This window comes from Tyto alba, unplaced genomic scaffold, assembly GCF_018691265.1.
Source record: "Tyto alba isolate M040663 unplaced genomic scaffold, T.alba_DEE_v4.0 Super-Scaffold_2, whole genome shotgun sequence".
NCBI lineage: Eukaryota > Metazoa > Chordata > Aves > Strigiformes > Tytonidae > Tyto > Tyto alba.
Genome location: NW_024881282.1, coordinates 75,446,995 through 75,726,427, shown reverse-complemented (window position 1 = coordinate 75,726,427; position 279,433 = coordinate 75,446,995). Strand labels below are relative to the sequence as shown.

Here is a 279,433-nt window from a genome sequence, read left to right as displayed (position 1 = left end):
CCCTCGATGGGCACCACCACCCCCCCGCCGGCAGCAGCCGGGGCCGCCGCGCCCCCCCACCCCGGGGCTGGCCCGGCCTGGAAACTCTTTGAATTCAACCCGAACATGGTGTCGCAAGGCGCCCTGCTGCTGCCACCTTCCGCGTTAGCTCCCAGACCGCCGGCCAGCGCCGGGCATTATTCGCCGCTCTCCCCCCCACCCCGAGGAGGAGCGGCCGAGCCCCCCGTACCGCCCAGCGGCGACTCTGCCGGGGCGCTGCCGCCGGCAAATGGCGGCCGCGGGCGGGAGCGCTCCCCGCCGGCTGGGCCGGGCCGGGCCGGGCGGCTGCGGCGACGGGGGCGGGCGCAGGCAGGAGGCCGCCTCCGCACACGCGGAGCCGGGGCGGGCGCAGGCAGGAGGCCGCCTTCGCACACGCGGAGCCGGGGCGGGCCCGCGCTGCTCGGTCCCGCTGCCGCCGCCGCCGCCTCCTCCTCCTTCCCCTTCCCCTTCCCCGCGGTGCTGGCGCCTGGCCCGTCCTCCTGTGCCGGCGTGCGGTAAGTGGCGATCCCCGCCTCCCCCGGGATCCTGCCCGGCGGCGGGCGGAGGCGCGCCCTCCCCCGGCGGCCGCGGCCGCCCGCGGCTCCTCGGCGGGCGGGCGGGCGGGAGCCGCGGCCTCCGCGGCGGGGCGGGTTCGCAGCTCCCGCGGCCGGCCCAGACGGGGTGGTGGCGGCTCAGCCTCGGTGCAACTTTCCCCCCGCTTGCTCTGGGCTTTCCCCGGTGCTGCCTCGATGGGCGGGCGGCAGCCGCGTGGTGTCGGGACTCCGGCGGCAGCCCTTTCCTCCTGCCCCGTCCTCCCTCCCTCCCGCTTGCTCCAGCCCCTTCGCTTGCTCTCGCCCAGCCCCCGCAGCCTCGGGGCTGGCAGCGGCACAGCCGGGCCGCGGCATCGGCCGCCGCTCCTCAGGCCCGGCCCGCCCGGAGCGCTGCCCGCCGCGCCGGCCCGGCCCGGCCCGGCCCGGCCCCCGGCCCTGCGCGACGTCGCCGCGTAGGTGCGGAGCCGGGGTCGGGGCCCCGCTGCCGCCTCGCCCGCCTGAGGCGGTTGCGTGTGGGCGCTGCGCTATCACCGTGCCCTCTCGTCGGTCGCCTTTTAATCCGATCTGCTTCGTCTCACCAGAAACCAGCTTCATTCCCAGAGCTGGCGTGTGCTTACTCTTTTATTTATTCTTTAAGAGGGCAGTACCTCATAGCCCCTGCCAGCCCGTGGGTCTGCCTGACAGGTACCACAGCAGAAGTAATCGCTCAGCATTTCTTGCTGGGGAGAATCAAGCCCTTTATTTGTAGTAGTAAATTCAATCTCTGCTAAAACACTCTGTCTGTTGAAATTGCAGCAGAGTCGCTGTTTATGCTGATTCTGGCTTTTGTGGAAACACCTGTTTGCTAGGAAAAGGACTGAGAGGGTTGAGCAGCCGTCAGAAAAATAATAGACGCCTCTCAGTAGTCACAAGTGAGACAGTGTGTGCCCCACTCACTTCAACTTGCTCCTTCAAGTAGTTATCCTGCAGAAATTTTCCCAGATGACAGCCACCATTTGGCACAGGATAGTACTTCGTTGTATATGAGTCATTCGTCTGCTCTGAGAATAGGCCCTATCTGACAACTTTAGAGTATCTGTGGCCAGCGCTGAATTATTCTAACAGTTTGTATCATTCAATAACTAGGTATTACAATTTTATTTTAGAAACACAAGATTTGTCCTGTTACCTCCTTTGACAGGTGTCTCAGAGGATTTCACTGTGCCGAGTGGTGTTTTGTTCGCCATGTGGAGACATTCACAAGCTGTCTAGAAGCCTTTTCCATGTCAATGCTTTATAACCCAGGCTCCGTAAATTTGGGTACATAGAAGAAGAATCTGGAAATGATGGTGAATTGCTTCTCTTGGCTATGTTTTTTTTTTTTTTTCTTTTAAAAGAAGGATTTTATGTACTTTAGTTTTTATTTGGGGACAAACTGAAAGTGGTGCTTTCAGCTTGAAGGTGCTGATTGGCTAATTGTTCTGCTTTCTTCTGCTTGTGTTTTGTTACTCTTCAGGCAATCTTTACACTTTTTTTATAAGTTTCTCCTTATTTCCCTTTTGTCCATTATTTTTTCTAGCATCCATTTTCAGTTCTTCATTTGAGCATATTTCAGGTGGTTTAAAACAGTTGTTCCTACCTCTTTACCCTAAGTTTGTGAGCTCTACAAAGGAAAGTCAAAGCAATTAAATCAACAGTGGCTAACAGCTAACTGGTAACAACCCAGCACATAGTGATTATCGAGTTAGTAATGAGTCTTACTTTAAAAACATACCCTTTAAAATTACATAGAATATGCTATCTAGTGACTGGAGAAATAATACAGGATGATGTATGGAGCTCTAAAATGCTGTTGTGGGCCTAGATTAATTTCTTAGTAACAACTGAATCCTATTAACTTATGAACTTGCCTGTTGTTGTGGGCAAAACTGTCTTGACTTGGGGAATTTAATTTAATTTATTGCCAGTTAACATAGCCAGAGTTGGCTAGTGAGATACAAAGAAGACAAGCAATTAAACAAACAGTTGGGGAAAACTCCTTTCCCTTCCCTTCACTCCAGACATCTCCCCTCCCCTGCTTTCCTTGCCTGCCCTCCCGTGGTTGTCCCCACAGGTTATGCTCTGTCCCTTGGGTGAGGCAGCGATGGTGCAGGAGCTTGAGGTTGGTGCATGGAGGTTTCTTTCTGCTACTCCTTCCTTCTCATTTCTGCTCCTATGTGGGTGCCTGCACAGTCCCCAGTCCCCTTATGGGTGTCTCTGCCCCAGTGTGGGTTCCTTCACGGGCTGCAGTCCTCTTGGGGGTGACCCTGCTCTGGTGTGGAGATCCTCCTTCCAAGAGTGTATCTCCAGCCACGTCCCCAACAATGTCCCCTTCCCCGTGCCTCCCTTCATGTCTTCTTTAGCGTGCTGTCACATGCCTCCTCCTGTGTTTCCCATTGTGCTGCCACTGGCAGTTCCTCCATTTCTTAAATAACCCAGATTAGAGGCACTGTGTGCTCATCTGATGAGTTGGACTTTTGGCAGGCGGTGGGTTTTGTTCCTTATGGAGCCATCTGGAAGTGGCCATGGCTAGCACAGGGAAGTTGATGGCCTTTTCTCATGCAGCCCCTTGCTACCAAAACCTGCAGTTCATCCCCAACACACCGATGTGCTGGTGGGGTGATGCTGGGAGAAAGGTCCTGTTGTTGCATAATTATAGGAACTCTGGTCTCCTTTTATATATGTAGAAATAAAACTGAACTTCTCTGCTGTAGCTCGCTAAATAGCAATATTGTGTTATGTCATTGGTTGGTAACACTTCTACAATTGTATTTGCTTTTCACTTGTCTGTCTGAGTAGTGTCTGCTTCTATCTAACTACTGATACTTGGGTTCAGAAGCAGCCTGCTTCTGTAATGATCACATTCATATGTTTTTTCGTAGCTGGGTTTTTTTGCCTAAAACTTTCTCAAAGAGTTAATTTTCCTCTGTTTTTCAGATCTGAAGGTACTAGCTCTGCTGACACAAAGGTGGCAGCTCAGGTTGTCAAGGAAGAGTCAGAGCTCTGCTCCACCAGTGTGAGTAGTCATGTTCTTCTCGGAGACCATGTCACTTCCTTGTTGTTTTGTTTGTCCTACTCATTCAACAATTTTGTTATCTCATCCCTCTTATCTTTTGGTCTGAATTGCTGCCACCTTGATGTCTGTGTGGGATTGTGTGTGGTAGAAGAGATGGGATTTCATGTTTGGGGGAACTGAACCATCCTCTCAATCCTTGCAAGATGGAATCTTGGTAGAACAAGGAGTAATTGAGAGTAGTCATGTTTAACAGAAGTCTTGGGAAGAAAAAAGTTTCTTAGGCACTAAATTGCTATTCACAGCAGAGCCTGTATGCATGGGGATGGATCCAGCTATGGTAAGAGTTGGCAAGAGTGATGATGGTGGTAAATGGTCAGTGTAGTATTGAATCCTGTTCTTCTGTAGCCTAACATGCATGCTCTCTTGGGTGGGTATTAAGTCCTCTTAACATCTGCCTTCTCTCTTCCCAAGTACATACTGTTTCTAGCTGTACAAAATCTTTACTTGATGTATAACTTAAAAATGCAGAAAGTTATGTGGTTTTCCTGAACTGTTGCAGGGTGCAGAGTCCTTGGAGTGAAGAGACTATGTATTGATATTGCTCTTAAACAGACAGGAAATAAGCCATTCTTCTTGCTTCTCAGGGCTTTCTATCCTACACTGTGCCTTAAACATGGAAACTGTAGAAATGAATAGTGTATCCTTGAAACGTCCTCACTCTGAGGATGATGTGGCTAATGCAGACGAAATTAAAAGACAGAAGACCTCAGAGGAGTCTAAGACAGGGAACGACTCTGGGCAGAGCACTGAGACTGTAACAGAACAACCTGACAAATCTCTGCTTGAGGACATGAAAAATGAAATAATCCCCAATGAGGAAAGTGAGGAGCAGGAAGATGAGGAACTAGAGGACAGTGATGAAGATGGAGATCCAGAGAGCTTTGCAGACATGATGAAGCATGGACTGACAGAAAGTGATGTTGGCATAACTAAATTTGTTAGCTCTCATAAAGGGTTTTCTGGAATCTTAAAAGAGAGGTAACTCTTTGTCTTGTATGTATGTTAATTCCTCGTGATAAGCAGCTGTTGTTCTCCATTTTCCTTTTCTGACTCGCAGGATGCTACTGGGTTATGTGCAGCCACTTGGGAGGTTCTTCACCTTCTTTTCCTAGTGCTGAGACTGAAAGAAAGGTTTAATTTGGGTCTTTTGTAGATTTTGTTTGGTTTGTTTGTTTGTTTTTTCTTCTTTACTGTCAAATGGAGCTCTGAATAAAGAAGCTGTTTATGGACAGAAATACATGATTACACTGGCCTTTGCTGTTTGCCTAGCTCTCTGCAGCATACAGCATAAAACCTCATGCAGTACACCCACCTTTTCTACCACTCTTCAGTGCTATTACAAGATGCACTGGAGAATGCTTTTGAAACCATCCCTCTTTGGTTCTTCTTTGCTTTTCTGGGACTTTTTTGTGCTGATGTCTTTAAAATATATATTGTCAAATGGACCATTAGGCTTTAAATTATAGTCTGATCAGTTTTAATGTAATTTATAAAACATAAAAGGGAATTTTATAACTCAGGGCGTAGAATTTTATATTGTATACTTAATAAGATGTTTGGGTTTTAATAGCTTTTTAATGAAAGTTGCAGGGTTTTTAAATTAAATATTTGACTAAGATAGAATGCAAATACATTCACTGAAGTGAGAACCATTGTTGCTCTGATTTTGCGAAGCAGTTAAGGGTGCTTTGTTTACACACCAAGAAGTCCCTGCTTTTAAATACTGGCTTCATATGTAGATCATTTTACATAATAAAGTTATATGTACATATTATGTATGTATTTACTCTATATGCAACATTAAGCAGCCAGCATAATCCCTCATTGGGAACACAGTCTGTGCTGAACCTCCTTCTGGGAAATCTGCCAGTTTTTGAACCAAGGTCGCCAAAGGTAGCCAGGTGGAATGGTTTTTCTTTGATCCTAGTTTATAACACCTATCATTAATTTAGTCCTAGCGTTTTTATGGTAGCGGTGACTGGCATGTGTAGGCAGCTACAGATAGTAAGAGAGAGGGCACATAACACTCCTCAGAAAGGAATTCTACCAATATGGTGTATGCCTACACAGAAGTATGGCAAATGGGGGCTTGGGAGGGTATAGTACAAGCATTCCCACAGTGAAGTTTTATTAATCCTTCAACATTCATAGACTAATAATTTTATTTTTTTTTTCCTTTACAAGCAGATGCTACTTAAAAATCATTTAGCAATTGCAACATAGACTGTCTGTGCTCTATTAAAGCCAAGATGTTTTTATTGTTGGACATAATAACTTGATTGACAATGTCACAGTGAAATTCTTTGTTGCTGTCATAAAGTATGCACAGTAACTTCATAAAGTATGCACAGTAACTGTTTATTTGAAAGATGTTCTCTAGATTTGAATATATGTAACAGAGCTGAATTTGTCCTGCTTTGCTTAGAGTAGCTAATACGCACTTTATTCTGCAGGTTACTTGAAGTGACAGAATTAATGTGTTTGTATTCACATTGTAGCAATGCAGAAGAGTCTTAATTGCCAGTAATGACCATGATTGAGGATATGCATTAGTGACCTCTGGAAGCTAGTGAGAAAATGACTCAGAATAACTACAGCAGGTGTTTGGTTACCTGCAAAGAAGTCTGCTGTATTTAGACATGCCAGACTTTCTTCTGTATTCTCGTGATATCCTTCTGAGGGGTGGGAATAGATACAACTTTCTCACAGTTGAAGTTTCTTTTATGTGAATTCAAAATTCTTGAGTGAATTCTGCTAACAAACAGCTTCTTGGGTAAGGACTTTACAGGATGTGGATTTTTTTTTTTTTTTTACAAATTTAACACGTGTTTCTTCCTATCAGATACTCGGACTTTGTTGTCCATGAAATAGGCAAAGATGGACGTGTGAGCCATTTAGATGACTTTTCCGTTCCAGTGGATGATGAGGTAAATTTTGAGGTAAAGATTTGGTAACGGCTGTGTTTCTTAAGCAAAAACATTAAAAGGCTGAAAGTTGTTCTGTGAGGTTTACTGGATGTTTGTTTCCCCCCCCCCCCAATACATATTAGGACCCATCAGAAGAAACATTTACAGTTTTGTCAGATGAAGATAAGCAGCGTTTAGAGGAGCTCCAGCTTCTTAAGAATAAGGAAACTAGTGTTGCCATAGAGGTAAAATTAATAAATTATATGAAGTTTCGGGATGGGGAGGGAGGGGAGAATGAGAGTGAGTCAGTGGAAGGTACCTGCTTTCCAGTGCATGTAAGTTATAAGAGCAGTTTGACCATGATGCAACAGGTAATAGTCAGATGTTTCCAGTTAAGGATTTAGTGCTGTAAAGCCTTACAGATATACTTAAATTCACGCACATGAGTTGTCATTTTTATTTTTGGTGGGACTGTACACATGAACTCAAATGCACATTTTAATTTCTGTGGTGTTAAAATTTTTTTGCAGTATTTTGGTTTTCTGTCTTGTAGTATTTTATAGAAAAATTATGTAAGAAGGATTAAATAAAACGTCATGATGAAAGACTATTTTCAAGGTCAGTGTTTAGTGATTTAATATAAAAGAAGATAAATGTGCTCTTCTGTAACAAGAAAAATAAGAAGGTACAAAATTAAATTTAAACTTGTTATTTTTAAACATCTAAATATTTCATATGCTTAAAGAATAGCTGTTGAGCTAAATTTGTGACATAGAGATGAGTAGGATTAAATCTGTTTATTTCAAATAAGCATTCACACATTATATAATCTTATCTAGCCTTTTTTTTTTCCTTTAATGAATATAGAAAAAAATTATTTTGCCAGTTTTCATTAGAAGAGGGAATTTTTATTAAGCACAGGAGAGGGGAATAAATCCTGAGAATTTTTTCTGAATGTTGAGACTGGTGTTTGTAGCAGAGTTATTTATTATTTTTCAGACTAATTTGAATAAGTAGGCCAGAGTTTTAAAAGTGTACCTATTCAGTACATCAGTGTGATTTGGTAGCTTTTCTTTAAGCATGCAAAATTTAACTCTGAGAAGACGCCTCCCCTTTTGTATTACTTTATTTGGTTTCTGCATGCATATGTATTAACACAGGTAATTGAAGACACAAAAGAAAAAAGAACAGTTATCCACCAGGCTGTGAAGTCTTTGTTTCCTGGACTGGAGACTAAAACAGAAGATCGAGATGGAAAAAAATACATTATTGCTTACCATGCTGCTGGGAAGAAAGCCCTGGCAAGTGAGTTTCAGCATCACAGGAGTTGGGTGAAGTAAATGCTAAAATTATCCCCAAAATAAAAGTTGTTAGTAAGTACTTCAAGTGGAGTGTACTTCCTAATGTAGTCTGGCTGTTCTTTTTCCTCTTTGCAGCTAGTGCTGTGCATCTAAAATGAGTAGGAACACCAGGAGTGTCTCAAATATAAATTTCTACTTCTTTTTCTTTCCAAATTATTCATCAAATACAACTGTGTTAGGAGTGAGAGGATCTTTTGCTGTTTCAGTGGGAATAGGCAAAATAGGGGCTTTACTTTCAGTGTTGTTTGAACTTAGCTTGTATGAACTTACCTGGATGTGTAAATGTGCATTGTAGAAGTAAGAGGTTGTAGTTGAAATGCATACATTGCACTGACAGTCAGTGTGATTTTGACTGTCTTGAAAATCCATTGCAAAATTCTCAGTTGCTTGAATAAAGAGAAGCACCTATTTGTTTTCTCAGAGTTATAGTTTTATATATACGTAATATTTTTTACCAAGATCTTTAAGGCTACTCCTGTTCCCAAGGATAATTATATTTGTAGAAAATTGTCTTTATTCATTATATATCACAGTTACTAGTAATGAAGGATTTTCAAAATAGAGTGTTATCCACCTTAACCTTGTCAAATACTGTTTTCATTACTGGGGATAAATTAATGTATTCCACATCTTTTAATGATCTTAGAAATTTGTTGGAACTGTAAGTTGAGAGGATTGTCTACAGGCAGAATGTTGCACATTTAACTAAAGGTATTAAGGTTTGGTTTGGTTTAAACTGATTGCATTCCTATGTCATTTCAACCTACTAAAAATAACAGGATGTAAACCTAGCCCTTTCATTTTAAAGATGAAGGAGATGGAGAAGGGATAAAGGAGATAATTTGAAATTGGAAATAGCACCATCTCCACATTCAATTTAGTTACTATTTTTTAAGTGTTGTTCTACACAAATATGGGAATGTTGTACTTTTATGGGTACAATTTTAATGTGCTTAGGTATCTTGTTTAACCATGTTCAGAAAATTTGTATGTTTGCATGCTTTATGCATGGAGTGTGTATACTTACCAGCACAAAATTCTCCTCAGCCAGTTTGTTCTTTGTTGGTTTGTGATGGTTTTACCTCCACCTTTTCCTTCTGCTGCTTCTACTCTTTAACCATTGTTACAGCCAAGTGGTCGTTATTAAGTGACTGTTATTAAGCTGTTATTAAGAGACAGTGTATAAAAGGATTTAAGTATTTGAAATACACTGAAAAGAATTTAGTGATGTGTCTCTAGGATTAAAACAATATCTGGAGCACCATCTTGTGATGCAGAGAAGCATCATCTATTTAAACTTAGATTCCTAAGCTGTGATGCTACAAACACGTGTGCGTGTTAGTGGAGATGTCTTCAGTTGCAGTGTGTGTGTGTAAATGTTTATGAATGTAGGATTTAAGAGTGCAAGTTCTTTTTAGTCAGGATTATATTTCTCTCTTGTGTTTATATAGCCACTAACATGTCTTAGTCCTGAGTAGGTTCCCCAGGCAAGAAACATTTCAGAAGTGTAGAGTATTTGAACATTACCTGAGATATCTGATTACTTTTGTTGATAATTTAAAAGGTTACCAAACATACTTTCCTAAAATTTAAAATTAAAAGCTGCCTTGTGTCTCCAGTCACCCAAAATACTTAAAATACTACCTTACTAAATTGTCAGTAAACTGCTATTTCATCATTGTCCACAAATGAAGTTTGTTGCATCTCCGATTGAAGCTTTCCATATGTTCACTGTTTGCCTCTGCACGATTCCATTGCATAACCGTCTAAATTGCTGTCATCCACCACCTAACTGTTGGATGCTCCCTAAAGCATAAACAATCCCATAACCATAAACCTGCATGTTCACCTCTAAAACCCCTTTGACAGTCTAAAAATTAAATGCTACTCTTTTGTGCTCTTTATGCTATGCATTGGGACAGAGGTCAGAACTGCAACAGGTAAGAGATGTTGACATTTCATGCTAACAAAATGAAATGCCAACCATTATGACCTCCTAAATAGCCACAAGACTGGCCAAACTAGTAACAATTAATTCTTTAACAAAACCCTACACATAAGTAATGCTTAAAATTTCCTGAAAAAGACAAGAATTGGGCTTGTGCTGCCTGTTTTTCCTAGAGCAGTGTAGGCAGTAGTCATGCAGTGCAGAGGAATTCTGCCAGTAATAAATGATGTGAATTATCAGTTTTGACAATACTGTTTGACATCTATGGTAAATTTTCCACTGATTTCTTTAAGTCAAGCCTTTGCCCTTCAGTCTTGTATTTCAGACACCGCTATCTCTATTTATACAACTTTAATGTCAGGATATATGGTACATACTTTTAAAAAAGAGCTTCCAGCCCTCGAGTTGCAGTGAAAGGTTTGGAATAAGGGCTTTGAAATACAATTTTTCTGTCAAAAATGTAACATGACTCAGAAATACAACATTAAGGACTGCAAACTGTCCCTCTGGTCCATCTGCCTAGTTCTGTACTTTGAGCTACTGGGTGAGAAATGGTTAAATATCGGGACTGCAGCTGCAGCCTCCCAGCAGTTCAGTGAATAGGCACATGGCTGTGATTCCCAAAGCTTGAGGAGCCCATTGGTATATATAGTATCTCTAGAGTCCTTTCAGCCTAGCCCAGATTAGGGCTCACTTTTTGAATGTCGAAATGACCGCGTGCAAGATGAATTAGTTAAATTTAAAGAATAATTCCAGCTGGAGAAGACTTTCCTTGTGAATCACACTCTGTCTTACTCTCTTCCTTTCTAATTACTGAGTTCTCCGTGAAGGACCTTGCTCTTCAAGATGAATGCAGTGTTTCGTTGCCTGCGTTTAAGAGCAGTGGTGGCTCAGAAAGGAGACCTGCAGGAGCGCGAGGCCTCTTAGGCTTTGGACCATACTGCTCAGTTTAGGCCCTAGGAAACTCCGTAGGGGGGGAGCTTTGCTTAGAAACAATGGTACAAGGCAAGCGTTGCAGTAATTTTTAAGTGATTGAAAACTATGGTGTTTTAAACTGTAGCATCCAAAATTGTTTTTACAGAAGTGTGTGTATGGATGGCAGCTTCTCAAAAAAAAGCAAGAGGAATTATCTTTTACCAGAAAATTTCCTGAAAATTAAACATATTTGCTGTCTGTGTGGGATATCTGGGCTCAATTAAACTAATGTGAACAAAAAGAGCAAAATTTCCCAAGAATGAACTTCCTGCATGGGGGTTTATATAGGACTGGCTTTTTAGGTTAGCTTTTGCTGTTATGAAAGATGCTTAAGCCCTTTTTGTACAAAACCAGGAATGTCTGCTTGGTGGCTGCCAAGAGATAAAGGACTTCTTATTTAAAACAAAACGAATCCTTAGTTTTGTTCTTATAAAACAAAGAATTGATAAACAGAGCACCTCAAAATTGGTTGCTAAACCTGTGTAGAATCAGTCCCCCCTCCGGTATTATCATCAACAGTAGATGATTGTTAAAGGAAAGTTTTATCTCTGAAGGTTTTTATGTGCAAGAAAATCTTGAAAAATACATTGAGTTTTCTTTCCTCTTCAGAAAACACCAAATAATAGTACAGAATTGTGAATCAGTTGTTAATCTGAAGGAACTGAAGTTATCTCACCCTGGCTTGAATTATTTGTTAATGTGTCTATTGTACCAGATTTCTCTCTCCCATAGGACTTTAAAAAAAAAAATCGCCTTAAAGTAACTTTTTGTGAGTATACTTTTTTAGACTTTTGTAGAGATACAACCCATGCTTTTGGATGACACGCAGAAAAAATCCTACAGAAATAAGGAATGTGTTAGGACTATAAATGATAATTGTAATCTTCCCTCAAACAGGGCTCCAATGGTCCACATCCATTAATTATAGAAGGCACTAGGTGAAATGTGGAGTGGCTTTTATTTCTGAAAGTCAGTGTAATGATAATGTTTTTGATAAATATAATCGGGCAATATGGAACTTAAGTGACTAGGATATATTTTTATGTAAATCAGTGAGAAAGAAATCGTCGCCATCTCATTTGAGATTTTCTAGGTGACAGAATTGATTAAAGAGAAGTTTACAGCTCAGTGGAAGGGGAGAAGGTCTTTTTTAATGTGCTTTGCAGCTTTTGCTGTCAGTAATTCACTTCCTTATTTTTTAAAAAAAGCAGATGGAAATTAGCAGAAATTGACTCTTGCATATTTGTTTTAAATGTGGCTGCAATGGCAGAGATATTAAATACATTTTTAAAGATGACACTTTACACATTTTAACCTTTTGTTTCTTAAGATCCAAGAAAACACTCTTGGCCAAAATCTAGGGGAAGCTACTGCCACTTCGTACTGTACAAGGAGAACAAAGATACTATGGATGCCATTAATGTCCTATCCAAATTTTTAAGGTAAGGATGTTGTTTCTGCCAGCCTGGCTAGCATTCAGTTCCCCCCTGTATGTTTCAAGTTACGGTAAATGATATGCTTCATAATTATCTAAGAGCAACACAAGTGATTACTATTGCCTAATTTGTAGCCATGTTTAAAAAAAAAAGTTATTTTATAATATCAACTTTGAAACTTGTAAGTTTTGGAAAGAAGGAGGTGAGAATGGAACAAAATTATTCCAAGGAATTTAAAAGACTGTACTCTTACTACTTCAGTGGAAGTTGGCTGATCTGAGAAAGGCTTGGCAGCTCAAAGCCTCAATGTGCATAAGCTGAATTAAAAGCCAATTTTTTCCCAGTGTGTGAATATATGCAAGTAGGTTATGAACCTGTCAGATATTGTTGTGATAATATGCTGATCAGTTCCTAAGCAGTTACAGCTGGTAAACTGTTGTTCCGTGTATTAATTTCTCCATAGCAACACAGTCTTAGTGCCTTTCACCCCATCAAGTGCAGCAACAAAAAGGTTTGCCAAAGGCGTGAAGTGAACACACTGAACTGCAGAGGAAGGACTATTTTAAAATTGGGTCAATTCAGTGATCAACTCGTAGGGAAACTTCCACACTTCTCCCCTCCTTTTCCTTTCACCCTTCCTGTCCAAAAACATATGTTTGTAATCTAGACTCTAACCAGTATACTACTAGTATTTGTATTTGAGAACAGAAAGGTAGGAGCGTAGTTTGGTGGAAAAATGTATGTAATGGCAATCCTGCTACCCCCTGGTGCCCATAGCTGGAATAACTGGAAATATTCCCTGTGTAACACAGGCTATAAAGTACAAAGTGGAAAGGAGAGGAAATTTTCTTCTCAAGGAAATAAACTGATCAAATTTTGAATTAAACTTCTCATATTCTCACATAGTGTGCATGCATAGTATTCAAACAGACATGTTATTTGAAGCTTACGGAAGAAATGGACATGAATTTTTTTAGTGAAATTAGTTGCGGCTGCGCATTTGTACATTGAGTAGGTGTATATAAAGAAGTACTTCAAAGCTCGTATTTTGAAAGTACCATTGTGGTAAAAGTGAATCTGTATACGTATAATTAAAACAGAGAAGTTTCCCTCTGTTTTATGTAATTACAGATGAGATTATAAAACGTCACATATGTCATATTGTAGTGTAGTTCTGGGGAATATATGTATATTTTTTATTTTTAATATAGAAGATTAATCATGCTATGTGATTATGCTGAAAATTATGTTCAACCTGTGGATATTTTAACATACATATCTGTTACTGTTGCTTTTAAGAGTGAAGCCAAACATATTTTCCTACATGGGAACTAAAGATAAAAGGGCTATAACAGTTCAAGAGATCGCTGTTCTTAGGTAAGTGAAAGCATACTGAAGTATTTGCACTCCTACCGTGATAGCTTGAATATCTTGCTAAATACCTTGAAGACTCAGTACGCATGTGACACAAATGGTGGATTCAGGTCCTGATCTTGTAAAGCACATGTAATAATGAAGATGCTATAGTCCTTTTTTCCTCCATGGTGATTGCTAGTATTTTCAGTCAGGGGTGCTCTGAGTCGTTGGCTGGATACATGTGTTTGGCTGAAGTATTGGGTCACATTGCCTGTGTGCTCCTAACGCTGCATGCCTCCCATGCAACAGCAGAAAAACAGAATGAGATGGTGAAAATTATGTCCCATTTCCTTCCTGACTTTTGTTTCCCACTTCCTCCATCTGGAATCCTATTTTCTTTCTCACTGAACTCTCTGAACGGCTCCAGAGAAGGCTAACCACTGCCTTTGCTCATCTGTGAGTAGCCAGAAGGGGCAAAAAACAATGAGGAATTTTTCATGCCTTAGCCTCCTCCCATTAAGTTGCCTACTAAAAGAAAATAAAATTTATTTTGTCATATTGCAAGATAATTACATGGCTTCTGGGCACTTGAAAATAATATTACATCCATAACTGAGAATGATGGATGCCTTGCAGTCATATGTTACAGTATCTGTTTAGCTAGCTGGAATATTCTGCCTGGACTACTATTTATAACTCTCGGAAAACCACACTGAAGTGAGGAATTCCAGTGTTTGAGAGCCAGAAACTTGTTCAAATCCTTGTTAAAAGGAGGGCATTCACTACTTAATTGTTCATATTTTTCCTCCCAGTGCACATACAATGGGAATTACTAATTTGTGAATTGTGAGAAGCCCCAGATTCTTGTTGCTGCAAGGCAAGTTTGCAAAGTGATAATTAACCAGACTTGTGGTGTAGCCTTCTCAGGTGCTGTTCCATATACTTTTAACATGATCCCGTTTAATGTTGTGTCCAAGAGCTTCAGTGTGTTGTAAGCACCGACTAAGGGGGAATGTATGGATTCGTGGTGTCTCTTCCGTAATGCCACAGCACCCAACTTTCCTGTGCAGCCTTGGAGAAGGATGGCGTAGGAGAGGGGGTGTTACGATTTATCAGCCGCTCTGAGCTGAATACACTGGCCGTGCTAGTTGATAAACTTGTCTATCCCACTACAGATTTTAGCTGAAGTGTCAAAGTGGCTCAGTGATGCAAAGAACAGGGTATGCTTCCAAAAGTACTGGTGACAAAAATGACAGGTATCAGTGACAGATTGGATTTCATACTCCTTCACCTGCACTAAGCTTACACAGTGACTAATTACTTAAGTCTGTGTTTATGACTGTGCTAACTGGAGTGTATTCATGTTGTAGTTACTCAACTAAAGCAGAATTCAGCTTGTAGGGTACAGTATACATCAATAACTCAACATACTTCTTGTTGAGTGCATACTGTAACATAGATGTGAAAAGACAGTACTAGCAGTCTTTGTCACAGTATGCATTTTCTCTTGTGTAAGTAGCCTTAAGAATTATCTTTTATTTTCTTTTTGGTATTTCATTAAAATACTTTGAAAAGGCAACAGTAGAAAATTGGGGAAAGTGGACTCACTGCTTATTGTTTTGAAATGCTAGCATTTCCATATTTATTTAACTGTGTTTTTTCTAAGCATCGGTTGGTCACTTGTCTGTTTCTTTTTAGAATCACTGCACAAAGACTTGCTCATTTGAATAAATGTTTGATGAACTTCAAACTAGGAAATTTCAGTTACAAGAACCATCCACTGAAATTAGGAGAACTTCAAGGGAACCATTTCACTGTTGTTCTCAGGTGATATGTTAGTATGTATTTAGACAAATCTGTTAAAATTTTTTTTTCTTTACATAATTAAGGGATATCAGTGCATCTTGTGCTTATAAAAAAGAATAAAAGTTCTTCTGTTGGCAAGAGTCTGAATTTGATAAATGCTATGTAATGTTGATGTTGAGCTTTAATATTATGGGGATCACAAAACAGTGTAAGTCCTTAATAACCTGTCTGTAACTTTTTTTTTTTAACGCTAGAAACATAACAGGAACTGATTACCAGATAGAGCAAGCAATGCACTCTCTCAGGGAAATTGGATTCATTAATTACTATGGAATGCAAAGATTTGGAACCACAGCTGTTCCTACATATCAAATTGGCAGGTATGTGTTGTTTTCATCCCTTCATCCTTTTTTTTTTTTTTTTTTTTTAAATACCTGTGTAACTTCTGATGTATTTTTTTGGACTGTTTTTCTGCCATATTGCATACACCAGTTTTAATTTTAGATTCAAGAAAGAACTTGTTTTTGAACTTGGTTCAGCAGGTATCTTGCATAATACCACTATGTTTAATATTGCATAAATTTAAACACTAATACTTCTTTTGGAGAAGTTGGCTAAATCTCCTTAAAGTATATTTAGTTGGTTCTTAATAAACTTTACTGTTTGAATCTTAGAGCTATTCTACAGAACAATTGGAACGAAGTAATGGATTTGATACTAAAACCACGACCAGGAGGTAAGGATTGAAAAGTGATACTTAAGTGTTTCTGACTCTCCTCTTCCAAGGATTGTATGTTCAGGAAAAAAAATTTTAGATTTTGATTTGTTTAATTTTAAAGGACATTTGTGAGGACAGCTTTGCATATGCTAAACTTCAGCCAGTTTATCAACGGAGAAGCAATCTTCAGAGTCTGCTCTGCTTCTCTTTCCTTGCTGCGCAGTTTCTTGCAGTGGGGGTGAAAAGGGACCTGAATGCTTACACGCAGAGTCTGCTCAGACTCCACATGAAGCCTTCCAACCTCAACTATTCTGTGATTCTGTTAATCTGTGTAATTACTGTGATTGAAACTTTAATTTTTCAACTATTTTAAGAAAAGGTGAGATGGATGCTTTTTTGGTGTGTGGTTAAAATATTTCTATTTTACATCCTCATTCTAGCTGAAAAGGGATACTTAGTAAAATGCAGAGAAGAATGGGCAAAGACTAAAGATCCAGCAGCAGCCCTCAAGAAACTACCCGTAAAAAGGTGCGTGGAAGGACAGCTTCTACGTGGACTCTTAAAGTATGGAATGAAGAACATAATCTCTGCATTTGGCATAGTGAGTGTAAAAGTGCTGTGGGGTATTTACTTGAGTATGGTCTTTTGATGGTATTGTGATGAATTTGAAATAGACTAACAGATGCTTGATGAGTAGAAGGTTAAGTGTAAAATCTTTACAATTGTCCTGCCTTTTTGCTTGAAGTACTGCTGCATGGTAACTGACAACATCTGTAATTAATGTATGCATAATGAGCTTTCCAATTTATACAACAATCTCTCTGGTACATTGGAAGCAATACAGTTATACTTATGACCATGTATAATACAGATCTGAGAATTGTGCTAAAGTTCAGTATCAGGGTTTTTCTGTTGCTTTAAAAGTATAAATCAAACTGATAGTGTGCTAATGAATTGGCTTGGCATAGAGGTGGTAGATTCAATGTCGTTTTCAAGTACTATAATCAAGATCAAGTATTTGGAGAAAATACCTCATCACCAGCAAACTACTGGGCCCATTGTAGGAGCCGAGGAATAATTTCTTGTTTATGAAGAAGATAATTAGAATGATACTGTGCTTTCACATCTGCAAAATTTACTTAAGATTTCGGGAGGTTGAGTGTGAATTCAGTGTTTTATAATAGCCCATGTATTTGACGAGCTGCTGAATTAAAAATAAAAACAAAAAAACCCCCCAAAATTGGGGTGGTTCTGTTTTGTTTTAATGTAAGCACAGGGGTTTTTGTGCAGATTTAAAATATATAAAAACATTATTTCTTCACATACCCTTTTCCCAAATAATGAACAAAAATCAAATTGGTGTACCAAGAAATTGTGTTAGTCTTGCTGCTGGAGAAGGTAATATTTCAAATATATGCCTTTTTGGTTATAATTGAGAGAAAAAACTAAAAATACATCTTTCTAATGTTTTGCTTTTTATTTACCTCTAGATACCAAGGAATAATCGTTTAATGTATATTCATAGCTACCAGAGTTATGTGTGGAATAATATGGTGAGCAAGAGAATAGAAGAATATGGGCTTAGAGCTGTACCAGGAGATCTCACACTTAAAGGAGGTAAAATCAGACAAACAAAAAGCCAGTGATGCTGTGTGGTTGAAATTCCTAGGAAAACAAGGCACGTATCTGTTTGTGATACTGCTTACATACTTTTTTTTTTTCTCTCTCACCCATTTTGGTCCAGTGATTTCTGTATCCATTGGCAAATTTTAGTAAAATTTCGTAAAGACTCAGAAGTTGAGTATTACGCTTCCATGAGCTGTTGGTTTGCTTGGTTTTCCAAATAGCTGGATAGGGAAGAGAGACTATGAAGGGCCAATTGTTCTCAAGAATGTACTCAAACCTAGTTGAGCTATAGAGAATTATGGAAGGGTGTTATGACTGTTTTAACCGCAGAAATTTTTGTTTGCGTTAGTATCTTGTAAAGCAGACGCTCCACCCAGTTAAAACTTTCTTCACTTGGATTTGCTCTGGCATTTCCCTGGGGTGAGAATATACACAGTATTTCTCTTTCATGTATGTCTGATGTCTGGTAAGGGGAGTGTTCATCTAGTAGTCCAATCTTCATTCAGCTTTAAAAGTCACTGGAAGCCAGGCTGTGATTCTGCTGGTAACAGTGACAGCCTTGAAAACTGTTACATCTTTTCTTGGAAATATTGTCTATTAAGTTGAGATAAAACACAGTAGTTATCCCACTGATAAGCTCGTTTCAGTCAAATGGTTCTTTTTAAATTTAGTAATGTTAACCATCACAGGCATCCATACTGGTAACTCTTAATTTGTCTGTCCTGATTGTAGCCACAGCTGTTCATATTGAAGAAGGAGATGTTGATAACTACACTATCCATGATGTAGTGATGCCATTGCCTGGATTTGATGTTATTTATCCAAAGCATAAAAGTAAGTCTGACTGTTAACTTATGTACTTACTCTGAAAATGTAAGTCTGCTTTAAGATTGTTCTTAAAAGGAAGATTAGATCTATACAACCTTGGTGACCATTAAAACAATACACTCTTTCAGATCTCTGATACATTACTGTCAGCCTCTCTCATTGTGATAATAATAGTCTGCATTGTATCTTGTTTCCTTTAACATAAATCTGATTCATACTTCTTTTTAGCTAGTAGCTTTTCCAAAGAAAGAAATTTTTTACTGAGGCAAAATTATTTATCTCAGCAGAAGGGGAAAAAAAATGGTGAAATGTTAGTTGAAAAGTGTATGCATTTGATTTTTAAATTAGAAAACAGACCAAACTTCTAGAATGTATAACCCAAGCAAATGTTTGAAGATAGGGAAAAAAACCCAGATCTGTTTAATTAAATATTAACCAATGTGGATGTTTTAAAAATAAAAAAAAAAAAAAAAGAGATCCTATCTTTCATCTCCTGTAATACAGTGTATTGGATCTAAATTGTCCTTAATGGAATAGGTTGAGTGATCTATAATTATCTGCATTGAACATGACGTTGTTAAGGGATAGAGTTGTAGAATCATTTCAGTTGGAAAGGACCTCAGAAGGCCATCTGGTCCAACTCTTTGGTCAACGCAAGGTCAGTGCTGTATTCAGGCCAGGTTGCTCAGGGCTTTGTCTGAAACTTTCAAGAACAAATAGTCTCTAAGTTCTCCTCTAAGTCTTCTCTTCTCTAAGCTAAAGAAACCCCATTCTCTCAGACTCTCTCATATTTTCTTCATAGGGTATGGACCCACCTGACCATTGGGGTGGTCCTCCATTGGACTCATTCAAGTTTATCAGGACCTACTTTGTACTGGACACACCATTCTAAATGTAGTCTCATGAGTGCCCAGTGAAAGACAGCAATTGTTTTTCTTGGTATAGCTACTGCTAAGCTTCTGTTGCTATTGGCTTTTGTTGCTGCCAGGGCTCTCTGTTAAGTCTCCTTTCCACTGGGAGTCCCAGGTGACTTGTCAGCAGAGTTGCTCCCTGGCCTGTACCATTGCAAGCAGTTAATCACTCTCAGTTACAGGACTTTGTCCTTGCTGAATATCATGAAGTTCCTCTTGGCCCATTCCCCTAGCCAGCCTAGGTCCCTCCAAATGGCAGTCCTGCCCCTGGGTGTATCAACTGCTGCCCCAGCTTGATTTTGTCCACAAACTTGTTGGGGTGAATTCTAGCTCCTCCTCCACATACGCTGATAAAGGCATTTAACAGGACACATCCCAGTTACTTGAGGAACTCTGCTTATAACGAGCTTCTAAGTAGAGCTCAAACCAGTAGTGACTGTCCTTTGAGATGATGAACCAGACAGTTCTCTACTCATCCAGCAGTCCACCCACTGTAATGTTCTAGCCTTGGATGAAAGGGTGCTGTGGGAACAAGTCAACAGCCTTGCTAAAGGCAAGGTAGGCAAGAGTCACTGCTCTCCCCTCATCCACAGATGTAATAAATTCATCATAGAAGGCAGTAAGGTCGGTGGGGTTTTTTGGTTTCTCTTTTTGTTTTCCCCCCTTTGGTAAAACCATGCTCACTGTTATTCCCACTATATACCCAGAAACGCGTTCCAAGAGGAATAGCTCCATTATTTTTTCCCAGGGACCTGGGAAAGTGAGCCTGACTGGTCTGTAATTCCCTAGATCATCCTTCTTACCCTTTCTGAAGATGGTGCAACACTTGGTTTTCTGCAGTCACCTGAGATCAACCCAGATCTCCATGATCTTTCAGAGATGATAGAGAAAAGCTTTACCATAATGTGAGCCAGCTCTTTTGGCCTGTATCTTCTTCCACTACTGGTAGTCCATCTCTTTCCTGAAACTTGCCTCCAGGAACAGAGGCCTGGAAGACCTTGCTGGTCAAGACTGAGGCAAAGGAGGTGCTGAGGCCATCAGCCTTATGTCTGTCACTAGGCCAGCTGCCTGGTTTAGCAGCAAGCCAATGTTTTCCTTGTTGTATTCTTTTATTCCTGATGTTGCAGTTTAACTCTTGTTGCTCTTGGTGTCTGTTGCTGATTTCAACTCTAGCTGAGCTTTGGCTTTCCTAACACCATCCCTACATGCCTTGGACAATGTTTTTATGTTCCTTTTTTGTAGCTGGCCCTAGCTTTCACCTACTGAATGTGTCCTAATGTCCTTACCTATGTGTTTAGTCATGAGTTCTCTGCTTAACCAAACCAGTCTCCCAAGACATATGCCTGTTTTTGTCAATATTGGGTTGAACTGCTCTTTTGGTTGTCCTTAAAAGATGCATCAGGTTTCTTGAGACTCTCTGCCTATCAGAGCTAAGTCCCAGAGCTAGGATCCCATTTATTATCCATCTCTGAAACACTTGGAAGGTAAATCTATTTGTGATGAGGTGTGGCTCTGAACCACATTGAGTTAAAAGATTGGAAAGAAAAGCTGCAGTGTTTTACATTCCATATATTTGTATTGGGATTTGCCCACAGTAACCCTAAATTATTCCTGTTTAAAATTCCCAGCTGCATGAGGTAATGATAGTAATTACACTGCAAATCAAAGGTACTAAACAGCATTTTAGCTGCAGTATATTCTTGTATTTCCACTGCCATCCCTGTCTTCCCCAGGTGTGCATGTACAGGCCCCTACTTAAGGATACAAGACTAATAGAATTATTCCTTCTCTTGGCAGTGTACTTAAAGGCCCCTACCATAATTTCTTCAGAGGGCTCTCCTACCTCATTTCATGCTGCTGCTTTTTCAAAAATAGAGCAATGGGTAGTCTGGCCTTTTTTTTTTTGTTGTTTTTTTTTTTCCTCCATATACCTGATACTGGTCTTGGCGAAGTTTAGCTATTTGGAAAGCATGTAGGAGATGTCAAGAAATTGTTTTGTAAATTTTGTTTTCAGCTGAAACTTTGATTTGCTAAGATTCTTTCTTGGTTACTGCCTCTACTAATCAGGTTATAGAAGCAAACATTGTAGGTAATGAGATTTACAATAAGTAATTTTAAACTTCTCTGTAATATTTATCCCATGTGTGTTGAAAACTACTAAATATAAGGGAAGGAATGATCCATGAAAACAGACTGTTTCAATTGGCTGCACTACACTCTCTCCTATTAAATATTTTCCTCTCTTGCAGTTGGTGAGGCCTACAAGGAAATGTTAGTAGCTGACAGTCTTGATATTAACAACATGAGGCATAAGATCAGAGATTATTCACTTTCTGGAGCATATAGAAAGATTATCATTCGACCTCAGAATGTCAATTGGTAAGTAGGAGGAGAAAGAAAACTACCCTTGAATTGACAGCGTAGAGTATATGTGGGATAACCATGTACAGGAACTGTTAGATTGACCCACGGGATGTACATGTAGACTGAAGCATAGGTAGGGAGGAATCTCTGTGCATTTCCCTCCTGTTTTTTGTGCGACTGAAGTTGAACCATTACCTTACTTCTTCCTTGGTCTTCTGGTTCTGTGATGCATGAGTGTTAAGACATCTGTCTAGTTGTTACACTCCTTGCAAGGGCTTGCCTGAACATTTCTTAGGTAATTATTTATGTTGAAACCATGATAGGTGATATTCAAATCAGGGGGTATTTGTAGTCTTGCTATGAGAAAGTTGGTTTCCAAGTACCTGTCAATCAGAAAGATTTGTATCACTTAAACCTAGTAAATCATTTCTTAGAGATACAGCCTAGTTGTCATATGGCAACTGAATAAATTGTACAAATGTGTAGAAAGACTTGATCATTGATGCATAGGAAAAAAATATAGACAGTTTAGGAGGGAGACAAAAAGTACAAATGTTTACACTTTATTTTAATTAGTGCTGATGTTTAAATCTTATCTACTTCCTAGTTACTTTTTCAGCCTTGTCATTATATATGGAATTTCTGTTACATGAATGGCAGAAAGTGTAGAATATGTATTTAAGCCCTTTCAAAGACATTTAGATGGCTTTCTTAAAAATGAAGGTGTTTCTCTTCCCTCCCCCTTCCCGCCCCCCCCCAGGTATTCTTAGTGTTGACACCATTCTTCCCACAGTTTAATAAACTGTACTTCTTGTATAGCTGGAAATCCTGACCAGCCATGAGGGAATGAAACAGATGAGTATGCAAAGAAACTTCTCACTACTTTTTTTTTTTTTTTTTTTAAGTGATCTTCATCAGAGGAGAATCTTCTACATAAAGCTTTACCAGTTACTACACCATAAATGCCACCTTACCTTACTTTATTAGAAAATCAATTCCATTTCAGTTGTAACTGCCATATTGGAATAATAAAAATTAATACTATTATAATAAATGTATATAAAATAAGATAGAAATTTTATTCTAAATAATTAAAACTAATTTTTAAATATTTTGTATATTATAAAGGGAGGTTGTTGCATATGACGATCCCAGAATCCCATTATTTACTACAGATTTGGATAAGCTGGAAGGAAAGCCATTACCAGTTCTTCCTACAGGTGAGTTGATTTTTCTGTGGATGTTTGCAAAATAGAAGTTTGATCTGGCTGTTGCTTTGAACTGATACATATTGAAAGCTTTTTTAAGGAAGAGCTTTCATTTAACTAGATTGTTAAGCAATGGTATTGAAGATATCCGAAGTTAGGTGTCTAAATAAGGACCCTTATTTCTCAAGCGTGCAAGTGATTCTTCCAGCAGTCTACATTGACTGTTAAATTTTCTTACGCACATCTGTAAAATCGAGTAAATGCTTAGCATTAAAATGTCTGTGAAATGCATGGAGGTGGAATTAAGCCACAAATTGTCTATATGCTTGAGCATGTATTATTTGTGCTGAATACAAGAGACTACTCAAATACTTAACAGAATTCAATGGAATTTTTTTTATATAACCCTGGTCACAAGGTCTTTTGACACTGCTTTCCAGAAATAGTGTAGAGAGGCTAGGAATTCAGTTTTGAAAGAATAAAAGTTAATTTTGCTTTTAGAAGAAGATGACCCCCAAAACACCACTTCCTGCTGAGAGCAAATGTTAAAAAGAAGTTGTTTTATGAAATTCCACTGTGGACTATAAATTAGAGGGTGGTGGTGGTGGTTGTTCTGCTTTATGGGTTGGGGGAGTTGGTCATGAAAAATTTTAGTCCAGTTTAGATGGCATAATAAGCATTACTTATGTCCTTAATAACTTTTTCTTGCTTTGTGTCTCCTCTTACCCCTTATGATAGATGGTAAATTCAGGGCACTAAAGATGGAATTCTCTCTTCCCCCATCCACTTATGCTACCATGGCGATTCGAGAAGTTTTGAAAATGGACACGAGCATAAAAAACCAGACACAACTGAATACTACTTGGTTACGCTGAATGAACTGCAAAAAATTACTTAGATTTGAACATATATAAAGCATTTTCCTATTTACCTGTTCTGTACAAATCTTTAAAGATTGGTAGTAAGAGATTTGTATTTTTTTAAGTTTTTATTAGTGCTAGCATTTAACTTCAGTAGTCATTTGCAAGATGGTGGCTGTAAATTAATATTGATCTTAGTGACTGGTGCTTTTTAATGAATGAGTAATTGCTTGAGCTGTAACATGGGTGCATCTAAGAAATGGGCTTATAATAGTTTCAGACCTGGAAGAATGTTTAGCTTGCTTTGGGTTTTTTTGGCAAGCAGTGAATGTTTTAATGAGTTCAGCACACCTTTAAGTCTCTTCAGATACATTGAACTACAGCTTAGGAAAATGAGTTACAACAAAATTAAGATATCGATGAACATTTATATCACAGAGGGTTTTGCTGGTAGCATTTGCACTGATGCAGTAGAGGATTCTGTTAGCAAGGCTTTTTATGTGCTGTAAAGATGTACAGCTGTTTTAAGTCATTGGTCTTTTGAGAAAATACTTGTGCATATTTTCCAGCTTTACTAATACCTGTACCAAAGAACAGGTACTGAAAATAAATTAACCTGAAAGTCTTGAGTGTGTAGCAGTAGCTGCTTCCTTTACACATCTTGTCTATTTCTTGCAGTGGCTGAGACAGGCCCCTGGTAAAAAAAAAAAAAAAAAAAAAGTTGTAAAGCTGTTCTAAAAAAGACTGTATTTCCAGCCACTTTCTTAACCAAATAAAATGCTTGTGTTACTAAAATGGTGTAAGTAGAAGACGGCCAGCAGGCCGTGCTGGCCAGGGGGCTCTTCGCGCCCCTCAAGCGCCTCAGCCGCGGAGGCGGCTCGAGCAGCACGTAGCGCTGAAGGCTCCTGAGCCGGCGGGCCGCGCTTCCCACACCACAACACAGCGGCTCCTCGGCCTCAGCCGAGCCGACCCCGCTCAACGCGCGGCCGCCCGCCGCGCTGTGAGGCGCTGGGCCGGGCCCCCTCCCCGCGCCTGCGCGCTGCTGGCGGGGCAAAGGAGCGGCAGGGGGGTGTAGTGCGCATGCGTGCCGCCGGCGGTGCCGCGACGCGGCAGTAGGCGGGGCCGCGGCCCTGTCAGCGCCTTCGCGGGGCCCGCGGTCGCGGCTGGCGGGGAAAGGGGGGGCCCGGTCCCCCTGGCCCGCAGCCTCCCCGGGGCCCGCGGAGCCTCCCGAGGCGCGGTGGAAGGGCCCGGGCCTCAGGCGAAGGTGGGTGTGGAGCTGCGTGCTTGAGAGGGGAGAAAGTTGGGGGGGGTGCTCCCCGGGGTCCTGTTCCTGCCATGTCTTCATCCTCTCAGTTAAAGAGCACTAGTTGGTTAGCAGTCTTCCGCGGCGTTGTTTGTTTTCATTGCTGTAAAACAGCTTGGTGCATTTTACTACTCCATCCGTTATCCACTTCTTCCTCAGCAACACACTTAGTCTTCCAGTTTGTTCCTCCTGGTGCTCAATATCGCGTGTCCAACTTTGGCTTGTCATTTGAACCACTTTCTCACTTATTTTGCCTGTTTAATAGGTGTGTGTGTGGGGGGTTGCTTAGTTAAAGCTTGTAGCAGATGAAGTGTAAGTGTACAAATTATATTTTTAAATATTGTTTTGAAAGTGATATTAAAAAGTTGAGGATTGAACTAGCCAAACACTCATTATTGTTGCCTTTTTGTTTCACTGTACATGATCATCTTCTCAATTTCAGGTTTGTTTTTCTCTGGATGCTGACAAATGTGTGGATGAGCAAGTGCCTCTTCTGTTATACTGTATGGGTTTTCTTACATGTATTTCAGTGGTCCTTTTACGTTACAAATCATTTCAAGGCCTGAGTGGATACTTTGCTAGTAATACATCAGTCATCAATTGACATCTCTGGAACAGCCTAAACTGTATGAAAAGGTAAAGCAGAACATTATTATCTTCTTTTTTATCTTACAAAAATATTTTCCCAGTATTTTTCATGAAGTTTTCCATATTACATATATAGAAATTGCATATATATTGAAATAATTTAAGAGAATTCACACTTTTGGGGAAAGAAGAAATTAACAAGCATATTTCTCTTCAGTAGTTAATGTACAATAGGTCACCAGTTGGATGTGTAGGCAAGGTTTTATTGTATCTCAGTTAAGACTTATGCCAGCAAATTGTCTCACTTAAAGCGGTTTATTTATTGAATGTCTTATTTAAGTTTCAATTTAAATTGAACTGCCCAGCTTTTCATGGAGTTTTGTGTCTTCACAAGATCAATAGTGTTTGTGCTGTCTTAGTGGTGACTAATTAGAAATTGTCTGATCAGTATTTCAGAGACATGGCAACTGCTGCTGTTAGAAAGAAAGAAGCCATTAGAGATCTAGATCACTGTGATATTCCATACTATGTTTCTGAATTTGTGGAAAGAGAAATTGGAAATGACTATGATTCTTTGAGGAAGCTAGACAACCTTATTGATAAGCTGTCTGAAAATAAGAAGCAGTTAGAAGAACAGGTAAGCGTATTTATTTTTCCCCTTCTTCTTCTGAATATGCTATATAACTGATTGCTTTAATTCAGTTAAATATAGTTAATGTATTAATATCTCAAATGGTACTGCTCTACATAGAACAGTGGGTTTATGTCAGATTTAACACTTTTCTGTGAATGTAGGTCCTTACAGTTTCATCAGAAGTCCCTAAAAGAATTCAGAATGCCTTAAAGAATGCAGAAGATGCTAAAAAGTCCCTGAGTCAGCTTCTAGAGGAAGAAACTATTCTATCTGAAGCAATCAACAATCACTTACTGAAAGCTCAGCCATGGATGGAGGATCTTGATGTACTCATTAGTCAAGTAGAAGAGATTGAACGACACCTGGCCTATCTTAAGTGGATTTCACGAATAGAAGAGTTAAGGTAAAATTTCTGACTACTGCATATGTGTTCTGAGACTGGTAACCTAGTTTGTCCCATCATTAACACATTTTAGCTTTGAGAAAGTTTAGTCTTCATTTTTCAATATACAAATAATTATTTTCTGTTATCTTCAATGAGTCTTTGGCCTTGACTTTTATAGTGATAGCATTCAGCAATATCTGATGACCAACAATGTTCCAGAGGCAGCCAGTACTCTAGCATTCATGGCAGAGCTGGATATTAAACTTCAGGAGTCATCTTGTTCTCATCTTCTTGCTTTTGTGAGATCCACCGTTAAATTCTGGCATAAAATTCTTAAGGACAAGTTGTCGAGGTAAGAGATGTACTGTCGCTCCCTTGTCTTTGCGCTCTACTGTAGGTTAGTGTGAAAGCCCTTGTTTTGCCTTGCAGTGACTTTGAGGAGGTACTAACCCAGCTCCGTTGGCCATTTGTGGGGCCACCACAGTCTCAGGCATTTGGCCTTGCTGCACCAGCCAGTGCTCCTGATGTATACAACAATTTGGAGATGTTGTTTTGTCAGCTTCTGAAATTGCAAACCTCGTATCCTTTTAAATAGTTGTGGTGTGTTTTATTAAAAGTAATAAATGTCAGAGAAGGAGAATTATTTAAAATTTTTTTCTTCCTAAACAGCAGAAGATAATTTGACTTTATGTTACTTTGTGTTAACATGAGGATTTATCTTTATTTGTTTAGAAAATTCCAGGTGCCAAAGTTGTCCTTTTTGGCAGTAGCAACAATGTAACTCCAGGTCATCAGCTCTGGTGATCTCATGGTAGCTGACAGTTGAACTTTCATGAGGATCAGGCCTTACACGCTCCCGCAGTGTTACCCATGTTAATAAAAAAATGTATATTTTATTTTACACAATTAATGCTTTTCCTTTCATAGCCTTATTTAAAATCAGCCTTAATCACTTTAATATGTCCCATCCCAGAAGTAAAAGAGGGAAAGCTAAAGAAACATGTCTCTGAAGGAGACTTTGCAACAAGGGGAGACCATGCAAGGACTCTTAATGTGCAGTGATAGTAGTCTGCCTTTGAGGTTAATCAAAAGGCACTGCTGCTCATCCTGTTCCCTTTTCTCTGTTAACTAAACAAAGCATAGCTAAAGTGCAACCAAGCAATTTTTCCTGGATTGGTAGTGCCTGCCTTTTTTTTTTTTTTTTTTTTTTTATCCTGAAATGGGAAGATACAAGGCCATTGTGCAGAACCCTGAGTTGATAACAGCTTTGGTCTGGCAGACTGGGTCACTTAAATCAGTTATGTGAAAATGGAAAATCATGTATTGCATTTATTAATCTCATGAGCTGTTTTTCCTCCTTTAACAACTATGAATAAATCTGTCTCTTGGACAGCCCCTGTGTTTGCTACTGATGATGGTGGTTTTCCATGTTTGGGTTTTTTTTTTTAATTATATGAGTTTCCTAAATCAAACTAACTCAAGTGACTTGTATTGTCATTGCAAAAATAATCCTTAGTAGCCTAAGTTGTATTAAATATTATATAAACTGAAATACTTTAAGTATCCTTCATATTTGAGGAACTGCATTGATTGCATAATACTGTCGTCAGCCATTGAGGTAGAATTAAGAAGTGTTCATTTTTATAAACCCATTCCATTATAACAGTGATGTTGGGAGAATTCAACATTTAAATTTGTCCTTGACTGTCAAACTTAGAGATGAACTGTTAACCAAACCTAAACAATTTCCAGAAAAGTACTCCTTACCAGCATCGCCACCCATTATCCTTCCAATGCAGATCATGCTGAATCCTCTTCAGAAAAGATTCAAATATCATTTCACTGGAAATAAACAAACCAATGTCTTAAACAAGGTATGGGAGAAAGCAGTTTGGTTTGTTTTTTGTTTTTTTTTTTTTTTTTTCTATATTAAATTGTATAGCTTTAACACTTTCCTTTCTGAAACTAAGATTTTTCAAAACTGCACAGTTCTTGTGCCTATGTAAGTGTGGACAGAGATGAAGATAGCACTTAAAGACCTTTCAGAGGCTCGAGCATTTTCTGTGGGCCGGGTGATATTTCTCTCTTGCCCAGACCCTTTTAGAATGCGTTACTACAATCTTAGACCAACTCCCATTGTTTCAGAAGTTTTGATTAATTTCTTCTGTCACCTTGCAAACAGTTTTGCACTGTTCTTTATTGCTTGAGCTCAAAGGCTGTACAAAGCAGTAACTTTGATTTTTGGCATTGTGTTTTGCTACCTTTGTGTAACTAAAAATGTTGGAATTCTGCTGTTAATATATAAAATGTGATTAGTCTAAAGGCACTGTTATATAATTAGTTTTCTGGGTTAAATTTTTGAATTGACATACAACAACAGATGTCCAGTTCAGCAGTTGGAAACTGACTCACTTTTTATATGAATTATCTTCAAAGACTGAGGATTTTTAACTGAGAATTATCGTTGGAACAGGTTTCAGTGTGTTACTGCTGCTGTAATATATCTAGCGGAGTTTGAGAGCTGTTTTGTGACAGTTTAGTTGCACAAGTCTGTGTGCTTGTGTTCAGTCTTGGGTAAATGTAAATATATTTGTAATCTTGACAGTTGCTACTACAGTGCTTTTTGAAATAGTTACATGTACTAGTGGGGAAGAGATTTTCTAGACATGAACAAAATTGTTTCATAAGGAAATGGGAAAATTTTGTTCAAGAGATGAAATTTGTGAACAGTAGGTGAACAACTATTTTTCTAAAAAACTTGTGAAGAAAGGTTTACAGATAACGTAGTGTCAGATCAGAAGGGTATTCTAAAAGGGCCTTGCTCAAATTTGAGTTGGGTGTTTTGTTTTGTTTTGTTATAATAACTTGGGTAATGGAATAAAGAAAATATCCATGTAAAATATTTGAAAGATGTCGATCTGGAAGGGATTACAAGTATTTTAGAGGACAGGCTCAGAGTTCACAATGATCTTGGAAAGTTGGGGAGGGATTGTCAAAAAAAAACCTAAACCAAACCTGATGAAGTTCAGTAGACAAGTGAAAATAAATGAGAAACAGACACACAAAATGTGGAGAATGTGAGTGCAGTTCAACAGCAGGTTCTTTGGCTATTGGGAGCGAGGAGGGCAGGAACTGCTTCTGCTTGCACTAACACTGAAAGAAGTGTTCATCAAATCTACAGCCCATATTTTTAGGTGTGGGAGCTGAAGAAGCTTCAAGGCATTGAAACATGAAATGAGAAGATGATAGATTCCCCACTTCTGGGGGGAAGGTGTGGTTGAGGTTGGGTACAATGACAGAACGGAGCTATTGGGGAGAGTTTTCTCAGGAGTGCATTCCTTTTGCTGTACCAAGAAATAAAGACCACACAGGAGAAAGTATGTGAAGCAGTAAAGGGGACCATGTGAGTGAGAAAGCAGTAGAGAAGGGGGAGATACAAAATTGAGCTTTTGCTTGAGAAGAAACAGAAAAAGTGGTGCATTTAAGACAATTCAAATCCAGAAATACTTCTCTGCTACTGCTTTTATGAAGATCAAAGCTAAGTAAAACACACTGAAAGAGTTGTGTGATCTGAGATCAAGAGAAGGCAGGGGAAGAGACTAGCATTTTTAGAAGTTGGTCTTAAAATATTAGTAGCACTTGAATAAATGTCGTTTGGATGCATCTAGTATTTTCTTTTCTTTTTTAAATAAGCCTGAGTGGTATTTAACACAAGTGCTTATGTGGATTGGAAATCATGCAAAGTTCCTTGATGACAAAATCCAGCCAATACTGGACAAGGCAGGATCTTCAGTGAATGCTGGGGTAAGCACTTTCATGGTTTTATATATGAACATGTAAGTCAACTTCTGATAGATATTTATGCAAGCCCACCTCTGCTGATTTCACTAGGTATGCGGTAAGACTTAACTCAGTCTAGTAGCAGTTTCTCAGGTACATGTTTGCACATGTTAACACTTTCCATCTCTGACATTTTATTCACTTTTTTTCTTTCAAAAGCTTGAATTCTCTCGTGCTCTAGTAATGCTGATTTTGGAGAAGCTGGCTGCTGATATTCCGTGCCTGTTGTATGATGATACACTCTTTTGTCACCTTGTGGATGAGGTACTTCTGTTTGAGAGAGAGTTGTACAGCGTTCATGGTTATCTCAGCAGCTTTCCCAGTTGCATGCATATTCTGTCAGAAGAATCCTGCTTCCAAAGGTGGCTAACAGTGGAAAAAAAATGTAAGACTTCCAGTGGATTTTGTTAGCCTTTATATTGCACAATCAGAAAGTATGTGTATACTTACATGAAGAGCCTTCTCAAACAGGATAAGTCACTTGGACAGGGCTACTGTGTTAGACATACATATTTTATACTCTCTGATTATTTTGACTAAAAATTGGTTAGACTCTAATAGTGGGTTTGTAGTTGGTAGGACTCTGGCCCCTAAGCTGTATGCAAACCAGTAGGCTTATTTTTAGTCAAATGTTATATTTACGTGTGTGCAGACAAGGGTGGACTTGAAGTAGGGGAAGAATATTAACTTTTGAGAAATGAAAAGATAATATATGGGAAAGGAACAGGCCAACTATTAAGAAACAAAACCCCCAGTCAACTCTGACATAGTTGTTAACAGCATTGCAAATGCAGAGGCATTGAAGCTAGTTTTGTGTGAAGCCAGTCATCAGTAGTTTTTACAACCTGAAAATTTAAAGTTTGACTTACTAGAGATAAGGATTTTATGTTTATATATTTTAGAGGGGGTTTTATTAGCATTGCTTTTTAAATTAAAAACAAACAATTTACAAGTTTTGTGTTTCAGTTGCTCTTCAGAAAATGGACTCTATGCTTTCATCAGAGGCTGCGTGGGTATCGCAATACAAAGATATCACAGATGTAGATGAAATGAAAGTCCCAGACTGTGCTGAAACTTTTATGACTCTGTTATTAGTTATAACAGGTAAGTATTAATCTATGGGCATTGCTCTTGTTTGTAATGAATAGTAAAAATAACTCCGGCTAGCAGATTTCTTTACTAAATATCTATTGTCATCAGTGGTCACCAAATAATATTGCAAAGTTGTGATGTTTGCAATTTAATAAAAACTTTCCTGTTCATTTTGTATTTTGGACACCAACTCAAGCATTGAGCTAGTGACATGTTTCCAAAATAGTAATTAAAAAAATACATTTGATATTTAGCATATTAAAACTCATTCATAATGGAGAGAATATTTGTTACAATGCAGTAATAAAAAAATCCTACTGTTCCTTTGAGACTGTCAATTCAGAAGCTATTAAGTAACATCTGCTTTCTTGGAACAGAACCTAAGAGCAAGTAAGTTTTCAGGAGACAGTTGTATATTCAATGGCTTTACCTTGCTTTCTGTGAGCGTGCCTTAGGGGCACACTGGATGGTGTGGCATAGTCACATATTGCTTCAAGTATTGGAATACAAAATGCTAGAGGAATCAGGATGGGGAATAATGTAGTTTCTTGACATGTTTAGCTTTTGCAGTGAGTAGTTCCCTGAAATTGTTAAAATCTGTCAGCTGTTTTAAATACGAGATGATGTTCTCATAGACGTAAGGTTGTATAGTAAGATGACTGTAATGTTTCTTTTTGAAAGTTGTTTGTTTAGTGTTGGAAAACCTGTAAGTATTTTATTAATGTCTTTCCAGATAGGTATAAGAATCTTCCAACAGCTTCCAGAAAACTACAGTTCCTGGGCCTACAGAAGGAGTTAGTTGATGATTTCAGGATACGATTAACTCAAGTAATGAAGGAAGAGACTAGAGCTTCCTTAGGCTTCCGATACTGTGCAATCCTTAATGCTGTTAACTACATAGCAACAGTGTTGGCAGACTGGGCTGACAATGTAGTAAGTAATTATTTTACCTTAAAAAAAAAAAAAAATGGACTTTGGTTGTTTGTTTCATAACAAATATTTTATTTTCAGCTTCAGAAGGATTACTGAAAAAATAGAATGAAATGTAAATTCAGATTTAATAAAAGATGTGTAAATAAGGACAGATTGTTTGAGATCTAAGCTGTATTAATTACAACTTTCTAGAGAAATGCAAAGAGAGCCTGGGGCATAAAATAATCTGGACAAAAAAGTAGTCTCCTTTACATGCTTTGTATTGTAAAAAAATCAGTGAGTTGGTTTGGGAGATCTCTGAGCCAGTGTTAACAGCATTGGTGTTGAAGTGCATGCAGTAGCCTGGACACGATGCTTGAACTACTCCCATGGCAGGTTAGCTTAAATGGATGCAGCCCGGCTATCTGCCCTGCAACATGGTTTAGGTGTTACTCAAAAAAGCCACTCCCTGATAACTGGGGATTTGGAATTAATTATTTTGCTACATAAGAGCCTGGTGGCAGCATGGCTATTCTGTAGCATTTCAGCTTTTCTATGGTTATTGGTATAAAAGGCAAAAAAACCTGTTGCCTGTGAAGTGTGTGGAAATAGGTATTGCGTGTGAGATGGGCAGTCTCCAAATTCTTTTTGTCTTCACAGGGAACTGTGGCTCTAGTGGAGGATAATCTTGACTTGATAGGACAGCAGCCTTCATGTTGTATAGCTGTGGCTACCTAAGATCTCAATCTGCTTAAAAGCAAGACCTGACAAGTTGTTACCACTATGTCACATTAAACTTGATCCATTTTCTTGCTGTCATCAGACTAGAAAATTTAGGATTTAATGAACGGTTATTTCTGAAACAAATTACAAGTAAAGATTCTAGTTTACTTTTGCAAACATTGAAAAGGTCAAAATCTGTTTGGTTTTTTTTTTTTTTTTTTTAAGCATGCTGCTGTCAATCTTAAAGTATGTATTTGGTATTTCTATAGACCTATTCCCATTACCTATCTGCTGTTGTATCTGAAACCTGTATCAGTTTCATCACTAGAATTAAACCACTGTGGTTTGTTTTTCACTACATCAGGACCACAGGGAATGATAAGAAAGTGTTTTTAAAATCTTGAAGTTTTAAGTTTATAAATTTGTCAGGAGAGTGTTTTCTAGAACCGCGCTCATTAAAGTACCAGTGAAAAGTTGAAATGGTAAGATTATTTTTTGTAGTATCCATATCTGGTTTTGTTTCTCTAGTTCTTCTTGCAGCTACAGCAGGCTGAACTGGAGGTTCGTGCAGAAAGTAATGCTGTTAACAAACTACAGCTGGGGCAGCTGGCTTCTATGGAGAGTTCTGTCTTTGATGAAATGATTAACCTCCTGGAACGCCTGAAACATGACATGCTGACTCGTCAAGTAGATCATGTCTTCAGAGAGGTCAAAGATGCTGCAAAGCTGTACAAAAGAGAGAGGTGATTCTGTGTTTACTCTCCTCCTGTATTACAACATTATTTCCTGTTAAAAAGATTGAGGTAAATAAAGGCAGAAGTAGCTAACAGGCAAAATTATTTTCCTGAATAGGAATGGTATGGAGTAGTAAGTTTTGAAAAATTCTCTTAACACTTACTTCAAGACTATTTTAATCGTATGTTTTCTAAAGTAGTTCCACAAGTAGTGAGTGTGTTATCTTAAAAACCCTAAGAAGAATTCTGGATCACTCTAGTTTGGACAAGGATTGTTTTCTTCATAGTTGTATTAAAGTTAGTACAAAATGGCCCATAATGACTTCTGTCTTCATGCTCATAGGGCTCCCTGAATGTTTGCTCCCAAGTAGAGCATTTCTGAAGTACTTTATAAAAGGAATACAACTATTTGATGGTTTTCTAGGTTAGATGGGGTTTGTTCAGAGATGGCATGTTCAGAGATTTACAACTAAAGAATGAGTTTAATATTAAATTAAGTTTTAAAATGGCATTAGACTATGATTACTTTTAAATTTGAAATGGGAAAGGAGAACTTTCTCTGAATCATTGTAAATGGGTAAGATTTTTTTTTTAAAGGATAATTTTAATTTCAGTCATTGTAATATGAATAATTTAATTATAATGACTTCAGTGTCATTTCTTTCAGGTGGTTATCTTTACCATCTCAAGCAGAGCAAGCAGTAATGTCTTTATCGAGCACAGCTTGCCCAATGTTGTTGACCCTACGAGACCGCTTGCTACAACTAGAACAGCAGCTCTGTCACTCACTGTTCAAAATTTTCTGGCAAATGCTTGCAGAGAAAGTGGATGTATACATATATCAGGAAGTAGGTATTGGCAAGATGTGACCTATGCAATACAGTGTAGGTGTCAGTAACTGGCCTAAACAGTAGATGCACCTCTTTGTGTTTGTAGATAATTATGGCAAATCATTTCAATGAAGGAGGAGCAGCACAACTCCAGTTTGACATGAGTAGAAATCTGTTCCCTTTGTTTTCACACTATTGCAAGAGGCCAGAAAACTACTTTAAACAGTAAGAAGACAAACTTCTATCTATCGGTATTTCTAAAGTGAATGTTCAGATGAATACATGTGCTTTATGTATCGCCAAAATATTTTCGCAGGAAGTTTTGAACTACACTTGAAATACGTGGATCATTTATGCTTCCAGTGTTTACAACTAGGAAAGTTTTGATTCTGCAGTGTATGCTCAGATAGCAGTGGACTGTGGTATGTGGTCTGGAGTATTTTGTGCAGTCAGGATGTCTAGCTAAATTAACTTCTGGAAGAAATAGAACTAGCACAGGCTTCTGAAACTAGGGCCAAAAAACCTACTCAAAGATATAGTTAAAACACAATAAGCTGGCTTTATTTTTAGAAGAAAGACTGAACTATGTTCCTGCTCAGAATTGCCTTGCATAGCAGTCTAGTTGCTTTCATTGATGAGAAGAAACTACCTTCTTTATGGTTAGTCTGTTTTAAATATCCCACTGTCTTCTAAAGAGTCCAGCGCTAAACTCCTAGGCTAATTGGGGCAGAAATTTCAGTATTTTTAAATCAGTATGGAGCATGGCATTCAGTCTTGAACACTTGGAAGACAAATATGTTGGCATTTTTTAATTGGAGTATTCATGTCGCATCTTCAGGTTCAAGGGTTTCTTTGAACATGTCACCTTCATAAAGGTATCGATACATACATATTATGCCCAGCATAGGAAGGGGACACATGCACAAAGGAACCTTAAAAAATAATGCAGAACGGGTACATCACTTCTATTTTATTTAGACTTGAAACAATGTGACAAAGACAGGGTATCTGTTTGCTCCCTAATGATATTAATTAGGGAAAATGTTCAGGTTCTAGCAACTGTCTGTTAAATTATGCTCTCAAAATACACTGAATAAGAAGTTCCTAATTATCATAGGGGAAGATACAGTTAAAGCTAAACTGATTAAATGGTGAATTCTATTCTGTATTTTTAATACTGGTGGAAAAACTTAAGCAGCAAAATCCAGGCTGAGCACTGCGAGGCAAAAATAGTGATGCTTATGAAATACACATACATAACAGAAAAGGCTTAGACAGTAAGAACAAGTACGCTATTTGCCTTGATCTAAGCAGTAATTTTCAGTGCAATACTTCTGATCCTTTTCAGAAGTCTATAGAGGTTATTTTGTTAATCACTGTGTGCGCAAAATTGAGTGTACCTTATGCGTGCTGCTCATATTAATTCCATGTAACTTTTCCCTCTAGCATAAAAGAAGCCTGCATTATCCTGAACCTGAATCTTGGCTCTGCCTTGCTTCTGAAGGATGTACTACAGTCAGCTTCAGAAAATGAATCATTAAAGCCAAACCAGCCATCTGCAACAGCAGCATTAAATGAACTTGGGGTTTATAAATTAGCTCAAAAGGATGTTGAGATTCTTCTCAATTTGAGAGCTAGTTGGCCAAATACAGGAAAATAAAGACTTCTTCAGAAATGGTTAATAACTTGGTCTAGATTACTTATTTTAAATAAAAACAAAGCCACTCTCTTGTAATATACTTGGGTTATTTTTTTCAATACTGTATGCTGAATGACTGGTTTCATCTAAGCTTATGCCTTGCGTACACTTTAAAAAAAATTTTCAAAATGTTGACTTGCTTTCTAACTGCACAGATCTTATTTTCCGTAGCCCTTTGCCATTGCAGTTAGAAGCTAAAACTGTCTTCATCTCTAATGGGTATGTCTGCCTTGTCATGGTTGTGTGCTGTAACATCATTCTATATGGAATACAGAGTATTAACAGTGTAAATACACCTGTGCACAAGATGAACAACTCTTCCATATGAACTGGTTCACCTTCACGTAAACACACGATTTACATCTCTAAATCCCAGATAATGGATATTCTGTATTAAAATGTGTATAAACAGAACACAAAAAGAAAGAATATGTCACTTTGTTTTCTTTATTCACATTAATTAAAATTTTTTTTCTTTGCTGTACTAAAGTCTCTCCTGATTTTTTTAAAAGTTTCTCCTCAGAAATTGCATAAATACTGCGCTGTAAGTTTAAAAATAGGATTTTACTTGGAAGTGCTACCTTTCTTTAAATGCGGACAATTGTCATAACTGGCTGAAGTTGGTCTTTCCTTAAAAAAAAAAAAAAACACACAACACAGCACAAGTCCAAAAAACAAGAAACAGCTCCATTCTTAAATTTATTAATTGATAATGAGCCAACATGGAACAATCCCTTACTGTAAGCCAGCTGTTTAAACAAGATATCTTTTTAAAAAAAGATAGTTTTTTTAACTATCTAATTGTATTAAGAAATGCAATTCTCAAGCTATACCTCTCTACTGCCTGGTAACCACGAACAAGTTCTTGTTCTTTGTGTTTTTCAGCTGATTGCTCAAATGGGGGGGATGGATCAAGAAAAATAGAGTATTGGCTATCCACTGCTGACAAACCAGAACTTGAGCAAGATGTCTATTTTTATCATGTATATAGCAGACCACTGCTCAAGCTAATACACAGCCCAGCTCTCCAGCATCTTTTTCTTCCTAAAACAAACAAACAAAAAAAAGAATTATAGTTAGATAACAATGAGGATAATTATTTCCAGTTACCTTTTGGTGACTACAAAGGTTACCAAAAAATTGCCCCTTGAACTGTACCTTGACCAAGAGAAATTATTAAAACTCTGAGCTTGTTTAATCTACAGCTGGGATACCACCTCTGGCAAAGACAACACTGTCACATTTTCAGATCAGTATTTGAACCCCCGGGCTACCTGCTGACCGTCTGTCTGACCTGAGGGGCAGGTAATCTGAGAGGGATCCTGGAACTGAGATGGTGGAGGAAAATGCAGACTTTGGTTCGGGTTACAGCAAGCCAAGCGAGGTTGGGCAGTAACTGACCTGTTCAGATCTTGTAGTACAAAGTAAAGGGATTAAGATTAAAGCAGCAAGCCCTTTAATTATGTAGTTTTGTAAACAAATCTCAGTAAAATATCTCATGTGCATATTCCCTCACCCCCAAAACCGTTTTCATTTAAACTTACACTTCTTCCTTGAACACGTCCAGTGTGATATTCACATCGTCTCCTACCTGCAGATCTTCAGTGCTCAGTCCCAAAGTTTTATGAGCTAAAGTTAAGGAAAGAGAATTCCCTATGCAAGTCTTTGCAAGATTAATTTAACATCTTAAAGCGGCCTAGTTATAATAAAAGGTAAACCGAAGTAACTTAAAATTACGTATCTTTTGTAACTTTCCAAGTTCCGGGTTGTGTATTGCCAGACGTGTGGCTATTTTTAAGGTATACATATGCGTAGCTTGGAAACTGTTTTAATAATTCTGTGCAGACAACTACCACCCTCTCAGCACGACCTGCTGCCGAGGTAAGACGCACCTTCCCGGTACTGCGCCGGCGTTACGTGGCCTTGGCCTACGACATCCAGCAAGCTGAACATGGCGTCCAGGTTAGCCTCGTCCATGAGGTCAGGGTACCCGCCCTCGCCCCGTCGGCCGGCCTTCACCCTCTCCAGCGCCTGCAGCAGGAACTCGCGGGGCCTTTCTGCAACCAAGCAAGAAGCCCCACAGGCGCGGGACCCTCAGCAAGCGGCCGACCGGAGGCCCCCCCCCCGCGCCCCTCCCCGCCGCCCGCGGGGCCGCACCGGGGCGGTGGTGGAGCAGCAGCGCGGTCAGGCGCTGCAGCAGCTCGGGGAGCCGGTGGCGCCGCAGGTAGTCGCGGCTCTGCTGCTCGCCCGCCGCCATGCCGGGCGGCCGCGCGCCCCGGCCGTTAACCGCCCCCGCCCCGCCCAGCCGCAGCCTGAGGAGAGCTCCCCTCAGGGGGCTGAGGGGAGGGCTGCGGCAGGCCGCATACGCTGGAGGAAGTTGCCTCAAGGAGGAAAAGGCGACCAGAAAACGGTGGCGGGGGGGAGCGGCGGGAGGGAAGGCAGCTGCTCGCCTTCGGCCGGCTCGGGGCGTCAGGCGGAGCGGAGCGGATTGCCGAGCAACCTGGCTGCGCGGCCCCTGCTTCAGCGGGCGGGAGGCAGAAGCTAATTTGCCTAGATGTCGTCGCGTTAGCACTAGAGCAGGAAGATCAGCGCTTCCAGCCAAGTTAGTAGTTTGTACCGCAGTTGTGTTAATTCACGGGGAAAGCTAATTACACGCTATTGTTTTTAAAATTTATGCAACTCTTCGAATTCCAGTCACATTTCCTTCCTTATGCGGTAATGCAGTCTACACCAATTTCTTTTTCCCACCTGGGCTCCCTTGCTAGAGGTGGTTTTCGTTAATGCCAGTAAATCCGAGAGGAAGGCAAAGCGTCCAGCTGCCGCCTCAGGGAGCGTGGCCATGTGTGCTCCGCGCTGCTGTGAGGCGCAAAGTCAGTGGTGAGCAACTGAGGATAAGACTGGCTACGGTTTTGAAATCATTACTGGGGTTTGCACCACAGCCTGTGCATAGGAGAGACATCAGAGAACCTTTTGATTGTACTATCCCATGTGAGTAGAAGAAAGACAATCAAGTGTCCCAATTAAAAAAAAAAAATAAAATTCAAGCACATCTACAAAGACATAACCATCTGCCATCAAATAAAAATAGGCAATAATAAATGAGCATATAGCAAAGAAAAATGGTATTCCCATGAAAAGTCTAGCACTATATATATTTAACTATTTGCCAAAACTAAAATACCACAAGACATTAATAGAATTCAACTTTTTTTTTTCCTTAGAGTGGGAGAAAGGCAGCATCCAAATCTGCAGAGATTGTACAGCTATGCTCTGTCTGTATTATTTTGTATTTTAAACTGGTTATGCTACCTGCTTCAAGTCTTCATTAGGGCTAGAGGAATTGTAGTTTTGTAACAGTTACCACCCTCAGCATCTACCTGGCAGTGGTGGAAACTTCCTTTTCCTAAGGAATACAATTCATAGTTACTGAACCCCTTTCTGCATTTGACTCTTCCATGCCTTTCAATACAGTTTGCAAAAGACTGGCGAAGATTTTTTTCCTAAAGAAGAGTGATGAGAGAAAGTGTAGACTGAAGTGCAGAGAAGTACAAATAAGAGAATGAGCTGGCCAGCAGAGGAGAAATATAGACATGGAAAATATATTAATGAAAATGAGAAGCTAAGCATAGGAAGACTGACAGGAAAGGAAGGAGCAAATGAAAGACTGGAACGAAAGGTAGGGAAGTCAGTGTTTGGGACAGGGAAAACAACATTTGGCAAAGGAATTTTCTCCTTTAGTGGTCAACAAAAATAGCCAGTATGAAATACAGATGTTGAAGGATGAAATTTTAAGAGTAAACACAGGAATTATAGATTGAAGTGTGTATCTCTGAGGAATGGTTCAAAAAAATCACTAAGTAGAGCAATCCCCAATTTGATTGACAACTAGGAATATTTTTTTTTTAAATTCTACTTCGGTGTTAAAGAAAGCACAATTTATGTCCTTGAAAAAAACATTCTGATAATGCATCATGTTATTTATTATTGAAATAATAAATTATTATCCTCAGTTCATTTGATGATAGTATCAGTTGTATGTATAAGTCCTAAAAGTATGATAGTTTAGGACAATTGATGAGAAACTCACATGGACTGTTGTAAGAGAAATTGAACTTCTGGTGACTGAGAAAACAGGATTTGAGAAACATCTGAAAGTTTTCTGGTTCCATTACAGAGATGCTTCTAACTGAGTTTTAATCAAGAACTAAGGGATCAAATCTAATTTCATGTGTTTAAAGTGCCCTGGTTATACAAATGGAATTTGGCTGAAAGATTTAATACCTGTTGTGACAGAAGCTGAGCCTTTTGCAGAATATCATTAGTAACTTAAGTCTTTTATCTAATTACATAGGACTGAATACCAGGAGTCTTAAGCGTTGTAATGAAGAGGAAGAGGGACTGCAGGTCAGAGATGAAGCTGGCTGCAGAACAAGCATTTGTCTTGCCGAGGAAAACAGGCAGATGGACATCTTCTTCCAAAGGGAAGTTTTAGTTAGAAGACTAAAGTCTAGGGCTGTGGGAAAAGACAGGAGCAATAAGGGCTGGGAAAGATTCCTAGGTCTGCCATACACTTACGGTTAACGTGTTGAGTAGTAGCTCCTTTAATATTTTATCTGCCTCTGCTTCTCCTCAACATGGACGTTAGAAAGCGCTCTCTGTTAGGGAGCACAAAGTGGAGCTGTAGGGATTGCATCTGGCCATTTCTATAGCTGTTTTGGAAGAGCTCCACTTCACCCTTCTATTTTGTATCCTCAAGGACTTCCAAGATACAGGTGAGTTCCTCGCCAGGGAATTTAACACTGTACATTTATAAGGGAAAGTGCAAAGTGCTTAGCAGCAGAAACGTTAAGCTTCTGTATATTAATTATCTCAATGGCCAGAACCCTTTTTTTTTTTTTTTTTTTTTCTTTTTTTACTTTATAGAACAACAGAATAATTTAGGTTGGAATGAATGTCTGGCGATCATGTGGTCAACCCCCCTCTCTCCTCAAACGGCTAATTTCAAAGTTGAGATCAGGTGTTTCACAATCTTCTCAAGTTTTTACTACCTCCAAGACAGAGATTCCACAGCATTGTTTGGTTCCTGTTCTAGTGCTCAACTACATTGCAAAGAATTTTTGCCTTGTGGCTAAGAAGAATTCCCCTTGCTCTGCCTTATGTCTGTTGCTTCTTGCCATTTTGTTGTACACCACCAGGAAGAGTCTGGCTCCATCTTTTCTACAATCACCCATCTTGTAGCTAAAGACAGTGCTCAGACTCCTTAATCTTCTTGTCTTAAAACAGCAAAACATTTTTTTTTTAGCATATCCTTATACATCATTTGCTTCAGCTACTAATCATCTAGGTAGTACTCCACTGGACTCACCTCAGTATTCATGATGTGTCTCGTACAGTGGAGGCCCAAACTGGGCATGGTTCTGTAGAAGCAGTCTCATGAGTGCCAAAACCGAGGATGACAGTTACTGTCCTCTAACTGCTGTGGCTCAGGCTGTGGTTAGCTTTCAGCACCCCAGGGGCCCCTTACTCACTCACCTTCAGCTTGTCCACCCGCCCTTTTCCTGCAAAGATGCTTTCTTGCCAGTCAGCACCCTGCTTGTTGAATGACATGAGGTTATGCCTCCCTCCCAGGTGTAGGACACTGCATTTGTCTTTAATGAACCTAATGAAGTTCCTCGCAGACCAATTTTCTAGCGTGTTGAGCTCCCTCTGAAGGACAGCCCTGCTCCTACTGTATCAATTGCCTCCCCACCCCCAATTTGTTGTGATCCATGAATCTGCAACCCATCCCAACATCCAGCATGGTAGTGAAACCCTTCAGCATTATTTGGCCCAGTATTAACCCCTGAGACATGTTACTAGTATCAACCAACCAACCAGACCTCAAGCATCTGACCTCAGCCCTCTGAGACCTGCTGTTGAGCTGATTTTCCACCCACCTTGTAGTCCATGCTTTGAATGCAAAAGCAGATGGTGTCAAAAGCCTTGCTAAGGCCAAAGTAAACAGCATTCATTGCTCTCTGGTCAGTACCTGTAGGCAGTCATTTCATCACAGAAGGCAAGCAGGCTGATCAGGCATAGATTCCCCTTGGTAAATCCACTTTGTCTAGACATGGCTTCTAAGACAGTTTGTTCCATAATCTGCCTGAGGTTGAAGTTGGGTTGAGCAGCCTGTAGTTTTCTGGATCTTTCTTGAAAATGGACATTGTATTTGCCTTCTTCCTGTCTTTAGAAACCCTGTACCCTGTTCACCGTGATCTTTCAAGGTTGACAGCAGCGTTGTAATGATATCAGCCTGTATCCTTGAACAGAGCCCAGCTTTTCCCATACTGGTATAGATCCAGGATAAGTAGTCCTTAACTCAAGCTTCCTCTTATGTGCGTAGTACCTCACTCCCCAGACTCGGCCTGAAGATCTGAGTACAGACATCTCCAGTTAAAACCTGAAGCAAAGGCAGCACCAAGTGTACCTCAGTCATTTCCATGTCCTTTGTCACTAGAATACCCGTCCCACATAGTGGGGCCGGCATTTTACTTAGCCTTCTTTCCATGTTAATGTACAGAAAGTATCCTTCGCATCTCTCACTAATTCCAACTCCAGCTGAGCTTTGGCTTTCCTAGTTCTGCTTCAGCATGCCTGAGCAGCATTTCTGTATTCCTGCAGGGTAGCCCATCCCTGATTCCACAGTCTATACTATTGCCTTTTGGATTTGATTTCAGTCAGGAGTTCCTCACTCAGCCATGCTGGCCTTCTCCCTGCATATCAGAATGGACTACTGTCCTTGTGCTTCAGCTAGCTGCCCTGGGCACTTCAGGGCAGTCTTCTGTGGGAGTCTGCCAACAAAATGTCTGCAGGAGACAAAGTCTGTTCTCCTAAATTCAAGGGTTGCAATTCAACTATTTATCTGCCTTGCTTCCCTCAGAATCATAAGCTTTGCTATCTCATACTCACTGCTGCCAAGGCTGACACCAATGTCAGTGTTCCCAGCCAGCCCTTCCTTATGTGAGAGTAGCATGTCTAGCATAGCCAGACTCAGCTTGTTGAGCACTTCTGTCAAGAAATTGTCCTTGATGTACTACAGAAGTAGCCTGGATCACTTGGGCCTCCATTGTGTTGCCATCCCAATCCCCTCCACAAGAACAAGAGCCTGCAGTCGTGAGGCTAAGCTGAGAATTTTTGTTTGTTTTTTTCCAGTTACCTGCAAAATAAAGACTAAACCTGCCATCAAAAATCATATACTAGGAAAAATTAAATATCAGGAATTAGAAAAATACTTCCAGTTACTGTTTCCAAGTCAAAGAGAAGTAAAAATAGGTCACAAAAAAGCTAGTGTAATATCAGGAGACTTAGCTCTCTTACAGAACTGGCCACTTCCCAGCTGACTGAAAACCCAATAAATTGATTTCCTAGAACTACGGTGGGACTCTTGCTGAAGGCAAAGGGGAAAAAAGAAGTTACTTGGCAGGAGCCTTCATTCTTTGAGATATATATTTGTCTGTTTAAGTGTGGCTCTGAGCCCATAGCTCTTAAGACCACAGGTGCTTTTATTCCAGCAGTATCTGTAGAGTGAGTACACACTACACAGGGTGGTGGATCCATCTCCATTGCCTTAGTTTCTCTGAACCCCTCCACAGTCCAAAAAGTGACATTTGGAACAACAGAAAGGCTGGGCATGAGGTTTGGAAGCAAAAGTAAGTGTGGATTATGCATCTCCAAAGACACGCGTTACCGATGAGTAACCTCTGATTTTTCCCGTATTTGACCGTAAGTCCACACAGCTATTCTAATAGTGGTCTCTTCAGTCAATACCCTGTAAAAGCACAGTTTACCAGGAAGAAGTCTTGGAGCACTTCCTGATGTCATCATTGCTCTACCAAGTCCAACACTTCTGGATGCATCAACATCTGGTGAAGGTGAATGTCAGTGTGAGTGGTTGCTCACAGGCCGGGATCCTGTAGGAAGAAAGAGCCCCCACTGTTGCAGTTCAGCACTGGGAGGATTGCAGCATGTGGGGGTGTCCTATGCTGGAGCAACTTGGGAAGGGCTGCAGCCCATTGGAGGGACTCAAGTCAGAGGAATTCTGTGGAGGACTGTTTCCTGTGAGAGGGGGACCACACTGGAACAGGGGGACGTTGCAGAAGATCCCCCCTTCCCCGAGATGGAAGAGGCGGCAGCACTGACTGCACCCCCCCACTCCCTGCCCCTGTGCCGCTGCAACGGAGAGGTAAAGATCTCGGGAGCAGAGCTGAGCCTGGGAAGAAGTGAAGAGTCGGGGAAGGTGTTTTCAAGATGTGGTAATGCTTCTCACTGCTGTCAAGTGTTGGGGTTGGTTTTAGGGTCTGTATTAAATTTATGTTCTTTTTTCTTCCCCTAACAAATCTGTCTTTTGCCCATGACCATAATGGGTGATTCATCCATTCCTGTCCTATCTTGAATCCCAAGCCTTTGCTTATTTTCTCCTCAGTGCTGGGGGGGAAGGGGAGATGTGAGCAGCTGTGTAGTGCTCAGTTGCCCTCTGAGCTGAAACCACAAGGAGCAAACATGCACTTCGCTTGGAGCACAAATGGAGCATTTCCCTTGGAATGTTTTTTTTTCAGAAGCATCCATGCTCAGGGGGTGAAGCTGCAGGCCTTGGCAGCACTCTGCAAAATAACACAAGTGAAAACCAGCTTTCTGCACTTTCTTGGTGTCTCCTTGATAATGAAGCAGCAAGCCTGGTGTGTTGGCATTACTTTTCAGGCTGTGGTTCATACCAAAATCCTAAAGGGAATTAACAAGGAAGGAGTAACTCAAGACAAGATTAAAAAACCCCACCCAAACAACAACCACCACCTCCCTAGCCTCTCCTCCCCTCCCCCCAAACCAAAACAATACACCACAAAACCCCCCACTGATTATGGGTCAAAATAAGAGAAAACTAAAGAAAAAGGCAGGCAAATAGTTGCAACTTAAGAGTGGAGCTGACCAGATGGGCAAGTTTTTCGTGTAGGGTCTTGAATTCAGAATTAATGTGACAGGCCTGTGTATTCTGCATCTGTAGTGGTAAAGGCTAAAGGGTTGAGCCCAAGTAATCCTTTTCCAGTGAGCTGTCTTCTCACCTGTGACACAGCTTTCCAAATCAGGACTGAGTAAATTTGCCACTGGGAAGGGATGATGGTTTCTCTGCTGCAGTGATGCTTACTCTGTCACCATTTCCTCCTCTGCCTCAGTGTGGGCCAGGCTGGAGATCAGCTGACGCAGACACAGGACTCGCAGGGTTGCACTCCTGAATTCATCAGGCCATTCACTGTATTTACACCTGTAGTATTCTGTACATAGACTTTGTTCACGCTAGACAACTTTTCTGAAAAACTAGGCTCTTGTGGTGTCACATAACCACGTTAGTAACTGCTCCAAGTTAGTCAAACCCAGATTCAATTTCAGAGCTAAATCTTTCAGGTTTGGGAAATGTGCAAAGGGGCAACTGAACATTGTGCACCATCTTGAATCCCTACTGGTGTCCTTACCCTCAAATCAAGTTGTCCTGGATTGCGATTGTTATTTCTGGTAAGCTCCACCTAAACAAGAGAAGCATCCCTAAAGCTTTCCTTCTCCCTTCTGCAGGGAGAGCAGATCACAGACTAGTTCTAAGTATTTCTGCAGGTCAGCCATAAAAAAATCAAAAAACCACACACAAAAGAATTTGGCCCATGTCATTTGTGATGCATTACAAAATGAGAATGAGAGTATGTATACCATCTACCATGGATTCTCCCGCTGAAAGGCAAACAGGGACCTGCTGCTGAATTATCAGCTTTATCTTTCTTCTACTTTGGAAAGCATGTTTTAAAAGAGGCCTGTACTTGTTTTGAGTAGTAGCTTTCAAGAGGTACTCAAGGAGCAAAACAGCATAAAAATTTGCATGAAATAAACATTCTTGTGTTCTGAAGTCTGAATCTGTTGTATGAAACTCCTCCAAATATTTCTGGAATCAGCATTTGGCATTTTTTCCAATTGTGAATTCTGACAGATTTGGAAGAATAAAACAGATACTGGTTGCACACAGCAATGACTTTCTTCTAAAATAAATAGTTCTGTGGTAAAAACAGAAGCATGAAAACTAGAGTGCAGTGAATAAAGAAGTTACAGTGTGATCTGCTTCCCCATGAAACTGGTGGTATTTAGAGCATGTTAGATAATACAAGCAAAAAAGTACTGCTACAAGCAAAATACTTGTTGTGTAACCAAAAAAAGTGTGGGGGAAACCAACTCTAAATAGAGAACAGCTTGTAAATCATCCTAATGAACCTGCAAGTGCTAAACAATTACTCAGATTCACATTTGGAAAATAAATTCAGTGGTCTTTGGCCTTTGCTGGCCATGGGCAATGATGGCAAGCAACTAGTAACTCAGGGCTGTAACACTCCATTTTCTTGGCTGTAGCTTTAATTTCTGATGGCTGCCAGAAATGGCAAAACATCTTACAAACACAGTGTCACTCTTCAGCCATACACGGGGACCACTTTATCAGATGAAGCATCAATATTTACTGTTACTTCATGATGTTTATTTTTTCTATACTGGAAAAAATAAACTCAAGATTAAAAAAAAAAGTCTTCAAAATATAAGCAGCTCAGACCAAGCACAAGTTGGACAGTAAAGAGGAAGTTCAGGATTAGCTTTTGTGACAGGTATCAGAACATGCTGGTCATTACACAAAAAGCTGTTTACCTAGAAGTTAAAATTTTCCTCCTTCGATTACTGTTTCCTGTAACGCAGGCGAGCTTTCTATCTCCTCTGCCAGTTCTGAGTGTATGCATACAAAAATGCAGTTTGCAGTCCAGATTTCTTGCTTTTAAAAAAGATCATACCATAATTGTGAGCATCTTCCCTACAGTGTCTCCACAACTGTGTTTCCAGATACTTCATAAAAGGAGAATAAAAATGTACATCTTCCCCAGATTTGCAGAAGAGGTTTGCTGCGAGAGAAAAAACTGCAATCCTCTCCGCAGAGCTGACAAACCAATGAACAATTTAAGTCTCATTTGATCTGTAATTGGAACAGGCTTTACAAAGAACAAGAATCTTAATGCCCAGATGAAAGTTGCATTTTTAGTATTAACAATGATAAAAAGACTGGTTATAAATTTGTACTGCCCACTGAAGTGAGAATTCCTTAATCTAGCAGCTGTAGCAAAGTTAATTCTTATACTGATAAGGAATGAGAAAATGCATTCAGCTAAGCACATGAATTTAAAAATGATTTATCAGTGCAAAAACCTCAGTAGCTGATCATCACACATGTCCTGACATGTAAATACAAAAATATTTTAGACACGAATGCCAAAAATAATCCCAGAGCAATTCAGCCCTGTACAGAGAGCCGGGCAGATATTTTTGAACTACCAGTCGAGTTCTCAGTGCTATCTGCACGGCGTATTTCAGCCTCTGGGAAGAAAAAGGGCAGACTTGCAATACATACCATTTTTGCTTTGCAAAGATAAATAATGACAAAACCCATCTGTTTCTTACAAACATATAAATTATTTTATTTACAAAGCCATGTTACAAAAAAAAAATAATAATAAAGCAAAAAACAAAAAATACAATCGCTCACTAGAGAATATCTCCAGGCCCGGTGTTGAACCATGGCAGTATCAATCAGATACATGTTTGTTCTGTTTTTCCTTTTTTAAACTGTAAGCCATAGAATTTACTATTTACACCTACTTTAGACATTTATTCTGCTTACAATTATCACAAGCATGGAATGAATTCTATTTGATACTGCTAATACATAAAGGTGCAGGACAAAGAATGAAAATACTTAGTGTTACAAAATATGGATTGTAGAAAAGAAATTGGCTGTACAAGTATGGCATTTTTTTTTTCTTAGAATGATTGGACATGCTTTCTTCAAAAGTCTTCTGGAAAAGGTTCTAAAATCTGTAGTAGGAAAGCACAATATAGCAGGTGCAAATTCATTTCTGTGCAACAACAGTTATTTAATATATCCCATGACTGACCAGCTATGCAAAACCCACAGAGTTTTGTTAAAGTGCCATGGGTCAACAGCATAACAAAATATAAGGTGTAAATAGAAAAATTTCTTTTTTTCTTCTTTTTTTTTAAAACAATAGTTCACTGAGAATCAGCAATAATAGAATATGCTGTATAAACTATTCTCTACAAAGGTCGATCAGCACTATTTACAATTGTTACATCAATACAAAAGAAGGCATACAAGTTATCCAAGTCGCTTTTTATGGCTGACGGGCCTATGCATTGCGTATGTGTAACAACCAAAGCTTCTGAGCCTCTATTGCTGGAAACAAATCACAAGATTTTCAGGCAAATGGGGAAAAAAAGAACTACTAGGTGAATGCTACACTAATAATGCATTATAGGCTGGTCCAGTTTGTATCCATTTTTTTCAAATGTTTACGTCCATTTCACTTTCCAGGCTGAAATTTTCGATACATATAATTAAATGATGATTCTTTGACGATGAAGAACACTGTGGGATTTCACTGCGTGCTTAACTTTCCTGAAATGCTGTCAGGTGTAAGCCAGTTGGAAAAAAAAATTAAGCAGCATTCAAAGGACAGGCTCCATATTCCAGCTTTCCAATTAAAAGATGCATGGAAAGAGCTAAAGCTTCCTAAAACTACAAAATTGCTCCTTCAGTCACTGATTAGCATTATTTCTCAGAAGCAACCACTGAATCTCACAACCACTGTTTTCCCTCAACAACTAGAAATAGCAGTTCATTGATTACAGGGGATGACTTTGTTACTGAGATTTTTAAACTCCTGCAGTTTTATAACTCAAAATAAATTAAAAAAAAAAAAAATCAACATAGTACTGTTCCTAAAACTAAACAAGACAAAAATTGTGCAAAAATAACAAAGATATGTACACATTTTTCAGTCTGAAGAAATGTACAATAAAAACATAATTCAAAGAACATTTTAAAAATATAAACATTGCTTAAACTTTCCTAAGTTTCATACTGTTTCTGAAACTATACCGGTCAGTTAGCTCTGAAGTATAGCAAAACATAAATTATTACAAAATTAACACTATAAAAATTTATTTTAAGAATATTTCTAAACTTTTTTCAAAGGGTCTAGCCTTGTTTATAATTGCTTAAACATTTTTAGTCTTAAAATTTGCCTTAAGCCTTCTTTTTTTAAAAAAGAAAGTAGTAATAATCTCCCTATTTGCAGTCTCTCGCCTTTCCCCTTGATGTAAATAAACCAGCATATAAGTGCACTTTTAACACTGTAGAAATAAAAATTAACTCCTCTGTACTATTGTTTCAGTACCTAGTATTGGCTTCCTGATTATAAAATCTATATTTTTATTAAAAAATTATTCAGTAATCCTATAAGAAACACTGTCAGTGCAATTCTATTAATGCAAGCCAATCTGCTTAACTCCTGTCCTTGCAAACCCAAACTGTTTACTGAAGTTACCAAGCATGATGATCTTAAGGGTCTAGAAATCCACCAAGACAGGGGGATTTTACAGGCTGAGCCCCTGATAACATTAATTACAGTTTGGTGCAAAAATCCGCTATGCATTGATTGAAGTATAGATTCCTTAAGAGCCCGATCCTGGAAGAGGCTGAACACTCAGAATTCCCACTGAAATTATTAAATGCTGTAGGTACAGAGCACCAGTCAGGATTAGTCCCTAAAGTTGCAGTGCCCCAGCTGTTTGCAAATTACTAAGAAATGCACTCAATTTTTATCCATAGGACAAGCTTAAATACAGAATTACTGTAATTTTTATTTAATGAAAAAATTTGGAGATCTTTTAAATAAATTCAAATCATGATCTGATTTTTTTTGGAATGTCCACTGTGTTCTGGTAAGGAAACAAAGGGAGCATTGCAACGCTAACAGCTTTAAAAGGCATGAAACATAACCAAGCAGAATGCACAGATCAGTGGCAAATACAAGTGAAAAACTAAACAAATCACTATTACAGTTTTCTGTAAATTTAATTCTCTTTAAAACCACAAATTCATAAAAGGTTAAATCCATCTGCAGGACATAGAAAAGAAAAACCCTGTGGAGTAGGGCTGCTGAGAGCTAGAGATTATAGGCTGGTTCCTTTTCCTTGTTATGGAAGAGTCCTTATTCTACCAGTCCGGTTTGATGTCTTCTAAAAGAGAAACCAGAACCAGGTTCAAAATCACAAAATGTCTTTCCGTATATAATACTTTAATAACATCTGTGTCTGACAGAACTCAAAGCAGGAATTTATTTCAAGTGCCTGAACTAAATTCCCTCCCTGTTTACTGATTACATTAGACCTTTAAGAAAAGGAACAGCTTATTTCCTTTTGGGACTGTCTGACTTCAGTAAGCTTTGGTGAATCTCATGTTCATTTACTTGGTGTATCATTACAAACAAAGAGCAGCAATTAGATGACAACTCTGAAGAATCTTTTCCTCTACACAGCATGTTTCCGTGCACAAGGAATCCCCACACAGCATACATGTTGTCACCTTCCCTTAATAAAATGATCTACTCAGTATTTAAAAACCACCACATACTGAGGTCTTGAAGTGTTAACACATTCAGGCACCTAAAAGCACTATGAAGACAAAAACACTTGATTAGTTACAGAGCTAGAACAAGGATAAAACCTGGAGAAAACAAGCTTTTAATGCATGATTTGTATTAACAGGCACAGATAATTTGACTGTAAAACTACAATTCCATTAATGTTTGTTAAAACCAAGTAGTTTTTTATAGGGAAAAGTAGTGTTTTTTTAATTAAAGCAACAACAGTTGGAAAACCAAGCACACTTTTACGTATATAAGCCTCTGTTCAGGTCTCAGACAGATGCAGCAGCATTCAAATTAAACATCAATTGAGAACAATTCATTTGAGTTTAACCTGACTGAGTTTAATGCGATGGGAGCGAGCAGAGAGGCCCCCAGCAGTTATCCTCACAGCTCCCCGGAGAACCTCGCAGTACAGTGCACTTCAACCAATGTAGCAAATGACCGAAACCAACCACTTGGGTGAAATCAAAACAGCCACGGGGCACCGTTATCTCCCAACTCAATAAGGAGGAACGCCCGGTTACCGGTGGCGGGCGACGTTCACACGGGACACGAGCGGGGAAGCGAGCGCTCGCGGTGGGACTGGGCGCAGGCGATCCCAGGCTCAAACGAGACCGGCTGTACAGCCTGCCGCAATTCCCGAGTGCCTCCTCCTCACCCAGGCACTCAAACCCGCGTTAAGGAACCCTCTCCCTTCTCTCGAGAAACAACAATCTTCTCCCTTCCAACACCCCTCCGCACCAGCAGACAACCCCGACAGGCTGGCTGGCCGGGTGACGCAGTGGAGGCAGCCCAGAGCAGCTGCCCTATATGCACATTTAGCTTGACAGCCACAATTCTACTTCAAACTGCACTGTTAAAAGGCTGTTGTTCTGACTTGCATTCGTGAAAACTTGCCTGATTTTTCCAACTATAAACCCTGGTGTACAGCTGAGATTGTCTCTGCCTACAGACCTTGCTTCACTTGGGCTCTCTGATTACCACAGTTACAACACTAACATTAAAAACATGAGCACTCAGGTTCCCTCAGTAATATCTTTACTGTCAGAGCATGTGCTTGCAGATCCACTTATTGTTACCTCATTAATAACACCTTTTATAAAGAAATATTATGGCACAGTTTAAGACTAAAACTTTTTTTAGAGACTATTCAGTTGCTAGATTGGAGATGAAAGCTGTCAACAAAGCAGCTCAGATTTACTTTGACAGTGACAAGCATTTATTAGATAGGTAATCATTATTCATGGTTCCAAATACTAAAATCCTGTGTTAGTGTTTTAAAAAAAAAAAAAAAAAAAAAAAAGGCTTACTAAAACACAATACATCTTGATTTTCTTTTATATTTGTATTCTGAGATCCATATTCAACTACCAAAATGACAGAAACATATTGTTAACAATAAAGAGTTTGTGGGGCTTAAAACAAGCAAACACTTCTATTTTTGATAAAGTTACAGCAACAGGCAGCTGAAAAACTCGGCAATAGCCTCTGTTTACATAAGGCTGCCACAAAATTAATGTTTTGTACTGTCAGGTTTTCCCCACGGGATCTAGGCAACAGATCCCAGCAAGTTCTGCTCCTCGGGTAGTGTGTATTTTATACACAGGAGCAGGAGGTTAAAGCAAAAACAGTTTTGCACTTCAGAGCAGCTTTATCCCATGGTTGTTACTGGCAGTTGCATGACAGTGTCTCACACAGGAAAATGCCACTGTGCCCTAGAAGTGTAAAGAAACTTTCCACTTTCTTCCCTTCAGATTAGTTCTTCTGTACATACACTGCTTTGCATTCACCACCAAGAGGAAAAAAATATTAAATTTACTGTTTGGCAGTTCATCTCAAGATGTGATTCAGAATATTTTTAATGGGGATACAGTTGTGGGTTATCATGACTACAATCATTACTATTCTTTTGCTGTGTCTACACAGCAGGAACTAAGCAGCACAGTCATTTGGAATAACTACTCCTGTATAATTTAGCCAGAATACGTAACAGAATTCTAAAATATTGACTGGTTGTACACAAAAATCCTCTGGAATTTTTGTTCACTTGTGACTATACCTTGCTGAGGTGGGAAACCTTTTCATACCAAGGATCTTGGTAGTTAATTCTTGGTGAACTACTCAATTTGGAGAGTCAAACAGCAAGGGCCATATTCAAAAAATAAACTAGTCTATCAGTCCTCCAGACAGATGAGGGCTAGGTTACAGGTCAAGTACTTGTCCTCATGAAAAAATCTGAGTTACAGAATTTCTTATAATTATCTGACTAGTAGCCTGTGTGATAAACAGGTATGGTGGGAACACTAAGGATTTCTCACAGTCTAAGAACTCAGATTATGCTTAGTTTAGTTATGCTTTCAGATTAGTTTCTCTGAACAGTCTCCTCTGTCCTGTATCTGTCCTCCCTTTGCTGCTTTCATTTCTGGCCTATTTTTAAATGCTGTCCCTCCTGTGCCAGTTTGGGGACTCTGCTGTGCCATCTTGCTCAGCACGGGAAGTTGGATGGAAAAACCACATCAGCTTAGCTGGATCCTGCACAGTTTCTGCTGCTGCTGAGTTTGTATCACCAAAGCAACAGCCAGTGAGCAGCACATAAACCAACCTGAGGCATATTACAGGTGGTGAAAAACAAACCAAAAACTTGTTGTTCAGCAATCTCAGAAAAGAAAATAGCTGGAAAAAAAATTAAGTGAGAGGAGAAATCTAATATTAGTTCACCAAAAGACAGCTTCTATAAAGAACTGTATTCATAAAGAAATTGTATTTTAAGGTTTTACAGTATAAAATATTTCATAACCACTTAGAGACTACTTAAGTACACTCTTTTTTTTAAAGCAACTTACTTGTCTGTTGTGTACTGGGTTTGATGTACTCGAAGGACTGGATTGTGACAAAGCTACACTGCTATTTTTTCCAATCTGAAAGACATTAATTGAGCAGTATTGAGAGGCATATTTGTCAGCTGAATGCAGATGCTGGTAATGGCCTTCCCTTTCCTGTGTAAAGTGGCACTAATTGCCTTGCATTTGGAACACAGGTATTTTGCTATTGCAAAAGATACACTTCAGATAGAATCATAATTCTCTCTCAGAGCCTGCACACTTTAATTAAACTTGTAAAAGGCACATAAATACTATTACAGGTCAGAAAACAACATAAGAAACAGTTACCGAGGGAATACAGATTGTAAACTCCCACTTTTCTAGACTGAAATACTAGTTTCTCTAGTTACCGGAGTCATCTAGTGAAGCTAGGCAGCAACCGAGAGTGCATCGAGTGCTCAAGGCCACAGACTCCTCCCCAGGGGACCCTCCCCACTCCTGGGAGTTAAAGCCAAGCACCATAGCGTGCCCTAAATTATTCCATTTTCTCCCATATAATGTCATCTTTTATTATTGCTCAATAAAGCAATTATTAACCAGAAGGATCGATTTCCGGAGGTTTAAATTTACAGTTCTATCATTTTACTGCATCAGAGAATTTCTTTGGAAGTGCAAACTGATAGTACACATACGTACATTTTTAAAAGTACTTAGTTAAAATGTTGCAATATTCAATCTGCATATTTCAATGCTTGAGGGATTACAGCGCTCTGCAAGAGCAGTCTGTTTTAGGTTTTCTACAATGACCCATAAACATAGTGGAGATATTTCTGTTGCAGTACAAAAGGGGAGACAGCTGGTGAGTCAGAGGAGTAGTTCTTCAGGGGTTACAAGGCTGATAAAAATGAACCATGGACACCTGCCTACAAATGGCAGATGACTGGAGCTTGAATAGTTATCCACAGGGTCAAAGGGCTTCAAGTAACGTCAATTTTAATCATTTGATGGAGAGGTAGCAAGGACCTGTCTTCTAAACAGTGAGAAATGCAGTTGCAAGTTTCTTACGGAATAGATGGGACTGTGGCTTTGGCTGGCAAGGTTCTCACCAAAGTCAATTTGCTCATTCCCTTCTGCAACATCATTTGTCATTTTGCCCTTTCACGTATACAGTGAAAGGTGGTAACCTTTATCTCCTCCTCCATATCTGCCCTTTCTCACACAGTGACTGTTCAAAACAGCATTCTCTGTTTCTCTGTTCACATTCTATCCAGAAGAAATGTTTTAAGTTTTTATTTACACCCACTTCTGAAGGCAGGTCCTGTGGTGCACAAAGTCTAAAAGGGAAGGCCTCTGCCTATCCTGCTCCCTTTAGCGTGGTGTTTTGCATGCTATAGCTGCTCTCCAGGTAGTAATGTGCTTTTCTTCAATATACAAATCTTGACTAAAGATACACAACCTTGTAAAATCTTTCCTTGCCATTCAGAACATCATGACACACCTGCAAACCTTTCTTCTCTACATCCACCACTGTAACACTCACAAAACCCTTCCATAATAAAATACATGTCCATCTTTGAAAATGGAAAAACACCCACTAGGAAATCAACTTGCTGAGATCCTAGAATCATGAGAGGGAATATTACACCTCATCAGGCTTACATTCATTCAGTGCTCCTGAGACTAACAGGCTCGCTACATCAGACAAAGCAAGGAGCGACACAGCTTGCAGCACCGTGGTCGGCTTTGAGCCGCTTTTCCACCCCTTCACTGAGAGCCGGAGGGGCCGCGCTCCAGGACAGGGGGTAACTCCGACCGACTGAGCAGTCACAGCACTCAGCGGAAGTACGAAAGATTCCCATTTGTGTTGGGTCTTTAATGATGGGAACACCATTTCAAAAGGATTAGGGTGAGGCCAAGACTCAAATACTTTTTTTTTTTTTTTTTAATTTTTTAAAAATAAAGTATATTTCAGAACCCAATCGTTAACACTTTCAGTTACTATCTATCCAGGCCAGGCTTGAATTGAATTAAGAAAACCAACCAACCCTGAGCCTACCACCAGTCACATCATCCTTTTTTCTGTATTCTTAGTCTCTTAATTTAATTTGCCCTATTACATCAGGGAACAGGAAGAAGATTGTAAGTAACACTGATTTTTTGGTGGAATTTTTACTGTGATTGCATTTCTAGAACACAGCAAGTTGAAAGAGCACAGCTCAAAAGCAATTTCAAGTACTGTATTCTCCAGAGCTTTAATATTCACATGTAGAATACGTAATATTATTTGACCCATATGCTTAAGTGGGTACAAATTTCATTTATTTATAGCACAAATAAACAGTGGGAAATGTCTACTTTGTACTGCATACAATTTGGTATCTTTGTCACAAAGACAATTGGCTGCCAGCCAGACATCTGAAATATAATCAACTCCACTTTACCTTCTATTTTTGATTTCTAGTGTAGCTCCAAAGACCAGCAGTAGAAGAGGAAAGCGTGACCACCTTTTACATATATATACACACACACACGTATACATCTATATGTGTATGTACCTGTACTTGTATATAAAACCACTGTGTTTAAAAATCTGTATATCATTACACTCATTACATATATTTAACCTTTTACTTAAGGAAAAAAATATTAGCATGAATTACATATTTACAAACATTCAGAAAAGACCTCTGATTGATTCTTTGTGGTTTATTTACTTCCATTACTGTGCAACATTCTGAAATACATCACAGACTGGAAGAGGAACGTCCCACAGGAACAGATTTAATCACTAGGGGAGTCAGAGTTTGAAACCAGAACCTCCTGCCTACATCTATAAGACTTCCTCAGACTGCACTAGCTACAGATGCAGTCTATGTACTGTGAGAAGATGATGCAATCCATTTCCTACTACCAATGTTTGTACCAAGGTAACAATACGTACTTATTTTTTCTTCTCATTTGAGATCATGTATCTCAGGGCAACTTAATCTTTTTGGGCACGCACATATTTCAAAAATCAGATGTGTGACAGAATGAACAATTTACAGCATCCTCCACTGACTTCAGTGACTTAAAGACTAGTTCTGATTGCAGGACATGTTTAAAAGGCTTAAAATTAAAAGACAATGCCACTACCCATTTTTAAAAGCCAAACAAGTAATCTCAGTTGCACCTCTGCTGGAATAAGGAAAGAGAAAATATACCTGCTAAGCCATTCTTTGAGACCTTTATTCTGTCTCCTATACCAGTTCTAGAATTCATTTATTCCTTTCTTCCTCTTCCATTTCTCTCGGCTATTACCTATGCCTTGCCAAGATCTTACCCTCTCCATTTCCAAATTCCATTTTACGTGCAATATCCTTAGGAAACAAGAGTTTCACAAAGAAAAAAAAAATTCCTAAGCTACTTTCTCTGGATTTTCTGAGGTATTTTATTTTCTATGGCTTTGTCTTCCAGACACCAGGGCCAGGCTTTGTTTTCTGCGCACTGCACAGCACTGGACACGGTAGCAGAATGAAACAGTCCATCGCTATAAAGACTGCATTGGCAGTTTTTCCACCAAATTTTACTTCACACACAGTTTTGTCCTTATATAGCACCACTGGAAGAGAAATCAAAGCTCTATTGCTAGTGGCAATGAATTAAGAGTGTGTAACCTTATCTGTTGCACTGACTTCAATACTCTGAACACATGCACACTAAAAAAGATACCCAAATGTCCATTAAAGGCCATCTGGTTAAGATCCTAATTTCTTAATTTTTCCAGTTTCAGACAGGAAACAGCATCTGAGGTCAGGCATCTCAGACTCTCCCCAGGTGAAAGGTAGTTGTAAATGTTTTACATAAGAGAAATGAGGAAACTTGGATAACATTAAGAAATGAATCAGCAACAAGTTTGGGAAATGAAACAAACAGAAATGCTGACTCTTATCTTCCCGTTTTAATGACACAATTTATTTCAGAGAGATGAGAATTAAGATAAAAAATTAATTTCTAAAAATTATTTAACCATTCTGGACATTCAATTTTACTTTCAGATACACAAGTGGCTACTTTATTAATTGAATTAAAAATGCCATAAAAATATTTTAAGAAAGTAGATATATATATATATATTATTTTTAACTCTCAAAACATCTTTCTACAGAACAAATACAAATATGCTTCTGAATTAACCTAGAAAGTAGGCTAGAAAGAAGCAAAGATAGTATTTTCTTTTCAGAATGCATGAAATATTTCAAGTCAGTCACACATGACCTGCAAAAAAATAACTGGAAGAGTCCCTTACCTGACGAGAGATGGAGCTGCTTGTAGGATCTGGCACCGCAGAAATAAGGTTGGCAGTGCTCTTTCTATGAACACTATTCATACCAGGCATTTTAGTGATTTTACAGGCTTTGCTACTAGAACTAGAGTTTTTACGTTTTTTTCCTTCTGATTTGTCAAAAGAAAGGGGTAGAGAAGACACTGCATTATGTGCTCCCAGGGAGTGGTCCCCTGAGTGGTGCACAAGAGAAGATACAGACAGATTAGAAGAGTCAATACTGCTTACTACCATGCTCATGTGTTTCACTGAGTCTGTTGAACTACTTGATAATGAAGTCCGTCCTGAGGGCTCCGATTTGGCACTGAGTGGGCTTGTTCCGTTATTTGTATTGTGCACAGACATACTGTTATAGGAAGATGTAGCCTGATAGGAGTTCAAAGTTGAACTGGGATTCAGGACACAGTTCTTTTTGTGGGACCCTGAAAATGAAGATGAGGAAGATGTCTGCAAAGATAGTGAGGAAGATGACGAAGACTGCGGCTTTTTCTTTTTGTTACTTGAAGACTCATCACTCCGAGATGACAGGTCTTTCACTTTTGAGGATTTGCTGGTTTTTGTTTTGGATGGCTTGTGGGATGGGGAAGGGATGACTGCTGGCACTGGTGACACAGCTGATGGCGCCTTAAAAGTTGAGTCCATGATACTTAGGCTGGCAGCCACATGAGGAAAAGCTGTAGTGTGTGACATAATGGAATTCGTATCGGACGTTGTCACAAAGGCTGCGTTTGATAACATGGCTGATGTCATTATGTAAGAAGAAGAAGTGATTCTTGAACTGATAGGTGTTGAAGGAATATACACCGCACTGGGGTTGCTGAAAGGCTGTAAGACTGATGCTGGAAAAGGAGTGGAGACATGTGCTGCTGGAGAAGGCATGGGACTATCTGCCGCAGGAGGAATTTTCCTAAATAGAGATGAAAAAAAAAAAGAAAAAAAGAAAAAAAAAAGACAATCTTTAGATACATAACAACAGCATAGATAGGAAACAATTTCTGGGCAGGACCAACTTAATAAAAAAGGCAAACCTAGTTCATTCTAATTTTGATTCCTATTCTACCAATCACATATATTTTAATATTCACAGTTCAAAATCAGCTCTGCATCCTGCAACACCATTATGAAGTTCTTTGGGATTTACTACAAAGAACCAAACCCAAACCACATGTGTTTCAATATTGTAAAAATTCAGGAAATCTGGATTATGAAGTATATTTTCCTAAAAATTAATTTTGAAATGAGGCACATTAAATCTGTGAAGCCAATGGAGACCTAACAGGAGATGATTAGGTAAAGAACTATGCGGTGTAATTTTCCCTATAAAATACTGTCACGGCACATGAGCCCTAAACCGTGTAACTCGGTTAAACCAGAACTAAGCTCCACTTCAGCTCAAGTGCCCCATGTAGCAATTAAGTGAATAGTGTTACAATTTAATAACTTTATTATAAATTTAATTTCATTTTTTCCTTTCCTATTTTGCCAAACAATTAAAAAAAGCCATTAAAATGCCTGTTGGTGGGTTCTATAAACATTCTAGTCTCTATGTTTCTTTTACTGTCTATGTTCTGCTCCAAAGCTCAGGTTGTGGAACAGTTTCAGTATCAACCTAAACTCACAGGTTAGATTTGATGAGGGTTGTAAATGAGCCAGTTTTGGGGGTTGTGAATCACTTAATCACTGAGATGAGAGGAAAGGAGGAAAGCTCATCCCTTCCCATATACAGTGCTATTCCCAACAGCTCGTTTGAGAGCTGGTTAGATGGGGCTAACTAGGTAAGTTATCAATTAATTTCAGTGATATTGAAAAACTGACAAAACATTAAACAATGCTTGATAAGCTTTATAACTCGTTGAATACTATTCTGAGAATAAAATATAATATTACCTGTGAAATTAGCATAATGTATTCAAATTCCTTTCTATTCAGCCATTATCCTCTATTATTTTATCTAGTCCAGTGTTAAAAAACCAGACTTCTATAATGTTTCTTGGTAAATTATCATGTGAGCTTTCCTCATTATTTAGACTAGAATTTAATTCACAGTTTATCCGATTTCTCTTTGTTAAGAAGCTGTACATCACCATAACTCTGACCTTGTTATCTTCGCTACTGACACCTTTTCAGCTTTTAAAAGCTTATTCTTGCCCTCAAAGTATGATAAAAGAGCGGCTCTGGGTGTGCTGTTTTATCATAAATCAAATCCTAATTACAAGTGTTCTCTCCCAGTATTCTTCCTATGGAGGCTGTCAGACAGAACACTGTTTATGGCACAATTACATAAGGGATTATATACAGTCCATGCCACCAGAAATGAGGAAGTCCTACTGACTGTGACTTGCTACGCAAAGCCGCTTATCAGATCTGTTCCTCAGTTTATTTTTAAAGGAGGGCCAGTCATTCTTACCCACCTCTGTAAAGTGCTTTGAGAACTAGGGATAAAAAGTACTTTGTAAAAGTTTTTATTGCTCTCAAAATATGGCCCTGCATCCCTTTACTTTTTGTCTCAGCTGGATGAGCCACAGCTACCGAGCTGCCCTAGCAGTGGTTATAAAATAACAGCTTTACACATGCTCCTGCTTGGGGAAGACAGGAAAAGATCAGTCCAGAGGAGGGTTGAGGACAGTAGAAGAATACAATAGGGGTTAAGCACTGTGAGCTTCCTGTGTTACACAGACCAGTAAGTACAGATGGAATTCATTAAAATATTAGAGATTACATAAACAGCTAGAATTTGGGAAAACATTTACAATTGGATTTAGTGGGAGCAAGATGAGGCCTGTTTATTTCTTCTACCATATAACTACTGTAGAGGTTATTTTTGGCTTTTGTTTTTTATTTTTTTTTTTTTGTGATAGTAGTGGTACTAGTGACACATTTTCTCAAATGACCGAGTATCTTTTCTCCTGACAAACAAAGCCAATAGATAACAAGTTTTAATCTTTCTATTTAAGGAAACCAAATCAGTTTTATTTGTGGAAGGCGACTGACACTAGTTAACAGCCAAATTTACAAAGTAGAAGAGAAGAACCCCTTGCAGATCAAGCGTGATCTATCTAAACAGACATGAAACTGGCCTTTTTACGGCAAACCCAATCATTTCCAAACTATGTCTCCCAGCACAGTAGCACTGTTATCATGAAGTTACCAGGTTAGTCAGACAAGCCAAGCTTTAGTGTTTCAAAAATATATTTAAATAAAAATCAAACCTTGTTTATCTAATGGCTGGCATCCAATGAATATAACACAGTCCTGATAATAAACAGTGATATGAAACACTGCACTTTAGTGTCATTACATTGGAAGAAGAATGCATTATCCTGTAGCAGAATACCCCCCCAAAAATCAATCCTGTCTGCAGATGCCATGAGCTTTTCAAATACTTAGGTTTTTTAAAAAGAATTTGCATCTTTTTCAGAAGTGCAGCCTATTTTAATCTGTCTGTGTAGCCAAGGCCTACACTGCTTGCAACCTGCATACGAGATATAGACGTGCTCCAATAGTGAGTAATAATCAGAATTTTAAGACCCCAAAGCCAGTAACGGCACTATGGATTAAAAACTATCATATTCCATCTTACGCACAGGCAAATGTGTACTGAGTTCCTTATCTTACAACACGAGCCTTACAGAGCAAAGTCCGAATGAGCAATATAGGTGCATGATACAGGTATAAAACTCTAGGCCAAATCTAACCTGTGTGTTATAAAATGGTATGATACCAAAATGTATCTCCAAACCCAGAACACACTGAGCTTTAATGCTTTTAATTCATATTAACAGAACTACTGAATTATTCCTCCTCAGATTCAGGGAGACTAAAAGAAAGTCCTAAATCTGACAGAAATTTACATTACGGTAGGAAATTGTTCTGTTGTACTGCATATTCCTTAACGGAGAAGAAACAATTTGTATTTGTATTACTGCTATGCCTTAATACAGAGGTAATTTTACGAATGCTTCCTATGGAGTGTTTAATTTAGAAGTTTTACAGAATTAAAAATGTTGAACTACCCACCAAGTGTAAAAATCCCACTTACTTCCACATCTGTGAGTTCAAGTGTTTTTCTACCATGGAGTTTAGTGCGAATCGAAAATGGTCCCATCTTCGGTCAAAGACATAGTACCCTCTTCCCATTAAGCGACTGCCATATGAACAAAACTGAAAGAAAAGATATTTCAACATTGTTTATAAAGAAAATATGTCTCCGTCATAAAATAATAATAATTTATAGATCAAGGAACACCTTTGTAATTTGTATGATGCATACAAAACACCTTTAAAAAGGTGTTTTTCACTATCTGCAGAATAAATACTTTTTGCATGATATATGAAATATATACACAACGTTTCAGCTTAGTGTAAAGTATACTTCATACTTCACTAACAAGTCAGTTTACTATCATGTACAAAGTGTGACAGGGAAGATACAAATGCTGAGGTACTGTCAAGGAAGCAATTCTGGCTAATAATACTCTTACTGCCTCAGACAGACAGTTACACCATTCTGTGCACATTAAATCTTCTAATTGTGTAACAGGAATAAAAAGATAAGTGAATAGGAAAAAGGTGTAATGGGAACATCTTTAGTATCTATTTAGTAAACAAACAAACCGGTGACATTTCAGTAAAAAAATAGATTTTCATCTATGGCACCTACACTACAACAGAACCCTGGATACACCCTTCACAGTGTATGAAAATCATCTAGAGGAGTAGTAAACGTTTTGAGAATTATGCAAAGCTCAGGAGTATTTGCACCTCTTCCTCTGGAGAACTTCCTGAAAAGTCCTACTACACTGAAATGGTATGATCAGGAATCTACCCTTTCTTCAGTTCAGTCTTACTTATCTCACATTACGTAGAGAACTGCTGCAACACCTATTTGTGGGAGAGAAACCTGTTATAAATTGTCCTCAGAAAACAAGACAGCTCTTTATCATGCAGGGACAAAGTCATGCAAATTCTGTCTGAGAGCAGAAGCTACTGATGCGGTAGAAAAACATCCATTTAAAGTACATTTTAGCTTAATAGACAGTGAGTAGTGACTGTAATTGTTCATCCTGAGTCTGTTTCAGGACAAGGTTAAAAAAGTTAATGAAAACCATTATGAAACCACCTAAATTGATAAACTAGCCTCACCTCCCAGTGACACAGATCAGTTACCACTAAGAGGTGGATTAAGAAGCTACTGCCTTTTCCCCATCAATTACTACCTATGACCGAGCCGGGAGAGGGAATTTGTAAAGAAAGTCCACTTCAGTATGAAATTTAGCAAGTTAGCATGAACTGTGCTGAAGGCAATTTACACCATCTTTTCTGACTTCATGTTCATATGGACCAAGAACAGTTGCACTATCACTAACTGCTTCAGTTGAGAGGTGCTAAGATTTCAAAGAACAGATGAACCTGTGGGATTTGCCTTGAAACAGAACGAGGATCCTAAACCAAAATGGCTATTGACAGCCATGCCTCACTGACAGTGCCTGTACAAGAACTGGCTGCACTTAGATTATTTTTTAAAATTGTGTGGTCACACATGTAGTGAGCCTTTGGCGTTTAATTCACACAGAAGCAGTCAACAAAACCAAAGTAGAATACAAGAGTACCAAGGAAGCAGGAGGTTCCTGCATATCATAGTATTGCATGGACTATAATTATTCTTATTTTCTTGTAAGAACCAAATTAATCTGACAGTCATTTGATGTTCAGTTCATACTTTTTCCTGGTGTCTCACAGTAATAAGTTGTCCTTTGCTCTAGGGAATACAGACAATGCTACAGTTATCGGAGTGTTTGTTTTATTCCGCATATCATATGGAAAACATGTAAGTGGAGTCTTCATTAATTTTATTCCTTGGCTCAATTTTGATGAGAACCAACTGCTTAAAAGTTCAAGAATTCTTCCATTGCTTCTTGGTTTGTACAGCGCAAACAAATTCACACTGCAGAGACAATGTCACAATGCAGCTCTTTACTACTTCCAATGAAATTTCTCACTAACACAGGAGAAAGACAAAAACAGCTGCCAGAGAAGCACATTCTTAAGCCACCACCAGAGCAGATGGGCTATGCCATGCTCTAGACTTTCCATTTTTAGAAGCTATTGCTTCATTCGTCTAAGTCCACATACACTCACATAAATGATATTTAATTACTGCTTCAAACCAGACTACAAAAATCAACAACGCGCTGCAACAGCCCTTTGCTGCTGTACAATTTTCAGAGCTATACCCAACTGCAAGGTATCATTTCGTAAGAACTATGACAACAGAGATTATCTGTTCATGTCACATTTAAAACAATGCAACTTTGCTCAGTTTAGCAGAATTACACCCAAGTTGCAGTCTACTGAGCTGAAAATCTAAAACTAGAACTTCTGATTTTCTGCTGCTCATCTTGTCCTGCAACCTATTTGTCACATGCACTGACCAGTCTTCTCCTACCTTATCCCATCCATACCATTTTCTGTTAAATGCATTTATTCTCTTTAGACTACAGTTTTCAGAATGTAAGGTCCTCATTCCTTACATTTTTAATAAATTACTTCTTTTTTTCTCCCCTCCCTAATTGCCTAAGAATAATGGCAAGGCATGCCAGAGACAGACACATACCCCAAGAGGTCTGGGATGGTGTCCAGAAAAATGACAGTCTAATTTCTCAGATTCTTCAGCTCCATCCGCTTCTCCTTCATCACTGGACAATCTGCTTGTTAAATCTCCTCCCATGGAAGGCAGTGGCAGTTCTGGTATGTACCCACTGTGGTTTGAAGAGCTGTTGCTGTTTATGCTATTTGCAGATGATGGTCTAGAAAGAGAATATACAATTAAATCATCATTGTTCAAAGGCTCTGCAAACCTACCAGCTGGAGTCAGGCATCAACGTAAGTTATACCAGAAATGATCATATAAAGAAGGACAGTAAAAGATATAGAATAGCTGACATTCGGTCTTGTCAGAAATATATTGCAGCTTATCATCGAGTTAATGTTAGCAGAAGGACCTTTGTATTGCCTGAAATTTTAAATTTGCCATGAAGCTGAGTTTCAGACCTTGAGAGAGGCAAAGTATATTAAAAATGCAAACAAAAATCCGATGCATAAAATCTTCTTACATTGCACTATTACTTTGCTACTTCATTAATCCCAAGGGTCCAGTTATGAAATTTTTTTCATACCAAAATCCTACTGAAATGAATGTACTAAATATAGTAAAATACAGTAAAATATAGTAAGTGTTTAGTTGTCACCCTCTACAGCTAGATTATCAAGTGAAGTAACTTGGAGGACCTCTTGCAGTATGTATGTTTTCTTTACCTTTGTCTAAAATCCAATAAAACAAAGTGGGAATGCACCACAGGGTATGATGGTGCCTTGCCTTTCAAAAGTAGCTTGGAAACAAATTAGATTAGAAGCGAGGGTGGAGAAGCATTCTCAATTACAATCCGTACAACCAAGTATGGCTGCAGACCTCTGAGGTTGGAGGAGATGTCTGCATCGAGCAAAATCTGAGGATGATCTTCAATCTCATGAATTTATGCTGTCAGAACACAGCAGTCACTAAGACTGTGGACAGGTGCCCTCTTCTGAACTGAGCTGGGATTGCTCACCAGTGTCCATCAGCCAGAAATAATTGCTGCAGCTGCTGATGCGAGGGGCAGAGTGCGAGCTCTCCATAGCCTTGAGGAAAAGTCGGCCAGGTCAAGCCAAGCCACCGTTGGTGAAACCAGCAAGCTCTGCCTCAGCAGAGCAGGGAGCACTCACATAACCCCTTCCAGCAGCGGCGCTGCAGGCCTGCTGGCTCCCCGCAGAGAGGTAAGCAAGGCTCTCCTCTGGCACAGCTGCTTGAAAACCAGACAGGACGACAGAACAGAGGCACTGCAGCAGAAACGGGAGTGCAGATTGTACAAACACAGTGTCTGACTGCTAAAATCCTCCTCCTCATGTACCGCTACATTTGCAATTTCTTCAGCTGACTCTCACTGAATCGCATTCTAGTTTTGCTTCTTTGACTGTAACATCTACTAAAAAGAATGTCTGCCCATCCCCCTGTGCTCCTCTATGTAAGAATTGTGTAAGGTCACTTCTTTTACAAGAATCATGCAGAGTTCTCACTAATTTATCTAGGGGTATTCTTTCATTGTCTTTTCACTCAAATCCTGTAAGGCCCACCTCTGCCACTGTATGCATAAAATTTCATTATGGCTTGAAAATACTGGAAATGGATGTGTCTGTAAAACTTGAGATAGCAAATACAACAACTATCTCTTCAAAATAGTCCCAAAACGGGCACCCGATCCTCACCAAGGCATCTGCAAATAAGATAAATACAAAACTAAATAAGTATTAACAAAACCAATTGGTTTAGCTCTATCTACTCCAGCTAAAACTGGTACCAAAAAAACCCCAAACAAAACATATGGAAAATTTACTAGAGGATAATTAGAATTCAGTAGATCTAACACCTCATACTAGTTTTTCTAAAGGGATGTCTTTAGAAGTTTGCAATGCCTTTCTGAAGACTATCCTTTCTAAGAAAAATCTTCAAAATGAGGAGAGACATGCTATGGGCAGTTTCAAATCATAGTTTTAAGAACTAGATGCTTGCATTGTCATTTACACTAAATTACACCTTTTTTTACAAGACATTCAATTGATGTAATTGCTGAAGTATTTGCAGAGAAAAATTCTACATAAACGTGCAGAATTTCACCACTGATACCTGCCCTGATACATGTAAATAGACTTTCATTCCCAAATGTGCCAGAATGACTTGAATGTAAACTTTCCTAATTATTACCAATCATTTCAGCCAAAAAATGCAGTTAGTCTGAGATTCTGAGCCAAGGGTGAGCACCACTCCTTACCTCACTTCCAGGCTACCATGGACAGACTTAGCTTAATACAAATATAGTCTACTTTCTACTGCTAGCAGAAACTCTTATATTAATATGTTTTATCTTGCAGTCGCCTAAAGGAATACTGAACGCTTACAAAATAAGCTGTATGAAAGACTAAGATGTTTCTTACAGCACCTTCAGAATGCAACATTTCATGCTGGAGAACTGCTTACCTTGGAAGTACAGAATTTGGTGGTCTAGATTTTGCAGGAGATGTGACTTTAGATTCTTGCCCAGAGTTCACTGAAGATCCTGACAGAGAGTCTTGTGCTGGTGTGGGCTGGCTCTGATAGCTCTCCCTTGCAGATGGTGGATGCTCTTTGTCTTTTGCAACTTCTTTTTCCCTGGATCGAGCTTTGTGTTCAGCTAGAAGGATGTCAAACTGTTTTTTACGGCCTGGAACTGCTCGTCGATGATTAAGTGAATGAGTCTAAAAATAGGGTGGTTAGAAAGCATTTGTGTGTGCATGACATTGTTTATGAGTCCTCTATACTTCCGATACACCACAACTCTAAAAGATAAAATCTACTTCAAACAACTTTAGCCACAGTTATGGAAATAAAGCTGTTATTCCACATTATCGTTGATAATTTATGAAGTCATTCTTAAGGAATGCCAACATCCACGCTAAAATTACTTTTTGCAACAATGTTCATATAATAGAGTCTATTGACTGACTTACCTTTTCCAAGACAGAAAATATAATTCCAATGACTTTAAAATATTAAGAAGTAACATCATTGTAGCTCTTAACTTACAATGAAATATTGATTTAATTGGATTGAAAAATCTGAATAAGTTTTAAAGCAAATTTAACTGATCATCTCTACTGACAGGCAGCACATACACATATAAATGTTCATTATAAATATCTTACATTGCTGCTACTTTTTGACATGAGACTTATTACTATCACAAGGGCAGCCTCTAAGTAATTTATTATACAAAAATCACATTAATTTTTTACTAAAAATTGACTATGCTTCAACATTGTTGCACACATGAACCAAAAAAGGAGCATTTAAAATAACAGTTGTGCTTCTACATGAAACGTTAATGCTTTTTGCATAACAAAATGACAAGAAAAAAAAAGTCTTTTTAGAAGTATCAGTGGAATAATGCAGATGCTCTGATTCAAAGAAACAGAATTACTCAAAAGAATTACCTGAAGACAGCGTCTGAATACCATACCCATTGTCTGTAAGACAGGAGCAGGTATGACCTCTCAAACTACTGTGGTAGGATTTAAACTATAACAAAGCATCTGATATTTTATCTTCTAAGAAAAATACCTTGCAGGTGAGCGATCTTGTGCAAGGTTTCTTTGTTTCAGGATCCAGTACTCCACAGTGTTTATTTGGGTCAAATTCTCTTTCTGTTTGATGGAGAGGTGGGTAGAAAAAGGAACAAAAAAAAAAAAAAAAGAAGAAGAAAAAAAAAAAAAAAGAGTTTATTACAGAAATTTTAACCAGAATAGCTGTAATTTTTGCGTGGTAGTACTTAATTCAACCAGGCTCAACCTGAACCACTGATCCCAACCCCAGCACCCCAGAATAGTGGCACGTGCATCACTCATACAGTTGTGCATTTTTTTGCCCTACATGTTTCAAACTATTTAGAGACGGATTTCAGTCACAGACTTCATAGAAATAAGTCTGCTTACAGAGCTGCACTCAGTGGTGTGGCCCAAACACAGGACCAAGCCAAATACCCATGACTTCAATTCCCTCTCTAATGCTGGCTGCCTCTGAGGCTGTGAAATACAACGTTTGCAAATCTAGCTTCTGAGTTTGGCTGACACGTATAGACAAAATATCCCAAGTGCTTTGAACGACATTTATTTGACATACTCAGAAACTCCAAAAAACAACCTGTGGTGTCTCAAAAGTTAATGCAAGATTACTAGTGGCATTTTAAAAACAAAATTTATCTAAATCTGTCCCCTAAATCTATGTAAAAAACAATGTGTATGTTAGTTCTTATTTCCCTATGTAAAGAGAGGCATGGAGTTTAAAGTTTGCAGATATTACCAAAAAAAAGTCATTTACATGAGTTCTACTCATGATTAACATTAAAAGTGCATTAATATTTAATATGCTGTATTTGCATGTTTCATTTTCATTAATATTTTAGTATGTTTATACCACAGATAGCATCACCTCCTTCAGGTTATGTTAATATAATTTTAGGGCTTGCACTACAGAGGTATAACAAAACTATGGACATACACTTTCAAGTTTATGCCACCAAAACCCGCCTGCCATTATCTTTATATACCTTGAACATTGTGTGTTTTAATTGTCAGACTGGTTTGCTTTTGTTTGATAATGGAATATAAACTATTTGCCAAAGCCTATTTTCACTATACAGTAGTGTTACATTCATATATAATAAACATCCTGTACTCAAATACTACATTTAATCTGAGGCTCTAAACATTCTTTATAAACAAACAAATCAGAGCAAAGATGAAGACAGCAATTCAAAGTTATGTTACACTGTTATGACAGCATCACAGCGAGTAGAACAGCTGGAAGAAGAAACATGAGGCCACGCAGCCTACATTAGACGACAACTGCTGTCCAGGTATCACAATTACCAGCAGTTTTATGTATTCTGCTAAATGGGCTTAAAAATGATAAACATTAAATGGTTATGTTCTTGACCTATTAGCAGAGACACACCAAAAAGTGAGCTTGGAAAAAACAGTTGTCACTTTTTTTTTGGTAAAATCTACAAAGGGACTGAAATCTGTCACAAGTAGTTGTAGTTTCTGTGGCCTTTACAGCACAACAGAAACAGAGAAGTAGCTGTGTATGACTAAATATAATAAACATTTTTTCCTACTTAATGGATGAAAATGCATGTTCGTGAACTAAAGGAGTTAATTGCTCCTGGTTCTTGAGTATATGATGTTCCTATCACAGTCTCCCGAATCACCCACCTGAAAACCTTCAATGCAAATTTAAAAAAAAACTAAATAGATTATATGGACTTAGAAATATGCCTTCAAATGAAAAATCCTGAGAATAATCATAAGGCTGCGGAATGTATACTGAAAGTCACCAAGTGAGGATGGTTTTGGACCAACAGGGAAACATACTTCAAAAATCAAAAGTGCTCCCTTTGGGAGCATCCAGATTGCTCCTTGTCAATAAGAGTGTCCCAACCAAGCACAACTTGGAGGACTGATTACAGCAAAGCCAGTTATTAGGAAAACATACAGAGGTAAAATCAACAGAAGGAATTATAGTCACAAAAAGTGGAAACCTCCGCCATCTACTGAATAACAAAGTAAAATGCTTTCCCTGAGAAACAGAAAATACTAAACAAACGGGAAATCTCTTCTCCTGGCTGAAGCGTGTGTGGCTGTTCCAGAGAAATCATGAACATCTAATTGCCAGCTACAGATGTGCCTGGTTTGGGCAACACATTAAATGAAGATTATCACCTTCTTATTAATAGCAAAATTCTGCTTCGGACTACCTCTGTATTGGGAAATGTGTAGTGTGAGAACCCCTAGACTCTTGTGCACAGGCACAGCTTCAGAAAGCTGCTTCTCCAGAATGGATTCCACTTCTTCATGTTCAGTGGACGAAGTAAAGAGCATTCATCATAACCTCACTGAAAGAAGAGGAAGGGCCAAAATTGAATTGTCTCAAACTCCTGTTTGCAACACATCAGATATTCTTGGTGTCAACTGGGCATCTCTATTTAACTTCACCCCAAAGAGAAAAAGAACTAAGGAAGATTTATGAAAAAATATTTTGGTTTTGCTACTAGGGAACACTGGTCCACTTATGCTGGGTAGCTACAGACTGTCTTTTGTGGTTCCATAAGCTGTTTCTTAACTCTCACCAACAATAGCGTTCCTGAAAAGAGGGCATGTTCATTTATCACCCAAACAACCACCAGCTCTCAGCAAAGGAAAAAAACTTCAGCCACAGTCAGGGAAATGGTGTGAGAGAGAGAGTGAAGGTTACTAAAAGGGAAAGAAAACATATATAAGCTGGCCAGACCTATTAAGGAGCTTCAAAAAATTAACAACTGTACAGTTCCACAGCAGCAAACTAAGGGAAACCTAAATTCCCTAGAAATCATCTAATTCTTTTAATGTGAAATGAACGAAATTTGTGTGATATCTAAAATAGTCATCTCATTGACCTTCCAAGATCTTTTTCTCAGTCTTTGCACAGTCCTGTATAACAGTGGAAAAGAATCCATCATAGTGACACACAATCTACAGGCAATTCATCCACAGTGCTCTCAGGACTTCTCCTATTTGTATCATTGCTAAATTATCTCATTGCTGCATCAACACATGAGACAGTATAAGTAAGACTGAACAGATTCTAAATCTGATAATGACAGAGGAGCTTTTTTTAAAAAAAAAAGTATCAATTCTGTGGATATAAAAGTAAACTAATGCCTACTGGAGTGCTCAAACAGTTGTGTGCAGAAATTTCCACCAGTGAAACGTTCCTTAGCCTGGAAGGCACTGCAAGTGACGAGTTAGAGACAGAACAGCGATGGAGTCACCTCCACAGATAAATGCAAGAAAGTTGAAGGAAAGCCCTACAGAAATGATTCTCCTTTATGAACACGTTTCAGCAAGCACCTGTACAAAAAAGGTAAAAGTATCACCTACAGCCATGCGGTGGTATGTCATGACATGTGGAAAACAAGTACAGTTTTTTATAGTATCAGTTTCAACTGCCCAAGTAGGAATTCAGTATTGATTAGCTAAATTAAGCATCTAAACCATTAAAGGAAATAATAGGTTAAAAGAAACCGATCTGTTAAATTAACTGTAAAATATGTACAGTTTTTATTAGAATAACAAATAGGATCTTAGCAAGTGAAATGTAAGGTTTAAAAGCTCAATCAGCTACTTGCTCGTAATATTTTTTCATTTTGTGAAACACTACAAAGGAACAACAGTTCTGTTTTCTTACATGCCACCTTTAGGTAGTTAAGAAAGCAATCAGCGTACTGAACCCTTTAAGGCAGTGGCATTGCTCCATACCCCACACAGCCCTAGCAAACACCTCGCACTGGTCTGGAATCAAGCCAAGGTAGCAGTACCATAGGCTAACTGCCAAATTTGAGAAAATAAAAAAATAAACCCGATGTTCAGTCAACAAATAGGGCACACTCATTAACTGGAAATGAAAGCATTTATCTCGTACAACTTATACTTGGTTCATAACTAGTGCACATTTAGAAATCATGTGAACTAACTTACTGCCAAACTGACGATCTAATGCAGATCATGCTGCCATTAGCAAAATTAGCCTTTCACTACACACAAGAAGTTCCTGCCCAAATCACAAAGTACTGCCAGCTGATGAATAGGCCCTGCACAGCTTCTGAAGCTATAAGCTTGAGTCAGTTACTTTTGCCTTAAAAAAAAAAAAAAAACAAAACAACAAAAAAACCCCACAAAAACAAAAATTAAAAACCTCAAAACACTTTGTTTCCTTTCATTCAGAACAAAAATACGTTTTCAGCTTTAGGGGCCAAATTCTCTACTCACTGCCCAACAGCTGGCATGGGTCACCTCTGGGGAACTCCACAGAAAATAATTCTTCCTCCCAATGGATGACTGAGAGAGCCTCTGCTCTCCCATGATGGGGTGTTCTGTGCTTCAGAGGCAGATTCGCACGGGGACCTACATCCTCAATACAGCCCTGCCTAAGACCACCCAGGGCATTTCCACATTTAATGTTGCTCCCTCAACCCCACCCTACTGTGCTCCTGAGAAAGACCAAGATCCCCACGCTACAAAAGTCTTCACATGCTACAAGTGTCTTCACTGATGTGTGAATCGCAGGGGCGGGGGGGTGGAGGGGAATTATGAGTTTTAAGACTTTCCCAGAATTTCCCGTATCTTCTTAGAATTTTCTATTATTTAAAACCAAGAAGAAGATTCTTTAAAAAGACGTGACTTTGTGGATAATCCAATGTTTTAAACCTCAACTGTTCAATTTGATCATGACCATACTAAAGGCAATCAACCAAGGCACATTTACTTTTGTTGCAAACAGACTCAAATTACATAATGGCTTAAGGAAGCTTTCTGCCTTTCTGTTTTAATGAATTTACTTCCTTAAAAATGTGTACTTGGCCTGTTGACCAGTTGAGAAATGCATTAAACACGCTAATTTCAAGCTAAACAGAATGTGTACTTTGAAAATATTTTACACATGCTAATATGAAAGCTTTCTTTTTCATATATGCAAACTGGCACCTTACAGTAAAAAAATCAAACCAAAAGCAGGCGACAGCATTTTATTAGTACATTATTTCTGAGCTATATTCATGAAGACAGACTACCTCAAAAATAAAACTACAACATCACTCACCTGAAAGTCTTTTGTAAGGCTTGTTACTGCTTTTAGTGCCATTTTGGTGTTTCTTGTCTATTGATGGAGCAACGATTCCTTTGCCGTTCAGAATCTTTTCTGGTGACGGTGGCACTGACTTAGATGTCAAACCAGATTTAACCAAAGTTGGAGCAGGTATAGTGGATGAAGAAGCTGAGGAGGAGGTGATGGTGGTAGTGGTTGCAGAATTCATTTTAACATTGGCACCATCTGCCTTCACTAAGTTAGGAATTTTCTCTAGACTGACTACTGGAACAGGAACACTGCAAAACCAAAGAAAAATCCTCAAGTTGTATTATCTGTACCAAAGGTTTACAGTTACTTAATCCCCCTCCACAGATACAAAAATTTCAATGCAAGTGACACAATATCTTCAGAGCAGTCTAAAATGAAATACTTAGTACCATTATTGACTATTTTTGTTCAATTAAATGTTTACACAAACAGCCATCTGTAAAGCCTGGCAATACAGAGAATTATGAAGACGAGCCTTTGTGGTTTTCTTGTTTGTTTGTTTGTGTTTTTGTTTGTTTGTTTTTATTTTTTTTTAAGATCCAATCCCCTGCTGTTTATAAATAAAATAAGTCTTTGGTACTAAGCAAAACACACCCCCTTACATATATGGTCTCAAGCCTTTAACACAAGCAGGTATCAGCCATGTGTATGCTGTACTAAGCTCATCATGAAAACAAAGTAGCTTCCTAACAATATTAATATTTTTAAACAAACAAAAAAATAATTCATTTGCTCAGATGTGTCTGAATGACATAATAGTTCTGGAAACAATGAGAAAAGAGATTCTAAGCACAGAAATCTTAACAGCAGCCCCTTTAGATGTATTAAAATCCTTAACGAATCGAACATTACTAAAATGTATTTTTAATAAAATCTTATGAACTTAAAAATATAAAATCCCAATATAATTATTAGCCTAGTTGGCCCTTTTCAGAATAAAGCTTGCAATAACTAACTTCTTCTAACTTAACTACCACCACAGCATATTTGTGACACTAACAAATGTTTTCTTCTCAATTTGGCAGCAAAAAAAATTGAGACCGGTGATTTTCAATTCTAACATTATTTTAACATTTCTGGCTCCTATCCACATAAGAAAATATCCAATAACAATAGCTGCTTCTTACTTACCCAACAATTCTAAAATTTTATGTGTCCTGTGACTACCAATTAACATATAACATATAAATTATATACCCCTCCTTACTGAAACAAACCCAGAGAAAAATACCAATTTAGAAAACAAAATTCTCAGAGCTTTAAGCCCAGGTTTCATTGGAGGCTGCAAATGAAAACATCTCACTTATTCAGTTCTTCCCATACACTGCCTGAAGAGTTGCTTTCGCCAAATAGTTGACTATCTGCCTTGTAAGTGAATTCACACGCAGATCATGCAAAAATGACAATTTTCAGACTATCATTCCACACCTAGCAAACAAAAGAAACACAAGTTTTCTTAAATACAAATGCAATGGTGATATTTAAAAGGTAAACCAAATTCCTCATCTAGAAGCATGAGTCTCCTTGACAGTATTCCTATCTTCTCCTTTCTGAATTGCACAGAACTAAGCTAACCTCCGTAATTCTAGCCCCAGCATAAAGGTGACAGTCAAGGAGGCTGTCCCACACACAAAAACTTCTTAAAACTTGAGGATTCTTTAATCTATTATTATCTTAAAGGTTTAACTTGATATACATGCTTAAAGGTAAAATGAAATTTATTTATAAAGAGTGCAAAATTACTCCTTAGCAATCTGTACTCAAAGAACAATTTGCTTCTTGCACATCACTGCAATACTTCTGTATGGTAGCACACAGCTTCTCCAAGTGCATAACTCATGGTGACGTTTGTTAAACACACAACTGCTGTCAAATCAGTATATATTCTGGCACGTGCTGGCATGTTGCAGATCAGGTAAGCAGAGTTTCTTGCCAGAGACCGCACTGCTGTCAGTGTCCCAAGACAGGCAAAACTTGCCCATCTGCACATCACGGTACGGTTTGGGGCTTCCCTCCCCATTCACAAGTCTCAGATAATTTCAGTCTTTTGTGTCTGAAAAGGGGCACCTTCACTGCATTCTTTCTACAGAAGGAATGGGTAACAGGGGTAGAGTTTCTACAGTCAGCAAAAGATGACTTTGAGATGGCATTCTCCATGGGACACCCTTTGGAAATAACAAAAGCAGGGTCCGAAATAACTCAAGTCTTGACCTTCCTGGGCTACTACAAACCTTCTGTGTCTCCATAGCTGCTGAAAGTGTGGGGTGTGTGGCTGGAGCTGACTCTCCTGTAACTGAAAAGTTGTTGGGCTTTGTTCTAAGGGTATTTTAACATAGAAAAATGTACGAACCTTGATATAAATAACACGTGTATAAAAATAAAAAGAAGATTTAGACACCAAGACATATTCTGGAGCTGGAATTAAACTACATGAAGCTTCCACATCCTGTGGTACCATAAATACAGCAGTCAGCTAGCCAGAATGCAGATCCAACTGCAGTAACATGTAGAGTGCTGGCCAGTAACTAAGCAAAAAAAAAGGTAACTTACTCTCAAAATCAGAATTGCATTAAGTATTTCGATGAATGCAAACATGGAGCTATGAAAGACAGGATTTGATCCTCCACTTTTTTAAACTGCTCTGAATTTATTAAGTTAAATGACAGACAAAAATTATCTCAGGGTAGAATTTTTTTGCTTTTAAACAGATATCAATTACATTTTCTGAAAACAGATTCTTTTAAATCTAGATCAAGTAGTTTTACTATATAAAAACTATCTGAAAACATATGGACAAATCTTCATGCCCAGTTTCTAAGATCTATCTTAATTCAAAGTATTGATGCACAGTGAAAGGGTCAAGTGTACTATCTGGTCTAGTAGTATAATAGGGTTAATAAATATGAAAAAAGGTTCTCTGTTTTGCAAAGCTCAGAACCTCAAATCTTAGGGCACATATGGATGGATCACTGTGATAATGAAAAAAGCCCAGAGGAGGGAACATTTTCACTTAGTTTTGTTACAGATCAACAAGTCAGCTTGCATTATGCATTACATTGCAATGTAGAAGAAAAAAGAAAAATACTCCAGTATCTGAAGACACACATTCTATAGGAATCTTGGCAGTCTACACTAAATTATTTGAAATTTTAGAAGCTACAGATAAGTTTGGGGTTGTTTTGGTTTATTGTTGTTTTTTTGTTTGTTTTAAAATTTATTTTTGTTATTTATTTTTGTGTTTTTGTTTTTTTTTTTTTTTTTTTTTCCCCCCCTGTAACGTAAGTGGATACTGCATTCAATATTAAGGAATTCTAGTTTCATCTTAGCATAACACATAAAGATGAATTGATAACCAAATGGTAAATTAGAAGATGCAGAGGACCAATGATCATGGTCAACTACTAAGGACTAAAAAGGTAAATAAATCAGAAATGCTTATATTTATATTTGATGGTTAAAGAGAGTTCTTTTCCCAAACTCAGTTTTTTTGAGTGAAAAATGAGGATTTCTTTTAAAAATTTGTTAGAAAAATAAAAAAATAAGGCTCTAAATATTATTTACTGTATTTTAAAATGAATTTTTTAATGAAGAGCCTGTTTAGATTTATTAAAGATAACTGCTGAAAGTGGCAGTTAGAAAAATAACATGCAAAAACCAAGGAAGGGCACAGGACAATCGGTAAGAGTGAGAAAAATGGGACTATATATGATTGCCAAAGATAGGTGAGAAAAATCTGTATTCAGTTATTAGTGATGCAAAAATGACAGAAATGTTCAATATTTCTTCTATACTATGAAGGAAGCATGATAACACTCTCCAATCAGATAAAAATGTTTTTTGATCCCCTTAGTAAGAGTAAAGTTCCAGCTGAAAAATCATGGTTTTTTTTTTTTTTTCTTTTTTAATATAAGCAAATCTGGATAATGTGGCCATGAGTTCTAAGAGTTGGAGAGATATTGCGTCTCAGCATATTAATTTCTAATTGAATCTTGGAATATTTGGCAACTTAGAGAACCTAGCTGAGTGGTGCTGTTGCACCTACACTGAAACTCCACACCATAGTGTCTTGGAAGAAATAACAGAAAAGCTAATAAAAATAAATTGATAAACAGTTAGTTCACATAGTTTTGCTGAAAATCAGATCTTGGCAAAGAAATCAAGGTAACTGTGAAAATGTTGACTTTTGAAAGGCATCATAAAACACAAACAAGAACGGTTTAAAAGAAAATGTTAAACAACATGAAATTAAAAACTAGTTTTTCAGAGCTTTATGATTCAGTAAGAGTGCTTGCTAGGGGGACTTTTTAGCCATCATTATCAAGTCTGACATGACTGAAAACTTCACTGGTCTAGAAATAAATACAAGATTATTGGTGATAACATTTGCTGATGGAATCAGGATCACAGGAAACTAAATAATGAAGAGCCAAAGGTAATTGTTAAAAGTAGCATGGAGTGTTTGGTAAAGTTAATTCAAAAATAGTTTAATACAATCAAATGTAAAGTTACACATGAAATAACAAGCTATTCAGTCTGCAGTGAAATACATGGAAAGAACATACTGGAACATAGTGACAAAAATATGTAGTGGTCACAGTGGATAGGCAGTATGAGCTTCTGTTGTATTGTGCTTATATCAAAAAAGGGATATGGCAAATAAGATTAAGGAGCAAATTTAGTTTTCATGTGTCCTTGGTTATACTGATACTGGAATATGGCTTCCAGTGTTGCTGACCAGTGGTTCAAAACCAATGCTGATGAATTCAAAGGGAACCAGAAAAAGGCTACAAAAATATCTGAGGGCTGCACAAAGTGCTTGATCATGACAGACTTGAAAAGCTCATTCTCTTTTTCAGATAACTGGCTTCCTTCTGTTTTCTCATGTTCTTGGTCAGGCAGTTGGACTAGATAATCACTGTACATCCCTTCCAACAGAAATTATTCTATTCTATTCTATCTTACCCTATTCTAACTACTCCTTCAGCAGAACCTGTGCCAAACTCCTGGAACAAGAGTGAATTTCCCTCCTAAGTATCTTGTGGCATTTTTTTTCAGTTCCGAGCCATTGCTTGTCACTGTCATTCCCAAGCAAGAAAAGAAATTGTAATATGTCACAACACTCCTCATACCTGGAGCTCCTTATTACTTCTGTTTTAATTTCTTCAGGCTTTAAAAAAAATTTTTGCTTGCTGTTATATAATTTTGCTGCTTGTTTTTTTTGGTCATAACTATATTCATTCTAAAATCTCAGCCACTCATTCAACTCTCTTCAAATTTGTGAGAAAATAAATTCACATGCATTTAAAACCAAAACATTGCTCTATTCTACATCCTGGCATTGCATCTACAATGTAACAAAGTATTTATGATTTAGTGTTATAACATGTGGTTCAAATTAACCCTGATGAATTTTGTTTCCAATTCTATGCTGCATTAGGAACATCCTTAAGTCTTGACTGGCCTTCACTTTCTCAACCTCAGTATGAATAATGGTATTTCATAACACAGAGAAATACAGACTAAGAGTTGATTTAAAAAATCCTTTGAAAAGTGACATTATAAATTTTAAATGATTACCCATAGGTATAGTTTTGTGATCTTATTTCTGTTTACAGAAAAAGTGTCAGTTTTCTACATGTTCATGAAAACCACATAATCTCCATCTCATTTTCTTCGTTTTCAGAGCTTCTGGCAGGCAATGGCTAATCCTCATGGAGGGAGGTCACGGAGACTCGCTTCAGCTGGTATCTCAGGGCTAGCTTACTTTAACACTTCACTCCAATTTTACACTGCCTCGGGATCAGGGATGGGTGGAAATGAACACCCTTGTAGCATCACAGCACCAAAATCCTCCACGGCAGTGCTCAGAAGCTGCACTGGGCACGGCAAGCAGGGCTGCATCCTTTGGGCAGGTCAGCAGCGAGGGAGAGAGATCCTCGGTGCAGGAATGCCTTTTATAAAAGGTAAGTATCTGGGCTATTCTTATTAACTATGATCACTTGTTCATTATTACTGCTATTACTACGAATCATATTATTGTCTTTTTCTCTCTATTTTCTACCCTTTTTCTATACCTCTTAGCACCTCAACTGCAAGCTTCAGCAAACGACAGTTTACATTTATCTTGTGCACAGCGCAGTGGTGCTCCAGCACTGCTCCAGTCTCTAAGTGCTGCTGTATTAATAGCAACAATGTTAGAGAGATCTAGGGGAAAAAAAATCAGAGCTGACAGATATTTCTGGATGATGTATTCACAATAATCCTTCATATTCCAACTACAAGAAGGGAAGTATTAAAACAGTAGCTACAAAAATGAAACAGTTCCAGATCTCTTTCATCTGATCATTCTGATCATGCTTTTTGCTTTTTAAGCATTAGCCAAGGAGCAACCTGAACCTCTGCAGCACGTCTTAGAGCAACGCAGGATGTGAAGAAGAGAAAGAGCTACTTGGTCAGTGTTTAAGATGATGACTCAACCAAAACTACAATTAATTAAACGACGGAACAGTTGGGTCTACATGCAGGCAGGCATGACAACAGACAGATCTACTGGGCCATACTGTTGCAGACGCCATTGCTGAAATTCTACTACTAATTGTAACAGCTAAAATTTAAAAGAGATGCTGTATGAAAGAATCAGACAAGCACAACAGAGGTTATTCCACGTCTGGAAAGCAATTATTACAAGTGATACCATTCCTGAATTAAGTTAATTTGATTAACTGTCTGGAAGAACCTATATCAAGTAAATATTTGTGGTACGAGACTACAATGTAACAGACAAAACCACTGAATAACTGGAAGCTTCTGAAAATTATAAAACACAACACACTTGGATACACGATGAATCCTATTTGCATTTGAGACAAATGTATTTGTGTCAATTGAGTATTTCTTTCTAAAAGATAAGTGGATGAAAGTCTATGGCTTGTACAGACAGATGAATGGAAGATACACTCTTAAAAAAGAATAAATTTTATGAATAATTTCTCCTTTAAGAAAATCAGACCTGCTGAATATGTTTTAGAATTCTAAATAAAAATTATAATCCACTAATGGAACGGGAACAAACACTTTCTTCTGTAACAGCTGTCAGCTCTCTATAACCTGTGATGATTATCAGACTGGTTTTATTCTTTAAAAAGTCATGTAATCTAAGGCACTTAACACTAAAATTGGAAAGACAATTTCACTGATCTCCACTTCAGACTGTGATTTGTTATGTGATGATTACAATATCTTTAACCACTATATACCTCATTTTTCCCAACTGGTAAACAAACCTACATTATTACCTCCCAGCAGAGCTGCAAGAATTGGGTAATTCACGGGTACAACTACTGACATATTAATTGCCAAAGTATTAACAGAGCAGTACATCAGTTTTAAACAGCTAAATCTACCTTGTTCATCATCAGTAAATGTTTGGGATGTTCCCAATAAACGGAAAAGGGATTGGTGGAAATGCTCATTTATTTTGTTCCCTTCCAGCTTTTAGTGACTGACAGAATGCCATCTGTTGCCAGAACGGAAGATATTGTTTATAGATTCAGTTAGTATGCTGAAATGTGGATATGTAAGTTGCTGTCTGTAACACTAGGAGGAGAAACAGGTTTACAGTCAATGGTGTTAATACTCTAAAGTCCTTTCTGATTTTCTTTTAATTAGACTTTAAAAAAAATCCTCTCATATAAAATCCCTCTCCAACATTCTGAAGAAAAGGTCACTATTCAGCCAGCAATATTTATTTAAATAGCAAATGAGACACTTAAAGCTTAACTAGAATAGCCTCTATCTCATCTGTGTGTATGTATGTGTGTAATCTAAATATCCAGATTTTCTATTTTCAGAATTATATGCCATAATTGTCCCCAGTGCTCATCATGCTTATAGAGACGATGCGTTCAGATTTAGAGGAAGATTAGATTTTGGTCAAGTTTGTTCCAGTGCAGTGTAACTTCTACAGCTAGGTAGAAGCTGCTCTCTTTGAAATCATACCAACTAGTAAACGTTTCAGGCAGAAAATGTGAGCTATTACTTTAACATAATTTGAGTTTATGCTTTGTCTCATGAGTGAATGGTTTGCATTAGATATATACTGCTTTAAGGCAGTTGTGTCCAGAAACCCTACCTAAAATCATGACCTTCTTGTGCTAGATATTGCATACAAAAAGGAAGGATCTTTACACAGCAAGTAGATAAAACTTAAGAAAAAGGAAGTCATACTATCTCAAGTTTACAGACACAGAAATGAGGCCGAGGAGACTAAGGGGTAACAGTAGCCTGTGCAGAACCAGGAACTGAACCCAGATCAGAGTCACCAACCTAGTGACCTAATCACAAAGCATCTTTTCTGCAGATAACTAAAAGACAAAAGAGTTTCTTATGGGATAAAATAGTGACCCAGTTCTGCTCTCATTTACATTTTTGCAACTCTGCTGCTATCATCACAGTCACGGGAGGATGGGCCTGGCAGTCTCAAAGCCTATATGTGTATATATATCACAAGTACATGATGTAAGATGCCCCCAAAATAGGGATTTTTGCAGCCAGAATTTTCTTCTGTCTTCTTATAGGGCATCAAACATTATCAAAATACAGAATGAACTTCAACAGCAGCTGCTGTTGAAGATAAAAGACTATAACCAGTAAGTTTTCATGAACATTAGTTAAGCCAATATTAAGAGTTCTGCAAAAATTATCCTACTATTTAAATCATCAGTTTTAAGGGCTGATAGTGTAATGGAAGACGGACCTTAAAGACAGCAAACTGGGTCAATATCTCACTTGCTATATACATCTTAGAAAAGCAAACATTTGATGGAACATCAGAAAAGCAAACCAGTCCTTTTTTCTCTTCCTACATATATATATATATATATATTTTTTTTTTTAAGTTAAAAACATTCCAGTTTCCCCCTTTAGGAAATTTAGAGTCTTAAACTGTAAACTTACATGAAAATACAGATTATTTTTTTATGACTGAAATATACATAGAGATACTTATTACCTTTTGAACATCAACATCTTCAGTAACTATTATTTTGATGCTTACCATGGTTTATCCCGTGATACTTTTGAAGGAAAGACTGTGTGCTGTTTGCTACTGGAGGTAAGTAGATTGTCTTTGGGCGTTTTGAATGGCTTTGAGTTGCTGCTGACAGGGTTATGGCCGCTGATACAGGATTTCGGTTTCATTTGTACTAGGGATGTCCTGGAATTGCAGGCTGGAGAAGCTGGAGAAGGGGAAGGTTTACACATTGAACCGTGTCTTCGTTCTGTAATGGAAAAATAATCAACTTTACAGCATTTCATTGAATAAAAGAAAAAAAGAAGTCAGTGAAGAGGAAATTGTTCCTCTCTGTGCTAGTTACAATGATTTCATCACTTCAAAGAACACCAGTTCATTACTGTTGTGAATGTAATCAAGCCAAATGATAATTAAACAAAATCAACTCCATGAAGTGCTCTGAAAAATGTAAAAAATAGTAAAATAAATGCTAATAATCTACCAGAAAATTTCACCAAGAAATCTTAAACCGTTTTTTAAGCAATAAGCAACCACCAGCATCTGTGTGAGGTATACACGGTGTACCAGCTCTTTCACGTAAAGTATGTAACAGCAGCTCAGACAACTCAGTGAAATACTCCGTGACAGACATGAGATTGCTTCTGTAATGGATTATGAAGAATTCATGTGACCCAGTTATTGGGCAGTTTACTTTGTGACTATCTTGTTTCAAGTTTAATGGGAAGCTAGAAGGAAAACAACTGGAAGACTGAAAAGTAGTGAAAGGTTTACTGCTCTGAGCCCTTCCAGAGAAGTAGGCTCTGCCTGGTTTGTAGCTTGGAGGTTATCTGCAAGCACCAATCAAGGGAAAAGCTTATTTTTTTCCACACAGAGCAAATGGCAAGTGCAAAAAAGCAGGAAGTTTACGTACTGGTTACAAACATCGCATCTAGAGGTCAGGCCCTTGTGTAAGCACTGTTCACACTCACACGAGAGACTTTTTAAGTACTGCAAAAAGCAAGGCCCTGCTGGCTCCACAGCAGGAGAACAGGCTTCAGGACAGACAGACCTCCGTAAAATTATCTGGGTTTGGTTACTATTATTATTATTATTATTATTATTAAAACTCTGAATGTCCTATCCCTGAAACTGTTAAATAAAAAGATTGTTTTAAGAAAGTATTTGGCCATTCTTTACAAATTATATACTTCTCCAGGGGAGAAGTGCTAGTGCGTGGCCAGCCAGCTGGATCAGCCTGCGGCAAACAATGGGCTTGGTGCTGCGAACTTGAGCACAAAGTATTACAGGAGATGGGAGCTGTTTTGTGCTGAGAGGTGCTACAAATCCTTATCGGTCCCGTTCCCCCGTTTGTGGGAGCACCCGTTCCCTGAGCCCTTCAGCCCGTGGCGAGCCAGCCCCGCTGCTCCCCAGCCCGAGGCAGTGGGTGACATGGGCGGGCGGGGGAAGACACAATTCCCCGCCAGCAGCAGCTGACTCCAGTTTGTGGGCACCCTGGCCTCCATCAGAGAGGATAGCCAGGTACCCCCGTTATTGACACAGCAATCAAACCCAGCAAGTGCAGTGTAATTACAGACCAAGAACTCTGGACAAGTTGGAGTTTCTCCTGCGACACGCATCAATTTTTCCTTGTCTAAAGCCTTCAGTACTTGAAGAATCCAAGTGGGTGCTACTCTGAGCTTGCACAGCATCGCCCTGACAGCCAAAAGCAGGTTAAAGAAGCAATGGCAACCTGCTGCTGCAAGGGAAGGTTTTGTATTTACATCATCAACCCTGCGCTTGCTAGTTTGATATTTCAACGATAACTAAGAAAAATTTTCCCACAGAGAATCAAAACATGACAATTTGTCTGGCATCCTCACAAGTAAAAACTTGCCAGTAGCAGAAGGATTCATCCATGATTAATTTGAAATAGGCGAATACCTCAAGAACAAAGAGAAATGCTTAGAAAATTTTAAAAGAATATTCCAAACTATTTCTATTGTATCTCCAGTGACTAAATAAAGGCATTTTCTATTAAAGGTCAAGCACTTCCATATCTTCATAGTCACAGCTTTAATTACAAATGCTGAAATTCCCTCCAGATTCTTCTGCAACTGAAGAACAAAACAGTCTTATTTTTTTTTTTAAATACAAAAAGTATCTCCCCTCTACCCCTCAAATGCCAACTGTCATTTGCCAGTTTCCACCCCACCACACATCTCAGTGTGCAGCCTCTGCCTTTAAAAGTCCTCTGCAGGATGCAGTTGGTTTATATTCATTTCACCTCACATTTGTGGCAACAACTGTGTAAGCTATGCACCTGCCTCTGAAATGCAGAGTTCCATTCACATAGTATTTATTTTGTTAAATAACAGTTATTGTTTCAAGATTCACCAGCCTTCTCCTTAACTACTTAATCAATTTAAATTAGCTTAATAAAAATTTGCAACTTTCCCATTAATTACTTGAGGACTGATGAAAAGGAACTGCTATGTAACCAACAAAATCAAGTTGTATATAAAGTGAAATTTGTGAAAAGCTATGATTTCCATACACAAATTATATAAAGTCATGATTAATTACTCCAATCTTCACCACAGGTACTGGTTTTCTTAAGACTGACTGCCTTCTAATATACTGCGTCTTCGATATCATCCCTACAGATATATTTGGAAGTGAAATACACTACTCTGTTATTAAAATTAATCTTCCGGAAAGACAGACATTCAAGATACTGACCATCTAAAATTATATTTTAAAGTCATCTAAGTATCACATGCCATAGCAAGTTATTTTTTAACAGTCTTTTTACACTGGATTTTTAGTCAAGCTAAATGTTCGGTGCTTTTCCCTAGACAACCTTCTCATTTTATTAATTTCCAAGAGCAAACCAGTACTTTAACTTTTGACATTTTAGTATAACACAGAAAATGGTGGAAGAGGCGCTGTTGTGATATGACAATATAATAAAGTGCATCCCACCACTTAAAATAAATGTTTACTTAAAAGATAGGGAAGGAAAAGATTACAGGAGAACTTATTTTAGCAGTAATGCATTTCAAAGAGAAATAATGGGAATATATGACAAAGCAAGAAGTCTGTCAGCTGTCAATATCAACTGCTTAAACCAGGGTGGCAGTGCTCCTCTATCAAACCAAGTTTCCTGGTCACATCTGTTTTTTAAAAATTTCTACTAATTTGTCTATTAATATTTTATACACATACAAAGAATTACATACAATATAGAAATCTGCTATTATACAGCCTATGTAATAAATTATGTGAATAAATGACATGAGCACATCAAGTAGTTGTTATAATATTAGATATTCACATACTAACACATTCAGGAGACAACCAGCCATCCCTGTAAAAATTTCTACGCTCATTTGTGGTTCATGTGTAGACGGATTCGATCTAGCAGGGCCGGTGAACTTTTACACAAACAGGTGTGGACATGGCTGTCCCTGTTCACATACAGAAGCAGCATAGTCACTGGACATAATTGAACCTCAAGTAGAATGAAAATTTTTGCCCCTAAACAATGAAAATATCATGCAAGGCAACTAGAAAACCAGTTATCACTCATAAGATACTACCCTAAATTCTACATGCATTTCAGTTTCTGCAGAAGACTGCAATGCTATGAATGTGTGCTCCAGTTTAAAATGTGAAAGAGAACTTTTCCGATTCACTTAAATACTCCCAAATGTATGTTTATACTCCACATAAATAACAACACATATTCTGTTTTGTTTCTAAATACCAGTTGCTGTCAATTCCTAGAGCAGAGAGAACACAAAGTTACAATCCTCTTTACTGCATTAATCCTTCTGCAACCTCTCAACTGTCTCAGCGCAGCCACTGCAGCAAGTGACAAGCAACATGTGACTTCTGCTGTCAAACAGTTAATGTATTAATGACATTCATCTCCGAGGAAAGCATAACACTTACTGAATTAACTGCACTTTCTAAACAATCAATTTCAGATCAATATCTGTTATTTTTTCTAGTTAGTGGCAACAATCTAAAAGCCCAACACTACATATCGTCCTAATGTGCACTGCAAACTCTGCATCAGTAGCATTGCAAATGACAAACTATTCCAGGAGATTCTCCCCGTCCTATGGAAACATGGATATAGTCCAACTTTCTCAGCCAAATCTGAATTGTTTGTAGATGTGAAGTCTTTATGTTGTTGGAGACTTAACAGTCCCTGAATCGCCAGAGCTTCTCTCCCATGCCCTTGTGCTCCATTTCTGATCCTCCTTCCTGTATCCTACACAATGCAACCCCCTTACCTTTCCCTAAAAACTCTGCTGCAGCTGCCAAAGTCCTCTAGGTCTGCCTTTGAATCTGAAATTCCACTGGATCCTCTCTGACGGGTCACCAGGGAATACTAGCAGCTGTTTTGCAGGAAACGCCACATCTCCTTCTAATCATAACCAAAAAAGCAAAGCAAGAGAGAGGCAACATGAGCTCCAGAGCCACAAGCACAGCGTGTGGGAAAGAGGCAAAACCACATTCTCAATAGAAAGTCTCTTCTTGAATTTTTGCCTTAACTCTCAGACAAGATCAAGAACTCGCTTAGCTCACAGCAAACCTTACATACAAGACACAACAGCAAATGTGTTGCCAGTGAATTACAGCAACCATGTGTTTCCAGGTGGACTGCAGTAGTTTTGCACCCAAAAACATCCTTATACGAACCTGAAACTGCAGATATCTCTAATTTGGACTACAAACAAAAAACATTTCTTAGTATATCTCACATACATTCATTCTTACCCAACACGTGCTACTCAAAATTGATCAAGTGAACAGTTTTTTCCTACAGTTAGTGTCGTCTTCATCAGTGAGACACAGAAGATTGCAAAGGAAGAGTCATGACAGAGCTTGAGCGTAGCAAAAGATGTGCCTTTGGTCTTTCAGTGCTTTTTTTGCAGGTAGTTGAAACAAAAGAAAAAAAAATCCCTCTAACGTTGTCAGAAAAGAGACACTAGAACTTTGTCAGCACCAGTCATTTTGAAACATGACTCTCATTTAGCACAACCTGACTTCCTGCATACAAGAGGCCTAAAGCAAAAATCAATTTTAGGTTGACCCGTGAATAACTCACAGACCCAGTGTTATGGATTATAGCTTGGTATTACACTTGGCAAAACCAAACAAAATACAATTGCTAAAACTCAGAAAGGTAGGAAAGTTATTTGCTGTTAGTAAACATTTACAGAATAAAACTCCTTTGAAGCTTGCATTCATCACAACCCTTGAGTTCATAGCCCTTTTACTTAAAATAGCATAAAGTAACTGATCCAACTGCCCCTAACACAATATGAATATTGTTTGTTATTCCACATATACAATATTTTAGCAGATGGTAAATGAAATTTGGTATCTCATTCACGATGTGATTCTGTTCCAGTAACATATCACAGTCTTGTTGATCAAGATGTTACTCATGGTAACTCCATACACCACCTATGCACAAATTACAGTTTTTCTATTTACAGTATATTCTGAGGGGTTTTGTTGCACAGCCCTTCACCATGCAAAATTGAGCAACGTATACTTACAATTTCAGTAAATAGTAAGCGAAACCTGCCACCTTGTATTGATCTCATTTCAAAGTTTGAAAATGTACTTGGCATTAATTCTGATAAAACCAAACCAGAAAAAAGCCACACATGCCCGAAAAGCAACAGCCAGTGACCAGAAAACTGAACAACCAGATTGCTTGCAGAAATGTGTCATCCTGCAGTAACTGGCAGCTGGTTCATAACAAGAGTTCATAAACACCTTGTAAGCACTTTCATTTTGCAGCCACGGTCTGAAAAAACCTAACAAAACCCACTACGTGAGGTTAAGCAAAAATAAACTTGGATTTGATGCTAGCAAACTACAGCATAACATTGCAAGACTGAAGGATAACTTTACCAGCTTTTTTGACAAAACACTATTCCAAGTCCAGCTGAAAAAGTTTGGAAATAATATCCGCAAACCGTTCCACCCTTCTTGCACTGCGCACTGGAAAGGAAACAGCACAGTCGGTTTCATTTTGATACTTCTTGTAAACTGACAAAGGAAATAAACTGCCAGCTCAAACCCCCAGACTGATCCGCTGCATAAAACGCAGCTTAACAATCGCAAGCTTCATTCCAGGTCAAATGACATAATTGGGAAATTATCAAGTGCTAAAATAACCAACATTCTGCTGGTGTTTATTTACAATAAACACAAGCTTCGCTTTCTGAAATAAACCCACAAAAACGATTCTCCATTTCACAAAGTCTACAAGTGAGTAGGATCAGCAAAATTATGCAAAACATCCTGCTAGAAGAAGAAATGTAAACTGAGCCACTTACAGAAAGGAGCAGGCTGCCAACTTAATCTGATTCTACGACGACTGTAAACATGTACTTTTGGAACGTGAAACGATTCACATTGCCACAGATGCCGTCAGAGAAACACAGCAACGTGATTAGGTATTCTGCACACGGTAAAAAATCAGGCAGATGACCTGCTGCAGCAAATACCAGATCAGCGCTCGCACACACCAACTGTTTTGACTACAGGCACTTGTTAAGCACCAAGTTTCAGGTCCTACCAGTTGGACACCAGAACTGATCCTGTGCCAAGAACAACAAGCACTGAAAACGGCTGCAGGCTTTTTTTTTTTCCCTTCCCTCCCCCCCCCCCCCCGCCCCCCCCCCCCCTTTCTTTTTTTTATGGTTGTTGATACAACTCAAGTAACTGCAGAAATGAACCAAAGTGCAAAATTAAAAGCAGCAAAACCCACAAGTGTATATTTAGAGGAAGACACTGCATTTTTTCTTTCTTGATTCAGGAAAGAAGGAGGGTGTTTGTGTTTAACGCAGTAGGATGAACCTGCTGTTTTCCTGAAAAATCCTTTATTTATGGGACAACTTGGCATTTGTCAGAGTAATTATAAGAGACAGGAGGAATAATCTCTAGAATATCACTAAATTACTCTTACGTGGCCAAATCTCTTAAAAATGGCCAAATTCCATAAAAAGCCACACACTCAGCATTTCCCAGAACATTTCCATACCTCTTCAGTAGAAAGCATAAAAAAAAACCCCAACAACAAAAAAGGTCAAACAGAACTCCAGCATGGCAAAAAAATGCTTCATATAGTGCAATTAATTACACTAAATGTAAAATGAAGCTGGTGGGTACTTGTCTGCTTCTTTTGCAAGGATTTTGAGATCTAAAGATGAAGCTCCAAGTTATCACTGACATATCAGACACAGGAAGATGATGGAAGAGTGAATACCTTGCTCTGGTGCCAGTGTCAGTCTTCACATCACTGAGCTGGAAGACCTAGATTTAACTCTGGTGTCAAGGCCTGTTTCTTCAGCTATGACATGGGATATTAATAATTTAGGGTATTAACTTGATTAAAAAAAAAGAGTTGGAGATTTAAGTAGCAATTCATCACTTCTTGTAATGACATAACTCCACACGTGTAATCAACATTTGCGACCTGACACACTGCTACTGCAGAAAAAACAGCGATATTCTACAGTAAGTCATACATGTTTCTCAGCTCAGTAAGACCAAAAATCCCTGGGCAAAAAAGAAATAACAGAATCCTGGGTACACACTTTTTTGAGTGACATTCTACCAAAGAAAAGCAAGGAGACCACATACATGGAAATTTCCTGTTTTGCTGGAGGAGATGCTCTGGTAGTCTAACACCAAACTAGTGAGATATCCTGATGTCTCTGAGATTGTTTCAAGGTAAATACCATCTCATACCTCATGTCTGGTGCTTATACCACAAGGGCAGCCCTCACCATCCTTTTGCACTGGTTCCGCTGCACTGGTACTCTACTACCCACTGGTAATGGTATTTCCACCATTTTTGTTCTGAGAGCAATGAAATGTATTATCAGGCCTAAATTTAGGTCAGGTACATCAGGTGAAATGCTAAAATATTTCTAGCAGTCAAGCAGCAGTACTTTCCTTCAAGTAAAGGTAATCACTGCCAACAAATCAGAATTTTGTGGGTGTTTTTATATGTGAAGAGCAATCTTTTATTTTTTGGATGTAAGAAAAAAGTATCCTTACATTTAACAGTGAAATATAACAAGAGGAACAGCACTATAGTTTACTAAATATAAATTTAAAAGGAACGCACCTATTCGTTCATCCAAACACTCAACTTAAATAAATTTACTCCAGACACACCATTGCAAATAGAGGAAAATTTAGTGTTGCCAGCTTCTCACGCTTTGTATTGTGTCACAGACCTCTTTCCTCAGACCTTAGGCAGAGCTTTCACATTCAAGGCCATCTGACAATATGTATTTTTATTTACTTACTTATCGGCTGGAATATTTCACTGTATTCCTATGTCCATCTTTAATGACATTTACAAAACAATAACAAAAAAAAGTAATTTATGTACATTATTGTTTTAGGAAATAATTGTATGTTTCCCCTCATCTAATCATAAAGCTATTATAGAAAACTGGTACTTGTTTACTGCTTTACTTAATCCAAACAGATACAACAGCATTTCTTTTCAAAGATAAGAAAAGATAAGCCATAGAAGAGTGAGATGGGACTATTGAGGTGGTTTGGCAAAAAACAATGCTGTACTGCGACTCCAAGAAAGCAAGCTATCATTTTAAGGAGACTTATGTTCTTGATCTGTTTTTGTACATAATATCATGTCAGATTTTATTCAGTATCATGATAACACATTACCAGCTCATTTTATCGTTCCTTAGAAGAACATGTACAAAAACATTAACTTTACTGAAATTAGCCCAGAATAATAGCTTTGCAGGACTTTTATATAATCTATTGTTTAAACGTTGTGGCTTTCTCAGCTCTAACTGTTATGTGGGATCCAAACCCAGCATCTGGCAAAACAATATATTTCTTAGCAAGCTGTTTTATAAGCAGAGAAATAATGAAAAACGTTTTTCTAAAAATCCATGGGCTTGATCCCTAAATTTGCTCCATCTCTGTTACCCGGAGGTTCTCCACCCCCCAGCGCCCTCATCATTTCGTGCAATATCCACAGTTCTTTGCCCCTCTGCAAAAGAGACAGGATAAGCTCCGTCTGGTCTGTAGGCAACATGTGTGTCAACTGTCACTACAAGCCTGCTACTGCCACATGAAATACTTTTCTCTGGGGGCACATAAATTAAGGTTCTTCGTCACAGTTGCCGATTTTCACAAGATTGCTGAAACATCATATTTTTTAAGCCAAACTGGCAAAGAGTTAAAAAATCCTTAGACAAAACTGCTATAATCACATAAGGCTATTGCTATTATTATTACTACTATCATTATTATAATAATTATAATATTTTTAGAAAACTCAAGGTAAAGTTTACATGTGAAATTTTTTACTTGCTTTTTCTGTGTTTGCCAATCCTCATGGATATTCTCAGGCTTGAAATTAATCCCCTTGGAATATTCTGACATCTTTTGAAAATCCAGGTAACCAAACCAATCTGCCCAACTAAGGACACTGTTTTGTTCCAAGAACTGAGTGAGCTTCTATTTAAGTTTCAATTTGCTTTATCAAACCCTGCTACAAAAGCAGCATAACTGTCAGGGCAGAATATTTCCTCATTCCAGGTATTTTAGATAAATTGGATCACTCATCTTTCAGGCACAATATTTGCCATAGTTAGCAAAATCTATTATTTAGAATGCTGCAGGAATACCCACAAGTGATAACCCCTTAATACACAGCCTCTAAAGTGAATGTGCAGAATAATTCCTGAAGAGGTCACCTGTTCATGTTTCCCTCACTACATACAATAGCTTTTACAAACAAGAAACCAAACTCTCAACCTTGTACAGAACAAAACTGAACAGACAATGCTGAAAGACATACCCAAGTACAGAAGTGGGTTTGTAGGGCATTTTTTTATCTGTTCCTCTCCCTTAAAAATCTCTTTAGTTTTATATTTACATTCAATTTAAGATCTAAAAAGACAGTTTCTACTTTTTTAACTTGCATTGTCTATAATTCTAACTGCAAACTAAAGAAACTCAGACTAACTGCTCATGAATGAAATAGATACGAATCAACCTCTCAAAGTCCAAGCGACAACTACTTCATATTCTGCCTCTTAATGCGCCTTCTTAACCATTCTTCACTGCAATGAACATCATGTATTACAAATTACTTGTTTTGAATAAACTATTTATCTGTTCATAATACTGCTTTCCCATCATTGCCCTGAATGGGAGAGAATGTTGTATGTCTACAAATTTAAATGTCTGTCCTACCTATATAAAAGATTTATTTCAAAGGCCTTTACTAATTTTTTTCAAGTTACTATATAATCAATAACAAATCAAGATTTCCAAAATTTGTTGAAGCACAGTGTTTCAGATGTTATATGAAGAAAGGTTTTTTCAAAGGCCATGCAGATTATTAGGGTGTGGATCTGAATTTAAGGCATTTTAGGTTTATTCACCCACTCATGCTGCCTCTGTCATGTATTAATGTGGCAGAAATGGCACAGGGGGAAGAGACAGATGATTTCCATTACAACCACCTACCAAGGTGCATGAACTCCACAACGTGGCACAGCTGTGACAGCACAGCTGTACAACTCAGCTTTCCCTCCTACCACTTCCAAAGCCTTGAACAACCTCTCATCCAGTGCAGGTGGTTCCAACTTTCTATGCATCTCCTCAGAATCACACACATACTGTATTTTAGAAAAACTTTTAGGAAAAAATAAATGTGTAGATGCTCATCAGCTGAAGACACGGGGTATTTTTCCTGAGGTGCTCTAATTACTTTCTATAATTACTTACATAAGCTCACTAGGGAAAAAAAAAAAATCACTTCTATTAAAACAAGGCATAGCTCAACTCAGAACAACTCTTGCAAATTTTAACATGGAACTTAAGCAAACAAACCAAGATCACTAGAAGTCCAACTTGCAAGCAAGTCCATACGAAGGAGCCAGTTTTACCTGAAGACATTTAACTATGAGATATGCAACAGAAGGTCTCTGAGAACAAGCATGCAATAAACAACATCTTTCCAAGGTATCAACTGTTTGACATGTATCAGTTGTTTTTGATTTAAACCACCCGAGTTAATTGGAACATATTAGGATGACTATTTCCTACCAGGGCCTAGCTGGCTTTTTATAGTGCTAGAACCTGGCTTCATCCATGCTTGGTATAACATGTTACTTCAGGTGGGAAGAACGAATAGTACATCTGTTTGTCAAGAGATGAGAGTAGCCTTTGGTCAGCCAAGAAATTACAGGGGGAGTAAGCTTGGAAGCTAACAGGAAGAAGGGAAAACAGTTTTACGACAAGGATTTCAAAGTGGGTTATTTATAGAGTCAACACTCAATTATCCACAGTCAGATTATCTGTACCAGAGATCCAGAAACAAATCAGCTCCAGCTGGGCTCATCAGCCTAGGTGCAGCTCCGTTAAAACGTTCCTATACTTCTAGGGACAGAGCAGGTCCAGAAATTATACAATACCTTTTTTTTCAGCGTAAGACTGAATTTCTTTTTTAATCTCAAGTGAGGTGCTTTGGTTGTCTCTGTGTGCCATTTTCAAAGGCAGGAGCAGTGGGGAAAATGGCAAAGACTCCAGATGAAGCCACTGCCTTGCAGTGTTACCCCTGTACTCTGAGTCCCAAGAGGTTTCATTAACTCAGGCACAGTGTCAAGCCCGAGCTGGCTGTGTGCATTCCTGCCATGCTGCGTCAGGACTGCGTCCAACGCCTGGCGGCCAGGGAGCTGGGGAGCTCGGTGCAGGCAAGCACAGGATACTTGTGACAACGCAGGAGCCAGGCACCAGCCAGCATGGCAAACACTAATAAACCCAAATACAGCTGGGATGGCCTCCATGCAGACGGCCTCAGCTGTGAGATCACTTGAGATTATGATTTACAGTTTAAGTCATTTAAACCAGATATTCTAAATAAGGGAAAACTTAAAACACAAGTGCTTTCCCAACTGTACGAAAAACACAGCAACAGACAACACCAATTCAGCTTGAAGCTGTTTTCCTAGCCACAATGCCAAAAGTGTAATTGTCAGTGAAATAAAAAGGTAGACAGGGAAGGAAATGGAAAAAATCCAACATTATATTTCCTACCTGCCAATTGCTTCCTCTGAATCAGACTATCTGTGTTCATGTTGAAGGGCTGAAACCTTTCTCAATCTGTCAGGAGATAGCAAACTCCAGAAGAGACTTTATGCTCTTTAGACTCTTCTGGAAGTTGTCGCTCCTCATCAAATTGATGCTGCTATAGTTGAAAGAAATCCTACTGTTTAGAGATAAAAAGACATAGTTCTAAATTGGAGGAGTTTGAGATTCAGTTTATTTTTTTCTAGCAATGGGAGTCACTTGACCAAAGAGGCAGAGAAAGGACAACAAGCAAGATACTGGCATGAAAAATCTCAGCTATAATCAGCTGACTCCAGCTTGATTACAGAGGAGGAACTAAACTCTGTATTTGGCAAACGGATCACAGAGCGAGTCTTTTCTAAAGCTTTTTGCTGAGTCTGCCAATTGGTAGCTAGACAGTGCAGCAGATTTAACCAGCAATGACTAACAAATGAACCAAAACTAACCATGACTGAGCTATCACCCCTGGTATTTGCCCACTATATCTAAATACTAAGAGAAAAAGTTTTATTTACACTGAAGAGCACAATGTGCAGCAGAGAACGGGTCAAGTAGTTTCAAATGATAGCAAAAAACAGAGGGTCACAGACAGTAGGATGAGGTAGAAGAGGGTTAGGTACCCCACCAGAACATCACTGTAACCCTTGAGTAAATCTGCAGATCCTAAATCTACAACCTTATTACCCCTTCTCTCCTTGTCCCTAGTCCCAAATGCCTTGACTTTCCAGGTGGCTTAAGGTCTGAAAAACAAGTAATTCAAGAAAAACAATAGTTCAAACCCAAAATTCACTATGATAGGTATTGCTTATCAGAGAACTCTGGCAGTTTTAGCTGTTATTACTTCTCCTTACATTTCAGACCCCTAAATGCCTACTGCTTAAAGACACTAAGTTTATTCTTGGTATTAGGGACTAACATATTTTGGAAAGTGTTACATTCATCAAACAAACAAAAATTGAGAATGTATCTTCTACTGTACACTATTTGCAGATCTCCTGTATGGTATTTATCTTGGAATACATACTAATGAGAACAGCAGCACAAGCACTAGAAGGAAAAGGACTCAATTACTGTAAACAAAAGACTTAAACATTCAACAGTTCACATTAAAGGAAGGTTTAAAAATTCTCACCTCTTATTTACTGTAACAAGATTAGGTCAACACTCCCCTCCTCCCCCCCTAAACCCCATCAACTAGGAAGGACCATAAATGCAAAATCACTGAGCTACCTCACTGCCTTGCTGAAAGTCCCAATTGCTGAGGAAAGACACCCAAGGTATTTCCCCTTCCCAGGGGCGACTGCCACAGCAAATTTCAGCCTGTAACTTCCAGGTAAACTGGCTGCGTATCTGTCAAGCACATATATGCGAACCGCACTTACATAAACTTTCCGCTCCAGTACTGCTTCCCCCACCTCAAGATACCAATTCTAGCCAGGAACTTGATTAGCAACAGAGTGTGAAACACTTTCAAAGAACTTCAGAGGTAGCACTTACAAGAGGATAGTGAAATTTTATGGCCTGAAGGCCCCAGAGCGAAGCATGGTGGCTGGCATCGGGCCTTGCGTGTTATAGCTGCAGTCGTACTGTAGATCAGAGATGTAATTTCTACTTCTGCTTTTCCTCCCTTTCAAAACATTCCTGGCTCACCTTTGGCTTCAAGCTGGTATTAATGCATGGCTACATTACAGTGTAGGAATAGAGAATGAGCACATGGTATAACATAACTGCGAGTCTTTCAGCAACTGCTTCCTAGAATAGGCTGCTCTCATCCTGCAAGTATAGCCTGTAGTACTGTCCCCAGACGTAGCCTTGTAGATTCAGTACATTGAAAGAGGGGTGCTGAACCTGCTTTCACAAGCAATCTTGAGGTCTTGTATCAGAGACCTCTCTCTTTTTAATAATTTTATGCCAATTTACCAGTCATAAATATTACATGCTCCCCTGCATCCCCCTGTTAACTGTAGAATTATTAAATACTGTGGTGATATGGACTACTTTTGTATGACTTCTGTCTTTTTCCTCATAATTACCTGTTAAAATCTGTTACACAGTGAGTTTAAAACAAATTATTCTATGCTGGTTGTGTATTTTAATTAAATATAAAGCTATACTGGTCAGATACCTCAGGACATTCCTAGTTTTACAGAAATCAGAACTCATTTAACAGCCATAGTATTTCACAGATTTAGACAGATACTACCTCTATCAGATAACTCTGATTTTAGGTAAACATGTATGTTTTTTTTCCCCTGAAAACTTTATTAAAGTTTTCTAGGGTCACTTATATTTCATAGTTATAACCATTTTAAAAATAATGCAATGGAGATACAGAACTTTAAGTTTTTCTCCTTCTAAGTTCATCAGTACAAATAGAGGGAGGTTGTAATTCATGCATACAGCAAGTAATTCAGCTGTAATTCACACTACAGCATAGCAGAGGTAAAGTGGTAATGGCAACATTATACCTGATACTATATAGCCCTTAAAGCTCACAGGTAATTACTCTCTTTCCAAGAACTCCACACTGAGAAAAATCAGATTTTTTAAAAAGAATAATTCAGTATCATGAAAGTACTCACTTCCTTTTAATTTAAACTTACACATCTAGAAACATATCAAAGCTTCCAAAAGCAAATGCTCAGCAATTGCCTTGTTCTTTATTTAAAAAGCTCTATGGAATATATATAAAAGAGTCCATAAAACAGTTGACAGCTGCTAATTCAAGAGTCAGCAGTTTCCCATTATAGTGGCACATCGTGTCTAAACTGCTTTGGTGCTACTGTCATATTTTTAATCAAACTAAAAAACCCTCTATGAATTACGTATTTCTAAAAACCCACTACCTATCACCCATGTAATCAAGACACAGTTCACACTATTTTCTTTTTAAACCACATTGTCACGTGTCAAATATATGTGGCAGAGCAAAACACAGAATATACAAATATATACTATGCATAAGGGAGAAAACACGGTAACTTCTTTGCATATATGGGTCTAGCTACGTTTCTAGTTACCTGCCTGTTTTTCTTTAACCTTTCCGAAGGAGCTTGAAATGGAGCTTAGTATCTGCTCACAAGTTAAAAATCTTTGCAGTAATTTGTGTAGATTTGTGCAGGTAAAAATAAAAATCACAGACTATATTAGATTCCAAGACTGTAAGAAGCACAAGCTATCGTATTTGCACAGCATGCCGATACAGTTGGGGAAAAAAAATAAATCACAGTACAGATAAGCAAGGGTCAAAGTTCTGGTTATGCTTGAAGTTTCAGTATTGGCACTTCCTGTTCCGAGTCTAAAATACTCTTAATTAAATGTATTTTGTCCTTCTATACTAATGGAATGAACTACTATTCTCCCCTTCCTTCATAGATCTGCTTCTGATTTGCTCACTTGGATTATTATAAACCATCAGGCCAATTTTAAAAGGTGTTCAGCCCACAGGACGCAGGCCAGAGCCTGCAGGAAGCTCAGCCCAGGAGACACCTCCCGGCGCGGGGCGGGGGCTATAAAGGCACCCTTGCACCCTCTAACATCTCGGCTAATTTGGAGACCGTAAGAGCTGCTGACAACCCTTAGATATATGCCACCTCCCTCCACACTACACAGGTATCTAAACCGGTGGATGTTTCTCTCCAGCAACAGTTGTGTCCTACAACCTCGTGAGGCTCTTACAACAGGTTTCTTTCTCACGCCGCTCGTCCTCCGTGGCAACGAACCACCCCCGGGCCTTTAGCGACCCAGACGCACATTCAGACCCAGCTGCAAAAAAACCACCAGCAGCACCTTCCCCCGGCGTGCTGACAGGTTCACCCACGGAGACTCTGGAGGCGGCCGGCAGCGGGGCCGGGAGCCGGGGGGGGGCACGGGGAGGACAGAGCCGGGAGCCGGGGGGGGTACGGGGGGGCCAGGGCCGGGAGCCGGGGGACACGGGGCCGGGAGCCGGGGGGGCCGGGAGCGGGCCGGGAGCTCCCCCTCCCGGGCCCGCCGGCAGCGCCGAGCAGCGCTCCGTAAACAAGAGACATATTTACTGACGCAAACTCCCGGAGGAGGGGCGGGGACAAAGAATTACTTTTTTTTTACCCTCTCTATTCAACGCGACGAGCAGGAAAAGTCCCAACAGAGGAAAGCTCAGGAATGGCTCAGTAAATGCAATAAATTTCATCGTGAAAACCCTGTTTCGTTTACCATTTGATTCCTCTCCTGAAAAGTTGTCAAACTCCTAACTTAGCTCAGGAAGGCTTACGAAACACAAGTCCTTCAAGCAGACGACGAGTCAACAGCACCACAGCTTCAGCCACCTCCAGCAAGGTTAGACACTCCATCCACCTTTCAGACTTCAGCACTTGCTAAACTCCGCAGAATAGTGCACAGTAGCCCATAATTAAAAATTAAGCTTCTGATGATCTGGTTATATCTGATTTTTACACAGTGGTGTCCAAGTGAACCCAGAATTAAGATCCTGTTAAAATCGGCTGCTAGATAAACACCAAATTCTTTATCATCTATTTTTCTTCTTACAAGTAGTCCATACTCACAAGTACGCAGATACTAGAGCTATGGTGTCACCACCCAAAATAAAAAGCTACATCAACAAGCTGCACTTTGCTGCAGCACAGCTCTGTGTGTTAAAGCACCCCTCAGCCAAACCCCCAGCCAGCCAACTGCTGCTGGAAATGGCAGGTTCCCCGTTAACTGGAAATACTGCCCTCGGCATAGCTCTCACAGTTTGTAATGGAAGTATGTTTACTGATTACCTGATGTCATTAGTAGTAATTTGTTTCAACGATATCTAAAGGGGGCAGCCCCTCAGCTCTCCCCACATACATGCAACTCGTTTCGCAGCCGAATAGTTTTCGGCTTGTCCACTAAAACCAGCCAAAGACATCAATTTGCAGCAGACCAGTACAGGACCTCAGTTTAAAGGCAAATTTATTCTCACAGCTGTGTCCAGCATTAAACACACTGACAAACGTAAGCTCACATCATAAGGTACTTTAAAATGTTTTAGGATTAAATCCTATATATTTGCACATATGCATGGAGCAATGTTCCCCAGGAAATTAAGGTGGAAGATGTTCTCTGGAGTGCTATGTTCCCCAGATGCACACATCCCAGTGGGGAAGGAGTGGGAATGGCCCCAATTTATTCAAGTTTCTTTCTTAATCACAGAATCCTCTGCCTGAGATCTTGGAAGAAGAGAGAGAGCAGACAAGGAGTTTGAAAACACAGAGACAGCACTCTCAAAGATTAGGTACAGTAAGTAAGCTCTTCAACAGGCAGTGTAGGTTCTTCTGGCAGCAGTTTCAACAGGGTAGAAGGCAGAACTGGATTCAAGACATACTGACACATAAGACCCAAAATGGAGCCCAGAAATTTAGCCAGCAGATCTCTAAAGGTGTATAACCTTTTGGCTTGTGGTTTTTTTTTTTTTTTTTTTAATTTAATTTGAACATGTTGCTTGAAGTCAGAAATAAAACAGATTATATGTTTGGGGCATGAGCAAAATACTCCTGAATGCTTCTGGGATTTCTGTGTAGGAAAGAATTCACTTCAGGTATACATGCTTCACAGAAGAGGCAATCACTGAAGTGAAGGAATAATGAAACAAAATGAAATATGGAAGGGGAAATAAGCAGAAGACAAACAAGTAATAGGTATAGAAATAACAGGTAAGTAATATCAACATGTAAATAGATAGCAAGACAAATAGTTAAGTAAAAAATTTAAAACTGAGTGAAAAAAAATCCAGCAAAAATATGTGATCATAAAAAGCTCCAGCAAAGATGAGAAACTGAAAGCTGAAAGAAACTAAGGGTTGCGTTGCATACCTCCATCATTTCACAGCTAGGATGTTAGAGACTTATAATACCTATTTGTATGTGTCAGGCTCAAGCCTGTGGAGTCGCTGTCAAAGAATGCTGTAACACATAATCCTGGGGATCCGTGTGACTGCAAGGCTGCTGCAGAGCGGTGACTGCTGCCTCACATGAGCGTGTGATAAAGGTCATATCACAGGTCTTGAATGGCCACTAAGACATTGCATGGTTCTGAATGCTTAAAATATATCACAGGGTAATGTTAAGGAAGGGTTAACTTCCACATAGAATCAAAACAAGCACCAGAATTTTTGTGTGTGTGTGGGATCCATAGTAACCATGCAAACAACCTAGCAGAAATAAATTTGAAATTATGCTTTTGCTATCTGAAAATAAAAATCCATCTTCTGGAAGGCAAAGCTTTTGTTTAAGATACAATCAGGATGTTGACAGTTTTCTGTATCTTAATATTAGGGGTCTCCAGTGATCCATCAATAGATTGCCTGAACCAAATGTTTCAGGAAGTGATAACCAATGCTTTCATTTTCAATTTAAAAAGGAGAATTTATCAACAATATCAAGATGCTTATTTAAATATAAAAGGACTTCTACAGTTGAGGTGAAGACCACAGACATTTACCTTATAGACTAACGTCTCGTAAATGGTTTTCTTCATACTGTTTGATACTAGCAGAGACAGTTTGTGCTAATAACAGACAAGTTCTGCACTCAATCACACAGAGAAAATACTGTACAGTAAATAATTATTTTCTAACTCTAGAATCTTAATACAGAAGTTTTATCTACAGAACCCACAATCTTTAAAAAGGTTGAGAACAAAACAAGCCAATAGTTAGAAGTACATTGTAGGTAATATGTGGAAAACAAAAACAAAAACAGGATATTTTTGTAAAGGATCACTCCCCTTGCTCATCTCGCAGGCTTTAATTAAGTGGCTAAGAAATAGGGAGTAGCTAAGAGTGATTCCTTTGTAACCTGCTTTTTTCAGGCTATAAATGTGGCTCTGGTAATGGTAACACTACATAAAAACTTTAAGGAGACTGCCTATTTACCAATGCCTGGATATAGACAATAATTTGCCTGAAGTCAGCATGAAGGTAGGATATCAGCGAATTAAGACTATCTTGAAAAGAAAACATCTATCTCTGTAGTTAGTTTTGTAATGATGGAGCTGGGTTTGTCCCTACTGGAGAAGAAAAAAACAAAGGAGAGATACGCCAGAGGTACTTTATAGCAAATTTTTTGTGCTTTTCATCAGAAGAATATTTCCATAGAACTTTCAATAGGAGGTCCCAGGTTTAATATTAAGTGCTTTCCTGATGGACACTAGCACTATCAGACAGCTTGCACGTTTAAGCTACTTGAACCTTGGAAGATTTCTTATTATCCAGTACACAGAGAATGCCTAGTCTGGAATGCGTTCTGGTACTAAAACTTTAAAATGCAGAAACAAGAGTCCAATCTGTTGGGAGTATACATGTTTCTTGCTAAAGCTGTGTGGGCCTAAAATAGTGCCAAAATTAATTTTGTTTCCTTGTACTGCTAGGTAGGTCAACATGCAGGGGTTTTTTTCCCCACCTAGAAACAAGGCTACAGCTTCAGCAATGCAGCACCAGCAAAAAACAACAGAACAGACTCCAGGCAAAAAATTTAACCTGCCAGAGAAACACAACACCAGCATGTATATTTGAGTGGCAGCTGTATGAAGCGTTTCAGGTTTTTCAGTAATTGTATATTAATCTCACTCTGAGCCCCAAATCAGGTTTCTTATGTTTCAGTGCCATGGATATTTCAGCACCAAAGGACAGAAAAGGGGTGTTAGAGAAGTGCAAGTCAGGGCACTAAGGAAAGCCAAAATTGCACTGATTTTGCCTGCAGAGATGATTTCAGAAGAATTTCTAAATCTCTAGGAGATCATTTCTGCAGATGGCTGGTAAAAACTACCAACAGGTATCTTATCTAAACCATATTTAGAGAAAACAGAAGAGGGGACCCAAATTTTTATGAATTCCAAGTATCCTGACTCAACAACTCCAACAGATCAATCATCTGATCCATTTGCAGAAACACCCTCTATGAAGCTGTGTTTGTGGCCTATAAAAACCTCCTGCTACTCTTAAGGCATCACAGACTTTCATAAACAAATCAACAACTGCTGTTGTACTGAGGAAAAGTACAAAGCCCCAACTAACAAGTGGTGCTCGACAGACACTCACATATAATGTAAGTTATGCTTACATTACCCTACAGCTCAGACTGATGCCTCCAGCAGTCCTGAATTTTCACAGCACCTCCTCCAGAAAGGCCATGGCATTCTGGCTTCTTGTTTATCCTCTTGGAAATGACAAGTGATGAACACAGGTGTAACTGAGGAGTGCCTGAGTCCCACACAGTTCACTCCTAAATCCAGAAATTAGACTATTATTTTTTTTTTTAAATCCTAGAAGGCCTGAGATATATCCATACCCTGAGATACTCCCTTTTTTTCTGCTTGCCCTACCCATGTATCTGAGATTTGTCTGTATTTCAGGTACAGGTCAGCCACTCCAGTCCCTTTCACTAGATTGCAGTCAGTCCTTGCATGAGGTTTGCCCCAGCTTTCCCACATGGAGATGTATGATGTATCCTCTCCCTTTTCATTCTTCATCCAGGCCAAGAAGGTATCACCCATTTACATGTCAATATGCATACAAGTGACATTTTAAAACCAGCTTCAATTACTGTTACAGCATAAGAAAAGACAACCTACCATCTGCTTTCTTAGAAAAAAACCAATCTTTCAGAAAGTGCTTATTTAACGTCTAGCACAGGGTTTCGTTTTCTTGGTCATGATCCCTAGGGGCTCCTTAGAGATAAGTTTCTCTTACTAAAAATACTGTAATAACAAAATTAAAAACAAAATTTTGTTTCCATTCTGAGTTGGACACAGTTTTCTTGCTGTAAAACTTCTAACTTAAATTGTCTAAGCAAGTTGAAGTACCGAGAAGTGATCATGCGGTCTTTCCAAAACATACCTAGAGTTAGTATTGTACAGTCACATAAAACCCAGTCCTTGTTCTGAACTGCTTATAAACAATGATATCAAACACTTGGGCACCTCACCAGTGCCATGGAGTTCAGCAGTACCACTACAGGTGCAGCATCATGCTTACGTGCTTTTAGGATAACCGATGAAACTAACCCAACAAGGAATGAACATTCCTCCTCCAACACAAACCTGCAATTCTTCAAGCAAGCATATGAAGGCAACAGATCCTTCAGTACTTCTCTCATACAACTTTTTCTACTGCTCTATGGCTCTGAAAACTTTTGAATATTTTTAAAAGAATATTTACATGTTAAATGACACACAAGTAATATATGCAAAAATAGTATTTCTTATAGGAGCAGGGCTGCTGTACATTGTAGTGGTTTCCTAAGTTTCTTAATCTTGCCCTCATGCACACATTGCTTCCTTAACATGTTATATGGAAAAGGCCCCAAATGTATCTTTTAACCACTTAAACAAGAGCAAACCTGTTGCTTGATGTGTGCAATACTGCATACATCTTCACAAGCATCCCAACATTACATTCCTTTGCTGTGAGATTCCACAATCCAAGGTACTAGTTGGTACTAGTTACTGACTTAATTCAACTAATAGTAAAGGGTTTATTTCAATTAGCCTCTTAGTCTCGCATTAGAATCAGTGATTTAGATTTAAATTAAATTCACATAATTTTCATGTCCTGTGGGTATGCGCGTTTTGACAGTACTGCAAAAATGTACTGCAAGTTGCATAGAACTTGATTGAAACCGTAAAACCAGTATTTAATTGCTTGCTGACATGTACCTCAACACTGACTTACGAAAAATAGTCCAGAGTGGATTTAACCGAACATACACAAGTACACTCAGAAAACATGTTTTAAAGTCACCTGCATGCACGGAAGCAATACAGGTTTTATTACTACATTTTTAATTCCCAAATTGCACATCACAGCTTATTTCCATTATTTGTAGTGCAACTAAGTGTGCCATCTCATACTTACAGAAGTTTTTTTTTTTACAAGATGGAGATTATAAAATTCTACTTTTAAGATCAAAAAATATTTTAAAGTTTAAAACAGAAAAATTTCCATACTTCCTTTGTTCTGATCCCCAGCCTTTGTAAAACTGTAACATCCATGCAGCTTCATTACATTTGCTCAGATAATGTACAATAAAAGCAATCCCTAAGTAAAATTCACAAAGTGTTTGCAGAGACTAGTACTCAATCTGTTATCTCTTTCCTCCTGAATTCAGTGCTATAGAAGGCAGTATTCTGGATACGTAATCCAGCAGACTTCATTTTTTCCCTATTCATCGTTCATTTTCTATAATTTACAATTTTTACTTTAATCCTATTCAGTCAGAATATGTGGATTTTGAAAGTTGTCCTTCTAGACTTTCTATGCCTTTTGATAATATTAAACAGGTCTATTCCACACATTAAAACATACTCCCTACCACATCACCCTTTATGGCTGTGAATTCCTGTTAAAGATGAACATGACTTTTCAGGAGGAAAAAATAGCACGCTGCCACCAATTCTTAGATATATCAACAGTCCGTAGATATCAACTAACAAAAAAATACTCAAATCCAAACAGGCATAGACCAGGAAAAAAACACTTTAAGATTAATTCAGTCAGTCTTTCATCTTCAAGGTAAGGTGTCCTTTTCAAAAGATATGCTTTTAAGATTGTAGTTTAGATAAGACAGGCAGAGCTGATTTAATAATTAATTGTTGCTGCTGTTCCCTCTGTAAGTGCTACTCTGAACTATGCGTGCTCCCTGCTTTTTCCTTGTACTGTCTCGAATTTACCTGCTGCCCTGATGGGCAAGCTTAGCTCACTGGACCAGCAGAAAACTAACCAAAGAAAGGGGGAAAAGGTGCAAAACCACAAACAAATCAAAGTGAAGGGCTTTCTCCTATTTTTTGATAGCAAGTTGCATAGTGTCACTGCTGGGCAAGATGAGCAGCAGAGGCACTGCAGGTAAGGATGAGGATCTCAGGACTGGGTAGGAAGGGCGAGATGAGAGGAGGGGGCTCTGCCCTCTCTGCAGCAGTGTGCCATTAAATCCATCCAGGTGCCCACTAGATGCCCAATGAGTGACAATCTGGCACAGTGATAGCCATCAGAGCTGTAAAAAGGGCACCGATGTCACCAACATCCTAGAGAGATGATAACATTTTAAAGCTGCTGAGGGTTTTGCTGCTGTTGATACAGGTTCTTGCTCATCTTACAAGGACTGCAGTTGTCACTCGGTGATCAATCCTCGCTGGAAAAGAGCATCGCTGCACCTCATGACCTGGGACTGCTCTCACAGCTGAGCCTCCAACCTGTATTGTCTTATTTCAATCTATCAACATTTAGAATTAAGGTTCAGCAAGTTTATTGCCACAAAACATCACTGATCACTGTCCTGTTTATAGCTGTGTTATTTTAGGAAACAAAACTGCCTGGTATCAGTCACCTTATACTTGTACCACACTGACTGGTCTTAGCTAACCTAGCTGCCTTCAGTTATGGCCTTCCTACTGTAGAGAGGACATAACAAATGTGGTAAGAGTGAGTAACTAAATCTTCATACAATAATGTTTTGAGAAACCTAGTCAGGAGTCTGTAAAGAACAGGACACAAAAGGAGTAAAACTTCATTCACTATCTCTGTACACCACCAAGAAACAGCTTGCTTCAAGAACAAAACACTAGAGTAACTTAAGAGCTGCTGAGCCTACTGGACACTGCAGACCTACTTCATCAGTGACTTTAACATATCTAAGAAAAGACTATCAGAGAAGTAATGCAGATGCACAGGGAATTTGTTACAAATGCTTCTATACTGAGTGCACCTTGCTAGACTTGTGACCCAACACTATCGTAATATTAGTACCTTAATTGTTAGACTAATACATTTCATTGCAAAAAAATCTAATTCTGCCACTGAAAATTCTCTAGAACCTAAATTTTAAAAATGCAAACTGTTTTTATTATAATTTGCCCCAAAGTTTTCAAATAAAAGATGAACTGGAAATGCAACAGTCACACTGTTTATCTTCTTAGTTAATTAAAACCCACTATTTTAGTTAAAATGAGAATTAAAAAAAATAATGTCACTACACTAAAACTAAGTTCTACATTAAAACAAAGTTTCACTCCACTAAACCCAGTAAAACAGCATGGAATAAATAAAACATAGGTTGCCCATCAAAAGAAAAACCAGTATGAAAGACACAGTGTAACACTGTTAGGCATGAAGATGTAAATGTTCATTTGTACCACAAGCAAAGTATTTATTGCATTTCTCGCAACACTGTATGAATATTCCACACATTAAGGAAAAAGAGGCCACTGAAGCAAAAGACATCAGGAAGCCTTTTGATAATGTAAGACTAGATGGATTTCAATCCAAGTTAAAAAAGCAATCTGCTACAATGAGAACTTTCCTGTAAATGACTAATCCACATTAATAAAAACACTACTAAACATCTCTGCAGTTAATATTTTACTTTAGATTAGTATCAACTAAGACAAAGCATATTTTAATGTAACAGTATGGGTTACATTTTAAAATTGTTTAGTCATTTTTGCATTCAGTACAATCTAATGTTTCTAGGAATGCAAGTTATTTTTATTATGCAGGCAACTGCAGACATTGCTGGAAGTTAACTACATTAAGTTCCAGAAAAACTGGGAAATTTACCATTCATATGCTTTCAAAAGCTTCCTGAACATGTGAATGGAAGCTGTGTTTGAATGGCAAAAGTCAAACAGTTTTGAAACTAGATTAAAGGAGTGATTTATTCGCAATGTATCTTTTTATTCCACATCAGACTGCTTGTGCTTAGTGACCAAGATTTGGTCCATGCTTACAAGAAGGTACTACAGCAATGATGTATTATGAAATAATCTTTTAAAAAATGAACTATGAGCAACTGCTTTAAAGAATTACTTTAATGCACACAGTGCTAGGGAAGGCAATGATGACTAATGGGGAGAGGCACTGCTCGGCCAGCTGAGTCCCACAGCATGGGGGAGGCACTGCATACGGAGGAACACTTGCAGGGAAGGTAAAGCAGATACTCTTACATCGTGGTGAAAATATAAGGCAATAAAATAAATAACCTGCTCAGTCTTTCCTCCAGTTGTATTTTTTTTTAATAACTAAAATAAGCTGCTAAATGTCAGTGTAATGATATGAAAATTCCTTTTGCTATCACTTACGTAGAGCTAACACTGAATGACTACCTCACATATAGATGTCTATTCTGCCTTCATCTAAGGACAGTTAAGCCCAGGTCTCCATGCCTGTACCACATGAGAATATGTGCAAAGCCCACATGATAAAATATTACTTTCTGTAATAATAATGATGCTCAAAATTTCAACATTCTTCCATTTTATTGATAAATCAAGACAAAAGGTATTTCAAACCACAGCACAGCATCCTATACAATACTCAGCATAGCTGTCGTTCTTCTTTAAACAAGTTATTAATTACTACAGCTTCACACAGTAACACTTCTTATGCATACTTCTAGATGATCTAGTTAAACTTCTTGTTCTTAGTAAAAAAAAGCAGAATTTATTTTTTGCAAATAGCTATACTTTATTTTTTAAACAAAAAAAAATAGACAATGTTTCAAAACTTCCAGAAGTATCTTTAGGTGTTCTGAATCAGACACTTAATCCATCCACTGTGGGCTCTAAGGGTGTAAAAAGTAGCATCAGCCAATGTTGTATTGACCATACTTTATCCTCTGAGCATGCAAGGAATGGCACTAGCTCAGCACTGTGGCTACTCAGCTTTACCAAATCTTAGAAAACTTACGTGGAAGTTCTTGGCAGAAACCTTAGAGAATCAGCCCCAAAACCATTTCTCCCAAATACGACCTGTACACATCTTGCTAACCAAAGAGATCTCAAAGAAGGCAGTTATACCTGCATAATGTAACATGCCTGTGCTATATCTGTGGTCCTCTGTCCTCCTTCAACTTGGAGGCTTGAATTATTTAAGAACAAACCAACTTCCCTCAAACTAACTGTTAAATAGAACATTTAAAAAAAAACAGTTGGGACTGATTTGTGTGGTTCAGCTGAAGCTGAGATTTAAAGTGAAGCATATCAGAACAATGATAACGGCAAAACTTAACCAGTAAAACCAGCCTAGGTCAATATTGATGCTGTCTCATCCAGTGTAAACATCTTATGTGAATGACACTAAGAAAAAGAATTGAAGTTTAAAAGGGAAAAAAAAAAGAAAAAAAAAAAAAGCACAGCCAGGCAGGGTGAAATAGAGACTTTAAAAGCCCAGCATGATTTGCAACACAAACACTGAGGAGCAGCAGCTTCCTCTTTGAATGAAGCAAGGGTCTAACCCCTTCCTGTGTCACAACTCCCCACACTTACTTAATACATTTTCTTCTGGCAGTAGAACAAACATCAGTTCTATCAGCTTCACAGACACATATGTATCAAAAAAGATACCATATTGATATTGCATCCAGTTTTAGAGGAGATAGAAGACACATTTGAATGAGCACCTTCAGATCTTTGCTGTCTGGACTGCCCAGTAAGATTACTTATGAAGAAATAGCTTATAACTTTATAAATTAACATTAAGTTTTTAAAGTAGATGCTGCATAGCCACATAAGAAAACAAAAAAGCTACTCTAAAATTTACAAGAAAAAACACAAGACCACCAGAAAGAAAATGCTACCTTGACATCTAATGTAACTCTAAAGGTACGCTTTACATAGCTGAGTTAAGCCATGCTTTATGCATTCTTTCAAGGACATAAAATGCCCAGGTTGGATTTTCAGTTAGCTGACTCTTACACTGACACACACACAAGTTTCAGAAGGCTGTAATACTTTTTCAAGACTCTTTTCTCATAAAAGACATTTCAAAATATGAAAGTAGTAGTGGACCGCTCAAAATCCTGTTCTGGATTATAGTTTGTATTTGTCACAGCTAAAGAATGGAAGGCTATAAAGTAAAGGTGTGATATGAAGCAGCAGCAGAGATGACAGTTTAGTTAGATCATAAACACATAAAAGCATCACCTGTTTTACTTGCTTAACAGTTGATATTACTCAACTCTGACTGCAGAGCATCAGCTGGCATATGTATATCCTCTTGCCGTTAATCAGAACTTTCCAATAGATATTCTAACTTTCCTTAAGCAATAAGGAAAATAATTACCCTGTGTTTTCTTTTTCATGCTGTATGTATGTTTTGGAAAATAAATAAATAAATAAATCAATCAATCCAACCCTACATTAAACAACAAACTTTAAAAAACAAAACAAAACCAAGACACAAGGCAATTTACTAAAATTACATTAAGATAGTTTAAAACCTGAAAATATTTCTGTTTTATAAAATTGAACTATGGAGAAAAAACTCAATGAACAACTATTAGTTAAAGTCTTTCATTGAGCTAGCGGAATTTTGCAGTGTTCAGTAGAAGATACTTGCTTCTGTATAGCTGTTGAAACCATGATACTTGAAGCTCCATGTATCATTTATTTGAACTTTGTTTCATCTCAGTGATACTATCTAGCTAGAATTCTCACATTCGTACCTATGAATTAAAAAACAAAACCAGGCCCAAACAGTGCTTTTGGGGCAAATGATGGCAACAGCTTTTTAATTCCTTCATATAAGTTTATCACATGACAAGTAACTGGAAATAAAACTGTCCAAGCATAGGGGCTACCGAGCAACTTGAATCCCTCTCTGCGGATGAGAGCAAAGCAGAAGAGACTGAAGACAACTTCTCCAGGATTCACTGATGCAGACTTCAGAAACACAAGGGAGTAAGGCATTTCACCTTTTCCTGCCCGCATTTGCAAAATCTGCCTTTATATTTTGACTTCTCATCACACAAAGAGCAAACAGGCCACTCACAGGTTCAAGATGACTGGGCATCCTCAAATTAGGGCAGAAGCATCAATTCAGCTTTGTTCCCTTACGCCTCTCTACAACCGTTCGCTGTGAGTGCTAAGAGAGAAAATCGCGATGGGAAGACAGAAAAGCACGTGGATAAAACTAGCACGAAGTGTTGAAAACGATCTCAGAGCATACACAGGCAGGATATTCACTTGACCCATGCCAACTGTAAGACAAAAGATTTTCAACCGTCTGTTTCCGAGAACTCCCAAATTGGGGAATGACCGAATACGTATCGTAGGATTCCAAAATTATTAAAGTCTGAGACATGGTAGTCCAATATTTGTGGTTTTGTTTCTCTAATTTATAAAAATAAACTAGAGTGCAAGCTGTGAACATAACATGGACTGGATATGAAAATATTCTGACCTGCCTCCCTTCCTAGTTCCCCCAAAAAACCCAAACCCCCTGCTAAGTGTGTTCCCTGCTGCAGCATTGCTTTTGACCTTTCATTCTATCCCCTTTTCAAATGCAAAGACAGGCTAATTTTGATCTAATTTATTCCCAGTCTGCCAGATAAGGCTTATGGAGCAGCAGGAATCTGAGCCATGGAAGAGAAGATATCCCAAAATATTCCAGTTCTTCCCAAGTCTGACAAACAGACACTAGCTGAAATTTCCATGACTTCCAGGACTCCAGCCTAGGAAATGCGGACTGTGGCAGTGGTGTTGTGTGTAACATCCTTCTGCACATCCTTCTTCTGTTCTTGAGGGAAATACAAAGGATTGGATTTTTTTGCCTCCCCACTCCTCCTTTACCTCTTTGCAAGAAGAAAACCCTGGCCTCAATAGGACAAATGTTACAGTGTTTCTGGGGTATCATCATGCCATATGTTAGGGAATATTTAACAGGGTGCACATATAGCCCATAGCTCTCCACAGCCCCCAGATAGACTGGACAGGAGCTGTGCAGCAATGAGACAGACGAATCATAAACAAATTGTCAACCAACCCACTGCTGGTAACTGCCGTCTGAGCATCCTGACTGTATTCAAAATTATTTTATATTCAGGACACATCAGTAGTTAACACTGATCTGTAACTGGCGTTATTTCTCTTTCATGACCAGCTACTTTGGCTTGGTTCAGAGAGTGGATTTGTTTTTAAAATTTTGACTGATAAAATACTAAATATTTATAATATGAATAGTAGAAGATATAAATATTATACATATGTCTAGGTAATATATTTCTGTATTTACATACATTTCTAATATTTTATATAAATATTTCCTTTTATTATTATTAAGAAGCCATTTAAATGCCAGGTCTCTAAACAAAAGAAAGGTGGTGATCCCCAGTTAAGTGACTATTTCCCTGATTAAAGCACTCACCTTTCTGTAATCAGTCTGAATCCACATCTTCCCTCTGCAGAAAAGGGCTCTGACTATGAGTACAAAGTACTGTAAAGGGTGTTAAGGGGGTTTGCTCCTCCTCCCTCCTGCTGAAATTATTTCAACCTTTTATAAACAAATTTCCTGAACGACAGATTTGATCCCAAGTGAGTATCTTACTTGTCAAAGTTAGGGATTATCTCTCTCTAAAATAAGAGCATCAATAGCAGAGAAAAAATCAGTTTGGACTTGAACTTGTGACTTTCAGTAGCATAAGCACCCAGTCCCTCAGTCTGCAGGTAATCCTGAGCCTCCCTCAATCCTTTCCATTCCTTTTCCATATAAAACACATAACTGGAGAAGCAGGCAAAGCCTTGCAAGTGGAGCTGTTCCACCACTCCCTGGCAGATGAGATACCCCACCTCCCCATCAGCATTTCTTTACAGAAAGGAGAAGACAGTCCACATGAGTGATTATAAACACCCATTGAGACTGGGTAACCTGCTTAAGGTGTTCTTGATTCAACTCTCCTCAGATTAGGGAAGAAAAGAGTACATAGGATGTCCCACATTGCACATTAACTGTTCTAATCTTCACACTAGTGGCTAAAGTATCAGGAATAATTTTGCAGACCTAGACTTTCACTTCTGTTGTTCTTTTTTTTTTTTTTTTTTTCCCTTCAGTCTCCTAAAAGAAAGATTTTTACCTCAGGCCAAGTGCAACACTTTACCTCTATGGGTACAAAACTTTTTTTGGTAAGAAAATGAGGAAAAAATTAGTTACACTCAAGCCATTTATTTAATGTGGAAAACCTGTGTTTTCTTCTTCAGCAAGCTATAGAAAAAAAAAATGTAATTTTTTTTCCAAATGCACCTACCCAGGAAGTGCCAATAAAACCACTCCCTAGTAGTTATTCTAGAATTAAGGCTACAGTTGCATTTGGAGTGCAATGGGTTGATCAGCTAATATATCTGTATACATACAGAAATTCACATGCACATATAGACGCATATGCATATATAAAACTGCTTCTTTTCTAGTCCTGACAAAAATGACCTTCATGGTCCAGAAGTTCCAAAGGATTTGGAGATCCCTTCTTCAACTGAAGCAGTGGTAGAGGAGGCTGCAAAGTGGCTTGTCAGAGCCAGACCATCCCTATTCATCCACGAGCTCCCCAGAACCCACGGATGCAGTTATTGAGCTATTAACAAGCAAGCAAAGCCTCTCACCTTGCACCTGAAGACCAGAAGGCAACATCAACATCTGGGGGAGCCCAAAGAAATAGAGTAGCAGCAAGTCTGAAATGTATCCAAGCTAGAGGGTTAGAAGCTGTAAGAAGCAACCAAGTTAGTGTACATATGGATAAGTATGATGTACTGGGGAAAAGTTGGTGTAGTTTTGTGAAAGACTTATGAGTCACAAATGTCCTGGAAGGCATAAAGGGACATGTGGACAAGGGAAATCCCATTGACACAGTCTACTTAACTTTCCAAGTGAAACAAGGCCATGTATTCATGTTTCTTAAAGAGAAGATAACTGCTGTGAGACAGGAAAGAGGGTTCCAACCCCCCATCCAAAGGGTAAGGAACTACTTACAGGGCAAGGAAAAGAGTAAAAATGGTCCTCAGAGAAAGAATTTCAAAAGTGGCATGCAGCAAGAGTCTGCATTAGGGCCTGAACTATTCAACATATTCAAAAATGATCCAAAAAAGAAGGTGGTTAGTGAGAGGACAAGATCTTTGGTATATAAATACATAGAGCACTAAAGACAAAAATGAGCAGATTGCAGAAAGACCTAACGTTACTGAATGGTGTAATAAAATAGTAAATGAAATTCAATGTAGGGAAATGTAAAGTGGCAGACATGAAAGAAGAAACCAATCTAAACTTTATATACAAAATTATGGCCTCTGAATTATCATTACACAGTAATGAAACACTGGTCTTGTAACAGTTCTTTGAAATTATCATCTCAATGATCTGTAGTGGTCAAAAAGCCAAACCAAATGTTAGGCAAGGAATATACCACAAGGAATATAGAACATCATACCACTGCTTCCTTCCTTTCAAAAATGGTTTAGAAGACTTGGGCAAGATACAAAAACACATAGCAAAGACACAGAGAATCTCCACAAGAGTGCCAATTAGACAGATGTGGACTTGTCAGACTGGACAAGTGATGACAGAAGAGGGTTATGATGCACATATATGATGAAGGTGAACAGGAAATGACTGTTCATTGCTGATTCAAAAACAAACCAAAAAAGGAGGTATTTATTCACGTGGTGTATAGCTAAGTTTTGAGAATCCTTTCCACAGGTCCCCATGGCTCTCAAGTTTCAATTAAGTTCAAAATAACACTGGGTCAACGAAATTGTTTAACAACACAATGACAAACACCAGACTTTTATTTTCAAGGTTCAATTTTTTGCTTCATTATTTCTAGACTCATCTTACTAAACATGCAGTTCTGCACTATGGTCTTCTCCACAGTCTCAACTGTCTGGTCCTGACTATGCTTCTCCTGTCCGTGCAAAAATGCTGAAAAGCTTTACTACTCATTTCAGCATTCCCACTAAATGCATCTGGCATTAGACAGTGACGAAGAGATATATCTAAACAGCAAACTAATCCTTTGCTATCCTAGTCAAATTCAAAAGCATTATTTTTACTCATATCTTACAGTTTTCATTTACCTAGAGTCACAGAATGAGAAACACTTGTCTTCAGACTTATCTGGACATCCACAAGTTTAAGAAAGCTTAAAATACACAGAAGGATGCACTGGTCTGCACAGTTCATGCAATCTAATCACCATCAAACACACACTAAAGCAACCTGAAACAGTTACAATCAATGCAGACCTTTTCAGTAGTGTTGGCCAATTACTGATCCATGTTTCAGCTTGCACAGATGTATCCTAGCTTCAGTGTTTTGAGGTAAAAGCGTCACCAAAAATGAGACTCCTCCCTGCCAAGCCTTCTCCTAACAAACTGAATTAAAACATGAATCAATTTTTCAATTACCAATCTCAAACCTAAACTAGATTTAAAAAAAAATTTAAAATTCTGTAATTACACAATTAGTAAACCACAACATTGATGATATACTCATGAAAAGAATACCTTATACAACACAGGGAATAAACCAAAAGCAGGTGTATCATATAAAGATACATTAATGCTTGCCTTAGACACATTTCTCATATGCAGTGCTTGATATTTTATGTAAGTATGGTATTAGTTATACTTCACTAGTTGCAGAGCAGATGCTAAGCATGATAAAAGATTATTTTGCAGAAACAAGAAGCCTGTCCAAAAAAAAAAAAAGGGGGAAGGGAGGGCAGAAATCTGTTATTTCCCAGAAAACTAGTCAAGGAAAATGTTCCTGGTTAACAGCATCACTAGTCTCACAAATGTAAATAGTTAATGAGGCAAGTTTCCTAAATTTTATTTAGGCATCTTAGCATTAGGTAGGTTTTGGTGTAGGAAGCTAAATCAAGTATTTGAAATTGAATCAAAATAAAAATATACACGTAGTGAGGTGAACGAGTTGCCCATCATCATTTGCCTACAATATTTTAAGCAGTTCTTTAGCTATATCTTATAGAATATAATTTCATTAATCTATCTAGATGAATGCAAAAAATTTTATTTTGAAAACAGAAGCCTACAGTGCATTAACCTATCTGTAATAATAAAAAATATTTTAGAACAAGGCCTAATTAAATTTTTTAGATTTTAATATGACAATTATTACATTAATATCACCAGTTAAATAGAATAGCAATAAGCTATTAAGATAATTAAATGAATCACTACACAATTGTGAAATGGGAAACACACAGAGCTCCAGCTGTATTTGAAATGATGAGACTTTTAAGTACAGTATTTTATGCATGCAAATAAAATGTTTTGAACAGATTTGGCACGAGTCAGGTACCAAGAGGTTCTGTACTACTATTACAATGAAATAAACAGAGCTCACTAGATTTTAAACATGGAGTTGTGACAAACATGCTTGCATACTAGAGAAAAAAAAAATATTAAAATAAACAAGAAGAAATATTTTAAAAATCAAGAGGGTATAGAAAATTTTGGATAAATATTATCACTGAAAATTATGGAAAAAGTGTCTAAAGTAGATTTGAAAGCTTTGTACCAGCTAGTTTATAACAGCTGAGATTTCCCTCTAATAAAAAATAAGAGGTTTTTTAAACACCAAATTAAAAAAAAAAATTTCTTCATGAAAGGCATTTAATGTAACTACTTCCAACTTGACAAAACCGTAAAGCTCCTGAACTACAGCTTGGTATTTATTTCCATTGCTTTCCATTGTGCCTCTGTGAAAAAGGACATATGACTATCCTATCATCTTGCTGTATGTCAAGGACTTTTGCGTTCCCCACTGCACCCCAAGTGGCCTGTAGATGTTAGAAAACGCATCAGAAACATCTCTGGAAATCAGTATTTCAGACTGCCAGAAGTAGTATTTCTGGAAAGTAACAAACTGCCATTCCAGTTTTCTTTCTACTCACCACGGCACATAACAAGGTAGTCCAATCGTGGCAGCCATGAGGGCCAGAGCTATACTCTGGGGTCATCCAACCTCCTCCCAGGTCCGGTTCTCCAGCTCTGAAGGGAGCCCTGAATGCACAAGATGAGTTGTGCCTCCGGCCCCACCTGCCACCTCACCTGCAGACTCAGCAACCACAACTCACGGCACAGGAGATCTAACAGCTGAACACTATCCAAAACCTGCTGCTGTTTCCTTTGGGAAAAGCCAATAGTCAATGGATAAAAATCAACTTTATGAGCCAGCTTATAGTAAAAACTCTAGTATAAGGAGAGTAAGAAATTCCTAACCTTGTAATATGCTTTGTAATAAATTGTTAAATGATAACATAGTAGAAATTGCAACAGTCAGAAATTTAACTAAACCTGAAATTTTTAGACAATTGCTAAAAGTCATGGCCAATGGGCAGAGCTATATGCAGGAAAGACTTCTACAGACTTGAAATGGAACTTATAACGTTTGGTAGTGACTAACCCCAATGTTAATTACCTTCTGTAACACATGCTGAGTGAAACACTGTACTACCAAAAAAACTCACATCCCACCTTCAAAAACACCACCACATCTTCCTTGTCTGATCACATACAGGATAAACAAAGAGATAACAGAGAGAAGAGACTTGCTCTTAACACTTCTGTATTTTTGAACACAGTGAAGAGACAAAGACTGCTTATTCAGGCCTTTGACAAATTCAGATTCAACTTCAAATTTCTTTCTTTACAGTGCATCATATTTTGTTATAAGAAAATGATTTATTCTTGCTTATATTTTACTCATCAAAACACTTCCAAACACTGAATTCAAAAAACTCTTTGTTGTTTTGGACTTTACTTAGGAACAGGACCATGAAGCCTTTTTTAAAAATTATTTTTAAAACCATTCCTCCTCTACGATGGAAGACATCCACCTTATTCAGACCAAGTAAGACACACTATAGAAAACTTCAAGCCAAATACTCCTATTTTTAATTTTTCCAGATTTTTACAGGTTATGACGGAAAATTTTCACTATACCTTTCCCCTCTCCCACACTATCAAAACCTCCCATCCCTCCACCAGTGAAGCACCTGAAAGAATGGTGAACTAAACACAGCTCTATAAATTACAGTATGTAGGAGATTAAACTTAAGCCTAATGCTATGGTCAACGTTCAACAGCTGAGTTCTATTAATGGACACTCCTTAAAAGAAATCCTTATTGGTTACTATTTAAAACCACAACTCTATTAAAACCTTAACTGTAAGAAATTACAAGTGATAAATATCTCCCACCAATGCCATGACAACACGCAGTTCAAGTATGTACTACATTGTTTACCACAATTTATATGAAGTAAAAAAAATACAAAAGGGTTCACTAATCAAATACTATCAATGAAGACACTATGCAAAAGAGATAACCTAATTTATAATGACAGGAATTATATGTAAAGTAGAACAACACACTTCCAGTGCACTGAAAAGCCCAGTGTCATTATTACTCTTTCAATTTACTTCCTATGTTGACTTATTTAAGATCAGCATTGTAAAATTACAGCACAGTCACGGCACTGCAAAGGCACAACTTAACAGAAAAAACTAAGAGAAAAGACAGTTAATCAATGTTTCACTTGCAGAGTTTCTAATTTCATACACAGGTCTGGAAGGAGATAGAGGGGCTGAGGAGGGAAGGTTACTATGCTTAATAGCAACTGCATAGACGTGTAGCTTTCTGTTCACCACTGAACGTTTTCTTCTGTTGAATACTTAGTGCTCTCCAATGCACAATCCTTTGAGATTCAATGCTGCCAAAACGTTCCTGCTTTCCCATTTAAAGAATCTTTTGAATGAAGAAATTTTCAATTATTGCCATATCAACCTAGGGCGAATTTTTGAAGTGCATAAGTTATCTATGGAAAGTTGTCAGCTTCCTACTTACACTATTCATTGACCTTGTAGACTCTCTATATATCGTATCTATTTCTGTATCTGAACTTCTCTGTTTTAGGCTCTGTCACTGATGATGAATTAGTAACAACAAAGAAAGCAGTTTAAAGTGGAATGATAGTAGAAAATATATAAAAAGCCAATCCTATCAAATATTGTGCTACTTGTTTCCAAGCAAGCAGGTCAGCAGGTCTGCACACAGCCCCACTTTTAATTCGCACACTAGACTAAGAAAAGAAAACACAACCAACTCCCTCCAGGCTTGAGCAGATCTCAGCAACCTGCAAGGTGAAGACACGTTATGTTTGCTGTTGCTCTGAGCATCAGCTGCACATTTTTCAGTCCCTATCACAGTTTGTCCCTTGGATCTGGGTGTTACTCTCTCCATTCAGGTTTACTTTGCCTGATACATCTCCAACGCAAAAAGCATACGCTAGACTAGTTTTAGCCTCCGTTATGGTGTGCCTGGTGGTTAGGACATTTTCCTCTCCTAGGAGCTAGAAGATGAAATAATAGCTCCTATGTGATAAGGCTAAATCCAACACTAAATCCAAATCTCTTGTTTTCTGAACAAGTAATTACAAAGAAGTAATTACAGGATTTTTTGTTTTGTTTTTCTTGAATGAACACAGCCTTGTCAATGTATCTTTCATTGAGCTATCTCCATGGCACATATGAAAAAACAAACTGTTTGCAGTCCTGGATGAGCACAGTAGCCAATACTGAGGTGACCAACACTCTCACGCATACGACCAGCTAAGAAGGATTTCTATTTATTGCTTAATTTGAATCAAGTATTAAAATGTCAGTTGATTATCTTTCATGCATCTAAGTGCTTTTCTGACTGTGGCCAGAGTCTATCAGTTAGGATATAGAGCCAGTTTCTCCAAGAAGTAAACAAAGACAGATCTTGCATTTCTCTACATGTTCAGTGTCTCAAGAATTGCTGACAGTCTAAAAATATGGCACTCCAAGAATACATAGGGTTAAAGATAAATTCAAAGGAATGTAGTTTTAGTTTCACCTCTTCAAGGGTAATACTCGCTCTACCTGGATTGTCCATGCAGCGATGTACTATTTAAGTTCTACGGGAATAGAACAAAAGATGGCTTGTGATTGCAGTTTCACATCGGCTGCCATTACACTCGGCTTGGAGAACTTGCAATGACATGGACATGACAGACCCACATAACCTGCATGTACCATTGCAGGAACTACAGCTTAGATTTTCATCGCAGACAGGTGACAGAGGTTTATACCACTGGCTGCAATTTGGTCTTGAGAACAAGATTTCTGATAAAAAGACTGTAAAGCTAAAGGGAATTTTTTGTATACTTTCAGCTACTAGGGGTTTCCAATTTAAAGTAATGGAAATGAAAATTATAGAAAAAAAATCAGTGTATCCTAGGCAATTGCACAAGTAAAAATATACAAATAAGGTACACACAAAACATTAAATTCCTTGGACCCCCACCTCCACCAAAAGAAAAAGAAAACTGGGATTCTTGCCAGTCCAGCTGCTATTGTTTCCATATTTAACAAAAAGCAGGAGGGACTAGAGTAATTTTTGTTATTTTAATTCTTTTATGCAGTGAAATCTAACCATGTGACAACCAGAAAGTTATTCAATCAATAATAATATCATATAACAAGTTTTGACAAGGCTGTGAAAAAAGAAAATCGCAGTAACAGAAAGAGAATCACTCAAAATGTCATTGTCCTTGAAGGGCATAAAGCACTCCCCCTGATAAAAGGTCAAATTCAATGGATAAAATATTAACAATTACAAAACACGAAACAGCTGTGTTTAATAAAAAAGAAAGCACTGAATAATTGAAAATAATATAAAAACTAAGAATAATCCATCAAATGTGACAGTGATACCAGTATCAAAGTCCTCATGCAAAAAAGATGCCAGCTAGTAGTGTTCCAGCTAGTGTTAAGAAAGCAAATTATTCTTATTCATACTGTAGAGCTCAGCCTTCTTGTCTTTAATTATGGTTCATTAAATTGTAATGCACAACTAGTACAATGTAAAATAGCTAGTCTGAGTAATTTAAGATATATAACCTCTCTTAGGAAAAGAATTATGATATGGAAGAGAAAATAATTTATTTATATTCCTCAGTGCTCCATTACTTTCTAGTTCGTTTTTCTTTTAAATGATGCTTATACAGCCAACAGACGGATAAAAAGGAAATACCTTTTTCAACTTTCATGAGGACATGAGGAGGTCAACCCAAGGATTTATCACTCAGAAGTAATGAAAAGCAAGGGTAGTGTTTTTCTTTAAGGAATAAGAATTTCTACTTCTTAATTAGAAGCTTGTTAGAATAACCTTAGAGACAGGCAGGATAGATAGCAACAAGCCATCCAATAAAGAAATGAGCAAGAGAAGAGATATCATGGTCATTTCTCCCTGATGAAGCAAAATTGTTCTCTGTATACTACGACTTCATCAAATCCTGATCTTAACTATTCAGTTCACTAAGATACCCTCCACAGTTTTGGAAACTGTTCCAGAGTATGTTTGGAAACCTTCTTTGATGGTTATACTGCAGATATTGTTTAACTGCATTACTTAGCTTAGCTAATTCACCTCTTCCCCCCAACTTTACTTTTAATACTTTCCCTTCATTAATTTATTTCCTCATATTAAGAGAAAAAGTCAAGATGTTTTGACAAGCTCTTTATATGTATGCTGCTTGTTCTTCACTGTGCCAGAGTCACCTTTTATGAAAGATATTTTCCTTTCAATAGGAAAAGACCAAAGTTAACAAGCGTATTATTATATAGAACATTAAAAAAAAAAAAAAATAACCAGAACAGTATCTGATGCTCTTTAGTCTAGTAAAGGACAATGCAGTATAAGACCATGAAGCTTTAATCTCTCTGGGGCCAAAGGAAAACAGAAACATCTCCTGGGAACTGGTATGGATCCTATCTTAACAAGTAACAGATTGTGACAGAATTGGAGTTAACAGAAGTCAAATAGACAGAGCTCAGCATAGGCTGCCACCCTACAAATCTAGAAAGCAGATATACTGGAAAAAAAACCCAAACAAACAAACAGCAAGAACATTCTGGAACCGCAGAGATACTAAACCACTACATTTCTGGTGTCTCAAGAAGTGCTCTGTATCTTCACTGAGGTTGGCATTTGAGAACAAAGTCTCAAAACTAAAATTCCTTACATGCCAAGTACACTTAGAAATGCTATAATCTGCATAACTAGACCGACTTCTCATTTCAAATTACTTTATGGAGAAATACAACTACATGTTCATACAATAAAAAAAAAAAAGATCTAAGATATTTTACCACTGCAACAAGTTACTCAAAAGAACTGGCTTCAGAAGCAAACAACACTGTTTTAAGCCTATCATTGATGACTTCTGATATACTATTTTCTAAGTGCACAATAATACCGAATGACCTCAAGAAATCATTCGATTTACATGGTTCATCCAGCATCCTATAACAGCAAATCTCTCTTTCATTTGGGCTTACACCATATGTACATGAATGGTTTAATCCTTAGAAATGAATATAAACATTTATCCCACAGATACAAGGACATGAAACTGCTCTTAAAAATAATTCAGTATTTCTCTTAGAGGCAAGAACAGATCTACTACTTTCCAACACTGAGCTCCACACTGTGTTTATTACACAGACTCTCAAGTCCTGCAAGCTACTCCTCTAATTAGCCAGATCTCTTCTTTTACCTTCCTGATTTTTACTGGTCTAAGGTTGCACGATGCATCACCTCCCATTAAAAAAGCCTGAACCACAACCAGATCTTTCTCTTTTTCTGCTTGATATTCCAGGAATCAAACCCTTAAAAGTTAAACAACATCTGCCTCTGTAATAATCTTCACAACTTCCCAGAGCCATCAAGGATGGCTGCCACATGCCTGAGATCAGAGACAAACGAAACAGTGGGCCTTCTTATGCTCTGGAGAAAGGCAAATGCCAGCAAGGGCTCAAGAGAAGTGTTACAAAAACGTCTGCTAAACTAAGCATTCCAGTGCTGCTCAAAAGCCAAGACCTTCAAGTTACAATGCAGGGAACCTAAAAACATAAAGCACGTGTCTGGCACAGACCCAAATCCTTACTGAGAGAATATAGACTGGATCTTATCAGGGTTCTTGGTAACAAACCACACTTTGTGCGAGATTCTGGGATAGATCTCTACAAGTCCTTGTCAGTAGCAATAAAGACTCCCCATGACACAGCCTTCAAGAGCCAAAAAAACAGTAGTGGCTCTTAATGTTTATTATTCCACTGTCTTTGTTACAATTTTAAAGCCGCAATTCAAGAAATTTAAAATAATGCATTTTATGGTAAATATGATGGTCTAAAATACCTCCAAGTCTATTGACAGGCATGTTCAGCTTCATTGAATTTACAGGTATACTGCTACATGGCCTAACTAATTAAACAAAGTCCGATCCACCAAATTAATTGTGTCCAACAGCTGATAAAATTCTAAATAAACATGAAAATTAAATATTCCTGCTTCACAGAAGAGCCCAGTGCAGCCAGAACCAATATCTCAAATGAAGCCTTCTCCAGACTTTTCTCAATGGACTACTGATATCATGCCCAGGGTGTTACGCACAAGCAGCTCACAGTTGATCTGTTTTCTAATGCCAGATATTTATCTTTTTCTCAGCCAGGCAATGCAACTACAGATGAATTAGTAAGATCCATGTGTAACTCTTCTTTAGATCTTACTCATTGCTTATGAAAACAACTATAGGTTAGTAGATGCATGTCACTTATGCAACATGTAGCACTTCAGCAGATTAATTTTTAAAAAATAAATTATTAGTTATTTTACAGTAATTCTCAAGACCTCAAAGAAACCTTCTCTCTTCTAAAACATCTTTTATATGGTTTTAATATATCATCTTTACTGTTTCTTCTTTAAAGCAAAATATTTTATCTATACATTTAAGGGTCTTTCACAGGCCTTTCAGCAATATTCCAGTACACCTTTCCTGAAACAAGTCTGACTAGATTAAGTATAATTTTCAAGAGGTAACAGCTTTGGTCACTTATTTTCAGTATTCTACATTTCTTTTAATACAGTCTATTCTTTGGGTTTGTTTTGTTGTTTTTTGGTTTGTTTGTTTGGGTTTTTTTTGTGTGTTTTTTTGTTGTTTTTTATTTTGTTGGGTTTTTTGTTGTTTTTTGGGGGGGGTTGTTTTTTTGTTGTTGTTTTTTGTTTGTTTGTTTTCTGTTGTTTTTTGTTTTGTTTTTTTTTTTTAAAGTCTTTATTGACCTTAGGCTCTTAAATCAGACAATTTGAAATTTAATGCTCAACTGAACTTCCTGTTCAGTGTAACAGGATTGTTCTAATGAAGATGGAGTAAAAGGAATTGTATAAATAATGGAGTAATGAAGAGAAAAAGAAAAAAGAGCAGTGACTCACAGGATCTTTGCAGTTTACAGGCAACACACTAACACTGATGGTAACTTGTTACTTCCAAAGAGCTCAGAAAGTTCCTTCTAACCTGGCTTACTTTACTCTCATCTAGAAGAAACATCATTCTATATGCCTCCTACATGAAAACAGGACCAACTTTCATACTGCTCCCCAAACCATAAGGTCATGTCCAGGAAAGAGCACAACCATGGGAAGCTACAGAGCAAGGTGTTATACGGGTTATTCTGTTCTGTAGCAGATCTTTTATTAATGCACTGGTTCAATGTTTATAGTACTTATGTACTGTACCTATGACCATATGCAGAGCCGAAAGCCTCTGAAGTCTCTAAAAGACTCACAAAATAACTGAAGCTGGATTTAAATTCCACTATTACACTTTTTTCACAATTATTTCAATCTAGGCCAAAGGAGGTGGTGAGTATCACAACTGCCTTTCAACATGAATGTACTTGATCCTGGTTCGTCATTAGCAATCCATCCATTACAAATCCAAGGCAGTATTTTGGTAATATGTCTTTAAAAGTAAATAAACCTTTATAGTTTCTGTTCATCCCACTTACATTTTCCTCTTACTGAGTTGCTTTGCTGTCAAGCAGACTGAAAGAGGCATAGGATTTGTGAAGTTTATTTGTTGTATGCAGGCAAGAAAAATCTTGCTGAGTGTTTTTTTTTTTCTTTAATGTATTTAATTGATTCCATCCTCAGTACTAGCTGCCTTTCATTATTATGCAATCACCTTCAAATTAATTTGATTATAATGAATTTGATTAAACCTCATGCAAAGCTAGTCATTCCAGTCACATTTTGCAATCCTTTTTTTTAAAAAAAAAAAAACCAAACCAAACCAAAAAACCAAACCAAAAAACCCACCACAGAAATAAACCACTGGACACACAACAAATAAATCTCTGGATAAGTAATAAATAAAACAGACTTTAGGATGAAGTTTTTCAGAAACATTTGAGAGTAGTTTGTTAATCAAAAGCAAAAATTTCTGACTAAAGTAGTTCTGCTTACAAATAATCAACATAAAAATTGTTATCTTGCTGTTACCATACTAATTGAGAAATAAATATCTGCACATTTCTGCTGCTTCTCAAATCAACGTTTTTCAAGAAAATCTTAGGAAATGTGACTCGATTATGTAAAAAATTAAACCTTATGATAAATATAAAAATAAACCCTATATACACCTATGCATAAATCCCATCAGAAAACAATCCATAACATCCAACTTCTAGTTAATGTAGATCAGCATCACAGCCCTCACTTTGCAGCTTTGATAAAAGACAATTCAGTGTTACATCATAATAGTTTTAGCCTAGCTAGTATCTAACTAACAGCACTTATTTGCTGTAGTAGGTTAATTTAGTATAACAAGTTCAACTTGAAAAGCCCAGCTTCTAGAACAACTAATTTAACTTCCTCTACAGGAAATACGCTTATTTGAAGGCATCACTGGTATTTTCTGTGGAAAGAACACAAGATAACCAGAAAAGTATATCTGCAATGCCTCTGTCATGATTGTATGCAATGATTCTTAAGAGAACCATACGCCAGTTTGGCACTGTAATTCAGGAAAAAAAACATTCACTTACCGCAGTGTGACTGGAAAACCTGTGGCTTGACTACCTGATTGCAGATATTGCACACTACAAGATAGAAATCATCATGAGCTGGATAATGGCCAAATAAGTGCATATCTGTGGGAAAGTTAAAAATATATACAAGAATTAGAAATTATGCTTTAAATATATATTAAGAAAAAAAATTGATATACTGTAGGGCCACTACTGTTATATTAATTTATACAAAGCAAATTTATACACTGCTCCATAAGAGCTCCTTACTATGTTAAAGAGATTTTTTTTTTCTGGGTTTCAAGGACCTATACTAATGCTGCAGTCTCATCCCTCAGCCTGAGTCAGAACACAGGCAGCAACATCTTTGTCTTAACACTCACTACCTAGAAGTGGAATAAGAATTTCTTTACTGGTCAAGTGTTGAAGAAGTAAGAGTATCTCTTAAAATCTCTGCCTAAAGATCCTTTCAGAAGACACGGTGCATGGGTTATGCTCCATGTTACAATATTCCGAGCTTGACTACAGATTGCTAGAGAAAGTCTCCTGCTTAAAATAGTTCTAGTAACCAAAGTCAAGGATCCTACAGCTTAAAATACAGTCAGGAATATCATCCCTGTTTTGAACAAGATGTCATGACGTGAAATTTCTCATTCTGTGCAAATGTCCCTCCTAGGTCAAATACCCTGCTGCTTGCTTCCCCAACAAAAACTCTGCAAAGAGATAAAAGTTAGTTAATGAGGTATTTCTCAGTGACGGCACGAGGAGTTTTATGAAATCAAAAGATGGGTACAGTCAGATGATGACAGGCACTTGTCCCTCTCAGCTGAAACACATAATGCAATACATGCATTCTTAAACCATTACAAACACAGAGTAAAATGGGCTTAAATTACTACTGAAGGCCTCAGAGCTCTAACATTACAACTTGTTTCACTCTGCATTGCTATACCTTAAGAACAAGCACACGTACTCATCCACCGCAGCTCAGGTTAGTGGGCAGAAACTCCAGTCACTTTTATGCACTTCGGTGTGATCGTGTCACCATGCCTGGTGTTGTTAATGAAAGTGTTGCTGCATTAGTAACCCCGTGCCAAGTATAGGCCATACAAATTATGCTACCTCTCAGAACAGGGCAGTGACATCTTTATGTAAAGATGTCGTAAGTGTTATTCAGCAGCCTCTGAAACCTACTACAGAACTTACAAATGCAACTTCTGACTCAGATTGAACTATCAGCCTGGTGTCTTTTAAACAGGAGGAAAAATGAGAAGACCCTCAGTGAAGACAAACATGCACAACAGCAGCTGTGACTGATGGACTTCAACAACTAAATCTTCTCCAGTAAGTCATATTTTTCTTCAAAAATAGTGATGTCTTTCAAAAAGTGACTCAAACAGGTATCTTATTTCATTAACATTTTGGCCCTAGAACTATTTTTATAAAGTAATTCCACCCAGGCCTGTAATGCTGTGTAAGTAACACCACTGCTCATAATGGCAGTACTAGGCATGATGAAGCGTAAAGTGTTTTCAGTCCCCAAAAACCCATAGAGGAACAGGGCACCCTTCTCACAGTAATTTAGGCAGTATCACAAGTAGATCCAAATAGGCTCATTCAAGCATCCTTGGGCACAAACCAGCACCGCCGACCTTCAGGTATTTCACTGTCTGTCATGATGTGAATTGTTCTTTTATCCCCTGAAAACCAAAAGCCTCTCTCTATGTCACTGCTCGTACCAGGCTATGAAATACAGTTGAAAGGTTAATCAAATCATGACCCCTTCTCACTGCTAGTCTTGGTCTAACCAAGCCTTTAAGTGTATTACAGCCACATGAATGCAATCAATACATTCAATTTAATTTTAAAAAAATGGCAGTGGTGAGGTAAAAACTCCTTTGGTAATTTCTTAGTGTAGTTAGTTAGTATTAGTACTGATGAAGCCAAAACTACGCATTTAGATTAAATCAAATCCTCCCTACTGGTAAAACAAACAAACAATCAAAACCCTAACCGGGCACTACATCTGGCCTGTTTATTTTATTTCTTGTTTTAATGTTATAAGTCAGTGATCACTTTACACTGGCAATTCTTAGCCAAGGATATTTTTGATCAGAACCTACAGATTTTCATTAACAACACTGTAAACTCCACAGAAAGGAGTAGATCTTCCAGATATAATTTGGCACAAATCCTCAGCTCAAAAACACGCATTTAATGACAGTTATGAAATATTTCAAAAATGGTTAAAACATCTCAACAACTCAATACATTTTTTTCTCTTGTTTGAATGGTCCAGTGACAATCTTCTTACCAAAACATACAGACTTTGCCCTTTACAAACACAAAAGTTACAACTTTTTTCCATTTTAAATTCCTTAAGTCCATTTAACCTTCACAGCCTGTGTACTAGCCTTTAATATGCCCAGCTCTGAGGTGTATGAACTCTGGCTGGGTCAGAGTCTGAGCTTTTATGACATCTGGCTGCAAGGAGTAATTTATAAAAATATGTAAGTTATTAGTACTGGAGAGATCTATCCAAGGATGTAGATGAAATAAGAAATCAGGTTAATTCACAGGATCACAAAACCATTTATGTTTTCACCAGGCACTGTCAAGGAGACAGAGCAGTGAAGGAAAAGTCCTGATACCTGTGAGCTTGCTGCACAACCCTGGCAAACAGCACTGCACCTAAAGGGTAAACAGCAACATTTGAGTTTTTACGATACTGATGTGGCAGAAGTTGATATGCAAAGAAACTGTGCAGACCTGTAGAAGAATGTACCAAAATGCTGCTGTGCAAAACAGCATCAAAACAATGCACAGATGCAGAGTAAGTGACACTCTAAAGCAGCACTTTGGAAGTTTTTACATTTTGCAGATGCCTAGAAATAGCCCAGTGGAGGTGTAAGTGTCTATTATAAATATGAGTCTTCTGATACAAATTAACATTATTACCTACCTGTCAAAAGTCCACTTAATCCAAGAATCTCAAGGACACAAGACCATAGGTTGGAAATCAGAAATAAGAATCACACTACACAAATAAATTCTTATTATTGAATCAGAATAGCTAAAAAAATTAAATGCTATCTTTCAAACTTGATTCATTTAAAACCTGAGTATACAGGAGTTTGTAAGAGAGAAAAATTCATCAAGTCCAAACAGGTTTGACTAGATCCATTAGTTCATCGATGTTAACAAGATTGGCACAAATCAGTTTTCATGATTAAACTCATGATTTGTAAGCATACACATAGTATCTATAAATTACTTTTTAATTAAAATCGTATGCAGCATTAATACTGTTTCACTAGAAATTCCAACTGGGGACACACTTTACTAGGCATAATACTAAAAATGCAATACAAATCAGAGAATTTACAATGAAGAAAGCACGGAAATTTTGGTATTAAAAAGAAAGCAGAAAATATAAACAATTATATACCTTTTTACATGCTTTCTTGTTTTTAATAAGAATAGTTCAATGCTATCACATCCTACTCAAACTGACCAGGACTGACTGGTTATTCTGGACACTAGTATCGTTCTTAGATCAGATTACAGACATTTGATAATCTAGACCTTGTACGTGCAGCAAAAAAAGACAATGGCCTCTCCAAACAAAAATTTATCTTCTGAAGGCAACAATCTCACTTCCCTGTCTGCTTAGTTGGAAGCAATGGTGACAAGCTTTTCACAAAAGGTTAATTTTGGGTAAGAAAACAGCTCTCTCCAAAGTTAGCTCAGGAAAGACTTCTTCATGGAAAAAGGTAAGACCACTGAAGAAGACAGCAGGTAATTGGTGAATAAGTGAGTGACTATCAAATAGTACTGAAATAATTATCAAAGTACAAAAAGAACAGGGAGGGGCAGAAGAGCGACTGAAAAGAGTATTTATTTTCTACTAAAACTTGGGTCCCCCCTAAAAGGGAAACAAATTGACCAAGGTCTGCGTGACTCACCCCAGAGCGGCATGGTAATCTCTGCCAGAGCCTGTGAGCTGCTTGTTCCCTATATGCAAATACAAATTTTCAAGTCTAGGACAGAAAGAGGTGCCCAGCCCTTCTGGTTAAGTAAAAGAAGTCCACAGGCCCCATCACAGTTAATTCATTTTACTGGAAGATACTTTCAGTAGACTTGAAGTAGACTATTGATGGCAAGAAAGAACAGACAATTTATTTTCCAGTACCCAGACACTTTGCAGAAGTGCTATCTGTACGTACTTGACGCTCCTTGCAGTACTGAATCATCATCTCCCCAGAATGAAATCTTTTGGCTGTGTTTGTTGATACTGTACACCAACAAAAGCCTTGCTTGAAAATAAGCTATTCGACTAACAGGATGCAAGAGTGTTCCATATCATGTGAAAAATATGCAAGATAGGTGGAAATCAGAGACAGTGAATGCTGACTGTAGGAAATATGACTTTCCTAGATTAAAACCTTAAACCAAATATTACTTTGTGTATACTCTACTATGGCACCTGGAAAATAAATACAACTTCTGCTTATAGTTTTTATATTACTAACATTTGCAAATAAAAAGACAGCTGTAGTCATATGACATAGTTTTGTAAGATATCAGCATGGTAAAATGTGCATTAAAAACACAAATACCATAGAAACAAAAGAAAATGTTGCTTCTGCAAATTGTGGCATGAACACAAAAATGCAGGTGTCAAATACAACTTTTCATCTTCTCCAGTAACACACACAAAGGAATTCTTTTTAGTAACAAGCAAAGCCAGATGACTTATATGAAGGTTCCTTCTCTATTATTATATAATTCATAATCAATTACATCCAACTATGTAATAAAACACAAGCTAGAAATAATTTAAAACATTCTTCCACTGCAGAATTAAGGTTGTCAAACAGTAAGACCTCAGAATATTCCATGGGAAATTAGATTTTTAATTATGATCTTTTGCTATAAATTATACACACCTTAAACATTCTCTTATATATCTGTTGCTCCACTAAATATGCACACAAAGTCTACTTTGAAAAATATTACTGATGTTTATGTGTAAAGAGAGAGAAGGGGAGTGAGGAGGGGAGAGAAAAAAAGTATTCAAGACACACTGGTTTAAAACTAATAAAGAAAAGCTAAAAAAAGGCAATGGCAAAAATGTCGATGGAGAAAACCAAATCCATGTGGTTTGTCCACATCCTGGAGATACTGATTTTTAAACTCTGTGTCTAGCAATGTGCTCAATATTTCCCTCGTTTCATAGAATTGACAAATCCATTCATCATTCAAAAATGGAGGAATGCGCAAAATCTTTCAGTGCACAAGATTACTTCTACATTTGAGATTACTTTAAAAACTAAATAATTTGAATGGTGAATTGAAACTTGAAACTGAAACAATAAAAAGACATCTTCAAGCTATTACTCAGACAGAAGTTAAACACGCTTGCATACACAGGATAGTTTTCTCTTAGAAATAAATGTCACAGTCTTTCCATTTAACATCAGCTTTATTCTCCCCCAATTATGGTTTTCCTTTAGTTTTCTTTTTTTACACAAAAATCAGTAAGTTACTTCAGTATTAGTTAGCTGGTATAAATTGCATTTTAGCCCTGAAAATGCCAGAGTCACAGTTGCAATTAACTACAGAACAATTTAAACTGAAAGAGATCACTTGATATCATTTATTCTAAGCTCCTACTAAAATCATAGCCAACTTCAGGGTCAAAACCACAAAGTAATGCTCAAAGCTCATTTATTTTATGATGCAAAAATGCAGGTCATGACTGAAAAGACCACGCAATTGAGGAAAAATTAAAATTAAAATATTCAGGACAGAACTAACAGAGGCAAACACAATTGTCATAAATCCTGACTGATGTCCTTTGGGTCTTAATACAAGGAACAGAAGATTCTGAGGGCTAAAAAAAAAAAAAAAAAAAAAAAAATCAAGCAATTATTGAGAAGAAAACAGAAATACCGGACTTTTCAACAACAGCAATAATAAATGAAACTCAACACTGATGAAGAAAAAAAAATGCAGGGAAAAAACAGCAAAACCAGCAAATAGACTTAATAAGAGCCAGTGTGGTAAAGAGTCAAGGTGATGACACCTTTAAACCCGACCAGTAACTTTGAATGGTATGCTGCTTCCCAGGTTATAGTAATCATGAGGGTACTGGCAATCCTAAAGAATGATGGGAATTTTTCATTAATTATAGTTTATACAGGAAATACTAACCCCAATGACTTTGAAGGATTTTGTACTACACTGCCTTACTTAGGCATTTTGAAACAGTATTGAAGAAACCAAAAAGTTAATAATTGGGAATCTAAACAAATATTGTGGATTAACAGTATCTGTGTACCTTTCGTACCAACAATCAGTTTGGAAGGGATTATAAAGCAAGCTACACATCACTGACATTACTATTTTGCATAAGACACTATATATGAAGAAAAATAAAAGAAAAAAGGAAACAAGATGGGAAAATGTGACAAAGCTTTTCTTCCACAATTCTGAAGACTTCTACAAAATTTATGTAGGCTATTTGCCATCCCAATCTAAAATAATTTGGCAACAAAGGACCAGAATTGTCTGGGCTACCAGATTAATATATCAGAAGAATAATGGAAGAGTAAATCCAAAACTCACAGGTCTAGAAAGTATGCTGAATACATATGACACCAAGAAATCTCAGCTTTACACATCTTCAGGTATCTAAAGGATAAGACAACAGCTAATATAAGTCCGTTCTCCTTGAAAAACCTACTTCTTAAAACTTGCTTATATGGAAGCACACAGCCCCTTACCTCCTGGAGTACGCAGAAGACAGCTCATCTGCTTATAGAGTCCTTATTTCACTCCCCATACACAACTCAGATAAAGTACAGCCTCCAACACCAAATAACTAGTAAAGTGCTCAGCTATTCTTTTGTGTTTGCAAAGGCATTTAGTTCCTTCTGTAACACTGTATGACATTCAAAATAAATGTTTTGCAATTTTCTGTTTCAACAGTAAGTCAGGCTGCAGTTCCACAAGAATTTAAACTGATCGAAGTTAGGCACTGGTATGCTCCTTTTCCCCTCCAAGCTTCATATTACTGCCCCTCCCTTTTGCTTGTACCATCAATTAACTGATTACACAAGGAGTCACATTCAAGACAACTCTGAACCAGAAGCAAAGTAACAAGAGGAAGGACAAAACAAACAGGAAAAGGTTTTCTTAGAGTTTAATTCCATGAGCTGCCCTGCAGAGCCTGATGAACGCTACTGCTAGCTAAGTGAGGGGAAGGAAATGCAGAGCCCAGAACTGGGGAGCAGGAGGAACAACAGGACCAACACCAGCTAAAACTGCTGTGGAGCAGCAGTGCCTCTCTAGCTTGAGCCGAAATCTGTCACACAGGTATCTGCAATATTAAAGGAAGACACTTGGCTCCGAAGGAAGCTCTGTAAAAACAAAGCTACTTGGCTCTCAGTTAAAGATAGCAGTAAACAAATTTATTAATTTGTACTGCATTAAAAAATCCAGAAGCATATCATCTCCTTTTACATAATTCTTTAGGTTTCTAACACTTCAGATTACTGAATTATCTTTAAAACCAGATCCCACTTCACCATTTAACTTTTGAGTTATTTTGTGCAATGTAACCAGATTAACTTTTACCTTTTCAGTTGCTGAATACACTGGCCTTCCTGCCTGTCATTCACTTAAAGAGCCTCCTCGTTTCTGATGTGAAGGTTGTAGGTAATACTAAGAAACCAGTGCATATTAAGAGAGGGCCATATACCACTGCGGTCTGTTTGGATGCTTATGAGAATTTTGGTTAAAGCTTTCTTTTTAATTTTTTATTATCAGAGTTTAAACTACGGGGCAAATACAAACATTAAAGCTGCTAAAATACATTAATAAAGTTTAGTGAACATTTGCATTTGACTGCTGCAGCCCAGGGCTGGAATGACAGGGGATGGTCCTGCAAAGAGAGACTATTCACTGCCTTGGCCATGATCTGTACTGGCTTCTCTCTTGCAAGTCTGCATGGAAGAATTTGGAGTGTGAAACAAAGCTGACAGGCAAGGCAAATACATTCTAGCAGGGTGACAGGCAATGAAATCCATTGTGTCATTGAAACGGCCATTGCTCAATTACACAATCTTTAGTTTTACCTAGGTAAGTAACCATAATGCATGAGCACCAGGCAACTGTAACAACTCTGGTAACATCACACTACTACCTACAAAATTGTAACTGTTCTTACATTTCTCTTTAGTTATTAGATTACACATCAGGGACACTATCTCAAGGAGCATCCTCCTCATGAACATGAATTTCAAGCTGCCTCCCATTTTACATATAACAACATATTCCAGGAACTAGAGCAACTGCTTACAAAGTCTACAATTATAAAATTGTACAACTTGCCTCAAAAATCAAGGTGAGCAAAATACAAAGAAAAAACAGACTTTCATGCGTTTAAAATCAAGCTAGAAGAGTCATGTAAATGTAGACAGTATCTTCAATTAGACCAACAGGTAAACAGTTAGGTCTGGTTTGAAGGACATGCGTGCCCCAAAATGTCTCTATTTTCCCTACAAGCTACCGTTAGTCTAATTAAAGATATCACCTCCAGCTACAAATTTAATCTTGCTTATGTCTGGAAATCTTCAGGACAGCAACAGTATTATTAAATAACATCAAAAATTAAATTACTGAGGGCAAGGAAACATTAAAAGATACATTATTTATAAGGATTCTGACTATGCACTCCGTATGCAGAAGCTGAGGTGACATCCCATTGTAGAACATACAGCATAACCATCCCTAGACTCCTGAGTATGGAGAGGATGGCAAAGAAGTCCTGATCAGGAGACCTTCTTACCCTGCAGAAACAGTAGATTTCTTTTAGATGCTCACATATATCACTATCAAAAACCTTAGAGGGTGAGCATGGCTGCATATAGGTGTGCATACAAAGGATAGCGAATGTGCAGGAGGGTTATCAGTCTCTGCATTAGACTTCTGATTTCTCAGCTTCCCAGAGGCAGGGATAAGGAGAGGAATGGCTGGAAATCATCTTGATTTCCCTCATAATTCAAAGTGAATGTCATGCACCTTGACTAGAGAGTCTCCATGAACCACTATATAGCAACAGAATGATTCTTTCTTCCTTGAACATGTATCAAGAGAAGTCTTGCTGCAAATGAGACCTGTCAGCTCAAGTAGTATCCTTCATGGATGATGAGACTAAATTTCAGCTCAGATTGATGTATGGCTCTCCTGAAGTAGATGTTTGACCTTTAGCAACAGTTAGAGGGTTGCACTGCATACATAGTTTCTGACAGACTTCTACAGCAGGTGGACTCTGGCAGCTTCTCCGCTGGGAGAGCACACCTTTACACAAGAAGAGATGTCAGGTCTGTGAGTTAACTACAGTAACTCAAAGAAATACACAGTGTTTCAGCTTTTGATTTTCTGCCATAAAATGATTAAGCTTTCTGATGTCTAGGCAAATCAACTAAAGAGGAAAGGGAACAACATGAACATACTGGTCCTGCAGAAGTAGTAAGGTGACAATCTGGAGATATCCAATGTTGGTTGAAATATATGGGGTCTTTTTAATTTTTTTCCTCAGTATTTCATATATTTCTAAGCTACAGAAATACTCAGGTTATGCTGAATGTACCTGGGACCCCTTCTCAGCTTTCACCTTTGGCATTACAACAGCTGATGATTGCCACAAGGCAATAGCTTGGTATTGCTGTCCTTCATTAGTGGAGTGAGCAACCTTTGTTGGAGCCCGAGATATTAATGGGTTTCAGAAAAGCATATTGGACTGCTGCATGTCATTATAATCCTGAAAATCCAATTATATTCGTCTGTCTAAAGCCAGAGGTGAAAACACAGTACTAGTGACAACTAGGGAATCTTTTGCTGGAATGGGCCATTCAAATACTCTTACCATAGACCTAGCTTTTTGACAGCCTGGCAAGAGTTTGGCTAAGAATGCTAATGGGGAAGGAGAGTTCCTCCCTTCTATCTGTGATGAAGACAACCTTCTTTATACTTCTACAGCTGTACTGGTATCCATCCAAACACAGGTGATTTCCAGGACTGTCAAGACTGGCACTAATCCAGCCAACAAGGCAAACAGTGTTTCAGGGAGTGGAAAAAAGGTCCTTCAAAACAAAACCTGCAGAATTTGAAGGAGACAGCTTTGCTTGATGGATGGGAAAACTTACCTATTTTATGGTAAGAGAGAACAACTATTCTTTCAGGAAGTTGTTTATATACAAATTATTGTGGTTTATTACCGAGCCTGTATTAATGCAGGTTATAGACTAGTAACAGTGGACCTGGATCTGCCTAGATTTTGCTCTCTGAAGGCAGATTTAGTTGGAAGAACACTGCTAACACCCTGCATACCAGTCTGCTGCTTCTCTTCACAGCTGGGTTGTTATAAAGCTTCCCTGTTACAAAGTCTCCCTGTCCTTTTTGTTATGAGACTGATCTTTCTTTCTGAGCTTCTTGGTCAGCACTTGGTTTGATCCCATTTTGTGCTACGCTTATGTGAGCAGCAAAGCTTAGTCTGGAGATGGTGATCAGATCACAGCATTTGAAACAAAAGATAAAAAGGTTGAGAATGAGCATGTTTAAATTCAGCATACTAGTAACATAAAATATTCACCATGTACAAACTTGCTGTCATGACGTAAAACTGGGGGAGAGCTGCAACTGTTATCACCCTCTCCTGACTTTGTATATGGAAGACTCTAGCTTTCCAAGCCTGCTGCAAGAACCTGACACAGAAATACTTCGTCTCACATGACAGTGGCATGCGCTACTGCAGTGGGACCAGCAACAACATCTACTTAAAAAACCTGTTCCATGTACATATTTCTTCCTTACAGGACAACTAATTAAGACTTTTTAAAAGAAATAAAAATCCAGGAATTTTCATTCTGGAGAAAATGCAGGTCTTTCTCTACTCCAAAGCAAATCTTGCAAATATATTGTAATGTTCAAATTCAGTCCACAGTTGCTAGCCATCTACCTCAAACAATAAAATGAGCTCTTGTGAGGTTATTAGAATAGCTGAGGAACAGAGTGACCAGGGAAATTTATTTAGGTCTCAGTTCACCATAAATGTTGCTTCTGATTGTGGCTGGCTGAAGAGGTGAGAAGATCGCATAAATTATTGTAAATTTGTCTTCTGTATCACAGCACAATAATCATTAAATATTTACTAATGATGTAGGTATGCTAGTACTTGATTTCAAATCAGCAGTTTCTACATGGACTTAGTGCAAAGACTTGAAGCTTTATGTTGTGCAAGTCAAAATAAATATTTGAAACCAAAATGTATTAATAAACTACCTGTAAACTACACAACAGTACATCTGTACTAGAGACCATATTCACAGTGGTTCAGGGTGAGTACTAAAGTGCTTTTTCCTTATTTTTCCCTATTCGCTAAAACAATAGATTCAATGATCTTATATTAAGTGCTCAAATATTAAGGGATCTGAAAAATAAAGTTTTAAAGGAAAATAACTTCTCTTTTATTGACTTTTTTTTTTTTTAAGGAAATGTTGAATACAGCCATATTAGAGACTACTGAATGTGGAGCAAAAACCAGTAATCTTTTAAATACAATTAATTTGTAACACTATATTTTAGTAAGTCCATCATTTGCAGTGCTAGTAATGAAGTACTACAAGGATTGCAGGTTTTCTTCTTCCATTTTCTTGTCAATGCACACTAATAAAAATATGTTATCTATGCAGTGAAATAGTCCCCAGGAGAAAAATCCCACAACTGAAAAACCCCTTCACTCCTATTTCTTCTATGAAACAGACTTTAATCCTCCAACTGGTGTTTTCTTCATAAACACCCAGCAAGATACAATTGGCACTCACACGCTAGCCTGTGAAGCTGTATTATCTTCTGCAGAAGAGCGACTCTGGTTTAAGGCAGTACAACTGGCCTGAAGGAAAGAGTGGGCTTAATTCCTGACTCCCAAACAACATTCTTGCATGACCCTGATTAGATTTTTCTGTGCCTCAGTATCCCATCTCTAAAATCAGGATAATATGCTCTTTGTCTGCCCTGCCTGTTTAGATTGCAGCCTTTCAGTATTCTCTTACTATTTGTCCATACACTGCAGCCACAATGGGGCCCTTCATTTTGGCTGGGATCTCACTATGCCTATAGAACAAGTAATGAATAAGATAACTTTCAGTATGTTTTAGAAGCAGTGTGTGACAATTGGGATGCTATCGCAAAGACTAATTAAAGAAGTCTTAATAATGTTTACAGGAACATTTTCATATTCAAGTGGCATATATAATTACAGCAAATAGTCTGTTGATATTTTCAAATAAAACTTTTGGTATGCATTCTTTAGAGAAACCCTGCTTTTTTGATTAAGAACATAAATTATTAAGAGTTAAGAAAAAGTCCTATAAAAATTAAGTGTTCACAGATTTCTAGTCCAGTTCATTATAACAACAATAATTTGTTATTATAATAAAAGTTTAATAATATAGAAACATCAAGAAAATATTTCTAAGACAATGACTAATTAGTATACTCTTCTAATTTTTCTAGCAGGGAAAAATCATAGAATAGTTTGGGTTGGAAAGGGCCTTAAAGATCAACTAGTTCCAACGCTCCTTCCATGGGCAGAGACACCTTCCACTAGACCAGGGTGCTCCCAGCCCCGTCCAGCCTGGCCCTGAACCCTTCCAGGGAGGGGGCAGCCACAGCTGCTCTGGGCAACCTGTGCCAGTGCCTTACCACTCTCACAGAGAAGAATTTCTTCCGCATATCTAATCTAAATCTACCCTCTTTCAGTTTAAAACTATTAACCCCTCATCGTATCCCTACACTCCCTAAGAGTCCCTCCCCACCTTTCCTGTAGCCCCCTCTAAGCACTGGAAGGCCACTCTAAGGTCTCCCCAGAACCTTCTCTTCCCCAGGCTGAACAACCCCAACTCTCTCAGCCTGTCCTCACAAGAGAGGTGCTCCAGCCCCTGATCATCTTCATGTCCCTCCTCTGGACTCACTTAAGCAGGTCCATGTCCTTCTTATGTTGGGGCCCCAAGACCTGGACACAGCACTGCAGGGGGGGTCTCACGAGAGCAGAGCAGAGGGGGAGAATCCCCTCCCTGGACCTGCTGGCCACACTTCTCTTGATGCAGCCCAGGACACGGTTGGCTTTCTGGGCTGCAAGCGCACATTGCTGGCTCATAGTTTTCCACCCACTAATACCCCCAAGTCCTTCTCCTCAGGGCTGCTCTCAATCCACTCATCACCTAGCCTGTATTTGTGCTTGGGATTACCTATACCCATGTGCAGGACAAATGTGATGAATAAATGAGCAAAAAATATTGAGAAAAAAAAACCAAAATCCCTAATCTCACCTATGTCATTTTACAAAATGCTGGTTCACATTGCTTATCCATGTACAGGAAGAGTGGATCCATATGCTGTTTCCAATTCATCAAGTGTTGTTATGGGTGCCTTTACTGCTGTCACAGTATCCATTACTTCTAAGGAAATTCAGTATTTCTTTATATTCCACAACTCAGTTACCAGAAAACTCACAGAAAACTCAAATCTAGTTCCTCCTCTCCCAAAATGTTCCATACAGTTTTACAATCAAGTTACTATTTCTTTATGAAAAATAAGGAAACCCCCTGTTGTTTCAGTGGACCTAAGAAAAAGATGCTATGCCCACTAAAAGTGCAAGTTTGGTGTATACCACCTTTTACTACAATGTTGCTACTTTAAACCAAATTGTTAATGATTTGTATTGTCCATTAAATATCTGCTGACCACTGTATACCTAAATTTGTTAAGAATATGTTTGCCAAGAGACATAATCACAGCTAGATCCAGAACATCACTGGTACACTATAAAAGAAACGGAGCTAATGTCTAATAAATCACATCATAAATTACTATGAGATAATTTGCTGTTTACCTGCTCTATAGCCCATTTCTGGGTCTGTCAGCTCATCAAAAGCATAGCTAAAAAAAAAGCCAAATGTAACTAAGTATCTAAATACTTTGCATCTCAAAGCAATCAGAAGCATGTTCTGAAACTAATTAGTCATGACATTTATAACACATATGGACTTCACAAGCAAAAATTTGCAACATTCAAAAGCTGACTGAACAGATTAAAGAGGGCACTTTCTATTCAGCCACATATATTTTTTTTTTTCCAATGATTGCCTGTATTTTTCCAATTCCCAAGTCCATTGTCAAAGGTACTTCTGTTTCGTTACTTCACTTCTCCCTTCAACAAAGGCCAAGGGCAAGAACAACTTTTAATTTAAGAACTCTCTTCTCATCCAAGATGGAAGATGTCTGCTCATTCTTAATCAACCTCTGGGTATTAAATGAAAATATACTGTCTAAATGTATTGTAGAAAAGAACATAAATAATTCTCATGCCAATTCCCTGCGCTTTTTCTGTATTGCCTCCTACACCTACAACAGCACCTCTCCAGTAATATTGCCTCTCACGTAACTTGTCTCTCTTAGTAGTTACTTTCAGATAGACTTTCAGTAAGATAATCTTTTCCTTCACACAATTGTAAATGAAATGGATTTCATTCTCTTTCTTGTTGGTGTGTAGATTGAGGTACTGCTTAAAGTGCTCAACTGTGTTCCTTTTCAGTTAGAGGACTTTATGCCAAAGAAAAACGTATGAGAAAAAGTTCATTAATGGGTAACAGGATATGGAAACATGAATGAGAAATTTTTCAACCAAAGTCTGAACACACAAAAACTCTATCCCAAGGCCACTTAGACAAAATAGTTAAACCAAATGATAATATTTCCTGTAACCAAAGAGCAGTCTTTAGTCCTGCTAACATACAACTCCAGAAAACAGCTCCCTTGTTTTAGGAATTCTGCTCTCAAGGGAAAAAACTAGCCCTGCAAGTACAATCAGTCAAATTTTTTATTTTCTGAAAAAGCATACACACATAATCAGCTCTTATACTGAGATTTATATAGTACACTTACATGCATATCACAAACATTTTCCAGGACAGGAATATGCTCCTACTGGTTAAACATGTTAAGTATAGACAAACTAGTCTGCCAGTGTAGCATTTTGTACTGGTACAGTAGTTTATTCCCTAGTCCATGTATCTCATGGACAGCACAGTTACCAAGTCCATGCCAAGAGCCTGCTGCACACAACCCTTAGAGAAGAACATGGTCACAATGGGCTCGGGTCAGTACAAGTCTGTATGCCAGCTAAAGTGTCCATTCAGAGGTATTTCCTTCCTTCCCACTCCCTCCTTCCAGGGGTGCTACTAATAAAGTTACAGTTTGTCACAAGTACAGGGTCAACCAGAATTTAAAGCCTCAAAATAAAGCTCTGCAGTTAAAGTGATCACCCTATAAAGGAGCAAATTCTGCTACCAAGACATGCTCATGAGATTCGCTGCCATTAGATGACTGAAAAATGACATTTTTTTTGTTGCTACGCAAGGCAAAAAAGGCCTTAGGAAACTTGAGGACCTTTTATCAACTTAAGAATAAGCAAAAGAAACTATAAGTATTTCCCCTTTGAAATATCAGGATATTTCAGTTCTGAAGACTTTTAAAAAATTTATAGAGCGAGTCTTAAAGAAACATGCAGTAGTATTGAAACAGCAAAAGAAAGAAATGAAAAAGCGATGGAAGACATGTGTTACTTGTATCTGTCAAAAAAAAAAAATCTTCTGCACTTGTTATGCTGCATAGTATGTACTCATCATACAAATCATCGGTTTAATATTGTCACTCAAAGGCATACACACCAGTATAATAAAAACTATTAACATGGCTCTTTCCTTTTAATGAAAGAAAGAAGCAGTTTATTAGTTCAATCATGTTATTGTTCTATTTCAATTTCTGCCACACTGAATACTGCACAAATCATATTCTGACCTACACCTGTGCAATTCTCACTATTTAACAAACAAAAATTTATGCGACAATTTCATCTTCACATTCTCAAACAGAGACTTAGAAAAGCTTCAGTTGTCTTTGGAGAGGTTTTGTTTGTTCCCTGGACAGGAGAAAATGGTGGCTTTTGGGGAATGAGCTACTCAAACTATGGGAAGATAGCTGTTTTTCCTCATCTTAATCTTAAGTATATGACTACTACAAGGATCTTTCCAGTTCACTCTTCTTCACAATGTTACCTCACTTTCCACTATTTGGGAGAAGCAATGACTTACTAGTACTTGGTTAGTACTTTGGGGGTAACTCAAATACCACAAGGTAGCACTTCTGGGGCTTACAGAAGTCCTCCTTTTTAAAGGAAGACCACTGCCTGTAATCAGGATCAGCAAGCTGATTCAGATCTTGAGATGTACTACACTGACTGAAAAAGAAAGAATATTTTTAGAGCCATCTGTCCACGGAGATAGTGAGCCTGCTTCCCAGTGCAGCTTCTTCAGTCCAGTTTTCTTGAGTGGGTATGCTGCTGCTTCATTGCTGTTGACTTCTGACTGAGATTAGGATACAAAGGGCTCAGCCATTTTTACTGGTGAGCTAACACACACACAGAAAAGTGCACCAAGTTTAAAACAAGCTGCTGAACATGGGTCTGCTCAGTGACTGTCTTGGGTTCTCAGCACGAATATGTGAAAGCTCAGCAAAATTTGCTGACATAACCTGGTCTCAGAAGTGATGCTTTCACCAGCATCCAGCTTCTCAGATTAATCTCATCCACCTAACAGCTCACTGACATGACTGGACCGCTTAACACTTTTTATGCTGCAGCCTCATGCCTGTCAACTTTGCTTAGAAGCAATATCCCTTTCAACATTATAATATTCTGAGGATTTGGATGTAGCAAAGCAGTTAATAATTTATGTAATCCAGTATTACAGTATTGTGCTAGCTCTGCAACAGTTACCAAAAAAAAAAAAAAAATAAAAAAAAAAAATCAACAAAACAGTTCTGTTTAAATGCTGATTCTTCATGTGTTTAGAATCCACGTTTTTTCATATTTTCTTCAAATCTGCTGTGCTTCCTAGTACTCCATGATTTACCCAATTGTAGGGTCATTGGTATAAGAGGTTTCCTAGATAGAGTCCAAGACACCACTTTTCAGAGACACTCCCAATTCTCTGGCACACACCTGGCTTCAGCAGTGATAGTGCCTTAAATAGACAGTAGAAAAAGGAGATAGAGAAGCAAAAATGCACTGCCTTGTCTCATGCATTTAAGGTAGACTCCAACATCATAAAGCAATAAAAAAGTCATCAAGATTCATGGACACAGACTACTTAAGAGACCTTTTCACCAACCCCATTAAACAAAAATATCCTCCACACTATTACAAAGAACAAACCTTACCCGTATTTACTGTAACAGTATGGGCCCTTGGAGGGCTGTTACTAATTATTGTGCAATCCAACAGACAGGACAGTGAACAGAGGAGTCATCAAACCTTGCTTTCCTTCATCACCTACTGGGAAAACTTTTAACCAAATTTCTTGAATTCTTAGTATCTTTCCCTGTATATCAGGAAGAATTATGTGCATTGTAACTCCTAATTAAACACTTTCAAATTTTCTGATGAAAAGCATCACACAAGAAAATAAGTATATTCATTATTACACATATCGTAATATTTGCTGACACCTCATCTGCAAGTTTATGTGATAATTATATTGGCATAAGTGACAGCTAATTTCTATCACAACATGTAATCTGGAAAAACCCACTGGTATTACTACTTTTCCAAAAGACTGAGTTAAACAAAATTCAGCTTCTGAAAAAAAACAACAAAAAAACCCACACACACAAAAAAAAAAAACCAAACACAGAAAATAGCCTAAATACAGTACAGCAGCCATGCGAGTGAACATCTGTCCACTGAGAACTGTGTGTGTTCTCCAAGTGGAACTATATTGAGGATCAGAAGCAAACTCTGGAGCTGCTCGTGTGAGCTGAAGATAATTCAGTGTGAAAGAGGTACATACATATCTTGAGGGATACAACATATCCCAATACAGGACTGCACTGTGTATGCTGTTGTGGCACCAGACCTGTGGAAGGCACCTGCCTCAGGGATCCTGGCAGCAGTTGGGTGAGATATTAATGTGCTACATGGATTTAATGAAGGGTAAACAAATATAATGTCATACAGAATCACTACTGTAACTAAAAGAGGCTGAAAAATTCCTTGTTAAGGAGGCTAAATATTTGAGTATAAAAAAGAATGCAGTATGCACTAACACCCTGTTCAGCACAGTACAAGGAATGACCATAGCCATCTGTAAAGTGCATATTTGGAGTATGACTCAGAAAACCTCCAAGTTAGTGATGCACACCTTCCTTCTGAATCTCCTGCTTGATAGACATGAGTTTTGTTGAACTCTGTATCTGAATGGCATGAAACACCACCTGCTAATGTAAGCTCCCTATTAATGAAGCTTCTGTAAATGATCTATCCAACTACTCTGCAATTAAATGCTGTCCTGTTTCTGAGATTATCACAAACAGTTTTTCCAACAATTTCCAACAGAAACGATATTCTGTATTTATCAGAAGACTGAACAGTCTTTTTTTTCAAGCATTCAAGATAGAATGCCTCTGCCTAAGGAAAAATCTTAAGCCCAGAGTACATCATCTTCCACAATGTTAAAGTATAAAGCATCTTAAAGCTTCTGTCATAGGCAGAGGATTTCTAAACCAGTTTCATACCTCAAAGTGCATTTGTTCTTTTAAGTCTCCAAGTTCAAGTGCAGTATATCATTTGATACCTAGAGTCAAATGGTCACACTTTAAAACTTGTGTCTCAATTGCAAGCATTACAGTCAAGAATCATTGTAGTTCACAAAGCTGAACTGTTTTTATTTTGATTAGAAAAACATGTTTCTGCAATGTAAAGTCTCCAAGAGCTGTAAAAAAAACCCCAATCCCTAACTACGGGGAAGCACATATTCTAGGTAAGTTACTATGATGCGTAATTACTGCATGACTATACAATAGAATTAAGGCAGTCTGGACACCTTACTTATAAATTTCTTTACTGATTTAATGAGTTTCTTTAATGTCTGAAATATTACTTTATAATTTTATCACTATATTTGCAATACTTGAAAGATACTTGCAATATCATTTTAACTATTAAAAATCTTATAATTTTCTCAGATTTTTTCAACATAGTTTTATGATAGTGGATAACAAAAAAGATTTTTTTTTCTTCCTGACTGTATCATCCTAAACTCTTCATAGTGCAAATCAGAACTTGCTAATTACAATTCTATTTCTTTATCACTTAACGTGGAAACAGTTTCCATTTCACACACCTGCTGAAGTTTACGGCTAACATCAAAGTCATCAGCTATTAAACCAAACAACAATACACTAACAATTTCAATGGAAAACACAGATATAACTAAGATCCAACCCTGGATTCAAAATCTTAGTCTATAACTCCACATACATAAAATGGGAAAATTTAATTTCATCTAAGACTTATATTTTACAGCAAGGAGAATGCTGCATCTACCACTTGCAGTTCAGAAGCTGGCTAGCTGGCTGTTCACAATTAACTTATTTTGGTTCAGTATCAACAAGGTAGACACCAGAAATTAATGGATGACAACTCCCCTTGTCAAAGAAAGGGGGGAAAAAAAAAAAAAAGAAAAAGGGAGCAATTGTGAAAAAGTAATTCTAATACAATAAAAATCACTACTAATCATCCATGCCCAGTTAATTATCAAAACATGCTCCAATTCTTATTAAAATAACAAACTCATAGCTAGCTCACAATCACTGTTTAAATTCGAAGATAATTTACAAGTGCTTTACAAATGCATGTTTCAATAACCTTACAAGGACTTTTATTCCTCTGTGGAAACAGAGCATTACAAAATGTCAAACTTGTTGCAAAACTGCTGATGAAATTGTGAATAAAACAATCTCTGCTAAAATTCCACCGAAAAGATACACTATACAAAAAATAATTAAAGCAGTCTACCCATGTGAATATTTCTTCTTTGCAAAAAAATATTAATAAATTTATGTAAATAATACAGGACTGTTTTTTCAAGTTCTATCGTCAACTGTTATTTCACACACTGGAATCTTATTTCACTTTATTAAAAGTTACAGAACAAATGTACCAAGGCCTAAACTTAAATTTTAATGACTGGTTTACTATATTATCATTATGAAGTCTGCATAAAAGGATATAAGTATCTCCTTAAGGGACATGCACCGATTTGACTGCATGGCTTTCAGTTACATTCAGAAGATTTCCACATTTTACAACCTCCAAACATAAGTAAAAAAGGAATGTTCTAATTTTTAAAAATAGTCAATATTCTGAACTTTTAAGAAAGGTTTTTGGACACAAGGTGATCAAGATCATTCATAATGGGAGCTATCCTGCTGTCAATGAAAACTCTGCCCTCTATTTTACTGTGCAGTGTGCTGAACACACATACCAAAGAAACTGTAAGCCATCAGTAGCCCAGACACCATCAAAACTCGGGACACTCTAAGCAAATAAAAATTTAATCATTTACCACACTTCTTGATTCCTTCAAACAGATTCTGGCAATTTGCAAGCTCCCATAGTACTGCCATTAGGCATATATGAAGCACTTACCCATAAAGCAAATTAGGCAAGAGGGCACACTACTAGCCAGGACATCCCCTGAAACTTCAGAAGATACAATCCCAGAACTCTACCACAGTGCAAAATCCACCCCCCACCCCCCCACCCGCCCCGCTCCTCTTCCCTACCTGTCTTCTCCAGAGTAACTTCCTCTCACCTCTAGCCCTCTGTGCCCTTTCACTTGCCCAAACCCTTCTAATTAAAAACAAACATATGGCAGAACATGCCAGGAGCAACTCAAAACCATGCAAAAGAAGATATCACATACAACAGCAAGTTCCTTACTGCAAAATGTGTCTCTGAATGAACCAACTCCATAGCAGCACTCTGAGTCAGTTTGCTTTCATAAACATAAAATAATTAATTGATACCTGCTAAAGTGAAGGAGAGCCTCCTCAAAGCTACTGAATATATACAGTAGCATCAAATTGCTATTCTGCCAGCTGCTTGGATCTAAGAGCAAATTCTGAGGGAAAAAAACCCACAATTCAAAGCTATCGGAGGCTTCAATACACAGGTTAGTAGAGTGCAGTCCACAGATATTCCTGTATAAATAGGTAAGATTTGCCAGTGCTGTCTGGACAGAGACCTGGATTTTGCTAAGTACCTAACTTGAGTGCAAGTACAGCAAAATCTTAAACACAACAAAAGAAAACAACAACAAAAAAGCACAACTATTCTGATGACAAAATCCCATCCATAGCATAGGCCAATAAGACCAGCACAGTCTGAAGAGATACGGAAAAGCCATTTTTTCTCTTGTTAAACAAAGGAGGAAAAGTTAACTTGCCAGCAGCAGTGTAAAGCTGTTGCTGGTCTCAGTTTCCAAGTTCCCACATATGCACCTGGTCCTCCATTACCCTACTCTTCCTCAAAATATCAATGGTTACTCAAAGGGAGGCAAATGGGGATGTAGCCTCTGTACAGATGCAACTAGCTACATTGTGTAAATAACAAGATACAGGTCTCCCAGGACTGTTTTTGAAAATGTGCCATGTGCTGCAGTTACATGCAGCATTTTTTTTTGTTTTACTCACCTCAGACTCATATAATCTCCAAATGAAGGTGCATCTAACCAAAGCACTCCAGCAACACAGCTGGAGATTTATCCTATATGTTTGAGGGAAGTTATTTGGCCACTCCATGTTTCTGTTTCTCCATCTGTGACACTTCACAGAAAGCTTGAGAGGATGAATTTATTAGCAGCCTGCCAAGTGCTTTAGACAAGTGTGTTACTAAAGCATTAAAATAGTGTTCATTGGTTCTGAAAGGGTAAACTGTTAGTCAAACCAAAATAAAACCAACAATATCCTTAAAAGAAGGCTACACTTTTTAAATGCAGAAGTATCCTGTTTACCTTATTTGCCTGTATAGAAGAAAACATCTCCAGATTTTTGGTATTTTATTACAGTAGGACATCAGAGATCTGACTTTCTTCTGAAACCCCTTCCCCTCCATTTGCTGTTACACTCCTGAAGGAGGTGGTAAGCAGAGAGAAGCAAATAAGCAACACCAAGTGAGTGTGACACATGCCCAGGCAGATGCACCGTCCCCGGGCCACAGGGGAAGACCTCTATACACCAAAGTCCATCAGCAATCTCTAACTGACAGCAGGTATCAACTACAGGTTGCCTGCTGGGGACACAAAACAGTCTGGATGCCAATGCAGACAAGGTCAAACTGTTTCCAACAACTACAAATGACAATATAACAGATACTGGCAGTGAACACTATTTAAGCACTCATCTCCTTTCAAAGCAGTATCCATGTGGATGTTTTGTATCAATACAATCCCAAGGTTCAGGCTGTTGCTCATTTGTAAATGTTGCTTTTGCTGCAATATCACTGAGAGAATTCTCACAAATCCCTTCCTGGAAAGAGAAACAGATCACCTAAAATACTGGAAATGGACAAGGATCATCTGAAAATACTGGCTATATAATACATATTGACCAACTCCCAAACAGTAGTTCCACTTAAGAGTATATAATATATACTTTTTATAGATAAAACAAGTTGCTATAGAAGAGACAGCTGAAATAAAATAAGAAACTCAAGAGGGAGACCGATAAATAATAGTACTAATTTATTGCAATTATTTTAATTATTAAAACATGAATAGCCAAACAAAACAAATATTCTCAAACGTATCACAGATTAAAACCAGCTTTTGTTTAAGCAAAAGACCCCCAGAACATATACAAAGCTTGTAATATCAGATGAGGGAACATAACTGATGTCTTGAAAGAAAGTCATTTTGAATCACCAGATATTTAAGAAAAATCTGGAAACCCAAAACCAAATGATTACAGAGAATTTTCTAAATATATGAATATATGTACACACATACATATATATTTTTAGGATATCTCCTTGTAGATTTTCAGCATATAAATATGGCAATGCTGCAGTGCCATCCTTCATCTTGTTCTTGCTAACCTTTTTGTGTGCTTTATATTTTTTTTCAGACCGCAAATGTATATTTTTACTACTCTTTTCTGCTAGTTTATTCAGCACACAATTTAAAAGATAGCCCGATGCAACTGTCAGGATTGTGCACTAGCTCTCTGCATCCTTAAGTTTCCACATTAGCACACAGTATTTTGGTCCCACCCTCCTAAGTCCACACTGCAGAACCTACCCTTCCTATAGCATCCTGAAGAGTCACTATAATAAAACACAGCATTTTTTCCTCCTGGCAGGTCAGTGTGGCTCCCTCTCAGCAAGTGACCAGCAGTAAGAATGTAGAGTTTCAGCTCAATCAGACACACAGAGATGGAAGTATTGCTCTCCTGGAGCTGACATCTGACCTATGTGCCATATCAAGTACATACTGTTTAGCAAGAGCTAATGGGCTTCTTCACATTGGTGCCACTCAGGACAGGAACTCTTCTGGCACGGGTGACTGCTGTCATTTGTCTCCTGCAGAAGCACACCTTGACATTTTGGTAAGGGGAATGGGGAAAGAGGGGAAGGGTTTCTTTGTAATCAATAGACATCAGTTGGAAACATTTAGTTCAGGATGCCCTTTCTTTTGATAGCAGGACACTGACACAAGAAGCCAAGGAAATACCCAGAATGGTTTGGTGCCATCATGTGCTGCTATATGAGGTTCTGAAGCTCTGCAGTTTGCTTCTCCTGAAGCAAGCACAATTTCTGGAAGATGATGGTCCTGATCCATTTAGACTTTGAGACTATGCCATGACAATCTAGAGTATGATTTTTTTTAACATGTACCTTGTTCCTGTAGAAGGCAAATGAAAAATAAGAACTTTGGTGCTGTTAACTTCCAGTGTGAATAACAGCCGTGAGGAATACTACCTCACAGGAAGGTGAGGTAGCTTTCTACAGTACAATGGAGTTCCCATATATTTTAAAGATCTTTATCTGGCAGCAATAGTGAGATACCTCTGCCTCATACACAGCTTATCAAACCACTGCCTTGGCTGGTCACACCTATCTGACTGCTTCTTCCATTTTTTTAATGAATCTGACCCTGCTTCAGGATATCAGTCTTCTTCCTGAATTACCATTTTCAGACTTTATGTCAAAGCAAGTATCATCTTTTGTTGTTGTACTTGCCATAGTCTCCAATGCAATTTACCTGAATGTAGGCATGGATTAAATGATGCTGGAAATGTTAAGTAGACCAATCATCTGTTTGATCTTGAGCAACTGATGTCATCTACCTTGACTTGTGCAAAGCTTCTGACACTGTCTCACACAACATCCCTGCCTCTAAATTGTACAGACATGGATTTGATGGATGGACCACCTGATGAATAAAGTATTAGCTGGATGGTTCCACTCAAAGAGTTGCAATCAACAGCTTAATGTCCAAGTGGAGAGCGGTAACGAGTGGCATTCCTCAGGGGTTAGTAATGGGACCAGTGCTGTTTAACATCTTTCTTGGCGACGTGGACAGTGGGATTGAGTACACCCTCAGCAAGTTTGCTGTCAACACCAAGCTGTGTGGTGTGGTTGACACGCTGGAGGGAAGGGATGCCATCCAGAGGGATCTGGACAGGCTTGAAAAGTGGGCCCAAGCAAACCTCATGAAATTCAACATGGCCAAGTGCAAGGTCCTGCACAAATACAGGCTGGGCGGTGAATGGATTGAGAGCAGCCCTGCAGAGAAGTACTTGAGGGTATTAGTGGGTGGAAAACTATCTATGAGCCAGCAATATGCGCTTGCAGCCCAGAAAGCCAACTGTGCCCTGGGCTGCATCAAGAGAAGTGTGGCCAGCAGGTCGAGGGAAGGGATTCTCCCCCCTCTACTACGGTATCATGAGACCCGCCCCCCCCCCCGGTACTGTGTTCAGCTCTGAGGCCCCCAACATAAGAAGGACACAGACCTGCTCAAGCGAGTCCAGAGGAGGGACACGAAGATGATTTGGGGGCTGGATCACCTCCCCTAAGAGGACAGGCTGAGAGAGTTGGGGTTGTTCAGCCTGGAGAAGAGAAGGCTCTGGGGAGACCTTATAGCGGCCTTCCAGTGCTTAGAGGGGGCTACAGGAAAGGTGGGGAGGGACTCTGTATCAGGGAGTATAGGGATACGATGGGGGGTAACAGTTTTAAATTGAGAGTAGATTTAGATTAGATGCAAGGAAGAAATTCTTCACTGTGAAGGTGGTGAGACACTGGCACAGGTTGCCCAGAGCAGCTGTGGCTGCCCCCTCCCTGGAAGGGTTCAGGGCCAGGTTGGACGGGGCTTTGAGCAACCTGGTCTAGTAGAAAGTGTCCCTGCCTATGGCAAGGGGGTTGGAACTAGATGATCTTTAAGGTCCCCTCTAAACCAACCCATTTATGATCTTAGCATGGTGGTTAGTATTCTGCAGAGAATAGCAGCCTAATGGAAGATCCTGGCCTAATCCAAGACTTGAAATTGTGGACAGAGGGATCTACAGAATGAGGGAACCATGACAGGGACACTCAGTCCAGACATTCATCCAGCTCACTACACAAGTAACACACTAAAGGCAACTTCAGGTGTTAAACTTCTACATATTTTGTAACTACTCAGCTACAAACTGATGAATCAGATACCTGCCAATCTGTGCCACCTTGTCACAGGCAGCAACAAGGAACCGAGGAAGACTCGGATTCCCTGGACCTTCAGAACCCCCTCATGGTACTACTACATGGTAGCACAGGACATGTGTGACCCTGTACATTCTCAACCAGAAACAGCCTGAGCTCATGCACAGAGAATTCACATGGCTCTAAAACAGAGCACACCCTGACAGATGTTTGGAGTAAACCTCATCTTCCAATTCACAGGTTGTTTTAGCCTTTCCAACTGCATAAATAAAAAACAACAACAAACCAAAAAATACTTCCATCTATTCTTCAGTCCTGAAACTCTTTCGTATTCATAGGGTATGTAAGCCCCAAAACCTAACATTTCATAGAAAGGAATACAATATTGCTTATTTCATTTTTTAGAACCTCAATTCATGCTGCCTTATTTTACAAGTTTTTGGAGGCAGTAATACTGGTAAGGGAATGAGGGAGGAGAGATATAAACTTGAGATGCAACACATTTGCTTTCCACTTATTTTTTATACAACACTGGTGAAATCTCTGAAAGTGTGTCTTCACTGAAAGTAGGTTAGGTGCTTCCTTTAACCCCAAATAGACAACATCTCTCATTTAAGTTGAAAGGTACCTTAAATCAGCATTGATTGTGGGCATAACCAAGAGAAATGGTGACACCTTCACTCAGACTGGCAATTCTTACTATTTCTTTTGCAAAACCAGGACAAAAACAGTTATCACACAATTAATTAGAAATTACGGAGCCTCTTACCTTACCACAAAGATTGACTTGCTATGTCCTCATAAACTCATGGTCAAGAAGGCAGCACCAGGAAAAGCATGTTAGTAAAGGTGGCTTAGCTTTGCAAACAAAGTAAAGCCAAATAAAGCATTTGGGCCCAGCTGTTAGTCACATGAAGGCACAAACTATCTGCAACGCTTCTGAGAAGGCTAACCATTATATTGGTAAATGATTAAGTTATGCTTAGAATTAATGACTGGAGAGATATTTGTGAGGGAGAATGGAAAGTGTTACATTGTCTTTTACTTTCTCAATCATCCCGCTAGAAACCTGCCTTTTTGCCTTGATTATCTCATCTCTCACATGAGCTTCTTTTTTAACAAAAGAAGCATTTAAAACGTGTGAAATTTTAGCGAGGAGAGGAATTAAGAGCAAAAATCTTCCTTATGATCTGTACTGAATTTCTATGTTGAAACAGGCCATAGAATTTCATCACATTATTCTAGCTTCAAACCCAAGCTTTCTGGCTGGCTAAAGCACCAGGTGCTTCCTGGGAAAGCATGAGGGCCTTGTGCAAGGATTTTGTGGAACAGTCTAATACATCCCTTGATAAGCTGTTCCTATTTAATTGTATCATTAGAAAACTGCACCTTATTTCTAGTCTGAACTGATCAAGCTTCAGCTTTCAGCCATGAAAATCCCCTTAATCTAGCTGACAAAGAACCATCTAACTGTCAGATACCTTTGCCCTGTCTAAGTACTTATAGACTTATCAGGTAGCCTCTACCATCTGCTGATAAACTAAATTGATTGAGCTTCTTAAATCTTCTATTCTAAAGGTGATTATCCAGACCTCAAATGAATGTCGATTTTTCTGAACTCTTTCCAGTCTTTCCAATACCTGATATGCATATCAGAATTGAGATACATATTTCAATAAAGCTGTATAAAAAGTAGTAGTAACCACCTTCCTCCTACTCTCTCAGTCATGCACTTTCAGCCTTCTTCAAGAATGCTTTGCACACAGGGAGTAATACTTAATCAACCTTCTAAGGCAATTCTTCCACCCCTAGTTATATTCTAAATAGAAGTTCTTCCTAATGCAACAAATTCAAAATGGACCATATGTCCAAATTTACTTCTATATGTTATAAAGAAAAACATATGTATTTTTTTAACCCCAATTGCGTAAGATCTATGTATAATGGAACGTATGAATTCAGTGCCTGTATTTTACAAGAGAAAAACTGCAGAGAAAAGGATTACATTGCAACCATGTAATAGTTACCCAACTTAAAGCTACCTCTTTAAACTATTATTTCATTCAATAAACTGACCACTCCCAGCCTATTTTGCACTACAGTATTCTGATGCTCACTTGTATATTTGCCTCTTGAGGTGCTGGGTGGCCACAGCAGATTTTATTTTCAGCAAAATCCAGTGGGCACAACGAAAGATTGCTTCAGGCTAGAGGCAGCATTCTACCAGACAAAAGGCAGAGCTGCAGGCTAGTCATGAAGGATTTGCTAATGTTATAAATCTACTCATGTAGTGAAAATTAATTGCTAGTCATAATCTTCAATTATTACTGTATCACCAGTTAGTTTTCCTTCCTATCTTGGATGAAAAAAAGACAGGAAAAATAATGAAATATCTAACATTTCCAAACAGAAACAAAAAGAAAACTGCCAAAAAAAAAATCAAACCGGAGATTGTAAGATCATATGCTATCCTGTCTGGTAAAGTATACGTGGTCCTGGCAGAGCAGGTGCAGAAAAGAAGATGATGCTAGTGATGTTCACACAGAAAAGGAGCGAGCAATCTAGCTTTTGGAGCACTAATACCAAATTCTACTTTAAAGTAATTTTAAAATTATAGAAAAGCACCATAGTATTATTTGTGGTGATTTGCTAAAATATAGTAAAACACTGTAGTTTTTTGCTATAATAAGAAACTGACCTATTCTCATAAACTTCGTTTGGGTAACTGTTCTTCAGTAAAAAGATTAACCACAACAATGCATTCTGAAAGATGGCAGTCTTTGCTCACTGCTTAAATTTCACGAGCAAAATTTAGTCCCAATGGGAGCATCATCTTTTGGAAAATGTTAAACAGAGCTCTAGTCTGTAAATTCCCTCTCACATGGAAAGGTAATGTGTTTTGGTAATTTTGTCTTTTTTTTTTTTTTTTTTTTTTTTTTGGTAAATAAATACATTCTATGTACCTGTACTTTCTTTGTAATCTAGAAATAAGCTGTTGTTCCTTTCCTTTCCAAATCATTATGCAATAACATATTTCAGTGAGGAGTGGATTACACCCTATCAACACACAGTAGGCTTTCAGCATTCCTTCATTTAATTCCAGTGCAGGTAGGATTAGGCTTTCAGCAGCAGTCATATTTACATTCAAAGATGCTCCTGCCCTTTCTCAGCAACAAATGGATTAATTTCTGCACATTGTTGGTAGAATGCTTTAGGCCTTTTTCCAATGAGAGGTGATCTATAAACATTATCAGTAGTCAATCTGTTTATTCTCATGATTTCTTACCATTCACTTCCTCCTTCTGCCTCTCCTTACACCAATAGCTGGGCTGTAGGCATGAAGCACATTTCATACCCTTCCTCTGGATATACACACACAGTCCTGATTATTACACAAAGCAGCTTTAATACATGATTTTGAACACTGGAAAAGTCTCTATCACAACCTCATACTAAAATTAACAAGCTTTTAACAGCACTTGTTCTGTGTATTGTTTTCATAGCTTTGTATGCTTGGTACATCAGAAATCTGTCATGAATAGCACACATTCAAGGGGTTCTCCTGAAATAAATTTAAACTTCAGAGAAATTTGGACACAAGTCTCACTCTAGGGTTGAAAGTCCATAACAAGAGTCAAAGCTGCTTAGAATTTTGTATGTCATTTATCCTCTGATCCTGTAGTATACAAACAAATGGGCATAAAAGAACTAATACAGAAGGAGTATGAAAGAATGACAAGTGTTGTTGCATACACAATGTGTTAGTGTCTCTTCATTTTTTGCCTAGTATGAAAACTAGGGCACCATTCAAGAAAACAGATGAGGTTGAAGCCTAATAAGAAAGGGAATGTTTAAGCATTTGGAGAACAGAGGGCATGTTTAGGGAACAGAGTTAAGGAAGATAAATCTTATCTTTCAATATCTGTTATTTTTGCAGTTTGGCAATTAGAAGTAGTTTTGCTTTCCAGCTCCAAGACAGTACAAAAACATTAACAACACAGGGAGAGTTTATTTTTACAAATAAACTGCTTTCACTAGAAATCTGTTCTGTACACTACATTCCTGTGCGCTATACTATCAGATCTGATGCCTCCTTCCTCCACATCAACAAATTATTCTCTACCTCCTTCAAACTCCTCCTTAAAATAGCTGCCTGCATTAAATTTTTCAACATTCATAGACTGATTTTTGTCTTCATAACATACACTGCTTATGGCTTTGTCTGAAGTGCATGGTAAGCTCTCTGAAATATAGACCATATCTTACTGTTTTTTAAAACTACCACTTTTATATATGTTACATCATTTGAACACATATGTTACACATCTCTAGAACTTTTCCAAATAAATACTTAATAACAAGGAATTAAAAAAAAAAAAAAACAAACACCACCTCAAACACAAAACCTCAGATTTAGGATAAACTCTTACCTTCCAGGACAGCAATAAAGGTTTACAATAGCTTTGATTTGTCAAAAAGCTTGGAAAACAGTCAGAATATTGACAGGTATCTTGAAAGCTGGAAACAATAATAAATGCTGCAAAATAAAACTTGTAGCATTCCCTCCCTCAGTGATGCAGTCAAGAATAATTTTTTCCGATGAACAAAAAACACCAAAATACATAAAGCTGCATTACTTCTTTCAAAATCTAAATACCTACAAGACTTGGTAATGTTCACACCCAGTGTGTTGTGAGTTATGAGGGTAGCTGAAGGAAACTTACACCTAGCACAGAATGTACAAAGACTCTATTAAAAGCCCTATAAACACAGTTCACCATAATTTCAAGAGCTGAAACATTTTTTTTCCCATTTTTCCTTACATTTTTCCATTGCCATGCATTGAGTTTCTTAGTATATTTACCCAAGGTTATCCAAGTCTTCTAAAAAGCCAAAAATAAAACAAAAGCATGAATACAGATTAGAACCACAAAACTTTATGATAGTGCAGAAAAAACCCTGAAGATAAAATCTGAAGACTTTTATTCTTTTCTTTTTTTTTTTTTTTCCTCAGTAATTCTGCAAGACAATGTGTATAAGCTTTTGGGGTGACTGAACATTGATAACATACAGGGATAAGTAGAAAGTTGCTTGGGAAAGGTGGGCAAGGTAATGAATAAAACTTTCCATGTCACAGGATCAGCTCAATCCTCTGTGCGTGAGTGAACAACACTTTCCCACAGCATTATCCTCTCCTTGCCTCTTTCTTTACACAGATGTTTAGATCTACTAAAGAGATGTGAAACCCTGAGATTAACTTCTTTAACACTGAGGAGCTTGCATCATGAATGACAGCCATTCCATATAACACCTCAAAAATCATTAAGTCCTGCTTTCCCAGAAAAAAAAAGTGCTGTATCATAAAGCATGCCTGCCTGTAGCATGTAGATGGCAACAAGCTTGCTTTGACCTGCAAGACAAGCAAAAGCCATACAACTGTGTTTACTGCAGCAGTGCTCCAAGCTCTGATGATAGACCTCACGCAGTACGACATTAGCCCGGGCCCACTCCATGATAATGTAATCCTGTGGCTTTGTCTCAGCTCTGGAAGCAGGAAGCACAAGTCAGTATCAATATGTGATAGATCACGTAGATATAGTATCTACTTATGATGCACTGCAAAGAACAGAACTACTGAGCTAGAAACCAGCAAGTAAACTACTTTCATGTCCATCGTGTGATGTGACAGATATGACCAGTCACCAAAGCATAGAAGAATTCTGCTACCACAGCCATGGTCTACATACTGTTCTCTCTTCTTGGAGAAAATGCAATATTCTCTGGATTTCTCCAAAATGCTGCTCTTCTTCAAGGCTTTGAACTTTCTCAAAGGCACATTATGGATTCAGGCATGGGCTGGTCAGAGAGCACAAACTGCTAGCAGTCTTCTCTCCAGTCATCTCCAAAAGAATCTTTCACCTGAGAATCTGACTCAAAGGCTGACCTGGCATATACTGAATGGCATCAATTTACTTTCTCAGCAGTGCCCGTTATTTCTATCCCATTATTTCTGATACCCAGGACTCCACCCTCTTTCACACTGACACAATATGTTTTGCCCTTTGTGTTTCCACCTTTGAAGGTTTTTGTTTTGCTTCACCTTCCCACAGTTAGGTCCAACTCCACCAGTCTTGAACCCATGCTCATCTTAAATATCTATTTCCTTTGCTTTACTCTTGCCTGTCCTAGAATTTGCAGTAGAAAAGCAAACCAGTCTGGAAATGAGGTTATTGCACATTTTCTCTCTCCTGCTGCTTACTAAGCTGTGCCATTCCTCCAGTTGAGCTGAACCCACACCTGCAATTTCAGCCTTTTTTTCCTCCTACTTTTGACTCACTCCTCAAACCTTTTCTCTTGTATCCATTTCTTTCTCCACAATAGAATGCAAATATTTATCCCAAGAGAAAGCCACAAAACATAATAATCATTTCACATTCCCCCTTCCCACTCTCTTTTTCTTCCTTACAGCTCTCTCTTCTTCCTCATACCATAGATATGAAACACATCTGTCCCACTCTCCACTTGCCTCACATCACCCTGTACCTCACATCTCCTCCTCTTGCTCTAACAGAACAGGACAGCCAATCAGTCTTTCCTGTGTTTGGAAATCTACTTCTGACCTCTTGCTTCTCTAAGTACACCACTTCTCCTTCTATCCTTCTTTCATCTCTAAGCTCAAAATGAACTGTTTGATAACAAATTACACTTTTAATTTGTCTCTAACTTCAGCCTGAACTCCCTTCAGCTGTTCCTTGCACTACACTGAAACTATTTCACTAAAATGTCTGAAAACCTTTTACTATTGCAATGTCAAAATAAGTTAATCATTTCCATCATCCATAAGCCTTGTGTGCTCATCATAAAAATTAAATGCATTTCTCCTTCTGAAGCATTCATTCTCCTTTTCTGACTTCCATGACTACCCTCTCCTGCTTCCTTCCCTCCCTGTACCAACACCTTCACAGGTCATTGGGAGGCTCCTTATTCATCCTTTGTTTTCTAGTAGGGTTCCACTGAGCTACATTTTTTGCCCCTTTCCTTATGGCTGGGAATTTCACCCACAAACTCAGCTCCTAAGGAGACAGGTCCCAAATAGAGTAGATTTATGTCTAAACAAAAAATCTCAGTCTATCTTTCTGACACCTCTTGTCACTGAGTAGCTGTCAGCTTCAGCTCAATACAGCTAGAACAGAACTTAGATCTCACCCCTCCCACCCTCTTTTTTCCACCTCCTCTCTTGATCACTGTGGACAGCATTAGCATCTTGCCCATCATTCAGATATGAAATACTGCGTTATCTTTGACAATGACTTCTCTCTTGATCTGTTCATTCAGGCTATGCCTTTACCTAAATGATTCTTCCTGTCTTGCATCTTTAGGACAAAGCCTTCTCTAAACATCTTCAGAGCTAGAGGTTTCTCCGGACCTTCACCTCACACTAGTTACTAAAATGTTCTTCTTTTTTGTTTTGACAAACATCCTGCTAGTTCACACTGTTCCAAAATTTCTTTTTTCTATTTTGCCATACTGATCTACCATTATTCTCTCTGCATCTTTCTATGCACAATCCTCCATTCCAACTTTAAACAATGGGAACGACTCATCTTTGCTTTCCAGGCTCCTCTGTCTTACCTACATGATAGTGTACACATTCTACTCATTGTCACACCATTTACTCACATTTCTAGTTGGCTCATGATGCCAGTATTCACTTACTAAGCTTTTAACAACCAGTCTATATTTTCATTGAGGCCAACTTCCACACTTGAGTAAAGACACCTTCCAAGTTCTTGCAAAACTACTTCACTGCCCTCTGAACATCACCTTAAGATTTCCTTGCCACAGTTCTAAGCAAGCTACTTTAGTTTAGGCTAAAGTCTACCACCTATCATGTTGAGCAGCTAAGTGCTTTTGTTTGTCAATATTAAAACTCCTGCTTTGTCATATATTAAAAAATTAGTTCTCTGCCGCACAACAATTTCACAGCAAACACATGCATAAACCCTTCCTCCCTGAGCTGGTACCCTGCACAATAGCATCTAGTGTCTGATGGGGCTGCTAGGCATTAGGTTCATGCAAATAATAATACTGCCTCCCTAATCATGGCAGTAACAGATGACTTACTCATATTCATCCAGATCATTGTCCCCTGACCGTCCATTATCAGCCCCAAACAAACAAGGTTTTGGCTCTGTCAGTGGTTGTTGTGGTGGCATGGGTCCAACAAACTTTTCAAATTTAAATCATCAGTAGCATCCTATCTCAATGAGACACAACTAAGAGCATCTTAAAAAAATAACTGGATATCTTAACTACCATCTGATAATCTATCTCATCTGGACAATCACAAGCGGCGAGCCTAATGGCCACCTGAGGACAGAATACCTATTAGAGATTCAAAGATGAACACGTGTGATGATTTATACTTCTGTAAATCTTTGCTTCCATTCTGACCATCTGAGCTCAGAACAACAACAAACAGAAATCACCTTATTCTGACACTGGAGAGGTCCAGTCCCATCCTGTTTTGTTTTGCTAGTAAAGACAATTTTGATCCAACAAACTTATCAACAACAATTGCTTACATGACATTAGCAGTATTCAATCCAAATATAACTTAAAATTCCCAGTTCCTGCCTGCCCCCTATATCTAGCCCCCTGCAATACGAAAAGGAAGAGAAAGAATGACAGGACAAGAAAACAGCAAACACTGTATATTAGAAAAAAAGTATAAACAAAACAAAGAAAAGAGCACGGCGAAGACCACCACACAGAATCAAACCCCATGAACTCTTGCCCTTTGCCAGTCACTTACATCTTGATGTTACTTCATCAGCCACCCTTCTGTCTCTTCTGCTGAACACCTGCTCCAAGGGAACGGAAAGGGAAGCAAGCCTAAACCCCTTGTGTACTGTGCACAGCTCTGTCACAATACAACTGCTTCCGTTTTATGGATGATTCAGGAGGGGCCTGGGGATTAAGTGAAACTGCACTAGATGTACATTGGTACCAGCAGTTGTGCAGAACTTCTGTCTTCAAGTTCTTTGCTACCTCTGGCTGATTCTCTTTCTGATCTGGAAAAACTCCACTTATTTTTTGCCAAACACCACACATTTTATAAATACATGCATACAGAAAACAACTCTAATTGTTGTCAAGAATGCAGATAAACAGGAAGATGTGTTGGGTTTAAGGGCTGTATTATTAATATAACAGTAAAATATGAAAGGAAATTGCTGAATAATAAACACGACATTTCAGAAGTAAGGAAGACATCTCTATTTCTATTGAGTACAAGACCAAGAGCAATCAGAAAGCCCACTTCTCCAGCAACACCAGTGGCTTTCAAGCATAACTTTTAATAAACCACATGACAAGTTATGACAAAACTACTCCCTTAAAATCGTCAACATTCAACCAGAGAAAGGGACACAAAAAAGACAAAAAGAGAAACGAAGCATGCAATAGTTGGTTTTCATCTGCCCCACATCAGTCTTAAGTAACAGTGCTGGATTTCATCTCCAATTTGAGTCATCTTAGACAGCTGCACAGCACTACGAAAAAAAACTGTATCATTTTACCTACATAGCATGAACCTTTCTCATCCAGCAATAGAACCATCAAAGACTTCTTTCTACAGAATTGCTGAGAGATCTCTGTCAAACACCCTTACTATGTCAGGACAGCATTCACCACAGGTTTTTTTGGTATATAAATTACCCAACGACACCAGCTTCACCTGGCATCCTGCACTATTAACTCTTGAAACAGCTTTTTCAAGGACAAGCTGAAGAACGTCTGCACCAATTTGAACTCCGAAGACAGAAGGATCCAGTAACTTAATCCATGCCCACAAACTGAAAAGCTTTCTGGCCAGTTTTTCCAAAATTACTCTTAATAACAAGTTGTCATGGCACTCATATAACCTTATGGTGGAGTTAACTCTAAGAAATACTCATATCAATATACTATTTTTACTGAAGGTGATCTTTCTTAGTAATGTATGCAGCGTTATAAATCTAAACTTTAACCGAGACTACCAGAAACTTACGCTTTCTGTCTACAGGACTTTTGTGATCCACAACTTGAACAAAATGTGATTTGAAACATGTTTTCTATAGGATTTTCCACTGCTTCCATCTCACACACCTCAGCCTTGGTTAAATGGCTAATGTTTTCTGTCCCAAAGGTAAAACAGAACCTGATAATGCCCTAATTTTTAATTAACTAGAAACAAAAGGCCCATTTCAAGGAAATTACTCCATTTCACAGTGAAAATGGTTCAAATGTTCTGAAGTCTTTTTTTATACATGGAAACATGTATTTCATCTACAAACTATTAACCACATACAGAGACAGATCAACAAGAAAATATACACGTTTTTATATCTGAATCAGAATTGGATACAGAAACTCATTTCACTTTCTGTGGTGACAACAAGGCTTGGGATACACTCTAGTAAACACATAATTTCCCCCTTTCCCAAGTCCGGTTATAAATTACAACAAATAGAAGGAATGTCAGACTCAGATCTTTAGTGATAGTGCTGTCAGCTGACAGAAAAATCACACATGGTTTCCCCCTCAGTGATCAAAAGAGATACCTTAAATTACAGGAGATCTAACCTCTTCAGAATAACTGTTGCACAAATAGTGGGAAAAATATCGCCTGAACTCCATCAAGATACGTGCCACCTAACAAAATCAGAATTTTTAAAGTAATTTACAGAACAACAGTTTTAGATACATATTCAAAAACATCAAAATCCTGATTCAAAACACAGAATGTCTGATTTATCATTACTCCACGCTTTTTATCCAGTGTGTGGGTTGATGAACTAAAGGACAGGTTTCAGAAAATAACTATGTAACTATGAGGATAAACTACAATTCTGACTAAATTTCTGGGCACTATCATACATAATGTTTCATACTTCCTCTGTCACCATTCCCTGAGATACATTAAATGAGGTGACAGCCACAACCAGGAGCCACGCCACCCCCCCTGCAGAAGCTGTCCATGGGAAAAAAAAAAAAACCCAAACAACAAAACAACCCAAACCAAAATATCAGAGTCAGATATCAGGTACTGAACTGATTAGGCATTTAAACACCAGAATTCAACCCCACTGACATTTCTCATCCTCAAGAAAACCCTCATGGGGACCTTTGCTTACTATTCTTATTCCCAGTATAAAGATAAGAATGGTAAGAAAAAGTTTCTTTTGACAACAGCCACAGTGTTGTACCCTGACAATTCTCAGTTCTTTCACTCACCAAGCTCCATCTGAATATTACATGTTTAAGAATCAGTATCTCTGGAAGACCTTATTAGCTTACAGGGAAAAGAAATAAAGTTATACAACATTCACCCCTCTCTTTTGCCCACTGCAAAACCAAAACCAAAACCAACCCCAAATCACCAATTAAGGGGGTATAAATTCATAACCTCACCTCTTTCTTTTGGGGTATGTGTTTAAAACTTTGTTGTAATTTTCCTTCCCCCTCAGCCCTTTCCAGCATTCCCTACCACTACAAAAAGATGAAAGATGAAGGTGGCTAAGAAAAACAAGAAGGTTTTATTCTTGACTTTTTGTTTGATATGTTTTTAAAGGATACAAACAGCACCACTGGCAAACCACTAGTAAATGAAAAAATAAATAATAATTAAAAAAAAGATCAACTCCAATCCCTATGCTTACATTAACCAGCTGGCTTTGTGTCGTCTTCTCTTCTTTCACAATCTCCTCCAATTTTAGTTCTCTTCCTCTTGCTTTTCATAAAGTATAATGTTGTATGCTACATTAGTTTTTTCCTATAGAAGTGTTCCCTACCATTGCACAGCCTCCTTAACTTCTTATTTTTCCATGAAGAATGATAAAATCATTGAGATATTTTTCTGAAGAATAAAAAATACTGAAAGCAAAACTAATCAGTATCCCTTTAATTTTGTTATGACGTTGCTGAAAGATGAACCAAAAAGCCTTCCATCAGATCTTTATGTGGGAAGTCAAAATAGGAAAAACATACTGTAAACAACTATCCAATAGATTTAACATTCCAGTTTGTATGTCTAATCACCAAGTAAAATGGTCAAGTATGGGGCTGTGCAACAATGACAGAGTATTTCTGATTTTAACACAACATCAGAAAACCAGAATATAATTTTTTACATAACATCCTTAGCGTTAAACAATAATGAGCCAGTATGGTTAGTGAAAAGATTATCTAAGACAAAACACACACATCATCAGATTGAAACCTCAATAATACAAACTCACTGAACTGAGAAACTGAAGTTGACTATGACACCAAGTACCCAGATATAGATCTAAATCCCATAGGTCATATTTAACCCTGCTGTAGTTCATGAAGACACACAGGATACCTTTTGCTCCTTTACAGCCTGTGCCTGCCTAGAAATACTCATAACACTTAATGCTTGCACATTTACTAAACCAATTATTAATAAGAGTTCTGTATATAAAACCAAAAAAAAAACCCCAAACCATATCCTTCTATTATTTTCTTAAATATGGTATAAAGTAAAACATATTCCTCCAAAATTAATCTAAAATCAGTTACAGGTTTTGACTGATACTAAAAGATCACTGTACCTATCTCAGGCATACAGTTACTGTGACTTTTTACAGGTCACAAATTGTCAAATATAGACTCCTTTTGCTATGCATGCTATCTACAAGAAAATCTTCAATTCTTCAAATACACCATCCAACTTTTTAAAAGTCAATAAAAATTCTAAATGCTGCTCCAATTCTGATAACCCCTCTTTTAGCTAAACTGGTTGGTTGGTAGTGATTTGTCAGATAAGTTACACAATACCGTTTCTGTTTCCTGATTAGATAAGCAGATAAGTTGTTTTTTTTTTTTCTGGCACAAACATTTATGCATAAAATTTTTCATTTTCTGTGAACACTTGCAACTTTGTAATCCCCTCTCCTTGAATCTAGGTGTCAGTAAAAGTCAACCATGGACATACTGCATTTGCTAAAGCAAAACATAAAGTAAGTATTAGCATGCAAAAAGCAATTCCATCTCCAAAACTGAACAAACGTTCAGGAAATTTCTCTCCCTCTGTGCTGCCTACATATACACTGTAGAATAAAGGAAAGCACTGAGCAGTATTTCTACAGCTTTACTTCTGCCCTAAAGATGGGTCATGGGGCACATGGCCTTGACGAATCTCTTGCATTACAGAAATGAACAGCACAGCCCGGCTGCGACCCCTTTGCCCAGGGATGTGCTAAGGAGTGTCAAGCACTTTGGCAGGTGGAGATTTAGCAGTGCTTCTCCTCACTACCACCGGGGAATGCTGCCTCCCAGGTCCCCCCCCTTGGCTCAACAGGAGGAGGAAGAGCAATTTATCGCTCTAAACACATATAGTACACAGCCAGAAAGGAGGCAGCGACGCAGGGATGAAGCTAGCTGGAAGCACTGTTTGACATCTGACATAATTTCTTTTCTACAAAACCAAAGTGAAACACCTTGTCATGGTCGGAAGGAGAACACCATCTTTCCACCCCTTCTTCCCAACATGATCTCCACACACAGTTTCACTAGTCTAAAAAGGCTCCTTGCTTAACTGCTTACAAGGGAACGGCCACGTAAATCTGGTCATATCGACTAAAGTTGACAAAACACAGACAAATATTACAAGAAGTAAATACAGTGAGAACAGACTTTACACTATCATTTTCAAACTGGACAGTAATTTTTGATACTTAAAGTCCTGTCTGTCCACCATCCCCCAGTTATCTTGTACCAGTAAAGTCTGAGTTTTCTAAGGCACTGCTTACAATCTCTTGGCACCACTAATACCATTAAGAAGGCCTACTCAAATAGATAAGATTGCAAAGAAAACTGAATTGGATTTGATATTAAGACCTACCATGACCACAACCCTTGTCTCTGAAGAAACCAGACAAAAAAGTCAACGTCACATGATAGATGTGTGCAAGATCGAAGTAAGAGCACAAGTGTTTCTGCAAGTATATGAGCAATGTTTTCTGCAGACCAGTCTAACTCTTCAAATTTTTTCCCACCTTTATTAATAAGGATAGCGAGGCTCAAGGAAGGTTTACAGTGGGTGTTCAGACACACAGATGGGTGTGGTGAAAACACCAGTATTAACCGACTGCTTAAGTGAATACAGCAGAAATATTTCAACACATACTAATTTATTCAAACTTTGTGAAAGTTCTTTCTAAGTAATCCAAAGCAAGTTACTACTTAGAAGAAATAAAATTCTTAAAGTTTTTTATTCTCTAAATGTAAGTCAGTTTTGGTTTTGTAAACTGTAATACAATATAAGTGCTATAAAAGCTAATAAGTGCTTCACACCTGTCACTATCATAATGTCAGCAATGACAGTACACTTTGGAAATAATTTTTCTGGATAGTGAGTTTAAATAGAGCTCCTCTGACGGAGTCTCTAACCCCTCCAAAAACAAACAGCGAGAGACTAGAGCTCATAATCTAAACTGAATCATTCTAGGAAACAATTTGCATATTATATATGACTAAGGCATAGGGATGCGCTTCGATCTTTATTTCTCAAGTAAGCTTATTATAAAGAATTCGTGTTCAAGGACTTCTACCCGCAAAACATTTTATCTCAACAAATTAAGCTCCTTATGAAGGCCAAGCTCCAGTAGCAAGATTTTTATTCCATTACTTTTAAACCACACATATGCTCAACGTTACTGACAGACGTACAAACTGGTGGAGCCTTGAACTTTTACCTATACATGTACTAAATGTAAATCCCAGTTCTGCTTCTAACTTATTTTTGCGCTGTCAAAATAGAGAGGTTCAGGCTTGTCAGAATCAAGACAGGAACACAATGAAGCTTGGCATCTCTATAAAGGTCTTTCAAAAGGGAGGTTTTATGGTATTTTAAATAATTTTATTTAATGTGGACTCCATGCAATTTTATAGTTTATTACACAAATCTATGTTACTGATTAATTCATTCTTTTTTCAAGAGCTTCTTTAGAAAACATAAGATTCCTTTAAGCTGACAAGATGCTCAAAATTAAACACACATGTAATGACAATTATAATATAACAAGAGACTTGACATTATTTCAGAATATATATTATGACATTACAGGTAATAGTGGGATTTCTCTCAGCATCAGTAAGTCACATTGAAGTTTCACTGCGACGGGATCATTCATTATGAACTGACTTCACAAAGTTCTCATGACAGAAAGGTTGTACATGTATACTGCTTTCTTAACAGAACAGAAACAAACAGCTATATGAAAATATGTCCCAAACCATTTCACTAGTTGCAGTAGGTATTGCTCCAGCTTGATGTTAATGACCCACGTCGCAAACAAAATGGACAAATTTGATTTGCCTACGCTCACCACTTAAGTTTCTCCTCTTGCAACTAGCAGAACTGTGTCAGGCATGGCATATCAGCAAATAGCATTAGCCTGAAATTTGCCTATTCATACTTATGGTACCAGAAAACCTTATGGCCCAAACGACCCATTACATTTGGTTTTGCATAATATGCATGGCTTAGCCTAATGGAAGATAATATTAGACGTTGGCCGCTCAGCTGACTGTAAGTCACACTCAGTAGTGAGAATGAAACAATAAAATGCAACTTGGGCTGAAGTGACTGAACTCAAAGATCGTAACAGACCATTTCTCTCTGCGAGTGAAAAGTGTTTTTCACTACAGTCATTAAAGGTAATATAACGTTTAAAGTCGATGCATGGGTTTATATGCTTATCTTCACACAGAAGTAAGTGAAACATTGCACCAAGGGACAGGGTCCTTGAAAAAAATCCAATATGGCCACTGATGCGTAGTTGTCTTTTGACTTAAAATCGCCTAATCTTTTACCACATCTGTCAGTCGCACGCACCTGTTATGCTCGTACTTCAAAAGAAGTTGACACAGTGACAGTCATCTGCATGTATCCAACCCTGAAACATTCTTCAAGGCAGAGAGATCCATATGCTATTAGACTACCCTGTCAAGGCCAAACCACAGTCATCCACAGCCACCAAGAGACAGACAGGTAGAGAGGTGTGCCAGCACTATCCACTTACCTTCTTTATTAAGCCTCATAACCTCCCTGCTTTTTCCACCCTCCTTTCCAGTCTCTTCTAGATCTACACCTGCAGAAGAGAAGCAGAGTCAGGAAGCTCCGAGGGCCCAGAGGTGTGCATTTATTGTTTGGCGAGGGGGGGAGGAGGAGAGGTAAGGAGGTGAGCAGTGTTTCTATTTGCAACAGCAAAAGCACAATGGTCGGAGCATCTGCCAGGGAGCGGAACCGCCGGGCCCCCCGCGGCAGCACCCTCCAACCCCCCACCCTCCACCCCTTCCCCCCACGCCCCCCCCGCCCCGCAGCATCCTCCGGCCCCTCCGCGCCGCGCATCCTCCCCCTCGCCCCCTTCCCCCACCGCGACGCCGGCCCAGCGGCGGAGCCCGCGCCGCGGGGCAGCGGCACGGCGCGGCGTGCGCCAGCGCCTCCCGCACACATGGCACCGGGGGCTCGGCGCGTCAGCTGAGCGCCCGGGGCGGGGGGGGGGGGGGGTGGGGGGGGGTGGAGGCGGCACCTCCCGCCGCGGCCCCGGAGCGGGTGGGGGGGAGGGGAGGGGGTTGAAGCGGGGAGGAGAAGGGGGGGTGGCCCGGTCGGGCCCCCGGCCCCTGGCCCCGCCGCCGTGCGTGCGCTCCGAAGGAGGGGAGCGGCGTGCCGAGCCGCGGGCCGGTCCCTGCCCTTACTGTGCGGGGGGGCGGCGCCGTGCGCGTGCGGGGGGGCGGCCTCCCGCACCCAGGCGGCCCAGGGCTGGCCCAGGAACGCCTCGGGACTGGGCACGGGCCGCTCCAGGGCCGCCATGGCGCCGCGCCTGCTCCTGCCTCCTTGTTGCTTTTCCCGTTTCCTTCGGCGGCGGCGGCGGCGAGCGAGCGAGCGAGACACGGGATTCGAGAACGCCGCACGTCATCCTCGGGACGTTCCGCCGCCCACACGGGGGTAGTGTCAGCCCCTGCTCCCTATCAGATCGGGCTCCCCGCCGCCCAGCGCGCATGCTCGCGCCCCCCGCGCCTGCGCGCCGCGCCCCGGCGACGCCGCCGGCAGCCGGGCCTGCTGCCCGCCCCGAGGGGGGCGCCGGCCCCGCGCCGCCTTCCGCGCTGCCTCCCGCGCCCCTGCGCTGCCCTCCGCGCCCCCGCGCAGCGCCACGACCCGGCCCGGCCCGGCCCGGCCCGGCCCGGCCCGGCCCGGCCCGACTCGGTCTGGTCGCCCGGCCCGGCCCGGCCCGGCCCGGCCCTGCGGAGCCGCGGCGGCCGAAGAGCCTCGCCGGGAAGGCAGCCGCGGGCGTTGCGCGCCCCGCGTCTCGCAGCGCCCCGCAGTAAGTCCTTGGGACTCGCCCTCGGTAATTGCGGCCCGACCCCAGCGCGGCCCGGAAACGGACCCCGGTTGCGGGGTCGGGGCTCCCCCTCCCCCCGGCTCCTTCCAGCTGCGCTCCTGTGGATCACCTATAGCCACAACCACAGCCATTTTGTTGTCCAAATACCACCGAATCTGTGTTTGAGTACAGGCTTCGTCTGTTTGCAGATGTTTTTTTTTTTTGTTTTGGTGTTGTAGGCTACGGTACAGCTGCTCTGAACGCACAGGTTCCTCTCTTCTCAAATAATACAGAGGTTTCCATCTCACTATACATAACCTATGGCATGTACATGCTTTTAATTTAATTTTAGGACTATGTCATTTTTGGTTTATTTCTCTTGAGGTAGGAGTAGAAAATAACACTACCATGAAAGTTTTTGTCTTTGATACACCTGATTTGGGTAAGGAATTACAGCATAAGCCTATTGCTCCAGCTCACACCCATTAAACCGAACATCAACACCACTGGTGAAGGACTTGGTTTCATGCAAGCAGCCTCACTGACTCCACAGGCAGCATCTTTTGTACAGCTGTACGGCCCCAGCAGGAGTACTGACAATTGAAGTTTAGCATTCAACAGACACTTAGACTGGTGGTGTGGGCTTTACGTGGTCCCTTCCCTGTCCTACCTCTTCTCAGCCACTCATTTAAGACCCTTTGTCACCATTCACTTTTTGCGGGTTCAAACCGTTGTAGGACAATGCTGTAACAAAGCATGGAATTAATGTAGACTCAAGAAAAAAGAATAGCATTTAGGGCCCGCCTAAGGGTTGAAGCAGTGGCCAGAGGGGCAGGACAGGAGTTGCTGAAGTTGGCACTGCTGCCTGCAGAAGGGTACGTGGTACTACAGTTTACGCTGGATTTAAGTAAATTTCTTACAGTTTCATTAAGACTAGGCTCTTTACAGTGCTAAAACAGATAAACGTTTGGGGCAAAGGACAAACACCCTTTGCCTTATATACATTGTCAACAGATACAGTATTAAATACAGACCATTCACACTCCACCTCTTCCAAAAAGTAGCTGGAATATACAAGTTCCATTCAATATCTGGAGGCAAGCCTAAAAGCTTTCATGCTCTATGGGCTGGCCAGAGTGCCTCCAGTCATGTAACATTAGCTACAAGAAACTACAGGAACACAATTAAAACGAAGAAGCAGAAAGCTCACCAAAAGTATGACTCGAAAACCAGTCAATCGCAGTGGGCTTATTAGCAACCAGCATGAAGCAACCATAAGATCTGTGGCCCTGGATATATTATACATGGAATTTCCAGAAGCAGGAAGGGTGGTCGTATAGTACAAAGCCCTGGCAAGACCTATTCTGGAATATTAAGTACAGTTCTAGCCACCAGTTTAAATTAATCTTCCTACAAGAAAGTGTGGAAAGTTATCTGAGTGATCAGAGAAATTAAGAGTCTATAATATGAGAAGATCTTGATTTAGTCTAGCAAAATTAAGCTAGGAATGGATATGATTGATGTTTTTAATTATAAGGAGACTTTATCATCGGTGAAGAAATAAAAATAAAGAATAGACATAAACTGCTTATGTTGAGGTTGAAAACCCTGCTCACTACACATAAGACTTTGGTCAGGAAGAGCAAGATGAAATTCCTTTGGAGGAATGATAAATGACATGAAGTCAATAGTCCACCATGTTTGGCACTTGTGCTCAAATTCACTACAAGATAGTTGAACAGAAGTCTCTGATGGCGGCCAAATAGTCTCTAATTAAAGAAGTTACACTGCACAGCTTATACCATAACACTTCTGTGATTACCCAAGACATGTATCTGGGGAGAAGATACAAAAGAAAGGCGTGTGAGCACCCAGGAAATCCCCATCAATGAAAACCGGTGTAAGATTTCAGGGAAGTATGTATGGCCAAATATCTAACTAATATTAAACACTGCTACAGGATACACAAGCAATAAAGCAATTCCTAACCACACAACTGAGAAAAAAGGGGAGGGGGAAACTATTTAATACAAGCTGCCACAAAGCAAGCAAAAAAAGTGAAGAAACTTTCCAACTTTAACACATGGCACTAATCTACATGCTGCTTACCATGACACACTGCAGAACTACAGTCTAGGCTCTAACAGAAACAGACCATATGAAGGAAAATTAGCATAAAATCAAAGATGCAAGATGTACCAATTCCTTCCTAAAAAGAAACAATCCAGTGCCTTGCAGTTTGAGAGAAAGGTTTCCAAAGCCCTCCCAAAGGAATTCTTCCTCCTCCCTACCATATGTATTCAAGAACAACATTATCATTAAACAAATGGTTCCACAATCATCAGAACAGACATGCCTGACTTTCCAATGATCAGCATCTTTTGTCTGAAAAGTGCGATTTCTGCTCTGATTACATCTATGCTACCTTTGTGATCTGCACCAAGGAATGAACCTCATCCCTGAGAAAACTATAGATTGGTTTGTCTCCATTGGCTTGTAGGGTGCAAGTCTTGAAGCTGCAGAAAAGTAGCCTCCGTTCTGCGCCAGGGTTCCTCCCTAAGAACACTTCTTACTACTATGTATTACTTATTACTACTCCAGATTGAAGCCAAATCAAAGTAGTGTATGTAGCATGGACAACTGTGTGTTACTCTCTAGAGCCCTACGGCAGAGTAGAAAGAGAGCCAATATGACATTATAGAAGTTTTTCCCATGGCTGGGAATATATATCTAGTTCTCTCTTGTGAATGTGAACTGAGGCTGCAGCTTTACCATAGCATGGGCATTCTGATGGTTTCTTCTTCCCTTTTTCTGTCATCTGCTTTCACAACATTTGTAGAAAGACAATTCTATTTCAGTCTTTTACTCCTCCTTCAAATTTGTTTTTATTAATCAATGGACCCAAAAGTTATGGGTGGAGAGGAAAAAAGGGGGAGAAAGGCACGAACATGATCACAGAAGACATGTTTCCATAGGAAATGAGTAAAAAAGCTGCATATGAAGGTGCAGATTAAACATCCTCTGTTTCTTTTCCACCTGCTCATCAATACAAAAATGTATTTCTTCTATGACCTTGAACAAGTCACTGTGCCATAGAAAAATAATGAAGTCAGTCAGGAAAGATACTTCTTTCCCTCCTCAGTCCCTGTGGATTTTGTTTTATTTCAAGTGCCAAGTAGAGGCTTCCTTTTACTATGTGGCTTTTCAGCATTTAATATGCATCCTTGATCTTGGTTGCAGCTTCTAAATAATACAGTGATCCAATCATAACATGGAATTAAAAAAGTAAACTATAAGCAAATTAAGGCCTTTAATTAATAAGCAGCAAAATACGGATGAAACCTTAACTCTAATCTTTTAAATCCATATATCACTCTCTTTTAATAAGATGATCTCCAAATGCAAGCTTTCTGCTAAGTAACCAGGAGATAAAAATCATATGTTCCTATATCTACTTACTAGAATTATAGTTAAAGACTTGGGCTTTATAAAACACAGGAAAAGTTACGACATGTAGAAGAGATCCAAAGCTATGTATCAATCTTTGGCTTATGTGGAGATCAGTCCAGCATTTATATAATTTACAGGATCTAAATGTTAAGAGATAACAAACTTCAACAACAATTCTCACGTGTGGCTATCAGGAACATCATAGGTAGTCACCATGTACAAATAAAAAATGGCAAGATTCCATTTCAACTCCTCTGTCATACACTGAGAAAATATCATGAATTTGCTGGAGGTACATGTGTAGTCGCAACAACACAGATTTGTGACCCTCTGCTTTAAATCATGTATACCTGGCAATACATGCACCAGATGGCTTTAAACTGCCTACAAAAGTATTACAAAAAAACAGCTGTATAAGGCTTCAGTATCATAAAAAGATTATAAACATATGATCTTCTTGTGACAAGTTGTTATGATTTAAGCAGTTTGGCAAGAGATCCATTAGTACTTCTAAAGATCCTATTTTGCAATGGATTTACCACAATCGTGGTTTTATCTTATATAGCAGAAATTATTACACGGCAGACAGTTTTATGAATCCAGGTATCTGCTTTGGTGGGAATGGAACAGTAAATGAGTCACAAGACTTTCTTAAAGAGAGTCAATGATGGAGTCTGCATAAGAAAAGGACCAGCTACTAGCTGGCTGTCAGTCACAGAAGTACAGGAATTTCAATCCTCCTCCAGGATTTTGAGAAGTGTAAAACTAATCTATATGTTGACTTGTGTGCAAATGATTTTTGTAGTGGATTTTTACACTCTTGCTAATTTTAACCTATAAATTATCTGTAGTCTCTCTTTCCACAGTGGATAAATGAAGTCTCTATTTCATACTACAGCTGCAACTCAGGGTAAGAGATAACAGAGAAGTTTGTATAGAGAAGGTGCAAAACCCCACCAGAGAGTCCTGCCTTTCACTGGTGAAACTGATTCTGAAACTTTTTTTTTTTTTTTTTTAAATACAGTGTAGCATCCTAGTCTGCTATGTGATAATTAGAGTAGGTAAATTAATTAAACAAAACAGATACTTTAAAAGTCCTACATCCAGATTTCTGCAGAAAGATGCATAGAGAATGGCCATTAAAATAACCCAGTATTTAGCAAGCCAAATGTAAAAGCTACTATGAGCCAGTCTCCCTAGAGACACTCTGGCCAGAAATTCAGTCCCGGTACTGAACTCAGTTCTCTTCATAATTTCAGAAGGTGTCTCAAATACTATGTGAATGACATCATAGAATACTTGAGCTAGAAAACTGTATTAAATAGACACTTATAGCAGAGAAACGTATTTAAGTGTCCTCTGAAAAAAACATAAGAAAAAGATCTAAATCAAGCTTTTGGTTCCATCTTGGCCAAAGAAGCCATCACTTAAAAAAGAAGCAGTCAGAAAAATATAGAACTGAAAAGGAAATTCTAAGTGAGAGGCTCTTGTATCCCAACAAAAACATATTTCTCAAACAAGTGTTGCAAATTGCCTTACCTAAAACAAAACAATGCTTGAAACACTACAGCAGCACTAATCAGATGAAACAAGGAATCTAGAGAGAGGTATACTGCACAAATCTACGAACAGAAAATGCACAATAAGATCTTATTACAGTGAACTCTGGAAAGTTTAAAGAAAAAATGCTACCAAAATAAGGCCATGCACTAGAGGTGAAAATCAACAGTTACTACACATTCCACATCCAAAAGAGTTATACAAGCACTGTGAAAAAAATAGATTGCATGTCCTTCAGTTCCAGTGTCTAAAAGCTTGTTCTAAACAATTTTGCTCAGCTACTGGTTATAGTCTAAATGCATTAACATAGCACTGTTCTGCAGCTAATTTATCCTGCTTTTCAAGAGGATAATTTATCTTATCTACTGTATTACCATAGCTGGAGTGTTTCTGATACCAAAGCTAGTAATGGTAACTATCAGTATATCATAGGACTGCTTTGTACGGTGCAGACATGCATCTTCACTGGACACAGGAACCTACCAATTACTTCTAAGAAGCAAAGCAGGTTGTTTTTTTTTTTTTTCTGCAACTGTTTCAGGTTTCAGACAGGAGTCTCTGAGAGTTCAGTTCAGACCCATCTTCCTTTTCAATGTTTTCTCTCCTTCAAGAATGTTCCCCATGTCCTGACCTGAACATCCAGTCTCAGCAGTACAGTACAACCTGTATGGAACATGGAACTCAAACTCACTTCTTAAAACACACTACCCAAAGTCCCTAGTCTAGCACTTCATCAGGTGTACTTACAGCAAGAAATTAAGGATTAGACAAGGTCTAGGGAGTGCATTCACTGCAGAAGGCTGAGGGATAGATTCTTAACAGTGTGCCTGGGAAGGTGGAAGACATGAATGACAGGTCAGAGTACTTGACAGGCTAAAATTCAATTTCCCTGTGTTGAGAGGTACTCAGGAAAGATCAGAGGGGAATTATTTTAAAACACTATCAGTGCATGTTGTGTACTGCTTCTTAAAATTATTAAGTGTATCTAGCACTGGTGCAGCGAATTACTCATATTTTACATATTAAATATTTACCTGTTTTGTTTTATTTGAAACAGTTTCTTGGTAAACAACAGCAACAATAATATTTTTGAAGGCCATATCCAAACTCTAGAGGAAGGCTCTTAACTATCCAGTTGGCACAGAAAAAAATAAACTTGTAGGAATTCCCTGTATTTTTGAAAGACACAGCAAAATTCTTTAGATTTTGAGATATAAAAGCACCTGGGGATGGAGAAAGTTACTTTGCCTCAGTACTAAGTCTGCATTCAAACAGCATGCTGCATTCCTAAGCTTCACTCTCTCACAATGCCCATGTGAATAACGAAAACCACAAAACATGGATCCCCAAAGATGTTCACACATTTCTCATGAGGTAGGCATAGAAGTATACTTTAATTAAAAATTAAGTTTGCCCTGCTAAATAATGTATATTATAACTTTCCATTCACCGGCCACGTTTGCGTGTGTTGGCAGCACACAATTGCAATTTACCGCGTCTCCCTTACTGCATCATAATCGATTTTCTTCGGTTCCTCCTCAACAAAGATGCCATATTTCTCCTCTTTGTATCCCTCTTTCTCCAAAATACCCTCCTTTTCTGAATTTTGTTCCCTCTTTCCTGTCACTTTTACTCTAACACTGCAGGGTGGGATTTCATCTCCCACTAGATCACTCCATTGAAGCACCTAGCCTCTCACTCGCCACCCTCTCTCACTTGGGCCCAGCTGTCTCACCAAACACTACCATGTCTTTTAATATGCCATGCCTTGCTTTTTATCCCCTGCTTTGCAGTTAGGAGCCTCTCCTCTCCCCTGCCTCCCTCAGCAGAGGACAGGTCTCTGCCATACATCTCTCCAAGTCCTGAGTCATCTCTCCACCTCCCACCAGCGATCTGCCTCTCTCCTCACAAAGCTGTTGAGAGTTGCCCTCTTCTCCTCTCTAAACGCTTCCTCACCCACTTGGGGGAAGCCCCCTTTCCTTCTCCCGTCTTTACAGCAGCCAGCTTTCCTCTGCCTCTCCCTGGGAAGCCAGCAGTCCTTACCAGCCTTTCCCTGGCCCTGGCTGGAGGCCCCATTCCCTCAGCGCAGGGGCCTGACTCCCCTCCTGCCATTTTCCACCAGTGCTGGCGCACAGGCTGTCCTCCTCTCCCAGCAGCTCACGGATCCCCACTGTAAATGGGGACTCATCCTTGGCAGGGCCAGGCAGTGTGCGTGAGTGGGCTGAGGGGAGGCACTCCAAGGGCCTCCAGAACAACAAAATAAGGATTTCAGCCTGAGAGGGCTATCCCTTGGTGTTTGGGAATCACTTGAGTTTACTTCAGCCTGGCTCTGAAAGTTTGGGGCTGCTCAGACAAGAGGTTTGTGTGAGGGTCAAACTGCAATGCCTTTGGTGGAGGTTGTGTTTCGGCCCTAAATCAGTCGAAAGCAGAGAGGGCCCAGACTGCTCGTGTGGGTCCCAAGGCCTCGCTGCTTCCTAAAGCCAGCTCCAATCACACCTTGCTTGAGGTTCTGAAATGTTTTGACAGTTGTTACGGTATGTCCTATTTCCAGCCCATACAGGAAGCAGACATGTTGAAATCACAGAAGAAAGCAAGCCTGTTCGTCTTGTATTTCTGGCTGAGGCTCGAAGTGGAGTGCCAGAAATCAATTGTGTCTCATCTATCATACAGGAAAGTCTCTTGTAGCTCTTTGCATTGACGTGTTAACTTTGCAAGGAGCTTTGTCCTGATAAGATTCCCATCCCGATGTGGAAGAGTCAAAGATGGTATCTTCTGATAAGTACTGAAAATTCAGCACTCGGTCCAAATGTATCTCAAAGGCCTGAGCAGGAATTTTGGTATAGTGAGTGATGTGCCTGACAAAGGCTACTGAAGTCAAAAACATGTTTGGTATTTAAGCATTGGATCACATGCAATGAGAGGTTGTTTCACAGAGGTTTTGATACCATCATGCTTCAAAATGTCTCAGAGGCCACCCTATACTTCTGTTATCAAACTCTTCACTGGGCATTTTACAAAGGCAATATGGTTGCAGAGACCAGATGTGGATGGACCTCAGTTATGGTTCCACGGATCTAATGAATTTGAATTAAGTTCACCTCTTAATGTTATGAATATGTTGTCGTTTGATAGTCTATTTATTGGAAACCTATAGTTTGAAGAGTGTTCCTAAGGCACTATTTCCCTCAAGCAGACAAAGTATAAGCACCCAGTACTAATGATATTCTGGGGTTAAATACAAAACCATAGCTAGTCAGGAAGACAAAAGCTGAGACATTATTAAAAATATCCCATGCTGCCTATGAAGGGTGTACGCTTCCAAAACAGCTAGGAGATAAGATTGCAACTTTGCAGGTTCAGATTAAGAAAATCTTTGTACATCTATGGCAATCAAACATTGTAACTGGCTAATAACCTCCAGTGATGCAGCTCTGTGCATTGAATCAAGTCTTGTTTTGTAGATACTTAGCATGTGACGTCTGGTATATGCAAAAGTTGCAAGACGAGAAAAGTGAACAATACTGGTCTAGAAAAAAAAAAACTAAAAATCATTATAAAATAGCATTTGAGCATTTTGCAGTTCAGATACCCATGTGATGCAAGATTGTATCTAGAACTGGATGTTGTTTTCCAAATCTTTTAATTGACAGATTAAAAAAAATGCTTTTCCTTTAAGAGACAGCAGGCATCTGTGGATTCCCTCTGTCTGTGTTTAATTCTACTGAATAATAAATAATAATAACAATGATAACAACAACAACAATAATAATAGTAATAAAGTAAATAAATTAAAAACATTCAAATTCATTTGGTTCATTCAGTTACTAAACTCTTCTTTCTCCTTGTATGGAACTGGAGTCTTATTTTGCATATACTAAATCTAAGGTCTTACATTTTTACTTGCATTCATATTTACATTCAAGGACTCTATAATAAAGTGATAATAGAATGCCTAGTTTTCCTTCTGTACTAAGAACATTATTTTTCTCTTGGTATTGCAGCTACTAGTGACTTCAAAATACTATTACAATTGTAACCTGTGATATAGGAAAGCTACCAAAATCAGAATGCTTTATGCATAGTGGACTGAAAAATCTCATGGAAGATTATCTGTCTAAGCATATTTTGACTGTCAGTTCTCTATGGCGAAAAGGTGTCTACTCTTCTGTTTACAAGAACAGTGGAGCTTTTTTTTCTCTGCCTCATGCATCATCATAATTAGCACAATTGATACAACTCAGTCAAACCTATTAGAAGCATAAGTAGTGGCATTTTACTGAATTATGTGTTCATGTCACAGTAGAGTTAGGAACTTTTAAAAATTTCTAGTTGTTCTTAACTGATGGAGCAAAACTTATGTCATGCTGCTATAAACAAATACAAACATGAAGTTAGAGGCTGTATGTAAACAGAGTGAATTATGGTGGTGAAAAGACCTAACAACAGTCCCTTACTAAACACAGCATTTAATAGCAGTACAATATGAATTCCCTGAAGTAGAGAGGTGAGTCTACATTGGAGGGGTTAGAAATGGTCTTATTTGTGGAACCTATGGGTACATGGAGCTACAAACATGTCTTCTGGATTTGTAGAGGGAAATCTCAAAGGGCATCTCTAGGTCGTGAAAGTACTCATGTGTGGGTGAATACCTCTATTTATTCAGGATTTAATATTTTTGCCTATGGAGATTTTTGCATCAGCTGACAAAACCCCCTCAGTCTGTCTTTGTCAATCTGAATCTTATTGTAGCCAACTGTTCAGTTCTCACACTACATTTGTGGTGTAAGAGTCTAAGAGCATGCTGTGTCAGCCATGGGATTATTGGTCCTAGATTTTTGCAAAATTTCCCATACACACTTTTAAAACAACAGCAGATAATTATAAGAGTTGGCAGATACCACAGACATAATTGTTTTCAGCAGTTACAATAGATGTTTTAAAAATATTTCCTTATTCAAACCTTTAGTTACTTCAGGGCTGGTGAAATACAATCCTATTGTCTCCTGCCCTCAGTGTATCCCATGGGTACAGCAACCAGCAGGACCTCCCTCTTTCTCACTCCTTCTTGATCTTCACCTGCGTATCTCACCTTTAAATTATTGCTCCAGGTAGTTTGCTGGGCTGCCTCTATAAACTGCTGCCCCTACAGCTATCTAGCCTTTGCAAAGGCTTCAGAAGAATCATACGTCAAAATAATGATTCCATCAAAACTCAACCACGCCTGGAAAGATGGTTGAACTCATTAGCATTTTATTTCAAAAGGAAACATGGATAAGAAGTTCCAGTGGTATCAAAATGTCACGTGTTAATATTTAAGGAATTATGGTGATGATGTCACTGTCATTTTACTTTCCTTTTTTCCTTTCTCTCAAACTTGACCTGACCTGGGATTAAACAGTCAGAAGTGTTGTCACTGTAACTTGCTTCTCATGCTAAAAGAGCACAAATAGGCTGTGCTCAGCAGACAACAGAAATGGTTGGAGTGGCAAAAGGTGTACAATAGTACACATGTGATCTTGACCAATTCATTTATACCCACAACCTGACTGCAGAACAAGTGGCCACACATCAGGGAGATGATAGTTTTCCTTTTCTACCCATTCATTTCCCTACTCTGTTTATGTAAGCAGCAGGAGTCATTTTAGCAGTTGATAGTGAGATAAGATACTAATATAAGAATCTTATACATCATCTTGTCCCTCAGGAAAGACTTTTGGTAATTTTGGAATGAATGTCTTATTCTCTCCAGGATACTCTGAATGTAAATTTGGAAAGAGGAATTTCTCCAAATAATTATAGTTTAAATGCTGAATTCCAAGTATATTTATTTTCTTTGCTTTTGTGTTGGTGCACATTGCATACATGCTTTAAGAGATTTCTTTTTTGTGGTTGCTATGGTAAAAAGCAGTCCCCAGTCCTTTTACTTAAAACCCATGAACTGCAATTAACTGTTTAATGTTGTAACATACAACAGCTCTAGTAACACCTTAACAGCTTTGAGCATGATACTCCATCATCTCAGCAGATGGTGATTTTTGGCATTCTGTGTTTTCAGTTTATTCTTCTCCTTTATAATCCTTGCCATTATATCCTTTGACAAATGCTTCTGGACTAACTTAATTACAATTTGATTATACCGAAGCATTTCTCAGATCTTTCTGTATTTCTGTTAAAGAAGACCAATACATGAAAAAAATGTTTGTACGTGTATCCCTGGCAGCAATTATAAAAACAGATTTTAAAGTACCTTAAGAATCTGTTTCTTCTCATCTGTAACCACAAAAATACAGTCTTGAAATACCCTTAGTATACTATATAAGCCCTACACCTCAACGGAGAAGGAGACACAATTGATTCTTTTGTGAAGAAAGAGCAACCCTGAATGTTTGTCAAGAGTGTCAAGTAAATACGAGTTACCAAATTCAACTTGTTTTACCAAAGGGAGTTGTCCTTTATTATTATTCCTATCGAGCTGAAGACTGAATTCCCCATGAAATTTGCTGATTGTTTTAAAGATTTATGACTCCTATAAATCCCTTTTAACATGGAGTTGCAATCATATTTAGAAAAAAATTATTTTGTCCAGACATTAGCAAGAGCAAGAGTATCTGTTGAAAGTTTTTCAGCTACTGTCCCTCTTTCTCTCATATAATACATTTGCATTCAATTTTATTTATTTATTTATTTTTCCCAGTTAGAAATGGATTCTTTGGATTTAAAATCAGGACTGTTCTTCATTTTGCTCCTTGAAGGGATTTTATGTATTAAGCAGGCAGGACACTTCTGATGTGTAATTCTGCAATACAGGACCAAGTAAACTTTTTTTATCTTCTTCTTTAGGAAAAGAAAACAACAGGGAAGAAGGAAAAGAACAGTTTTCCCGAAATCACAAGATAATTTTGCAGTTTCAAGTTTTAAAATATGAATGTCTCATTCACAGCTATTTCCTGGCTGGCTCCAGGTTTCTATGATTATTATTTATTCAGTGCTGATAGTGTGCTTGACATTGTGCAAATATAGAAAGAGATATTCATGTGGACTATCTGCCAGGATTTCTTAGTTGTTAGTGGCAGTGTTAGCCTCTTTAAGCAAAAGCTTGAGGCTGTCTTTAAAAGGGAGATGCTTATCCATCCTGCCAACATGCAGCTTCATACATATGACCGTGGGAAACACTGCTCAAATGCACTCAGCAGAGCTTTGGAAGGATGGACCCAGTAGAATTTAATTTAATTAGGACAGCATCAGTGTGTGGTAGCTCTGATTGATCAAAGCTTTAAGACCAGTCATGATAATTTAAAAAGCTGGAAATTTTTTAGGGAAAGGTAACTGGGAAGAGTCAGTCCTCCTGATTTGACACCTAGAGAATCAAAGAAGACTTTTCCTGAATGCTACATGCTTTTAAAATCTTGTGTCTTCTGTGAAGTCCATAAACTCTTTTGTAACTTCTCTGTAGGACCTACCAACAGCCTGTGTTCTTAATTCACCTGGAGAGTGATGTTGGTGTCCCTCAAGATGTTGCTGCCATTGGCAGACTCTCCATTGCCAGACTGACATCTGCCACTGGCTTCCAAGTGGTATCAGTGAAGGCTTTTGTCAAGGACTAATTTCTCAGGTTAGTGGCATTTGACCAAAAAAAAAAAAATCTTAGCCTAAATAAGAGGATTTTTTGTCTCCTTATTAGAAAAAAGTTACCATCTTTGAATTGCCTCTCTAATGGAGCCACAGAAAAATCATTCTAATAGGTGGGATATTTAGTGAGTTTCTTGACTTTATACATGAAAGAGCCAAAGGTTTTCTGTTTGCTGTTTTATAAATGAAGGATATTTTCCTCATGATCACTCAAAAAAGTAACAAAACCCCCCAGATCCCACAAAAAATACCCTCACCTTGAAGTGAGGGAAAAGGTGGAATGCAAATACTTATCCTTGTTTTCTCCCTAACTGGAATAAGCATTTCATCATCTGGTCTTTTCAGATATCCCAGCAGAATGAACGGATGATGACAGTAAGCGTATCTCTTTGTCTGAAATGGTGATACCACTCATCCAAACTAACACTCAAAGGCCTTCATTAGAGCAACACAGGTCATATATAGGAGTTGGTATCAGAAAGTTCCATGTCTAGAAATGAACACATCTGCCATGCATTGTATAGAAGCAGCCAAACCAAAAAGACTTGTAGAAAAATAAACAAACCTCTGAGGGATTTGAAAGCTGAAGTCAAACATATTGAGCTTAGTTCAGAACTGTGAAGAAAGTTAAAAAGGGATATATCAAATCTAATGTATAAATTACAATTCCTATATTAGTCATAGTTATTATATCCCAAATTTTGTTTGGAAAAGAAAAGGAAGTGCTCAGATTTCCTTGCCTCTCCTCCACCCCCCAATTCCCCCCACCCCCCCCACCCCCCAAGAAGACTTGCTTACAAACATTTTTTTTCACACTGAGCAAAATGCCTGGTTTACACTCAGAGGAAAAGTTTAATTAATTCTCATTTTACAAATCCTCCACAATATTTATTCTAAAGATTGGCAAATTCCAGGAAGATCACCCATCCCTGAAAAAGAAGTTTTGTAAACAAATCTGGCAACAAATTTATTTTAACAGCAGCAACCCTGCTAATCTGTCAAGATGTAGTTTGTTTCTGACACTTGATTAAATTCTTTTTGCTTAAGAATAGAAAGTAATTTGCTACAAACAAACCATTTAGCTGGGACATGGTGACTACCCCTCTGATACTTCACAGAGCATTTAATTCAACAGAAAAAACCCGAATGGTATAATGTTTAGTACATTTATTTATTTGTTTGCTTGTTTGTTTTTTAGAACAGAAGCAGTGCTAAATTTCTGTATTCACGAAACAGTGATAACATTAGAGTTTTCAGAGTCTATAAAAGCCATTTATGTTGTATCCCGCTTCCTGGACCAGCATTACTCCACATCCTTTGGACACAAATGAAGGGAGTGTTTTAGGCTGTGGTTCCACAGACACTTTCTCGCCCAGACCCCCTATTTTCTGGCCATTTGTTCCTGGTTGTGTCATCTACTCACTAGTTCTTCCCCAGCATCAGTTCATGGATCCAGTTCCCAGTGCAGCAACACCAGCAGTTGTGTGGTCACGTTAGCCTGGGGTAGCCCAGGCTGAGATGAAACAACTGAGTGGACTGTACAGCTTAGGCTGGTTTTGTCAAGAAAAATGCCCATGCCCAGGAAAATGGTATATGCAAGGGAACAGTCTCAGAGGTTTGCAAATATCAGTAAAGCAAAATGGCTAAAACCCACTGTCTGCCATTATTGTCAATTGAAACAAAAGATACATAGGTGCTGTTGTTAAACATGTATGGACATTACCTTTCTTTGCGTTAAGACTGGCCATCTAGCTGGACAGTTGGCTGTGTGAAGATTTTGGGGTGTCCAGCTCTTGATTCTTAAAGAGATTTGGCATGTCATCTCACTGCTGCCCCTTAGCACAGAAAAACAATTTGTGTATTTATTATACGTCATAGCTTCATAAAGCTGTTCATGTCCTGGGGTGAAGGCTCAGCTGGTGCAAATGTCGGTAGAGACATGACAGTTCGTACCAGCAGGGAAAATCCATCCTTCCTGCCCCTTCCCCAGCTCCTTCAAACCTAAATGGCTGATCCAGATCCCAGTGAAGTCAAACAGAGCATTCTCTCTGTGCTGGATCCAGCTCTAGGCAAGTATGCAGCCTCTTAAGTATGGCAATTAAGATATTGAGCTAATGTTAGTAATCCTTTCCTGCCTGCCTAGAACACCCAAGCTGTCTGAGCTAGCCTTCATCTCAGGCAAAAGCCCGAGGAAATCAGCTGGGTTTATGCTGCATCTGAAAGGTCAGTCTGTGTCTCATGGACTGAGAGGTATGGGGGGAATTCCAGAATTTGCTGCCAGCTTCTTGGTATTTATTTCCGTAAGCTGTTAGCTTAGATTTTTTTAGCTCATCTTAGTTATGGGGAACTGATACACAAGTGAGGGTTTTAGAAAGTCACATTTATAGGTGCTTTAAAATATGTTTGTAAATCTACCATCCTTGCTTTTCAGGTTCCTTTTTAGATGAAATTTTATTCAACACTATTTATGAACACTCAGGACAGTGCACATGTTCTACTTCTTTTCTAATACCACATGTAAGGACATTGCTAAGTGAACCTCCCTCTAAAGCAAAGAAAATACCCCTAAAAAATCCCGGCAGAGTTTGACATCAGTAACTTTATACACTACTATTATCGTGAGACATTTTATTACCTAAATAATTCCTCATTTGGGGGAACTTGTGATACACATTTTTTGCAGCATATTTAAAATCAGTGTAGAAAAGGAAAAAAATCCCCTGTAAGGATTTATATTTGATGATGTGAAATAATGAATTTTTAAAACATAAGCAAATTAATTTAGCAGCCTATTTATTAGTTGCGAATCATGCTGTTTGAAAGAAAATGGAGTGGTGGGTGTCTCAAATATTCTAGCCCTTCTCAGACTGAAAAATTATATTCTTTTGCATTATTGACTCTGTTTTCCTCTGTGATTTAATCCCTTTTCTTTACCTGGTCAGTGGGTAGAAATAGTGGGAAAATCACAACCACAAGCAATAACATGGCAATTGACTCAGAGGTACTGGTGGGACATTTAAGTAATTTTAAGTCAACATATACAAACATTATGTTGGTGGCTTGAAAATCTGGACATTGTTTGCAGCTGGAAGATTTGATTGCTTAATTGATTTTGATTTCAGATTGCTTTTGAAAATCAACCACTGGTTTGAATCTGCTCCAGATGGGCAATGACTGAAAATTGTTATGATATGGCACGCATTTGGTAGCATAGATAAGTGATTTGACGGCCTCATTAAAAGTATCTCAAACATATGCACTGATTAAAAAAACCCTCATCTCTGGCTCAGCAGGGTCTTGGCTGAGGGGAATTGAACTGCTCTGTCACCCCTAAGGGCTCTTTCTGGCATGACAACGGGAAGAAGTTCAGAATGCTGCTGTACACAGAGAGGAATATAAAATATGTTATGGTCCAGTGTGCCTGACTATCAGCAACTGCAACATGGTATAGGCCAGCACTTGTTTCCACTGCAGTCAGTGGGAACTCATGTGTGAGTGCATGTGTCCCCCCACCTGAATGAAAATCACACAACCGAGATCATGGGTTTTAGGAGTTGGAAAGTGGTATTTATTTTTCCACCAACGGTTCATCAAAATTATTGCCTTCCTGGTAAAAAAATAGTACAGAGAGATGGGCACTAGGGGTTGAAGGGGTCTGAACATTAGAGGTAGCCATCCCAAACCTCCTTTACTGTCACTGCAGAGAAACAGATGTTTCAAAAGAACAGTGATTCCTATCATAAAGGTGACAGCTAAAGTTGGTCACATGAGTTGTGACCTAGTAGTGCTTCTTTGTTTCCAAAAGAGGCCCAGGGTGACTATATAACGTTAACATATGCAGGTCTATGTTTTAGTTATTTCAAGGTAGGTAAGATAAATCCGATCCTCAACAGCATCTACTTGCTAAAGCACTATGTGAGTACTTTTGCACTATTTTCACAACCTCTGAATGATTCTGAATGGGGTCTCTTGTCCAGAGCATTATGACTCAGTTCCCGCAACACACTGTCATTATTTTAAAGGAGAAAATGTACCATTTTCAATAACGAGCTTGGCAGAGACACTGACCAAAATGATGTCCCTGGCACATAATGTCCCTGGTTTTTAGTACGCTTTGTAACCATTACCTACATAAATTAAATGGCTCTTTTCTGTTTAGACAGCTGGATTTCTGTGTGGCACTAGATGGCAATATTCCCTCAGCTCCAACAATGGTCAGGGGAGCCATACACAGCAAAGGGACATATTCTGACCTTGTTTCCTTGTTACGACCTATGTAGCTCATATCATAACAGCCAGGTTTTATGTGACTAAGGTCAATATGGGCTGCAGAGGGAGTTTTTTTCTCCCTGTGCAATCACCCACATACCTGTACCGCTTCACAGTTTTCTGTCAAAACACTTGCTGGATAGTACACTTACTGTGTGGGGTCTTCTGTTTTGTTAAGAAACCTCTTGTGGACTCAGGCTGTTCAATGTTGTTGATGCTGAAATCCACAGGCGAGAAGCATCTACATCTGGAGTATTGCACTGCTTTCCTGCTGCCTTTTGCATATTAATGTGGTGGCAGACTCGGTCATTACTCAGATATAGTGTTGCCTCATGTCACTTTTAAGTGGCTTATTTTTTTCACTCATGTTTGCTCTCTGATAAAATAAATATAATCTAAACTCAGCAACTGTAAAAAAGAGATTCCGTATCTGTACCCAGGCAAATTTGGCCATATTCCTGTGTGACATTTCTGAAGGCTTTCTCTAGTCACAGAGCTTACAGGCAGCAAGAAGCAGAGACAGTGATGAGTATCTGTCTCCTTTGTATGATTAAGGTTTTGTTTGCCTTCAGACTACCTTATTTAGGCCCAGGTCTATTGAAATTGCTTCTTTTAAAATCAGGCTTGTCACTGATCTTTGTGAGACCAGGATTATTATAATTATTTTCCGATAGACTAGATGAAATAGTAGTGCTACCCAAATGTAGAAAGATTCCAAGGATGGCTTTAGACAATGTATGTCCCGGGCAAGATATTGAGGTAGAAACTGAAATTATTGTGGAAAAGTTTTTTTTTTTGGTTCCCTTACTGTCATAGGACCACCCAAGCCTCCTCTTCAAGCCAATGTCTGCCACTTCCCATTCACCCCACCATACAACCTTTTTCCAACTTACAAACTTATGTCCGTGCTGCCACAGCAGTTCTGTCACATGCTTCTCAGAGCAAAGATCCCTAAAGCACATTCACTGTCTTCCTCATCCTCTTACTGCACATCTCCATGTCCTCAGATCAGGACCCCAGCTTCACATGCCTCATCTTTTCCTTTCTTTCACTCCCCAAATTTCCCAGCAATGATCCAGCGCTTTCTCCACCACGTCCCTTCACTGTATCATAAATCAGCCCCAGCCTCAATCCTCTGCCTCACAAGCCTCTGTCCTCATGTTCTCATGTAGCTGAGTAAATCGTGGTACTACTGCATTGGGTATTGCCAAGCATGAGAATGGAGCAAAACCAAAACCAATACACTAAATCCTCAGGCAGTATCAGGCTGCTGCATGCCATCTGATCCATGGTAATGGGAGGACTGGGATTCTATGCACACTGTGGTTACCATCAGCCAGATGATGGGTAGTCATTTGATGGGGACAGAAGCTCACAAGAACACCAGAAGCACAGAGCCCTGAGCAGCCACCTTGCAGTTATTTAAGGTCCCACATAAAAGTGTATTGTCCTCTTTCAGACACTTCAGCCCAGGAGCCAGACTGCAGCTTATACTGTGAAACAAACGGGGAAGATAGTGAAATGTCCCTCCTTACTCCATTATGCATGTTTTCTAGATTCCAGGTACAGCTGCAGAGGAGGGCAGAAACCACATTTTCCCCAGGGGAAGCCTATGCAGTACTTACCTTTTCCCCACTGGTTTTGCCATGCCAATACATGGAGGAGAATGTCCTCTCCCAGCTACAATCTGTTGAGTAGAAATGAGTCAATTCAGCATTTTTGGGGGCTTGAGGCAAAGCCCATTGGAGCCCTGGAGCAATGAGACAGTAAAGGGTGAGGATCAGGGAAAAGCAGAATCAAGTATAAAGCAAGCAGCTGAGGTAGAGATTTGCTATTGTTTTGTGCTACATCTGATTAAAAAATTAAAGAACCCCATAGGAGAATGCAAAGCTACTTCTGACCAGTGTCTGTGGGTAAGCAGCCATTGAGAAGGGCTGGAAGTGAATGAAAATGGCTATAATACACTGTGGTGCCTCAGGGCCCTGGCACAGGTCAATCCCCACCACAGCCTTGGCAGCTCAGGCTAAACTGAAGTGTATCCAGGGATACACGCCCTTCTCTCATCACATGCTCCTCCTCTGCTCCCCTGGAGAGCTACAGAGCCTGGTTGAAGATCTCAAAGTTCTTGAAACCAGAAACAAAAAAAATTTCACAAGGTTAGGAAGCAGTGAATTATTCTCACTCCTCCTGTTCAAAGGATGAACAAAAGTAGGTGTAAAAACTGTCCACCTCCAAGTGAAACTCCACCACTTGACACCTCACCCTGTGCCTAGCCATGCTCTTTTCTGTTAATTGCTTTTTTTTTTTTTTTCCAAAGCTAACAGAAAATATTTTATTTGTGCTAAAATGCAAGGTTGCTTTTGCAAAATATAATCAAATCCTTTTTTTTCTGATAAAATAGGTAAGATATAGTATGTTTCACAATGGAAAGGCCTATTTAAGTAATTCTTAGTGTTATATTAAAATACTTGACTAAGTGCATCATGCTGTGTACATAGAAACCTCAGAGTTTCTGTACCCATATTTGCCCAGACCATTCTTTCTTGTTGCATTTGCATCATTTGCTACTTCACATCCTTGGTTTTTTATTTACCAATCAGCTCAGGTGGCCAAGCAATTACAATAACAGACAAACTTGTAATATGCGTAAATACTGTATCATGAGGTACAAAGTATTGCCACATGGGTTCAGGCCCATATCCAATATCTACTAAACTCAGAAAGAAGACTTCAATGGCCTCAATACATTTTCTACTGAATCGTTACTTGCACTAGAACACTTTTTGGAAGACAAATCACATGCTTAAAATTCAAGCAACATATGTGACTGGTGTGGAAAAGCAACATGATTTCTCACAGGTATTGAATGTCCTACAGAACCACACATTTTTGATCTTGAACCACAAACACAAAGTAGTTGCTGATAACATCTACTTTTGCTCAGGTGAATGAATACTGAATCTTGTCTTCCACTGACTTCCATGTTATATTAGCACAGAAGAAAGTGTAACATTTTTAAGCAGCACAATAACATCTCAAAGAGAAAAACACATTTGGCAACAATGTGCTTTTTACAATAGTGTCTCATAGTCATCACGATTGAGATTGGGACTAGGACCAAGAATTTAATATTTTCTGGACTTTCTGCATGGCCTTTGTGGAGAAGTCACTTGACCTCATTGTAGGGAGGATTCAAGTTCATTTGGAGCATTCTTGAACTTAAGTCCTTGTAATCATCTGTTTGCTTCAGACCACATTTGTTGAGATGGAGCAGAGGGAATGAGAAGGATCAGAACAATCTCCCCTATTTTAATGCCTGACATACTCACAGTCCTCCTAAAATAAGTGCTCAAATGCGTTATGGCGAAAGACAGACTCCTGGGATTCCTTCTTCTCTGGCAAATGCTTTCATCCCTTGGGTATATAACTGCTGGAGCAATGGGAGAACTTGTTTTCAGCACTGACAACAGCAATGTTTTCAGGCTTCTGTATGTACTCACACAGATTTTAGGCTGTTCTTTACTTAAATCTGGATCCCCAAAAAAGTTCATGGTGTGATGGAATGACTTTTTATTAACAGACACCTCAAGTTAGTTACCAAAGAGGTGACTAGTGGGTTTATGAATCTACAAGTCAATGCTGGAAAATAGATGGTCCAGATATCTGTCTGGGACTTTTTTGCATAATTGCATGGGTTATTAACATTGCTAAGGTGGAATCGCTTTATGTGAGATTAAAGTAGCCCAGGTAATACTAATTTCTTCTAGTTTGCTCTTGTCACTCACAAATGCTACAGAGGAAGATTTTAGCTGAGAAATGAAATGGTACATAAGTTTTTGGTGTAAAATGCTAAGGTACTGGTTTAATATTTTAGGAAATGTTACCAAGGCAGTGGATGGGGAAGCTGCGCTGTTTAAAGAAAAAGGAGGTAAAAATAAAACCCAACAGTCTAGGTAATTTAATTCATGAAATATTAATAATAAATACTCTTGAACCGAGGTTAGATTGGGTGTATGAAAATTCTTCTTAGACTGCTCAATTTTTTGGTGAGTAATTACCACAGTAAGAGCAAAATGTCTCCTTTCCTGTGAATTGGCTAAGCAGAAAAGAGCCACTACTCTGGCTGAAATAGCCATTAATGGGAAAATTATGTCATGAACTTCTGATGCGTTTGAAAAGTGAGAGAACATTTCTTTCCTGTTGACAGACTGGAAGTCAATTGAGAATTAAATGCATAGAAAAAAGATTAATGCCCTGAACCTGCACATTTTGTTATGCACACAGACTGAAGTTGGCCTCTGTTAAAATCCCTCTTTCCCGAGGACAGGCAATTGAAAACTTGCACATCAAGTTCTGCTCTGTCCCACCCAACATCCCTCACTTCTCGTATTCTTTCTGCATTCCAGCCTAAGACCAGTGCAGTCTCTCACACTGATCTATTGGTTTTTCTCCTTGAACCAAGATTCCTGAATTTCTTGAAAGATGCAACGTCTTCCTCACATTCTCCACTTTACCTGATAATCCAGAAGACATTTCTTCAGAAGTGCCTTTTTCCTGCACTGCTCTAAACTGCCCAGATTTCAAATCACCTTGAAAACCAAGAAATGATTAAAACCCATGTTTATTCCTTGACCTTTTAATTTGCTCCACTTAATTTTTCTTCCCTTGATTTTTCCTGCAAACTCCCTGGTTGTGTTCTTGCTTGCACTGCCTTGACCTGTCTTCATCTAGCTGCTTTGTATTCCCAGGAATCTCGTTTCTGGCCTTCCTCCAGTGGCAGAGCTACTGTTGTCAGCGTCACCAGGGAACTCCTGCCTTGCTTGCCTTTTCCTAACTCAACTGTTCCTAACCAGCTCTATATTTGATGATATGCATATACTTTTTTCTACTTGATTTTTCAGCCTGTTCAGGGCTCTCTTTTAACTCTGGCTGCTTTTTCACTTTATTCCTCACAACCTGGCAGGGTGAATCAGAGAACCACAGAAATCCACCCAGCATAGGAATATAAGACAAGAGGGGTCTAAGGGAGGTACTGAGAGATACTGGCAGTAACTGAAGGGAGAAGAAGGAGACTTTTTCACTCATACTTGCTCCACCCATATCAGTTGCCCTCCTCACTCTCCTCCCTCACCATGTGCTACACTTGGCTCTCCCCCTGTCTCCCTGGTCACGTCTGCGGTCGCTTCTCACAACATGCTTGAACCATGAGGCTTAACAGGGACTACTTGAAAGCCCTGGAGTCATATTTAGAGAGAAAACAGAAATTAACTGCCCCATGGGTATCCACATAGCACCTGAAGCAATTACCTATCGCAATTCCAGGTGAAGCTGGGGAAAGGCTGGCATGTCAAGATCATGTGTATTCCAGGTGCCTTTGCCATCCATGACTCCCATGTCCCTCTATGGCATCTCTATCACAAGATGTGTGGAGGAAAATCTGATTTATGGATATGGGCACTGAATTCTTGCTGAAAGTAGATCTGTGTAGGTTCTCAGGTGAGGGGAGGACAAGACAAAGAAGTTGGAAAATGTATTTATAGGGGAAAACCAAAAAAACAACCAACCAACCAACCAAGCAAGCAAACCAAAACAAAACCCAACCAACTAAGCAACCAAAAAAAACCACCAAACCCCCCAAAAAACCCAAACAAAACACACTAAAACAAATTCTGACACCCACCCCCCCCCCCCCAACCCCAGACTAAGAAGTAAGAGAAAGAAAATAAAGGACAAAAAATGTAACTTCTGAGTTCTGGGGAATGCTTGACTATTTAGAACATAGGATGGAAACAGTCCTATCACTCAAAATAGGTACTAAACAAATATAAACATACATCTGAAAGACTGGTTTCTTTAAAACTTGCCCAGTTGTTTCTATAGATCTTTCAAGATTAAAAGAAACAACAGTATAATAGGATAGATTATACATTGCAACTAAAAGGAGGGAATAAAGCTAGCAGCAATTTTACAGTGTGCTGATAATTAGTAAAAGATTACAAGCTTATTGTACAAGCCTGATTCAAGCCTGTGCACACAGACCTCATCTTTGTGAGATGTCCAGTCAGATCAAAAGCTTCTTTGTGGACCCAGGAAATGCATATGAAAGGATGAGCAATGATCTGGTATGTAAAGGGACAGTCTAGACTTTATTGCCAATATAAATACATTTACATTAATATCTAATCAGCGTAATTAGGTCATCTGAGGGTTTTTCATATTTTTCATATACTGTCCTGGTTTGGTCTGGAATAGAGTTAATGTTCCTTTTTGGTAACTAGAATAGCGCTGTGTTTTAGGTTCAGCACTGGGTTTGGTATGAGAGGAATGCTGATAGCACACTGATGTTTTCGGCTGCTGCTGAGATTTCAAGGACTCTCCAACTCCTCATGTCCTGCCTGTGCACAAGTTCTCAAGAAGCAGGGAGGGAGCACGGCCAAGAACGTCATGCTCACTATATAGAGGAGGGGTGGTCAGGAAGGAGCTTCTCTCTCTCTCTCTTTCTCGTTTCCGGGATTGCGATTGCGGGATCTTGGTATTATGGGATTGCTAGCTGGGAACAGGCTGGGTATTGGTCAGTGGGCGGTGAGCAATTGCATTGTGCATTGCCTGTTTATATTTTCTGTTGCTGCCATTGTTTTCATTTTATTACCATTATTAAACTGTTTCTATCTCAACCTGTGAGTCTCCTTTTACCCCTCCAATTCCCTCCCCCATTCCCAGGTTGGGGGGAGAGTGGGTGAGTGGCTGTGGGGTGGTTGGCTGCTAACCAGGCTCAAACCACAACATATATTTCTTTACTAACATGAAGTCTAGGCACACATTTCCTGTAAATGATTATCTTCCTCAGTACTACAGGTTGATGGAGTGTGTGCTCCCAGATGATATGGTGTGGCCACATTCACCTTAAACCCAGGCTGCATCTGGACGTGGCAAAGCCCTAGAAACACTTTAAAAGAGATGCAGATCAACCATCAGATGAATGTTTCTTATGATTCCCCAAACCAGTATCAGATATGTAGGTATGGCTCAGTTCCAGTCAGTAGGTTTTACTGATGCATCTTTTCTAGTTTCACGGTATTGACAGAATCCTCCAAGGCACATATGTACGATTGTTTAAGGTACATGTGCAGCAAGCATAGGCAGTGCCCAACCCAACGTTAAACTAGCTGTTCACGTTCCCCATGTTCAGTTAACATGCTCATACTGCACAAAACACAGGAGCACAGGAAAGAGCTTTCTGAACCACTGTCAGCTTTCACTGGGACAGCCACAGTGTCATGCAGAACCATCTAGAGATGTGATCTTAGCTCACAAATCAGTGTTGTTTCTCCAGAGCTGTGTTAAACCTGAATCTCTAAATTCTGACTATTAGCAGAGCTGTGAACTTTGTGTGGAGGTGTTTGAGAATCAACTAGATGAATCCCTGAGCAACGTGATCTAATGAAGCCTGCTATGGGCAGGGTGTTTGACTAGATGACTTCCAGAGGTCCCTTCCAACTTCAATTACCCAATGAGTCCATGCTGATGCACTTATATTGCACCCAGTTCCAATATTAGTGTCACCTCTGTACTATGCTCCATGAAAAAAACGCTAGGACTGCCCTAAGATTTAAAAAAAAACCCCAAAAAAGTTGCATGTGAGTGTTGTGGGCTGGCTAGCTACATGCCTAATCTAAGGGAGCCAGTGCACTTTGCATAGTGGTCCATGCTGTTCCTGAGACAGCGACAACAAAGCTAACTTCCTCATGTACATATGCTGCAATCTCACCTCCAGGTATGCAGTGTGTATGGTCTGAGTAATTTTCTGATACCCAGACAAATGAGAAAACTTCAGGCTCTTTGTTTAAGTAAAAAAGCATGAGTATTTGATTCTGGTGTGTGAAGAGAGCACCTCATTTGCCAGAGTGATGAAAGCCATGTGGTATTTCCAGATTTAGAGCATACTAGATTCTTTTCATAATGCTTCAGTACATAAGATGATTGCAGTGAAAGGACTATTAATGATTGCTTTCTCAAGTGTGGCCCAGGTCTGTGGATGGAGTATCAGCAAGGAGCAGTTCTCTGACAAGCAAACAAGCTGACGGTGTTTAGAAACTCCCTTAGAGACACAGGTCCTTTGTTTTGTTTCTCACTCCACAACATGACAAAGAGGAAGAATTTAGGTGGAGCTGATGTAAACTAGGGAAAACATAGCATGATATTCCTTCAGTTTTCATCCTGGGAACATGAAGGACAGGGTTGTAAAGATGATGAAGACTGTGCTGCTTCTCCTTATTTTGCTGGGAGTAGTATCTGGTAAGAACATGATTTCATTACACTGCTAAAATTAGAACACTGTTGGCTGTTATACTTTCTCTTGGGAGCTTTATAATACATATTTAGGGATCAGACACGGATGGAAAAAAACAAGTAACAATTATTTTCCTACTGAAATAGATTGAGCTCTGTGGTTACAGCAGTATAATGAAGAAGAGAACATGACTCCTTGGTAAGACACTTTGCTGTATGAAGCACTTCGTGTGCAATAGCCACTGTTCGGTGTGACAGTGTTGGAGTGGGAAAGGAGGTCATCTGTCCAAGAAACAATATCTAGTATTAGTACTCCACTATTCTCCTTTCAGATGTTGATAACATTTCTTTTTGGTGAAGTAAAACAAGTAATCAAACAGGACCAAACAGGAAAACACTTGTGGAGAATATTAGTAGGGAAACATCACTATATTTGCCTGGTGTTAAAACATGAGAGATTTGCCAATATGAATATGTGCACATTAGCAACTTAAAGTAGATCTTCAAACTGCAGTCTGTGTGGCTCATGGAGCACTTGGTGCTGCTTGTAGTAAGCTAGCTGCTCAGGTAGGGTCACTTGGTTGTCAAGGAACTGAAAGAGTTCTGCCAACCCTTGGGAACCTGTCAGTATTTGGTGGTCTTCCCAGTGTCCCCAGAACTGTGATTAGGACACTGCATGCGAATCTCAGCTTTCCTTGAAGAATAATGTTTTTCTAACCTGCATGGTTGGGGAAAGAGAAAAGCTTGAAGGTGTGACTCAAGCACACTCTAAAGACTGACAAATCACAGATAAATAAGACTTAAATATGCATATACTTCTCAAAGCCAGTCTCATGATTGCTTTGTCTTGGACTCAGCATTTGTCAATGTTTGGGGTTGGTAATTCTGATAAATAATGTATTAAATTGTTTCAGGCAAGTTTTGTTCCCTGAAATAAAGAGGTAAGCAGGGACTTGTGAATATGGAAGGAGGGCTTTTGTAAAATCGATTGAAAGAAATCATTTAGGTGCAGTATCAAAATTTTCAGTTAAAAATAAAGAGAAAGAAGTAAGAACTTGTGATTTAGAAAGACAAATCCTGAATAAACAACCAATGAAATCTCTAGAGATAATATAAAAATAGCAACTCTTTTCCTTCTACATTTCTAAATGTTATAAATTATTTCATTGATTTTATGAATGGTTTCCATTAATGAACTGTGGCTTGCTGAGGGAACTGGATTCATCAAGTACAGCCCATGGGAGATTATATTCAAAGTTCAGCTCCACTTGTGGAGATGTATCCCCAGAAGCTCCACTCAGCCCACTCTCATCTGCATGGGTGATTTTTGTTAATGATGTTTTCCAGAATCTGTAAGAATGTTGATAAAAACTCAGTCCTTCACTGCGTCCTGCTTCCACTGACATAAATCAGGAACAGCTCAGCTGAGCTCAGTCCTACTGGAGTGTCAGAATGACCTCTCAGATTAACTCTTATAGGCAGTTCCCACCTCAGAGTGTCCCACATCCCAGCCTGTACCTCACCCACCTGCAGAGCATCTCCAAGGCCTTTTTTTCCATAAATGCCAGAGTAATCCCAGCCAGATCAGTGATCCATAGACCTTCTGTATCTGGAGTGTGGAGGATGGGAACTTCCACGGAGCTGTGGAGGAGCTCTGGGGAAGTGCCTCAGCTCTGCCTCTTACCAGTGAGGCCCTGTGCTCAGAAGAGGTCTTCTCAGAGACAAACTCCCACCACAGCCTAGTATGGCTGGTTACTTGAAAAACACCCCCCATGCTCACTCCTTCTCTCTGCAATGCAGTGAGTCTTGAAGGCTGCAAGAGGAAGAACTCCAGGTGTCTGATGGAGTCATGCTGCTCTAAGAAGTGCTCCAGGAAACACTGCAAGGGCAAGTGTCTCCTGGGCTGGGACGCAGGAAGAAGGGAGACCATGGGACTCCATGCTTTGTCTGGTGGAGTTATCTACTGCTATTAGGTTTGCTTCTCATGTAGCAAAGGCACTGGGATCCTAAGTCTTCTCTGATCCTATGGGGGACAGTTACTTGAGAGGCCTGTAACAGGAGCAATGTCTGTAACACAAAGGCCATATGTGGGCTATTCCTAAAATGCTCCAAAATTTTTCTAGGGATGTAGGGGAACAAGATTTTTTGATAGGTTGGGGAAAAAGTCACTAAGGCTTCTTCCAATGTCAGTGAAGAGCTTTGGAGCTGAACCCTCCCCCACCAGATTAAAAATCCTGCTGTTGTTGGAGGAACAGCGTTTAGAATGCCTCTTTGGTAGGATGTGGGCCATGAGAAGGGCAGCAGATTTCTAGCTGGCATTACACTCCCAAGCTGCAGGCTGAGCCTGAGTATCCACGTGGAAACATGCTGCAGTCCTAACAGCCTCGGACTAGTTCCAGTAGCAGCTTTTACTTTGCATCTGCCCAGCAAAAGTAAAGGCTTCACGGACCTTTTGCTACAGTAATTGTGGTGTATGAGCAGTCTGACCAGGCCCTTGAGTGAGCAGTATCTACCTCTTTCTTGGCACATAGTGTGTAGGAATTTTGACTGAACATAGCCAGCTTTCTCGGCAAGTGTTTTGGACAAGACAGTAAAGCCCCCTGCCAAGCAAGTCAGCCCTGACATAGTCTTATGTTGAGGTACATTGACGGTTTAGGGATGTGAGGTTGCTAAGATGTTGTTTCAGGACATGTCCTAAAAGCTGTCCTGATTTATGTTTTCTAGACATTCTTAATGAGGTAAAGCACAACAGGCCTTTTTTAAAATAACAAAAACCAGAAGCTAAATAATAAAGCAAGCAAAGATTTTTGGTTTGGGGAATCCGGAGGTCTGACTGAGAAGCAAGGAGCACATGCAAAGCTGTTGGATGCCACAGAAGTCTGTGCTGCTCCCAGGCAGTTTTTAGCCATAGGATGCTTCTGTGGGCCCGCATCTCCTCCAGGGACTGGAGGCTGCTCTTCCATTTTTGGAGCAGAAGACACAACAGCACAACCCCCAGAGCTGTTGCTAACCTATGCTACTCACAAGTCAGGTGTGCACATAGCTATCCTAGAAAGAATGAGAAGAGGTAAAATGGAGGAGATGTACACTGCAGATGGAATCATTCACAAAAAAGATTGCTTCTTTAACATCCAGGTCTGTGTGATTCAAGGTGCTTTTTGATGTGATTAGTGCACAGAGGCAGCAATTAGCACAGGGGGTGAAATGAAATAATAGAAACATGTTCGGTTTCTTTGTTTCTCTATAAAGGCATATATGAAGGCCAATGATGCAGGAACAATACTATAACAACAGCCACTCGAGATGACAACGGTATAGTACTGAATTAGAGAAAAGATTGATTCTTTTGCCATTAGCACTGGTTTTACTACTGTGCAATTCCACCATTCATAAGCAAAAAGAGAATCAGGCCATTTTATGCTCATTAATGGCAGGTCTTGGCACAAGCTGTGTGCTCCTTCTAGCCTAAGATTCCCAGAAGTAATTTTACATTCATTTTCATCTTGCAGGAAGAAGATCTCAGTTGCTTAAGGGCTTACCTGCAACAAGCACTGTTGAAGAAAATGCTGCAGCTGGTATTTCTGTTTATACTTTTAATGTAACTGTTTCTCCAATGTCTTCTGAAGGTGTTGCAATACTTCCTACTATATTAAATTCAAATCCACTTACAGAGGCTTTTGATATTGAATTGAAAGGAGATCTTGAATACAGGGTGAGTTTTACATTTAGCTTGCGCGGTGTTCAGTCATGTAGGCTGATGTTTCCTGGATTACTGAGTACTGACAGTGCACAGTGTCTTATCTTTTAATCAGAAGAGAGCTGCAAATGTTGACTGTGGTCGTATTTGGACATGCATTACTAGATATGGCAAATGAATAGCAATAATGATTATAATTTTTAATTGCATCTAGGCAAAAAACACCTATCATAATAATTCAATTTATTCTGTAATAGAAAAAAAATGTGATTTGGGGAAAATAAAAGGTTAAGAAAGACCTATTGGACCTGCTTCTGTTTTGAGGATTTGTCCATACTTTCTCAGCTTAATATATATGAAGACACTGTGAATTTAAACTGGCTTAGTTAAACCACATGCAGCTTCTGTTTGGCCATCTCACCTAGAATAAAAATTAATTTGACTCACTATCAAAATAAAATGAGTCAGATCAAAGTCATATTTAATTCTGAATGAAGGCTGTGACACACAAAGAAGTTATCTTGAGGTAAGAAGTTATCACACTTCCACACGTCTGTGATCTGTTTCTATCTATTGTGTTCTCTTGTCCTATGGCAAATGGAAAGCAATTTTTATTACTTCAGGCTAATTTAATTGCTGGATAAATTAGCAAGTATTAGTTCACATTTGTCACTGGCAATGCGTGTTCAGACATATGATAACTTGTCATCCCATCGTAACTCGCTTATATGTCTGAGCCTGAACAGTGACACTGAAAAGTGTCTTTAAAAGATATGGATAGACATTGAGTAGAGTCTTAAAAAGTTAATTTGAATACAGTTTTCTGGGTGTTTCCAAGGAAGTTTACATTTTCACAGAACCGGTACAAAGGCTCTTTTGTCATTCTCTTTGCTGGCGTCTCTGGGACAAAATTTGGGGAAAGTAAGACTGTGACCCCAGGTGGTTGAGGCTCACCTGCCTGCAGGGAGCTGCTGCTGTTCCCATGCTCAGGCCTTGCCCAGTTGCTCCCCAGCCAGATCAGTGAAATGGTCAAAAAATCTCTCAAAAAATCCCTCTTCCACCTGTCAAACATAGGATGTGGCTGCGCAAACAACTGAACTAAGTCAGCTGAGGGGATGTAACAGACAGAAGGAAATGGATACGTCCCTTAAACTGGGTTTACTCACAGAGAATTCATAATGTGGTACTCCCTTCCTAGCTGTATTTTGGCATTTTGAATTAAGGCTATTCCTTCTGTGGCAAAACATAGCCCTTTTTTATACCTTCTTGCTCCTGTCCTATGCCATCTCTATGCCGTGCAGCACAAGCATTTTATGTTGCTGCATGTTGAGTGGGACTGAGAAATTAATCTGGAGGAAAAATAACCCTGCAAATAGACAAGTCTTTTCTTGATATTTTTCATGGCAGGGATGATGGAGAAATTCTTATCCTAGCACAGTGTAGAGTGTGACACAAGGATGAAAATGAAGGGCCAAGAAAGGTGTAGGCTGGACACTGCTTGTTCCAAAGTGCCAGTTTATATTAATTTCATACCATGCCAGAGTGGCCTGTGAGCCTTTATATGTCTTCCTTGAACTGTAGCTGTTTTCAGGGTTTCCTAACTCACTCGACGCACTGGAATAGAGACATTGGGCTAGTGAATATCAGTCGTAAGCAAATCATAAAGTCACATACAAATTCTACAAATTAGCAGTTAAGTTCTAATTACAACTCATAAGGCAAGGATAAATACCCGACTGTTCTTAGTTCATTTATCTGATGTGCATTGCTACTTTTAATTATTTATCCTATGGTGTAGGAGATCTGTACAATATTTTGCAAAAGTGATGTGATCTAAAATGAGATACCTCAGCTCTACCTACTGCCATTAGATCTTTGCTAAGATATAGAAAAAGGCAGTATTTCATGTATGAATTATGGGGTTTGCAGATTAGCTAAGTATGTTAGCACAAGCTTTTCTGTGTTTATGAAGCACTTTCACTCCTGTTGCAGCAAGCCAAGGCAATATCACATTTCCTGGCACATTTTGAGATTTCTGAGAAAGTCAAAGTTTCTGAGATCTGAGCCCTGCCCATTCCTCCTCACCTCACTCTTGTTTGAAGAATCCCATGGGCAGAAGACGTGTTGAATGCATGAAAACATACTGCTACCTGAAACTACCTTGATGCTGTTAGTGATGCTCCCTCTGCATCTCAGGAGTGAAGGGGGAGCAAGGAGCAGTGAAATTCTCAGGTGGAAGAAGGAGTAGACAGTCATGTGGTGACTCCAGACCCCCTTCCATGAAGCCTGCAGCTGCTTCAAGTGTGTACAGTGCTGCTTCTTATCAGTAAGCATTGCTCCCACCTGAAGGACAGGTGAACTGTGGCTCAGCCTACAGCAGTGGCCACCTGTCCTCAAAAGCAACCTAGAGAGAGATCATCTAGATTCACATCTTCACTTGCAAGGTCTCTATAAAGGAGTGTGGAAGATGTATGTTCAGGCAGTCTGGCTGTAGTTACAACACCAATGAAATTGTTTGGATGTGAACTGGAGGGGTACCCCCCAGAGAACATAATTTATGCTTAGAAATGGGACTGTTTCTCATTTTGAATTCATTGCACCTGTATACTGTATTTAGAGCTCTAGCAAACATTCATTTTGGAGAACAACTTTCCCACTGGTGTTAGAAGCTTTTGTCGAATGTTTTTTTCTGAGTTAGCATCATTTTTATGGGAAACTTCTATTTGTACAATATAGGACCATCCAGGACATAGTTGTTTTCTCCTGCAGTATTGTAACAAAAAGATCCACAAGGTTCCAGAGAGCAGCTGTTTTACATACCAGAAGGCATAAAACGTTTATGCTTCTGTTCACTCTCCTCCAACTGTCTGTTAATCAGCTCTATTTTGGCTTCTGTCTTCTAATGGTGCTGGCATCACTTTTGTATTTGTCCTCTGGTCATGGCATCTCATCTGAAATCAAGGATATATTTCATCATTCTCCTTCTGCATCTTCTTCAGGCTCCTCCATTCTACAGTACTGTGAATATGCTGACATGCTCCTTGTCACACACACTTGTGAGCCCCAACTCTTCCCCTTCTCCAGTTCCACAGCACTCTGCCACTGTGTTCAAATTTCACAGTTTTTTAGCTATGCAGCACATTTAACAGTCACCTTTTATTTTCCTGTCAAAGAAAAGAAAGTTCTTGTTTCTTTATTAGCTTCAGCAGTGAAAATTGAGGTATACAACTCTCAGCATTCTGCTGTTGCTCTGGACTCATCCTAAGTCCAAAATGAACGTATTTAATGTTTTCTTCATGGAACGTCAGTCTTGTGCTTGTACAAATTCTGTCTTAAGAGGCAATATGCAGAGCTGGAAGCCCTTAAAAAAAAAAAATCAATCTTGCAAAACTTAAGGCCTTTGTTATTTTTTTAATTAGTTCAACTTTTTCACCAAACGGTTCTGGTCCCTCTCTCATACAGTGTGCTCATGAAGCTCCCCTTTTCCTGTGGTTTCCTGCAGGTCTTCTCCCAGACACAGCTTATACAAGGAAGGGGCTGGTACCTGCTAGATTATATGGTCTCCTGCCTCCACACTCCTTATTGCAAGTAAAAGGTCTTCCCCGTCATGCTCCTGACTCACAGAAATAGTGAAGCAGCTGCCCTTGTGTCCTGCAGGGCTTCCTCCCAGTTTTCAGTCCTCTCACACCTCGACTGCCCCTGGAGCTCGGTGTGGAAAGGTGAAGACTTGGTATGGACAATTATCTGCAAGATGTAGTCCTGACCTTGAAGGAAAAGTATTGCCTGTGGGTCAGGACAGCTCCTTCCAGGCTTTCTCCTCAGACAGTCCCTCACACAAGAGGTCCTTGAGTTGCTCCATGAAGCCCCAACATTTTGTTCTTTTGACTCTGTTTTTCTCATATTCCTGCCACTGGCAATAAATGTGCTAGCAAGTAGATGATGATCTAAAATACTCACTTCTTAGTCACGGAAAGTGTCCCTTTACTTGTATTCACTCATACAGACTATAACTTATACCTCGTGCATCGTGTGCTAATGATGTTTTTTTCTTTTCAGGTTGTTACCACTGGAAACCCTGTCCTAGATTATGAAACTATGCCAAAGAGCTTTGATTTACAGATTTTTGTTGAAGATACAACTGGGAGAACTGACCTTAACATACTGACTGTCCAAGTAACAGATAAAAACGAACATCCTGTATTTCGAGGAAATATGGCAATTCAAAGTAAGATAATGCTGGTATTTGAAAAGAACAATACTTGAAAAGATGATATCAGATTAAAAAAGAATATAGCTGCATACGGTGCCTTCAGCTAAAGTGGTCTAAGCATTTTACTTTAGGAAAACAGGAGAGGAACAGGACACTGTTTTTATCAGAGCTTTATTTTACACACGTATTTGTTATGCTGCATCTCTGGAAATGCCCTTTTAGTTTTCTTGAAGCTTTGACCAAAAATGATTTAACCATTCTGAAGCACCTGAAGAATTAAAAGAAAAAATAATTTTTAATAACAATATATACATTATTTTCTTTTTGATGAGATGAATACCTACGTAGAGGTATGTATTAGAAACTAGAAGTTTGGTGAGGATATAACCATTGAGTATGGGTATCTTTTCAGTAGTTCAGTGAAAACTGAGCTGATTTGAATAAACAAGATGAATTTAAATAAGTGTATATTGTGTATGTGCAAGAATTTCTGAGGGAAAGTGATAAAAATGTTATTCTGCCAATGTTTTACACTTGTATATTGCATTTGCACCTGCACATGAGAAATTAAGTGGAAAATCAGTTTGAAGAGTGAGATCTCAGAGATTGTGAACTGTGGTGGTGCAAATGGAAAGAGGCAAAGAGTTCCGTCTCCTGCACAGCACAGATGGTGCTATCCAGGTTTACATTCAGACCACAGGCAAAGGTGCAATGGGGAGGAGTGTGCAGCATCCTTTGGAAGGAGGCTGGGGTGTCTGGACCCCTGCTGTCATCATGGCAGGCTCTGCATGCCATGCAGTACCTAATGCGAGTGACAACACCACCAATAAAAAGGATAGGAAATAATTGTCATACTCTCTGAGAAATCTTATCTTATTTATTTACTGAGAGGGATCTGGAAAAATTGTACCATGAGGCAACAGAGTACAGTGATGTATTTATTATGTGTTCGTGCATAGACAGAACAGTTCAGGTAGTGTGTAAAAATATGCTTTTGTTATTTCATGAGGTACTGAGCCTGTTTGAAGTCTTGATATTCTAACAGCACTGTACAGAAGAGCATTCAAGAATTCATTTTTTTTTAAATCTGAAAATATCAACCTGTGATCTGTTCGTGGTAGGTATTTGGAACTGGTTGCTGAACCCCCCAGATCTGGACCAGCAGCAGCGTTACATTGGCTGCGGCTGCAGCCCCTGGGGTGCTCAGCAGTGCAGTGTGGCTGCAGCCTTGACTTCTGCTTGCTGCAGAGGGCAGGGTTCATGGGCCCGGATGGGGTCAAACCAGGCCCACTCAAATTCAGCCTGCTTCACTAATGCCTCCTAACTAAGCACGTTGACGTTCCTGCTTCCACACAACACTTAGTTTGTAAAGCAAATTAGCTTCCCTTAGGGAAGAGGCTGTGTCATATTCTCAGTATAGCTGGTGTCTTGCATATCATGGGTGATGCTGGAATCTAATAATAATTAAATGTGACACTTCAGGGGATCGGCACAGCATGAAACACTCTCTATGTGGGAGCTTGTTACAAATAAGCGCATCAGCTTAACTCTCAGCTACAGCTGCCATAAATTGGTGAGCACAGATGTCTGATCTGTCTAACTGTGTGGCTTTAGTTAACAGTACCAGCTACAATTAGACACTAATTGCGCATTCGCTGGTTATGAAAAAGCATCTCCCTCTCATTAAACTTTATATTCATATTGTTGTCCTCTGGGAACAACTCATTACGCTGCTCTGGGATTCCCACTGTTCTTATGAGAAGCAGCAGTCAGCAAGGGTCACAGTGAAACTAATAGTCCAGAAACAGCAGGTCCAGAAGACACTAAAGGGCATAAAGGAAATAATGTGATCTAAAGATCTGTTGTTCTGTTAATCGCTCTACCCAAGGAGAGATAAGCCTGTTGGCCCAGTAAGGGATAGCCCAGCTGTGAGAATTCTTGCCATGGAAATAAGCAACCTTGCACTGAATTAGCACCCTTAATAAGGCAAACATTTCTCAACCATCCACTATTTATTTACCTTGCAGGTAGAAAGGAAAAGCAGAAATGAAGATGGAAGGTTCTGAGCTCTCTTGGCAGGGGACAGGGGGTGGATAGGGAGGCAAAGGAGATGAGGAACTAGCACAGGGCTATGTTCTTCCCATCTGCATAGCAAAGACACAGATGCATCATTTTACTCCATACCCTGTGAGCAGCTCAAGATCAGCCATATGTAAAGATCAGACTTTCTTCTGAAGGCACAATTTGTTTTGCAACTCACAGTGATGGTTGCTTCTTTACAGATATGCAATTGGTTTCTTTTTATCTTTTGAGTATTTGTGCTCTTTGCGATGATTTTGGAATTATAGTTGTGAAGTGAAAAAATGCAGCAATACATCTGGACAGCTCCAGTGTATCAGTATGTTTGCTGCCATGTTCTTTATTCTTACCCAACTAACACTGAGTACGCTTATATCCATGCAGCTGTAACGATCTATGTCTTGGAAGGAACACCTCCAGAATGCATTTACCAAGTTGATGCAGCTGATCCTGAAAATGCTGAACTCAAAGTAAGTTGTGTTAAAGGAAAAAAACAGATAGTATATTCCACTGTATCTGAAATGCTAATTGCCAGCATCTTTCAGCAACTTCCTTCCTTATCAGGAACACAGGAAAAGGTTTAGTCAGGAATAAAGAAGCATTTTCAATAATAAACTAAGAAAACCCAGACTCAATGTTCAGACACAAATGGTATTTTGAGTTCTCAGCCCTCCAAAATTAAGGGATATTGAAGGCAGAGTTTGTTATAGTTAATCAGAGGTACAGTAGAAATTGTGGTTGGTTTTTTTTTTTTTTAAACGGCTTGCAAAACATTTCTTGTAGATGAGAGTAACTAAAAGTAAATAAAATTTTTAACCTTCTGTATCACAATGTAAATTCTTTTAAATGAGACAGTAAGGAAATCACTTACAAAGCAACTGAACCTCAGCTTTTTGACAATCCCAGGGCAAACTGTGACCTTCAGTTAAGAAAATGTGTTAGCTGATCTGAAAATACTCTTGGTATTAGCAAGAAATTCTGGAAAGTGATAAGTTTGTTTGCAGACAGGGAAAAGTAACTGCACTTACATAAGAACTTGTAGCTTTGCTTTATTGGCTGTGGCTTTATAGAAGACAGCATGTTCAAGAACTGAACCTGAAGATGCTACTCCAATGTGTAGCATTACTCAAGAGAGCAGTTAGCTGAAGTCCATCTTCAGGTTTTGCCCAGTAAACCACCAAACCTGAGCTGGTGAGGAGGGAAGTAGAGGCCTGCGGGTTTAGCTCTGCTTTTTTTTTGAAAGCAATGGCAGTGAGTTCCACATGCCCTGAAGAATCTCAGGTATAATAAGAAGCTGCAAACACAGAAATGCTGGGAATCTAGAAAATCCAACTGACAAAAAATTGTTAAAAGAATTTTCATCACCTAACCATTTTTTTTAAAGCAATTTCAATTAAATCTATTATTGCAGGAGGCAAGTTGTTTGACTCAACTCTATGTACCTCCTGTTTTTTTCCACAAGAACACTAGAGCAGTTGCACTCCCTGTACAGATCTGCTCAGTGGATTTTGCAGATTATTTGTATAGTACATGACCCTCTGATGTTGTATACTTCAGACTTTATGGGTATCATTAGCACCTGCACTAGCAAAGGAAATGTCCTTGAGGTTTTACTGGTGATGGCATGTGCAAGATAGCAGTGAGGACGTGGTGGGTACACACTAGCTACCTCGTGGCCACAGGGAGCAGGGTGCTGCCCTTTTCTCCCTGCTGTGTATGGTGCTGGTGTGCTCAGCTCCCTCCCACACCCGTGCACTGGTGTGGTACCCATTTGTGTCGTGCAATGCACAAAGTGGCTGCTGCTACACGCTGCCCCTGAGCAGCCACATTCACGCTGGGCTGTTGTGAACACCCTTCAACCTCACACCCTCATGTACTCTGTGAAAGTCCACTCTCCTTTCCTTGCCTTCTCCCATCTTCTGGACACCCAAACTTCATTGCCTTCTCCACAGGTCTTATGTCCCCCAAATCCAGCCTCACCCCTTCTTTTCTCTCTTCTTTGTGCATATACTCTGCTGCCACGACAAAGACAATTATTCGTATGGTGCTGTGGCTGTTCTGGCTGGCCTAAATGTTAAGTTCTAATTGTAGACCTGGAGTTCATAGAGGTAGGGAATAGCACGGGCTTTCATGTAGTTCAGTGTCTGTGACTCTCCGCTGGCTGGAAAGCAAAGCGCATATGACTGAGTTTGAGCTGCTTCAGCTCAGATGATCAGGGCTTGTGCTGGCATCTGAATGTCAGCAGGTTTCATTACGCAAAGTTTGAGGCAAATGCTGAACTGTAACTTTGCCTGTTCTACAAGGCCAGAAATTAATGGAGGGATGTTTAAAGAAACAAAGACTAATTCCTGGCTTTCTTCATTTCAGTATTCACTGCACCCTGCACCAGTGCCATTCTTGGTCTTAGAAAGCGGAGCCATTTTTTCCACAAAAGAATTTGATTATGAGAAAGATCCACACTGGTGAGAATGTATTTTATACATGTGGTCTATTAGCTTACAGTAGGCAGAGAAATGTTTTCCTACACAGCCACAGAACTATTCTTGTTTTGTTTTCTTATTTAACAGTTACTTTTTAAACATAACAGTAACGGATCCAGAGGGACTCAACTTGACTAAAACAGTGAATGTAAATATAATTAACATCAATGATGAAAGACCTTATTTTACCACGTGAGTGAAAAACGTCTGTTGTTCTCAAAATGTAGATTTAGATTTTTATTTTCCCAGCTTTACTGCTTTGGCACTAATGGGAGGGTGTAACATGAGGGCAAGTCATTGTAACAAAATACTACTGAAAACAGTATTTTAATTTTGCTATGATTCCTGTTCTTTTACTGGAAAGGTTTGCCCTCATTTCCCTCTTTTATTCTTATTTATATTCTTAATGGTTTCAAGTTTACCAGAGTCTGCCTTCATGCTATGAACAGCCAAACAAGCCTGTTGTACTTGTTAGCATTTAGAGAGGTTAAAGCTGTGCAAAGACCTCTGGACAAGTTCAGGCAAGGAGATTAATTTCACCCTGTGTGAATACAATCATATAGAATTTACCTCTCATGCAGATGTGCATTTCACCATAATGATGTTTATTCATGCAGAAATGTCTAGACATTAAAAGGTCTCACGTTTGATCTGTCTTCCTCTTCTTCCCAGACACACTTGTAAACAATCCTGGTGATCTTTGAAACATTGTCGTCTCTTGCTGTGTCACGAGCAGGAAATTCTGTCATAAGACACAAGCCAGAAATAGCTTTTGAAGACTAATGGGCTTTTAGTTGCAACCAGGAATATTGTTGGAAATTTGGAAAAATGGGAAAGAATATACCTGTGCCACCAACACTCTGTTTTGTGGTGGAAAGCACGATGGATGATTGTTTTGGAAGCAGGAGCTTGACAATTATTATAGTCGATCTGATTCTGTTATTAATTTATCTTTTCCACTTGTATGAGACACTGATTGGATTCAAGACATTCTCTATATGTCTCCTGATCCTGAGGCTCTACAAGGTTCCTGCTGAGAAAATTTAAGATATACTATTATGATTTATGATATGTATAGCACTTGAGCCATGCCAAGAGGTTTCCAGCGACTTGTTTGGAGCAATCTTCTGAGTGTTTTGTGGAGCCAGAGCAATGCCTGACTCCTGGGCTGAGGCCAAGGATCTTGGACCTTGCTGGGTAAAGGGGTGGAGAATCTGGAGAAACAGAAGAATGAAATGTTAGATACAGACATGGATTTTTTGTTGTTGTTGATGCTACTTACTTAATACTTGAACCTCATGTCTGCAATAATCAATAAGATTAACAGCTTGCTCCATGTTACTGTACTGCTACAAGCAGGAGGAATCCTCTTCCCAGTGCCAACATTTGCACATTGTGTTCTAGACTGATTATTTCCTCCAAATGTCGCCATTTCTGTTTATTTATCTGTATGTCTGGAATGCTAGCAGAGCCTTTTAAAATATTTATCTGTTGTTTGAATTAGTGAAAGCTGCAGTGACTTGAGCATCCATAACACCTAAGTTCTAAGACTCAGTTCTCACATGGCACGAATAAGATCTGGTATTTGTTTGAATCTTCTCCCTTTTAGATTGATGCTACAGACCAAAAAGAGCAGCTCAGTTTGTAAAGAACATTAGACTAAATTAAACTTCATGATCTGTCCTCAGCATGCACATGTATGGCCTTACCACTGCTAAAATGTGAGCTGCATGCTGGGCCTATGTACTTTCTGACACCAGAATAATTATTGCTGTGATGGGAGCTGGGGAAACTTGACGAGTTAGCAAACCTTCTTTATTTTTTGCCGATCAAAGCTGTCAAGAACAGAGTTTCAAAGGGTTTTTTTTAATTGTTCCCATAGTATATGCAAGCACATCTGTTTTTGGTGTTCACAACACTACATTGGCATTCAGCCTTTTGAAATTCTGGCTGGTAAAATCAATGGAAAACTTGTGGAGTCAGGAAAACAAAGGAGAAGACAATAAAACAAACATATGCTTCCTTCTCAATTACATTGCAGTGTCTAAAGGCTCTGCTTGAACCATCCTGTAAAAAGCCACTGGCAGGTGGCAGACAGATGGACAACAGGACACAGCCCAGACGTAGTTGCGTAGGAAGTGGCCCCATCTCCTCCCCAGCTGCACAGTACTCAGTGCTGTGGGATGTGCTCAATAACGTCCTGCTTCTTCCAGAGAGATCTGGTGGGGACAGGACAACAGACTGTGCAGGGTGCAGGAGGGCTGGTAGGGCTGTGAAGGTAGAGCTGTGGTGAGTTTGGTGTCCACAGAGAGGCTGGAGTTGTGGTCCCCGTGGGCACAGGGAGTTCTATACTTTGAGCCAAAACCAGTTAGAGCTGTCCCTCCCGTATTCCCCAGTGATCACAGAGGAATTTTGGGGTAGCATTTTTGGTAGCAAAGGAGATCTGTTGCTATTTGTTTTGTTTCTGAGCGACTCTGGAAGCAACAGGAGAACAAGGAAGGAAGAGATCCAATGCCAAGAGTGAGATAGAAACTTAATAAATACACTGATTCCACAGCCTTCACAAACTCTTTGTTTACTTCTGGCTGTAAGTTAGGTGTTTTTACTGGGAAAACCCTATGTGATTTCTCTTCTGTATGCTTTCCTCTTTTTATATGAGCTGACAAAACAGTTGAAGATACTGTGTCTTCTTAACCATTTAAGAATGGGGAGACCTGGAGGCATGGCTCTGTTCTGCCTCTGCAATTCTCTGCTCCAATTGCTAAGTGCCACATGATGTTGGTTTTCAGAAGACAATGAAGGGCTTATGCTTTCCAATACTGGGAACTACGGGCCAGTCAACTAGCTAAGTGTTGACATAGGAAGTTTAAAATGTGTAAAAGGATTCAGTCTTGAAACATATTCCTAAGGCTTTTTTGAACTCTTGATCACCTTCAACTCCCTTTGATTTCCAGAATCAGATGTTTGTGTGTTTGTGTGTGTTTCAGTAGTATAAATCAGCCTTCATAAGTTCCTTATACAGGTTTTGTGTGCTTGACCATGCCTGCTTTTGCACGTGGTTCAAGTACCATAATTGCATACCTGAGTACCCATGTCAACATGCAACTGCAACTATTATGAGCAGTCCTGCACAATTGCGTGCCAGACTGTATCTGAACTATAAAACTCACTTAATTAATGGGAAATTTGGGAGCACTGGCATACCAAACAGCAGCAGTAAAGAACCAGTTTGTCTATGTAAAATGAATCACAGACAGATGCTGACAGTAGTTTGGTTCATTTTTATCTGTTCGGCACCCACAGGAGTGCTCCTCACTGCAGGGGCAACTCAGCATTTTAGTAACATTGTTGTCCCCCAAAAGCCTCCAACATTCATTCCAAAAGATGATTAATTACATCACTGCTGCTAATTTTGTTTTCCTCTTGGAAAATCAAGGACTTAAAGCAAGTGGCTTTACAAGCTGGTGTCTCTGTATGGAGATGGACTGCATGACTTAACAGCCCCTTCCATCTTCAGCTTCCATGATTCTGTGAAAGTCAAATTGTTATTACTGTGAAAAAGTGGCAGGGGAAGGACACTTATTTGTGTGGCTATGTCATGCTTTATGACCACATACCAGTTCAGCTATTGCTACGTGTCCAGCTGGCAGGAGCAGTGACTGGGATATTTACCCTGACATGCAAATAGCCCAGCGTGGCCATGGCTCTGCTGCTACAGTTGGCTGCTCAGCTAAGTCTGTAATCAGCTGCCCTTGCAAACACAGATGTGCACTTTGCTGAATTTTGTTTCATCTTGTAGAAAACAAGGAATCTACAGGATTCCAGAGGAGCAAAGCCCAGGAACTGTTGTTGCCAATATAACAGCTAAAGATCCTGATGATGGTGACTCTCCCAGCAGACTCTTCTACAGCATCCAGTCTTCTGACAGATATTTCTCCATAAATCCATGTAAGACAAACAAAAATATGCCTTCTGATCCCCCAAAAAGAGAGTGGTTACTCTAGAGAAAATGTTTTTGCCTTAGTTTTAAATTGACTTACTTTATTCTGTGGCTATCCATAGAAATAAGAAATGCTTGGTATGTTATTAGGGTCAAACTTTTTGGTTAGCTGACCAAGATTCAGTAAGATATCTCGAGGAAAGTAGGCCAAAGGTGACTTCTTGACAAATATTTATTTATGGCTGGTGGGTGATGGTCCCTTGGGTGGAAGGAAGATTAGCTGCCTTCTTCTTAATCTCTGAGGACTGCAGTGACCATTCTGGGGCTCTTGAAACAGCTGCACATAGTTAGACCATAATGTCTCATAATAGACTCTCCTGTCTGAAATCTGTTGTAGTGTTGAAGTGCACAGCAAATCTGCACCTCATCTTCATTGCTCAAGTCATGAGCCTCCTCAGGCAAGGCCATCCAAAAGAGTCCTTGTGCTCTCTGGGGTACATACACCAGGGCCCTGAGGTTTTTGCTCCAGGGCTGGCATTCAGTGACTGCTTTGCTCATCTAATATTGCTTTAGAACTGCTTATGACAGCTGTAGAAGGTGCCACACAACATAGTGATGTGAGGGATCAGGATGATCCTTAAATGCTTTGGATTCCCTGTGCCCTTTGGTCATGTACTGTCACCCTCCCTCCCTCAATTACACTCCACAAGGCAGAGGATGTATATACTGTTCCTTTACCTCCTTTGTGCTCTGGGAATAGCATTGTGCTTTGCCATAAAAACCTTCTCTTTTTGAACAGATGCTAACAAAAGTGAAAAAAAAATATGAAGTGAATGGCTGACCAGAGCATTTGATGTAATCTGTTATAGCTAAGAGCAGGTCTGTTGATGTGTGAGTAGATTCAGAGGTGCTGAAGGATGCTTGAACAATAACAGTAGAAAGTGAAGCGGTCTTACTAGCTAGGGAGCAAGAACAGCACAGGCTTTAGCAGCTCATTGTCCTTGATGCTCTGTGAGTGCACTCAACTCTGATTTGCACTAGCTCTTTGAGACCATCTAGCCCGTTGAGAAATCTAGCTGCTTTCCAAGCCCTCTGCTGAAGCCACCTATAGTGTATTTTTGAGCAATGGGTATCTGTCCATTAAAGTCTTATGCAGAACTTTCAGAGCCATTTTAGATAATTTTAAAAAATAACAAAACCAGCCATGATTTGCATAGAAGACTTTTTATTCTGATGCCTGTCTGCTGAGCTGCCCTGTCCTCTTGCATGTACACCATGAATGTTTGTCACTTCCCCCCATGGCGAACACCTAACTTGTGGCTGCTTTCTGTCCAGCAACTGGAGTGCTGCAGGTGACTGGGAGAATTGACCGAGATGCCCTTCCACTGCGGCTCCATCCTAACATCTCATTGATTGTCCAAGTGGAGGACAGTCCTAGCAGTGGTCACACCAGCGAAATGGAGATCACAATCATTATTGACGATATCAATGACAACCCACCAGAATGCAATCCTTCTACCTTCAGGTATTGAGGCTCTTCATTGCCTTAGTGCTGCCTTGTTGTCCCAGACCAGTGTGCAGTCTAGGTCACATCAGTTAGGGTGTCCAGACCTACAGCTAGAGGTTCAAATGGACATTTATCATTAGTCTTTAAAGGTTAGTTTTTACTCTAAGTGTCTTTGGGTATGAAACTCAATCTCCTGACATGTTCAAACTGGAAATGTGGGCCAAAAATATCTCTGTATAGTTAGAGAATTCATTTATCTTTCTTTCAGATGTCTAAACCCTTAGGATATCAGAACCATGTGTTACAGACATACTTTTCTGACCTATACATACCCAGGATCCTCCTTTCTTACTTGATGCTAAACTGCGTGGAATCATTCACCAAGGAAAGCTTGCCAGTCAATTCTGGAGTTTTATTTTAAACTTCCTGATCTTCTAAATCTGTCCCTGGTGACCTGCATGGTTTTTGTCTAATATAATCTGTAAGGTCTTCAGAGCTCAATTGCCTCTTGCTATAGTTGTCCTCTGTACACAGTAACTTAGTCATGGACTTTGCTATGGTTATGAATGCTCCGAGACCTTTGTGATGATCATGTAGTTTATACCTGCAGATGAGAAAATAACATTAATTCTGTTTTACAGATGAAGTGTGTTATAGAAAGAATGAAGTCAAAATTGTCCATCTGAAGAGTTTGATGTGCCTGGGCTCTGATCTTTCAGGGTACACCACATTGCATAGTGCAGTTCTTCAGGTGTACTTCTGGTAGTTTGACGGTGCTGTAGATAAAAATCCAGCATCTCAGGCCAAGAACTGATGCTATGAGGAATTCTCAGTTAGTGGATATCTGTTTAAATTGCTTGCTCACTATCTAATAGAAATGTCTTGAATTTAAATCACATACTTTTACATATTGGCAGGAAGAGAATCCAATTCTTCAGAGTGCTGCTTAGTTACAACATCCATGACAATGACACAACAGTCTCTTTGTTATCTAGTGAACTTAAATTTTTATCTGAAGGTGGCAAAAATCTTCAGGGAAAAAATGCAAGTAAATAAAGAATTAGATTTAAAGGGATTGCACCAGGGAACAAAATCAGGGCTTAATGGTGTTTCTGTTGGTTCTTCATTTCTTTGTATTTAATTCCCTCAATTAAAAAAATTAAATCAACATCGTCTGCCTCCAATTCTATCATGTGCATCACAAGAACCCTCACTACAAACAGCAGGGCCAGAAATGCTAGTTTCACAAAAACAGGGGAATGGTCCAGCTATTAGTTAAGGAGAAAAGAATGAGCTTCTCATCAGGAGAGCATTGTAACATATAGAAGAAAGGAGTGATGTAAAGATGATTTAAAATGCTAATTATTAATTGAACTAATCCTGAGCATTAAGATCTGGTGGCAGCTTCTGAAGTTTAGCTGAGTTCCAGATTTATGGTTTGGATCTGTCTAAATGTTTATGTTCTGCTTGTTGTAAAGGGCTGTTGTCCACCACAGTGTATGGATCAGATTCTGGGTTGTTTCGTCAACTGTTGCTTATTTAGATCTAGGATTTCACTTAGAACATAAGTGGAAGTCAATGTTTTGGTATGTAATATATGAAGAGTTCAAGAGAAATATAAGTTGCTGTGATGAGAAACATGTTTGTTTTAAACAGGAAAGAGGCAAATGAAAATACGACCGCTGGGACATTTCTTCTTAATCTTAGAAATTACTGTAAAGATATTGATGTTGATCCATCAAACAATCGATTTAATTTCACTGGATTATCTGGTTTTGGAAGCAATAATTTCGCTCTGGAGTCTACTGTATCTGGAAGACTTGTGGTCAGTCATTTGTGGCTTTATGTTATTGTCCCATTTCAGAGTCAATTTATGAAATATTATAAGTTCTTTGAGTTCACTGTCTGTACTAAGAAAAAAATAATTACTGTAATTCATGTCACATTGGGTATGATGTGAATGGCTGTTTTGACTGGATGTGAACTACATACCCTTTGACAGGATGCTTTTTATGGATTCTACAGAATTTGGTGCACAGAGAACTGTTTTTTCCAGTTTTAAATAAATGTGCTAGATGCGATTGGAAAAAAAAATTATCCTTTTTTAGGAAGTGTGAAGCACCAACTTTGATATGGATAAACAGAGAAATTTGATGCCATTTCATACCCATTTATTCATGTCAGACTATGGAAGATCCTTTCTATTCAGCATGAAGAATTTAAATACTTGAGAAATCCCACACTCAGTAACTACTTCCCAGCTTCATTGGTCAGAACTGTAAAACCACTTTGAGTCGTAAATTTTCACAAAAGTGTGGTGGGATTTGCACTTGTGTGATTTTGCATGTCAAAACATGGGTTCCTTATGCTGATAGCTGCTGGCATATTTGCATTGGCCTGAACCCCCACTAGCTGGTGGACATGTGCAATGGTGGTTGTTTCATTGCTTTAAAAAGAACTGTGGACAACTACAGAAAAAGGGAAACACAATAAAAAATAGGTATTCTGTCTAAAAGACAAGAGTGCTTCAGGAGCAGTAAAACGGTTTTGCATGGCTTACTTTAATTTTTGATCCGAGGTATACATGTCAATGAGCACTGTCCTCAGCTGCTTCATCTGCCAACAAAAAAAAGCATTTTAATTGCTGCACAGGATATGATTGTTGTCAGCCCTTTGATCACCATGTATGTATAATGTAACAGGCTATCTGAAGTCTCCTGTCCCTCCAGGAATTTCCCAGTAGAGGATCAACAGTGGATGTCTGTGCTTTAGTGCTGCTGCCACAACGTTTATGAGGCTCCTACAGAAAGACAGAGAGTTCAGGAGATTAGGATTTAAATCTGAGTGAGCCATCATCTAGTAACAATTTGGTTCCTGGATAAACATTCGTGGCTGAACCTGATACCTTTAATACATGTCTGCAGGCATGAGCTCAAGGAGCAACTATTACTATTTAGCAACAGCAGATTTTTGTTGAGCCAACAAAGGCCAGAGTAAATAGCCAGCTCATTACATGAGCTTTGAATTAACTAGGTAAAAGGCCAAGACCCTATGACCCAAATGATAAAACTTCCTGCACTTAAGGAGAAGAAATTCTGTTGGCAGAAGAAAAGAGTTTTGAACTTCCAAGAGACACCAGAGAGTGACCGTGTAGAAAAAACCTGGAATTCAATCCTGTAATTGATTAATAGCCTGTATTAATTCTACAGAGCAATTCGATATATCCAAGAGGGAGACCACACTTATAGAACACTGAGAAAAGTAATTGCCATCATGTGTATTGTGACTTTATGTAAGGAAGTATAAATACAATTGTGTTTCTTTTTAATTTAGATGACTGAAAGTATTGATTTAGAAAATCCAGCTAATCTAGGAGTTGGAGTTTATTCTTTGACTGTCAGGGTGCAAGATATTGCCTGTCCTAACTACTCAAGCAAGTATCCCTTTTACACTTCTTTTGATATTTTCCTGTGCTGTAACAGCATGGAGAGAGGAATACCATATGTATTTTGAATATATGCATGAGAAAATTTCACAGCCATACTTAACTATGATTTAATCTTCTGTTATATTTCCAGATATCATCTACATTTACATCAGGATAAAGCCAGTGAATGAATTTTTTCCAGTCTTCAGTAATTTGTCATATGAATTTAATGTTCCAGAAATTACTAAAGGTACAGTAAGTAGCACCTACATGATAAAAACAATGTTACCATGTTGATGAGTACCTTTTTGCTTTAAATGGATTTTCATATATTTGAATGAGGAGAATGGCTCAAAGTTCCAGTTCAACCAGGGTCTCACCATACAACCACCTACTACCCTTAAATAGACAAAACTGGCAACAACTCCAGTTGTACAGATGGAAGCTGAGACACAGACAAATTCAGCAATTGCACAAGAAATCTGTGACAGAGCCAGGAACTGAACTCAGATGTCTTGTTTTAGACCGTCTTTCTGCTCTTGCTAAATTAGCCTTTTGGAGGAACTGCGATGGTGCAAAGAAACCATCATAGACTGACACAGACAAGTGAGGACTCCCCTGGCCCAGGCATGGTGCAGGATGACCACTCCACTGTCCCATTAGACCCAGCTCACCTTGGGTGCAGAGGGTGCCCTGAAGATGGGGTGGGATGGGGAGGCTGCACTCAGCCAGACAGCAGTCAGAGCAGCTCCTCCTGCCTGGAGCCAGGGTCCTTCCCATTCCTGCCACGGCCCAGGACTCACAGCTGCAAACGTGGCCTTAAAACTAAATCTGTTGAAACTGTTCACATGCTTGACTCCCATCTCAGCACCCTTCCTGTTCCCTGGTGAGTCCTGCATCTCATGTGTTTGCAGAGTAGTGCCATGGCATCTTGCCTCCTCGGTAATCCTTGTGTGCCAGGTGTGACCACCAGCCAGCTCTGTGCTGTGCTGCTTGTTGTGCAGAGGAGTCAGCATGAGAATGGCATCTTCCCTGGCTTCAGCCTCTCCCTCATATAACCTGATGTACCAAATACCAACCTTCTGCCCAGGCTCCTGCAGGAGCCAAACTGCTAGGAAAGTGAGGGATGCTAAGGGGGCGCGAGGAGGCATGGGACGGCCACTCATCAATCAGAGGACCCTGACCTTCAGGTGCTCATACCAGTGTCTTGCAATGCTCAGCAGCCTGTTGTTGTTGCCCAGATTTTGCTTCTATGGTTCATGGATAGAGCTTGGCTTTCTGCGCTGTCTACCAGTGGGCATAATATGGTGGTTTGTAGCATTCCCTATTCTCTGTGTGTCTCCTCATACCACTGACATGTATCTTAGCAATATAACACTCGAAACCCATCTGTGATATGGATATGTCTGTTAAGTTCTCTGTGTCAGCCACAGAACTTTGCTGGATACTGAGACTATCAAGAGAAATACTGTTTTTTCTGACTCAGACTGCCTTTTGTTTTGGGTTGAGTTGACATTAACAGGGTGCTTGCTTTTGCCATACCAAACAGGAGACAAGAGTTTGCAGTAGGACTGAAGTTCACAGGGTCAGGAAAGACAAAAAAAATGCCAATCCTTCATTTACATCCTCCTTCTGTCTTACCCTGTGCATGCGCGCTATTCATCCTGTATATCCTTGAGTCATGTGGATCCACACAATGTTGAATCAATGTCTGTGAAAATGGGCGTGCACAGTCTCATCTTCATTCTCAAATTTTACAGCACTGCCATTTGTAGTTTGCTTCATAAATGCTTGGCATGAAGATAATTCAAACTTTTTCAGATGCCTCGGAAGGAACAGCAGCAACTGCGTTTCAAGGCAGACAAAGAGCCCTGCTCCTCCAACCAACCAAGCCAGCGCTCAGGCTGCCACAGGGCAGGAGTTCGTGCGTGTCGGTGCAGGGCTCGGGGTGGCCCTCACTGCTAGAGCACTTCTGTTGTGGTTCTCTGTAGACTCCTTGCATTTTGGTATTTATTGCTAGCAGGCAAGCCCATGCATGGGGGATCCATAGCACAGCATGGTGAACTAGTATTTCTCACACCTTTGCTTTACTTTTTTTGGGAGAAAAACATATCTAAGATGTATCTTTAGTTCAGTTTTATCAAGTTGGGGTTGGAAGAAGTACTCTGTACCTCCTTTTCCTTAAAATGTTAATGAAATATGGATTTTCTGTCTCAGTTGGATCCAGCATTGGAAGAGTGAATGCCAGAGACAAGGACTGGCCACCCAGTATCATCACTTATTCCATTGTAGCTGGAGGGGGCACCAGGGATTACACAAATATCTTCTGGATCAGCCCAACCAAAGGAGATGTGAAGATTTTAGCTGGATTAGACTATGAAACAACTCAGAAACACATTTTCACAGTACAGGCCTCAGACCAAGAGAAGACTGTAACAGCATCTGTGAGTAAATCCACTCTATTTCTCTCCCTTCATCTACATTTTTTTCTCTTCTTCCTGGCAAGAAGGGTAAGACATTAGACAAAGCACTTTGGTCTGTGAAAGGCAAGTCCAACCCTGCAGAGAGTAATATATAAGTCAGATGAAAGAGGTGGTTGTTCACTCAGTCTTGGTTTATTTCTTACAAAAAGGACTGAAGTAATATTTTTGATTCTGTATTTTTTGTTTCTCAGTCTTTTTTTCATATTTTACCTGGGCAGTGAAATTGTTTTCTGTGCCCTAGACAATTTAAGATAATCTTTATGGCTACATATGTACTGGAAAATAGAAAAAGGACAAGGTCTTGAGGCCAGGTAGCACAACCTGATTGTAACCATGCTTAATGCCAAGTCTTTTTTGGAACATGTGTAATGCCCCTTGGCCCTCAAACACACTTTTGATTTTGTATGTGACTTTTTTCACTGCAAAGTGCCCAAAGCAATGCAAGAATTGTGTTGCAGTTCATCAGAGTTGTGCTTTCATGTGGTGGGACAGAGGGGATGTGATGCATACCTTGGGGATGGGATGAGGGCTTGGGCAGCCTCTTGAGATAATGTCAGAGGGTCCAGCCCAGTACAGCTGTGTCCACATGGCCTACTGGAGATGAATCCTTACATGTGCCTTCCCCAACTGTGATCTAGTTCTGTCCCTGATAGTGCTATCTGTTAGGAGCCAAGAGCATGCCAGGGACCATGATAACATTAAACAGTAGGGCTGTGCTCAAGTTTGCTGCCCAGACGTATTTTATTCAGAAGAAAAAATATGGATGGTATATCCACAAAGGTATTTTATAGTAAATTCTTTCGAAGAATCCCAGTGTCCTTCACATACAGACTCCTTTTTACTCCTTTTTATGTCTTCTCCCTCATGACTGCATTCAGTTTGATTTTTGCACATCTGTTGGGGGGATACAGGCACTAGGCCTGCTTTCTATTCCAGCCAAGCACCACCCATAGCGATGCTAGGTGGGAGGTACTGAATCTCTTTATCAACTATAATATTGCAAGGTGATGATTAAGGAATATTCAACATCAGGATCTTTTAACAATGACAAGTTTATCTGTTGCCTGTTAAAGACCAACAGACATTAGAGGAAACAACTTTGAGAACGGTAACGTTTTTCTCTCAGCCATCTAATCCCAGATGACATTAAGCACACCTGGTGCTACCCGGGCTGTTCCCAGCCATTCAGAAGGCCATTTCCAGCATTTCTCTCCCATTGGAAACAGTCTATGAGGAGTATTCCTTCCTTCCATGGATCATTCTCTTCATTATTATTAAATATGCCAAGAAGCCTAACTAATGACTGTGAACCAATTTGAGAGATTTGAAATTAAGTTTAATGAATACTTGGTACTATTATTATTTTTCATTCTAACTATGACATGATTCAGGTGATTCAAATAGTCAGATGCATCAGCTTGAAAACCCCAGAGTTTTGGGAGATGGTTCAGGTTAAGGAACCTGTTACCAGAAGAGTGCCGATCACAAGAATTGGAGGTCAAATGATCACAGACATTTTCTGGTAGACACTAGATTGGAAGGGAGGTTCATTGCTCTTCAACTGCTGTTAATAGAAAGACCAAAATGGACAAAATGATACAGTTTCTGAAGTTAATAAAATTCTGGCTCAGCACAGTGGAGGTGCTTCAGCTTTTTATTGCTCTTTTCTTTCAGGTGACTGTCAATGTTTTGGAAGTAAATGATGAAGAACCAGTTTGTTCACCCAATTTCTATTCATTTCAAATCCCAGTCAGCTTAGCTGTTGGGACCAATATTAATGGCTTCAGGATTCAATGTCGAGATCGCGATTCTGATCCCAGATCTTTACGTTACTTCATTAATGAAGGTACTCTGTCATGGTGTGTGAGCTGGGAGCAGTACAAAAATTAGTGAATGCTGATGGTTCACTTTGATTTTAAATAAAAAACTAGCACAGTTTATGTGCTACTTCTCATCATGAGCTAGTTGTGATCCACAGGTTCTGCACATCATTACTTTGCTGCTTACCAAAAGAGATGTCTCTCCACAAGCTGGCTACTGGTGCTACTACCTAGAACCATTCCCTTGCAAGACTGGATTGCCTACCATGTTAATTAATTGGCAATTAATTACACAGTTGACAAGGACTTCAGAAGAATGAGCTGGAATGTTATGCAGGGTCAAGTTTCTCTTCCAATTACAACTGAGTAAATCTTGAGAAATGATGTTGGGTTCTGTTACTCTGTGTACCTCACTTTTAGATGCTGGTACGCAGTTCAAATCCACTGAGTAAACCCGCATGTCCTAGGTCCATGCTATATGCACTAAAACCCCATTATAAGAATGTGTGTTTGAACCTAGTAATCAGCTGCATCCACTTGGAGAACTGCAATGATATTGGATGACATTTGGCCTCACAAAAAAAGGAATGCATTCTCTTAAGGAAATTCCTTTTTTCATTGCTGAGGTGACTGCTGAGAAGGAGGGAGTGGATTGTCCAGGTGCCAGTAAAAAGCTGTGAGCGAAAAAGAGAGAACTTCTGTCCTACTGCAGCCCCTTAATGCTGGAGAGGGGCTCTGCAGCAGTGGTATTTACACACAAACCCATACAAAGGTTGTGTTTGTATTAGTAAATCAGGATCTAACCACAGGTCCAGGTTTGGCTCTACAGACATGAGCTGTGCCATGCGTTTGGCCTCTAAGCAGCCCATGATCTGTTTTGTGTTGTATAATAGACATGGCCTTCAAGGCCACTTCAACTCTGGAGCTCTATGGGGCAACAAGAGCAAAACCAAAGCACATTTGGTGCCTCTTCATGGCTCTGATCTCTTGTACGTGTGGTCTGTCAGGAGCCTAATAGCTGGGCTAGCCTACCTGCAGCCCAGGCCACTAGCAGATCTCCAGCCATATGGACAGAAAATGAGGGCTGGGGAGCTAGCATCACTGAACTCCCCTCTCTGCCCCCACAGTGCAGACAAAGCTCTGGAGGCAATTAATGTCTCCGAGTCATTAGCTCTCTTCTGGGGGACCTGTTCAAAGGTCTCTGCCTGTAGGCAGAGGGAGAAGCCATAGAGGGGCTGGAGAGGGCTCTGAAGATACTGGTGGCACCCATGTGGCCTAGGGGCTGCTCCAGGGACACCCCAGTATTGGAATGAGCCCTGCAACAGCATAGGGTCCTTGCCCCGGCTGGGTGCTGCTGCTTCTGGGTGCTTTCTCAGCTGTAAGGAGGTCATTCAGATGACCTTTTGTGTGCGCTATGGCTCTGAAGTGTTTCCACAGCCCTCTCGCAGCTGTGTCCCCATAGATGGTCTTATTCTACATTTTAATGCTTTTATGACTGTATTGTTTTAGATTATTTTATATGGTATCAGGAAGATCAAGGAGCCATTCTTGTTAATGATATTTCACTGCACACATGTATAGTAATCCATAACAAGTTGTCAACAGAAACTGATCCTTTCGCTTGTTCTGTACATTTACTTTAATGTGGGATTAAAGTAAATTTTTTGGCATTTTAGTGTTGGGTTTTTTGCAGGCAACATGAACAATCATTTCACCTTTTCACCAAGTGCTGGCTCCAACACATCTCGGCTGATTCTTGCATCACGGTTTGACTATGAGAGCGGACTTGATACAAACTGGATTTACAGACTACGCGTCTATATAACAGATGATAATTTACTATCTGCCAAGGATAAAACTACTCACCTAATTAAAACTGGAACGGTGACTTTAAGCATCAGAGTTATCCCAAACCCAACTACTGTCATTACCACGACGGTAAGTGCACTGAAATTTATGTCCAGTTCTGCATTTCTTTTATGGACTAATCTCCATAGGAGTGAAGAAAAGAGGGTATACGTATGTAAAATGAAAACAAAAACCTACAGGTCCAGTCCTGGGAAGTGCTGATCCCGTGTTCTTACACTGAAGCCAAAGGTGGTTGATATGCTTAGTGTCATGAAGGATTGGTCCCAGGTACAGAGTCATAACATATGTTTTGTATTTTAGTTTCTAAAACAAAAAGGGCAAGTAGCCAAAGGATCCGGGCACACCGCCATTACCGTGCAACTGGAAAGTTAAGGATTTTGGCAGCTTTATTAATAAGGAGAGAGCGGGGGTTAACCTTTGCCTGGAACCTTAAAATTACCTCATGCATTTTGCACTGCCTCTTTTTTTATTCATAGCTATTTACTCTCCCAGCTGCCTTGCACTTCTATGTGCTTCTTTAGCAGTGGGACGCATTAATCTGTGGCTACCAAAGTTGAAAAAGGCAACAACAAGAAGAAATCCTCATCACTTGGAAGAGGCTTTTTTCCATCCCTGAGGTCACTGTCATGTAAAATTTCGAGCTGCCTGTCAGGAACTGAAGCAGTTGTGCATGGCCTCAGTGTGTTGCTGAGGTTTCAGCAGGTTTCAGACAGCAAATCCAGAGGAGTGGGATGGGTGTTTCCTGAGCTCCCTGCCCACATGGTGGTCTGCAGCTGAGCTATGGAAGCCTGTACAGCTTTTGGCGGACAGGGTGGGATCTGGCCTTGCATAGCCTGTGGAGCCGTGGGTCTGTGTCCCATCAACACAGCCTACTCTTCCGCCCAGCCATCCCAGACAAGCTCTGGCTCACCAGTTTCATTTTGGAGCTGATTTCCATCAGGCTGGTGCACGATGTGAGAAGAGCTTGCTTTTGTCCTGTCTGAAGAAGCGGTACAGCCTGAAGGTACAGACCACTCTGTCCCCATCTTTGTGCTGGTTACTGCCTTCATCCCATGCTGCGCCATCTCTCTGTCATCCAGAGCCCACCCATGTTCTGCCTGCCTGCAGATGGCATTACCCTCTTCTCTCTTGCATGCAGGAATGAAAAGATGAATATGCCTGTGAAGGGATAAAAGAGCGATTCACTGTAAAATGGTCTGGATCTGCTAGGGGCTACTGGTAGCTGAGCCAGAACCAGAGAAGCCTGCAAACAGCACATGCAAGTCTGGACTCTTTGCTATGGAAATGCTTAAATCCAAACTTGCAGACTGATTAATAACCCTGTTATTATTTAATGTTCTGTTGGGAAGAAGTAAATGGTTTTCCCACAGCCTTCTCCCTCCCCTACTTGATGTGGAAATGAAAAGTTAAACTGAATAACAAAACTTATTCTGTATTTCTTTCCCGTGCTTTACCACAAATACAAACAGTCTAGACCACATACCACAGTGTTAAAACTGCCTCCCCAGAGATATCAGCCTTCCAATTTCATGTCTATTTTCCAGAAGAGCACTTCCATTACAGCAACTTCTCCCATTACTACTCGTTATATGTGTTCAGTGCTGCAACTTGATGAATCAGATACTGAAAGGCTGGTAGTGTAGAAAAGAAACCCTGTCAGAAAAAGTCACTTGTGACTTCAGTCCCAGAGAGGATGGAGTGGTGGTGGTGATCTTGAGTTTATCTGAGAGTTTCTCTAAGGATTGGATGTACTTTTTTTTTTTTTTTTTTTTTGCAAGGCTAAATAGGTTATTTTAACGGTATCCTTAAACAGGAAAGAAATAGATTCTCTACTAAATTTCATACACAATGTGATTACAAATGTCTTACAGAAAATTCAATAGAAACTTCAGTAGACGATCAAAAATAATAGTACCACACTAGGTAATAACGCAGGTAGAGAAAATGAGTAATTTCTGATCTGTGTGAGGATAGTTTCATGATGGGTCCTTAATGAATGACTTGCTAGCACCAAGTGATGTGCCAGCTCAGAGACATGTCTCCTGGCGCTTGAGAAGATGTGGGAGATTGCAACTGCTCGGGAAGTGTGGTTTTCCCGTCTTGGAACAAGTCACAGGGAAAAAAAAAAAAAGAAGTTTAATTTCTTTTTATACAATAACCCAATTCTTCAGGGTTCATCTCCTCTTACGAAGTGGGCTGAATGATCATTTCAGTCAAGATGACCTACTTCCAGTTTTGCCTTAGGTAACAAGAAACCATTATCTCAGTAATGGTAGTATTCCCTGAACTTGCTCACCCTCCAATGGTGTGTTCGCAGCTTCTCAGGCAACCTGAGGCTTTTAAACCCCACCATGGCATGATTGTTTTAATATAAGACATTGAAACATGATCTGAAACCTCCTTTTTTCATTGTGGGTGGGATCCATTTCACCTGCCTTTGGTTGCCCCAGGAGCTCGGCGGTCTATCTCAGTCACCTAAGCTGCCTTGGCAGTCAGCTGGCAGGTACGTGGGATGAATCACTGTCTCCAGCAAACGCTATTTCCCTCTGCCCATCATCTGCAGGGCCCTGGGTCAAGCTTGGGCCAGGTGCTTCAGTGCAGAAGTTCAACCAGATGAAAGGTGCCGTTGGTGTCAGTAACCTTACAAGTATGCAGCCTTGAGGAACTTTTCCTATCTTGTTTTAAAAGCCTGGCTTCACTGTTGTGACAAAAAGGGAAAACCTCTACTCTGAATCAGCATGGTACGTGCCGTTCGTCATCACCCTCAGCAGTTTGCTGCTCCTCGGACTGCTGGGGTACCTGGGGTTCCTGCTGGCGACGTGGGTCCGCACCCGCTGCCCTCCGGCAGGCAAAGCCAACGGCGCGTCTCTGTGAGTCCTCCCAAACGTCATGAGGGGAAGTTCCCTGCAGCACCTGGCAACGTCAGAGATAACTTGGGCCTTTCAGCTGTAATGAGCTCTATGCTTTGAATATTTTATAGCGGTATGCCCTTCACTGTAGTAAATGCTATTACCAGCTACAGTGATGTTGGGTGCTAATGATACAAAATTAAGGAAAAATTGTCCATGGAACTTTTTTTCCATGGATTTACTAATACTAACATTAGCTCAAAAGTAATAGTGGGATTAACAATCATGATCTCTAAAGGCAGCTATGCTCGTGAGGCGCAGTCAAAGTCTGTGCCTGACTGTGCTGACCAAAAATACAAACCATTTTGGTTTGCACTTGACTCCCACCTCAAGGGAGCTCCCATCTAGGTAGTTACTGGATGCATTTTCACCCCTCTCAGCTATGGATCCCACAGTCCTTTCCAAACCTTGGTGGTCATGCTAAATTCTTTGTTCTGGCAAAACTTCTGCATATTTCCTAGAGTTCTACCTAAGTCTGTTGCAAGGGTCTGGCCCATAAAGCCTCAGGTACCTCAATGTGCTCGTGGTTGGCAAAAGCCACAGAAGCACCTGGGACCGGTGCTGGTTCATTGTGGGAAGTGGCAAGAGATCCTTGCTGGCTGCCTGCTCAGTGGGCTGGAGCCAGACTGCCTCTAAATTGACTTTTCACTTCACAAAGCAAAGATAAGCAGCTCTTTAAGTGTACTGGGATTAAAAAAAAAAAAAAAAAAAAAAGATTTTTATAAGTATTCTCAGGATTTGGACCTAAATTTAGAAATTGTAGTAAATGTAAGGGGGGGTAATATATGACTGTGATTATAATTCAAATGGTGTGTGCAAGGAATTTAGCAATTTGTGATAAAAATGACAAATGAATCTAGCAGCATATAGCTTGGTTATTGTTATTATTATTTATTAATAGGGCAAGTGATTCATTGGGAGCCAGGCTCTCCCATTAAAAAGCAATTTCTATATTTTCAAAAACATTTACAACCTTTCAAATATTTTAAAAGGCACATCAGATCCAAAAAATTGACCTTACTCCAAGGAAGGAACAAGATGACAATATTGGAAAATACATTTTTTCAGAATATATAAATCCATCAATAAGACTATTATTTTAATATCATCCCTTCTTGGAGAGGTGTTAGAGCAATGCTCAGGGCTGTTTTCCTATTTAGAACAGCATCAAATGATACAGGCCTTCAGTGAAAGCAAAACCAGAAACCAAACAAATCAAGCAAATCCCAGAACTCAAGGAAGCACATCCTTCTTGCCAAATGAAAGAGAATAAAGCATGATATTTTTATGTAGGCAGAAGTACAACATTTGCTAACTACACTCAATCTTTTTTTAATTACAGGATAAATGCTCCAGGTATGTACCACTTTTATCTATTTAATATTTCACAACAAGGTCTTGTTTACGATTTAGTGTAAAATTTGTAAATCCATTTCTAGACAAATAAATTTGACCCAGCACAAGAATACTGAGATTAAATAACCCTGGATGACTATGGGAGTCCTGCCTAAGTGATGGTCCTTTTTGTCTTCAAATCTATTAAGTGAAAAACAAATTCAGAGTAGCCTGGTATTCTGGCATGGATGCTAAAGAAGTACTGTATTTTTCACATGAAATTCATATACTATCTGTTAAAAAATAATCCCATCCCACTACAGCACCTTCAAGAGTCCTCTCCACTCTAATTCCCTGTTCTCTTATCCCTTCATTTGCTTCCTTGACACCATTACTTCATGTATCTGAAGATTTAAAGTATTGGTGCTTTTAAAGGGGTTTGTATAACTTAGCAGGGGTATAAATTGCACATTAAAAAAAGTGCTTTTTAAGCAGTCTTGTTCCTTTTAGTCCCATTAGTTTTCTGTTATCAGGCATGGCTCATATGGGCTCATTAAAACCCTGGTTTTATAACTCCCCCTCCTCAATCATTATCTCCCAGCTTGAAAAAGACACATGACTAACAAAACCCAACAAAATTAGCTGTTCTCTTGGTTGCCCAATTTGAGACATTTCAGCATTGGCTGGTTTACAAAAAATGGATGCTTGGTGCTTTCTGAAAAACTGGTTCCCAAATGCTGGGCAGCAAAGGCTGGACAGAACAGGTTTCACATCAGTACTCAGGTTTAGACCCATCTGCAGCACTTCAGAATATTGCATGCCTGGTTGTAAAGCCCTTTGGTGGCCAGGCATACAGTTCTTCAAAGAAAGGCCATTAAACAAATTAGCAGTGAGCGAGCAAGAAGAAATCATAGCAACTAGTTGGGTATCATCCACAAATCCATACTGTCAAGATGCCCGTGGCACTGCTGCTGTATTTGTTTGCATGTGGGATGAGTTAATAGTATGGTAAATTCACACATAACCAAACTGTTCTTCAATCTGAATTTTACTTGACTGGATCTGCAGCGCTTCCCTGCATTTTCTCCAGGCTCATGTTTGAGTGCAGAAGATTTGCAACTACAAACATTTATGGAGAAAAAATCTACATTTTTAGTTCAAATATCCCCAAGGGTGAATTTCTGTATCTGTTCATATTGTTTAGAAAGGGAAATTTGTTAAAGGAAGCACTGTTATTTATTCATTACTGAAGGAATAAGATCTTTCAAGGCTAAACTTTTGATTAGTCATTGGCAACTGTGGATTATGACTCCAAAATACTATGAAGGAGTTTGTTTTTCAAATAGTGTGAGGGATCTGATCCGCCTTTGAAAAGAAATAAGGCTCATTTGAGATGTCTCAGAAGTTAAGTAGTAAAAATGTCTATTTGTTTGAGGAAATCTTGGCTTCAGTGTCTATAGTCACTGTCAGAAAAATCTGATTCTTTACAATGTGCATTTTCCTTTCTGTAGAAAAGAAGAAACTGAAGAAAGAAGTGGTTGTGGTAAGTACTGCCAGCCTCAAAAAAAACCCCCAGTTTTGCCCAGCTCCTTCATGCAATATGATCATAGCACCTTTTCTATGAAAGGTGTCTGTTTTCCAAAGAAAATATAAAAATGATAGGTGAGGAACAAAGTATTGCCCCCAAATGTAAAACACTTCAATACCCCAACCAGTAGCTGTATTTGGAGGCAACACTGGCTGTGAGGGGTGATCTCTCCTGATGCGACCCCTTTGCTTTCAAGTGACAAATTCTACAGCCTCTCTGGTAGCCCCATACATGGGAGGCCAGAAAGGCTGTGCCCAAAACAGTGACAAGGAGACTCACTGCAGCTGCAGAATGACAAGTGCCCCAGCTTCACTGACGGCAACGCTGCACTGCTGAGACACCACTGACCTGTGCAGCTAACCCTGACCGGCCTGAATGCAACCAGTAAGGTACACAAGTGTACCCAAGCTGCAAAGAGTTTGGTCTTGATAAGCTGTTTGCAGCAAAATGACATACTTATTTCCACTGTAATAGGTATTTCCTTACGCCTGGATCCTGGGGCTCCTTCCTTTTTCATAGCCATGATAGCATAAAGGCTGCAATGCACTTTCATCAGTGTACCCTCGCCAAACTCTTCAGAGAGGGCATTCCCAAGCCTCCTCTGGGTGGAGGTGACCCTCTTGTGGTTACACACATGGAGGCATTTAGCATGTCAGACCTCATTAATTCTCCTTTGAACATCTAGTGGCAACACTCTACACCACAAATGGCTTTCCTTGCCAGTTTTGATTAAACGCAGCCTACAAGAATACAATGTGCAGGTCATACAAATCTACTTCCATCCATGTAGGTCACCATTTCCAAGTGACTGCTCCTCCTTCTTACTTAACTAATTCACAGGATTAATTTGAAATTTTGTCTCTCTTCACAGACAATGACAAAGCTAAACACTGTCTTTGATGGAGAAGCCAGAGACCCAGGTAACAAAAAGCAGTTAGTAGTAGATATGAATATTTGGATGGAAACAAACTGGATTAGTTGATTTAAATATGGTTTGACATTTGCTTTTCGTATTTCAGGTTTGCTGTTTCCAAGGAGAATGGAATATATATTTCACAGATAGTGAAAATCAAGACAGTGCCCTAGTAATATTTGTAATGGTAGAATTATACATATGGCCCTTGAAATCACCCATCCAATGGCCAGACTATTCACTACTCCTCTGCTAAACCTGAATGTATGGATCTGGTATAGGAAGGTGAGAGGGGAGGAGGAATTTGCTGCAAGCCTCCTCCGGTGCTGTCATGGCTACACAGTTTCACCCTTCCGATGTCTGGGAAATGGCCAGCAGATTACTGTAGCTTCAGATGTATCGACTTTGTCTCTTAAACCTTTCCCTAGATGCTGGGTGGGTGGGTGGGTGAGTTACTTGCTCCTGCACAAACCTCCTCCCTTGCACCAACAGTGCACTGCTGCTCTTTATCTAAGGCTCAAGCATGGCTTGTTGGGGAAGAAAGGGAAGACCATTTGCTTTTATATACAGTTGTGGTGGCATCAGCTACCGAGTGTGTCACCAGACTCTAGCTATGCTAACTCTGAGCACATCTGATTAACCAGTTGGGAAAAGTGAAATTAAAGTGAAATCTAGGAAAACTAGGATGACCCAGGAGGTGTAGTGCTTATCCCCTTCCCCAAGCGATGGCCTCTGTTCTCTACAGCGGGGCTCATTACAGAAAAATAAAATTTTTTCTAAGGGTTGATCCAATTTATCTCATCCTCCTGAACCACAGCCCCTGCCTGAGCCCCACACTGTGATGCTTGGCCTGGCATTAGGGTGCCCAGCCTTGCATCTAATGGCTGAGGGCCCCAGTATTGAGAGGGGGGGCTGGTAAAATGTGACAGTCAGTCTTAATAGGTCTTTAACAAATAGATCCAAAAATAGGTCCAAAACAATGGGTCTAAAAATTATCCAGAGGAAAGCAGGCCTGGATTCATCTGGCCAAATTTCCACCCGAGTGCCTGTACCTTGTGTTTCTTATTAGCTGGCTCAGAGCTGTCGGATGCCATGAGCTAATGGGAAACACTAGGCATGGGGACTTCAGTAGAATTTGGGCAAACAAATGGGACCCTACTGTGCAATTAAACCCATCCACAAGGCTGCTCAAGGCTAGCTTGGTCCAGGTCCAAGCCCACCTGCTATTTATAAAGAGATGTGGAGGGATGGGCTCCAAAGTCCCTGCTTTTTCCCTGTGTAACTGCATTTGTTGTAATGCATATATTAAACATGGATGTTCTCTAGGCTGCTGCAAGAGCTGCTTCCTGCTGGTTTTGCAGGACAGCTGGTGGCTCCCTTCCTCAGCAAACCTGACCACACCAGACTTAAGGATACCTGAGTCCATTCAAACCGCCCTCCAGAGCCATTGTGTTTGTGTCATGCATGACACAAACATTAAGCAGTAACACAGCTTTGTGATGTCAGCAGAGAAATGTGTGCTCCCCACCCTTCCCTCTCCCCTCCATGGCTTATCCTAAACCCTAAAGGATGAAGCGTTGGTGGTTTGGAAAAGAGATTTATTAGTTCCCAGGATGTAATATGTTGAATATTAGGAAGGATGGTCAGGAGCTGCTTTCTGACTTGGCCTGCTTTAACATGCCCGCCTTGTAAGCAGTCAGATAAAATAACATGTAAAGAGATCAAGTTTCATCCTTAACTGGTCAGATTGTGCTAATGTGTCAGAAATCATTTATTCTGATACAAACTGTACCATGTAGTAACATGCAACCACTGTTTCTTTCTGGGTCTTAATGATTTTTTTTTTGTCTCAAATTAATGTTTAATTACAAGAAGTGCCACTATAGTTTCCGATTCTCTGTTTAGCAAGCGGCAGTGATTTAGACTGTAAGGCAATCACACTGGACACATGGCAATTTTTCCACCTATCTCTAGGTAGTAAATGAACTGAAGGAGAAGATACTTGTTCTTAATGTACACGTAGAAATTACCTATAAAATCTGAAGAGGACCAGAAGTCTTTCTAACAGGGAAAGGTAGCCCTGTGTGCTAAACAACGCAAATTTAACAATGTTTTATCTATATGAGAGAGAAGTATGTACTTGCACAGATAGAAAATAGTATTTTACTCTACTAATGACAATGTGCACAGCAAGCCTGGAGGAAAGCATTTTGTGCAAATGGAGAAGCAATGTGTACAGCCCGAACTCCCTGGGCATCCCAAATCTCGGGTCAAACCAGATGACCTGATGTGGTCTGGAAGATGTACTGTGCTCCTAGCAGGTTTTGCTACCTCAGGTAGGCAACTCTACTTGAAAAAATAGGCACAGATGTATACAATGGCCTTGCTGAGCATGGCCAAAGGCAAAAGTCTGGGGAGAGTTAGTCCTAAAAACTGAGGACTACGGATGTGTTTGTTACGCTCTCCACGTTAACCCATGGTAGCCGTGACTTGGGTGGAGGTACAGGATGATAAGAAGGTCCTCTTTTTTTTTTTTGGAATAGGAATGTTTTGAATATTCCTATTCCCCGAACTGCAGAGACAGTTTTTATACTGATAGAATAGCATCTCCCCTGAGTGGCCACCATGACACCCAGGTCCTCACACTTGATTGTGGAAATCAGATTTTCCTCTTTGGGGCTAACCCCCCACTCAGCTGATTTTCCAGGTGCTTCACATTTCTCATTTTATCCCCATCCTAAGGAGAACTGTCATGTCTTAATCGGCTAAAGCAGGAATGATTTTAATCTGTTGTCTTTTTTCCCTTGCAAGTTACTGGCAAAATGTATGAATTCAATACATGGTCAGGGGCCCGGAGGTGGAAGAAGAGCAACGAGCCCCTTCAGCCGATGCCGGCCATGCAGGTAACATCCAGTGCCACAGATGACAGTAGCCAAGGGACAGACAGTGCAGGGGCACGAAGCAAAAAAGAGCCTTCAGAGAAGAGGAAAGAGCTGACTGTAGAGACAAAACCAGCTGCCAAACCCTCGACCACAGCCAGGGTGGGCTGAGATTACAAAAGCAGAAAGAAGAGTCTGAGGACAGGGGGTTATCCTCACCGGTCCCCCCAAGGCAGATACTGACCTCCTCTCCCCAAATGAACACTGCGTTGCCATTAAACCAGCCCTAGAGCAGAGTGCACGAGTCTCCAAGGTGCCTCCCAAACGACCCTGCTCTGAACAGCCAAAATATCAGATGCGATTTTCTCTCTGTATATCTCAGCTGCAAAACATAAGGTGGCTATTGCTACATAAACTGGACCCAAAGGTGGGATGAAGCTCGATTTACCTTTGTCAAGTCCAGGTAAAAGTGTGAGAGAAGAGCAGAACATGAAAGGGGGAGAAGAGGAAACTAAAGCAGAGTCATGGAGAGAAGCATCTGCTGCCCATTGCCCCCAGGCCACAGCCACCAGCTGTTCCCTCCTGGAAGAGATCTGAACCCCCAGACTGATGCGGCCACATCCTCAGCCTGCCTTTGAGGAGGGCAGCGTACATACGGACATGCTTTCTTACCAGTGAAGTTTCTCCTATCCCTACTGAGTAAAGCACATCAGGGTTGAAAACTTTGCTGGTAAAAACTAAAAATATTTTATTTTAATTCAGTATTTTTTGAGTCCTTCTTCACCCTCCCATCTTGCTGTAGAAAAAAACCATGGCTTGAAGTCAGTTTTGGAGTGGAGAAAACCCACAGGTTGTTCTAGTATCGCAGGCTGTCATGTCAACACTTCCAGTTTATTTATCTTTTGTAACACTAGCAACATTCAATATCTTCACCTTTGGTGTTTCCTCTGGCATAGTTCATGTTTTACAGAATCAAGTGGAATCCGGTCAAAAGAATAATGACAGTAAACACATGGTGTGAAATAATCTTTTCCAAGTGTGGGCATGTATAATCTAAGTGCTGTCTAAGAACCTGATATAAAACAAGCAAATCCTACAAGTTTCAGAAAATTATTTTAATCTGAAGAAAATTAATTATAAATGATGACTTAATACTCCATGCTTTGGCTTCTTTTCTTTCCTGATTACAAAAAGTTTTTTTGGCAGCAAGGGACTTGTATCAGGTGGCAAAAGAAAATACTCAGTTTAAGTTGAGCAGGGACAGTCAATTAAGATTTTATCAAATCTATCGCATACATAGGGTTTTGTCATACAATGGAGGACCTGGATGGAGAGGCCAGGGTAATTTCACTGAGGATCCTATGCTTTACAAAACCCCCTGCCGTGGTGCTGCGACTCTTTGCTGTGCTCCAAAGGAGCGGTTTGGCTCAGGAACAACTTCCCTTACAAACACCAAACGTCTTCAGTCAAATGCCATTTCATTGCACAATCAGAAATTCAGTGTGTCATGAACACCACAACGATAGAGATAGGAAAGAGTGATTTATAGTCTCTGAGCATGTTATCAGTTTACTGTGTCTGTGGTGGTTGTTATAGTGTTGTTTGACCCTCCAGCACCAACAGGGCTAGCCACACATTCAGAGCGTCAACCCAGCACTGTTTGCCTTCATTTCCTGTTAATATGATATATTCAATTTCTATGCAGATAGTTTTCCAGTGACATAGAGAAAGTCTGTAGTAACTGGTAGTACTGCTGTAGCTTTCTATCAGTCTGATACCAAGCTACCCACAGGTACACCTGGCGCCTACAAACGTTAAATCTTTGTTACCTGAAGAAGTTAATTGCATTGCTTTCATGACAGAAAGGCACGCAGGCTTTTGTATTTATTTTCCTGGGCATTTCTCTAGGTCAGATGCTCTGCTTCCTCAGTTCTTCTCATTCTACTTTTATGATTAAGAGATAATTAGCTTTTTTTAAGAGGAGGCAGAGGCAGACTTTGGTTTCACAGACAGGAAACCTGGGAAGAGATGGATGAAAACTCATCTTTCTTTACTATGGTTCCTGCTGCTGAACTGCACAAACATCTTTCCTTCTTTCTCAGGAAAAAAAAAAAAAGCAAACACAGCAGCAGTGTAACATGGTATCACGCATGCTCTGAACATGCATGCATGCAAACACATTGTCATGGCCAACACTGGTGGTGCCACAGTCTGGAAAGCAACTGCCCTCATAGTGATGCTCACATACTTTAACCTCTGAACAACTGACAGCTCTACAAAGAGGGACCATGGCTCCAACAGTTAGCACTGCCCAGGATGCCTCCATCCAGCTGAGGTGAGTTTAGCTGGTGTACTCAGCCTTTTGCGGGGCAAGTTCAGGCATCATGTGAGTCCCATGCAACATGCTGCATGGGTAAACAAGTCTGCTGACCATAAAGCCCAGCTACATCCTTCCTTACTCACACTGTTGCGTCAATATGTGCAAAGCTGATCTCCAGCTCCAATTAATTCTCCATCCTAATCTTCATTGTAAGACCTTATTTTGGCCATGCACAAAACAACTTTTCTTGCTTGGGATCTACAAAATCAAGGAGTAACAGGATTTTATTAGAGCATCAGCTTAATGCAAAAGCAGCACAATTTTCCTATCAGCTACCCCTACTACTATTGACCTTCCTCCCTGTGAAGGGGAGAATGAATTCAGGTCTCACTGATCAGAAGCCTAGACATTCATTTCTTTGCCCTGTCTTTGCTAGGGCAAAAGCAGAGACAGCAGAACTGACTGACCTAGATGCACACTTATTGCATATTGTATGGAACAATATATGAAAAGATACTTTGAATATATGTAAAAGAAACATATTGATTCATAAAATACAGATTATAATTCTTACACTGTGCAGTACAGCTTTAAATGTTAGAAACCCCATCTGATTGCTAAGCCAGCTTTTGTGTTTTTTTTCATTCAGAAGTATCTTTGAGAACACAGATTCAGTGTTGAAAACTGCCACTAGATGGACTGAGAGCAAGGATTAAGTGCAGGCTGTAGCCAATAAAAGCATTTAATTATTGGAACAATTAGCTAAGACTGTGAGGCCTTTCCATCATCTGAAGATTTCAGAAGTCAAGAACGGCTGCTGTGTGCTGTTGATGATGGGAACAGCCTCTCTAGTGTTAAACAGCTCTGTTATTCTCTGTGCATATAGTTACAAGGTGTGACCTTTGGTGCCATTTATTTTAGCGTGATGACACTGATAAACTGAGACTAGAAGAGGAAGAAATGCACTTGGTGGTTCAAGCAGAGTGTCTGGAGGCAACAGTTCCTGACCTCCAGGTACCTGTTACTTGTTACACATTAACTTTATCCAAAGTCTACAAAAATCAGTGTAAATTCTGCCACAGCTTTTGATCACGTCCTCTCTGCCTTATTACACATCTCTGAAGTGCTTTGAGACCTTTAGATTAACATTGCTCTGAAAGCTTCAAGGGTGCTTGTGAAAGAGCACAGGTCACTTCTCCTGACTGGCTCTAGTTCCCCCAGCAGTTTGTGTGTGATCAAATTACTGTTTTTTTTGTGCTTTTCTCCGAAGTGAATGTATTTCTAATGCATAAATGCTCTGCTTTCATGTTGGTATTATAAATAGCACTTGCAATAAACATCAGAAGTCTCAGCTTCTGGCCATGTAACTTCATTTATATCAAGGAATATAACAGTGCTGATACTGCATTGGTTCATGGTCTCCAAGAGACCTACACAGAACAGTTTCAGCTGCAGAGATGGAGAATGTCCACCCAGAACGCTGCCACTTTGTGACCACTCACTAAGAGCAGGAGAGGGGGCTTGGACCCCCTCAGAGAATGGGGATCAAGACAAGAGGACTAATCTTCCTTCTCCTAAGCAAAGAATCTAGCTGCTAGGTTACTTTATGAGACACGGATTGCAATGCCATAATGGAAATAACATTTTAACAGCAAACAGCCACAACTGCATATTGCACATGCCCCTGTTGATCAGTTGCCTGAGATCCCCAGCCACAACAGGCCCTCTGCAAGGTTCAGGCTGAAAAGCTGGTAACAGGCTCTGTGCCTGCTGGGCTTCACTTGCACATGCCTTGTCTGAGCTCGTTGCTGCAAGCTCCCTGTGTAGTCACTGAGGAGAGGAAGAAACAGTTTGGGGGGTGGTTTATTGCAAAGCAGACATCTGTTTAGAATAGATCAAATGAACTGTGCCCTAAAAGCAGCTCTTTCTGGCTGACTAGATCAGATATCAATGCCTACGCACCACATGCACAAAGGTAGATCAGCTGAGTCTCAACCCAGGTTGTTCAGGCGAGGGCAGGTCTGTGCTGCTGCACAGGACCTGAGGAAGCTGAAAATCAGCAGGAAGCTGAGCACGTTGGTCAGCCCGGCTCTGCTGCCGCCTGCTCAGGTCCCAGGAGGAGATGGAGCACCACCCACACTTTGTTCGTGCTATGAGGTCTGCAGGCTGCAGTCTGAGACCTGCCTTTGGGGTCATTCTGCATCCGGAAGCATGCTATGAGGTGTTCTTCAAAGCAGCCAAGTAGAAAAGCATTGGGCCTGGCCAGGAGGTTGGAGACAACAAATACAAGCTTCAGCAAGTTTCTGTAGCAAGCTCCATATCCCTGAGTGAAAGACCACTTGAAAACAGAATAGATTAATAGTTCTTACGCTGTTATTCAAGGATGTCACCACCCTGCAGTTCTCTGGTACTAAATTCCAGCTGCCACAGGCCTATAAACCCCCTGGGATTTGAGTTTGAGACAAGGTCCTTGAGACAAGGGCTTGAAAAAGGCAGTTGGTGAATGACATGGGCAAGGCAAAGTTTGGTCCAGCCATGCAGTTGTGTCTGCTTTTCACTTTCTTTCCTGCAGATATGAGCTGGGGCCACGCAGACAGGAGCAGCAGTGCCATGTTTGCACAGGACCTGCGTGGATTAGTCCCACCGGGCCCAGCACAGCCTACCCTGCCCGCGGTGTCTGCACCCCACAGCACCCTGCCTGCTGTCCAGCTGGCTGCTTCGGAGGGGCTGCGCCTATCCCGTGCAAATGAACCCTAGGACAGGTTGGTGGGCTGGTGGCCATCCGTGCAGGCAGCAGAGCTACCGGACCCACACAGAGCTCTGGGCATGGCCTCCAAGGGCCCGGCAGGCTGCCAGGACAATGCGTGCACGTCTGGCCACAGAGGCCCCGGGGAAAGGAGAAGCATCAGCACCCCCATTCCTGGCCTGACCCCAGCTTCCTCTAGCTGTCTCTCCTCTCCTGTAATTACTAAAAGCAACAGCAAAGAAGGGCTCTCTGCCATCTGGTCAGCGACTAGGCAGCTGAAGAATCTCACCAGGGCCTCTGGGTACTGCTGAGAGAGAAGAGGGCCGCAGGTGATGCACTGCATTTTAACAAGGAAACTGAGGCACAAGATTCCTCTACAGAAGCACGGCCGGGTCGCATCTTGAGCGTCCCAGGCTGAGCCTTGCTCCTGCTGCCAGCAGCGCCGTGGCGGCTCAGGCCTCAGGCCCCGGCCTTGCCCCAGCCCCGGGCTCCCAACGCCCCCGGCCCTGGCCCTGCCCCGGCCCCGGGCTCCCGCCACTGCCCCGGGGCGGTTCCGCGGAGCAACACTGGCCCCCAGCGGCGCGGCGGGCAGGGAAAAGGGCCAAGAAAAGACTATTTTTTATTCCCGGGTGCGAAACGTCCCGCCCAGCCTCGCCCCGCCGGCGGGGTGTGCAACCCCCGGGAACCGCCAGCTCAGAGGCAGGAGGAGGGGAGGGGGCGGTGTGAGCTGCGGCCCGGGAAAGAGGAAAAAGGCTGAAAGAACAGGTCTGTTTGAGAAAAACGAGGGGAACAACGCCGGGTTGTAAGGCGCCGTTACAGTGCAGACATATCTAGGAAGAGAGAATCCTGTTATAGGATTAATTTTCTTGTGGAGCGCCCTGGGTCACTTCTGAAGTACCCTGTTTTCTTTATGTTTTTCCCTTCACCACACTGAATTGAACCCATGCCTTGCTGCTTATGTAAGCCAGAGGATGGATGCTCCTGTACTTCATCAGCTACTTTTTTATATCTGTGCAGAATGGGTGCAATTAACAGGCGGTGAAGGATGCTCTGGCATTTCTCTGCATGGCCATGGACAGCAAAATGATAAGGAATTGGATCCAATCCATTTTCATACTGAATTTCTTGAATGCTCCTCCCTGCAATATCTAGCCTGACCACATCTTCCCACTCCATGCAAGCAGTATAACCACACTGACATCTACAGCAGAGGCTGAGCTTTCCCCATTAACTGCCAGCAACCAGGACTATCTAATATACTTGCTCTGGAAGGGCCTTACAGACATGAGAGCATGCAGCCTGTGGCAGAAGCAACTATGAGATCAGAAACCCCCCAAATCCCCAGGGAAATAATAATTAAAAAAAAAAAAAAAAGAAAAAAAGCAGCACTCCAGAAGCTCAGAATTGTGATGGCATTCAAAGAGATCAAAATGGACACTAGCTTCTGCCAGTGACCTGTCAGAAGGTATTTCCTATCCCCTATACCAAGAGACAGCAGTATTTACTTACTGACAAAGATTAAAAGGCAAGGACTAAAATCCAGATATGCAAACTCACCTGTTCAACTGCTAACCAGCTCTGAAAGTGTCTGAAGGAGTTGGACACCTTGGTCTGTCAGCCACTGCCCCAAAAGTCTCCCCAGGTGCCTGAGCAGACACTTCTGAGCCTGCCTAGAGACACCAGAGGTCTGACAATGTCCAACAGCAACATGTCAAGCCCAGTGAGGAAATTGCCCAACTACTTTCTCTGATGCCAGGATGTGTTTTGAGGTCCTACCTACCCCAGTGGCTCGGAAGGGATGAGAGGGAAGTGAGTAGAGCGTTGGTGTAACTCTCCCTGGCTCTCTGCGCTGGGGGGATAGTCTCTGTGGGACAGCTGACAGATAACCCACTTCAGTGTACCCTCCAGGACCAGAAAAGCTGCAGCTAGTATCTTATACCCTTTTGTCCCCTCTCCCCATCACTGCTGTGCTTGGCATGAGGGAGACAGCTCAGATGATCAACAAAGAACTAAAGTAACAAATATTTTAGGCCAATATTTCTGTGCTGCTCTGACAGGTAAGTGAGGACAAAGGTGGATGCTCCCAGGGATTTCCTCATGCACAGCCAGGTCTGAGTCAATACCATGTTCTTACATGCTCCTGAAGAGATTCTGCCCTATCAATCAGCCAGAAGCTTTCCCCTGCTCCAAGTTAAAAGAGCATGGACTTACCCACTTAGCAAAATAAAGCAGCAGACAGTCCCAGGGTGCCTTCAGCCAGAATTTGGCTGTAATCACTCTGTTGTCTCTTCTTGCGTGGAAGAATTGTCCTTCTGGTTTTGCTAGCTGTAGATTACAACATGTGGTTGCAACTGAAAGGTACCCCAAAGGATTAATCCTTCACAGTCCTGCCCATTTTGGGGCACCAGTGCTGTTGCAGGACAGTAAAACTGTCTTTCCAGACTGAAGGCCTATTGCACTTGCTGTAGATCCATACAAGTAACTTCCCAGCACACAGGAGAATAGGTTCACAGTCTCTTGAAGAAGAAAGCAGAGATCTTCCACGTTTTCAGCAGACCTGCTCTTTTTCCAGCAAGGTTAAAAGCTCTCAAGTGCCCACATTGGCCACATGTAAAACCAGGCAATCAGTGAAGTTCAAACTTAAATTACTTCCTTGATTAAGAGCATTCAGAGCCTCAGGACAAGATGGGAATATGGGCCCTTCAGCTTTTTTTGCTTTAGCAATGCATTTCTCGTATTCATTTCCAGGTTTAACTTCATCTTCAGAATGCTCTTCATGGAGCTGAGTGCAAACCTTACAGCCTCCTGTGCCTGCCAGTCCTTTCTCATTACTTTTGATGCACAGTCTCTGTGGAAACTAAAGCTAAAAATAATCACCCTTATCTCCTCTACTGGCACATACTGTTTTCTTCTCTAGCCGTAACTGCTTGATCTACCTGCATTCATGATCTTCTGGGAAGACACCCTACCAGTACCATGCCTGTTTCTTCAGGAGTCCTCTCCAGGTATACTGCTGGTGCTGTGCCTCAGGTCACTGCTTGTACACTGTCATGAAGATGCTTTGTATGCCACAGTCACTACTGCGAATCCCCGATAACCCCGAGTTTTCACAGCTTGAAGGACTGTATCTCTCTTTCTGCTTTGGACCCATTATTAGCATATTGTGTCCCTTTATCTCCTCTTCCGCTTCTGATCAAGGATTTTTTTTTTTTTTGCTGGCCAGCTCAAAGTGAAACATTCAGCTGAACTGCAGGCTGTTTCCCTGGTGTAAACATGACTTGTTCCAGGAGCACTAGAAGCACAGTGTGTCAGTAAAGAGCCTAAAGACAACGCTGGACCCTTTGAAGAAAAGGAGTGTTCCTGAGATGCAATACGCCAGGAAGCCCTTGTGTAAGGATAGTTCAACTTCAGTCTGAAGGCATCACAGCCTCCTTTTGCTGTGTTCAGACTAGGATGTTGTATGGTACCAGAAAAAAAGTTTGTTCATTAGATAGCCAGTGTCTGTCCTTTATAGTTTGCCCAGTCTTTTGTTTCTTTTCTGGACAACAAGCTCTGTGTCACTGCAGGTAATCACCTCAACAAGCCACTAATGCCACCCAACACATACCAACTGATTCAGTTGAAGATCTGAGCAATATAAGATAATCAACAAAAAAACCCAAAGATCTTCAGGCTACAGGCACCTCTCCATGGAAGAAGGGGTGTGTCATTTCAGCTCTCAGGACCAGGGGTGGTATAGAATAAATGTTCTCTAACTATTGGAGAGCTTATTAAGTGAAACTTGAGAATAGAATTCCTGTATTACTGTGACTACTGTGGGAGCAGCTAAACCATTTTGTGCTCGTAGAGCCAGAGTAAAAGCAGAAAATAACTGCTTTGATCTGAAAACTGTTTTAAAAAGAAAACACTAAGAAACTTGAAGAGGAGTACAGTCTAGTGGCTCAAAAAGGTGATAGTGAAATACAATCTTTTTCAATTCAGGAAAAGAGAAAGAAAAACCACAGAAGCAGCAAGCAGCAGAATCCAGCAGAAGGATTAACATGCACAGTGCAGCCATTAGCCCTAAAGCAAAGGAGAGCTCCAAGGGAACCTGATCGTATTAAACGTGAAGCTAAAATTAGATGCTTGCAAAAGCAAATCAGGATGCAAAAATTAAAAATAGCTGCTATATCTGCAGAAAGTGGTGGAGAATTACATTTAAAGTCACCAGAGGAAGATGATTTAGGGGATGATATGTATAAATGGGAAAAAGAAAAAGGAGCTGGAAACAGCAGCACGTATAACAGATAGATTACGAGACCAAGGTAGGGGAGTGTAGCAGGTAAAACTACTGCTGCTTTACAGGACAAGAAATAACCCAGGGGATTTAGAACAGATAGCTGCTGATTTTGGGTCACAGAAGGCAAGCACAACTGTGGACTAGAGTGTGGTCCTTTTAGAAACTACTTCAAACATTGAATTACATTGAAATGGAATAAGTAAATTGATTAGACCTTGTGCTAACACCAGGCTTTACTCAGATTCTGAGCAAAGGATCAGTATATAGCCTCCTTGATGATGGCATCAAGTCAAATCGCTGCGCAGACAGGTAAGGCGAAAGCGCAGCTGGCAGCACTAACATTAAAACACAAGCTAATAAAAGACAGAGCATATTTTACAAATACATGAGGAATTGCTCAAATATTGGCAGGATGTAATAGCAGGTACAAACCACCCATTGCTGGTGGGGAACGGGTACATGCAGCTCTGCTGGCAGCCACAGCAATCTATCAGGTTTCTTGAACAAGAGATGGATTATGAGAACCGGCTGCCCAAATATCTCCCCACTATTTGCAATCAGTACCGATGTAACAGAATCAGAGGGAACCTAGATAGATACCTAGAAAAATACTTCAAAATCTTACTATTATGGGTTTGGTCCAGGAGGGAAAAAAGTGGAAGAGTTCCATTGTCAGCCGAGTAGGATCCACAGTGGAACATTAACTGAAGACGTGTATAGTGGAGAATAGCATCTGGCTGAGGCAGATTATCTTAAGGAAAGAATGAAAGAAAAACATGGTCAGGGTGAGTACAGATTCCACCAGCCCCAAGAATGCTCGCCCTGAAACCAAGAGAAAAACCTTTGACCGTGTCCGCATGGGCACAAATTTTAAGGATAACACAACCCAGCTCTATATTGTTGCCTTGCTGATTCAAGATGAAGAATAAAATACTCAGACAAGAAGAGTGCTACAGAGCACAGGCAAGTTTTTGGAAGTTGCAACTGAAAAGTATAAGGAAAGCTTCTAAAAAAACAAGTCAGAAATTTTCATTTTTTTTTCCCCTGCTCTAAATAGAGTGTCTGTAGGAGGGCACTGTTATTAAGGGCACACCTGAATTCACCTGACATGCCAGAAGAGGAGATTCCACAGTTGGGTCAGGCTCTAAGATACAACTCTGAACAGCTGTTGCTAGCATACATGGACTTGATCTTAACCTTGAAAGAAACTGCCTCATTTGCTAGTATTTAAGTGTGGGGGGGTACGCTCCTGCCCTGTAACATTCCTTTGAATAATTTCATTATTCAGGTTAATATTTAAAGGTGACTAAGCAGCAAAAACTGTCTTCTGACTTTGTGACCACAACTTTGCTTTAGGCTGTACGGCTAATCTGCCAGGAATGAACACATCCTAAATACTGCCACAAAAATAAAAGATGATCCAGGATGTCTGATTTGCAGTCATGACTTGCTTGAGAGTCAGGCATTCATGGAAGCATCAAGGACTATCTTAAGACAGCTTCCAAGAGTGAGATACCCTGCCAGCTCCCCAGGAGTTTGCAGCAGGGCAGGCAAACGAACCAGCATGGTGTAGCACAGCATAGCGCAGCACAACATGTCCAAGTTTCCCAGCATTACAGGCTTCTCAGTTGTAGGGGATTGGGAAAAATAAAAAGGCTGCAGCTACGCTGTGTCCTCAATCAGGTGCTGAACCCAGTCTTACAGCTCTTTCTTGCCTTCAGTGAGTGCTACACACCTATACCTTCTGCTGCTAGCAATAGGTGGTATGCAAGCAGAGCCAGAACTCAGCAGAGTTCACTGAACATCACAAAATACTGTTCAGCTCTAGTACAATAAAATCTACTAGTACTGCTGGCCTCTCAGCTGGAATTTCAGTGTCCTAGCTCCAGCCTGTGTTTGAGATGGTTTTCTTCTCTGGGGTGATAGTGGCCATAGCAATACAGACCCCTGGGTGACTCCATTTGGCACTATCTGTGCTGGCTGTGGGGGACTGACATTGTCAGATCTCTCATGGGCTTGAGTTCCCATGGTTTTTCCCTCAGGTTGGTGGAAAGCTCTCCGCTACCACCAACACCATGACAGCTCCCGTGGCAGGGATTCTCCTGGGAGTTAGCACACACAGTATTTATACTTCTCAGCATCATCACAGAGGCCTGAACCTCAGATCGCTGGTCACAGCACCCTAAACCACAAAATACTCAGTTCTTGAAACACCTCCTAATGCTAATGGATTTCATTCTGTGCCATGGAGAATATGGGATATTGCTATCCCATACTGACCCCTCAGCTTCATTCTCATTCACTGCCACCATCCAGCATTTCTTCCTGCCGTGAGTTTCTGATCACAATCCCTCTCTCTAGCATCACAACAGGTATCATATGTCATTTCACTCACTAGTGAATAAGGTATCATATGTCATTTCACTCACTAGTGCATAACTACAGCGAGCTACCAGAAGAATTCATGCAGTGTGGAAGGATTTTTATAAACTTGCTCTGCTGATGGCTGCAAGAGATATTGCTGCCAGCTGAGGATACCTTACCTGTAGAGACCTGGCAGATTTCCAGGCCCTTTGTTCCCTCAGTAGAGAGGGATCAAGCACACTGCATCTCCTGATAGCAATGGTGATCTTGTGCAGTCAAGATAAAGCTGGTAAATCAAAGAGCCTATTTCTTTTTTCTCTCTTTTTTTTTTTTTTTTTTTTTTCTTCCCCTTCTTCACTCTCATGAGTAAATAAGACACAAGTATTTTGGTGCTGCCAGCATGAATGTGATGTCAATTCAAAGGCAAAGTCTGCTCAGCCCTTTTTTGGTGTCCACAGTAAATGAGAGCAGCTGCTTGCTTCTGCTGCATGATGCTTTCCATTTCATCTGAGCTTCAGGACTCTGTGAACATCAAAGCCAACAGTATTCTGCATCAGTCCCTCCCCCTGGAGAAAGAAAACAAGTCTTATCCCCTTCTGGCTCATTAGGGTATGTGGTTATTTTTTGCTTTTAAAATCTTGCTTGTTGCGGATTACACATCACACTCACCTTCACCTGCAGAGCCAAGACTCTGTTAACATTTAGCTGTGTAGAAATTCAAGCTGCACATGTGCGTGTTCTACAAAACATAACCATGTAACTATTTCTCTGTATTTTATCAGCTATAGTCCTGCCTGCCATATTTGGTCTCCCTGTCTTCTGAGGGAAAGCATTTTGGGGATGGGACACACTTGTTTCATCTACAAACAGTGTAAGAAAAAGTTTCAGCCCTAAGGAAAACAGGAATGTCTCTTTATTGAGTGCATATTAAAGTTAAGTTTTTGTTGAAATAAACAATCATAATGTACTAGGCCATACAGCTTTGTTTCATTTGTTGGCTAGACCTTAGCCATCGATGAAGGATATACTAATGTAATCCATTCCCATGTGTGCCAAAATTCACACAGTTACCATTTTATAACTGTTTATAACAAAGTCAGTTTGTCTTAGAACTGGAGCTTCAGTTATTAGATAAGCACGTACTAAATAGATAAGAACAGAGTTTTGTTAAAAATATTATTAAAGAGTAATTAAAAAAAGTTTTGTTTTAGCCATATCATGTGCAACCTTAAATCCCCCAAAATTATGAGATTGAACATTTTAATCCATGATTAGCAGGGTTTTTTCTTTGGCAATATGAAAATTCATAGAAGTTTTAGATTTTAGGATGAAATATATTTTTAAATAGGCATGCACAATGATGCAAACAGGGAGCATCTGGCTGAAAGACAAAAACAAAAGGGGTAAACAATGGCCCACCAGGTGTTAGAAAAAGAGAACATTACCAAGAAGAGGCCTCAAAAAAAACCCAACACAACCCAATCAACAACAAACAACCAGGTTCAACCTCTTGCTTAAAGCAGTGCTAATTTTGATCAGGTAACAAATACTAATTTCCTTCAGGCCTAGTTTTGAAATTTAACATATAATAATAGAATTACCAATATAGCTCATCATGATCCATGATGAAATGACACAGCTTTTTATTTCAGGTGTCTGTAATTCTGTTAGGAAGAGAGCAACAGAGAAGGTCCAATAGGTTTGGCTTGACAATGAAAAAAAAAAAAGTCCTACATGCAGCAACAAAGTAATTTTCTTTCCCCAACTCTTCTCTATTCCTCTCTTCCTAACTATTCATAGCGATATAGATATAACATTACAAGCCACCTGTGACACCTGTCAGTTCAGGGCAGTGTTAGGTATGAAGTGAACTCACTTCAAAGAGAAATGAGGATTTAAGGTTAGTATTTGGAACATGATGCAAACAAAGAGGTCAGAAGGGATACCACAGAAGTCACTGTCAGCAGGAGAACAGCTAGTACAAGAGCACTTCAAAATAACACCTCACTGTATTTACAATCAACTATTTGACTTAGTACTTTATCTCAATGAAAGCTTTGTATTCTGTGTTAGTTATCACCAAAGCATTGTAATTGCAAAGCCTTTGCATGAGAGTCATACTATATAGCTCAAGGCAATTCTACTGGGTCAGGCCTGGTAGCAAAGACAAAAGAAAAGATCACATTTATCTTTTTATTATCAATACTTCCAGTGAAGCTTCAAGACCCAGTTCAGACCACCGAAATGACAGAAGTCTACCCAGCCATAATTAATTTTCTGATGGTAAAGGAAATGCAAACAGCAAGGGACTACTAGCAAAATGCATATATCTTGGTCCGCTTACCTATAAAAATCTACCCAAGCAAGGATGTTGAGAGAGCTGAGTCAATCATGGCATTACCACCAACCTCCTTAAAGACCTTTGAGTGTGAAGCTGGAAAACACTTAATTGTCAAAACCATTTGGCAGTTTCATCAGCCCTTTAGATCAGTCTAGTGTTGCTATCAGAAAAACCCCAACAAACCCATAATAGAAGTAACTGGTTTCATATCTCATTTCTGAATACAAGAATGGTATCATTCTTTCTAAACCCTATGCCCCAGTCTCCTGTTAAGAATTGCCTCTGGGGTTGCAGGAAGTCCAGGACACAGAGAGAAGGTCCTGAGAAGACTACGTTATGATTTTGAATTCCAAAATTTTGATGCAAGAGTTAGAACAGAGTACTGTTTTTCTCTCATCTTCCTTCAAGAGAAAGGCCTTTGTAAGGTAGGATACTTGGTACTTGAGTGACCATTGAAGAAAGGCAAGTCAGTTTTTCTTGTGGCAGTGACACAGGTAGTACTGTTAAATAGGAAACAGTAGAAACTTCATTGCTATAGAACCCCTTATTCTGGAAGAGGGAAGAAACAGAAGAGCATGCTTTTAGAAAAGGACACCTGAACATTGCACTCCTTACCTGTTCCAAAAGGGAATTAAAATTAAATTTTGGACAGTTATAAGTAATATACCTTCCCCTGTCCTGTTTCTCCCCTCCCGGCTCCCCCTCTCCCCAGCTGACAGGAAGAAGTGCTGGGCAGCACCAGCCAGCTTTAGTCTACAGGAATGATAGATAGTACTCTCTGCAAAAAACTCAAGGCATCAGTGTAGAAACCCTGCTGTAGCACAAATAACTCATTCAGCTAGCAAGGTCATCAATAGCTAAAGTCATACCCACTAGCTATATAGCCAATACATTTGCATTACTGTTACAGCAGTAAGGACACAAGGCACAGTCTCTTTCAGCAAGTTATACTCACTTTATTATGCTCTTTGAACAGGAAGTTTACTATAAGTCAGTAGCTCTGGGACACTGAACAATTAGGATTTGTGTTATGCACACACTATTACATCCATTTTCATCCTAAACAGTTTAAATAAAAAAAAAAACCCTCCTAGAAAACCACTCATTAGATTTGTCAAAACAAACATTTTCTGAGCAATTCACAGCAAGCCAAATATCTTAATAAAGAAATCCACATGAGAAGAATCAAATAGTGCTCCCAATGAATAAGCTGAACAACATCAATGAAGGCTTAGTCATATTCACATATCTCCAGTTACATCCTTTCATACACAAGCATTGTTCATGCACCTCAAAGATTTCATAGAAACCCAGACACTAGCAGTTATATTAGCTTTGATTTCTACAGTATTTGTAAGAGATTTTGCCCATACTTTACTTTTTTTTTTTAAGTGTTTTTTTTTTTTTTTAAGTCATCTATTGCACGCATATACACTCATCTTTGTTAAATGAGTTTATAGTGAAACTACAAGATATCTTCTCATTCAGAGATTGTCCTGAGCCATTAAATAGCAATGACATATTAAACACAGAAGTAAAGTCCTTCCAGACAGGCCTGTCCACAGATTTGATACAGTAATCTGAATAGAATACCTGGAAACCAACAAGTGATGGCTGCAACTCTGACAGCTATGAGATTTACTCAGATGGCTTTTGCAAGATATCAGTAATAGGAAGAAGCTGAACTGCATTTTCACATGCCCTAGCTGCATTTACGTTTTGTTTTTCAGCCAAGGCTTGTTAGAACTAAAGAAATTGCAGTAATAATCGAAATGCAGTTGCTTCTCACCCATCCCTCCTATGAGGCTAATTTAAGAACCTGAAAGGGTCAGCATGCAGATAATCTCAACATTTTGTTCCTCATAAATAGTAATAAAAAGCTGCACAATTCTGAATGGCATAATATATTTCAGGATGATAAACACTTTAACTGAAGTATCCAAGATCTTATGTCAAACCATAGAACAAACCAGGAGTTTGTACAAAGTATTATCAGTTATTATAAATCCTAATTGTTCCATGCTCTTGGCAGTGTGAGATGTAAAAGTGGAAGCACTTCAAAATATCACCTTGTTCTTATATTCCTCTTTGAGTTGAATATGTTCCTGCGTTTTGAGAAATTCTGTTTGATTGGTTGTGCAGGTTGGTATCCTTGTATACAAACCAAACATTTCCTCCCCATAAAATCATATTAAGCAAGCCAAACACCTGTACGTTAAGACAAAAATGTGAGACTAAGGGTGTGTTTGTTTGTGGGTTTTTAAAAAACAAAACAAAACAAAAAACAACCCACCAGAATATGGCAAGCCAGAAACAACCACTATTTTTGGCATCACTTTGATTTGGACAAGAAATTTCCACATGCTTTAGAGTATTACAAGCTATTTTAACAGGCTTATTTGGAAATCAGATAGTCAATTTACTCTGTCCTTTGCATGGAGTGACACAAGTTCTTTTCTGTCACTCAGCACCTCTGCATATGCACATCCAGAGCACATGGTTAAATATTACTGGGCCAAGGAATAACTGCCAGAGTTTTGAAAAGCAGAATTCACTAGGAAGATCGTGAAATAAGGCTCATTTGCGCTGCTGTGAAGAGTTCTTTCTATGAACATGGGCTTTATATCATCGTATTACGAGGATCCTCTATTTGATGTATAGAAATTGTCACAGTTGATTAAAAAGCTAGGCTCAGCACTGAAAGGAGAAGCAGGAAGCACAGTGTTTCCTCCTTACTTGTATCAGTCAATGAACCACTTGGGTGGCTCAGTAACATATTTTAAGGTGCTCTTGGCTGCAGACAGAAATAATATAGAGACTCAAATGTGTCTGGAAATGCTGCATCTAGCAGCTCCAGAGACAGATCCTACAAGTTGTTTCTCTTCATTTCTTTGAGGAAACAAGTTTTTTTTTAAAAGAAAAAAATTAGGCAGTGTTTTACCATAGTATTAGTGGGCCTGAATAACTGATAACCCATAAAACCATCTTAACAAATAAAGCAACACACACAGTCAGTAGAACAGGGCTCTCAGGTGCCCTCGGCTATTTTTTAACATATTTATTGTACCCATATGGCAGAAGGCGTACCTACCACAGACACATTCAGAGTTCCCATGCTGGTTACAGAAACAAAATGACAGGTTGTTCCTGGTGCTTTGCAAGATTCAATTCCTGGAATAACGCTTGCCCCCGTGGACATTTTGATGTCAGCAAGAGCTTTTGCCCAAGCAAAAGTACTGACCAGCCACAGAAAGGCTGTTATGACAGTGATAGCCAAGTCCTACAGAAGAGAAGGACTCATTATTAGGTTAAAAACTTTTACACGAATGTACATAAGAGCAAAGCAGAGACAGTCTCAATTATATCACCAAAATAATGACATCAGTGCTAATTTAACAAGCGAATTTAGCCATGAACAATGCTTTAATTACAACACAAGTTATATTCTGTGTTGATAAGCAGCTACAAAACTGTATGCCTTCTGCATTTACCAAGCATAAGCAATCTTATCCTTTGTAAGAAATCAGCCTCTAAAATCAGATGCCTAGCACCTATGATATAAAAATTTATAGTAAAACGGGGTGACAGGGGACAAAGAGCAGAGGATTTAAATCTGAATTGCTGATATGCAAAAATTTAGCTTGAAAGGTCACTAGGCTTGTTTCTGGGCATGCTCTGAAGTTTCTCATTCTAAGGATCAGGGCTTTGGTATTCAAGGTGACTAAAATTCACAAGATAACTACTTCCCTCTGCCAGTTGCATCTGCACAGCAGGTGCTCTACATAGGGAAAATTCCCAGGGACTAATAGCAGAGGTTCCACCTATGGAACAACTGTATATTCAAATACATAATACAAAAGAAAAGTTGTGGTGAAGACACTCTTCATCTGAGAAGGTGGAACTTCATTCCACTCTGCTTCAATAACTGTATAAGGTATGATGCTATGGATGTTCAAAGGCCTTGGGTCCCCTTTTCTGCTTGAGTTGACTCGTTTGAGATACTTGTTTTCATGCTCCATCTAACTTTTGGAACTACTGAATATTAATCATTTATTCAGATATTATTGTATTAGCAGTATTTCTCATCTCTTTGTGGTTTCAAAGTAAAAACATTAAAGTATCTTCGTATTACTTACAGTTAGTGGAAGCTTGTTGTTTTGCCGATACACATGCTTATATCCAATATATACTGTGAGGGCAGCAATGCAGTAGAGGAATACCAACACTGCAAGTGTAACAAAGAACTGTGCAGAAGAGGAGAAGTTGCCCACGAGAGAGATGTCGGTCCAAGTGCCACCACAGTGTTTTGGGTCTGGTGCACTAAATACAACAGTATTCAACCTGCAAAGATTATATTCTTCATGTAGTTAGTGTTTGCTACACAGTGGAAACTTCATACAGTCGTGCTTCACAATAACAGTGCTTCAGCATTCTGGCTGAGGAAGTTTACTCTAAAAGACAATTTATATTTGTATGGTGTATCAGTTATACAACACGAAGATTTGTCAAGATATCTGAAGATTGTTCCCAATCCTACATCGAGATAGGCAGTATCAACTTCAGGGAAGAATCTTAATCTTAACTTTAGAGCAACTGACGGAAGAAACCCCAATTTGGAGGGAGACTTAATGACATTATTTTAGAGACTGAAAGTTAAGTGAGGCAATCAGGTCTTAAAAAGCACCTCATTGCATTACAGCTACAAGAAGAGGCAAGCACAGAAGTTCAGTAAAACCTGTGTGACTAGCAGCAACCACTCAGTGACCACCACAGAATCATTACAGAATCCCACTCTCCCCTCCAAGTGCTGGTACAATGCTGGGGTTTGCAACCAAATTCTATACTTCTGTAGTAGTTTTTACTAGCTGGCCTCTGAATCCGTTTCTGTACTTACACCTATGCTTATTGGACACATATGGAACACCAACTCTGTTATCACAGCTGCACAGTTACAAGTGCAAAGAGGAAGCCTTTCTTCTCATGCTCCAGGAAAGGAGTTTGTGTCTACAAAAGCACTCCAATGACAGTTTAGTATTTAGGCTTTTTATGTACCCAACATCCTCACCAAGACCATAGTGGACTAAACTGAAAAGTCAGTATTTTTCATTCAGTTTTTAAACAAAAATATAATGTCACATTCAAAATAATCTGGGCCTCCAAAGCAACTACAAATTGGTGAATAAGTAGGCTTTTAAAATAAATTGCATTGTATTTCTGTCATGGTTTAGGCCTGGTTTGCAGCCAACCACAACGCAGCAGCTCTCTCTCCCATCCCCTCCGGCAATGAGAAGGGACAGAGAGCCAGGCTTGGGGTTCAAGATAGGACTGGGATGGGGAAAAAAATTCCCATTTATGATCATGAGCAAGAGGCAGACTCGTTAGGGGAAGGAAAAAAAACCCATACATTTATTACAGACACTAACAACACATAACAGAGTAGGACAGTGAGAAGCATTGCCACATCTTGAGAACACCTTCCCCCCATCCCTCCCTTCTTAAATACGTTATCGCAGAGGCGCAGCCGATTGGCTCAATTTCCCAAACAGAAGTGGAGCTGACTTGAAGCTGGGGGAGCTTCGAGAAGCTTCTCACAGGGGGCCGCCCCGATAGCCCCCTCCCCTGCCACCAAAAAACTCCACCACTCACTCAACCTAGGACAATTTCTTATTAACTATCATCTGTAGCATTTACGCACTGCTAGAATAGAGCTTAGGGTAGAGTGATACAAAGCAGTAATACAGTCCACTGCCATTTCTACCTACTTCTTCCTATAGGGCACTGACAAACACTATGCTTTGAATAAATGCAACAAAATATTTATTTATTTATTGCTACTACAGAGCAAGCCAGAGGTTTCACTTGTTCATTCAGTTTTATACAGTAAGTACATATGCATAGGGTGACAGATGAGGAAAAAAGTGAATAACAAGTAATTAGTGTATGAGTGACAACTGAAGAGCTAACACTCACCTGAATGGATAAGCAAAAGCAGCTGTAACTGTTTTGTTTACCGCACCTTTGCAGGAAACTAGAAGGGTAGTTTCACCTCGAAAGCCTCCACATGTGGCAAAAGCAAAGATGGAAAAAATCTACAGGGATTGATACACAGACATATTAATGCACACCTCTAAAACTCCAAGGAAATAAACTCAACATTTAACTGAAACAGCTAATGAAGGCAAGAAATAAGGGACAAAGTTAGCAATAGTAAAGTATGATGTAGTGTCAAGAGATAATGAAAGCATTGAGTTTCTACAATACAAAAACATGAGCAATAGCACTAGTAAAAGCCAGTTTGAAAGTTCCTTTTGTTTATATTTTTCTTAGTTCTACAACAAAAGTTTTTTGTTTTCTGTTGGGTTTTTTTTGTGTTTTTTTTGTTTGTTTTTTTGTTTTTTTTTTTTTTTTTTTTTGTTTTTTTTTTTTTTTAATTTTATTTTAATGCTAACATCAGCACAGTACTTCCTGCCGTTGGTAAAGGAAGTATTTTTAGGAGTCTCAGACATCCGTAACTGTAGATTAAAATAACTAGAATATACATACTCCAAATATTGCACAGCAGCTTGACTCCAAGTAGCTCTTGTTTTCCCCTTGTTCACTAGCAAAACCCTAACCCCCTGATAATCAGAACATATAACCCACAGCAGCACAAGCTACTATGACAAGCTGGTAATTAAACACATAAATTTTATGTATCTACAGAAGCGTTTTGTTCCCTCGCAATCAGAGTGGCATTGTGTTGAACACCCACCACCAGTGACATGAAGCAAGGAGCAGGCAGCCCATCAGCACACACCTCTCCAGGCCCCACCAGCTAAGACACAGGAGCAAAACCATGCCTGGGAAAGCAGAAGAAACAGCCCCACAAGGAGAAGAAGTCTTCCCCCTGTGCCTCCCCAGCCCCACTCACCCACTCGAGGACCTTAATGAAGCCCAGGGGCTCCAGGAGCAAGCCACAGTCCATCCTCAAGCAAGCCACCCTAGGCAACACCAGAACAACCAGCAAAAACCCACACCACCACCTGTTCATAGCTGCTGCCTTGCGCAGGCACCTCCCTATAGGGCCAGCCCTTGTGCTCCGCCCTGCCACACCCCTGCCGCACCCACTTACCTGACACTAGGCTGGCCCCACCCACAGTTGCCTCAAATCAGAGGCCAGCCTCAGGGGGAGGGGAGAGCCCCTCTGTGTGGGGTGCGTGCCACTGCCACAGAGGACCTTGTCTGTGGGCTGGGGAAATGGGGCAGTAACTGTCACAGGAGGGAAGAGCTCCAGCCATTTTGTGGAGTAAGGCAGTGGTGATATCCCTCCTTCCCAGGAGCCTGAAGGGGCTGCGATGGGCTGAAGCTAGAAGGTGCCACCGCAGCAACAGCCATAATTGCTGCAGTGCCAGGGCTGTGTGTCCTCCTGGGCAAGCCTCAGGAGGAATGGAAGGTAGCAGGCAGAGGACAGCATGCTTTGGAGGATCATCTGTGCCATACCTTGATTTAGGGTTAAGTGATTTTATTAGCAAACAAGGCAGAGGCTCTTGAAAATGCACGTACGGTGGAAGCTTGCTGAAATATCATAAACCACATTTGATTTTTTTAAGCTTTAAATCGCTTTTGTGGTTGTACTCTATTGTTGGTAAGTTAATCTTCAGTGAAACTGAAGAGCTAAAACTCATGCTGAAGAAAATTTGAGGCCTGTGGGGGGGGCTGCCCTCCTCCCTGACTGGAGAGCACGGCTAGCCAAGGCAGCAGACACAGCCCTCGCTGCAGCAGTTTTATGGTTCTGCTTCAAGATCTCCTTGAAGCTTCTTCTGGGATTGCTAGGGAACTCCTGGGAACCCTCTGTGAAACATCAGGGTGTCTGGTGCTGCTCTTGGGAAGGGATAGTTAAGGGATGCTGTGGCTGCTTCTAGCAAGCTCTATAACCTGTTCCTGGCCAACGAGTGTGGGGAGGTCTTGTGCCAGCTGAGCCCTGTTATGGCTGCCAGGTGCCAAGGAGATGCCGAAAGAAGTGCAGCTTCTAGGTATAGTGGGTGGGTGCAACAGTTTGTGCAGAAGAGGGCCAGCAGCCTTCACAGAGCAACATATGCATGCTCAGCCATGGTGGTGGTGTGCTGCGGGTCATGGTCCCCAGCGCAGTCTGGATCATTTGTCCCTGGTGCATCAGAGGCCTTGGCCCAAACTGAGCTGCTGAGGGATGGTGCAGATCTCCAGTCCTGGGGCTGGGGAGGGGTGCCTGGGGCCTCTTGCTGGGGCTAGGGGACCCAGGCCCGTTGCCCACAGGAGGTGTGCATAGGTGGAAGGTGTGTGTCGCCAGGAGCTGTGGGAGGAGCTCAGCAGCCTACACCGCATCAGAGATGATGAGATCAACCAGCTGATCTTCTCTGAAGCCCTGCAGCTTTAGGAAGCTGAATCCCCTGCATTCCTATAGGAGGTGCAGGTGGAGTCTGTGCTCATCAGGTTAGGAAATGGAGACTCCCATGATGGTGAAGGCTGGAAGCCTGTGACTCCTGGCACCAGGAGGGTGGCTGTAGCTGTAGATCTGCAGCAACAGAACACTCAGTACCCTAGTAACAGACAAGGGGTCAGGAGCTTTCTCCAATGAAGCCTCAGTGCCAGCTGAGCCTGAGCTACACAGGAAGACCAGGAGGAAGAGTTGACTGACAGAAGAGGGAAACTTCCTCCTGCATGGGATGGAGGCCCCTGCCTGCTGACTAGGGAGGTTTGCTGCTCACCAGGGGCTTGGATCCAAGATATTGTGGAGAAGCAAGCTTCAAACTATTAATCATTGCTGCTCTTCCACATGAGCACCAATAATGTTGCCAGGGAATACCTGGAGCATTAATTGTTTTGGGGTGTGGTCAATATCTTGGGGCCCAGGTGGTTTTCACCTCAATTTTCTCAGTGAGGAAGAAGGGCTTGAGGAAGAGTGAAAAGATCCTGCAGGTCAACAATTGTTTGTGCAGCTGGTGTTGACAAAGAGGATTCAGCTTTTATGACCATGGAACCCTCTCTGAGGACTTAGGACTATTAAGAAATGATGGGATCCACCTGACCAAGTAGGGAAAAAGCATCTTTTTCAACAGGCTGGCCAATCTGCTGAGGAGAGCTTTAAACTAGGTGTGATTGACTGGGCACGAGGGAAAGAGATGATGATGTGTATTAAGTGAAGAAGTGGTGGACTGGTTTGGTAAGCAAAGGGTATGTGATGACATGATTTCAAGGAGAGACTTTGAAAAGAAGAAAGCAGGGTAGAAACTCCCCCCAGGTGTATGTATGTATGCGTATAAGGAAATGCCTACAGAACAGCATTATGGGAGAAGCTCTCATAGCTTTTCTGGGAAGTCAGCATGAGGGAAAGCTTGTCTAACGTGTCTGTATAGTAACACACACAGTATGGGAAGAAACAAGAGGAATTTGAGGTCTGTGTGTAGTTGCAGGTCTATGATTTCATTTGGATGATGGGGACAGCGTGGGATAGCTCATGTGACTGGAGTACTGCCATGGATGGATACAGGGTTCTTAAGAAGGACAAACCAGGATAGTGAGATGCCCTTTATGTGAGAGACCGGGAATGCATGAAGTGCCTTAGGATGGGTGATGAGCCAGCTGAGAGTTTATAAACTCTTATAACGAATAGAATAGGCTCCTTGATTATATGAAAATGACATCACTGATACTTCAAAATACAATTAATAATTATTACTGATTCTATTAATTCCCGTATCTATAAATAGCTTTTAAATCTGATGTATCTGTAAGCTTAATAACATCACTACTAAGATAGATATTAATGTATGAGCTTGCTGTTAAAATCAATTTACAGATTAGTAGCTAATTAATTAGAAATTATGACTGGTTGGCCTCTGTATTGGAAATTTCCAAGAAAACGTATTTGTGGCACACCCAGTGAAGAGTGTACCGAAGGGCAAGAGTACCAGCATGGCTACGTGTAGAGCTTTTGTTGGTGGAGTAAGGCCATTCTGCAAGCACTCAGGGAGCTGCGCGCAGGATGCCACACCTTCCAGGACTCTAGCAAAGTGCACAGGTATCGTCAAGCATATGCTAAATTTAATTTTTAAAATGTTGTGTGTCCTGGTTTGGGCTGGAATAGAGTTAGTGTTCCTTTTTGGTAACTAGAATAGTGCTGTGTTTTAGATTCAGCATTGGGTTTGGCATCAGAAGAATGCTGATAGCACACTGATGTTTTCAGCTGCTGCTGAGATTTCAGGGACTCTCCAACTCCCCATGTCCTGCCCGTGCACAAGTACACAAGAAGCAGGGAGGGAGCACGGCCAGAGCACCAGACCCAAATTGGCCAGTGAAATATTCCATATCATGTAACGTCATGCTCACTATTTAGAGGAGGGGTGGTTGGGAAGGGTCTCTCTCGCTTCCAGGATTGCAATTGCAGGATCTTGGTATTTCGGGATCGCTAGCTGGGAACGGGATGGATATTGGTCAGTGGGTGGTGAGCGATTACACTGTGCACTGCCCATTTATATTTCTTATTGCTGTCATTGTTTTCATTTTATTACCATTATTAAACTGTTTCTATCTTAACCCGCAAATCTCCTTTTACCCCTCCAACTCCCTCCCCTATTCCTAGGTGGGTGAGCGGCTGCGGGGTGGTTGGCTGCCAACCAGGCTCAAACCACGACATTGTGTCGTCTTAATTCTGTCATGAGAGTAGAGCACTCCCAGATGTGTGCGGGCTTTTGAAGCAAAAAAATGATTAGCCACTCCTTGAAGCAGGCTACTAAAACACTCTTAGTACTATTAGAAATCACAGCAGGGTATCACAGGAATGGGAAACCCCAAGGTGGTAAGAGGGGCCTAAACCACCAGCCTGCAGATCGACACCTTTCATTTTCAAATGAAGGTGACAAGATCTGTGAGGGTCTGGACCTCCTGTGTGTGCTCTGGCATGGTCTTGGATACAGCCTTGAGAAAGTTCCATCTCCTACAAACTCATTGATGTGTTGCACCATCAGCCCTTTAGTACGGCAGGAGCAGAGCTGTCTGCCTGAACCTTCATCCTATGGCTTTGGGGGTGCTTTAGATATGCTCAGCAAATGCTGTCTAAGTACATCCAAGGTAAGATCTAAGAAAATAAATTTAGTTATTATGAATTTATGATTTGACTTTGTAAGATATGTCATTGACTGATGTTGCAAGGGGAAAACAGTAAGATGTGATTTCGGTGCTGAAATTAATCCCTCTTAAATGTAATGGAGTTCAACAGTGGGTGCAAATTAGGGAACAAAACCACAGCAGTGCTATGCAAGTCTCCTAGGGTCTCTTTTATGGGGATATCGCAATGGTACAACTAAAATATGCTTTAGTTTGGGCAGTGCAGGTCTTGTAGGATTAAATTCCAGTGTGGAACTGACAGTAGTTTTTTTGTATTTCATGGTGGTGTTTATAAAGCAGCTGGTGAAATGCCCTCTGATCTTGTAAGGGTCTGTCAGAATTAAATGCACAGTGTCCAATCCAGGAAAACGTACCGTATGGGAGACTATCTATGTTCCTTAGTCTCCATCTAGTACATGAATCTCACAAAACCCCCCTTACGATCCAGACGAGCAGTGCTGAGGGTTCAAGACACCCTGATTAGTTTAGCTGCCTGAATAGCTAGTGCCTTTAAGGAGTAAAATATGAATATAAAAAAAGGGATGGAGCAAGGTAAAAGATGGAATATCTATTTGCTCATCATCTCTACATCCTCCATGCCCAAGCAGAACTGTTCCATACATGTGGCATATAAAGTCTTGGTTCAGTCTAAATGAACCAAGTAACTCCCTGACTCCTATCCAGTATATCTCAATTTTTTTTTTTTCTCTCTGTCTTCCTTCTTCCCCATCTTCTACTTAAACCCTATAAACAATGTATCTCCCTAAAAATACATATAGGCACTTGTTTGATTCCTCTCCTTTTCCACTTGTCAGTTATTTAAAAGCATTTAATTATTTAAAGCATTCTTCAAAAATGCTCTCAGCCCTGATTGATACTTTTTTTCTCCCCCAAGTCTTTTCAGTTGTCAGATGTCTCAGATGGATGTAGTCTGAACTATATACAGTGTTCTAGCTATGGGCTTATTAATTCAAAATTGGAAAAGGCTCTTAATTTTTGACTCCATATAACATCTCTCTGCTGGAGTTAAAAGTATTTTGGAACATTTTTGCTAGTGAATTGCATTCCAAAGTAATATCAAACACTTTAAATATAGATACTACTTCCACAGGGCTAGTTTCATAAGCTGAAACCAATTCTGAATCAAATCTCTGCAAGGAAGAATTTGAGCAGGTAGACTGTATACTGTTTAAGAAAAAGCCCACTACAGAAAAAGAGTTATTTTGCTTGAAAAATTAGTTTGGCTTAGAGATGAAGTGACAGAAGTATAAAAATTATATAACAAACAGGAGAAAGGAGAAATTGGTAATAATGAATATAAATTAGAAGGCAACCTATTGCAGAAAAATGATAAGAAAGCAAATGGACTAAGGGACTGGTATACGGTCTGCAGCCTTGCAGACAGCAGCAATGCATTTTTTTAAAACACAGGAGGAAGAAAAGGGATTATACCAAAGTGAACAGACAGGAATGATGGAAATCATCTAAAAAACAAAACAAAAAACTAAAAAAAGGCAGGAATGGCCAATATTATAGTCTATATATGGGAAAAAGCAGGGAAGTATTAACATGCGAACTGTGTAATAAATCCTTTCCACTCCAGCAGGGCTCAGGGGAGTGTTGAGTCACATTTGCTAAAGCTTTTATATCAGTTGTCAACACCCAGCAACCCCAGTTTGGACAGGGCTGATAAAGGAGCTCTCTTAATATGAACAATGATTGCTGGTCACCTTTGAAACACTGGTCAAGATCCACATGTCTGATGTGGCAATATAGGCCTATCCATTTATCACTAATATGAAGAAAAAAAGATGCCGTGACTGATGCAGAACTCTCTTGATAGAGAACTAAATTACAACAGTATAGTTAATGTCAAGCTACATGGGAGTTAATTTTTGCTGATTAACTGATGCTTAAGCAGTGATGTTCAAAAGACTGAGCCAATAATAGTTGTCACTGTAAAATACTTCTAAATTCTGCAAGGTATTTTGCCTGGTACTTGACTCGAGAAGGATATAAAACTGATGTGAAACACTGATTTAATTAGAAACTGGGTAACTGATAGCTCTTAAACTGAAAATCAGTATTATCAGTGCAAAAATAAAACTAATTTCTCAGTATACCAAGTCACGTTCTTTGGAAAAAAGGGGGACAAAACTGTGGGGTTTATATATCTGGTCTCATGGTGTCTGAGGAGGCTGTGGGAGAGACCAGTGGGATTCCTGGCTGCCCTGGGAAGACGTGTTGGCAACAGGGACAGCGAAGCGCTGGTGCCCCTGTGCGAGGGGCGAGCGAGCCTCCTCCAGAGCACTGTGCAGCAGCTGTCTCATTTAGTAATGCTTGCGGAAGATTAATTCCAACCATCTGGATGATTGAGGGTCACGGAGAGCTCATTTTCTTAGGCTGAAAGAACTTGGGTGGTTTAGCTTAGCAAAAGAAAGGGTAACTGAAGGTATTACTGCTGACTTGAAGTACATGAGGGAGTAGACGCAGGGAAGGAAGAGATTTATACTAAAAGTTTTATCACAGGGATTACTGCATATAATCAAAGGATATAATTTATGCTGAACATAAAAGTGTAAGTACAAGATTCTGGAAATGTCTTCCAACAGAAGGCACACACTGGATGTTGTTTTAAGAGAGAGTTCAGAATACTTGCAATATTGTTTCTCGTGGTAGCAGTAGAAAAAAACTTGATGAGTCATGAGGTTCTTTTCCCATCCTAATCCCTTATGCAGCCCAAACAAGGATTAATTGAGGGAAGTCCTGAGCTCTGTGTTTATAGATAAAGCAAGAGTGGATGATTAAGCTAATACTTATCTGGCAGGGGAGACACCATTGCACGGGACTGCTCTGTCCACAATGCTGTCTATTCGGCAGGTCTGCTGTAACTTTGGAAATTCCAGGTGCGGAAAGTGCTTTTTTCCCTGCTGTATTAAATAAATCTCACCTGCCAAATGGTTGTCTACAGGTGTCACATGATGTAATAGGCTGCAGTTTCCTGTCCATTTTGTTAGCTGTCTGTTTTCTAGTATCTTTGCATCATTTTATTTGCTTGTGCACTCTGATGTTTTAAATCTTTCAACTTTAGACCTATTAGGATATTCATTATTCTATTTATTTCTCTTTTGGCTCTAATAACAATGCTAAGTTATATTGTTCCATTTCCCTGATTTCTGGGGCACCCCTTTTCCTTGTTTCCAAGACTATGGAAATCACTGTTTAATGTTGCCCTTTGCTAAAAGTCCTTGAGGCATATTTTACTGCATGTGCTATTCATCTACCATATCCAAGCAGGTTTTAAGGTCTGTGGTTAATACTAGTTAGATTTTCAGAGACACAATATAAAAATTAAAAAAAAAAAAAAAAAAATCTATGCATTTTACACTGCCTTTTATTTAATTTATTCTTAGCAGCTTAGTTACTTCTGAACTATTATGTTGCTTATTAGTACCCTTGCTGCCTTGAATTTTAATTTTCTAGTGCTACATGTGTAAAAATTCTTGTTATTCTCCTTGATCCCCATGGAAGCCACTGAAGAGCAGGCAGTAATGTTCCCTACTCCCCACATTTCTGTGTGCATTTCCTCAGGGCAAGAGGGAAGGCAGACCTTCCCAGAGATGCAGTAGCTCCTCTGGATGATGCTTCAGAGCAGAAGTTTCTTGTCGCTGCTCTTGTGTCCCAGGCAGTGTGATTTCCACAGGGGATCTCAGTCTAAAAAGGAACACCGTGGCTTAATTTTCACAGCTCATCACTTCGTAGGTGTTAACTAGGTAGCTGTGGGACCTACCCTGTACAGTATGCTGTTACGTGCCTTGTTCTGTAAATACACCTTAGAAAGTCATCGCTGAAGACAGAGTTCTAGAACATAACAATTAACTGTAAAGCATAAAGAATATGGTGTATGCACTTGGAAGAAAAATTCTAAGTCACACTGTAGCCTTAAGAATCTTCAGCCTGAATTAATTTAGTTGCTTACTGGAAGGGTTTTAGCTGGGAGTGCTGGGTGGCTGCAGAGCTGTGCAGACAGAATCCTGTTGTACCATCTAGTGGCATTTTGTGATAGCGCACACTATGGAAATAACCCATTTTCAGTGTAAGGCGGTTAATGTTAATTTATTAATTTATATTTGGCATCTGTGAAACCCAACATAATTTATTGGATGAAAGGAAGACATTAAGAATGCCGCAGATGCTGATTTGAAGTGGAAAGTATGGAGAAAAGGTGATAGAACCTGTTCTCTGCTGCAGCCAGACCACTTAAGCTTGGTGTGGGTTATCAGTAGCATACCTGAATATACATTAGTCTCACTAAAGCCTAGAATTTACTACTACATGTGATCTGTGCCTTATGACAAAGAACAACTCTGTAGTGCTATTATTAATTTACTTTTTGATGAATCTAGAAATCAGAAAACCCCTTCTCTTTCCCTTCCCTCCATTTCCTGGCAGCAATCTCTCAGAACTAACGTAGTAGGTTCAGTTTTGACCATATCGTGCCACTTTCAGGCAATATCTGTCCATCACACTTCAGCCTACCACTGTGTTTTCTAGTGCTTTATGTGCTGCTTGGTTGACACTGACAGTTAAATAAACATACTCCATCCATGGCTGCACTGTTCTCTGCAGAAGTTTATACTGTCACATATTTGAACTGATCAGGACAAAAAATAAACACATGGATACGTTTTTTTTTTTTTTTTTTTTTTTTTTTTGTTTTTTTTTTTTTTGTTTTGTTTTGTTTTTTTTGTTTTTTTTTTTTTGTAGCAAATAGGTGCACAAAATCTTGAGGTAGTTTGGGGCAACATCCCAGAAATGTTCTGAACACAAAGAGCAGAAGAATTTGGCTCCCAGCAGAAAATGCAGGGTAGGACAAAATCCCTTGGGAGCTCCCAAGTGTACAGAATAGGACTCCTGAACTGGACTGAAGATCAGCTCAGTTCTATATACCAGTTGCAAAGGGCCCGTTGTAGCATTCTGACTCTTAGAATTAAAGAAGCTTTAAAATGTGTCTGTTTATCTGATGGATGGATAAAATGCAGCATACACTCTGCATGCTGAACTACTGCTGTTATGCTGCTGTGCAGCTAATGCTGCTATAAAAAGTGTTTGCATTTCTAACCAAACCTCATTAGAAGTTTATGTATAATTAATTATAGAACTAAGATGAATACATTACTTTTTTTTTTCTTCTTTATTTTTCTTGAAGGTTCCAGATTTCCCAACTGTTGACAAAGGATGTGTTAATGACATCATTATGAAGTTCTGTTGTTTACTGTTTTCTTCAACAAGTAGTAATTTTATTGACTTTGGCAGAGAGATCAGTGTTTTGCATGATTTCAATAGATTTTGTGACACAGAGGCATAATATAAACCAAGATGTTCCAGAATAAACAGGACTATTACTACCAGATGGAAATAGTCCTGAAGCATTATTGGACTTGAAAAAACAAAAACATTTTAGGAGTCAGCTTAACCATCTTGAAAAACAATATCCAAGTATAAAATACTGGTTTTTGAGAAAATAATGGAAGGATATAAATAGTAATTATTTCAGATCTTGCTACTTTATTGTCTATGCACATATTTAGAATATGCTAGTCTTTAAAAGACATGCCAACACACTTGAGTTAGTGAGCTAACTATGCAAAGTAATTTGAATCTGAAATGAGATATTTCTGATTATAACACAAACCAAGGCTGCTAAAACTCAGAAGATATTCTGGCAGCAAACTTTAATATACATGAACTTAGAGACAGTAGATGTTGGCTGACCTTAATTGTAGAGCTGGTCAAATGATTGTGACTTTCAGATGAATTCTAAATTTATCCTGGTAACAATAGCTTATGCAATCAGTGGATAATGAGCCCTGACACATGACTGGTTTATAACTTAAATCCAGGTCATGGACATCAGGCCACAAAATAAAAATTAATCTATTCAACAGTACAAATATTTCTCATTCTAAATGGTGAGAAAGGAAGTCTTGTGTACTTGGGTAGAATAACTGTATGCAAATACAGATGGTCAAGAAAGTATTATTTGTCTGCCAAATGAGACACAATAGATATTCTTAAAGAGTCTGTTAGGAATTTGGAAGCAATTAAATGCACTGGGTAGACTGTTATCTTTTAGATCACAAACTGAAAAAATACATATGGATTAAATAAAATGCAAAAGCCAATAGGAAGTAAAGTAAAAACTGGAATAGAGGGCATAATAAAATTAAAGTGTTAATATGTTGTTAATTCAATTATTATCTGACTGGATTAAATTTTCTAGAAAACAAAACACAAACCAAACAAGTCTCAAGCAGCCTATGTAGATAAAAAAAGCCTTTCTTAATGTTATTAAATGCAAATGCTACTCAGTGAAATAAAATAGTTTATAAGTCCTTAGTCCAAAAGTTCATAGCCTTCCAAATACAAGGGTGAGCTCTCTTTTTGGTATGAACCAAGAGTTTGTCAAAGTCCAACTTCACATAGAAAAACCAAACTCTTGCACTGTAATTTGGTAGCTATATGTTTAACGTCTTTCCTCCAAGACTGCATCAGCACTTGACATTTAGCAGAAACAAATCGAGTAGGTGCACGGTGACCCCTGGCCTTTTCTTGCTGTGTCGAGTTAGGGAATAAATTTGGCCACTGCTGGTACCTGCCAGTCTCACTGTGGGCTTCAACAGGAGCAGAACTTTTGGCAGAAAGTGGAGCAAATCAGGATACCAGTTGAGAAATAAGATGTTGCAATGTTGCCACATTATCCTAGGAAATCAATATCACAGAGAAACCGGAATAAATGGATCTCCTATAGGCTATCTGACCTTCAAATACTTGCGCTGTGAAAAACTGGCCCTCACAGAAAGACTTTTAAAAATCAGGTTTAAGATTTGCTTTAAGAATTTCTCTACATTAATCTTTAAAAAGTATTCTTATAAAAGCCTTAACAATGTGGTGAGTGGTAGTATAAATGCAGTGTAAAATGTAGTATAAAATACAGAAGAAAAGTTTCCCAAGATGCTTCAGTTGAAGTAAATTAGAAGTGTCTGGGGACCTTCCCAGACATGGAGGCCAGCTGACACGGTGTTATCTGACTCTCTGCTCATAAAGCCTCAGCCTCCAAACCACGGTGGCTGTATGGCTTGTTGGGAACCTTCTCTGAACCATCCTCACTTCTGAACTGTGCCCAGGAATTGTTTGGAAGCATGTCCATGCGTCCAATTCATGCCCTGGAGCGTTTCACCAGTTTGCTGACTGACAGCATTCCAGGGCAGGTGGCTCTCCTTGCCACTCTTGAATTTTTTCATATAGAAGCAGCATTTTTGTGGGAGGACTGGAGCATCCGTAAAGAGAGAAGAAGTTGCCTGGGATTTCCTTCTCGTTCCCTGTTGCAGTGACTCTCATTGCTCTCCCACCTCTCCAGGCGCTTAACTGCTTGTGTCAGTCCTTGCAAGCCTGATTTCTCCCTTCAGCCATCACCTCCCTCCTTCATACCGCCTCCGTTTTTCACAGGATCTCTCTCCTGTTAATCCATTCCAGGGGAATTTTTGCAGCTTCCTGTGATGGGAGATAGAAGGCAGCAGGAGGCTGGCAAGAAGCCAGGCAGAGGAATAATAATACTGCTCCAAACCCATTTTATTGTAAGCATCCTGCTGCACAAGCCATTTCATGAGCCACTCATCACATATGCAAATGAGCACTTTACTTGAAGAAAATTTTGAAGAACAGAAAGCTTAGAAAGAAAGTCTAGGTGGCCTAATTATGTGGCTGCTCTGGGGTCATTTATTTATACTGGTGTCACTGACATTGCAATGTGTCCTTCAGCAAATATGTGCATGTCAGTAGAGCACAGCCAGTAAGACGTGCCTTACCTGTGTACAGCCCTTTAAAGCCTCCAGCTCTGCCGTGATGTAACAGATTACTGTTGTGCTCTCATCTCATGGTCATGGGCTGCTGTGCACATGTGTGTGTATGAACATATAATCTAAAACAACCAAACCCAGGAGTCAGTTCTAGGAACTAATACAGCTTGTGTTTCAGCGCTGGGAATGCTATGTTTTGACTAGCTTCCTGGGGATTTTTCCAGTAGTTGGTTTAATCGGTCTTGCTGGTAGCCTGTCGGCCCCAGGCAGCATTTCAATAGTGTGAATTAGTGAAACATAAAGCTGGAACAACCTCTGAGGGCCATGGGCAGCATGGGCAACAAGACTGTCCTAGCTTGGCTGGTTCTGCAAAGGTGTAAATCCACTGTTATTTCCTCCCTTCATCCCTTCTGCACTGAGCATGCACCAAATTCTGGGCTATGCGTAGTGCCTAAAAATTCTACCTTCTCCATGCTTTCCTGTTAACATCCAAGAGAGAGGGTTTGAGTATTTTTTGGAGCTCCTTCAAACAGGTATATATAGACTTGGCGCATAACATATGCGCACATAATCTACATTGAGCTATAAATTTCAAGCACCTGATTAAAATGCATATTGTTAATGGAAGGCAGAATTTAGGGCCCAAGTGTTTCGACAAAACCTTCTGTAAGATGGAGCTTCATTTGATTTTTTCATTAAGTTGATATAAATCAAGAATAACTCCCTGGAAGTCATATCCTAAAAAATGGATGCTATTGAGCATCTCACAAGGAAATAGATAGCTTTAACTGAAGAATTTGACTTCAGTGCAAAAGCATGAAGGTAGAAATCAACCCAAATGAGAGCAATCGTACATGGAGGTGTGTGTTCCTGTGGGAATACTCCACTCTTCTCTGTACACATAAGATAAGGTTCTCACCTGGGCTGGTACTACCAAAACTGGATACAAGGAAGAAATTTTTACAATGAGGGTGGTGAAACACCGGAACAGGTTGCCCAGTGTTCAAGGTCAGGTTGGATGAGGCTTTGAGCAACCTAATCTAGTGAAAAATGTCTCTGCACATGGCAGAGGAGTTGGACTAGATGATCTTTAAAGATGCCCTCCAATTCAAACCATTCTATGATTCTATGAAAAATTATGATCTCTCTAAGTTACATGGATTCATCCTTTCCCACCAGATTTTCTCTGGATGAGACATTATGACAGCCATGAAATGCACTGAGTTGTACAAAAGATCTCCTTTTTTGCTACAGAGCCACTGGTGAATGGACTCTCTCATCAAATCCCATGTGTCACAACTCATTTGAGGCTTGGAGAAACACTTCCCTAGTTTTAGGTATCTTTCCCCTGGTTTGGGGCACTGCCAGAGAACGGACTATAGTGTCAGACAGGCTCCAGGTCTGATCTAGTATGGACATATGTAGGCACTATAAATTTAAAATTCCCTACATCACACTGGTGACCCTCTTCACATGCTCACGGTAGATCAATTCCTCGGTAGCTTTCTTTTTAGTCTCTTTTTGGCAAATGCCCATTGCCAAGTCAGAGGGGTTTAATGGCTTGGCACGAGATTCAAGGGGTGCTAGAGAAGTCCCTGCAGAACTGTGATTGAATGTCAGCAAGCCATTAGCTGAGATTGTTTATTCCATGCTGACCACTTTACTTCCACTTAAACCGTTCCATTAAAAATAATCGTGCTCTTCTGACGGCAAGCGGACAGTCCTCGCACAAGGCTTGCTTCGACGCGAAGCTCAGCAGCTCGCGGCGCAGATCTGCAGGCAGCTCCTGGCTCAGCCCCAGCCCTCCCGGCTGGGAACGCGACTGTGGGCTGGCACATGCCCGAGGCCAGCCTGGAGTGCTGCCTTGTCAGCTCAGACACGGCAATGTCCTTTCACACTCACAAGACCCTGACATGCTTCTGTCCAAAGAGCTCTGCATGCTTGGCAGCCAGCCTGCTTGTGATTTTCCAGTGGCACGTGTTCACTGACTGCTGCCGTTAGCTTTGGCAGATGCAAGGAAAACATTTTGTAACCCTGGAAAATTCCCAGTACTCACACTCCGTCTGACTGGTTAACAACATCCTCCTCCAATGGCATCTCTGGACTGAGAAGCATCAACAGGCTAGAGCCTTAGACAAGAAGGAAGAAAAGCAGGGAGAGAAGAAGGAAAAAGCAAGGACCAATTTTTTCTCTCCAAGAATTTCATTATATTATTTCTTATTCTGAGTATTCAAAATTTAATAGTTGGTCCTCAAAACCGTGCTGGTTTTAAGCCACGCAGTTAGCGTAAAAATCAGGCTCTTGATACAGCTGAGATTCCTTTTCATTTGTCTTCTGATCTCTTACCTTTAGGAGGTGACATATGCCAGCTTTCCCCTGCAGTCTCAACAGCTAGAAACCTGCTTTCATTGTCGTGAAAACCGAGATCCTCACATAATCATATGACTACAGAAACTGGAGACAGAAGTACATTGCATCCCAAGGGACCAGCCATCAGAGTGCTGGCAACACTGCAGAATTTCCCTGGAGACCTCATCCTGCCGTGCTTAATGTCCCAAAGATAATGTACAAAGTCTCAGATGAGCTGAAGGAGCAATCTAAAGGTCACATTCAGCCCTGCGCAATGAACCAGCACAAGTCTATAGATCATGTACCTCTCAAGTAGGACTTCTCCATCCAGGCAATGCTGATATTCATATTGACCTCAAGACTGGATTGAATTTCAGTCCAGGTGTGTTCAGAAGGGCCAACAGCTCTACTAGTGACTGCAAATGAAAGCAAAATCCCAGAACTGGAAAAAGGTTTGGGTTTGAGTTGTCTTTTTTTTCTTTCTTCTTCTTCTTCTTCCTGATAGATCGCATATTTCCCCCAAACCTCTCCTGTGTTCATCAAAAATGGTATGTAATTCAGAAAGTATCTTTTGGATTAAAGTAGTGGTACAATATATACAAAGAAGGAAAAGATATGAAATATTTTTATTAATATGTTATATATTAAAAATAGAAATGTATAAAAATTTTATTTTTACATGTTTTCAATTAAAATACTGTGTTTTGTTTTTCATTTTGAAACCGTGTTTCACACTGAAATTTGCTTTATTTAATAATGAAAATAGATTCAAACCTGATCAGACACAGAACATGTCAGTTTGGATCCAGCAAAACCTTTCAGCTGGGCGTGACTAAAACGTGGTTTATTTCAACTACCATGTTAAAAAAATCACTCCTTGCCATGGGACTCATCTCAGACACTGGCAATGAAGAAGATTGTCCAGGAGCCTGTGGGGAGTCAGGGCTGGAGGCAGCAGAGCCCCCAGAACTGCCCGACGCTGCTGCAAAGTCTCTAGTGATTTTGCTGCTGCAAGAGCTGCTTTTGGCAGACAGGGTCACATTGAGCCCAGCTGCTGCCTCCTGCACCAGCCGGTGCAAGGGCACATTGGTTTGGGCCAGAGCTTGTGCAAAAGCTTGCAAGGGAGCAGGGGGTGCCTCTGATTTTTTCATTCAGCTGGCAGTGCCATTTCTAAATTTCTATGTTAGGGTAAAACACCCAAATGCCCTTGCTGATATCCCTCTCCTGGACATCAGCAGCACCTCACCCAAGCAGAACCTACATCTTTTAGGATGCAGGTTAGCTCTTTTGTCTTATTTTAAGAATTATCACTAAGGAAATGAAAGGCAATAAGAGGTTTGTCAATGTTTGGGGTTTTTTCTCCATTACTTGCACAGACAGATGGAGGGTTTCATTATCTTCTGGGTTCCAGAGCAATTTCAGACTGAAGGTTGTGCCAAGAATTGGATTTTTTGTCCCCATTTAGGTTGACAGCTCTGGGAGAAAGAAGCTTATGCTGTAAAAAGAGCCCTTGTCTACTGCAAAAGTCCGGAAAACTCTGCCTCGGCAGCATGTTTCTGGTGGAAGGTGTTTGTCACAAGTGCTGAGTGGGCATTGTTGGCGTATTTTGCCTCCGTGATGTTTTCCCAGTGCCTTTCTGGTGGCAGGGGACAGTGCGGAGTGCCCCAGCACAGGGTGGGGTGATGTGCCTGGTTGTGGTTTAGCACAAAAATAAAATGCTGAGTGATGGAACATGCTGAGACAGGAAATCACTTATTTCCTTGTGCAGCAGCTATGACAGAAATGTTGATGTTGGATCTTCCCTAGCTGAAAGAAAAAAAGTAAGTTCAACAAAAATAGGGCCTGATTCCTGCATGGATGTGTTGTCACCTCACTCTAGAAGGTGGTTTTCTACAGCCCCTGTGCACAGAGCATCGACGATGCAAGCTGCCAGAGGTGGACAGCTGTACATTTTTCTTCCTTTATCTACAAGATGCACAGCCCTGAGTAAGGAAAAAATACTAATTTAATTCTGTTTGACTGAACCCAGTAAGAAACAAGGAGGGATCTTCTGATACTACCTGAAGTAGTTTTGTTTCCATTGCTCTTGAGAGAGAGTTTTATAGTCCTGTCACTCAAGGGCAGCTCTTTGCACTCTTTACTCCTGTGCTCTCTTTGGGGAAGAGGCTAATATTCTTCAGTGAGCAAAAAATCTTCTCTGGTCATTTAATATGGGAAAATTTAGGATTTCCTGGCATCAGAGTTGTTTCAGTTGTAATTTTCACTGCAGTTGTTGTGATTCCTCCAAGAAAGATGGCACACTCTCTGGTCAGCCCACTGGCAAAAAGCATGAACTTCATCTTGGCAGATATGTGTTTGTTTCTTCTTTTCCCCTTATAATTTATTCTCTCTGTGTTGCTGATAAAAGGAAAGACAAAAAGAGCTATTTTTTCATCAACCCTTTCTCCAGTACTGCACGCCATTTTTAACTTTTGAACAAAGTGAGAGCAGGGAGTATTTACGAACCTGTGTGGCAGCAACTGACTGTAGAGGAAAATCAATGCTCCCCATCAAACCAGCTCAATAGCTTTGTGTGCATCCCTAGCTGTTTTGTTTCTAAATGCTACATTTTGCTCTAGTAACATTTCCAGTTGTCATTATCAACCTGAGCTTTATGTTTTACCTGTAAATGTTTCAACTTGTTGGCATATTAACAAGTTCAGGTTAATTCACCTTCCTTAAAATGTGTGGAAAAGGAGACCTGAACCAAAGAGTTGGGGGTTCCTTGTGAAATGGCATATGAGAGATTGAGCAATGAGGTACAGACAGCAGTAATGTGCATCTACTGAATTGATGGGACCTATGTCTGATTTATATGATACTAGATTAAGGCACAGCAACCCTGTGGGTTTTCAGGACCAGGAGGACAAAGCCTTGGGACTGACATGATGCCTCTGTAGCTGCCATGTATCTTGGACCCATACTCCCTGGGGTTTGCTTGGCAACTACTTTGCAGTTCCCTGCCTTGCTCATGGAAGCAAAGGTTGAAGCAGCAGCAGCATCCCCACCTCCTCCAGGGTTTCCTATTCTTGTTTAAAAAGTAGGTCTTTCCTTGAAAAAATCTATTTGTTCCTGTTTGTCTACACAGTATCTTCTCCTTTCCTCAAATTCTTCCCAGCCATACCTGCCTTCCCCCATTAAGACTGTACATGCCACAGTGGCCTCACTGGATTTATGGGCAGTGGCCAACCTGTACTGGCCTGTTTTCCAGGAGGCTGTCACAACCACCAGGCTTGTACTGGTGGCTCCCTGCCAGCACTGGGAGCTTCATGAAATCCCTCCCTGCGACTGTGCCCACCACAAGTGTGCACCCCACTGCTCAGTCCAGCCATGGAAAATTTGCTTGTATCCCCTTGCAGACAGGGTAGGTCATAGCTAGTGACTACCTGGGTTGGTGGACACGTGTCTCTTGGAGCAGAGGCCCATCCACACTTTTTTAACAAAACCACTATCAAATTCAGTTTAGCTTTAGCAGTATGAAGTTGTCCAGCAAGACTGAGCCACACATTGGTCTTCCCTTGTCTGTAATCACTTCTTTGGGGTTTTAAGTCCATCTTCTTTCATTAAAAATAAATGTGATCAGTGAGAGACCAGCAGTTGCACTGTAGCGGAGGTGACAAATGACATGGTGACGTGCACGATGGAGGGACTGTCTTGTGCACTTGCTGTGCAGTCGTTTGTGCTGCCACACGCTCTCCAGGGAAGCCTCATGGTAAGGATGGTGATGGCAGTGTCCCTGTCAGCAGGCTGTCAGCTGGGGACTGCTTATCTATCCTGGGAACACAGAGGGAGGGAGGTGGCACCCCCTACCCTTCCACCCACAAGTGCCCCAACACAGGAGTGAGGAGGCAGGTAAGAAACCTGCTTGAGATGGCCCTTCACATAACTGAAGCTGGAGCTAAAACCACTGAGATTGATCAATACTAGCTTCTCCCACAGTGCGCAATCCCATCCCATAGTGCCAAGTCAGACAAGTTCCAACATACTGCTCAACCCAGCTGTAAAGGCATTCAGTTGTCACCCTTATGACAAAAAACATGTATGTGCTGTTGTGCACATGGGATTACTCCATCAGATCCCAGCCTCTGGGTATCAACGCCAGGCTGAGAGCAAACCCACCGCTGAGCATGAAGGCTTCACTGCAGAGGTGCAGCACAGACTCAGGACTGCACTGGTGGGGATATCTTCATATTTTGTTCTCCTTTGAGGAGGCCAAACCCAGTCTTTTGCTTCAGGAGATGTCAACTCTGGCTCTTGGCAAGATGCATTTCTAGATCCTAACTAGAGGGTTCCTATGGGGGTTTCTACCTAATTTATTTTATGATTAGTGAAGGTTATGAAGTATTTACCTGTAGAAGGCTTCATACACCTACCAAGAGAAAATTCCCCAAAAAAGCAAGCAGGCAGGGAAGGGGCACAGCCCCTGCTCAGGCATCATTATGGTCAAGAGTCAAAGCTAGGTGTGATATACTGTGCGTGTGCCACACGGATGCAGCTGAGCACCCTCTGCAAGCCCATCACTGGTTTCCAGTACCAGAAAACTAAAGCAGATCAGCTTCAAAGCTACTAGGTTGGGTCTGGAGTCAAGGCAGCATTTTTTATACTAGTTTAGTTGTCAAAAAAAATATTCTAAATAAGTAGTCAAAATAAAGATAGTCCTCAAAAGAAACCAGTTCCATCTAACAACAGAGTAGTTCAGAAAGGTGGTCAGGATAGTTATTTAGTGGTTTCCCCCAGTTCAGTTGCTGAAATAAATTTTCTTAACATATTTTTATAGTAAAAAACCCCAAATTGAACAAAATACAATTTCATACTATTGCTATTTGACCTGGGGCTACAGCATGGTCTGGATGTAGGACTGTGCTAGATATCTCAGGAGGAAGGCGATGCTCTACAGAGCTGAGGTCAGGCTCCTCTCCCACCCTGGGTGCTGTGGTGGCCACTGGGCAGGAGCTAGGCTGGGCTTCCCGCCTAGCGCAGTAGAGCCTGAGACTGAAAGGGCCATGCCAGCCTAGCGTACAACTGTTATTATTTGTTCCACACCAGAAGTGGGCAGGACAACACATAAACATGTAGAATGCAAGTTGACATTTACTTGGCTTCAGTGACATTATTTTTGACTGCAAAATGGCATTATTTGGGCTGCTCTGCTCCTCTGGGCTCCTGTCAGCAAGCTGCAGGTGGCCGGGGAACCCACAGGCCCAAGCTGGGGTGCCCATGGTCCGGGTTTCACCCCTCTCACTACCCCACTGGCTGCCTTGGGAGCTTTGTGGCTCCTGGAGGGTGACAATAAGCCTCCAACAGCCCAGCTGAATCCTGCCTCAGCGATTACCAAGGAGAGTGCCAGCAGGAGCTGGGAGACAGAGACTCCCCATCGCCAGTGGAATCCCACGTGATGAGGGAAGCTGCTGCATTGCCCCAGGTCTCGGTGGGAGGACACGTCCCTCTTTGCCAGCTGTGGGAGACCTTGGAGCCCCAGACACCCCTCAAGCCCTGGGCATGGGTACAGGCACCCACCTGATCCGGCTGTTTGGGCACTGCGGTTTTGGGTGACTCTGAGCTAAGGTCTGGGTACTGAGCCAGGGCAGCTATACCAGGGGCTATGGAGACCATCAACAACTGTCCACCAGCGGTATCTCCCAGCAGCAGGAGGACACTGGGCTTTGATGTGAGCTCAGTGCATAGATAAAGTGGTTACCAGGTAGAATGCCTACTAGAAGAGAATTAGGAACCACATGATCCAATGATTGATTAGTTAAATGTTTATTAAAGGCATCCCTGTTTGATGCTCTTTGGGTCTGGGCTGGATTTACTCTAAAAGTTCCAGAGACTTACATTTTTTATGGTTGTTAATTTTTTACGACCCCTGAATTATGTTTCAGACGTAGAAAAGCCTTCAGATTTCTCTCTCTCCATTATATTTATTAGACATGTTTAAGCATAATGCTTTTGATTCTTGGATATTGTGAATCACACATAACTCTGTGAACTTCAAAAACCCCACAATGCCACTTTATTTCTGTCTGTTCAGGAAAATATTAGTCTAAGCAGCAAGGAGGAAAAAAAATAAGTGATGGGTGATTTTCTGAAGCGCAGACATTAATTCCAGATGAAGGAGCCTCATGCCCAGCTGCCAGGGAGAGCAGTTTGGAGATGATCAACTGAGAGAGGGAATGATTTTGTCTTTCTGGGTTTCAGATACATCTCTTGCTCCAGCTGGGGACCTGAGCAGGGGCAGGTTTGCACTGATTATATACTGCCTGGTATTAAAATGTTGTTTCAGCCTGAGAAGGAAAACAATCAACAGCAACAGCTTTCAGGAGGACTTGCAGCAGGATGCATTATCAAGCAATGAGGAGGAAAGACAGGCCACTTAGTGTCTCCTCTAACAACCACAAACAAGCACATTAATTTGGTACTTCGGAATTTGAATGAGGGCACAGCTGCACACAACCTGCTTGGTTGCAACTCCAGTGGATTATGAAACGTGCCGTGCAAATATAAGTCATTACATTATTGTTGCCTTTTTGGCCCTAAACCACAATAAAAGATATCTGTGATGAGTCATAGTTTCACACCTTTGGTGTGCCATGGGGCTTAAGGCCAAAGGCAGCATCATTTCACCCACCCGGGAAGTACATTAGTACCTTGTCAGTGCAGGCTGTGGAGAATGTTGTTCTAGGATGAAATCTTCTGGTTTTGTTTTGGCCTTAAAACCCCCACTTTTTACAAAATTAGAATAAATGTAATTGGTTTTGTGTGCTTTCTCTGGTGTGGACAGCAGGGGGGGAAAAAAAAAGGGAAAAAGTTTACTCAACTATTTTTAATTATTTCCTTTGGTTTCCCCCACCCACCAGTTATTCCCAGTATATTTCCTGGACAAAATACCTTTAACAGAGGGCAGGATCTTGACTGGACCTTTATCTTGCTCTAAACATGCCTCACAGTAGTTCCAGCCCAGAATACTGCTTTCCTGGGGTAAGAAGCAGCAGCAAAACAGTAATAAGCCTTCTAAGGTTAGTTAGTGTTGGTTAATAAGACCAACATGTGTCTTTAGCTTAATGTCTGCTCTTTCTCTTTTTTCATTAGATGTCTTACACTGCCTTTGGTGGGGAGTAAGAGTGCCAGAAATGCTTCACCTGTTGCTTTGAACCTGTACTATTCTGAAAACTGAAACCAAACCCATCAAACAGGGGCAGATCAGTAAAACAAGTACAATAAGGGCAACCCCAGCCATCCCCATGCTGTGTGCAGGTGGGACCTGTGGCTGTGTCCCACCTCTGAGCTGCTGGGAGAAAACAGTCAGGAGGCAGAAGAGGCTTCCTGATTTCTAATGGACAGTACTTTTGCATGAGGGTACTAGATATATTCCTTCTGTGTGCAGCATTTCAGAGGAGGTAATGGCTGTATGTCAGCCTGTCCAAATGCAGAGTTCATGTTTTTCATGACCATGGTCACAGCCACAGGTCAGGGAGTTACTCACGCCCATTTCGGAAGAGATACCTGAAAAAGTGATGCCACTGCATAAAGTCAGTAGTTTACTCTAGGGCATAGGAGTGAAGCCTTGACCCCCTGATCCCCAATTACCTTGCAGCTTTTCTGCCAGGGCTGCTTACGAGTCATCTCCCAGGGTGGGATGAACTTTCCAGTCCCCAGATATCCAAATTTCAAAGCCATTGTAAACTGATGATCACAATGTGTTTTGGATTAAGTCAGTTTAAAGGATGCAAAATTACTTAATTTTTACTGCAATTCTATTTTTATTATTATTTAATTTTTCTATTCTAAAAATTTTAATTCTATCTTTTTTTTTTTAACTCCAACTGTAGATAAACTAAATATTTGAAGAGTTATGCTGACAAACTCAGCATTTCATCAGTTTAAAAACTTTTCAAACCAACTACCAAATGGGCAGATTCACTGAAACCAAGTCTTTTTGCAAACCGTTCTGGTTTTAGCGAACTGGCATTTTTAAAGGAAAAATATGCTTCACAGGAAAAATTCCAGTTCTCTTTGCCCAAATTATTGTATAAAGGCTTTCATAACACTCAAAGGTCAGTTTGTTTTCTCAGAGAAAGCAAGTTCATATTTTCTTCCACTCTCCTCCTCTAACTCGAAAGAAAATAAAAATAGATAAACATCCCCGTTTTGTTAATAAAAGTGCCATTTTGTACTTCTACAAGCACTTTATACATTTAAAGCACCGTAGAAAAAGTAATTCAGTAGCTTAAAACTTCTGCAGCTGAGCTGGTGAAGCTGAAGCTGTGGAAATGCTGAAGTCCCAAGGCTGAGCTATCTCATGCCCGTTGGCTTGCAGAGGTCATCACTGCCTGTGAGGACCTCCAGTGTCCCAAGGCTCTGCGCGGGTTGCCAGGTCGGTGGCTGTGCTTCGGTTGGTGACTTCACTTGGTGGAGCCCTGCCAAGGCTCTGAACGTGTAAAAATCCCAAATCTTACCTTGAACTTAAGTGTCTGCTCAGGTGAAATCGAGCTCTCCTGCCCCTGGATTTACCCTTGGTTTTCCAGAGCCGGAATTTCATCTTGGCTGGAACCCTTGCTGCTCTGCCAAGGTCTTAAGGGTTGGCAGCGCTTGGCCACCCAGCAGGTGGGCGCAGCAGGACTGCAGCCTGAGCCCAGCCCCAGCGTCCTGCTGTGAGACACCGGCCTGGCTGTGGGGGGACACCGAGCTGAGGGATGGGTGGCATTGCTGGCACCCGGGTGGCAATTGTTGCAGGGGCTTTTGGAAGGTTGCTGATGTGGTGCAGGTCTGCTGGGGAAGGAGGATAAGCTCCTTGTTATAAAGCTCTTTGCAGTAGAAGATTATTTATCTCATCAAAGAGAGGATGGGGAGTCGCTGACGCATGTCCATATGTAGCCACCTGGGGAAAAAAAAGTGACATTACAGAGGGCTTGGGTTGGTGAGATGTGATGCTGGGGGGATGCTGCTACCAATAAACCACATCTACTACGTGAAACAAACTTGGAAGGGGAGCTGTTAACCACAGGAGCAAGTGGCTAAGCTGTGCCTAAAGCACCAGGCAAGAGCGTGCCGTGCTGCAGCCAGCAGCCCCGTGTCCCAGCCCCTGCGCAACTGGGTTCATGCCACTCACGGACAGCCCAAGTAACTCATCTCTTCTGAGCCTTGCCCTGGTTGCAAAAGGTTGTCTCTGTTTAAAGAATGTTCAAGTTCTGGCGTAGACAAAGGAAGCCTCCGTTTTAGCACAGTGTGGGCAGCGTTAGGGGAATCCTGCAGGTAATTTTTCAGGCTTGATTTAAAGTTGTATCTGTGGCTTATGGCTTAGTCAATTAATTATTGCAGCCTTATTCATTTATGAATGAACAGCAGCAGCCAGGGTCAGGGTCTCATTGTACTTTGAGATAAGAGATGATGTAAGGCACGTTGTGTGTAACGCAGCAAAGCAAGCAGGAGAGGAGCAGGCAAGAGCTGCTCTTTTCGGAGGGCAGGGCCTGCTAATGGTGCCCAGCGACCAGACATAGGTGTTTGCAGCAAGCACTGTATTAACGCTGGAAATGGTGTAGAGTATGCAGAATATATGATCTGCTGTGAGACCGTTTGCTCTGAAACCACTGAGTCACCAAAAGGCATGTGTGGGAATTATATTTCTTGCTTGAGAATGGGACACAGGAGGTGACATTCAGGGTTACAGATGGACTCTGCCTGCTTGCGGAAGCAATCAGGTCTGATCTGAAGACAGTCTGGACTTTTCCTGGGTACATGCTTATTCTCCTGCATCTTGGAAGAACCTGGAGGGCATTTCCAAAACTGTTGTTGATTCCCTCGATTGCTGATGCTTCGGGTAAGTAAACTGCTCAGAAAATGAGTATCATTTACTGGGTATGTAGGGTCTGTTCAGCCCTTCACTGGAAGCTCAGGGTATGTGCTCCTTCCCACTCAGCATGTTCCCAGCAGAAAAGTCCCATGTCACAAACAACTGAAAATAGCAAAATGATCTCATAGATCAGTTGCTAAAAATATGGAGGAGAGTCTAGATACAAACACTGTGGCCGAGCGGTTTGTTATTCACCGGGGAGAGGAAGGCATCAGAGAATCCTGGATTCTTCCACTTTCAAAATCATTTTCCCTTTCTGGTGTTGCCTGCTGCCCTTTCCTGACTGGCACCGAGCTGACACCAAGCCCGTTAGAGAGGAGCTTACTCAGAAGGAAGTGCCGATGAACAAGGCGAGAGTACAATGCATCACCCGTGGGCTGCTGGCTCTGCCAACACCTGCCCATCACCCAGGGGTGCTCTGTCCTGAGCCTGCACCAACAGGAGAGAAAGACCTCACACCCTGTCCTGAGATGGCAGGCATCTCCCCGAGGGAAACAATCCCTATACAAACACAAGGCGGGTGCAGGGGTTTTGACCAGAAGCCTGATGCTGCCTGAAGGCTTGCTGTTGTTTTGACCCGAGGCGGCTCACCCACCTTCAGGACTTCCCTGGAGCTGGGAGGGGAGTCGTTCCAGGGGCTGCTGGGCTGTGCAGACTGAGGGGTCCCTCCTGAGACCACCGTCTGGACAGCAACTGCTGATGGAGAGGACTCGCTGCAGGGCCCAGGACGGTCTGGCCGTGCTGCTTGTTTCAGCTTGGCATCTGCAGGGAAGCAGCATGCTCAGAGTGTGCTCACCAGGCTCCAGTTCAGTTCCTTCCCTCCCACCGCCTCTTGGACAGGTGTGATAGTAAAGGCAAAGTGTATTTTAGCAAGCTACAGCCAAGGTTTTGGAAGCTGAAAGGTCACAAGTGAAAACTATACAGTCCTCGCCTGTGCTTAGCAGGATCCCCAAATCAGAGTCCGTCCCTCTGGCTTTTCTTTCATACAGACAGAGGGATCTGTCATCCTCAGAGCAGCTGCTTCCCTACAGACTCCCTTGATCTGTACAACTTTTCTCTCCCCCAGCTTGCAGCTAGGCTGACCTGGAACTTGATTTTGAAACACATATGCATGCCACATAGGCAGCTCAGCCTGGCAGGAAGCACCTTGCATGCTAAATGATGATTGTCCGTCCCTGCTCATACCTAACCAAGCTGGAGCAATGTGAAAGAGAAAAATGCACTTTGTACAAAATCCATTTTTTTTTCCCTGAGGTATGCTGGGCATTTGAGGGGAGTTTCATCTTCACCCTTGGTTGGTTTGCTGGCTGGTTACTCCCCGCCTTCTTCTTGACGTTATATTTCTCTGATCCAAACCTGGGTTGTATCTAACTCAGTGGTTTAAATTTTATCCTGCCATCAGCCATACATTCACTCTGGAAACATGAATGCCACAGTGGCCTTTCTGGCCCAGGGCCACTGAACCCAGAGGCTGGGAGGACAGTGTGACAGCTCTACCAGAGGATAGAGGAGGAGGAAGGAGAATGTGAGTTTGGTCCATGTCGGTGGCTGTCCCGCACAGGTGGAAACCACACCAGACAGAGCCCTCTGCTACCCCACAGGGGATCTCACAGCCCTCAGGGAACTGCACATTGAGGCTGCAGTGGGTGTGTGAGTGAAAACTCCTGGCTCCCAGTGAGCAAGCAGGGCTGGAGGAACCCAGGAAGGCAACCAGGGCAGGCTCTGGGAGGTGTATTATGGTGCATTATCTCTGTTGCACTATAGATAATCCCAAAATACAGCATATATTTACATGTGAGATGCTCTAAAAATGCATAGGTTCCTTTCCCAGAGAGGTCTGTTGAGCCACCATGGGTTGTCAAGTCCTGGCCAAAACAGTTCAGTCTTTGAGCATTCTCCCTTCACAGAAGACCTGCTCTCAGTGCAGTCACCTGGCACCTGCAAGCTTGGGAAAGGCCAGGATTTTCTCCTCCAGACCCTTGTGGAGACCTGTTCTGTAGCAGAGCCCCGTGTTGGTCAGACACAGCACAGCATCTCACCTGCTGGGTGGTCCCATTACTGACAGTGGCTATCCCACCCCTGTGCCCACAGCATCCCAACACCCCAGAGCCTTGCAACCCCTTCAAACAAAGTTCCTGAACTTGCATAATGGCATTGCTGGCTTTCCTTGAAAGGCAAGCAGGCTCCAGACTCATTCTTCTATGGCCACGTGTGCGTTATCTTCAGGAAATCAGTGCTGACAGAAAACTGCCCTGTGCCCTCTCATGTGTATGACTACCACTGGCATAACAGGGGCTGGGGGTTGGCAGCCCTTCCCACTGGAGAGTGGGTATCACTGACTTGCCCTGGACCATAGGCATCACAAGAAGTTGTGCTCTCCCTTAAAAATGTTGTTCCTTTACTGTCTTTTCCTACCTCATCAGCATTGCTCACTGCTTCATGGTGACTTTTGGCACATAAACATGAGTGATCGCTACATTTATGTTAATTTCAGAAGCTTTTAAATGTTTCTGGAGCAGCATGTTGGGGGACATAGTGTCAACTAGATTTAGGTCCACCACAACTATCTTCCACCTTCTTTCTCACCAAAGTACACAGGCTTTAATTTCATAGAAATATAGCTGCAAGCTGCATGATCATCTGCCGGTTCTGTCCAGGCACTGAGTGTCTCCAGGCGTGCTGATCTGCCTCACCTGGGACCTCTCCTTGCCCCCAGCCCATGGCCCAGGAGCCCCACTGCAGCTCAGCTGGAGCCCCATCTTGGGGCTCAGCAAGTTTGGTCCAACACAGAGATTTGTGCAGGGTTGGATGAACTGCCAGGTCTGGGATGTGCTGAGCAGGACAGTCCCCAGGGTGACGACGGTCCCTGATTCTCCTACGACTTTACGTAGCTAACACACAGGTTTCACTTTTCCTCTGGGGCCGTGTTTTCTCCATCCAAATATTCCCAGCACATTCCTCACCTAAAGGTATTTCCTTTCATCATGAATTGCAGTAGAAACCAGGATTTGGCCGTCAGCGCTTCCTGCTCAAAGCTAAAGGAAGAAGGAGATCTGAAGTGGAGAAGGAGATTGTCCTTAAGCTTCCAGATCTGAGCACTTTACTGGCTAGTAGTGACAAAGAATGAAATAGGGCTGGTGTCTTTTTATTGATAGGATTGCAGGCCTGTTGAATAAAGAACACCATCATAATGCAATGTTAATTCCTCCA

The 279,433-nt window shown here is 40.0% G+C and overlaps 6 protein-coding genes across 18 annotated transcripts; 3 read left to right on the top strand and 3 right to left on the bottom strand.

The window, feature by feature from the left end:
• Positions 1-321: 321 nt before the first annotated feature.
• PUS7 (pseudouridine synthase 7) lies at positions 322-24,595 on the top strand. 5 transcript variants are annotated; one of them, XM_042793117.1, is made up of 19 exons: positions 322-533; positions 1,750-1,897; positions 3,525-3,603; positions 4,163-4,641; positions 6,506-6,602; positions 6,713-6,814; positions 7,730-7,874; positions 9,853-9,870; positions 12,184-12,295; positions 13,589-13,666; positions 15,344-15,472; positions 15,706-15,831; positions 16,126-16,187; positions 16,610-16,770; positions 17,660-17,786; positions 18,528-18,629; positions 21,784-21,913; positions 23,027-23,118; positions 23,845-24,595. In XM_042793117.1, exons 4-19 carry the CDS (start codon positions 4,277-4,279, stop codon positions 23,979-23,981), a joined length of 1,983 nt encoding a protein of 660 aa, XP_042649051.1. In that variant the 5' UTR covers positions 322-533; positions 1,750-1,897; positions 3,525-3,603; positions 4,163-4,276; the 3' UTR covers positions 23,982-24,595. The 5 variants fall into 5 exon arrangements, with proteins under 5 accessions (XP_042649051.1, XP_042649052.1, XP_042649050.1 ...); XM_042793118.1 differs by having other exon boundaries at positions 323-533; positions 4,248-4,641; positions 6,506-6,590; XM_042793116.1 differs by having other exon boundaries at positions 323-533; positions 4,248-4,641.
• A 472-nt stretch (positions 24,596-25,067) lies between these two features.
• Positions 25,068-36,689, top strand: RINT1 (RAD50 interactor 1). Of its 3 annotated transcripts, none has more exons than XM_032996236.2 (15): positions 25,068-25,230; positions 25,800-25,905; positions 26,306-26,494; positions 26,653-26,894; positions 27,055-27,228; positions 27,306-27,455; positions 28,594-28,750; positions 30,570-30,680; positions 30,876-31,101; positions 31,683-31,820; positions 32,542-32,741; positions 33,972-34,186; positions 34,845-35,025; positions 35,114-35,232; positions 36,454-36,689. In XM_032996236.2, the coding sequence occupies exons 3-15, from the start codon at positions 26,318-26,320 to the stop codon at positions 36,665-36,667; spliced, it is 2,304 nt and encodes a 767-aa protein (XP_032852127.1). In that variant the 5' UTR covers positions 25,068-25,230; positions 25,800-25,905; positions 26,306-26,317; the 3' UTR covers positions 36,668-36,689. The 3 variants fall into 3 exon arrangements, with proteins under 3 accessions (XP_032852127.1, XP_032852126.1, XP_032852128.1); XM_032996235.2 differs by having other exon boundaries at positions 25,712-25,905; XM_032996237.2 differs by having other exon boundaries at positions 25,712-25,905; positions 35,114-35,258; positions 36,454-36,537.
• A 683-nt stretch (positions 36,690-37,372) lies between these two features.
• On the bottom strand, positions 37,373-39,215 carry EFCAB10 (EF-hand calcium binding domain 10). Its single transcript, XM_042792791.1, has 4 exons — positions 38,864-39,215; positions 38,599-38,763; positions 38,251-38,335; positions 37,373-37,750 (listed from the first exon to the last, which is right to left on the bottom strand). The coding sequence occupies exons 1-4, from the start codon at positions 38,961-38,963 to the stop codon at positions 37,714-37,716; spliced, it is 387 nt and encodes a 128-aa protein (XP_042648725.1). The 5' UTR covers positions 38,964-39,215; the 3' UTR covers positions 37,373-37,713.
• An 8,995-nt stretch (positions 39,216-48,210) lies between these two features.
• Positions 48,211-168,275, bottom strand: ATXN7L1 (ataxin 7 like 1). 7 transcript variants are annotated; one of them, XM_032996212.2, is made up of 12 exons: positions 168,000-168,275; positions 167,324-167,392; positions 125,588-125,692; positions 82,764-82,986; positions 73,673-73,956; positions 68,600-68,682; positions 67,481-67,737; positions 65,024-65,216; positions 62,450-62,571; positions 58,375-59,317; positions 54,108-54,182; positions 48,211-50,854 (listed from the first exon to the last, which is right to left on the bottom strand). In XM_032996212.2, the coding sequence occupies exons 1-12, from the start codon at positions 168,112-168,114 to the stop codon at positions 50,813-50,815; spliced, it is 2,511 nt and encodes an 836-aa protein (XP_032852103.2). In that variant the 5' UTR covers positions 168,115-168,275; the 3' UTR covers positions 48,211-50,812. The 7 variants fall into 7 exon arrangements, with proteins under 7 accessions (XP_032852103.2, XP_032852105.2, XP_032852106.2 ...); XM_032996214.2 differs by lacking the exon at positions 54,108-54,182; XM_032996215.2 differs by lacking the exon at positions 125,588-125,692.
• Positions 168,276-178,899: 10,624 nt separating this feature from the next.
• On the top strand, positions 178,900-231,224 carry CDHR3 (cadherin related family member 3). The gene is made up of 20 exons (XM_042791875.1): positions 178,900-178,919; positions 181,231-181,244; positions 197,329-197,531; positions 201,573-201,741; positions 204,190-204,275; positions 206,173-206,267; positions 206,373-206,477; positions 210,085-210,233; positions 211,561-211,750; positions 213,389-213,557; positions 215,066-215,165; positions 215,311-215,409; positions 217,377-217,603; positions 219,317-219,488; positions 221,156-221,400; positions 224,020-224,201; positions 225,583-225,596; positions 227,087-227,118; positions 228,035-228,083; positions 230,888-231,224. The coding sequence occupies exons 1-20, from the start codon at positions 178,900-178,902 to the stop codon at positions 231,124-231,126; spliced, it is 2,559 nt and encodes an 852-aa protein (XP_042647809.1). The 3' UTR covers positions 231,127-231,224.
• Positions 231,225-247,081: 15,857 nt separating this feature from the next.
• On the bottom strand, positions 247,082-266,682 carry SYPL1 (synaptophysin like 1). Its single transcript, XM_042791873.1, has 7 exons — positions 266,640-266,682; positions 266,042-266,114; positions 251,916-251,985; positions 250,976-251,094; positions 249,142-249,346; positions 248,097-248,285; positions 247,082-247,213 (listed from the first exon to the last, which is right to left on the bottom strand). The coding sequence occupies exons 1-7, from the start codon at positions 266,680-266,682 to the stop codon at positions 247,082-247,084; spliced, it is 831 nt and encodes a 276-aa protein (XP_042647807.1).
• Between the last annotated feature and the right edge of the window lie 12,751 nt (positions 266,683-279,433).

Bases quoted from the DNA above. Each gene is read 5' to 3' on its own strand.
- PUS7 (XM_042793117.1), top strand. From the start codon at position 4,277: ATGGAAACTGTAGAAATGAATAGTGTATCCTTGAAACGTCCTCACTCT. The intron at 12,296-13,588 runs GTAAGGATGTTG...GTTGCTTTTAAG, and splicing joins GTCCTATCCAAATTTTTAAG to AGTGAAGCCAAACATATTTT. The intron at 15,473-15,705 runs GTGATATGTTAG...TTTTAACGCTAG, and splicing joins CATTTCACTGTTGTTCTCAG to AAACATAACAGGAACTGATT.
- RINT1 (XM_032996236.2), top strand. From the start codon at position 26,318: ATGGCAACTGCTGCTGTTAGAAAGAAAGAAGCCATTAGAGATCTAGAT. The intron at 30,681-30,875 runs GTAAGCACTTTC...TTCTTTCAAAAG, and splicing joins GATCTTCAGTGAATGCTGGG to CTTGAATTCTCTCGTGCTCT. The intron at 32,742-33,971 runs GTAAGTAATTAT...TTGTTTCTCTAG, and splicing joins CAGACTGGGCTGACAATGTA to TTCTTCTTGCAGCTACAGCA.
- EFCAB10 (XM_042792791.1), bottom strand. From the start codon at position 38,963: ATGGCGGCGGGCGAGCAGCAGAGCCGCGACTACCTGCGGCGCCACCGG. The intron at 38,764-38,863 runs GTGCGGCCCCGC...GCTTGGTTGCAG, and splicing joins GCTGCTCCACCACCGCCCCG to AAAGGCCCCGCGAGTTCCTG. The intron at 37,751-38,250 runs GTAAGTTTAAAT...TGTTTGTTTTAG, and splicing joins GACGTGTTCAAGGAAGAAGT to GAAGAAAAAGATGCTGGAGA.
- ATXN7L1 (XM_032996212.2), bottom strand. From the start codon at position 168,114: ATGGCGGCCCTGGAGCGGCCCGTGCCCAGTCCCGAGGCGTTCCTGGGC. The intron at 73,957-82,763 runs GTAAGCATCAAA...TTGGTTTTGCAG, and splicing joins GTATCACGGGATAAACCATG to TGTTCCTGTTCCAGTAGTCA. The intron at 59,318-62,449 runs GTAAGTGGGATT...ATCTCTATTTAG, and splicing joins TTGAACTCACAGATGTGGAA to GAAAATTCCTCCTGCGGCAG.
- CDHR3 (XM_042791875.1), top strand. From the start codon at position 178,900: ATGGATAAGAAGTTCCAGTG. The intron at 215,410-217,376 runs GTACAGTAAGTA...TTTCTGTCTCAG, and splicing joins TGTTCCAGAAATTACTAAAG to TTGGATCCAGCATTGGAAGA. The intron at 227,119-228,034 runs GTAAGTACTGCC...CTCTCTTCACAG, and splicing joins TGAAGAAAGAAGTGGTTGTG to ACAATGACAAAGCTAAACAC.
- SYPL1 (XM_042791873.1), bottom strand. From the start codon at position 266,682: ATGAATATCAGCATTGCCTGGATGGAGAAGTCCTACTTGAGAG. The intron at 266,115-266,639 runs GTACATGATCTA...TTCTTGTCTAAG, and splicing joins GGAGAAGTCCTACTTGAGAG to GCTCTAGCCTGTTGATGCTT. The intron at 251,095-251,915 runs GTGAGTGGGGCT...CAATCCCTGTAG, and splicing joins TCATTAAGGTCCTCGAGTGG to ATTTTTTCCATCTTTGCTTT.